Source organism: Phyllobates terribilis, unplaced genomic scaffold (genome assembly GCF_046119375.1).
Source record: "Phyllobates terribilis strain yellow unplaced genomic scaffold, ASM4611937v1 Scaffold_3__8_contigs__length_932513732, whole genome shotgun sequence".
Classification (NCBI taxonomy): domain Eukaryota; kingdom Metazoa; phylum Chordata; class Amphibia; order Anura; family Dendrobatidae; genus Phyllobates; species Phyllobates terribilis.
In genome coordinates this window covers 165,612,725-165,901,082 of record NW_027362763.1, presented here as the reverse complement: position 1 = coordinate 165,901,082, position 288,358 = coordinate 165,612,725, and the positions used below count along the sequence as shown (strand labels likewise).

General features: G+C 47.5%; 1 protein-coding gene across 5 annotated transcripts; it reads right to left on the bottom strand.

The window, feature by feature from the left end:
* Nucleotides 1-84,071: 84,071 nt before the first annotated feature.
* LOC141258950 (uncharacterized) lies at nucleotides 84,072-287,089 on the bottom strand. 5 transcript variants are annotated; one of them, XR_012318350.1, is made up of 5 exons: nucleotides 285,977-287,087; nucleotides 90,447-90,534; nucleotides 88,344-88,570; nucleotides 87,814-87,943; nucleotides 84,089-85,170 (listed from the first exon to the last, which is right to left on the bottom strand). XR_012318350.1 is itself a non-coding variant. In XM_073674258.1 (4 exons), exons 2-3 carry the CDS (start codon nucleotides 90,520-90,522, stop codon nucleotides 87,816-87,818), a joined length of 831 nt encoding a protein of 276 aa, XP_073530359.1. In that variant the 5' UTR covers nucleotides 90,523-90,534; nucleotides 285,977-287,089; the 3' UTR covers nucleotides 84,072-85,170; nucleotides 87,814-87,815. The 5 variants fall into 5 exon arrangements, 3 of the variants coding, with proteins under 3 accessions (XP_073530359.1, XP_073530360.1, XP_073530358.1); XM_073674258.1 differs by having other exon boundaries at nucleotides 84,072-85,170; nucleotides 87,814-88,570; nucleotides 285,977-287,089; XM_073674259.1 differs by having other exon boundaries at nucleotides 84,073-85,170; nucleotides 87,814-88,570; nucleotides 90,421-90,534; nucleotides 285,977-287,089.
* Between the last annotated feature and the right edge of the window lie 1,269 nt (nucleotides 287,090-288,358).

Below are 288,358 nucleotides of genomic sequence, written 5' to 3'. Positions count from 1 at the left end.
GACACACTCAAACTGTTTTTTTTATGTAAAAAAGGCCCAAAAGTGGATAATACAGAGATTTGAACCGTGGAACTGCAAAACCACAGTTATAGTTATGTGGCATACACCAGAATCTTTCAAACAGATATATTTGTGTCTGAACAATCAGTGAGACACTATTACTGTTTTTCTTTACGGAAAAAATACCAAAAGCTGGATAATACAGAGATTTGTACAGTGGAACTGCAAAACCACAGTTCTAATTTTCTGGCCTACACCAGACTCATTTAAACAGATATATTGTTGTCTGACCAGTCAGAGAGACACTATTACAGTTTTTTTTTTTTACGGCAAAAAAGTGCCAAAAGCAGGATAATACAGAGAATTGACCAGTCGAATGGCAAAACTACAGTTATATTTTTCTGGCCTACACCTGACTCTTTTAAACAGATATATTGGTGTCTAACCAGTCAGGGAGACACTATTACAGTTTTTTTTTATGGCAAAAAATGCCAAAAACAGGATAATACAGAGATTTGACCCGTGGAACTGCAAAACCACAGTTATAGTTATGTGGCGTACACCAGACTCTTTTAAACAGATATATTGGTGTCTGACCAGTCAGGAAGACACTATTATACTTTATTTTATGGCAAAAAATGCCAAAAGCAGGATAATACAGAGATTTGACCTGTGGAACTGCAAAACCACAGTTATAGTTATGTGGTGTACACCAGACTCTTTTATACAGATATATTGGTGTCTGACCAGTCAAGGAGACACTATTACAGTTTTTTTTTTATGGCAAAAAATGCCAAAAGCAGGATAATACAGAGATTTGACCCGTAGACCTGCAAAACCACAGTTATAGTTATGTGGCATACACCAGACTCTTTTAAACAGATATATTGGTGTCTGACCAGTCAGGGAGACACTGTTACTGTAATGAACTGCTACAAACACTAAGGAAAGATAGGAAAACTGTCCCTACAATAGGACTAAGCTGATTCCCTACGATGCAGCGGGGGACCTGTTCCTTGTGAACAGACCTGCCTAAGTCCTCGGCTAGTCTGAACGCAGACCTATAGATATAAGGGAGGGGTCCCTACAAGAACTAAGGACTGGGATATAGTTGGACACCTCCTAGCAGAAATGTAGCAGAGAAAAGACAAACAAACAAACAGAAGTTCAAGTGGTCAAAAGACCAAGCAAACTACAGAGTAAGGTACAAGGCACCTGGCTAGCTTAAGAGTAAATGAAACACTGAAGTCCAGCAAGGCCAGGAGGGCGGAGATGGATTAAATAGGCAAAAAGTCATGTGACCAGCAAAATAGAAAAAATTAACAGGAGGGTTCTAACAATTACAGTTTTTTTTTATGGCAAAAAATGCCAAAAGCAGGATAATACAGAGATTTGACCTATGGATCTGCAAAAACACAGTTGTAGTTATGTGTCGTACACCAGACTCTTTTAAACAGATATATTGGTGTCTGACCAGTCAGGGACACACTATTACAGGTGTTTTTCTGCGGAAAAAAATGCTAAAAGCAGGATAATATGGAGATTTGACCGGTGGAACTGCAAAACCATAGTTCTATTTTTCTGGCCTACACCAGACTCTTTTAAACAGATATATTGTTGTCTGACCAGTCAGAGAGACACTACTACAGTTTTTTTATTCGGCAAAAAAGTGCCAAAAGCAGGATAATACAGTGAATTTACCAGTGGAACTGCAAAACTACAGTTACATTTTTCTGGCCTACACCAGACTCTTTTAAACAGATATATTGGTGTCTGACCAGTCAGGGAGACACTATTACAGTTTTTTTTTTATGGCAAAAAATGCCAAAAACAGGATAATACAGTGAATTGACCAGTGGAACTGCAAAACTACAGTTAGATTTTTCTGGCCTACACCAGACTCTTTTAAACAGATATATTGGTGTCTGACCAGTCAGGGAGACACTATTACAGTTTTTTTTATGGCAAAAAATGCCAAAAACAGGATAATACAGAGATTTGACCCGTGGAACTGCAAAACCACAGTTATATTTTTCTGACCTACACCAGACTCTTTTAAACAGCTATCTTGGTGTCTGTACAGTCAGGGAGACACTATTACAGGTTTTTTTTACGGCAAAAAAATACAAAAAGCAGGATAATACAGAGATTTGACCCGTGGAACTGCAAAACCACAGTTATAGTTATGTGGCATACACCAGACTCTTTTAAACAGATATATTGGTGTCTGACCAGCCAGGGAGACACTATTATACTTTATTTTATGGCAAAAAATGCCAAAAGCAGGATAATACAGAGATTTGACCCGTGGAACTACAAAACCACAGTTATAGTTATGTGGTGTACACCAGATTCTTTTAAACAGATATATTGGTGTCTGAGCAGTCAGGGAGACACTATTACAGTTTTTTTTTTACGGAAAAAAATGCCAAAAGCAGGATAATACAGAGATATAACCCGTGGAACTGCAAAACCACCGTCATAGTTATGTGGCATACACCAGACTCTTTTAAACAGATATATTGGTGTCTCACCAGTCAGGGAGACACTATTACAGTTTTTTTACGGCAAAAAATGCCAAAAACAGGATAATACAGAGATTTGACCGGTGGAACTGCAAAACCATAGTTCTATTTTTCTGGCCTACACCAGACACTTTTAAACAGATATATTGTTGTCTGACCAGTCAGGAAGACATTATAACAGTTTTTTTTAAGGCAAAAAATGCCAAAAGCAGGATAATACAGAGATTTGACCCATGGAACTGCGAAACCACAGCTATAGTTATGTGGCGTACACCAGACTCTTTTAAACAGATATATTGTTGTCTGACCAGTCAGAGAGACACTATTACAGTTTTTTTCTAAGGCAAAAAAGTGCCAAAAGCAGGATAATACAGAGAATTGACCAGTGGAACTGCAAAACTACAGTTATATTTTTCTGGCCTACACCAGACTCTTTTAAACAGATATATTGGTGTCTGACCAGTCAGGGAGACACTATTACAGTTTTTTTTATGTCAAAAAATGCCAAAAACAGTATAATACAGAGATTTGACCCATGGAACTGCAAAACCACAGTTATAGCTATGTGGCGTACACCAGACTCTTTTAATCAGATATATTGGTGTCTGACCAGTCAGGGAGACACTATTATAGTTTATTTTATGGCAAAAAATGCCAAAAGTAGGACAATACAGAGATTTGATCCGTGGAACTTCAAAACCACAGTTATAGTTATTTGGTGTACACCAGACTCTTTTAAACAGATATATTGGTGTCTGACCAGTCAGGGAGACACTATTACAATTTTTCTACGGAAAAAAATGCCAAAAACAGGATAATACAGAGATTTGACCCGTGGTACTGCAAAACCACAGTTATATTTTTCTGGCCTACACCAGACTCTTTTAAACAGATATATTGGTGTCTGACCAGTCAGGGAGACACTATTACAGGGGTTTTTTAACGGAAAAAAATGCCAAAAGCAGGATATTACAGAGATTTGACACGTGGAACTGCAAAACCACAGTTATAGTTATGTGGCGTACACCAGACTCTTTTAAACAGATATATTGTTGTCTGACCAGTCAGAGAGACACTATTACAGATTTTTATTACGGCAAAAAAGTGCCAAAAGCAGGATAATATGGAGAATTGACCAGTGGAACTGCAAAACTACAGTTATATTTTTCTGGCCTACACCAGACTCTTTTAAACAGATATATTGGTGTCTGACCAGTCAGGGAGACATTATTACAGTTTTTTATGGCAAAAAATGCCAAAAACAGGATAATACAGAGATTTAACCCGTGGAACTGCAAAACCATAGTTCGATTTTTCTGGCCTACACCAGACTATTTTAAACAGATGTATTGGTGTCTTACCAGTCAGGGAGACACTATGACAGTTTTTTTTTTTATGGCAAAAAATGCCAAAAAGAGGATATTACAGAGATTTGAACCGTGGAACTGCAAAACCACAGTTATGGTTATGTGGCATACACCAGACTCTTTTAAACAGATATATTGGTTTCTGACCAGTCAGGGAGACACTAGTACAGTTTTTTTTACAGCAAAAAATGTAAAAAACAGGATAATACAGAGATTTGACCCGTGGAACTGCAAAACCACAGTTCTATTTTTCTGGCCTACACCAGACTCTTTTAAACAGATATATTGGTGTCTGAACAGTCACAGACACACTCAATTTTTTTTCGGGGGGGGGATACCAAAAGGTTAATAAGACGCGTATTTGGACAGTCTGACTGAGGAAAAATAAATAAATACAGGATTTAGATGAAAAAAAAAAGATTTTTCCGGGCCCCTGAGACCGGGGTGATGAGTCTAGCAATTTGACCAACAGGAGCTCACAGGACTGTAATGCAGCGTTTGCTGGTATAACCACTGCGTCTCCTATACAGCCTGCCTGCCTGCCTGATATCTGGGATGGATATTAGTCCTGAGAAGGACTGTTTGTTTGATCTGGCAGGCTTTAGAGACCCTACACTACCTATTTCGCACTATATATCTCTCCCTAACTCAGCAGCACTCTCCCCACACTGTCTGATCTGGAGCGACTGTGTCCAAGATGGCGGCGCCTGGTTTTAAATACTCGAGGTGACGCTGTGCGGCCAGCCAATCACTGTAATGCCCACAAACAACATGGCTGTGGCATTACAGTGAGTTGGCTGGCAATATCTGCATGTTCATTGGCTCTGTAAAGAGAGACAAACATGCAGGGCGGAAACCCGAGCTCCTGCCCGAGTAACCCAGAAATGATCGGTGCTCGCCGAACATCCCGAGTAGCATGATGCTCGGGCGAGTAACGAGCAGTGTCGAGCATGCTCGCTCAACACTAATAATTACCTGACCTTTTTTGTGACGTCTTTTATCATATTCTATAGACGTACAATAAAAAATTTATATTATGGTCACGTGTTAGCCTCATGAACAAACGTCCTGTTGTAATATCTCTTAGATGTTGTGCTCTTGTCTTACTAATTAATTTCTAATCCTGCCTGACGAAGGAGCCTCTGTGCCCTGAAAGCTAGCAAACATTTTTTTTTTACCTGGTTAGCCAATAATGGTATTACTCCGAGAATACTTTTTGGTTCATAAAAGTATTTATCATATTTGATCCAAATGCTTCTATGTTTCCTTGGTCTATTCATTTGTTAACAATTAAAGTCCGTCACAACAAAATCACTCATCTTTTCTTGTAGCTTTTCAGTGTGAAAACGGAAAAGTTGTGGAATTGTAAGGCTATGTTCACACATTGGGTTTTGCAGCAGTTTTTTTCCTGAATTGGAAAACTGCTACGTTTTTAAAATCTGCAGTATGTCAACTTTTTTTGTTTTTTTTCAGTGGTTTTTCACCATAGAAAGCAATTAGTAAGTGCAAAAACACTGCAAAATATACAACCATACGGTGAATAAAGTCAACTTTATTAAACATGTACTATAGACGAATAACACATATAATCCGCACCAAAATCCACAGCAAAAAATGCAACAAAGATGCAGCAAAAACACATAAAAAAAAGCAAAAACTTAACAAAACTTGATTTTTGTGAGCAACTTTTTTTACTCCCAGGAGTGCAGGTTTTGCCTGCAGAAAAAAAACGCTGTAAAACACATGTGAACATTGCCTAAGGCTCCCTTTCGCCGAGTTTTGTCTGAAACCTCTCAACACCAGGATAAAGGTGATGTGGGATCAGCTCCTACCCTCACCCTATCTGGTCTGCCCCCTTGTGGGACGGTTGCAGCAGCTGAAGGTGTAATGTGATGAAAGTTGCAGATAAGGAAGCATGGAAGTGGTCATGTAGGTCATAGAAAGTTGATTAAACTGATATCTTGATATCTGTGATCCAATATTTATTCCAGAGAAATACATATTTTTATTAATATGTAAATGAGCTGTTAAGATCTGTGGGCCAGACATAGATCTCCCTGAGAATCTGCCTTCAGAGCTTATATTAAATGAAAGGAGGTGTTACCAGTGTGAGACATGTAATAACTGACAGTCTGCTCTCCTGATCTACATGTAAAACACTGGTAACTTCCCGTTTCATTGAAAGTAATCTCTGAAGGCAGATTCTTAGGGAGATCTATGTCTGGCCCATAGATTTTAACGGCTCATTTACATATAAGAAAAACATGGATTTCTCCAGATTAGGAGAGCACCTGCAGGAAATGGGATCAGCGTGTGTTACTGCTGGTGAGCCAGTGAGTCTGCGGGACGTTGAAGCAGAGGAGAGTGTGTTGAGGCTCCTGAGCAACACGTCAAGATGTGAGCTGCAGTTAGGAAAGAGAAAAATGAGGGTTTCTCTGAGTAGAGTGACTGGGAGTCAGCTGAGGGCCTGAGCAGTCTTTGGCCTTGGAGCGAAAAAGGACCAATCAATGGTGGACAGTCTACAGGTGGACAGTCTACAGCAGTGAGATACCTGGAGAGATCTCATACTGACCTATGTGTGGGTGGACGAGTACCGGCCGGAGTATTGGACATGTACCTGCTGGAGAATTGGACGTGTATCTGCTGGAGAATTAGTCGTACACCTGCCGGAGTATTGGACGTCTACCTGCCAGAGTTTTGGACGTCTACCTACCGGAGTATTGGACGTGTATCTGCTGGAGAATTGCTCGTACACCTGCCGGAGTATTGGACGTCTACCTGCCAGAGTGTTGGACGTATACCTGCCGGAGTATTGGACATACACCTGCCATAGTTTTGGACATATAGCTGCCGGAGCATTGGATGTATAACTACCGGAGAATTGGACATATACTTGGCAGAGAGTTGGACATATGCCTGCCGGACAATTGACCTGCTGCATGTACTATACTTTCCTGTTGTCTTTACCTGTGTGCCGGATCATGGCTATTTTGTGATAAAGTCCTTCCAGGGATTATGGAGCTAATAAACCTTGCCTTATTGAACTACAGCACTACCTGTGTGAACACTGCCTAACGCCTACCTCAAGCACAACCTGAGTGAATCCCCACAATGCCCGTATAGATGGTTTAGGAGGGTTGATTCTCCTGGCAGATTCCCTTATAAGTAGATTCACTATTATTATTATAAGGAGACCCAGAGGGGTACTATTATTATTATAAGGAGGCCCAGAGTTGTACTTTTATTATTATAAGAAGGCCCAGAGGGGCACTATTATTATTATAAGGAGGCCCAAGAAGGAGGTATTAATATTATAAAGAGACCTAAGTGGGCCCCCTCTTAAATGTGTATCATTGGTAGTAGTAAATTTGGATTTTCTCCAATGGTAGACAGGGTCATATTTGTAATAGAGATCCCCATCTTTGGAGGTGGATGTGGGAGAGTAACATGGGTCTGTGTGCTTCATATGCCAGGGCTGTATGCAGTCCCAGTCTGACCCTGCTCCCAGTAAAGATGCTTCTATTAGCACCGTAATCTGAATTTCTATTGATAATAAACGCTTACATTTTTATTGTGTATAACAGATATAAATAATTTATCTTACAATATAAAAATACCATAACTGATTGGAAAAGTAAAGCACCCATGACCCTTTCCACCACACTTGCATCCGGTACTATTGATGCTGAGCCTATATTGTTGCCTTCTTAAGAGTTGCTAGACAACTTCCTTATAAGGTGAGATGCCCCTTTAAGATTAGAACACAAGGTTATATTATGACATCACAATTAAACATCAGAACTTATACAAGTGTTTGCACTCCAATCATCACTTTGATACCCTGGTGTCATTGTTGTGTGTGATAAGCTGCATAGCTAGTCATATTCTGATTGTGATTTGATTTGCGATTTCATTGGATTTACTTGAAATGTCTGGAATTCCTCCAGACAGACTTCAGGTGTTAGCACTACTCCAGGGCATTCTTACCACCTATGACCCTGACTTTGTGCTACCACTACCCGATGGCGTCCTCAGCTTCACTTACCGGCTGGTTATGAAGCTAGTGAGAGATTGCCTGACCAAATACCACCAAGGTCGAATAAGCTCAGAATATCTTGAGCATTTACAGGAGAACATTTGGACATTAGTACAACAGGTAAGTAGCAGACAATCTGTACAAATCATAGAAAAATAATAATAATAGAATACAAGTTTAAGGTTAACCTCTACCAAATACCCAGATAAGAATAGTTGGAGAGCCGAAGTAGCGTATAAAGTCTGCATAACAAGGGATAGGGTGGGATATAAAGGGTTAGTAGAATAATAGAAGTAGAGGTGAGAAGGTTGTGGACACAGGGTGGGGGGATGTGTGGGATTGGATTGGTTAACCCTTTAAGGACCACAGATTTTTCTGTTTTTCCGCTTTCGCTTTGACATAGACGTGTATGGGCTTGTTTTATTGAGGGAGGAGTTGTAGAAAAAAATTCCAAGTGAGATGATCTGGTGCTTTGTGTTGCTTTAGTCAGAGACCCATAATGTTTTCATTTTTCTGTCGATGGGGCTAAGTAAAGGTTTGTTTTTTTGTACACATGTTTTTATTAATACAAACTTTCTGTACATATGATGCTTTGATTTCTCATAATAGCATTTTTTTGGACGTGAGGTCACAAAACAAATTTTTTTTTTTTTTGTTTATTGATCACGTTAATTAATTCCAGATCTTAATAGTATTTTTTAGTGCATTTTTTCCTTTCTTTATTTTTAATGGTGAAAAAGAGGGGTGATTTAAACTTTTATATTTTTTAGATTTATATTTTATTTTTTAGACATTTTTATTATAGTATTGCAGTACGTAGTGAAAATCTTAAACTCCTAGAAGCTCTGCCTTCGGCCACGTTCACACGTTCAGTATATGGTCAGTATTTTACATCAGTATTTGTAAGCCTAAACCAGGAGTGGGTGATAAATACAGAAGTGGGGACGTGTTTCTATTATACTTCTCCTCTGATTGTTCCACTCCTAGTTGTGGCTTGCAAATACTGATGTAAAATACTGATCAAATACTGAAGGTGTGAACGTGGCCTTAGGCTGAGCTTCACAGGAGGACCAAAATTACAGTGACAGGGGTCTTCTGCAGATCCCCAGCTGTCACAGTAACTGGTTCCCTTTGATCACGTTGTAGAGGCCAGATAAACACTCTGAGCGCTCGGAAACCGATGCGCACCATATAAATGCTGCTGTCAGATATTGACTGCGCCATTTAAATGGTTAATAGAAAAACATCGTCTGCCAGAACTCAGCGCCGTCCGCGGCTGTTAGAGACAGATGCCGCCATATAATATAGCTGTATATGCCGTGTGATTAGGAAGCTCCGCTCCGGAGCCCCCTCCACTTGTGAGAACCCCCAAGGACGTACATAACTCATACATTTATGGGAAGGAGTTATGGAGCTAGGTGCAGGGGGGCAATAAAAGAGAAGGTTGGGGAGATTCCTCCACTTTGCAGTGTCACGTTTCTGCATCCAACCAGCCCTTATACATATATATATGGAGGGATGGGGAGGAAAAAAGTGACTTTGGCTACATCTCAATGTAACCAGTGGACTTATGTCTTGTGCAAATAGAGGTAATAATGTGAGATATTAATACCTTGTGCCGGTGCGGTGCTTGTAGGGTCTAAATCTTAATTAGGTGTTGGATTTCTTCTGGTCTAGCCCGATTAGATATGTATACTGTATATACTGTACTATATATATGATGACGAGGTCGTCATTGTTGCAGTCACCGTGTGTTTGGAGTAGTACAGATAATAAAGGCTGCTGTGGCCACAGGTCCTAAGCCGCCATTTGTGTTATTTATATACACTGGGTATGGAGGGAGGACGTGGAGATATAATGGTTTACAGGAGACCGGTTCCTCGTCAGGTGTCATGTAGTCCTTGTAGTGCAGATAGTGGAGTAACATGGTGATATAAATGGCCTCCTCCATTCTGCACGTTCTCTAATGATTTTCCTTTCTTGTTTATTCTCATCTCTATAGGCTGAAGACAAATCCCAAAGTGGAGAATTGGCCTTTATTAAACAACTGGCCCAAAATGTCCTGCTTGTACTGGAGTACCCGGCCTACTCACTGGAGCGTCTGGTAAGAATCCTCCATCTTCTATACCTCATGTCCTTGTTGTCTGATCTTCTCCAGATTACCGTCATATAGCAGAAGGTCAGATGTGTGAGGTTAGAGGCCTCCCTGTCCGCTCCAGGCAGACATAGGACCTTTTATGGCCGCTTGTCTCTGCGGCTCCATCACCTGTGATGGCAGACTGTACTCTGCGGTGCAGAGTTTGTTTTTCTACCTCTGTCTCGCTCGATCATCTCAATCTTCCTTCTGGTAAACTCTGCAGTTCTGATAGAAGATATTAGAGAACAGTGGAAGATACAAGTCCCTTATATATGAATGTGGATTTATTGGAGGGAGCGGCCGCGTATAGTCCGTCCAATACTGAAATTATCATGTAAATCCAGTATTAGTCCATCCTGCCTTGTGGTAATTTAGTGTTTGTGAAATGTTATATTAATTGTATATATTATATCCATCAGAAAACATCAGAAGGCGACTCCGAAGAGGGGAAAAACCTAAATATCGCTGACCCCGAGACCAGTCAGCCGGGGCTAAACCCTGATCTGATGGAAGGTAAGCCGATCATCTAATATTCTACATTCTAATATCAAGTTATAGAGAACGGCAGAGAATATGGAGATTTACTCTTCATCCTCTGTATGAGGCCACTGACGGCTCATAAGCCCCCTATAGACTATAATGGAGGGGCTCATGTAATTCTGCTCCTCTCCTCTGGGCTCGTCTCAGCACAAAAATGTAAAAATATGCTCATAGATCCCCTCATATCATTGTTGTGACTGGATCAGATCCTGAGCAATTACACATTTATAGTACAGTATATATACAGTTATGGCCAAAAGTGTTAGCACACTTGAAGTTGTTCTGGAAAATTAAGTATTTCGCCCAGAAAATTATTACAATTACACCAGTTTTGTTAAACACATGTTTATTTTATTTGTGTGTATTGGAACAACACAAAAACACAGGGGGGGGAAGGCAAATTGGACATAATTTCACACAAAACCCCAAAAATGGGCCAGACAAAATTGTTGGCACCTTTAAAAAAAATTGTGGGTAAACAACTTTGTTTCAAATATGTGATGCTCGTTCAAACTCACCCGTGGCAAGTAACAGTGGTGGGCAATATGAAAATCACACCTGAAATAAGATAAAAAGGAGAGAAGCTGACTCAATCTTTGCATTGTGTGTATGTGTGTGCCACACTAACCATGGAGAACAGAAAGAGGAGAAGAGAACTGTCTCAGGATTTGAGAAGCAAAATTATTGAAAAATATCAACAATCTTAAGTTTACTGTCACGGGTGTGTCAGATGTGATAGACAGTCGCCGGTTGCAGAAGATCCCTTCGTTTGGCATTACAGATTTCTTAGCTGTGTCACTCTAGGACTCAGCGGCTACCTCCTTTCTGCTAATTGACACCCTGGCCTGGGTGTTTAAATAGTTTCACTTTTCAGCAGAAATATGACGGTGATATTCATGTGACCCCTTGTGAAGGCTTGGAGCTCTCAGACTGCTGTCTTCCTCTGTGGTGCTAGGAGGACGCCTGGAGTTATCTCTCTGAAGTCGGCTAAAGTTAAGCTACTTTCCCCCGTGTTTGTCTACCTTTTTGTCTTTAGTCGTTAGTGGGGATCGACTAGTGCTCACCCCCTTCCCTATACAGGGCCAAACGCTAGGGAAATATAGGGTTTAGGTTCGCGTGCAGCGATTGGTGAGGAACCAATATAGGGTCTATAAGGGAGACAGGGTGATTGTAGATCAGCCTAGGGGGTCTCCACTCCCCTTTTCCTAGTGTCTGGGCTCCCTTCCCCAATCCCTTGTGTGACAGTTACAAGTCCATCTCCAGAGATCTTGATGTTCCTTTGTTCACGGTGCACAACATAAATCAAGAAGTTTACAACCCATGGCACTGTAGATAATCTCCCTGGACGTGGACAGCAGAGGAAAATTGATGAAAGGTTGTAACACAGGATAGTCCAGATGGTGGATAAGCAGCCCCAATCAAGTTCCAAAGGAAATTCAAGCTGTCCTGCAGGCACAGGGTGCATCAGTGTCAGATAGAACAATTTTCCTCGACATTTGAATGACATGAAACGCTATGGTAGGAGGCCCTGGAAGACCCCACTGCTGACAACGAGACCTATAAAAAGCTAGACTGCAGTTTGCCAAAATGTATGTGGGTAAGCCAAAATCCTTCTGTGAAAGCGTCTTGTGGACAGATGAGACCAAGACAGAGCTGTTTGGTAAAACACATCATTCTACTGTTTAACCTAGAACAGAGTGAGGCCCAAAAAGAGAAGTACACAGTACCACAGTCAAATATGGTGGAGGTTAAAAGTTGTTTTGGGGTTATTTTGCTGCCCATGGCACAGGGTGCCTTGACTGTGTGCAAGACATCATGAAATCTGAAGACTACCAAAGGATTTTGAGTCGCAATGTAGTGCCCAGTGTCAGAAAACTGGGTCTGGGTCTTTCAGCAGAACAATGATCCAAAACATACTTCAAGAAGCACCCAAAAATGGATGGAAACAAACCGCTGGAGAGTTCTGAAGTGGCCAGCAATAAGTCACAATCTAAATCCCATTGAACACCTGTGGAGAGATCTTAAAATTGCTGTTGGGAGAAGACACCCTTTAAATATGAGAGACCTGGAGTAGTTTGCACAAGAAGAGTGATCCAAAATACCATTTGGAGTAAGAAGCTTGTTGATGGTTCTAGGAAGCGATTGATTGCAGTAATTTATTCCAAAGGGTATGTAAACAAATATTAAGTTGAGCGTGCCCACAATTTTGTCTGGACCATTTTTGGGATTTTGTGTGAAATGATGTCCAATTTGCCTTTTTTTTCTCAGCTTTTTGTGTTGTTCCAATACACACTGTGGGGTAGCGCTATCGATAATGTTGAGGGGCACTCACTTCACCGGGTCAATTATAGCACACATGCAACGCTTTCCAGTAATCTACAGTCCAGCAGTTTATTACACATCATAAACTGCTTATAACATAGTCAATCTCAGTGGCTCGCAGGCATGTTACACATGTAATATCCTAGAGCCTTTTCAGTGGCAGAAATGCCCACTTGGCTCTAGATACAGCGTTCAGCAAGGTAACAATATCAATGTCTATATCAAGCAGCGTTTTTACCTTTGCCTGGTCTAGCGGCTTCTATCAGCTCTGTTCTGCCACAGCTGTGGTTTAAGGCTCCCCAGACATGGTCTCCAGGCCACGTGCCTTCCAGGGCCAACGGTGTCTCAGACACAGGGACCTGGCCTCTTGCCTTCCACCCTGTTTCAAAACCACCAGGATTTATATATCCTTCTGTGCGCACAGGACCTGTGATGATGTCACAGTCATGTGATCAGTCACCTGAAGGGGAGGTACGTGGTCAGCCAGAACACAGCCCCTGGACATTTTAGTAATGCAGCAAGCCGCTGCATTACAACACAAAGGAAATAAAAATGTGAATAACAAAACGTGTAACCGCAATTATTTTCTGGGAGAAATACCATAAGGCGCACCTAGATTTTAGAGGAGGAAAATAGAAAAAAAAATGTGGTCATGATGCACTGCTAAGAGGTCTGCTGCTGACACAATTATAGGGGTAATGTCCCCCAATTCTGTTAATATCCCCCATCCTGGTATATATGGCCCCTTCCTTCCTGTTATACGTGGCCCTCATCCCCATCCTGATATGCATGGCACCCCTCATCCCCATCCCGGTATGCATGGCACCCCAATCCCTCATCCTGGTATGCATGGCACCCCAATCCCCCATCCTGGTATGCATGGCACCCCTATCCCCCATCCTGGTATGCATGGCACCCCAATCCCCCATCCTGGTATGCATGGCACCCCTTGATCCCCATCCTGGTATGTAAGGCACACCTCACCCTGGTATGCATGACATCCCTCATCCTGGTATGCATGGCACTCCTCATCCTGGTATGCATGCCCCCCCTCATCCCGGTATGAATGGCCCCTCTCATCTCTCTTCCTGGTATGTATGGCACCCTCCATCCCTTTTCCTGGTATGTATGGTACCCCTCATCCTGTTATTCATGGCCCCTCTCATCCCTCTTCCTGGTATGTATGGCACCCTTCATCCATCTTCCTGGTATGTATAGTACCCCTTATCCCTCATCCTGATATGCACGGCACCCCTGATCCCCATCCTGGTATGCATGGCACCCTTTGATCCCCATCCTGGTATGATCCCCATCCTGGTATGCAAGGCACCCCTCAACCCTCTTCCTGATATGCTTGCCACCCCTCCATCCTGGTATGCTTGGCACCCCGTGATCCCCATCACGCTGCACACACCAAAATAAACAATTATACTCACCTGCTCTTTCCTCCAGCGCTGCGCCCATTCTGCTGCCGACACTCTCACTGTGTGAGCCGCACAAGGCATCCCTGCCATAAACCCTCACACAGTGAAATGCTGTGCCGGAATAGTCACTGCTCCCCATGCCGGGGCTGTGTGCGTGAGGAGCAGTGACCATTCTCTTTCTTCAATAGCGCGCACAATGTAGTCGCAGCGTGGCTCCTGCTTTGCTCGGCGGTCTGTGTGCCCATTATTAAAGACCATGAATATTCACTACAACCCATGGGAGTGGATTGTAGTGAATATTCATGGGCTTTAATAGCGGGCACACATGACTGTCGAGCACAGCAGGAGCCGCGCTGCAGGTACAGTGTGCGCTATTAAGGAAAATGAATATTCATTGCTCTCCATGCCCATGGGCGTGGGGATCAGTGAATATTCATTTTCTTTAGCCGCAGGCACAGCGTAGGCTGTAGCAGGCGGCTGCTGCCTCCTGTGCGTCACTCATCCCGCGCTGTCACTCCCCCCACAGCCCCCACCACCCTAAGCCATAGTGTATATAAACAGACTACATTTGGACTTTAAGAAGCACCCCCCACTTTCCTCCAAAATTTTGGAGGAAAAAAGTGTGTCTTATAGTTCGAAAAATATGGTACTTCATTTTCTGGAACAATTTCAAGGGTGCCAACACTTTCGGCTGTATATGACTGTATATAGATATGCCATAATTGTATACAGTGTGTGCAGAATATCCATATACCTAGTATTATTCCATGTACAGGGGTCTCGTCATTTCCTTCATTACATGGATGTGTTATATAGTAAGTGCTAATATAGAGTAATATATGACATCTCTTCATTATTTTATCATTATTTTAGGAAAAACTGAGCCGGAAGATTCTGATGGTGGAATATGTGAGACACCAGAGATCATCCAGGAATCTGCCAGTGTAAGTATCAGAGGGATGTCTGCAGATCATCAGATGACGGGTGTGAGTTACACATCCCATATTATACCCCATATGATAGTGGGACAGCACGGTTCTTCATGTAGATCAGACCTATTGTGTGTGATGATGCATTATTATTATTCTGCCTCCTCAGTGTGATGTCCCTTATCCTCTTCTGCGGTACAATAATATATGTGTATGGGGGATATCCCCCTATAATAGGGTCCAGCTTGTATCACGTCCTCTACATCTGCTGCAGTATAATCAGTAGGGACTTCATGTAGAAGTGAGACCTTCCTGCATCTGGGGCTTTTATTCTCCTGCGGTTTCTATGTCTTATTTTCATCTCTTATTCCTTTCTAGGCCTTGATCAGATCATTAAACCCATTGAGACTTCCTTGTAAGAACGACTATAAACTGATCAAACTGATCAACTTTGGAGGTTATGGGTGAGCTTTATTTTGGTATAATATTTATATCCCAGGGCTCCTTATGACGATGCCTATATCTCTGTGTCCTGCCCATGTAATGTTCCCATATACAGTACAGACCAAAAGTTTGGACACACCTTCTTATTTAAAGGCTTTTCTGTATGCCAGATGACCTGGCCTCCACAGTCACCAGACCTGAACCCAATCGAGATGGTTTGGGGTGAGCTGGACCGCACAGTGAAGGCAAAAGGGCCAACAAGTGCTAAGCATCTCTGGGAACTCCTTCGAAATTGTTGTAAGACCATTTCCAGTGACTACCTCTTGAAGCTCATCAAGAGAATGCCAAGAGTGTGCAAAGCAGTCATCAAAGCAATAGGTGGCTACTTTAAAAAATCTAGAATATAAGACATATTTTCTGTTGTTTCACGCTTTTTTGTTAAGTATATAATTCCACATGTGTTAATTCATAGTTTTGATGCCTTCAGTGTGAATGTACAATTTTCATCATAGTCATGAAAATACAGAAAAATCTTTAAATGAGAAGGTGTGTCCAAACTTTTGGTCTGTACTGTATAAATCATATGAGTCCACATCACTGTCCACATCTGTCACTATTCAGGTCATGATAGGTGATCATTTATGGAGTGTTATTTTATGTAATTCTAAACATGGATTTCTAGTGACGGCCGAACATCTAGTATTAACCATTAGTGCAGAAGATCATTAGATGAGGTCTACATACACATTGTTAGTATGAATTCAAAATAAATCATGGATTTTCCTCCTCTCCAGGGCCGTCCATTTAGCTCGCCATAAAGAGACAAACCAAGTATGTGCTATGAAGTTAATGGACAAGCAGAACCTGAAAGAGCCAAGGAGACTAGAACGAGCCTTTCTGGAGAGGGACATCTCAATCTCTGCTGATTGTCCCTTTGTGGCCTCCATGTTCTGCTCCTTTCCTACAAAACGTCATCTGTGTATGGTCATGGAGTATTTACCAGGTAGGACACATCCATTGTATCTGTATCCAACCCATGTCTGCTAATCGTAGCACCTTATATACCCAGAATGTGCCCACATGGACGGGTACATGTCCTCACTGCATTTACTATAAGTTATCTGTTAACAAGATGCCTGAAAAACCATTTATCTCGGTGACCGTCTCCCCTGTATGTCCTCACTGAGCACTGCAGCAATATCCACTATGGATAAAAGGAAGATTTGTCTTTATTTGAACAGTTTTTATAGATGGGAACTTTCACAAAGATATAAATTAGAGGCTTGTAGATGAGGCCCCGCTCTGTTTCATATAGGGTCACTCTGCAGTGTACAATATATCTTAATGTATGAGATCATGCCCTAATGTCTCCGCTTATTTCTCATTCACCCTCATCATGTGTAATTTACATTGTAACAAACCCTCACCGATCATATTTGCTTTCTCATGTAGGAGGAGACTGTGGCAGACTTTTAAAGGAGAGGGGTGCTTTACCTACCTCCCTGGCCCGTATGTACATTGCGGAAACTATTCTTGCGGTGGAATACCTGCACAGCTATGGTGTGGTGCACAGAGACCTGAAGCCTGAGAAGTAAGTGACCCTTGTAGTACAATACAGGGAATGAAAGATAGTTTGCTATATAGTCTGTGGGTTATTACTTGGGGCTGACACCATCTTTTCTTTCACAGCCTCCTGATAACATCAAGAGGACATATTAAAGTCACTGATTTTGGGCTTTCAAAACTCGGCCTCATGAGACCAACATCAAACCTCTACAAAGCTTCAATTGAGGACATCACCAGGGAGTTCCGTGACAATGAGGTTGGTTTTACTTACAGGATCTTGTACTTCACAAATCTCACCTCTTTCTCCTTCTCTGACAATTTCTCATCTAGAAAACGTTTTCACTGATGTTATTTGTCACAATTATATTTATTGATCATCATCTCATTCTTCTTTTGGTTTCCAGGTTGTTGGTACCACTAGTTACATGGCTCCAGAAGTCATCTTAATGAGAGGATATGGAAGGCCAGTTGACTGGTGGTCAGTAGGGATCATCCTATATCAATTTATTTGTGGATTTTTACCATTTCATGGAGCTTCAAGAAGGGAGATTTTTCTCAGTGTCATCAGAGGTATGTAAAATAATCTGAATGCTATGTGATGTCATAGTTATTTGTTTTGATTTTTTTTTCTGTGATTTAGTTCCTAACTTTGTTAAGGAAAGTGGTTTATATGAAAATAAATGAAGAGGTTTTATTTCCTGTATTATTTGCTTTTTATATGACAGGTGACATAACTTGGAGATATATTAGATACTTTCCTACACGCGATGCTCGAAACATCATCACTGGACTGCTCAAAAAAATGCAGCACAAAGACTTGGGACAGGTAATAATATAATAGTATTATTAATGACTTATTACGCCTCTCTGACCAGACAAATGATCATGTCCATGGGGACCAGCAGTACTTTACCTACTTCCTGTACATTTACTTCATGTCGGCTCCGTTACATCTTCAGTTTAGATTAACATAAACTATACAGATATGGAGCAGTTTCTCTGACTATGACTGTATCACTTTCTTTCTTGTCTACCTTTTCCAGGAGGAGCAAATCAGATCAAAATTCATCCATTCCTAAGTTGCTTAAATTTTGACAACCTTCCAAGTCAGAAGGCCTTGTTCTATCCTGATCTAACGTCAGATGAGGACACCTGCTGCTTTAACAGTAAGTAAAATGATACATCATCTGCAGAAAACTGCTGTGTGTCTTGTCTTTCATTTTATGTAGTACCCATCATTATTAGTGATAACATGGTGACTGTCTGACCCTGGTCTTATGCTAATAATCTTTTATAACACTTGTATTTTGTAGCTAGCTTTAAGGAATACCAACATATGGATTCAGCTGAGGGGGACACAAGTGAGTTCAATGATTGGCCAGAAGTCCAAAATTTTGTATCATCTTCTCAAAGGTTTTCTAAAGTAAGTATGTGGCCAATACAATGTATAAAAGCTATAATTAGAAAATAAAATAAAAAATATATCTATTTTATATTTCTCCGTTTGTTTTAGCTATATGCTAAGAATACCGAGATGATGAACCATGAAGAAGAGCCTATGTCATCTTCAGAGTGTTCCCTAGAGAACAGCGAAAAAAGCTCAGACGTGTAAGTAGATTATTAGCATTATTATGAGATTTAGTTTTGATATATGTCAGATCCAAATACAAGACACAAGTAACATATATTCAAATCCAGCATCCACCTCCCCATGATTGCTGATCTCTGTGGGTCTGGCTTGTGATAACACTGCAGTAACAGCTGATCAATGTGACCAGCCATTCATTTCCAGTTCACTACGGCCAATATTACTAGTTAGACTACCGTTCTTGATGGTAGAATGGGGTCCTGAGCAGGGTGTGCACTTCATGGTGTCCTAATTGGCCTTACAGACAGATGTTCTTCTGTTTTTCTATTGCTTTTACTTGTAATTTATTTGTCTTTCTTCTACCAAACAGGCAGAGAGAGTCTTCATCTTCCAAAACCGATGGTGACAATCAGTGTTTCCCTGATAAAACCAGCGAATCATCCTCGTTCTCAGTGTCAGGTATGTACAGGTTTATAAGCCATCCTATTATAGCCTATAATACAAAAGTGTAATGTGAATCTGCACATGAAGGCTGAGAAAATTATTTACTATATTTCTGCTGCCCCCCTGAGTATTCTGTTTTTGCTTTGTTAAAATCCCCCATATGATTGTAGAGTTATGGGCATTTTTTATTTAATGCTAACTTTTATGGTCGTTGCCAAGGGGGCGTGGCTCACAGAATTATCTGGGGGCGTGTCTTCAGGCTGCTCTTCAATATTAAACTGTGAGCCACGCCCTCATGGTACAGACGATTACAATTAGCACTAAATAAAAAGGCCCATATGTCTGGAACTGTATGTGGGATTTTAACAAATCTAAAAGCAGAATACTCAGGGAATAAGCAGAAATAAAGTAAGAGTGGATCCTGGACTCTTTTTACCTGGTGACTCTTTAAAGTTACACTGTGGCTTGCTGAATGTAATGTCATGTTAATAAGGGGACATATTCCCTTTGGGAGACCCCACATGGCGGCACACAGAAAACCTACAGGTGCATATTAATACGTTTACATAACTCTATAAAGATACAAAGGAGTTTATAATCAACATCTTTTTCTGATTTTTTGATTAGACTTTCCAGTTCAGAAAAGAAGTAAATCTGAACTAAAAGTGAGGAAACAAGAAAAAACAGAGAAAGTAGAAGAGGGGGAACGTAGGCGAGGTAAGTGTGACAATAAGCTCCATGTTGTATGATGTCAGTGAGAAGGATTCATGTGGAGCAGATGTTATCTGTCAGTGGTGGGATTGTCACATGTATGATGGCTGACACTGATCCCGTACCTCTGTATGGAGAAGATTCCCCTCCCGTCCTACCACAGAGACACCACAGTAGTATCCTCTAATATAGAGTTACATTATTAACATTAGTTTTCTATCTTTTCTCATAGGTTCTCTCTTCCGCCGGATGATATCATCCTGCCGGCGTGGATTGTCCAGGGCTGCTCGCGCTGTCAGACAAAGCTGCATTTTTGCACCTTGTCGTCATCGGTGAACCCTAAACATCTCAAGGACAGAACACCCCCATCTAGCCCCCTGAAGAACGTGCAGCATGTCCACCAACAATGCTGTACCTGTATGGAAGGAGATGTACATCTACCTGATGCCTTCTGACCTGCAAGAAACATCTGCAAAATCGAAGGCTCATCCAAGAACATCTCTTCATCCTTTCCATCAATGATTAATTCTAAAATATAAATGAATAAAAACATGAAATTGATTCATGTATTTTTGACTCTAATTGAATACTAGTGCCAGTAATGAAATATCAATACGATACATGTCATAAATGTCTGATGGGTTGGACACCAAACAGGATGTGGCCTCACTTTCATGTGCGCAGAGTGATCGTTAACATCATCGTCCTGTGCTTCGTTAAAAGCTTCGTTCTCAGCAGCACATGTGTACACAGGAGAATGTGTTGATGAGAATGATGATAAATAAATGGAGTCTTTCTCCCCCAAATGCCATTTAATCTGCATACACAATTATATAGGGAACATAGCCCAGGCATACACAGTTTTAATTTGGCTTAATATTTTCTTTTTTTATATGCAAATGAGTGCGCTTCTGTGCACCCTTGGTGTGGCCTACGCCTTGGTGCACCGTTACACCCTCCTCTTTGCATATTAAAGCCATTCCCTTGTTATAATTGTCAGATGTCCTTTGGTAAGAGTAAGAGCTGTGCATTTCTGCGCTTGACCGCGCACACAACGAGTCTGCAGGCGCGTTCTGATGCCTGGTTGCTGCCTGCTTTTGGCCGCAGTCTCAATTAGGATGAAGGGCTTTGAAGTGAGCAGACCACACATCACAACACCTTGTCCCCTCCTAACTGAAACCGCTCACTACCTGCAAGTGCCCCGAGTGGCAGCCATAGACGGACAGGATCTAGGCGTCAGACCTTGCCCACAACCACATTATGTTCACACCCGAACTGACACTTGGAGTGTGCTGCTGTGCTCCTCTAGTGTGAGTGCGCAAGTGCAGACAAGTGAGCTGATGTTAGACTGTGCTCCCTCTTACCAACGGATCAGTGTCAAGACAAGGGACTGGCTTTAAAGGGAACCTGTCACCAGGTTTTCCACAAATAAAGTACAACCACCACCTATAAGCCCTATGTTACAGCATTCTGGTATGCTGTCTGTATGTCCCCAATTTTCTATGCATGGCACAAAAAATAGTTTTTATCATACCCACAATCGACTACTTCCGGTCCGATGGTTGTCTCTGGTCTTGATCCAATGTCTCCTCTCTTCTTATGACCGCTGTCCTACTTCCCTGCTTCATGTGGATGACACGTCCTATATCGTCTTCACTGTGTTCCCCATCGCGCCTCTGCACAGACGCACTTCTCACTTCCCTGCCGAGGGCAGAGCAAAGTTTGGTAGTGCGCATGCTGTAGCCTTACCTATGTTTCATCAGTGGTCTTTTGCCTTTCCTGGCTCATGCACACTACACCAGGGGCGGACACAGACTGTAGTGGGCCCCTGTGCAAGAAATTTTTGGGGGCCCCCCCCCCCTGCCCTTCATAGGCAACAAAGTTATGTAAACATAACCCCCCCCATGTGCAGCCCTCATCCCCCCCATGTACAGCTCTCATCCCATGTGCAGCTCACCCCCCGTGCATCTCTCACCCCCCCGTGCATCTCTCATCCCCCCCGTGCATCTCTCATCCCCCCCGTGCATCTCTCATCCCTCCCATGTGCATCTCTCATCCCCCCCATGTGCATCTCTCATCCCCCCCATGTGCATCTCTCATCCCCCCCATGTGCATCTCTCATCCCCCCATGTGCATCTCTCATCCCCCCCATGTGCATCTCTCATCCCCCCATGTGCATCTCTCATCCCCCCATGTGCATCTCTCACCCCCCCATGTGCATCTCTCATCCCCCCCATGTGCATCTCTCATCCCCCCCCATGTGCATCTCTCATCCCCCCCCATGTGCATCTCTCACCCCCCCCATGTGCATCTCTCACCCCCCCCCCATGTGCATCTCTCATCCCCCCCATGTGCATCTCTGATTCCCCCCACTCCTGGTTAATTAATTGTATTAAAAAAAATAAAACTTGTTATACTTACCCCCATGCAATCCCTGCAGAATCCTGGCGCTCGTCCACGTCGCTGCCACCACGTTCTCCTGACGTTCGGCCATGTGACGGCGCCACATACATAGCCAGCAGCTTTTGTTTTGGCCAAAAGATTTTTAAAGCCGCCACCACGATAAGGTAGACTCTTCTGGCCGGGCCCTACTCTAACCTATTAAAATTTTCTTAAAATATCCAATACTCTTTTTAGATATATGTTTATTTAGTTTTCTTTAAGGGAATGTGTCATATACATTTTTTTTTAAAATGACCAATAATACCACATACAGGGAATACCGCCACACCATGACCAGACCACATATTACCACAACATAGTGACCGAATAATACCACACAGAAGGGAGAAAAACTGCCACACCATGACCAGACCACATATTACCACCACATTACTAATATTACCACCACATTACTAATATTACCATAAGTGTCATTATACACGGGAGCTCTATACATGGTATGTATATGACGCACCCCTGGACCTGTGTCGCACAGCGTTGCGCATGCAGGAGCTTACCCGGAGCCGGATCTGTTGAGGGTTGTAGTCTCGTGGCGGTGACCCGGTCCGTGCCCAGGGAGTCAGACTAAGTGGCGTTGTATTAGCGGTAGATGTTGGACGACTACGCCACCCGTTGAATGCAGCGAAGGAGCTGCCGCTGCAGGGCAGACCGCTGAGGCCGGTGGTAGGATTGTGCAGCGTGGTAGTATCACCCCCAACGGGAGGGGTATGGCCTCAGGGCAGCCGACGTGGATGATGGGGGTAGCAGGAATCACTCAGAGACGATGCGGTGTAGTTCAGGGTCTTTACTGGTGATAAAAATAGACCCTCCCGGAGTACTGGCTAGCGATCGGGGCCTGGTCAGTCCTTGAGCAGATGGGATCTCCCCTGGCCAGGCGGAGTTGTAGGCCTCCCAAACTGACTGTACTCTTCTGGCTACCTTGCTAGAGGCGGGTATAAGTAGCCCACGTCCCTGAGTGTACCGTGTGGTGCTCACCCGTATGGCCGGTGACTCGGGGCCTTCTAGTGGCGTCCGCTCCACGACGGCGGTGCTGGTCCCACGCGTGTGACCGTGCCTTCGGGTTTCTTGGCCAGAGGACCTGAAATCCCCTGCCGGGCGGTTTCTGCTGCTGGGTAAAGATTAGTCCCCACAGCCTCGGACTCCGGGTCCGGTGATAGCTTCTCAGTCAGGGCGAGCTCTGCAGCTGCCAGCCCCTGACTCCTTATAGCACTGCTCCCACAGAGCTCCTGATGTTCTTCTCCTATATCTGCTGCTCTTCTCTGTCTCTACTTCTTCTCTACTCACTAACCCTGCCTCAGCCCTAGGTTTATATAGGGGAAGTCCTTCCCCTCCCAGGACTGGGCAGGAGGTGTGGCATGCATAGGATCCCTGACCAAGAGACCTCCCACCTGCTCTCAGACATAACATAGCTGTTACTGTGGAAACCAGACCCCTGGGGTGCCACATTCCCCCCTAGTGAAATTTAGTACTCCGGGACTAAACATATTTTTAGAAAAACATAACAAGGTATAAACAATAATAATACAATAAGAAAAACACATAAAGATGGTTACGGCGTGTCCGCAACCGGGTGCAGTTTTGAAGAAAAGCAAGGTGTCCATTTCACCAAAACAGGGAGACGTAACCAGGTAGGGGTCTGTCCTGCCCCGAGTCCTTAACAGTCTTTAGTCCATTCCTAGGTTACGCTCCAACCAATTGTACAAGGATTCCCGGTAAACCCACCAAGGACTCCTAAAAATAACTAGAAACACATAATTATTTACAAGTAACAGACAGGTGACCTCAATAAAACAATTTAAACACTTCAAATCCTCCAACGTGCGGGTAACTGGCCTCTAGTGGCCCTAGTGGACCTACGGAGCTGACTGTCTGGCCCTGAACTACAGGGTGTAGGAGCTGTCAAGGGTAAACTGGGCAGCTGTTTACGGGCTCTTTGGCTCACTAGGGGTATGGCAGGCTCACTATGAGCAGAGGGTTGATCCTCCTGTTCTGCTTGTGTGGAGTCTGCTGCCTCCTGGACCGGCTGCTCTTCCAGCTCTACCTGTTGCTCCGTAGGCACTTGGGATGCTGGTTGGAGGAACGTGAGGATGGGTACCACAACTGCACCATTGACTTGAGTCCAGGACCGAGGGAAGTCTCCGAGCACAGTACTAACCATATCTTCCCTTTCCTCTACGGGTCGGGGGTCTTCTTGCTCTCCTTCTGGGTTCCGTAGCTGTTCGGGACACTTCTTCAGGTGATCCCGGGATACAATGGCTGTGGTTTCCCCTCCGTCTTTACTGATGGTACAAACCTTTGGGTTGTCGTGGCTTGAGGGCAGTACGGTGTACGGGTCCTTCTCCCACTGGTCGTCCAACTTGTGGAGCCGTCTCTTCCTCTTCAAGACCTGCTCTCTGGGTACCAGGGGAACAGCGGGAGCATACTGGTTGTAAGTTTTCTCTTGTCTTTCCCTAGCGAGACAGAGACTTCGCTCCACACTCTCCTGTACTTTCCGGTACTGCTGCTGCCTCTCTGTGTCCCAGTCTGCTTCCGGTGAAGTGTCCTCGGGTGTCAGGACTCCCATCTCCAGGTCAACAGGTAGCTTACCAGGCCTTGCCCTCATTAGGTAAGCCGGGGTACAGTTGGTGGAACCTACAGGGATGTAGTTGTATAGGTCCACCAGGTCGGGCAGCTTCTCAGGCCACAGACTGCGTTCTTCCAGGGGCAACGTTTTCAGAAGATCCATTACCACCTGGTTCATTTTCTCACAAAGTCCATTAGTTTGCGGATGATAGGGTGTCGTCCTTATCTTCCGGCAGCCATACAGATTGCAGAATTCCTGGAAGACCTCCGCTTCAAAGGCAGGTCCCTGGTCCGTCAGCACTTGGTCCGGGTACCCGTGTGGACGGCAGAAGTGCTGCTGGAAGGCTCTAGCTGCTGTTTGAGCTGTTAAGTCCTTAACGGGGACGACAACCAAGAACCGGGAGTAATGATCCACAATGGTTAACGCGTAGACGTAGCCACTTCTGCTTGGGGTCAGTTTTACATGATCCAAGGCTACCAGTTCCAACGGCTGCTTGGTGACGATGGACTGAAGGGGGGTCTTCTGGCTGGCACGGTCCTTCCTTCTTAGGTTGCACGGGCCACAGTCTCTGCACCACCTCTCGATGGTTCCCCTCATGCCTACCCAGTGGAACCGCCCGCGCAGCAGGAACTCCAGCTTCTTCCATCCGAAGTGTCCAGCCCCGTCGTGGTATGCCTCCATCACCATGGCTGCGTCTCTTCGTGGCACCACTACTTGCCAGATTAGTTCATGCGTCCGGGAGTTAACCATTCTGCGGCACAACTTCCCCTTGTAAAGGAACAGTCGACTCTTCTCAGCCCACAGTTGTTTGGCTTCCTCCGGAGCGTCTGGGTCAAGGCGAGCCTCTGGCCGAGTCAGCATCTCCTTCACCAGTCGGACGGCAGGGTCACTGTCTTGCGTTTCCTCCCAGTTGTAGTGAGGCAAGGGGTTAAACGTAGCGGCTTGCTTACTCCTTACCCGATGGGAATACTGGATAGTCCCATGACGGTGGAACGCGGGGAGTTCGACTTCTTCCAGTCCCTCTGGATCTTCTCCTACGTCCGGTAGGTTTGGCATTCTGGACAGGGCGTCCGCGTTGGTATTGGAGCGTCCCGCCCGGTATTTGATTGTGAACTCGTAGTTGGACAGACGGGCCATCCATCTCTGCTCTAGGGCACCGAGTCTTGCCGTGTCCAGGTGTGTCAACGGGTTGTTATCCGTGTACACGGTGAACCGGGAAGAAGCGAGGTAGTGCTTAAAGCGTTCGGTGACTGCCCACACCACTGCCAGGAACTCTAGCTTAAATGAGCTGTAATTCTCAGGGTTTCTTTCGGTGGGTCGCAGTTTTCGACTGGCGTAAGCGATTACTCGTTCTTTCCCCTGCTGGATCTGGGACAGTACGGCTCCTAGCCCGATGTTACTTGCGTCGGTGTAGAGGATAAAGGGCTGGCTGTAATCAGGGTACGCCAGGATTTCATCCCCCGTGAGGGCCATCTTCAGCTGGCGGAAGGACTCTTCTTCTAACTTCTCCCATTTGAAGGGCGGCTTCTGGTTCTTGGCCTTCCGGGACTGGCCTATCAGGAGGTCCTGCATAGGAGCTGCCTTTTTGGTGAAACCGGGGATGAATCTGCGGTAATAGCCTACCAACCCGAGGAACTGCCGCACTTCCTTTACACTGGAGGGACTTGGCCATTCCTTAATTGCGGTGATCTTATCAGGGTCGGGAGCCACTCCGTCAGCGCTCACCACGTGTCCCAGGTACTGCACCTTTGGTTTTAGGAGGTGACACTTGGAGGGTTTTACCTTTAGGCCGTAGTTTGCCAGAGCTTCGAACACTTCCGCCAGGTGTTTCAGGTGGTCCTCATAAGTCTTGGAATATACGATGACATCGTCCAGGTACAACAGGACCGTCTCGAAGTTTCTGTGGCCCAGACAGCACTCCATTAATCGTTGAAAGGTTCCTGGTGCGTTACAGAGTCCGAACGGCATGCAGGTAAACTCGCTAAGTCCCATCGGGGTGGTGAATGCGGTCTTCTCCCGGTCCGCCTCTGCTACAGGAACCTGCCAGTACCCGCTAGTGAGATCCAAGGTAGAGAAGAAGTTAGCAGATCTTAAAGCAGCCAAAGACTCCTCTATCCTTGGTAAGGGGTACGCATCCTTGTGTGTGATACGGTTGATTTTCCGGTAATCTACACACATCCTCATGGTGTTGTCTTTCTTTTTGACTAAGACTAGTGGAGCTGCCCAGGGGCTACAGCTATCCCTGATCACCCCAGCCTCCTTCATGTACTTAAGCATCCCCTTGGCGTGTTGGTAGTGTGCAGGGGGTACGGGTCGATACCTCTCTTTTATGGGAGGATGGTCTCCCGTGGGGATGTGGTGTTCTACCCCCTTGACTCGCCCGAAGTCTAACGGGTGTTTGCTAAACACTCTCTCGTACTCTTGAACCACCCGATAGACTCCCTGTCTCTGGTGCGAGGGAGTGGAGTCAGTACCCAAATGTAGTTGCTGACACCAGTCCTCCATTGTTTCCTTAGAACCGTTACTTTCCTCCTGGGAAGATGGAGGCAAGGGTTCTACGGACTGTAGGGAATTTTGATTGATGGTATACAATTTGGCTAGCGTGGCATACCGGGGCAGGTACACTTCCCTCTTCCCGATATTTATTATGCGAACGGGCACCCTCCCATGGCGTACATTGACCACCCCCCGTGCTGTCAAAATGGTGGGCCTACTGTCTGAGTAAACTGGTTCTACCATTGCCTGGTAATCTCTACCTCTCAGACCAATAGCTGCCCGGCACCAAATCATCATTTCACTTTTTGGGGGCATGGCAATAGGGAAAGGGTCACACATTCTTACGCTACCAATCTCACCACCGGAGAGTTCTATCTGTTGCCGTCGCATCAGTGCCCGGATCTCTTTCTGGAGCACTCGCTGCTGGCCGGAGCTGGCGTTCTTGGCAACCTGCTGTAAAAGGAAAATCACCTCTGCAAGACAATTTTCAATTACATTAGTTCCTAGAGTTATCTTTGGGTGACTCTCGTGCTTGTCAATGTCTACAATGATCAGTCCCTGTGCCGCCAGTTCAACTCTACCGATTTTAATGGTCACCTCTTTAAATCCAATCTGTGGCACGGGCTGACCATTGCTGGCGATGATACTCAAATCGTCGTCAGGGTAGCGGGTGATATCCGAGTCATTCCAGTACTGCTTGAAGAGCACGTACTGGATAGTGGTAACCTGTGACCCGGTGTCCAGTAGGGCACTCATAGGGATGCCATCCAGTACCACAGGCAAGACTGGACGTCCTCCCACATATTTGTCGCGCCAGTTCGATGGGCCTGATGATCTTTTTCCTGGGGTTTGGCCCTCTACCCCAGGTTGTGCCAGTTTAAAGGACAGTACCTTGCCATATGTCCGGGTTGATTGCAGCGGCGGCAGATGGGTTGTCCGTCCTCGTTGTATCGGTCGCTGGGTCTTCCTCTGGCCGGTGGGGTCCTCCTTGGTCGACGCCACGGGATGTCCTCCGGTCCGGATGCCAGCTGGATCTTCCCTGGAGTGGAAACCTGTAAAGACTGCACAGTTCGGGTTAGCACGGCAACGCTTTTAGCTAGCTCTTGGACCTGATGGTGCAGGTCTGGAGCCGGGTCATTGTTCAAAGCCTGCGCATCAGCTCCCACAGGCCCTGCCGACAAGGGCGCCGCCTCCTGGTGGTAAGTGGTAGTGGGGCGTCTGTGGGTCACAACGCCACCTGGTGCCGGTTCTCGGAGCACCCGGATGGCTCTGTCCTTGAACTGTGCAAATCCCAGATGAGGGTCCTGTAAGGCCATTGCCCGCAACTGGGTTCGGTGGGCATTGCAATATAAACCCTCTATAAATTGTTCAGTCAACAGCCTGTCCTCGTCTCCCACGCCGTCAGGGTCGGTCTGCTTAATAGCTCTCAGGGCCTCTTGTAGTTTCAGGGCATAGTCCCTTATACTCTCGTGTGCTCGCTGCTTGCACCCGTAGAATCTAAGCTTGATCTCGGCTGAGGTGCGGTTATCAAAGGTGTCCCTCAGCCGGGTTAGTATCCCTGCAACAGTCCTCCCCCCAGGTGGCCAGGACTTTACCTCCCTTTGGGCTGCCCCGGTTAATTGGGCCACCAGGATGCTCACTTTTTGCTCTTCTGTGAGGGGATACACCTGGAAGAGGCTATCCAGCTTTTCTCTAAAGTCATGCAGGGTATGTGACTCCCCTGAGTACTGGGGTAGCCAGGCCGCTCCCGGGATATAGGGCATGGTGAAAGGCATGACTGCAGCAGCGGTGGCGCTGGCGGGGGTTGAGGCAGTGAAGCTCTCCTCCGTATCCGACATCTTCCTCCCCCCTAGTGGACCTTGGCCTACCTTGCGATGATCCTCTTCCGTAGGCCGCGGCTCCGCAGTGGATCGTCAGGGTTGAGGATCTTCCATCGCGCTCCTGTGACGTCGGCGTCTGCTGGGCTCCTTCCAGGACCTTACGCAACGTCCGGACGTGAGGCGGGGCTTCAGTTCTCACGCGCTTTCGGAGTCCATGCCCCTCTTCTTCCCGCGCGGCGTCTTCAAGATGGCGTCCAACGGCGGGAAAACTCCACGGATGGCGGGAAGAAGGCAAAAGATGGCGCCGGATGGCGGGAAACCTCCACGGATGGCGGGAATCTTCACCACTGGTAAGTTTGAACAGTCTTTTTCAGGCACGCAGTACCCGGTGGTTGCGGGCACGAAATCCTGCCGACTAAGCCAAAAGTTGACGCACCCCTGGACCTGTGTCGCACAGCGTTGCGCATGCAGGAGCTTACCCGGAGCCGGATCTGTTGAGGGTTGTAGTCTCGTGGCGGTGACCCGGTCCGTGCCCAGGGAGTCAGACTAAGTGGCGTTGTATTAGCGGTAGATGTTGGACGACTACGCCACCCGTTGAATGCAGCGAAGGAGCTGCCGCTGCAGGGCAGACCGCTGAGGCCGGTGGTAGGATTGTGCAGCGTGGTAGTATCACCCCCAACGGGAGGGGTATGGCCTCAGGGCAGCCGACGTGGATGATGGGGGTAGCAGGAATCACTCAGAGACGATGCGGTGTAGTTCAGGGTCTTTACTGGTGATAAAAATAGACCCTCCTGGAGTACTGGCTAGCGATCGGGGCCTGGTCAGTCCTTGAGCAGATGGGATCTCCCCTGGCCAGGCGGTGTTGTAGGCCTCCCAAACTGACTGTACTCTTCTGGCTACCTTGCTAGAGGCGGGTATAAGTAGCCCACGTCCCTGAGTGTACCGTGTGGTGCTCACCCGTATGGCCGGTGACTCGGGGCCTTCTAGTGGCGTCCGCTCCACGACGGCGGTGCTGGTCCCACGCGTGTGACCGTGCCTTCGGGTTTCTTGGCCAGAGGACCTGAAATCCCCTGCCGGGCGGTTTCTGCTGCTGGGTAAAGATTAGTCCCCACAGCCTCGGACTCCGGGTCCGGTGATAGCTTCTCAGTCAGGGCGAGCTCTGCAGCTGCCAGCCCCTGACTCCTTATAGCACTGCTCCCACAGAGCTCCTGATGTTCTTCTCCTATATCTGCTGCTCTTCTCTGTCTCTACTTCTTCTCTACTCACTAACCCTGCCTCAGCCCTAGGTTTATATAGGGGAAGTCCTTCCCCTCCCAGGACTGGGCAGGAGGTGTGGCATGCATAGGATCCCTGACCAAAAGACCTCCCACCTGCTCTCAGACATAACATAGCTGTTACTGTGGAAACCAGACCCCTGGGGTGCCACATATAATGTAAGTGTCCAGGTAATCTAGTGATCACCAGTGACATTATACACAGGAGCTCTGTATATAGTGTCAGTGTACAGGTAATACAGTGATCACCAGTGACATTATACACAGGAGCCCGGTACATAGTATATAGTGTAAGTGTACATGTAATACACTGACTCACTGGTGACGTCTCTAGGTGAAGTCCTTCAGCTACGCTTTTCTCCTTCATCCAGCACAGACCGCCATCACGTCTTCCAGCCAGGACTCGTCTCTGCATAAAATAACACAGTTATCTAGAGCACATTACCCAACTTCTACATTACGCAGCTGAATACAGACGTGCATCCACCATCAATATATGGTTAATTATTATGCCACCTACCATTCCAAATATAAATTGTAATCCACCACGGTGCCCCCATTAACTGTAAATAGGCACTCAATATATAATTTAATTAGAACCTCTACTCTTTCCGCCAATTTGTTACCATTTACACTCCTGCATCCGCAACGCCCCCTACTCTATACTTCCTGCTCCCCGCATTCATTATTTACATGCACCCCCTGCCCCAATTCATTATATCATGTCCGTGCTCTCCCCACCCCATCATCATTTATCATTTACTCTCCCCCACCCCACATTCATTATGTGCAGCTCATTATCCCCCTACTCCCAATTCCCCCATGTGCAGCTCATTTTCTCCCAATTCCCCCATGTGCAGCTCTCATCTCCCCCATGTGCAGCTCTCAACCCCCCCCATGTGCAGCTCTCAAACCCCCCCATGTGCAGCTCTCAACCCCCCCCATGTGCACATCTCTCACCTCCCATGTGCACATCTCTCATCCCCTTCCCCCACATGTGCACATCTCTCATCCCCCCCATGTGCAGCTCTCACCACCCCCCCATGTGCACCTCTCTCACCCCCCCATGTGCACATCTCTCACCCCCCCATGTGCACCTCTTTCATCCCCCTCCCCCACATGTGCACCTCTCTCATCCCCCTCCCCCACATGTGCACCTCTCTCAACCCCCTCCCCCACATGTGCACCTCTCTCATCCCCCTCCCCCACATGTGCACCTCTCTCATCCCCCTCCCCCACATATGCACCTCTCTCATCCCCCTCCCCCACATGTGCACCTCTCCCATCCCCCTCCACCACATGTGCATCTCTCATCCCCCCCACATGTGCATCTCTCACCCCCCCACATGTGCATCTCTCATCTCCCCCCCACATGTGCATCTCTCATCTCCCCCCCACATGTGCATCTCTCATCTCCCCCCCCACATGTGCATCTCTCATCCCCCCCACATGTGCATCTCTCACCCCCCCCCCACATGTGCATCTCCCATTCCCCCCCCACATGTGCATCTCCCATTCCCCCCCCACATGTGCATCTCCCATCCCCCCCCCACACATGTGCATCTCTCATCTCCCCCCATGTGCATCTCTCATCTCCCCCCCATGTGCATCTCTCATCTCCCCCCCCCACATGTGCATCTCCCATTCCCCCCACTCCTAGTTAATTGTATTTTAAAAAAAATAAAACTTGTTATACTTACCCCCATGCAATCCCTGCAGAATCCTGGCGCTCGTCCAAATCGCTGATACCAGGTTCTCCTGACTTCTGGCCATGTGACGGCGCCGTCACATGACCGGAAGTCAGGGGAATCATGTAGGCGCTGCCACGGCAGCGCAGCGCAGCGCTGAGATGTCCCGGACCCGGCGCTTAGCATGGGGCCGGGGGCCCCATGAGGCGAGAGATGCACAAGAGGGGGGCCCCCAACGGGGCTCCGAGGGGGCCCCTACCGGCCGGGCCCCATACTGGAGTCAGGGCAGTCATGCCCTGATGGCGGCCCTGCTGGAGGCTGGAGGGGCCCCCTCTCCCTCGGGGCCCCCGTTCAATGAACCGGCTGCACGGGCGGTAGTTCCACCCCTGCACCACACGCTTCATCATCCACATGAAGCAGGGAAGGAGGACAACGATTGAACGAGAGGAGGTGTTGGATCAAGACCAGAGATGCCCATCGGACTGGACCACGCTGTCTGTGCTTCGCATAGGGGATTGGAGACATATGTACAGCATCCCAGTATGCTGTATCAGAGGGCTTATAGGTACTGTCCATACTTTATATGGGGAAAACCTGGTAACAGGGTAAATGTAATTCTTAAATGTTAGGTCATAATGGTGCACCAAGGCTTAGGCCACACCAAGGGTGCACAGAAGCTTCTTCATTTGCATATTCAATTTCGCTTTTTTTAGTAAATATTACGCTAAACTGTATATGCCTGGTATTATTTTAGTAGGGGCTGCGTCCCCTATATAAATATTTATGCAGTCTAATTGTCATTTTGAGGTGACAGACTCCCTTTCAGCAAGCTTAACCCCTTTCCGACATGGTACGTAATAGTACGCACCATGTCGTGACCCCCTGTTCAGTGCGGGCTCTGGCGCTGAGCCCGCGCTAAACTGGGCACATGTCAGCTGATCTATACCGCTGACATGTGCCCGCAACAGTTGCTGGTGGAATCGCGATCCAATCGCGATAAAAAAGAACCTATGCATGTATGGTGTCTACAAACTTGTAATGACCTGGAGAATAATAATGGCAGGTCAATTTTAGCATTCAGTGAACGTAGTAAAATAAATATAAAAAACAACTGTGGAATTGCACTTTTTTTGCAATTTCACTGCACTTGTAATTTTGTTTCCTGTTTTCCAGTACATGATATGGTAAAACCAGTGATGTCATTCAAAAGTACAACTCGTTCCGCAAAAAATAAGCCCTCACACGGCCATATTGACAAAAAAATAAAAAAGTTATGGCTCTGGGAACAAGGGGAGCAAAAAAAGAAACCGCAAAAACGGAAAATGCTCCGGTCATGAAGGGGTTAAAATTCATTTCGGCTAACGAACATTTTGCTTGTGCATCGGGTGATGGACAGCCTGTTTAGATAGATTGATAATCAGTTTCAGTGTTAAAGGGATTGTCTAGTCTAAAACTACAAATCTGCAGTCACTCAATGTGTCACTCTATGTAACTGCAGACTTGTGAATCCTTACATTATGCACTGTTTGCTGTGAGGATTCTCTGGTGTCAGTGTGGCACCCCAGGGGTCTGGTTACCACAGTAATAGAAATATTACGCCTGAGAGCAAGTGGGAGGTTTCTCTGGTCAGGAGCCCTTAAGCATGCAACACTTCCTGCGCAGACCTGGGAGGGAAGGAATCTGCCCTTATAAACTGGGTCTGGGGCGGGATTAGTCAGTGGAGTCAGAGCCTGGAGACAGTTCCAGGCACAGGGAGAGTTACAGCAGGAGCTCTGTAGGAGCCAGGAGCTGAAGACCAGGGGCTGGAGCTGAGCAGAGCTCGCCCTGGCAGGAGAATCCAAGTACCGGACACCGGAGTCCGAGGCTGTGGGGACGTATATTCACCCAGCAGCAGAAACCAGCCGGCAGGGGATTCCAGGTCCTCTGGCCATAGAAGCCCGGAGGCTCAGTCACAAGGAAGGGACCAGCACCGCCATCGAGGAGCGGAGGCTATCAGAAGGCCCCAAGTCACCAGCCATACGGGTGAGCACCACACGGTATACTCAGGGACGTGGGCTACTTCCACTCGCTTACAGCAAGGTAGCCAGGAAGAGTGCAGATAGACGGGGAGGCCTACAACTCCACCTGGCCAGGGGAATTCTTGCTTGCTCACAGACTGACCAGGTCCCTTATGCTAGCCAGTACTCCCGGGAGGGTCTGGCTTAATATCATCAGTAAAGACCCTGAACTGCACTGCAAAGACTCTGAGTCGTTCCTGCTTTCTCACCGCATACAGCACTACTAGTACTGGGACGCCCGTGCACCATCACTCCCATCATCCACATTCTCTGCCCTGAGGCTATACTCCTCCCGTGGGGAGTTATCCCATCCTTTGCTGCGCACACCACAACAGCCTCAGCGGTCTGCCTCGCAGCGGCGGTACACCCTGACCGCAATCCACGGGTGGCGTAGTCGGACAATTAACCTAAAACCCATAAAAGACTGCCACTGGTTTGACCACCCTGAGCCACGGGACTGGGTCGCCGCCACGGAGACTACAACCACCAGAGACCCGGCTCCAGGTATCCCACACACGTCCACACTAGGCCCAGGGGGCGCGTCAACTTTGGCGTAGTCAGCAGGATTTCGTGCCCGCAACCACCGGGTACTGCGTGCCTTCAAAAGACTGTCCTACCTGCCGTGGTGAAGGTTCCCGCCATCCGGAGCCGTTTCCCGCCATCTTCAAAAGTTTCCCGCCATCCGCAGTCGTTTTCCCGCCATCGGACGCCATCTTCGGGACGCCGCGCGGGAAGAAGAGGGGCGTGGACGCCGAAAGCGCGCGAGACCCGAAGCTCCGCCCCACGCATCTATGCTGCGCAAGGTCCTGGAAGGGAGAGAGAGCGACGCTGATGTCACCAGAGCGCAACGCAAGGTCCTCCACCCTGACGATCGTCTGCGGAGCTGAGGCCTACGGAGAAGAAGCAACAGAAGGTAGGCCACACTTAACTAGGGGGGAGGAAGATGACGGACACGGAGGGACCCTCTACCACCAGCGCAGCCACTGCCGCAGTGATGCCGTTCACAATGCCATACATCCCCGGAGCGGCCTGGCTGCCCCAATACTCAGGGGAGTCGCATACCCTAAGCGACTTTAAAGAGAGACTGTACAGCCTATTTAAGGTATACCACTTGACGGAGGGCCAGAAAGTGAGCATATTGATAGGCCAGCTAACTGGCGCAGCCCAACGCGAAGTAAAATCCTGGTCAGTCCGGGACAAGGAGACAGTAAAGGAGATCTTGGCCTGTCTGAAGGACACTTTTGATACCCGCACCTCAGCCGAGATCAAAATGAGATTTTATGGGTGCAAGCAGCGGACCCAAGACAGTATAAGAGACTATGCTTTGAATTTGCAAGAGGCCCTGGGAGCCATTAAACAGGCAGACCCTGACAGTGTGCGGAATGCAGATGAACTGTTAACTGAGCAATTCATTGAGGGTCTGCTGTCCAATGCCCACGGAACCCAGTTACGTGCAATGGCCTTGCAGAACCCTGGTTTGGACTTTGCAAAGTTCAAAGACAGGGCCATCCGGGTGCTCCGAGAACCGGCACCGGGTAGTACTGTAACCCACCAGCGCCTTGCTATTACCTATCACCAGGAGGCGGCGCCCTTGTCTACAGAGTCTGTAGGAGCTGGTGCGCAGGCTTTGGATGCCAACCCGGCTACCGACCTGCACCATCAGGTCCAAGAGCTAGCCAAAAGTGTAGCCGCGCTAACCAGAACTGTGCAGTCTTTACAGGTGTCTCCTTCAGGGAAGATCCAGTTGGCATCCGAACTGGAGGACGTCCCGTGGCGCCGACAGAGGAGGATCCCAACGTCCAGAGGAAGACCCAGCGACAGATACAACGAGGACAGACAACCCATCTGCCGCTTCTGCAATCAGCCCGGACATATGGCAAGGTACTGTCATTTAAACGGGCACAACCTGGGGTAGAGGGCCAACCCCCAGGCATAAGATCATCAGGCCCATCGAACTGGCGTGATAAATACTTAGGGGGACGTCCGGTCTTGCCTGTGGTACTGGATGGCATTCCTATGAGTGCCCTACTGGACACTGGGTCACAATTGACTACCATCCCGTACGTGCTCTTTAAGCGGTACTGGAATGACTCGGACATAACCCGCTACCCAGATGACGACCTGAGTATCATCGCCAGCAATGGTCAGCCCGTGCCGCAGGTGGGATTCAAAGAGGTGACCATTAAGATCGGTAAAGCCGAACTAGCGGCACAAGGACTGATTATTGTGGACATTGACCGTCATGAGAGTCACCCTAGAATAACCTTGGGAACTAACGTGATTGAAAATTGTCTTGCAGAGGTGATTCTCATTTTACAGCAGGTTGCCAAGAACGCCAGTTCTAGCCAGCAGCGTGTCCTCCAAAAAGATATCCGGGCACTGATGAAACGGCAACAGGTGAAATTATCTGGTGGTGAGATTGGTAGCGTGAGAATGTGTGACCCGTTCCCTATTGCCATGCCCCCGAAAAGTGAGATGATGATCTGGTGCCGGGCAGCTATTGGTCTAAGAGGTAGAGACTACCAAGCATTGGTAGAGCCCGTCTACTCAGACAGTAGGCCCACCATTTTGACAGCACGGGGAGTGGTCGATGTACGCCATGGGAGGGTACCTGTCCGCATCGTAAATATCGTGGAGAGAGAAGTACACCTGCCCCGGTATGCCACGCTAGCCAAATTGTTCACCATAAACCAAAATTCTGTAAAGGCCGTAGAACCCTTGCCTCCATCTCAACCAGAGGAAGGTAATGGCTCTAAGAAACAAATGGAGGACTGGTGTCAGCAACTGCATTTGGGTACTGACTCCACTCCCTCACACCAAAAACAGGGAGTCTACCGGGTGGTTCAGGAGTACGAAAGAGTCTTTAGTAAGCACCCGCTAGACTTCGGGCGAGTAAAGGGGGTAGAACATCACATCCCCACAGGAGACCATCCGCCCATAATGGAAAGATACCGACCTGTGCCCCCTGCACACTATCAGCATGCAAAGGGGATGTTGCGGGACATGAAGGAAGCTGGGGTAATCAGGGACAGCTGTAGCCCCTGGGCAGCTCCACTAGTTCTAGTGAAAAAGAAGGACAACACAATGAGAATGTGTGTAGACTACAGAAAGGTCAACCGTATCACACACAAAGATGCCTACCCGTTACCTAGAATAGAAGAATCTTTAGCTGCATTAAAATCTGCTAACTTCTTCTCCACTTTGGATCTTACTAGAGGGTACTGGCAGGTTCCTGTAGCAGAGGCAGACAAGGAGAAGACCGCATTCACCACCCCGATGGGTCTCAGCGAATTCAACTGTATGACGTTCGGGCTCTGCAACGCACCAGGAACCTTCCAGCGGTTCATGGAATGCTGTCTGGGACACCGGAATTTCGAGACGGTCCTGTTATACCTGGACGATATCATCATCTATTCCAAAACCTACGAGGACCACCTGAAACACCTGGCAGAAGTGTTTGACGCCCTGGCAAGCTATGGCCTAAAGGTGAATCCCTCCAAGTGTCACCTCCTGAAACCAAAGGTGCAGTACCTGGGACACGTGGTGAGTGCTGATGGAGTGGCTCCCGACCCCAATAAGATCACCGTGATTAAAGACTGGCCAAGACCCTCCAGCATAAAGGAAGTGCGGCAGTTCCTCGGGTTGGTAGGCTACTACCGAAGATTCATTCCCGGTTTCACCAAAATGGCAGCCCCTATGCAGGACCTCCTGATAGGTCAATCCAGGAAGGCCAAAAACCAGAAGCCGCCCTTCAGGTGGGAAAAGCTGTAATAGGAGTCCTTCTGCCAGCTGAAGATGGCCCTCACGGGGGATGAAATCCTGGCGTACCCTGACTACAGCAAGCCTTTTATCCTCCACACGGACGAGAGCAACATCGGGCTAGGAGCCATACTGTCCCAGATCCAGCAGGGGAAAGAATGGGTAATCGCTTACGCCAGCCGAAAACTATGGCCCACAGAGAGAAACCCTGAGGATTATAGCTCATTCAAGCTAGAGTTCCTGGCAGTGGTGTGGGCAGTGACCGAACGTTTCAAGCATTACCTTGCCTCTTCCAAGTTCACCGTGTACACAGATAACAACCCGTTGACACACCTGGACACTGCAAAACTTGGTGCCCTGGAGCAGAGATGGATGGCCCGCCTGTCCAACTATGAATTCACCATCAAATACCGGGCGGGCCGCTCAAATGCCAACGCGGATGCCCTGTCCAGAATGCCAAACTTACCGGACGTCGGGGAAGATCCAGAAGAACTGGAAGAAATCGAACTCCCTGAGTTCCACCGTCATGGGATTACCCTGTATTCCCACCGTGTGAGGGACAGGCACTTTGCTACGTTCAATCCCTTACCCCACCACAGCTGGGCAGAGACACAAGACAGTGATCCCGCAGTCCGTCTGGTGAAGGAAATGCTGACACAGGCTGATGCCGGTCTTGACCCAGACGCTCCAGAAGAGACCAAGCAACTGTGGAAGGAGAAAAGCAGGCTGTTTCTTTACAAGGAGAAGCTGTGCCGGAGAATGGTCAACTCTAGAACACACGTGCTGACCTGGCAGGTAGTGGTCCCAAGACGAGACGCGGCTATAGTTCTGGAGGCGTACCACGAAGGAGCCGGACACTTCGGATGGAAAAAGCTGGAGTTCCTGTTGCGTGAACGGTTCTACTGGGTAAGCATGAGAGGAGCCATCGAGAGGTGGTGCAGAGACTGTGGCCCGTGCAACCTAAGAAGAAAGGATCGTGCCAGCCAGAAGAGTCCCCTGCAGCCCATCATCACCAGGCAGCCACTGGAACTGGTAGCCCTGGACCATGTGAAACTGGCTCCAAGCAAATCTGGGTACGTCTACGCCCTTACCATTGTAGATCACTACTCCCGGTTCCTGGTGGTGGTCCCTGTCAAAGACCTAACGGCTCAGACAGCAGCCAGAGCCTTCCAGCTGCACTTCTGCCGTCCACACGGGTATCCAGAGTAAGTGCTGATGGACCAAGTACCAGCCTTCGAAGAGGAGGTCTTCCAGGAGTTCTGTAATCTGTATGGCTGCAGGAAGATAAGAACAATGCCCTATCACCCTCAGACCAATGGACTAAGTGAGAAAATGAACCAGGTGGTGATAGACTTGCTAAAAATGTTGCCCCTATAAGAACGCAGTCTGTGGCCTGAAAAACTGCCTGATTTGGTGGACTTGTACAATCACATCCCCGTAGGCTCCACCAACTGTACCCCGGCTTACCTAATGAGAGCAAGACCTGGTAAGCTGCCTATTGACCTGGATATGGGAGTCCTGACACCTGAGGACACCTCGCCAGAGGCAGACTGGGATACAGAACAGCAGCAGCAGTATCGGAAAGTACAGGAGAGCATTGAGCGAAGTCTGTCTCAAGCAAGAGAAAGGCAAGAGAAGGCTTATAACCAGTATGCTCCCGCTGTTCCCCTGGTACCTGGAGAGCAGGTCTTGAAGAGAAAGAGGCGGCTCCACAAGTTGGACGACCAGTGGGAGAAGGACCCGTACACCGTACTGCCCTCAAGCCATGAGAACCCAAAAGTCTGTGTCATCAGTAAGGATGGAGGAGAGACCACAGGCATTGTCTCCAGAGACCACCTGAAGAAGTGTCCCGAGCAGCTGCAAAGCCCTGAAGAAGATCAAGAAAACCCTCAACCCGCAGAGGAAAGGGAAGAAATGATCAGTACCGTACTCGGAGACTTTCCCCGGTCCTGGACTCAGATCAACAACGCAGTCGTGGTACCCGTCCTCACCTTTCTCCAGCCAGCCCCTCAAGGACCTACAGAAGAACAGGGAGTGTCAGAAGAGCAGCCGGCCCAGGAGGCAGAAGAATCCATACCAGCAGCCCAGGAGAATCAACCCTCTGCTAGTAGTGAGCCTGCCGTGCCCCTAGTAAGCCAAAGAGTACGCAGAAAGCTGCCAGGCCTGCCCATAACACCTTCTACACCCTGTAGTGCAGAACCAGATAGTGGGTTACGTAGGTCCACCAGGAGCACTAGAGGACAAATGCCCGCTCGCTGGAGAATCTAAATGTAATGTGCATTTGCTTGTAAATTGCCAATGTTGAAAAGGGTTTATGTTTTTGTTACCTGGTTACTAATTATGTTTCTCTAGTTACCCCTGCAGGTTTATTTGGACTGACAGGTTATGGACGCTGAGTAACCGGAACTACAATGTAGATAGTTGCACCTTGGTGCCTCTTGCGAAGATGGCCGCGGAAGAGAAAACCTGTCTGGCGTGGCCTCCTTGTGGCCCAAAGTAGCTAGCCTCAGCCTTGCAGCCACGGCACGGGCCAACGCTTGGGGTTTGCTTTGGACAGGTCCCCTACTCTGTGCCAAGACTTCACCTTGTTGGGTGATATGGATACCCGGTTACGGACACGCCGTGACCTCTAAAGACTAAAGCTTCTTGTATATATGTTGTTGTATTATTGTTTATACCCTGTATTTGTGTTTTCTTAAAAATGTGTTTAGTCCCAGAGTACTAAAATTTACTAGGGGGGAATGTGGCACACCAGGGGTCTGGTTACCACAGTAATAGAAATATTACGCCTGAGAGCAAGTGGGAGGTTTCTCTGGTCAGGAGCCCTTAAGCAAGCAACACTTCCTGCCCAGACCTGGGAGGGGAGGAATCTGCCCTTATAAACTGGGTCTGGGGCGGGATTAGTCAGTGGAGTCAGAGCCTGGAGACAGTTCCAGGCACAGGGAGAGTTACAGCAGGAGCTCTGTAGGAGCCAGGAGCTGAAGACCAGGGGCTGGAGCTGAGCAGAGCTCGCCCTGGCAGGAGAATCCAAGTACCGGACACCGGAATCCGAGGCTGTGGGGACGTATATTCACCCAGCAGCAGAAACCAGCCGGCAGGGGCTTCCAGGTCCTCTGGCCATAGAAGCGCGGAGGCTCATTCACAAGGAAGGGACCAGCACCGCCATCGAGGAGTGGAGGCTATCAGAAGGCCCCAAGTCACCAGCCATACGGGTGAGCACCACACGGTATACTCAAGGATGTGGGCTACTTCCACTCGCTTACAGCAAGGTAGCCAGGAAGAGTGCAGATAGACGGGGAGGCCTACAACTCCACCTGGCCAGGGGAATTCCTGCTTGCTCACAGACTGACCAAGCCCCTTATGCTAGCCAGTACTCCCGGGAGGGTCTGCCTTAATATAATCAGTAAAGACCCTGAACTGCACTGCAAAGACTCTGAGTCGTTCCTGCTTTCTCACCGCATACAGCACTACTAGTACTGGGACGCCCGTGCACCATCACTCCCATCATCCGCATTCTCTGCCCTGAGGCTATACTCCTCCCGTGGGGAGTTATCCCATCCTTTGCTGCGCACACCACAACAGCCTCAGCGGTCTGCCTCGCAACAGCGGTACACCCTGACAGCAATCCACGGGTGGCGTAGTCGGACAATTAACCTAAAACCCATAAAATACTGCCACTGGTTTGACCACCCTGAGCCACGGGACTGGGTCGCCACCACGGAGACTACAACCCCCAGAGACCCGGCTCCGGGTATCCCACACACGTCCACACTAGGCCCAGGGGGCGCGTCATCAGCGTTGGGAACGGTGGTCATGTTACTGCAAGTATGCGATTTGCATATTTCCGGACACCATCCGACTATGCAAATAAATTGAGCGAGGCAGTATCCATCTAGTCGAATTGTGGCTGGGCGTATGCATATCGCATACTTGCTGTCACATGACCACTATTCCTGACGCTGACACCAGAGAATCCTCAGAGCAAGCAGTGCGTGATGTGAGCAGTCACAAGTCTGCCGTCACAAAGAGTGACTGCAGATTTGTAGTTTTAGACCGTTAACCCTTTTAATGCTTCTTAAAGGGGTTGATTTAAGTTGGAAAGTTATCCTATTTGCGGGTTGTCGGACCCCCAACGTTCCTGAGAAGTGGAGCAGAGGTCAATCATCCGCACTACCGCTCTACCATTCTTAAATGGGAGTTCCGGAGATTCTGTATGGCAAGGCCCGAGCTGACTGCCATACGGGTGAGCACAGAAACGTTGCACTCGGTCGAAGGCCACCGCACAGCTACAAGCAGCAGGGCCAAAGAGTTTAGTGAAAGGGAAGGCCTCCAACTTCACCAGGCAAGGAGGATTCTTTACTTGCTTCTAGGCTGCCCGGACTTCCACTTCTAGCCAGTACCCTAGTCCCGGCTTGTCTAATCACCACCAGTAAAGATAAGAGGAAACCGCCATTAAGTTGTGGACTGATTATTGCTGCGCCATCAACCCCTGTGTAACGGGTCCGGGAGGCGGAACCTCTGAGCTACTATACAAGGGGGCGGCCCTTGTAAGGGAGCGAGTGGCAGTCTCTGGGTGAACGGACAGGGAGTTACGGCAAGTGATCAGGGCAGTCTCTGGGTAAGGGGTAGGTACGACCTGTGATGGCAGAGCCTCCGGGTAGGCTAGCAGGCAGATGGTAGATGTGTGCTCCCAGGTGAGCAAGCGAGAGTCTCTGGAATAGCAGGTGGTCACGGCACGTGACGGCGGAACCTCCGGGCTGGCAGGCAGGTAGGTAACGGAGAAGCGCTCCCAGGTGAGCGGGCAAGAGTCTCTGGAATAGCTGGTGGTCACCGCACGTGACAACGGGACCTCCGGGCTGGCAAGCAGGCAGGTAACGGAGATGCGCTCCCAGGTGAGCGGGCAAGAGTCTCTGAGATAGCTGGTGGTCACAGCACGTGACAACGGAGCCTCCGGGCTGGCAAGCAGGCAGGTAACGGAGATGCGCTCCCAGGTGAGCGGGCAAGCTGGTCCATAGACAGACTGACCGGAGTAGTAAGGCAGACCGTCGGACCTCAGGCAAGCAGGCAGGTAGCTGATATGCGCTCCCAGGTGAGCGGGCAGGCTGGTCCTTTAGACAGACTGACAGGAGTAGTAAGGCAGACCGTCGGACCTCAGACTGGCAGACAGGTAACAAGTATTCAGGCAGGAATCAGGCAGGTAACTGGCAGGTAACTGGCAGGTAACTGGCAGGAAACTGGCAGGTAACTGGCAACGGGACCTGAGGGCTGAAGCACAGGTGAGACACAGGTGCAAACAACATTGCTCGGGCACCTCCATTTTGGAGAAGGTGCCTTAAATATGATGAAGTCCTCCGGCCATTGGCCGGGGACTCTTTAGGGCGGCGCGCGCGGCCCCTTTAAGAGGAGGGGAGCGCGCGCGCGCGCGCCCTAAGCACAGGGGCCGGGAAGGAGCGCGCGCTGAGAGCAGAGCAGGAGGAGGACGCCGGGACGGAGCGCGCGCTGACAGCAGAGCGGGGGGAGGAAGCCGGGCACGGAGCAGAGCGGTGAGGGGAGCAGCGTCCCTGCCTAGCAGAGGGCAGGGACGCCGGCACTACAGTACCCCCCCCTTTAGGCCCCCCCTTTTTTAGGCCAGACAGAAATTTAGCTAGGATGAGAGGGGCATGGATGTTCTCCCGGGGCTCCCACGTTCTCTCCTCAGGACCAAACCCCTTCCAATCTACCAGGAAAAAGGTCTTTCCTCTTACCCTTTTGGTGGCAAGAATGTTCTCTACCTCAAACTCGTCCTCAGCAGAAACCGGAGCAGGAGGCGTACCTGTAGACTTGGAAAAAGAGTTAAGCACCACAGGTTTGAGGAGAGACACATGGAAGGAGTTAGGGATCCGTAAGTTGGCCGGGAGTTTCAATTTATAGGCCACCGGGTTGATCTGACTGATGACCTCCAGTGGGCCGATGAACCGAGGCCCTAACTTATAGGAAGGGATCTTGAGCCGGACATATTTGGACGAGAGCCAGACTTTATCCCCAGGGCGGAATTGAGGAGGGTCCAGACGTTTTTTGTCAGCGTGTCTTTTCATACGCTCGGATGACAGAAGGAGTGCGGACCGGGTACTCTCCCATATGGAGGAAAATTTGTTAACAAGAGATTCCGCAGCCGGATTGTCCGCCGAGGTGGAGACGGGAAACGGGATCCGAGGATGCTGACCGTAGACTACAAAAAACGGGGATTTGGAGGAAGACTCGCTCTCGTGATTGTTGTACGAGAATTCGGCCCATGGCAGGAGATCCACCCAGTCAGAATGGTGGGCATTAACGAAGTGCCGAAGGTAACTGGTCAGGTTCTGATTGATCCGCTCCACTTGACCATTAGACTGTGGGTGGTAAGCGGAGGAGAAGTCCAGGGTGACGTCCAGCAATTTACAAGTGGCTCTCCAGAAACGGGAAGTGAACTGTACCCCACGATCCGACACGATGTGACGGGGCAGGCCATGAAGACGGAAGATGTGGCGGATAAAGTCTTTAGCCAGCTCGGGTGCAGACGGAAGACCTGGCAGTGGAGTGAAGTGAGCCATCTTGGAGAAGCGGTCAGCGACCACCCAAATGACCGTACAACCGGCAGAGACGGGCAGATCAGTAATGAAGTCCATCGCTATATGCTGCCAGGGGGCAGCAGGTACTGGCAGAGGTAGGAGGCGGCCGGCCGGCAGGTGTCTCGGAACTTTGTTGCGGGCGCAGGACACACAGGCAGAAACAAAGTCTATTACATCCTTGTGCAGGTTAGGCCACCAGTAGTGCCGGGTAATAAGCTGGAGGGTCTTTTTCTGACCGGCGTGGCCAGCTAGTTTAGACGAATGACCCCAGTGTAGGATCTTCTCCCGATCAGGTACTGGTACGAACGTCTTACCAGGAGGAAGACGATTTAGACTCACGGGAGCCACCTGCATTACTCTGGCGGGATCGATGATATGTTTCGGATCCTCCTCGAGGTCAGACACCAGAAAGGATCGAGACAAGGCGTCCGCCTTGACGTTTTTGTCAGCCGGGCGAAAATGAAGGACAAAATCAAAACGAGCAAAAAACAAGGACCACCGGGCTTGGCGCGGGTTAAGTCTCTGGGCATGCTGGAGGTAAGCCAAGTTCTTGTGGTCAGTGTAAATTATTACCGGGTGAAGAGCCCCCTCGAGCAGGTAACGCCACTCCTCCAATGCCAGTTTGATGGCCAATAACTCTCGGTCTCCTATGGAATAGTTGCGCTCAGAGGAGGAGAAGAGTTTAGAGAAGAAGCCACAAGTTACCATCCTCCCGGAAGATGATTTTTGAGTAAGTACCGCTCCGGCTCCAGAGGAGGAGGCGTCAACTTCCAGGAAGAACTGCTTGTTGCCATCTGGGCGATGCAGCACCGGGGCGGAAGAGAAGGCCTGTTTAAGGGAAAGAAAGGCCTCCTCTGCTTCGGGTGGCCACTCTTTGGGATTAGTACCTTTACGGGTGAGTGCAGAAATTGGGGCCGTCCGGGAAGAGAAGTGTGGTATGAAGAGGCAGTAGTAGTTGGCGAAGCCCAGGAATCGCTGAATGGCCTTCAACCCCTCCGGTCGGGGCCATTTCTCGATGGCAGACAGTTTCTCAGGATCCATTTGTAGGCCGGTCTGAGAGATAATGTAGCCCAGAAACGGAAGCGAGGTCTGCTCAAAGAGGCACTTCTCAAATTTAGCGTAGAGATGGTTCTGCCTTAGCCTGAGCAGGACCTGACGAACGTCCCTCCGGTGAGTCTGGAGATCCGGAGAGAAGACCAAGATGTCGTCCAGGTACACCACTACGCAGGAGTAGAGAAGGTCCCGGAAGATGTCATTGACCAACTCTTGAAAGACGGCAGGAGCGTTACAGAGACCAAAGGGCATTACCAGGTATTCATAGTGGCCGTCCCGGGTGTTGAATGCCGTCTTCCATTCATCCCCCTGACGAATACGAACCAGGTTGTACGCCCCACGAAGGTCCAGTTTGGTGAAGATCCTAGCCCCCCTCAGACGATCAAATAATTCTGGAATGAGCGGAAGGGGGTACTTATTCTTCACCGTGATCAGGTTTAGGCCTCTATAGTCTATACAGGGACGGAGAGAGCCGTCCTTCTTTTTGACGAAAAAGAAGCCTGCTCCCGCCGGGGAGGTAGATTTCCGGATGAATCCTCTGGCCAGATTCTCCTCAATATATTCGGACATTGACCGGGTCTCAGCAGCGGATAAAGGATAGATACGCCCACGGGGAGGAGTAGTACCGGGTAGCAGATCGATGGGACAGTCGTATGGTCTATGTGGTGGTAATGTCTCTGCCTCCTTTTTATTAAAGACATCTGCATAAGACCAATAAGGAATCGGAAGTCCAGGTAGATTAGCTGGGGTAGGAGAGGGACGGACGGGATGGACGGGAACCAGGCAGGTTTTATGACAGTCTTGTCCCCAGCGAAGGACCTCTCCGGTTTGCCAGTCTAGCACGGGTGCATGTCTCTGGAGCCAGGGCAAACCTAGCAAGAGGGCGTGAGAGAGTCCAGGCAGAACATGAAAGGAGATACTTTCAGAATGCAGCATTCCCACCTGTAGGGTAATGGATTCGGTGATGAGTTGAATGGGGCGAGGTAAGAGGCCCCCATCCACGGCAGCGACAGACAAGGGTACAGCCAGAGGTTTGGTGGGGATGCGGTATTTCTCAACCAGGAACTGTGAAATAAGGTTCCCGGCTGCTCCAGAGTCAAGTTGGGCTAGTTCGAAATAACGGTTCTCCCCGTAGATGATCGAAACTGACAACAGCAGGGATGGAGAGGATTTATTCTTGTCTAGGTGGACCTCTCTGAGCGAACCTAGACACAGGCATTTCCCGACCTCTCCGGGCAGGCACGGATCCGGTGCTCCTTACTGCCACAGTAGAAGCAGCTCCCCTCGGCACGGCGTGAGTCCTGACGGGTTTTGACCATCTTGGTCTGGTCGACCTGCATAGGCTCAGGAGAGTGTACCTGGGGAGAGATGGAGGGAATGACGGGTTTCTGGAAAGTAGGAGCTAAACGTGGAATCCTTCTCTCACGGGTGACCTCTTTGGCACGCTCCTGGAACCGTAGGTCAATCCGGGTGGCAAGAGTTATTAAGTCATCGAGAGTGGTAGGAATGTCCCGACCGGCAAGTTCATCTTTAATACGGCCGGACAGACCCTCCCAGAAGACGGAAACCAGAGCGTCGTTATCCCAGGCCAGCTCCGAGGCAAGGGTACGGAACCGTATGGCATATTGGCCCACGGTGAGACTCCCCTGACGGAGGCGTAGCAACGATGATGCAGATGAGGTCTTCCGTCCGGGTTCGTCGAAGACTTTCCGGAAAGCCGTGAGAAAAGCAGGCAAGTTGGACACCAGGGGGTCTCCTCTCTCCCATAGAGGATTCAGCCAGGCCAGGGCCTCCCCGGTGAGATAGGACATGATGAAGGCAATTTTGGCCCGGTCGGAGTTAAACTGGTAGGACAAAAGTTCAAAATGCAGGGTGCACTGATTTAAGAAGCCCCGAGCCTGGACGGGGTCGCCTCCGAAGCGAGGAGGTGCAGAAAGCCGGGGTCCGGGGTAGGATACCATAGTATTAGTGGGCAGCGGAGCTGCCGGATTGCAAGATATGGCACTGGCGGAGGTTGTTGGTGGATCAGACAGAGTGTTCAGGCGAGTATTAACATTCCGCAGGTGACCCAGGATGGCCTCCTGTTGGGACCTCTGACGGGACAGTTCAAGACAGAGGTCCGAGAGCGAGGGAGCTTGGGTGCCACCGGGTTCCATGGCCCGAGCAAACTGTAACGGGTCCGGGAGGCGGAACCTCTGAGCTACTATACAAGGGGGCGGCCCTTGTAAGGGAGCGGGTGGCAGTCTCTGGGTGAACGGACAGGGAGTTACGGCAAGTGATCAGGGCAGTCTCTGGGTAAGGGGTAGGTACGACCTGTGATGGCAGAGCCTCCGGGTAGGCTAGCAGGCAGATGGTAGATGTGTGCTCCCAGGTGAGCAAGCGAGAGTCTCTGGAATAGCAGGTGGTCACGGCACGTGACGGCGGAACCTCCGGGCTGGCAGGCAGGTAGGTAACGGAGAAGCGCTCCCAGGTGAGCGGGCAAGAGTCTCTGGAATAGCTGGTGGTCACCGCACGTGACAACGGGACCTCCGGGCTGGCAAGCAGGCAGGTAACGGAGATGCGCTCCCAGGTGAGCGGGCAAGAGTCTCTGAGATAGCTGGTGGTCACAGCACGTGACAACGGAGCCTCCGGGCTGGCAAGCAGGCAGGTAACGGAGATGCGCTCCCAGGTAAGCGGGCAAGCTGGTCCATAGACAGACTGACCGGAGTAGTAAGGCAGACCGTCGGACCTCAGGCAAGCAGGCAGGTAGCTGATATGCGCTCCCAGGTGAGCGGGCAGGCTGGTCCTTTAGACAGACTGACAGGAGTAGTAAGGCAGACCGTCGGACCTCAGACTGGCAGACAGGTAACAAGTATTCAGGCAGGAATCAGGCAGGTAACTGGCAGGTAACTGGCAGGTAACTGGCAGGAAACTGGCAGGTAACTGGCAACGGGACCTGAGGGCTGAAGCACAGGTGAGACACAGGTGCAAACAACATTGCTCGGGCACCTCCATTTTGGAGGAGGTGCCTTAAATATGATGAAGTCCTCCGGCCATTGGCCGGGGACTCTTTAGGGCGGCGCGCGCGGCCCCTTTAAGAGGAGGGGAGCGCGCGCGCGCGCGCCCTAAGCACAGGGGCCGGGAAGGAGCGCGCGCTGAGAGCAGAGCAGGAGGAGGACGCCGGGACGGAGCGCGCGCTGACAGCAGAGCGGGGGGAGGAAGCCGGGCACGGAGCAGAGCGGTGAGGGGAGCAGCGTCCCTGCCTAGCAGAGGGCAGGGACGCCGGCACTACACCCTGCACTACAACGCCCAGCATAACCCATAACATCTACACTACCCTGGAGATAAGCTCTACCTGTGGAGAGCAACACCATCCCTGTTGCAGTAACATCAGCTCCAGAGGACCTGCTCCCCAGCGGCGGCTCCCTTAGCTGCATACCACAGGTGGCGTCACGAACTTTATACAATCACTATAAATCCCCTATAAATAAACCCCTGTTATTGACCGCCCTGGGTCACGGACCGGGTCACCGCCATTGTGACATTCCCCAGTATCTACCGGCCCGGCAACGGGTACCCCAATGCCCAGGGGGCGCGTCAACTTGGCGTCACGAACTGGATTCACGAAGCCCGGTATAACCGGGTCCTGTGTGCCATAGACTTTATTGAACTGTGTTATCACGTGGTTTGCTGCCCGCTGAGGGGGAAGAAAGAAGCCCTGATCCGGAACTGCCGGGTAAGAGATCCTTCCGCCTGCAGAGCAGCATACTGGTACATCAGGAGACGCCCAGGACCTGGCTGAGGTTCACTAGGGAGGAGGAAGATGCCCAACAAGGAGGAGGGTTCAGCCGCAGGCAAGGCCGCTGCCACTGTAATGCCGTTATCAATGCCATACATACCGGGGGCGGCGTGGTTGCCCCAGTACTCAGGGGAGTCGCACACCCTGAACGACTTTGAAGAGAGACTGCGCAGTTTGTTTAAAGTATACCCCCTGTCTGAGGAGCAAAAAGTCGGCATCCTCATAGGCCAGTTAATCGGTGCAGCCCAGAGAAAGGTGAAGTCCTGGTCGGGCAGAGACAAAGGCACTGTAAAAGAAATACTGGCCCAACTGAAGGATACCTTTGACACCAGCACCGCAGCAGAAATTAAAGTGAATTTTTACGGGTGCAAACAAAGGGTGCAGGACAGTGTACGGGACTATGCTCTAAACCTGCAGGAGGCACTGCGGGCCATCAAACAGGTAGACCCTGACAGTGTACATGATGAGGACAGCTTGCTAACTGAGCAGTTTATTGAGGGGCTGCTGTCCAGCGCTCACAGGACACAGCTGCGCTTATGGCTCTGCAAAACTCTGATCTGGCCTTTACGCAATTTAAAGACAGAGCCATCCGGGTGCTGCGGGAATCAACACCAGGAGGCGCTGCATCCCACCGGCTCCGAGCTATCACATACCACCAGGAGGTGGCGTTCTTTTCCCCAGAACCTGTGGAAGCTGACGCGCAGACTCTAGACAATGACCCGTCTGCAGACCTGCGCCTTCAGGTCCAGGAGCTAACCAAAAGTGTGGCTGCGTTAACCAAGACCGTGCTGGCCATGCAAGTGTCTCCAAAGGAAAAGATCCAGCTGGCTTCCAGTCTAGATGACATCCCGTGGCGACGACAGAGAAGAATTCCACCGATCAGAGGGAGGAACAGCGATCGCTACGACCAGGACGGACAACCCATCTGCCACCGCAGTCAAAAGGCGGGGCAATACGCAAGATTCTGTAATTTAAACGAGCAACCCCTGGAGCAAAGGGCCAACCCCCAGGAGTAAGATGACCGGGCCCACAAAGCTGGCGCGACAAGTACGTTGCTGGACACTGAGTCCCAGGTGACCATGATGCCGTATATCCTTTATAAACAATACTGGACTGATTCAGACATTACCCGCCGTCCAGATGAACACCTTAGTATCTATCCCAGCAATGGTAAGCCCTTGCCTCAGGTGGGGTATAAAGAGGTGACCATAAAAGTTGGCAAAGTAGAATTGCCATCACAAGGAATGATTATTGTTGATATTGATCGCCGAGAAAGTCATCCCATGATAACCTTAGGCACTAGTGTGATAGAAAATTGTCTTGGGAGAAATTATTGTTTTGTTACAACAGGTCGCAGAGACTGCCAGTTCCAGTCAGCAGCGAGTTCTACAGAAGGAGATCAGAGCCCTGATGAAAAGACAACAGGTAGAGCTGTCTAGAGGGGAAATTGGCAGTGTCAGGATGAGTGATCCATTCCCCATTGCAATGCCCCCTAGAAGCGAAATGTTAATATGGTGTCGGGCAGCAATTGGTCTGAGGGGTCAAGATTATCAGGCCCTGTTAGAGCCCGTGTACTCTGACAGTAGGCCCACTATCTTGACGGCCAGGGGGGTAGTAGATGTCCGCAAGGGGAGAGTACCGATAAGCATCCTGAACTGTGGGGAGAAAGAGGTCCATTTACCCCGGTATGCTACCCTTGCTAAGCTATTCACTGTCAGTAACAACTCAATAAAGATAGTGGAACCCTTGCCTCCATCCAAACCGGCAGAGGATAATGGTTCCAAGGGACAGATGGAGGATTGGTGTCAGAAGCTACAAGTGGGCACTGAAAAGCATGGAGTATACCGGGTGGTCCAAGAATATGAGCGCGTCTTCAGCAAACACCCACTAGACTTTGGGCAGGTAAAAGGGCTTCAACATCATATCCCCACGGGAGATCATCGACCGATTAAAGAGAGGTACCGGCCTGTACCCCCAGCTCACTATCAATATGCCAAAGGGATGTTACGGGAGATGAAGGAGGCTGGGGTGATAAGGGATAGTTGTAGCCCCTGGGCAGCTCCATTAGTTCTCGTTAGAAAGAAGGATGGTACAATGAGGATGTGTGTTGACTACAGGCAGATTAACCGCATTACACATAAGGATGCCTACCCATTGAGGAGTCACTAGCAGCATTAAGATCTGCTAATTATTTCTCCACTTTGGATCTCACCAGTAGGTACTGTCAGGTTCCTGTGGCAGAGGCGGACAAAGAAAAGACCACGTTTACAACACCAATGGGCCTCTGTGAGTTCAACTGTATGCCATCCGGGCTCTGCAATGGCCCAGGAACCTTCCAGCGGTTAATGGAGTGCTGCCTAGGACACAAGAACTTCGAAACTGTCCTGCTGTACATGGACGACGTAATTGTCTACTCGAAGACATATGAAGAACACCTGGAGCACCTTGCCGAGGTGTTTGAAGCCCTATCTGGTTTTGGCCTGAAGGTAATGTGGCGCCCCTGAGGGTTCGACCGCCACTGGGATGCTGCACTTCTTTAATGGAGTGTAGTGTTCCTCCTCTGAGGTAAGAACAGTGTGATGGTCAGGACTCCACCTCCACATTCAACACCACACTTCTCCACCAGAGGGGGCTAGAATGCACTAGGTGCTGCCCTCCTGGTTACAGGGAGACTGGGGAACCAAGAGATAGGGGAACCATTTAGTGGGTGAGGGTGGAGGACTCACATTTTAGTGACACTTAATAATTCATATTTAATACACTGCCATCTTGGTCATTGGTCGGTTCTTTTGATTGTGATCTCCCACCCTGAAAGTGGATCCTGTGTGGACCTGCAGCGGATGGAGACACGGCCCTCGTACCCTGGCCTTGGGTCGAGGGGCAGGTTCGAGTTAACATATGTCTCAACCCGGTCAAGGACAATGACCAAGAAGGCCCGAAGCTTAGGAGTGTAGCTCCACAGCAAATGGCCCCAGGGAGGATGCAGACGGAGCGGTATACGCCACCTGTCCTCGCTATTCTGATCTATTCAGAGGGATTCCGGCTGCAAGAGGGGTACCGGCCCCCAACACCCGACCTTGCTACTCCACGTCCTGGTCGGGAAAGCCCGGTAGGCTCTGAGGATCCCACCGGGTAACGGAAGGAGCGGAGCTGCCACCCGTGCCCTTTTTCTGAGAGGAGTTCAGAAGGAGACCCGGCCTATCTACACAGACAGGAAAGTAACCGGTCTGATGTCTAGTAACACTCTGTTGCGGGGTCCTGATTTAACACTGGACTTACTCGCAGGTTGTCGGACCCCTGTCCCTGGTGACCGCAGAACTCCGCGAGCAGCAGGGAGGAGCCTTGCAGCTGTACTCTTCAACATGAGTAAAAACCCTGGAAGTTAACCCCTATGGCCTCCGGACTCTTTATTCTGCATTACACTGTGCTACGTAGCACCAGACCTCCTAGACTACTACCCCCGTCATCCTTTCCCTCTGACCTGAGGCCATGCTCCGCCTGTAGGGAGTAGTAACAATGACGGCTGCCATAACATCATGCCTCAGCGGACTGTAGCGGCGCTGGTGGCCTTCACCAGGTGCCACAGGTGGCGTAGTCGAGATCAGCCACTCAACCCGGATAAGCCCGTACCATCTCTTTTGTTTTAGTGTGACGACCCTGGGCACGGGTCAGGTCCGGGCCACGGCTGCACCCCATCTCTACATCAAAGGACCCGACTCCGAGTCCTCCACCTCCCAGGGTAGGGCTTACAGAGGACGCGCGTGAGTCACACAGTAAGGCCATCCAAATGCCACCTGTTGAAGCCCAAGGTGCAGTACCTTGGTCATGTGGTAAGCACCGAAGGTGTAGCGCCAGACCCTGAAAAAGCCACCGTAATCAAGGACTGGCCAAGACCATCCACTATCAAGGAAGTGCGGCAGTTTCTCGGGCTGGTAGGCTACTACAGGAGATTTATCAAGGGTTTCACCAAGATAGCAGCGCCCATGCAGGACCTCCTGGTAGGCCAGTCCAAGAAGGCCAAGAACCCCAAACCTCCGTTCAAATGGGGTAAACCAGAACACGAATCCTTCACCCGACTGAAAATGGCTCTCACCGGTGACGAAGTCCTGGCCTACCCAGACTATGGCCAACCCTTTATACTTCATACAGATGCCAGCAACGTGCGATTAGGAGCGGTGCTGTCCCAGGTACAGCAAGGCAGAGAGAGAGTGATTGCCTACGCCAGCAGGAAGCTCCGTCCTATGGAAAGGAACCCCGACAACTACAGTTCCTTCAAGTTGGAGTTTCTCGCCATAGTCTGGGCTGTAACAGAGCGCTTCAAGCACTATCTCGCCTCCTCCAAATTTACAGTCTTCACAGATAACAACCCGCTGACGCACCTGGAGACTGCGAAGCTTGGTGCCCTAGAGCAACGATGGATGGCCTGACTGTCTAACTACGAGTTTACCATCAAGTATCAGGCGGGGCATAAAAATGCAAATTCTGATGCGCTGTCCAGGATGCCCAACTTTCCAGATGGGGGAGAAGACCCGGAAGAGCTGGAGGAGATAGAGATACCCGCTTTCCATCGTCATGGGGTGACCCAGTGCTCCCACTGTGTAAGGGACAAGCGCTCCACCAACGGAGAGGCCACCTTCAACCCATTGCCCCAGCATGGATGGGCAGAAACGCAGGATAGTGACCCGGCTGTCCGCCTAGTCAAGGAGTTGCTGACACAAGCTGACTCGTACCCTGATCCAGATGCTCCACAGGAGACCCAACAGTTGTGGAAGGAGAAGGGAAAACTGTTCATCTACGAAAGAAAGCTGTGTCGAAGAAGCATAAACTCCCGGACACATGAACTGGTCTGGCAGGTGATAGTCCCGAGGCAGGATGCGTCAATGGTCTTAGAAGCGTACCACGATGGAGCAGGACACTTCGGGTTGAAGAAGTTGGAAGTCTTGCTACGTGAGCGATACTACTGGGCTGGCATGAGGAAAGCAATCGAGAGATGGTGTCGAGAATGTGGTCCATGCAACCTGAGACGAAAAGACCGTGACAGCCAGAGGGCTCCCCTGCAGCCCATAATCACCAAACAACCATTTGAACTGGTAGCCTTGGACCACGTGAAGCTAGCCCCAAGCCGGTCAGGCTATGTCTACGCTCTCACCATAGTAGACGACTACTCCAGGTTTTTGTTAGTAGTGCCAGTGAAAGACCAGACGGCTCAGACGGCAGCCAAAGCGTTCCAACAGCACTTTTGTCGCCCGCACGGTTACCCTGAAAGGCTGCTTACCGACCAAGGTCCAGCCTTTGAAGCAGAGATGTTCCAGGAATTCTGTAACTTGTACGGCTGCAAGAAAATCAGGACGACGCCGTATCATCCCTAGACCAACGGGTTGTGTGAAAAGATGAACCAGGTAGTGATAGACCTGTTGAAGACGTTGCCCCTTGAAGAACGTAGCCTGTGGCCAGAGAAGTTACCAGATTTGGTGGACCTATATAATCACATCCCGGTAAACTCCACCAACTGTACACATGCTTACCTGAAGAGAGCAAGACCTGGTAAGTTTGTCCCAGGCAAGACAGAAGTAAGAGAAAACTTATAATCAGCACGCACCTGTCATTCCCTTATCACCTGGAGAACAGGTACTTAAGAGGAAAAGACGACTCCACAAATTAGATGACCAGTGGGAGGTAGAGCCATACACCATCCTAAATTCAAGTTACGATAACACCAAAGTGTGCCTCATCAGCAAAGATGGAGGGGAAACTTCAGCGGCAGTCTCAAGAGACCACTTGAAGATCTGTCCTGAATAGTGTTGAGCGATCACTAAAATGCTCAGGTGCTCGAAGCTCTGGCCGAGCTCACCGTGATACTCGGGTGCTCGACCCGAGCAACGAGCCCAATGTTAGTCTATGGGAGACCCGAGCATTTTTGCGGCGGCACCCCCGGCAGTCTGCAGAAAGCCTAAAAAGTTCCCAAAACGATAATGACAGTGCTCAAATGACATGGCGACAGCATGGGGATCGCCCCAGGAAGCATTTCTGACCCCTAGGTCACTGCTGTCAACAACATGGTCAGAGGTATTAAGCCACTTTTACGGGCTCACAATGAAACGTTCAAAAACGAAACTGAAACTGCTTTCCTGTGAAATATGTTAAGGAATATCCGTTCCATGGTAAAAACTTTGGTATAAGGTAAAATAAATAACCAAAAACAAAAATACTCCTCCACACCTTGGGCTATGTTCACAAGTAGCATTTTTTATGCGTTTTTGCACTTTTGTATTGCTTTCAACCGTGACAAATGTATTCACCGGGAAATGTCATTTTAACATTTTACAACCTTATCTGGCCATGTGCTGTGTGACACATGCATACAGTGCTGAAAAGACATGGGAACAGCATGGGGAAGACCCCTGGAAGCATCTCTGACACCCAGGTCACTGCCTAAAAGTGTGCCCATCAGAAGTGATCCTTGCCGCATCAGAATATGCAGACTTGCAACTATCCCCGTGCAAGTCCTTGTCCCAGGGCAGTGTTCAATTGTACCTCCCCCATTCCTTGCAATGCAAGCGCAAGTATGCAGCCTGCCACCCACCCACCCACCCCCAGGCTGCAATACCATACTGCTAGCTTGCTTGCACTTGAAATTGGGCCTTTTAGGCATGTGGAGGCGGAATCTGGCCACCACGTCATGGCTGCGTCGGCGGCCTATTATCCATACTCAGTCCCCAGCCGCCCGGCGGCCGGGTGTCCACGCTTGGTCCCCAGCCACCTAGGGGCGGCCGGGTGTCCATAAATGGTCCCCAGCCGCCCCTATTTGAAGGACAGCCTAACCACAAACACTTGGACAAGTGAATGTGGCCAGGGATGGTCCATCTGACTGACATCGTCACACTGGGTTAATATTGTAGAAGCCGGGACACAGTTGGACACTGGAATGCAACACGTCCTCCAGACATAGAGGATTGCGGGTCCTGGGTCAATCAGGCTTCAACACAAAGTTCAGAAGGTAGACAGCAGCAGTGGTCGGCCTCCTAAGTAACGAGTAAATTATTCATGATCATGATACCATCCATCTCCTCTGCTTTTTGTTCCTTGGAATGCAAGCGCATGTATGTAGTAGCGGCTAGGCCTGAGGTGGTCAGCGTTTTGGCCCATATCATACCTCCTCCGAGGATTACTGGATGTTTTCCTGCTACTATCCCAGTTCTATGACTCCCATTAAAACAAAGCTTCAGGTGATGAATTATGGATGAGGTGGTGGCAAAGGAGAAAGAGCAGGAGGAACAGGGACCATTCACATCAATATCAGGCCAGTCAACCACACATGTCTTGTAGGATATGTTTCTGCACCAAAAGGAGCGGTTCGGCTACACAGTTATAGGGCATACAGTGAATGCAATGCCTACCAAAAATTTCAAGACACTCCAGTGCCCCTTGGAAGTGACATGGAGGTCAGAGGGCCTTAACTAAACCGTTTTTCCCATTTATAGCAATTGGGTCTCCTGTACACTGTTGGCCTAAGCAGTGAATGGAAGGCTTTCCAAAAATTATGAGGAACTGCAATGCCCCTTGAAACAGACGTGGATTACAGCGTACTAAAAACCTTCTACCCATTATTGGGGAGTGGGTCTCCCTTAGTGTTCGCCTATGCATTGAAAACCAAAAGCTGACTAAAATTAGGAGGAAATGCAATGCCCGTTGGAAGAGTCGTGGAGGTTAGAATTAATTAAAAACAACATTTCAATGCCCCTTGGAAGAGCTGTGGAGTTCAGAGTGGTTTAACAAGACGCTTTTAATGCCCCTTGGAAGAGACGTGGAGGTCAGAGTGGTTTAACAAGATGGTTTTAATGCCCCTTGGAAGAGACGTGGAGGTCACAGTAGCTTAAGAAGACGATTTTAATGCCCCTTGGAAGAGTGGTGGAGGTCACAGTAGCTTAACAAGAAAGTTTAATGCCCCTTGGAAGAGTGGTGGAGGTCGCAGTGGAATAAAAAGACAATATCAATGCCCCTTGGAAGAGTGGTGGAGGTCACAGTAGCTTAACAAGATGGTTTTAATGCCCATTGGAAGAGTGGTGGAGGTCACAGTAGCTTAACAAGATGGTTTTAATGCCCCTTGGAAGAGTGGTGGAGGTCACAGTAGCTTAAGAAGATGCTTCTAATGCCCCTTGGAAGAGTGGTGGAGGTCACAGTAGTTTAACAAGACAGTTTTAATGCCCCTTGGAAGAGTTGTGGAGGTCGCAGTGGAATAAATAGACAATATCATTGCCCCTTGGAAGAGTGGTGGAGGTCACAGTAGATTAACAAGACAATATTAATGCCCCTTGGAAGAGTGGTGGAGGTCGCAGTGGAATAAAAAGACAATATCAATGCCCCTTGGAAGAGTGGTGGAGGTCACAGTATCTTAACAAGACAGTTTTAGGCTGCGTTCACACATTGCTTTTTTTCCTGCGTATTTTTACACGTGCGTATTTCCTGCTTTTTTTACCTGCGTTTTTTTACGCAGGTAAAAGAAGCACCTCCATTCACACACTGCTTTTTTTCCTGTGTTTTTTTATGGAGGATGCAGGAGAAATGAAGTGTGAGGATGGAGGATTACACCTGTATGTAATGTAATGTATGTGTCTGTATGTAATGTAATGTAATGTGTGGGTCTGTGTGTGCTGTGAGTGTCCCCCTAGCAGTGTATGTACAGACAGCTTCTGGCTGCAGTACATACACTGCTTTAAAACTATGGATACTCACCTATCCGATGGATGGGGGAGGCGTCCGCTCCGGTCCCGCCGCTTCCAGCATCTGCCGGAGAACCGATCAGCTGACTGTAACTTGCCGGCTCCGGTCCCGCACTTTTCAGCATCTCCCGTGAAGCGCACATGAGCCAGGCATGGTACTTGTGTGATCTTGCCTCACCTCAGAGCCGCCACCAGTTTACGGCCATTGTCACACACGACCATGCCTGGAATTAGGTTCAGCGGTCTCAGACACAGATCTGCCTGCTCTTTCACAGCTGTCCACAACTCACAAGCAGTGTGAGGTTTATCACCTAAGCTTATGAGTTTCAGCACAGCACGTGGCCGCTTGGCTGAGGCAGTACTGCAGTGCTTCCAGCTTGTAACTGATGTGGTGATATCTGAGATGGAGGCAGAACATGAGGAGGAGGAGGAGGAGGATGATGCGCAGGAGCAGTACACTGTGGGGGCAACTCTGACTGATATAGGGCCCGCAATCCTCGGTGTGGGAAGGATGTGTTCCGTCCCAAGGTCCGACTGGGTCCCAGCTTCCAATATGTTTACCTAGTGTGCCGTCAGGGAGATGTACTGTCCCTGGCCACAAGCACTTGTCCACGTGTCCGTTGTCAGGTGGACTCTCCCAGTAACTGCGTTGTTGAGGGCACGGCAGATGTTTTGGGACACATGCTTGTGTAGTGCGGGGATGGCACACCGGGCAAAATAGTGTCGGCTGGCGACCGAGTACCGGGGGACGGCTACCGCAATAAGGTTGCGGAAGGATGCCGTCTCCACCAGCCTAAAAGACAGCATTTCCAACGCAAGCAGTCATGAAATGTGCGAATTTAGGACTGTGGCCTGTGGGGCGTTGGCTGCGAATTTGTTCTTTCGTTCAAAGCTCTGGGATATGGACAATTGAACGATGCGGTGGGACGTGGACATGAATGTTGATGCTGTTTCTTGAGAAACTGCCATAACAAGTGAAGACTGAGAGGAGGGGGCATCTTTGCATGCAGTATGGACAGGGGAATGCCTTGCACGTGTAGCACCCTGAGGATTCGGCTGCTACAGGGGTATTGCACCTCACTCCAGAGGTGTGGTATTCCACTCCCGGGTAAGGATGGAGTATGGAACTGAGCTAGTAGGCTGCATGCACTACATACATCCCATTTCCGGGGGACAGAACAACGGTACTCCCACCAGTATATGTGCAGGTACGACAGCGTCTGTCCCTGGCTGGAGTGGGAGGGGGGTGGAACATCCCAGTAGTGTAGGGGCAGATAGGGGGAGTAGTCTGGGTAAATGTAGGAGCTCATTGGGTGCTGGTCACCTGAGCTCACACATAGAGGGAGTATATAAGGTGGGCACCATCTTAGGACAGGGTCAGTCAGTCAGAGAGAGAGCCTGCAGTGAAGCAGAGGAGAAGGAAGAGAGACCCAGAGGCGCAGGACGAGAGGGGACCCCAAGAGCCTGTATGAGAGCTGATAAGGGTGAAGGGTCGGCAAAAGGGTACCGGATCCTAAGCTGGCAGAGGCTAAAGCACACCTTAGCCAGGAACCGGAGGTCGTGGGCAGGATCTGCCACGACCCTCACCAAATCCACCAGGAAGGCACACCACGAGTAGGGCCAGAGAAGGTTCAACCACTAAGAGGCCCGAGGGAGCTGGACAGAGGTGGATCCCTGGTGGGAACGGCCAGAAGAAGGGAGAGTCAGAAAGGAGCTCAGGACCATACTCAAGAATTGCCTGGGAGTTGGCCGAGTCCAGGACCTGGTGGACGCAGCACGGCTTGGGTGGTCACTGTTCTGCAGAGTGACCCGAGCAACACCAGTGAGTAAAAACCCTGAACTGCATTTCATGCCTCTGAGTCTCCTTGCTGCACCTTCACAACCACCATCCTCCACGTCTGACCCCCTGAGGCTATACCCCTCCCGTTGGGGGTTATACTACCACAGCTGCACACACACCACCAGCCTCAGCGGACCATCCTGTAGCGGCGGCCTTTTGACCGCAAACCAACGGGTGGCGTAGTCGACACTAAAACATCTACAAGGACTGCCGCACACTGAGTTTGACACCCTGGGCACGGACCGGGTCACAGCCACTCGGAGACTACAACCCCCATCTGATCCGGCTCCGGGTATCCCTAACAACATGGCCCAGGGGGCGCGTCAACTTTGGCGTAGTCGGCAGGATAACATGCCCGCAACCACCGGGTACTGCGTGCCTGAAGAAAAGTTCGCATTTACCTCAAAAAGAAGTCTCCCGCCGGTTCCAGAGGGTCCCCGCCATCGGACGCCATCTCGGATCAGTTCCCGCCATTTGCCCGTCATCTGCAGTCTTTTCCCGCCATCCACAGAGTTTCCCGCCACTGGGAAGCGATTCCCGCCATCAGAAAAGATTTCCCGCCTTGGCAGAGCGGACGCCATTATGGGCGTGCCAAAGGATGGCAAGAGGCCACCTCCCATAGTGGGCCAGGACCGAAAATGGCGCCAAAAGTGGAAACCGCCCCCACCAGCAGAGACTGTGATGATTGATATGTCCATCAGCGTGAGAGAACTGCCCCTGGAACTGGCAATCACAAAGTTGCCCCAGGACCGCCCTCAGTATGGGCGTATACAGAACAAAAGAAAGAAGATGGGAGCAGCTTGGAGGAGTCTGGAGGAGAGTCCAGAGAGAACACACCCGGAGATGGAGGGAGAGTCAGGCAGCACCGACCCTGTGGTCAGGAGCCTGTTGCAGGTCGCCACTCCAGAAGGCCTGCTGGAGATCCTGGCGCAGCTCCCCGGAGATCGGGAGCGTGCACAGACCGCGCTGGAGGGCCTAGCACGAAGGATGGCCCGGGTGCAGCAAGAAACACTGGCGGAGTGGACTCGAGAGATGGCCCAGCAGGCTGGAGCCCGCCAGCGAAGCATGCCACCCGCAGCGAGGAGCAAGTCCACCTCTGAGGACGGCGAAGGAGGGACGACGGCCGGAGACGACGCCGCGGAGGGAGCCGAAGAGATGAAGGCAGGTAATGGGGACGACCGCATCCCGTGCCCAGAAGCCGTAAACCTGCCCCAGCTCCCCGTCGCAGAGCCCGAAGCCCCACTCACCGTTCCCGTAACCGCTGCGTCATCGCTCCAAGCTAGGCCTCAAGCGGCCGGAGCCGCGGCCACGCCCCCTGCTACGTCACGCGCCTCGATCCAGAGCGCGGCCAAGCAGGAGACGCCACCGGCCTGGTCGCAAGGCCGAGTGCCCCCGGGCGCCGCAGTACCAACAGAGCCCTCTACCTCTGCCGAGCCACCGGCCTGGTCGCAAGGCCAGGAACACCCGGGCGCCGCCGTCTTCACGGTGCCCTTCACCTTCAGGGTGCCCCAAGCCTGGTCGCAAGGCCTGGTAAACCTGGGCGCCGCTACCACCTCCGCGCCCTCAACATCCACAGCGCCACACCTGGGTGAAGACTTGTTTGCCCAGCACACTTGCCCGGATGGGCAGCCCTTTGTGTGGCCACCGGAGTACCACCATCCCCGACTCCGGAAAGAAAGACCCCTGGATGAGCCCCTGATACCGCCTCCGGCGCCTGTCAAGATGACCCCGCTCTCGTTGGAGGAGGCGCAGTTTGAGTGGGACCCCACTGGAGGAGACCTCATGGGGTTCACCCAAGAAACACGGGCGGCCGCAGCTGAGCGTGCAGAGTGCTGCCGGCAGCAGCTGGAGGTCTTTGACAGGGAAAGGAGAGAGAGGCGGGTCCGTGAGCAGCGGCTGCAAATACAGAGCGCTGAACAGAAGAGCCGGACCCGGAGGAACCCCCGTGCAGCTCATTGTCCCCGTGCCACCGGGACTGTGATTAAATTCCAACTGCAGCACGGTTGGGGTTTCATCAGGGATCATCAGACCCCCGGCGACGTCTTTGTCACCCGCAGAGACGTTGAAAGTCATCTGCCGGAGGGACACAGAGGGCGTGACCTATATGTAGGGGACGAGGTCACATTCACCCGGCACAAATGTGCCAAAGGACCGTACGCCCTTCATGTACACCGGCTGACGGAGGAGGAGCTGCGGTGTGAGGAGGAGCAAGAGGACCCGGACGGGTCTGAAGTTTGCCCGCGAGAAGGAACAGGAGGACGCCGTCATTAGAGTACGGTATCGTGAAACTGTAAAATAGTTACCCATCAGGGTACAAGAACAGTTAATAGTTTAAAATATAGTCCCCGTTGGGACCAGTGAACTGTACCCGTGTGTCCCTATCCCCCAACAGGCTGAGGACTGTGAACAGCCATTCCTCTTCCCCATTGGCCGAGGACTGAGAGCGGCCATATTCCCCTTGTACATAGTTGCGCTTTCTAAGGCGCCCCCTACCGGTTTTATAGGAAACTGTTTTTCTTCCAGAAGAGACTGTGGCACTTACCCGGTCACAATTTGCACCGTGGCCGGAGGAACAAGAATGTTTAATATGAAAAGTTTTATATGAAAAGTTTTATGATATATATATAATGTTCTATATGTTTATGTTTTGAAAAAAATTTGTATGTTTTTGGATGTTTATTCTTTTACAGCCCGAGGACGTGCTGTGGTTTACCAGGGGGGAATGTAGCACCCTGAGGATTCGGCTGCTACAGGGGTATTGCACCTCACTCCAGAGGTGTGGTATTCCACTCCCGGGTAAGGATGGAGTATGGAACTGAGCTAGTAGGCTGCATGCACTACATACATCCCATTTCCGGGGGACAGAACAACGGTACTCCCACCAGTATATGTGCAGGTACGACAGCGTCTGTCCCTGGCTGGAGTGGGAGGGGGGTGGAACATCCCAGTTGTGTAGGGGCAGATAGGGGGAGTAGTCTGGGTAAATGTAGGAGCTCATTGGGTGCTGGTCACCTGAGCTCACACATAGAGGGAGTATATAAGGTGGGCACCATCTTAGGACAGGGTCAGTCAGTCAGAGAGAGAGCCTGCAGTGAAGCAGAGGAGAAGGAAGAGAGACCCAGAGGCGCCGGACGAGAGGGGACCCCAAGAGCCTGTATGAGAGCTGATAAGGGTGAAGGGTCGGCAAAAGGGTACCGGATCCTAAGCTGGCAGAGGCTAAAGCACACCTTAGCCAGGAACCGGAGGTCGTGGGCAGGATCTGCCACGACCCTCACCAAATCCACCAGGAAGGCACACCACGAGTAGGGCCAGGGAAGCCAGAGAAGGTTCAACCACTAAGAGGCCCGAGGGAGCTGGACAGAGGTGGATCCCTGGTGGGAACGGCCAGAAGAAGGGAGAGTCAGAAAGGAGCTCAGGACCATACTCAAGAATTGCCCGGAAGTTGGCCGAGTCCAGGACCTGGTGGACGCAGCACGGCTTGGGTGGTCACTGATCTGCAGAGTGACCCGAGCAACACCAGTGAGTAAAAACCCTGAACTGCATTTCATGCCTCTGAGTCTCCTTGCTGCACCTTCACAACCACCATCCTCCACGTCTGACCCCCTGAGGCTATACCCCTCCCGTTGGGGGTTATACTACCACAGCTGCACACACACCACCAGCCTCAGCGGACCATCCTGCAGCGGCGGCCTTTTGACCGCAAACCAACGGGTGGCGTAGTCGACACTAAAACATCTACAAGGACTGCCGCACACTGAGTTTGACACCCTGGGCACGGACCGGGTCACAGCCACTCGGAGACTACAACCCCCATCTGATCCGGCTCCGGGTATCCCTAACAACATGGCCCAGGGGGCGCGTCACACGCACAACAGGGGGTTCTATTACATGCACAACAGCGGAAGAAGCAGTGGTGACACCCGCTGACACTGGTCGTGGACCCTGGGGTTCACTCCACAAAGTGGGTTGCTTTGCTGCCATGTGCCTGATCATGCTGGTGGTGGTCAGGCTGGTAGTTTTGTCACCCCTGCTGATGCTGGCCTGGCAGGTGGTACAAATGGCCTTTTAAGGGTTATCAGCAGAGTCTTTAAAAAAATTCCAGACTCTGGAAGACTTACCGGTTGTACTGGCAATGTCCCTCGTGTTGGTGTTACGGGGAACTGTTGCCCGCCTTCTGTGTGCGGCCCCCACACTGCTTCTTCCTGCCTGTTGGGGTACTCTGCCTCCCTCCCCCTGTGTGCTGCTGGCCTCGCTCTGCGTGTCCTCCTGCCACATTGGGTCAGTTACTAGATCACCACCTCCTCCTCTTCCACATGCGCACCACGATCCTCCTCCTCACTTTGTGGCAATTGTGTCTCGTCATCGTCCACCTCTTGTGACAAATTGCCACAATTGTCGACTTCCTCTGGCCGTGGCTGTTCAAATATTTGGGCATCGCTACATGGGATCTCCTCTTCCACCACTTCAAGCGGAGCAGGCAAGGGGCACAAATATGGAAATGAACCAGTGAACAGCTCTTCAGAGTGTCAAAGTGTGGGATCAGTTGCTGTCTGACGACACTCGGCATGGTGGGAGGAAGGAGCATCAGGGTGAGGAGGAGTATGCGGTCGAGACTCACGGCTACTAAAACTTGACCGTGTGGAAGACAGACCGGAGGTGGTGGTGCCCAGGTAACTGGAAGTATTATCTGCTATCAAATTAATAACCTGTTCACACTGATCAGTTCGCAATACTGGTGTTGCAGTGTGCTTCCCTAGTAATTCAGTCAAGAAGTGGGAGCGAAAAGATGTGGCTGTTGGTTGTGGCACATTTTCACCTTGGCCTCTACACGCACCATCACCAGAACGTCCAGTTCCACGTCCCTTGCCACGCGCCTTGCCCATTGTAAATTAAGTAAAATAGCTTACACTCGCACTATGAATGGAAAAAGGGTAATAAAAAGGAGATTAGAACCGTGGAAGAGGAAAACCACAGTTCTATTTCTCTGGCCTACACCAGAAACTTTTAAACAGATATATTTGTGACTGAACAGACAGGGAGACACTATTACTGTTTTTTTACGTAAAACAGGCCAAAAGCTGGATAATACAGAGATTTGAACAGTGGAACTGCAAAACCACAGTTCTAATTTACTGGCGTATACCAGACTTTTTTAAAAAGATATATTTGGGGCTGAACAGTCAGCGACACACTCAAACTGGTTTTTTTTTGTAAAAAAGGCCCAAAAGTGAATAATACAGAGATTTGAACCATGGAATGGCAAAACCACAGTTATAGATATGTGGCGTACACCAGAATCTTTCAAACAGATATATTTGTGTCTGAACAATCAGGGAGACACTATTACTGTTTTTCTTTACGGAAAAAAAACAAAAGCTGGATAATACAGAGATTTGAACCGTGGAACTGCAAAACCAAAGTTCTAATTTACTGGCGTATACCAGACTTTTTTAAATAGATATATTTGGGGCTGAACAGTCAGCGACACACTCAAACTGTTTTTTTTATGTAAAAAAGGCCCAAAAGTGGATAATACAGAGATTTGAACCGTGGAACTGCAAAACCACAGTTATAGTAATGTGGCATACACCAGAATCTTTCAAACAGATATATTTGTGTCTGAACAATCAGTGAGACACTATTACTGTTTTTCTTTACAGAAAAAATACCAAAAGCTGGATAATACAGAGATTAGTACAGTGGAACTGCAAAACCACAGTTCTAATTTTCTGGCCTACACCAGACTCATTTAAACAGATATATTGTTGTCTGACCAGTCAGAGAGACACTATTACAGTTTTTTTTTACGGCAAAAAAGTTCCAAAAGCAGGATAATACAGAGAACTGACCAGTGGAACGGCAAAACTACAGTTATATTTTTCTGGCCTACACCAGACTCTTTTAAACAGATATATTGATGTCTGACCAGTCAGGGAGACACTATTACAGGTTTTTTTTATGGCAAAAAATGCCAAAAACAGGATAATACAGAGATTTGACCCGTGGAACTGCAAAACCACAGTTATATTTTTCTGTCCTACACCAGACTCTTTTAAACAGATATATTGGTGTCTGAACAGTCAGGGAGACACTATTACAGTTTTTTTTTATGGCAAAAAATGCAAAAAGCAGGAAAATACAGAGATTTGACCCGTGGAACTGCAAAACCACAGTTCTAGTTATGTGGCGTACACCAGACTCTTTTAAACAGATATATTGGTGTCTGACCAGTCAGGGAGACACTGTTATACTTTATTTTATGGCAAAAAATGCCAAAAGCAGGATAATACAGAGATTTGACCCGTGGAACTGCAAAACCACAGTTATAGTTATGTGGTGTACACCAGACTCTTTTAAACAGATATATTGGTGTCTGACCAGTCAAGGAGACATTATTACAGTTTTTTTTACGGCAAAAAATGCCAAAAGCAGGATAATACAGAGATTTGACCCGTGGACCTGCAAAACCACAGTTGTAGTTATGTGGCGTACACCAGACTCTTTTAAACAGATATATTGGTGTCTGACCAATCAGGGAGACACTATTACTGTTATGAACTGCTACAAACACTAAGGAAAGATAGGAAAACTGTCCCTACAATAGGACTAAGCTGATTCCCTACGATGCAGCGGGGGACCTGTTCCTTGTGAACAGACCCGCCTAAGTCCTCGGCTAGTCTGAACGCAGACCTATAGATATAAGGGAGGGGTCCCTACAAGAACTAAGGACTGGGATATAGTTGGACACCTCCTAGCAGAAATGTAGCAGAGAAAAGACAAACAAACAAACAGAAGTTCAAGTGGTCAAAAGACCAAGCAAACTACAGAGTAAGGTACAAGGCACCTGGCTAGCTTAAGAGTAAATGAAACACTGAAGTCCAGCAAGGCCAGGAGGGCGGAGCTGGATTAAATAGGCAAAAAGTCATGTGACCAGCAAAATAGAAAAAACTAACAGGAGGGTTCTAACAATTACAGTTTTTTTTATGGCAAAAAATGCCAAAAGCAGGATAATACAGAAATCTAACCCGTGGAACTGCAAAACCACAGTCATAGTTATGTGGCGTACACCAGACTCTTTTAAACAGATATATTCTTGTCTGACCAGTCAGAGAGACACTATTACAGTTTTTTTTATGGCAAAAAATGCCAAAAGCAGGATAATACAGAGATTTGACCCGTGGACCTGCAAAAACACAGTTATAGTTATGTGGCGTATACCAGACTCTTTTAAACAGATATATTGGTGTCTGACCAGTCAGGGAGACACTATTACAGGTTTTTTTTTGCGGAAAAAAATGCCAAAGCAGGATAATACAGAAATCTGACCCGTGGAACTGCAAAACCACAGTCATAGTTATGTGGCGTACACCAGACTCTTTTAAACAGATATATTCTTGTCTGACCAGTCAGAGAGACACTATTACAGTTTTTTTATACGGCAAAAAAGTTCCAAAAGCAGGATAATACAGTGAATTGACCAGTGGAACTGCAAAGCTACAGTTATATTTTTCTGGCCTACACCAGACTCTTTTAAACAGATATATTGGCGTCTGCCCAGTCAGGGAGACACTATTACAGCTTTTTTTTATGGCAAAAAATGCCAAAAAGAGGATAATACAGAGATTTGACCCGTGGAACTGCAAAACCACAGTTATATTTTTCTGGCCTACACCAGACTCTTTTAAACAGATATATTGGTGTCTGACCAGTCAGGGAGACACTATAATACTTTATTTTATGGCAAAAAATGCCAAAAGCAGGATAATACAGAGATTTGACCCGTGGAACTGCAAAACCACAGTTATAGTTATGTGGTGTACAACAGACTCTTTTAAACAGATATAATGGTGTCTGACCAGTCAGGGAGACACTATTACAGTTTTTTTTTACGGCAAAAAATGCCAAAAACAGGATAGTACAGAGATTTGACCGTGGAACTGTAAAACCACAGTTATATTTTTTTGGCCTACACCAGACTCTTTTAAACAGATATATTGGTGTCTGACCAGTCAGGGAGACACTATTGCAGTTTTTTTTTACGGAAAAAAATGCCAAAAGCAGGATAATACAGAGATATGACCCGTGGAACTGCAAAACCACAGTCATAGTTATGTGGCGCACACCAGACTCTTTTAAACAGATATATTGGTGTCTCACCAGTCAGGGAGACACTATTACAGTTTTTTATGGCAAAAAAATGCCAAAAACAGGATAATACAGAGATTTGACCCATGGAACTGCAAAACCATAGTTCTATTTTTCTGCCCTACACCAGACTCTTTTAAACAGATATATTGTTGTCTGACCAGTCAGGGAGACGCTATTACAGTTTTTTTTTTACGGCAAAAAATGCCAAAAGCAGGATAATACAGAGATTTGACCCGTGGAACTGCAAAACCACAGTTATAGTTATGTGGCGTACACCAGACTCTTTTAATCAGATACATTGGTGTCTGACCAGTCAGAGAGACACTATTATAGTTTATTTTATGGCAAAAAATGCCAAAAGTAGGACAATACAGAGATTTGATCCGTGGAACTGCAAAACCACAGTTATAGTTATGTGGCATACACCAGACTCTTTTAAACAGATATATTGGTTTCTGACCAGTCAGGGAGACACTAGTACAGTTTTTTTTTCAGCAAAAAATGAAAAAACAGGATAATACAGAGATTTGACCCGTGGAACTGCAAAAGCACAGTTCTATTTTTCTGGCCTACACCAGACTCTTTTAAACAGATATATTGGTGTCTGAACAGTCACAGACACACTCAATTTTTTTTCGGGGGGGGGGGGGGATACCCAAAGGTTTTGGACAGTCTGACTGAGGAAAAATAAATAAATACAGGATTTAGATGAAAAAAAAAAGATTTTTCCTGGCCCCTGAGACCGGAGTGATAAGTCTAGCTATTTGACCAACAGGAGCTCAAAGGACTGTAATGCAGCGTTTGCTGGTATAACCACTGCGTCTCCTATACAGCCTGCCTGCCTGCCTGATATCTGGGATGGATATTAGTCCTGAGAAGGACTGTTTGTTTGATCTGGCAGGCTTTAGAGACCCTACACTACCTATTTCGCACTATATATCTCTCCCTAACTCAGCAGCACTCTCCCTACACCGTCTGATCCGGAGCGACTGTGTCCAAGATGGCGGCGCCCGGTTTTAAATACTCGAGGTGACGCTGTGTGGCCAGCCAATCACTGTAATGCCCACAAACAACATGGCTGCGGCATTACAGTGAGTTGGCTGGCAATCCCTGCATGTTCATTGGCTTTGTAAAGAGAGACAAACATGCAGGGCGGAGGCCCGAGCTACCGCCCGAGTAACCCAGAAATGCTCGGTGCTCGCCGAACATCCCGAGTAGCATGATGCTCGGGCGAGTAACGAGCAGTGTCGAGCATGCTCGCTCAACACTAATAATTACCTGACCTTTTTTGTGACGTCTTTTATCATATTCTATAGATGTACAATAAAAAATTATATTATGGTCACGTGTTAGCCTCATGAACAAACGTCCTGTTGTAATATCTCTTAGATGTTGTGCTCTTGTCTTACTAATTAATTTCTAATCCTGCCTGACGAAGCAGCCTCTGTGCCCTGAAAGCTAGCAAATATTTTTTTTTTCCCTGGTTAGCCAATAAAGGTATTACTCCGAGAATACTTTTTGAGCATAAAAGTATTTATCATATTTGATCCAAATGCTTCTATGTTTCCTTGGTCTATTCATTTGTTAACAATTAATGTCCGTCACAACAAAATCACTCATCTTTTCTTGAAGCTTTTCAGTGTGAAGACGGAAAAGTTGTGGAATTGTAAGGCTATGTTCACACATTGGGTTCTGCAGCAGTTTTGTTTCCTGAATTGGAAAATTGCTATGTTTTTAAAATCTGCAGTATGTCAACTTTTTTTGTTTTTTTTCAGTGGTTTTTCACCATAGAAAGTAATGAGTAAGTGCAAAAACACTGCAAAATACACAACCATACGGTGAATAAAGTCAACTTTATTAAACATGTACTATAGACGAATAACACATATAATCCGCACCAAAATCCACAGCAAAAAATGCAACAAAGATGCAGCAAAAACACATGAAAAAAAGCAAAAACTTAACAAAACTTGATTTTTGTGAGCAACTTTTTTTACTCCCAGGAGTGCAGGTTTTGCCTGCAGAAAAAAACGCTGTAAAACACATGTGAACATTGCCTAAGGCTCCCTTTCGCGGAGTTTTGTCTGAAGCCTCTCAACACCAGGATAAAGGTGATGTGGGATCAGCTCCTACCCTCACCCTATCTGGTTTGCCCCCTTGTGGGATGGTTGCAGCAGCTGAAGGTGTAATGTGATGAAAGCTGCAGATAAGGAAGCATGGAAGTGGTCATGTAGGTCATAGAAAGTTGAATAAACTGATATCTTGATATCTGTGATCCAATATTTACTCCAGAGAAATACATATTTTTATTAATATGTAAATGAGCTGTTAAGATCTGTGGGCCAGACATAGATCTCCCTGAGAATCTGCCTTCAGAGCTTATATTAAATGAAAGGAGGTGTTACCAGTGTGAGACATGTAATAACTGACAGTCTGCTCTCCTGATCTACATGTAAAACACTGGTAACTTCCCGTTTCATTGAAAGTAATCTCTGAAGGCAGATTCTTAGGGAGATCTATGTCTGGCCCATAGATTTTAACAGCTCATTTACATATAAGAAAAACATGGATTTCTCCAGATTAGGAGAGCACCTGCAGGAAATAGGTTCAGCGTGTGTTACTGCTGGTGAGCCAGTGAGTCTGCGGGACGTTGAAGCAGAGGCGAGTGTGTTGAGGCTCCTGAGTAACACGCCAAGATGTGAGCTGCAGTTAGGAGAGAGAAAAATGAGGGTCTCTCTGAATAGAGTGACTGGGAGTCAGCTGAGGGCCTGAGCAATCTTTGGCCTTGGAGCGAAAAAGGACCAATCAATGGTGAACAGTCTACAGGTGGACAGTCTACAGCAGTGAGATACCTGGAGAGATCTCATACTGACCTATTTGTGGGTGGACGTGTACCTGCCGGAGTATTGGACGTGTTCCTGCTGGAGTATTGGACGTGCATCTGCTGGAGTATTGGACGTGTATCTGCTGGAGAATTGGTCGTACACCTGCCGGAGTATTGGACGTCTACCTGCCAGAGTTTTGGACGTCTACCTCCTGGACTGTTGGTTGTACACCTGCTGGAGTATTGGACGTGTATCTGCTGGAGAATTGCTCGTACACCTGCCGGAGTATTGGAGGTCTACCTGTCAGAGTGTTGGACGTCTACCTCCTGGACTATTGGACGTGTATCTGCTGGAGAATTGCTCGTACACCTGCCGGAGTATTGGACGTCTACCTGCCAGAGTGTTGGACGTATACCTGCCGGAGTATTGGGCGTATACCTGCCGGAGTATTGGACATAGACCAGCCATAGTTTTGTACATACACCTGCCGGAGCATTGGATGTATAACTACCGGAGAATTGGACATATACTTGGCAGAGAGTTGGACATATGCCTGCCGGACAATTGACCTGCTGCATGTACTATACTTTCCTGTTGTCTGTACCTGTGTGCCGGATCATGGCTATTTTGTGATGAAGTCCTTCCAGGGATTATGGAGCTAATAAACCTTGCCTTATTGAACTACAGCACTACCTGTGTGAACACTGCCTAACGCCTACCTCAAGCACAACCTGAGTGAATCCTCACAATGCCCGTATAGATGGTTTAGGAGGGTTGATTCTCCTGCCAGATTCCCTTATAAGGAGATTCACTATTATTATTATAAGGAGACCCAGAGGGGTACGATTATTACTATAAGGAGACCCAGAGGGGTACGATAATTTTTATTATAAAGAGGCCCAGAGTGGTACTTTTATTATTATAAGAAGGCCCAGAGGGGCACTATTATTATTATAAGGAGGCCCAAGAAGGAGGTATTAATATTATAAAGGGACCTAAGTGGGCTCCCTCATAAATGTGTATCATTGGTAGTAGTAAATTTGGATTTTCTCCAATGGTAGACAGGGTCATATTTGTAATAGAGATCCCGATCTTTGGAGGTGGATGTGGGAGAGTAACATGGGTCTGTGTGCTTCATATGCCAGGGCTGTATGCAGTCCCAGTCTGACCCTGCTCCCAGTAAAGATGCTTCTTTTAGCACCGTAATCTGAATTTCTATTGATAATAAACGCTTACATTTTTATTGTGTATAACACATATAAATAATTTATCTTACAATATAAAAATACCATAACTGATTGTAAAAGTAAAGCACCCATGGCCCTTTCCACCACACTTGCATCCGGTACTATTGATGCTGAGCCTATATTGTTGCCTTCTTAAGAGTTGCTAGACAACTTCCTTATAAAGTGAGATGCCCCTTTAAGATTAGAACACAAGGTTATATTATGACATCACAATTAAACATCAGAACTTATACAAGTGTTTGCACTCCAATCATCACTTTGATACCCTGGTGTCATTGTTGTGTGTGATAAGCTGCATAGCTAGTCATATTCTGATTGCGATTTGATTTGCTATTTCATTGGATTTACTTGAAATGTCTGGAATTCCTCCAGACAGACTTCAGGTGTTAGCACTACTCCAGGGCATTCTTACCACCTATGACCCTGACTTTGTGCTACCACTACCCGATGGCGTCCTCAGCTTCACTTACCGGCTGGTTATGAAGCTAGTGAGAGATTGCCTGACCAAATACCACCAAGGTCGAATAAGCTCAGAATATCTTGAGCATTTACAGGAGAACATTTGGACATTAGTACAACAGGTAAGTAGCAGACAATCTGTACAAATCATAGAAAAATAATAATAATAGAATACAAGTTTAAGGTTAACCTCTACCAAATACCCAGATAAGAATAGTTGGAGAGCCGAAGTAGGGTATAAAGTCTGCATAACAAGGGAGAGGGTGGGATATAAAGGGTTAGTAGAATAATAGAAGTAGAGGTAGGAAGGTTGTGGACACAGGGTGGGGGGATGTGTGGGATTGGATTGGTTAACCCTTTAAGGACCACAGATTTTTCTGTTTTTCCGCTTTCGCTTTGACATAGACGTGTATGGGCTTGTTTTATTGAGGGAGGAGTTGTAAAAAAAAATCTCAAGTGAGATGATCTGGTGCTTTGTGTTGCTTTAGTCAGAGACCCATAATGTTTTTATTTTTCTGTCGATGGGGCTAAGGAAAGGTTTGTTTTTTTGTACACATGTTTTTATTAATACAAACTTTCTGTACATATGATGCTTTGATTTCTCATAATAGCATTTTTTTGGACGTGAGGTCAGAAAACAATTTTTATTTTTTTGTTTATTGATCACGTTAATTAATTCCAGATCTTAATAGTATTTTTTAGTGCATTTTGTCCTTTCTTTATTTTTAATGGTGAAAAAGAGGGGTGATTTAAACTTTTATATTTTTTAGATTTATATTTTATTTTTAAGACTTTTTTATTATAGTATTGCAGTACGTAGTGAAAATCTTATACTCCTAGAAGCTCTGCCTTCGGCCACGTTCACACGTTCAGTATATGGTCAGTATTTTACATCAGTATTTGTAAGCCTAAACCAGGAGTGGGTGATAAATACAGAAGTGGGGACGTGTTTCTATTATACTTCTCCTCTGATTGTTCCACTCCTAGTTGTGGCTTGCAAATACTGATGTAAAATACTGATCAAATACTGAAGGTGTGAACGTGGCCTTAGGCTGAGCTTCACAGGAGGACCAAAATTACAGTGACAGGGGTCTTCAGTAGACCCCCAGCTGTCACAGTAACTGGTTCCCTTTGATCACGTTGTAGAGGCCAGATAAACACTCTGAGCGCTCGGAAACCGGTGCGCACCATATAAATGCTGCTGTTAGATATTGACTGCGCCATTTAAATGGTTAATAGAAAAACATCGTCTGCCAGAACTCAGCGCCGTCCGCGGCTGTTAGAGACAGATGCCGCCATATAATATAGCTGTATATGCCGTGTGATTATGAAGCTCCGCTCCGGAGCCCCCTCCACTTGTGAGAACCCCCAAGGACGTACATAACTCATACATTTATGGGAAGGAGTTATGGAGCTAGGTGCAGGGGGGCAATAAAAGAGAAGGTTGGGGAGATTCCTCCACTTTGCAGTGTCACGTTTCTGCATCCAACCAGCCCTTATACATATATATATGGAGGGATGGGGAGGAAAGAAGTGACTTTGGCTACATCTCAATGTAACCAGTGGACTTATGTCTTGTGCAAATAGAGGTAATAATGTGAGATATTAATACCTTGTGCCGGTGCGGTGCTTGTAGGGTCTAAATCTTAATTAGGTGTTGGATTTCTTCTGGTCTAGCCCGATTAGATATGTATACTGTATATACTGTACTATATATATGATGACGAGGTCGTCATTGTTGCAGTCACCGTGTGTTTGGAGTAGTACAGATAATAAAGGCTGCTGTGGCCACAGGTCCTAAGCCGCCACGTGTGTTATTTATATACACTGGGTATGGAGGGAGGACGTGGAGATATAATGGTTTACTGGCGACCGGTTCCTCATCAGGTGTCATGTAGTCCTTGTAGTGCAGATAGTGGAGTAACATGGTGATATAAATGGCCTCCTCCATTCTGCACGTTCTCTAATGATTTTCCTTTCTTGTTTATTCTCATTTCTATAGGCTGAAGACAAATCCCAAAGTGGAGAATTGGCCTTTATTAAACAACTGGCCCAAAATGTCCTGCTTGTACTGGAGTACCCGGCCTACTCACTGGAGCGTCTGGTAAGGATCCACCATCTTCTATATCTCATGTCCTTGTTGTCTGATCTTCTCCAGATTACCGTCATATAGCAGAAGGTCAGATGCGTGAGGTTAGAGGCCTCCCTGTCCGCTCCAGGCAGACATAGGACCTTTTATGGCCGCTTGTCTCTGCGGCTCCATCACCTGTGATGGTAGTCTGTACTCAGCGGTGCAGAGTTTGTTTTTCCACCTCTGTCTCGCTCGATCATCTCAATCTTCCTTCTGGTAAATTCTGCAGTTCTGATAGAAGATATTAGAAAACAGTGGAAGATACAAGTCCCTTATATACAGTATGAATGTGGATTTACTGGAGGGAGCGGCCGCGTATAGTCCGTCCAATACTGAAATTATCATGTAAATCCAGTATTAGTCCATCCTGCCTTGTGGTAATTTAGTGTTTGTGAAATGTTATATTAATTGTATATATTATATCCATCAGAAAACATCAGAAGGAGACTCCGAAGAGGGGAAAAACCTAAATATCGCTGACCCCGAGACCAGTCAGCCGGGGCTAAACCCTGATCTGATGGAAGGTAAGCCGATCATCTAATATTCTACATTCTAATATCAAGTTATAGAGAACGGCAGAGAATATGGAGATTTACTCTTCGTCCTCTCTATGAGGCCACTGACGGCTCATAAGCCCCCTATAGACTATAGTGGAGGGGCTCATGTAATTCTACTCCTCTCCTCTGGGCTCGTCTCAGCTCAAAAATGTAAAAATATGCTCATAGATCCCCTCATATCATTGTTGTGACTGGATCAGATCCTGAGCAATTACACATTTATAGTACAGTATATATACAGTCATGGCCAAAAGTGTTAGCACACTTGAAGTTGTTCTGGAAAATTAAGTATTTCACCCAGAAAATTATTACAATTACACCAGTTTTGTTAAACACATGTTTATTTTATTTGTGTGTATTGGAACAACACAAAAACACAGGGGGGGGAGGCAAATTGGACATAATTTCACACAAAACCCCAAAAATGGGCCAGACAAAATTGTTGGCACCTTTAAAAAAAAAAGCTAAGCTACTTTCCCCCGTGTTTGTCTACCTTGTTGTCTTTAGTCGTTAGTGGGGATCGACTAGTGCTCACCCCCTTCCCTATACAGGGCAAAACGCTAGGGAATTATGGGGTTTAGGTTCGCGTGCAGCGATTGGTGAGGAACCAATATAGGGTCTATAAGGGAGACAGGGTGATTGTAGATCAGCCTAGGGGGTCTCCACTCCCCTTTTCCTAGTGTCTGGGCTCCCTTCCCCCATCCCTTGTGTGACAGTTACAAGTCCATCTCCAGAGATCTTGATGTTCCTTTGTTCACGGTGCACAACATAAATCAAGAAGTTTACAACCCATGGCACTGTAGATAATCTCCCTGGACGTGGACAGCAGAGGAAAATTGATGAAAGGTTGTAACACAGGATAGTCCAGATGGTGGATAAGCAGCCCCAATCAAGTTCCAAAGGAAATTCAAGCTGTCCTGCAGGCACAGGGTGCATCAGTGTCAGATAGAACAATTTTCCTCGACATTTGAATGACATGAAACGCTATGGTAGGAGGCCCTGGAAGACCCCACTGCTGACACCGAGACCTAAAAAAAGCTAGACTGCAGTTTGCCAAAATGTATGTGGGTAAGCCAAAATCCTTCTGTGAAAGCGTCTTGTGGACAGATGAGACCAAGACAGAGCTGTTTGGTAAAACACATCATTCTACTGTTTAACCTAGAACAGAGTGAGGCCCAAAAAGAGAAGTACACAGTACCACAGTCAAATATGGTGGAGGTTAAAAGTTGTTTTGGGGTTATTTTGCTGCCCATGGCACCGGGTGCCTTGACTGTGTGCAAGACATCATGAAATCAGAAGATTACCAAAGGATTTTGAGTCGCAATGTAGTGCCCAGTGTCAGAAAACTGGGTTTGGGTCTTTCAGCAGAACAATGATCCAAAACATTCTTCAAGAAGCACCCAAAAATGGATGGAAACAAACCGCTGGAGAGTTCTGAAGTGGCCAGCAATAAGTCACAATCTAAATCCCATTGAACACCTGTGGAGAGATCTTAAAATTGCTGTTGGGAGAAGACACCCTTCAAATATGAGAGACCTGGAGTAGTTTGCACAAGAAGAGTGATCCAAAATTCCATTTGGCGTAAGAAGCTTGTTGATGGTTATAGGAAGCGATTGATTGCAGTAATTTATTCCAAAGGGGATGTAAACAAATATTAAGTTGAGCGTGCCCACAATTTTGTCTGGACCATTTTTGGGATTTTGTGTGAAATGATGTCCAATTTGCCTGTTTCTTTCTCAGCTTTTTGTGTTGTTCCAATACACACTGTGGGGTAGCGCTATCGATAATGTTGAGGGGCACTCACTTCACCGGGTCAATTATAGCACACATGCAACGCTTGCTGGTAATCTACAGTCCAGCAGTTTATTACACATCATAAACTGCTTATAACATAGTCCATCTCAGTGGCTCGCAGGCATGTTACACATGTAATATCCTAGAGCCTTTTCAGTGGCAGATATGCCCACTTTGCTCCAGATACAGCCTTCAGCAAGGTAACAATATCAATGTCTATATCAAGCAGCGTTTTTACCTTTGCCAGGTCTAGCAGCTTCTATAAGCTCTGTTCTGCCACAGCTGTGGTTTAAGGCTCCCCAGACATGGTCTCCAGGCCACATGCCTTCCAGGGCCAACGGTGTCTCAGACACAGGGACCTGGCCTCTTGCCTTCCAAGGCTAACGGTGTCCCAGACACAGGGATCAGGCCTCTTGCCTTCCACCCTGTCTTAAAACTACCAGGATTTATATATCCTTCTGTGCGAACAGGACCTGTGATGATGTCACAGTCATGTGATCACTCACCTGAAGGGGAGGTACGTGGTCAGCCAGAACACACCCCCTGGACATATTAGCAATGCAGCAAGCCGCTGCATTACAACACAAAGGAAATAAAAATGTGTATAACAAAACGTGTAACTGCAATTATTTTCTGGGAGAAATACCATAAGGCGCACCTAGATTTTAGAGGAGGAAAATAGAAAAAAAAATGTGGTCATGATGCACTGTTAAGAGGTCTGCTGCTGACACAATTATAGGGGTAATGTCCCCCAATTCTGTTAATATCCCCCATCCTGGTATATATGGCCCCCTCCTTGCTGTTATACGTGGCCCTCATCCCCATCCTGATATGCATGGCACCCCTCATCCCCATCCTGGTATGCATGGCACTCAATCCCTCATCCTGGTATGCATGGAACCCCAATCCCCCATCCTGGTATGCATGGCACCCCAATCCACCATCCTGGTATGCATGGCACCCCTTGATCCCCATCCTGGTATGTAAGGCACACCTCAACCTGGTATGCATGACATCCCTCATCCTGGTATGCATGGCACTCCTCATCCTGGTATGCATGGCCCCCCTCATCTCTCTTCCTGGTATGTATGGCACCCTCCATCCCTCTTCCTGGTATGTATGGTACCCCTCATCCTGTTATGCATGGCCCCCCTCATCCCTCTTCCTGGTATGTATGGCACCCTTCATCAATCTTCCTGGTATGTATAGTACCCCTTATCCCTCATCCTGATATGCACGGCACCCCTGATCCCCATCCTGGTATGCATGGCACCCTTTGATCCCCATCCTGGTATGATCCCCATCCTGGTATGCAAGGCACCCCTCAACCCTCTTCCTGATATGCTTGCCACCCCTCCATCCTGGTATGCTTGGCACCCCGTGATCCCCATCACGCTGCACACACCAAAATAAACAATTATACTCACCTGCTCTCTCCTCCAGCGCTGCGCCCATTCTGCTGCCGACACTCTCACTGTGTGAGCCGCACATGGCATCCCTGCCATGAACCCTCACACAGTGAAATGCTGTGCCGGAATAGTCACTGCTTCCCATGCTGGGGCTGTGTGCGTGGGGAGCAGTGACCATTCACTCTCTTCAATAGCGCACACAATGTAGTCGCAGCGTGGCTCCTGCTTTGCTCGGCGGTCTGTGTGCCCACTATTAAAGACCATGAATATTCACTACAACCCATGGGAGTGGATTGTAGTGAATATTCATGGGCTTTAATAGCGGGCACACATGACTGTCGAGCACAGCAGGAGCCGCGCTGCAGGTACAGTGTGCGCTATTAAGGAAAATGAATATTCATTGCTCTCCATGCCCATGGGCGTGGGGATCAGTGAATATTCATTTTCTTTAGCCGCAGGCACAGCGTAGGCTGTAGCAGGCGGCTGCTGCCTCCTGTGCGTCACTCATCCCGCGCTGCCACTCCCCCCTCAGCCCCCACCACCCTAAGCCATAGTGTATATAAACAGACTATATTCGGACTATAAGAAGCACCCCCCACTTTCCTGCAAAATTTTGAAGGAAAAAAGTGTGTCTTATAGTTCGAAAAATATGGTACTTCATTTTCTGGAACAATTTCAAGGGTGCCAACACTTTCGGCTGTATATGACTGTATATAGATATGCCATAATTGTATACAGTGTGTGCAGAATATCCATATACCTAGTATTATTCCATGTACAGGGGTCTCGTCATTTCCTTCATTACATGGATGTGTTATATAGTAAGTGCTAATATAGAGTAATATATGACATCTCTTCATTATTTTATCATTATTTTAGGAAAAACTGAGCCGGAAGATTCTGATGGTGGAATATGTGAGACACCAGAGATCATCCAGGAATCTGCCAGTGTAAGTATCAGAGGGACGTCTGTAGATCATCAGATGACGGGTGTGAGTTACACATCCCATATTTTACCCCATATGATAATTGGATAGCACGGTTCTTCATGTAGATCAGACCTATTGTGTGTGATGATGCATTATTATTATTCTGCCTCCTCTGTGTGATGTCCCTTATCCTCTTCTGCGGTACAATAATATATGTGTATGGGGGATATCCCCCTATAATATAATAGTGTCTGTGGAGGGTCCAGCTTGTATCACGTCCTCTACATCTGCTGCAGTATAATCAGTAGGGACTTCATGTAGAAGTGAGACCTTCCTGCATCTGGGGCTTTTATTCTCCTGCGGTTTCTATGTCTTATTTTCATCTCTTATTCCTTTCTAGGCCTTGATCAGATCATTAAACCCATTGAGACTTCCTTGTAAGAACGACTATAAACTGATCAAACTAATCAACTTTGGAGGTTATGGGTGAGCTTTATTTTGGTATAATATTTATATCCCAGGGCTCCTTATGACGATGCCTATATCTCTGTGTCCTGCCCATGTAATGTTCCCATATACAGTACAGACCAAAAGTTTGGACACACCTTCTTATTTAAAGGCTTTTCTGTATGCCAGATGACCTGGCCTCCACAGTCACCAGACCTGAACCCAATCGAGATGGTTTGGGGTGAGCTGGACCGCAGAGTGAAGGCAAAAGGGCCAACAAGTGCTAAGCATCTCTGGGAACTCCTTCGAAATTGTTGTAAGACCATTTCCGGTGACTACCTCTTGAAGCTCATCAAGAGAATGCCAAGAGTGTGCAAAACAGTCATCAAAGCAAAAGGTGGCTACTTTGAAAAACCTAGAATATAAGACATATTTTCTGTTGTTTCACACTTTTTTGTTAAGTATATAATTCCACATGTGTTAATTCATAGTTTTGATGCCTTCAGTGTGAATGTACAATTTTCATAGTCATGAAAATACAGAAAAATCTTTAAATGAGAAGGTGTGTCCAAACTTTTGGTCTGTACTGTATAAATTATATGAGTCCACATCACTGTCCACATCTGTCACTATTCAGGTCATGATAGGTGATCATTTATGGAGTGTTATTTTATGTAATTCTAAACATGGATTTCTAGTGACGGCCGAACATCTAGTATTAACCATTAGTGCAGAAGATCATTAGATGAGGTCTACATACACATTGTTAGTATGAATTCAAAATAAATCATGGATTTTCCTCCTCTCCAGGGCCGTCCATTTAGCTCGTCATAAAGAGACAAACCAAGTATGTGCTATGAAGTTAATGGACAAGCAGAACCTGAAAGAGCCAAGGAGACTAGAACGAGCCTTTCTGGAGAGGGACATCTCAATCTTTGCTGATTGTCCCTTTGTGGCCTCCATGTTCTGCTCCTTTCCTACAAAACGTCATCTGTGTATGGTCATGGAGTATTTACCAGGTAGGACACATCCATTGTATCTGTATCCAGCTCATGTCTGCTAATCGTAGCACCTTATATACCCAGAATGTGCCCACATGGACGGGTACATGTCCTCACTGCATTTACTATAAGTTATCTGTTAACAAGATGCCTGAAAAACCATTGATCTCGGTGACCGTCTCCCCTGTATGTCCTCACTGAGCACTGCAGCAATATCCACTATGGATAAAAGGAAGATTTGTCTTTATTTGAACAGTTTTTATAGATGGGAACTTTCACAAAGATATAAATTAGAGGCTTGTAGATGAGGCCCCGCTCTGTTTCATATAGGGTCACTCTGCAGTGTACAATATATCTTAATGTATGAGATCATGCCCTAATGTCTCCGCTTATTTCTCATTCACCCTCATCATGTGTAATTTACATTGTAACAAACCCTCACCGATCATATTTGCTTTCTCATGTAGGAGGAGACTGTGGCAGACTTTTAAAGGAGAGGGGTGCTTTACCTACCTCCCTGGCCCGTATGTACATTGCGGAAACTATTCTTGCGGTGGAATACCTGCACAGCTATGGTGTGGTGCACAGAGACCTGAAGCCTGAGAAGTAAGTGACCCTTGTAGTACAATACAGGGAAAGAAAGTTAGTTTGCTATATAGTCTGTGGGTTATTACTTGGGGCTGACACCATCTTTTCTTTCACAGCCTCCTGATAACATCAAGAGGACATATTAAAGTCATTGATTTTGGGCTTTCAAAACTTGGCCTCATGAGACCAACATCAAACCTCTACAAAGCTCCAATTGAGGACATCACCAGGGAGTTCCGTGACAATGAGGTTGGTTTTACTTACAGGATCTTGTACTTCACAAATCTCACCTCTTTCTCCTTCTCTGACAATTTCTCATCTAGAAAACGTTTTCACTGATGTTATTTGTCACAATTATATTTATTGATCATCATCTCATTCTTCTTTTGGTTTCCAGGTTGTTGGTACCACTAGTTACATGGCTCCAGAAGTCATCTTAATGAGAGGATATGGAAGGCCAGTTGACTGGTGGTCAGTAGGGATCATCCTATATCAATTTATTTGTGGATTTTTACCATTTCATGGAGCTTCAAGAAGGGAGATTTTTCTCAGTGTCATCAGAGGTATGTAAAATAATCTGAATGCTATGTGATGTCATAGTTATTTGTTTTGATTTTTTTTTCTGTGATTTAGTTCCTAACTTTGTTAAGGAAAGTGGTTTATATGAAAATAAATGAAGAGGTTTTATTTCCTGTATTATTTGCTCTTTATATGACAGGTGACATAACTTGGAGATATATTAGATACTTTCCTACACGCGATGCTCGAAACATCATCACTGGACTGCTCCAAAAAAATCCAGCACAAAGACTTGGGACAGGTAATAATATAATAGTATTATTAATGACTTATTACGCCTCTCTGACCAGACAAATGATCATGTCCATGGGGACCAGCAGTACTTTACCTACTTCCTGTACATTTACTTTATGTCGGCTCCATTACATCTTCAGTTTAGATTAACATAAACTATACAGATATGGAGCAGTTTCTCTGACTATGACTGTATCACTTTCTTTCTTGTCTACCTTTTCCAGGAGGAGCAAATCAGATCAAAATTCATCCATTCCTAAGCTGCTTAAATTTTGACAACCTTCCAAGTCAGAAGGCCTTGTTCTATCCTGATCTAACGTCAGATGAGGACACCTGCTGCTTTAACAGTAAGTAAAATGATACATCATCTGCAGAAAACTGCTGTGTGTCTTGTCTTTCATTTTATGTAGTACCCATCATTATTAGTGATAACATGGTGACTGTCTGACCCTGGTCTTATGCTAATAATCTTTTATAACACTTGTATTTTGTAGCTAGCTTTAAGGAATACCAACATATGGATTCAGCTGAGGGGGACACAAGTGAGGACAATGATTGGCCAGAAGTCCAAAATTTTGTATCATCTTCTCAAAAGTTTTCTAAAGTAAGTATGTGGCCAATACAATGTATAAAAGCTATAATTAGAAAATAAAATAAAAAATGTATCTATTTTATATTTCTCCGTTTGTTTTAGCTATATGCTAAGAATACCGAGATGATGAACCAAGAAGAAGACCCTATGTCATCATCAGAGTGTTCCCTAGAGAACAGCGAAAAAAGCTCAGACGTGTAAGTAGATTATTATCATTATTATGAGATTTAGTCTTGATATATGTCAGATCCAAATACAAGACACAAGTAACATATATTCAAATCCAGCATCCACCTCCCCATGATTGCTGATCTCTGTGGGTCTGGCTTGTGATAACACTGCAGTAACAGCTGATCAATGTGACCAGCCATTCATTTCCAGTTCACTACGGCCAATATTACTAGTTAGACTACCGTTCTTGATGGTAGAATGGGGTCCTGAGCAGGGTGTGCACTTCATGGTGTCCTAATTGGCCTTACAGACAGATGTTCTTCTGTTTTTCTATTGCTTTTACTTGTAATTTATTTGTCTTTCTTCTACCAAACAGGCAGAGAGAGTCTTCATCTTCCAAAACCGATGGTGACAATCAGTGTTTCCCTGATAAAACCAGCGAATCATCCTCGTTCTCAGTGTCAGGTATGTACAGGTTTATAAGCCATCCTATTATAGCCTATAATACAAAAGTGTAATGTGAATCTGCACATGAAGGCTGAGAAAATTATTTACTATATTTCTGCTGCCCCCCTGAGTATTCTGTTTTTGCTTTGTTAAAATCCATACATATGATTGTAGAGTTATGGGCATTTTTTATTTAATGCTAACTTTTATGGTCGTTGCCAAGGGGGCGTGGCTCACAGAATTATCTGGGGGCGTGTCTTCAGGCTGCTCTTCAATATTACCCATTAATGTATCTCCTTCATTAGTTTCAAATATTATATAAAATAGTCATATTCATTCATATTTGATCAATACTTTTATTAAGTCACAGCAGACAGAAAAGTGATAAAAAAATCTTCATTATGCCCATAAAAACATTTAAAACCCTTTCGGGCAATGTGGTATACATATATAGCCTAAGGCACATAGATTAGACCATTAACATCACATATTGACAATATTTAAACACAAAATCTTTCTAATATTGTAGATTAGATTGTGTACACCATAATGTTCTGTGCACTATTAAGTCAATAAATATATATCATGGTAAAGATTAGCTTATTATATTTAGTAAAGCATTACACAATCAATTAACAGATATATACCAAGGTAAAAGTTAGCTTATTATATCCAATAGAGCATTGCATGATCAATCATATGGGTTGCCACATTGTCTTGTACCCCAATGCAGTGCTATATTAAACATTTATATACCTTAGTAAACAGTTAATATATTATATTCAAATAGATCATTATATTACCAACCATGTGCCATATTAAAGGCTACCACATTGTCCAGCACCCCAACGCGCGTGTCGCGTATATTGCTTCCTCAGGGGGTATTGAAGCATAGTGCCAGCAGATTATAAAGTAGCCCAACTTTTTAATGGGCCAAAGGGTCTGGCAAATCACCAGTCCCACACAACAATGTTGCCTAATAAGGCATAATTACTATTAGTACCTGTCCAATATCACCGGTGTGTGTTGTGGCGCGCTCCCATCGCCCATAATGCGTCACCTACCGCGGTCGGCGTTCCGGAAGTTCCACCGCGCATGCGCGTGTGTTGAAACCTCTAATTGGACGCCGAGCGCTGGGGGCGAGGACAGTATGACGCGGCGGGGGCGCGCACCACCATAGATAGTCTACCACCATTTTGCAAATGGGCAAAATTTGCCCTTAGCTATTCACATCTTGCCTTCTAGCCCAACATTATGCAATTTCCACAGAAAAGATCCACAATATCTATTTTAATCATTTAAATGTGGTATGTCTTATATATCTATTATTAAATCTTGTCTTCTAAAGATGTCTTTTTCTCTTTTTCATATCTTTTACTTTGTTTTCTCTTTCCTTTTTGTTCTTCTTTATTTTGTGCACTTGTCTTTTATATGAAATTAGATTTTCCTCCATATTCAGGTAGTGCATATCATGTCAAGCTCTAATTTAAAACAGATAGATTTTAAGGACAGGTATAAGGTTATCCATATATTTACATTGTCTTACATTATTGCTCAAGTCATATTATTAGCCCATTATATTCCTCTACTTAATATTTGCAATATTTAGCCTGCAATATATAATCATATAGATACCACATAGATCAATCCATCAGTACAATCAATATTTTATAATATCTTATACCATACTTATATTTCTCATACATGTACAAAACATATTTGTATTACACATATATATCAGTAATCCTCATTTTCGATCATAGTAGCAACAATGTCATAAGTCACAAAAATGAAACAAAGCTTGTCAAGTCATTTAACCCTTTGGGCTTAATCGTGTTCAGAATAGTTATCCATTTGGTCTCTCTTTGTTCAAGCATTTTCTTAAGGTTTCCCCCTGTCGCTCCCAGATTAATTTTATCAATACCCCTGAAGCGTAATAGTCTCCAGTTGCCATTATGACATTCCTTGAAATGCTTTGGTATATTTTTTAAAAAAACAATTTCCTCAGGTTTATCACATTTTTTCGCATTTTTTATATCTTTGATATGCTCCAAAATCCTTACTCTGAATTCTCGAGATGTTAGTCCTATGTAAATTAGATCACATGGGCAGATTGCCCAGTACATTATTCCTGTGGACCGACAGTTAATGAATTCAGAGATTTTAAATATCTTCTTTTTTGTGGAATCAAAAAATTCCTTTGTCCTATCAATCTGGGGGCAAGCCCCACATGAACCGAAAGAAAAGCATCCCTGTCTATAGGTAATATTGGCAGTGAATATATTTTGCGGTTTTGGGGGGATGTAATGACTTCTCACCAAAATATCTGTTAATGTTTTTGATCGTTTTGGGGTTATTGAGGGTTTTTTTGAAATAAATTGGTTTAGTGTAGGATCGGATAGAAGAATAGGCCAGTATTTATTAATAATCCCATACATTTCCCTCCATTGACCATGATAAGGGGTAATGAATCTCACATTTTGATCTTGCTTTTTAATTTTAGGTTTTAAAAGTTCATTTCTGCTAGTCATTTTAGCTCTTTGATATCCCCTCAGGATGACATCATTTCTGTAACTGCGGGCATCGAATCTCCTTGTCAAGTCTATTGCTTGTTTTTCGAACAAAGCATCAGTTGAGCAGATGCGTTGAGCCCTGAGGAACTGACCAGTCGGTATAGATCTAATGACCTGAGGAGGATGAGACGATTTGGCATTAAGAATAGCATTCACAGCCGTGTTTTTCCTATAGATATCCGTGGATAGCCTGCCGTTTTCCTCCCTTTTAATTTTCAAATCTAGAAAGTCAATTTCCTCAGAGCTCGAGGCATATGTCAACTTGATATTATACATATTGATGTTTAAGTCCTGGAGAAATTTCTCCAAGACTGTTTCCTCACCTTGCCATATGATGAAAAGATCATCTATGAATCTCACCCACATTTGGACTGCACCATTTTCTGCTGCTGGGAAAATAATGTTATGCTCCCAGTATCCAAGAAAGAGGCACGCATAAGCGGGCGCACAAGACGCCCCCATTGCAGTGCCTCTCTCCTGTAGATACATTCGATCTTTAAATAGGAAGAAATTATGTTTTAACACAAAATCAAGCAATTGTAAAATTAATACAGTCAAATGGGGATCCAGGTGTGTAGATTTTAGAAAGAATTCTACTGCTTTCAGTCCATCCTCATGTCTAATTGAGGTATAAAGAGACTCGATGTCCGCAGTCACCATGATGACATCCTGATCTAAGGAGAGATCCTGTAATCTTATCAGCAGATCTGTGGAGTCCCTAATGTAAGATGGTAAGTTTTGCATAAGGGGTTTTAAATAATAATCCAAAAATTTGCAAATTGGTTCACAAAGACTAATGTTGCCCGAGACAATAGGTCTGCCTGGAGGGTCAGCAATGTCTTTGTGAATTTTGGGTAAGAAGTATAGGGTGGGTATTACTGGGTTTGAAACAACAAGACCATCATATATTGATTTAGGGATGATATTTTTTTGTAAAGCTGTATCCAAAATTATCATCAGTTCTTTACTAAAAGATGCTATTGGATTTTTTTCCAGTTTCCTGTAACATATTTTATTGTTCAACTGTCTATTAGCCTCCCTTTCATATTTAATCGTCGGCCAAATGACAATATTTCCTCCCTTGTCCGCTCTTTTTATTACTATGTCCGTCATATTTCTTAATTCATAAAGTGCAGTTCTCTGACCCAAACTTAAATTGTCATGTGTACGTTTATTCGGTAGATGTCTCAGCTCCTCAGTGACTAATTTTGTAAACATCTCAATCACTGGACAGGCGGACAAGGGAGGACACATTGTTGATTTTTTCTTAATGAATGGTGGGAACTTAGGATCATCCCCAATACCCCCATTTTGCTCATCAAGAAGTGATTCAAGTATATGAACTGCTTCTCTTTCTTCGGTCGACGCCTCCCTGAGGAAAGCGTCGTCCGATTTGGAGAAGTGTTTTTTAAGAAGTAATTTACGACTGAATAGATTTATGTCCTTAATTGCCGTGAATTGATCATAGTTTGAGACAGGGGAAAAGGTTAACCCCTTACTCAAAACTTCGATCTGTTCATTTGTTAGTATTTTATCCGATAAATTAATTACCTTTAGCTCGTCTTTTTCAATTGTTCCCTCCACGGCGCTCCTGTCTTTTTTTTGGCGCTGGTAAAATTTCTGGTTTCCATTCGTCTTCCTTTTTCTGGACCTGGATCGTCCTCTGTGGCTGAACGTTTGACTAAAAAACGAACCGCAGAGTTGCTTTCATTAGAAGAGATAGAGTCATTTCTAGATATTGATCGTGCTCGAAAATTCCTATGACCTTGATGCCATTTAAACACTCTGTCCTTTTGATAATCTGTAATATCACGCTGATATTTCTTCATTTTAAGATTTTTAATATCTGTCTCCCATTTTCCATACTCGTTGCTTAATTCCTTCTCAAATATTTCTAAGGCTTCCTTTGAGGATTTAGATCTCAGTTCTTTTTGAGCGTCCTCTATTTCAATTTCAAGATTTTCTATTAATTTCTTATCTAAGCCGATTAGGAGCTCTATCATAGTACGGGAGCAAAGTTTACATGCATCTTCCCATCTTTTTATAAAAATATCATCTTCCACTGAAAATGCTGGATATACCTGAACACGTAAGCCTCTAGGTGTAATGTCTTTGCTTAAATATTGTTCAAGTGTAGCTTTATTCCACCAAGCTTTTGTTCGTTTATAGAGTAGTTTCTTTAAATTTGTTTCCAACTCATGACATTGTTGCATAGGAGGATCCGATCCCATGCGGTATTCATTACCAAACATTTCCACCAGCTGTGTAGCCCAGTTTGCATCGCGACTGCGAAAGTCCATATTGGATCCTGAATCCACACAAAACACAGAGGTAATTAGAAAAATATGGATATATAGGTCCATTGAATATATTATAAGGAGTTACCCACAAAAATCAATACCCATTAATGTATCTCCTTCATTAGTTTCAAATATTATATAAAATAGTCATATTCATTCATATTTGATCAATACTTTTATTAAGTCACAGCAGACAGAAAAGTGATAAAAAAATCTTCATTATGCCCATAAAAACATTTAAAACCCTTTCGGGCAATGTGGTATACATATATAGCCTAAGGCACATAGATTAGACCATTAACATCACATATTGACAATATTTAAACACAAAATCTTTCTAATATTGTAGATTAGATTGTGTACACCATAATGTTCTGTGCACTATTAAGTCAATAAATATATATCATGGTAAAGATTAGCTAATTATATTTAGTAAAGCATTACACAATCAATTAACAGATATATACCAAGGTAAAAGTTAGCTTATTATATCCAATAGAGCATTGCATGATCAATCATATGGGTTGCCACATTGTCTTGTACCCCAATGCAGTGCTATATTAAACATTTATATACCTTAGTAAACAGTTAATATATTATATTCAAATAGATCATTATATTACCAACCATGTGCCATTTTAAAGGCTACCACATTGTCCAGCACCCCAACGCGCGTGTCGCGTATATTGCTTCCTCAGGGGGTATTGAAGCATAGTGCCAGCAGATTATAAAGTAGCCCAACTTTTTAATGGGCCAAAGGGTCTGGCAAATCACCAGTCCCACACAACAATGTTGCCTAATAAGGCATAATTACTATTAGTACCTGTCCAATATCACCGGTGTGTGTTGTGGCGCGCTCCCATCGCCCATAATGCGTCACCTACCGCGGTCGGCGTTCCGGAAGTTCCACCGCGCATGCGCGCGTCTTGAAACCTCTAATTGGACGCCGAGCGCTGGGGGCGAGGACAGTATGACGCGGGCGTGTCTTCAGGCTGCTCTTCAATATTAAACTGTGAGCCACGACCTCATGGTACAGACGATTACAATTAGCACTAAATAAAATGGCCCATATGTCTGGAACTGTATGTGGGATTTTAACAAATCTAAAAGCAGAATACTCAGGGAATAAGCAGAAATAAAGTAAGAGTGGATCCTGGACTCTTTTTACCTGGTGACTCTTTAAAGTTACACTGTGGCTTGCTGAATGTAATGTCATGTTAATAAGGGGACATATTCCCTTTGGGAGACCCCACATGGCGGCACACAGAAAACCTACAGGTGCATATTAATACGTTTACATAACTCTATAAAGATACAAAGGAGTTTATAATCAACATCTTTTTCTGATTTTTTGATTAGACTTTCCAGTTCAGAAAAGAAGTAAATCTGAACTAAAAGTGAGGAAACAAGAAAAAACAGAGAAAGTAGAAGAGGGGGAATGTAGGCGAGGTAAGTGTGACAATAAGCTCCATGTTGTATGATGTCAGTGAGAAGGATTCATGTGGAGCAGATGTTATCTGTCAGTGGTGGGATTGTCACATGTATGATGGCTGACACTGATCCCGTACCTCTGTATGGAGAAGATTCCCCTCCCGTCCTCCCACAGAGACACCACAGTAGTATCCTCTAATATAGAGTTACATTATTAACATTAGTTTTATATCTTTTCTCATAGGTTCTCTCTTCCGCCGGATGATATCATCCTGCCGGCGTGGATTGTCCAGGGCTGCTCGCGCTGTCAGACAAAGCTGCATTTTTGCACCTTGTCGTCATCGGTGAACCCTAAACATCTCAAGGACAGAAAACCCCCATCTAGCCCCCTGAAGAACGTGCAGCATGTCCACCAACAATGCTGTACCTTTATGGAAGGAGATGTACATCTACCTGATGCCTTCTGACCTGCAAGAAACATCTGCAAAAATCGAAGGCTCATCCAAGAACATCTCTTCATCCTTTCCATCAATGATTAATTCTAAAATATAAATGAATAAAAACATGAAATTGATTAATGTATTTTTGACTCTAATTGAATAATAGTGCCAGTAATGAAATATCAATACGATACATGTCATAAATGTCTGATGGGTTAGACACCAAATAGGATGTGGCCTCACTTTCATGTGCACAGAGTGATCGTTAACATCATCGTCCCCCGAGTGGCAGCCATAGACGGACAGGATCTAGGCGTCAGACCTTGCCCACAACCACATTATGTTCACACCCAAACTGACACTTGGAGTGTGCTGCTGTGCTCCTCTAGTGTGAGTGCGCAAGTGCAGACAAGTGAGCTGATGTTAGACTGTGCTCGCTCTTACCAACGGATCAGTGTCAAGACAAGGGACTGGCTTTAAAGGGAACCTGTCACCAGGTTTTCCACAAATAAAGTACAACCACCACCTATAAGCCCTATGTTACAGCATTCTGGTATGCTGTCTGTATGTCCCCAATTTTCTATGCATGGCACAAAAAATAGTTTCTATTATACCCACAGACGTCTACTTCCGGTCCGATGGTTGTCTCTGGTCTTGATCCAATGCCTCCTCTCTTCTTATGACCGCTGTCCTACTTCCCTGCTTCATGTGGATGACATGTCCTATATCGTCTTCACTGTGTTCCCCATCGCGCCTCTGCACAGACGCACTTCTCACTTCCCTGCCGAGGGCAGAGCAAAGTTTGGTAGTGCGCATGCTGTAGCCTTACCTATGTTTCATCAGTGGTCTTTTGCCTTTCCTGGCTCATGCACACTACACGCATCTGTGACACCCCAGGTGTCTGGTTGCCACAGTGATAGAGATGTTATGTCTGAGAGCAGGTGGGAGGTCCTTTGGTCAGGGATCCTGTGCATGCCACACCTCCTGCCCAGTCTTGGGAGGGGAAGAACTTCCCCTATATAAACCCGGGGCTGAAGCAGGGTGAGGAGTCAAGGAGAGTAGAGACAAGAAACAGTCATAGGAAGAAACAGCTGGAGCTCAGTGGGAGCAATACTACTACGAGTCAGGGGCTGGCAGCTGCAGAGCTCGCCCTGACTGAGAAGCTTTCTTACCGGACCCGGCGTCCGAGGCTGTGGGGACTAACTCTTACCCAGCAGCAGAAGCCGACCGGCAGGGGATTTCAGGTCCTCAGGCCCAGAAACCCGAAGGCACGGTCACACGTGTGGGACCAGTACCGCCATCGTGGAGCGGAAGCCAATAGAAGGCCCCGAGTCACCGGCCATACGGGTGAGCACCACACGGTACACTCAGGGACGTGGGCTACTTATATCCGCTTCTAGCAAGGTAGCCAGAAGAGTACAGTCAGTTTGGGAGGCCTACAACTCCGCCTGGCCAGGGGAGATCCCATCTGCTCAAGGACTGACCAGGCCCCGTTCGCTAGCAAGTACTCCGGGAGGGTCTATCGTTGTTACCAGTAAAGACCCTGAATTACACCGCACCGTCTCTGAGTGGTTCCTGCGACCCCCATCTTCCACGTCGGCTGCCCTGAGGCCATACCCCTCCCGTTGGGGGTTATACTATCACGCTGCACAATTCTACACCGGCCTCAGCGGTCTGCCCTGCAGCGGCAGCTCCATAGCTGCAAATCAACGGGTGGCGTAGTCGACACTCAAATAACATCTATCAAGACTGCCACACACTGAGTCTGACCCCCTGGGCACGGACCGGGTCCCCGCCACTCGGAGACTACAACCCTCATCTGATCCGGTTCCGGGTAAGCCCCCGTGCGCGAGACGCTGCGCGACACAGCAGGCCCAGGGGCGCGTCAATTTTGGCGTAGTCGGCAGGATTTAGTGCCCGCAACCACCGGGTACTGCGTGCCTGAAAAGCAAAGACTGTTCAAACTTACCAGTGGTGAGGTTTCCCGCCATCCGGCGCCATCTTCTGCCTTCTTCCCGCCATCCGCGAAGTTTTCCCGCCATCCGGCGCCATCTTCGGCCTTCTTCCCGCCATCCGTGGAGTTTTCCCGCCATTGGACGCCATCTTGAGGACGCCGCGAGGGAAGAAGAGGGGCGTGGACTTCGAAAGCGCGCGAGAACTGAAGCCCCGCCTCACGTCCGGACGTTGCGTAAGGTCCTGGAAGGAGCCCAGCAGACGCCGACGTCACCGGAGCGCGACGGAAGGTCCTCAACCCTGACGATCTACTGCGGAGCCGCGGCCTACGGAACAGGATCATCGCAAGGTAGGCCACGGTCCACTAGGGGGGAGGAAGATGTCGGATACGGAGGAGAGCTTCACTGCCTCAACCCCCGCCAGCGCCACCGCTGCTGCAGTTATGCCCTTCACCATGCCCTATATCCCGGGAGCAGCTTGGCTACCCCAGTACTCAGGGGAGTCACATACCCTGCATGACTTTAGAGAAAAGCTGGATAGCCTCTTCCAGGTGTACCCCCTCACAGAAGAGCAAAAAGTGAGCATCCTGGTGGCCCAACTAACCGGGGCAGCTAAAAGGGAAGTAAAATCCTGGCCACCTGGGAGGAAGACTGTCGCAGGGATACTAACCCGGCTGAAGGATACCTTTGATACCCGCACCTCAGCCGAGATTAAGCTTAGATTCTACGGGTGCAAGCAGCGAGCGCATGAGAGTATAAGGGACTATGCACTAAACCTACAAGAGGCCCTGAGGGCCATTAAGCAGACCGACCCTGATGGAGTGGGAAACGAGGACAGGCTGTTGACTGAACAATTTATAGAGGGACTGTATTGTAATGCCCACCGAACCCAGTTGCGGGCGATGGCCTTACAGGATCCCCATCTGGGCTTTGCACAGTTCAAGGACAGAGCCATCCGGGTGCTCCGAGAACCGGCACCGGGTGGCGTTATGACCCACAGGCGCCCAGCTATTACTTACCACCAGGAGGCGGCGCCCTTGTCGGCAGGGCCTGTGGGAGCTGATGCGCAGGCTTTGGACAATGACCCGGCTCCAGACCTACACCATCAGGTCCAAGAGCTAGCTAAGAGCGTTGCTGCGCTAACCCGAACTGTGCAGTCTTTACAGGTTTCCACCCCAGGGAAGATCCAGCTGGCATCCGGACCGGAGGACATCCCGTGGCGTCGACCAAGGAGGACCCCACCGGCCAGAGGAAGACCCAGCGACCGATACAACGAGGACGGACAACCCATCTGCCGCCGCTGCAATCAACCCGGACATAAAGCAAGGTACTGTTCTTTAAACGGGCACAACCTGGGGTAGAGGGCCAACCCCCAGGAAAAAGATCACCAGGCCCATCGAACTGGCGCGACAGATATGTGGGAGGACGTCCAGTCTTGCCTGTGGTACTGGATGGCATTCCCATGAGTGCCCTACTGGACGCTGGGTCACAGGTCACCACCATCCCGTACGTGCTCTTTAAGCAGTACTGGAATGACTCGGATATTACCCGCTACCCTGACGACGACTTGAGTATCATCGCCAGCAATGGCCAGCCCGTGCCACAGATCGGATTTAAAGAGGTGACCATCAAAATCGGTAGAGTCGAACTGGCAGCACAGGGACTGATCATTGTAGATATTGACAAACATGAGAGTCACCCAAAAATAACTCTAGGAACTAATGTAATTGAAAATTGTCTTGCAGAGGTGATTTTCTTTTTACAGCAGGTTGCCAAGAACGCCAGCTCCGGCGAGCAGCGGGTGCTCCAGAAAGAGATCCGGGCACTGATGCGACGGCAACAGGTGGAACTCTCCGGCGGTGAGATTGGTAGCGTAAGAATGTGTGACCCTTTTCCTATTGCCATGCCCCCAAAAAGTGAAATGATGATTTGGTGCCGGGCAGCTATTGGTCTGAGAGGTAGGGATTACCAGGCAATGGTAGAACCAGTTTACTCAGACAGTAGGCCCACCATTTTGACAGCACGGGGGGTGGTTGATGTACGCCATGGGAGGGTGCCCGTTCGCATAATAAATATCGGGGAGAGGGAAGTGTACCTGCCCCGGTATGCCACGCTAGCCAAGTTATATACCATTAACCAAAATTCTATACAATCTGTGGAACCCTTGCCTCCATCTCACCCGGAGGAAGGTAACGGCTCTAAGAAAAACATGGAGGACTGGTGTCAGCAACTACATCTGGGTACTGACTCCACTCCCTCACACCAGAAACAAGGAGTCTATCGGGTGGTTCAGGAGTACGAGACAGTGTTCAGTAAACACCCGTTAGACTTCGGGCGAGTCAAGGGGGTAGAACACCACATCCCCACGGGAGACCATCCTCCCATAAAAGAGAGGTATCGACCCGTACCCCCTGCCCACTACCAACACGCCAAGGGGATGCTTAGAGACATGAAGGAGGCTGGGGTGATCAGGGATAGCTGTAGCCCCTGGGCAGCTCCACTAGTCTTAGTAAGAAAAAAAGACAACACCATGAGGATGTGTGTAGATTACCGGAAAATCAACCGTATCACACACAAGGATGCGTACCCCTTACCAAGGATAGAGGAGTCATTGGCTGCTTTAAGATCTGCTAACTTCTTCTCTACCTTGGATCTCACTAGCGTGTACTGGCAGGTTCCTGTAGCAGAGGCGGACCGGGAGAAGACTGCATTCACCACCCCGATGGGACTTAGCGAGTTCACCTGCATGCCGTTCGGACTCTGCAACGCACCAGGAACCTTCCAACGACTAATGGAGTGTTGTCTGGGCCACAGAAACTTCGAGACGGTCCTGTTGTACCTGGACGATGTCATCGTATATTCCAAGACGTATGAGGACCATCTGAAACACCTGGCGGAAGTGTTCGAAGCTCTGGCGAGTTACGGCCTAAAGGTGAAACCCTCCAAGTGTCACCTCCTGAAACCAAAGGTGCAGTACCTGGGACACGTGGTGAGCGCTGACGGAGTGGCTCCCGACCCTGATAAGATCACCGCAATTAAGGAATGGCCAAGCCCCTCCAGCGTAAAAGAAGTGCGGCAGTTCCTCGGGTTGGTAGGCTACTACCGAAGGTTTATTCCCGGTTTCACCAAAAAGGCAGCACCTATGCAGGACCTCCTGATAGGCCAGTCCCGGAAGGCCAAGAACCAGAAGCCGCCCTTCAAATGGGAGGAGCTGGAAGAAGAGTCCTTCCGCCAGCTGAAGATGGCCCTCACGGGGGACGAAATCCTGGCGTACCCGGATTATAGCCAGCCCTTTATCCTCTACACCGACGCCAGTAACATCGGGCTAGGAGCCGTACTGTCCCAGATCCAGCAGGGGAAGGAACGAGTAATCGCCTACGCCAGCCGAAAACTGCGACCCACCGAAAGGAACCCCGAGAATTACAGCTCATTTAAGCTAGAGTTCCTGGCCGTAGTATGGGCAGTCACCGAGGGCTTTAAGCATTACCTCGCTTCTTCCCGGTTCACCGTGTACACGGATAACAACCCGTTGACACACCTGGACACGGCAAGACTCGGTGCCCTGGAGCAGAGGTGGATGGCCCGTCTGTCCAACTACGAGTTCACAATCAAATACCGGGCCGGACGCTCCAATACCAACGCGGATGCCCTGTCCAGGATGCCCAACCTGCCGGACGAAGGAGAAGATCCGGAGGGACTGGAAGAAGTTGAACTCCCTGCGTTCCACCGTCATGGGACTATCCAGTATTCCCACCGGGTAAGGAGTAAGCAGGCTGCTACGTTGAACCCCTTACCTCACTACAACTGGGCGGAAACGCAAGACAGCGACCCTGCCGTCCGACTGGTGAAGGAGATGCTGACTCGCCCGGAGGCTTGCCTTGAACCAGACGCTTCGGAGGAAGCCAAACAACTATGGGCAGAGAAGAGTCGACTGTTCCTTTACAAGGGGAAGTTGTGCCGCAGAATGGTTAACTCCCGGACGCATGAACTACTCTGGCAAGTAGTGGTGCCACGAAGAGACGCAGCCATGGTGATGGAGGCATACCACGACGGAGCTGGACACTTCGGGTGGAAGAAGCTGGAGTTCCTGCTGCGCGGGCGGTTCCACTGGGTAGGCATGAGGGGAACCATTGAGAAGTGGTGCAGAGACTGTGGCCCGTGCAACCTGAGAAGGAAGGACCGTGCCAGGCAGAAGACTCCCCTGCAGTCCATCGTCACCCGGCAACCGTTGGAACTGGTAGCCTTGGATCATGTAAAACTGACCCCAAGCAGAAGTGGCTACGTCTACGCGTTAACCATAGTGGATCATTACTCCCGGTTCTTGGTTGTCGTCCCCGTCAAGGACTTAACGGCTCAAACAGCAGCTAGAGCCTTCCAGCAGCACTTTTGCCGTCCACACGGGTACCCGGACCAAGTGCTGACGGACCAGGGACCTGCCTTTGAAGCGGAGGTCTTCCAGGAATTCTGCAATCTGTATGGCTGCCGGAAGATAAGGACGACACCCTACCATCCGCAAACTAATGGACTTTGTGAGAAAATGAACCAGGTGGTAATGGATCTTTTAAAAACGTTGCCCCTGGAAGAACGCAGTCTGTGGCCTGAGAAGTTGACCGATCTGGTGGACCTATACAACCACATCCCGGTAGGTTCCACCAACTGTACCCCGGCTTACCTAATGAGGGCAAGACCTGGTAAGTTACCTGTTGACCTGGAAATGGGAGTCCTGACACCCGAGGACACTTCACCAGAAACAGACTGGGACACAGAGAGGCAGCAGCAGTACCGGAGAGTACAGGAGAGCGTGGAGCGAAGTCTCTGTCAGGCTAGGGAAAGACAAGAGAAAACCTACAACCAGTATGCTCCCGCTGTTCCCCTGGTACCCGGAGAGCAGGTCTTGAAGAGGAAGAGACGGCTCCACAAGTTGGACGACCAGTGGGAAAAGGACCCGTACACCGTACTGCCCTCAAGCCACGAGAACCCGAAGGTTTGTACCATCAGTAAAGACGGAGGGGAAACCACAGCTATTGTATCCCGGGACCACCTGAAGAAGTGTCCCGAACAACTGAGGAACCCTGAAGAGGAACAAGAAGACCATCGACCCGTAGAGGAAAGGGAAGATATGGTTAGTACTGTGCTCGGGGACTTCCCTCGGTCTTGGACTCAAGTCAATGGTGCAGTTGTGGTACCCGTACTCACCTTCCTCCAACCAGCATCCCAAGCACCTACGGAGCAACAGGTAGAGCTGGAAGAACAGCCGGTCCAGGAGGCAGAAGACCCCACACCCGCAGACCAGGAGGATCAACCCTCTGCTTGCAGTGAGCCTGCCATATCCCTGGTGAGCCAAAGAGCCGGTAGACAGCTGCCCAGTTTACACTTGACAGCTCCTACACCCTGTAGTTCAGTGCTAGGTAGTCAGCTCCGTAGGTCCACTAGGGCCACTAGAGGCCAGTTACCCGCACGGTGGAGGATTTGAAGTGTATAAATTGTTTTATTTATGTTTACCTGTGTATTGTTGCTTGTGTATAATTTTGTGTTTCTAGTTATTTCTAGGAGTCCTTGGCAGATTTACCGGGAATCCTTGTACATAGTTGGAGCGTAACCCAGGACGGACTAAAGACTGTTAAGGACTCGGGGTAGGACAAACCCCTACCTGGTTACGTCTCCCTGTTTTGGTGAAATGGACACCTTGCTTTTCTTCAAAGACTGCACCCGGTTACGGACATGCCGTAACCATCTTTATATGTTTTTCTTATTGTATTATTATTGTTTTTATCTTGTTATGTTTTTCTAAAATATGTTTAGTCCCGGAGTACTAAATTTCACTAGGGGGGAATGTGACACCCCAGGGGTCTGGTTGCCACAGTGATAGAGATGTTATGTCTGAGAGCAGGTGGGAGGTCCTTTGGTCAGGGATCCTGTGCATGCCACACCTCCTGCCCAGTCTTGGGAGGGGAAGAACTTCCCCTATATAAACCCGGGGCTGAAGCAGGGTGAGGAGTCAAGGAGAGTAGAGACAAGAAACAGTCATAGGAAGAAACAGCTGGAGCTCAGTGGGAGCAATACTACTACGAGTCAGGGGCTGGCAGCTGCAGAGCTCGCCCTAACTGAGAAGCTTTCTTACCGGACCCGGCGTCCGAGGCTGTGGGGACTAACTCTTACCCAGCAGCAGAAGCCGACCGGCAGGGGATTTCAGGTCCTCAGGCCCAGAAACCCGAAGGCACGGTCACACGTGTGGGACCAGCACCGCCATCGTGGAGCGGAAGCCAATAGAAGGCCCCGAGTCACCGGCCATACGGGTGAGCACCACACGGTACACTCAGGGACGTGGGCTACTTATATCCGCTTCTAGCAAGGTAGCCAGAAGAGTACAGTCAGTTTGGGAGGCCTACAACTCCGCCTGGCCAGGGGAGATCCCATCTGCTCAAGGACTGACCAGGCCCCGTTCGCTAGCAAGTACTTCGGGAGGGTCTATCGTTGTTACCAGTAAAGACCCTGAATTACACCGCACCGTCTCTGAGTGGTTCCTGCGACCCCCATCTTCCACGTCGGCTGCCCTGAGGCCATACCCCTCCCGTTGGGGGTTATACTATCACGCTGCACAATTCTACACCGGCCTCAGCGGTCTGCCCTGCAGCGGCAGCTCCATAGCTGCAAATCAACAGGTGGCGTAGTCGACACTCAAATAACATCTATCAAGACTGCCACACACTGAGTCTGACCCCCTGGGCACGGACCGGGTCCCCGCCACTCGGAGACTACAACCCTCATCTGATCCGATTCCGGGTAAGCCCCCGTGCGCGAGACGCTGCGCGACACAGCAGGCCCAGGGGCGCGTGACATCATCCATATGAAGCAGGGAAGGAGGACAACGATTGAATGAGAGGAGGTGTTGGATCAAGACCAGAGATGCCCATCGGACTGGACCACGCTGTCTGTGCTTCGCATAGGGGATTGGAGACATATGTACAGCACCCCAGTATCAGAGGGCTTATAGGTACTGTCCATACTTTATATTGGGAAAACCTGGTGACAGGGTAACTGTAATTTTTAAATGTTAGGTCATAATGGTGCACCAAGGCTTAGGCCACAACAAGGGTGCACAGAAGCTTCTTCATTTGCATATTCAATTTCGCTTTTTTAGTAAATATTACGCTAAACTGTATATGCCTGGTATTATTTTAGTAGGGCTGCGTCCCCTATATAAATATTTATGCAGTCTAATTGTCATTTTGAGGTGACAGACTCCCTTTCAGCAAGCTTAACCCCTTTCCGACATGGTACGTAATAGTACGCACCATGTCGTGACCCCCTGTTCAGTGCGGGCTCTGGCGCTGAGCCCGCGCTAAACTGGGCACATGTCAGCTGATCTATACCGCTGACATGTGCCCGCAACAGCCGCTGGTGGAATCGTGATCCAATCGCGATAAAAAAGAACCTATGCATGTTTGGTGTCTACAAACTTGTAATGACCTGGAGAATAATAATGGCAGGTCAATTTTAGCATTCAGTGAACGTAGTAAAAAAAATATAAAAAACAACTGTGGAATTGCACTTTTTTTGCAATTACACTGCATTTGTAATTTTGTTTCCTGTTTTCCAGTACATGATATGGTAAAACCAGTGATGTCATTCAAAAGTACAACTCGTTCCGCAAAAAATAAGCTCTCATACGGCCATATTGACCAAAAAATAAAAAAGTTATGGCTCTGGGAACAAGGGGAGCAAAAAACGAAACCGCAAAAACGGAAAAGGCTCCGGTCATGAAGGGGTTAAAATTCATTTCGGCTAACGAACATTTTGCTCGTGCATCGGGTGATGGACAGCCTGTTTAGATAGATTGATAATCAGTTTCAGTGTTAAAGGGATTGTCTAGTCTAAAACTACAAATCTGCAGTCACTCAATGTGTCACTCTATGTAACTGCAGACTTGTGAATCCTCACATTATGCACTGTTTGCTGTGAGGATTCTCTGGTGTCAGTGTGGCACCCCAGAGGTCTGGTTACCACAGTAATAGAAATATTACGCCTGAGAGCAAGTGGGAGGTTTCTCTGGTCAGGAGCTCTTAAGCATGCAACACTTCCTGCCCAGACCTGGGAGGGGAGGAATCTGCCCTTATAAACTGGGTCTGGGGCGGGATTTGTCAGTGGAGTCAGAGCCTGTAGAAAGTTCCAAGCCCAGGGAGAGTTACAGCAGGAGCTCTGTAGGAGCCAGGAGCTGAAGACCAGGGGCTGGAGCTGAGCAGAGCTCGCCCTGGCAGGAGAATCCAAGTACCGGACACCGGAGTCCGAGGCTGTGGGGACGTATATTCACCCAGCAGCAGAAACCAGCCGGCAGGGGATTCCAGGTCCTCTGGCCATAGAAGCCCGGAGGCTCAGCCACAAGGAAGGGACCAGCACCGCCATTGAGGAGCGGAGGCTATCAGAAGGCCCCAAGTCACCAGCCATACGGGTGAGCACCACATGGTATACTCAGGGACGTGGGCTACTTCCACTCGCTTACAGAAAGGTAGCCAGGAAGAGTGCAGATAGACGGGGAGGCCTACAACTCCACCTGGCCAGGGGAATTCTTGCTTGCTCACAGACTGACCAGGTCCCTTATGCTAGCCAGTACTCCCGGGAGGGTCTGCCTTAATATCATCAGTAAAGACCCTGAACTGCACTGCAAAGACTCTGAGTCGTTCCTGCTTTCTCACCGCATACAGCACTACTAGTACTGGGACGCCCGTGCACCATCGCTCCCATCATCCACATTCTCTGCCCTGAGGCTATACTCCTCCCGTGGGGAGTTATCCCATCCTTTGCTGCGCACACCACACCAGCCTCAGCGGTCTGCCTCGCAGCGGCGGTACACCCCGACCGCAATCCACGGGTGGCGTAGTCGGACAATTAACCTAAAACCCATAAAAGACTGCCACTGGTTTGACCACCCTAAGCCACGGGACTGGGTCGCCGCCACGGAGACTACAACCCCCAGAGACCCGGCTCCAGGTATCCCACACACGTCCACACTAGGCCCAGGGGGCGCGTCAACTTTGGCGTAGTCAGCAGGATTTCGTGCCCGCAACCACCGGGTACTGCGTGCCTTCAAAAGATTGTCCTACCTGCCGTGGTGAAGGTTCCCGCCATCCGGAGCCGTTTCCCGCCATCTTCAATAGTTTCCCGCCATCCGCAGTCATTTTCCCGCCATCGGACGCCATCTTTGGGACGCCGCGCGGGAAGAAGAGGGGCGTGGACGCCGAAAGCGCACGAGACCCGAAGCTCCGCCCCACGCATCGACGCTGCGCAAGGTCCTGGAAGGGAGAGAGAGCGACGCTGACGTCACCAGAGCGCGACGCAAGGTCCTCCACCCTGACGATCGTCTGCGGAGCTGAGACCCACGGAGAAGAAGCAACAGAAGGTAGGCCACACTTAACTAGGGGGGAGGAAGATGACAGACACGGAGGGACCCTCTACCACCAGCGCGGCTACTGCCGCAGTGATGCCGTTCACAATGCCATACATCCCCGGAGCGACCTGGCTGCCCCAATACTCAGGGGAGTCGCATACCCTAAGCGACTTTAAAGAGAGACTGTACAGCCTATTTAAGGTATACCCCTTGACGGAGGGCCAGAAAGTGAGCATATTGATAGGCCAGCTAACCGGCGCAGCCCAACGCGAAGAAAAGTCCTGGTCAGTCCGGGACAAGGAGACCGTAAAGGAGATCTTGGCCCGTCTGAAGGACACTTTTGATACCCGCACCTCAGCCGAGATCAAAATGAGATTTTATGGGTGCAAGCAGCGGGCCCAAGACAGTATAAGAGACTATGCTTTGAATTTGCAAGAGGCCCTGGGAGCCATTAAACAGGCAGACCCTGACAGTGTGCGGAATGCAGATGAACTGTTAACTGAGCAATTCATTGAGGGTCTGCTGTCCAATGCCCACGGAACCCAGTTACGTGCAATGGCCTTGCAGAACCCTGGTTTGGACTTTGCAAAGTTCAAAGACAGGGCCATCCGGGTGCTCCGAGAACCGGCACCGGGTAGTGCTGTAACCCACCAGCGCCCTGCTATTACCTATCACCAGGAGGCGGCGCCCTTGTCTACAGAGTCTGTAGGAGCTGGTGCGCAGGCTTTGGATACCAACCCGGCTACCGACCTGCACCATCAGGTCCAAGAGCTAACCAAAAGTGTAGCCGCGCTAACCAGAACTGTGCAGTCTTTACAGGTCTCTCCTCCAGGGAAGATCCAGTTGGCATCCGGACCGGAGGACGTCCCGTGGCGCCGACAGAGGAGGATCCCAACGTCCAGAGAAAGACCCAGCGACAGATACAACGAGGACGGACAACCCATCTGCCGCCGCTGCAATCAGCCCGGACATATGGCAAGGTACTGTCATTTAAACGGGCACAACCTGGGGTTGAGGGCCAACCCCCAGGCATAAGATCATCAGGCCCATCGAACTGGCGTGATAAATACGTAGGGGGACGTCCGGTCTTGCTTGTGGTACTAGATGGCATTCTTATGAGTGCCCTACTGGACACTGGGTCACAAGTGACTACCATCCCGTACGTGCTCTTTAAGCGGTACTGGAATGACTCGGACATAACCCGCTACCCAGATGACGACCTGAGTATCATCGCCAGGAATGGTCAGCCCGTGACGCAGGTGGGATTCAAAGAGGTGACCATTAAGATCGGGAAAGTCGAACTAGCGGCACAAGGACTGATTATTGTGGACATTGACCATCATGAGAGTCACCCTAGAATAACCTTGGGAACTAACGTGATTGAAAATAGTCTTGCAGAGGTGATTCTCATTTTACAGCAGGTTGCCAAGAACGCCAGTTCTAGCCAGCAGCGTGTCCTCCAAAAAGAAATCCGGGCACTGATGAAACGGCAACAGGTGGAATTATCTGGTGGTGAGATTGGTAGCGTGAGAATGTGTGACCCGTTTCCTATTGCCATGCCCCCGAAAAGTGAGATGATGATCTGGTGCCGGGCAGCTATTGGTCTAAGAGGTAGAGACTACCAAGCAATGGTAGAGCCCGTCTACTCAGACAGTAGGCCCACCATTTTGACAGCACGGGGAGTGGTCGATGTAGGCCATGGGAGGGTACCTGTCCGCATCGTAGATATCGTGGAGAGAGAAGTACACCTGCCCCGGTATGCCACGCTAGTCAAATTATTCACCATAAACCAAAATTCTGTAAAGGCCGTAGAACCCTTGCCTCCATCTCAACCAGAGGAAGGTAACGGCTCTAAGAAACAAATGGAGGACTGGTGTCAGCAACTGCATTTGGGTACTGACTCCACTCCCTCACACCAAAAACAGGGAGTCTACCGGGTGGTTCAGGAGTACGAAAGAGTCTTTAGTAAGCACCCGCTAGACTTCGGGCGAGTAAAGGGGGTAGAACATCACATCCCCACAGGAGACCATCCGCCCATAAAGGAAAGATACCGACCTGTGCCCCCTGCACACTATCAGCATGCGAAGGGGATGTTGCGGGACATGAAGGAAGCTGGGGTAATCAGGGACAGCTGTAGCCCCTGGGCAGCGCCACTAGTTCTAGTGAAAAAGAAGGACAACACAATGAGAATGTGTGTATACTACAGAAAGGTCAACCGTATCACACACAAAGATGCGTACCCGTTACCTAGAATAGAAGAATCTTTAGCTGCATTAAAATCTGCTAACTTCTTCTCCACTTTGGATCTTACTAGCGGGTACTGGCAGGTTCCTTTAGCAGAGGCAGACAAGGAGAAGACTGCATTCACCACCCCGATGGGTCTCAGCGAATTCAGCTGTATGCCGTTCGGGCTCTGCAACACACCAGGAACCTTCCAGCGGTTGATGGAATGCTGTCTGGGACACCGGAATTTCGAGACGGTCCTGTTATACCTGGACGATATCATCGTCTATTCCAAAACCTACGAGGACCACCTGAAACACCTGGCAGAAGTGTTTGATGCCCTGGCAAGCTACGGCCTAAAGGTGAATCCCTCCAAGTGTCACCTCCTGAAACCAAAGGTGCAGTACCTGGGACACGTGGTGAGTACTGATGGAGTGGCTCCCGACCCCAATAAGATCACCGTGATTAAAGACTGGCCAAGACCCTCCAGCATAAAGGAAGTGTGGCAGTTCCTCGGATTGGTAGGCTACTACCGAAGATTCATTCCCGGTTTCACCAAAATGGCAGCCCCTATGCAGGACCTCCTGATAGGTCAATCCAGGAAGGCCAAAAACCAGAAGCCGCCCTTCAGGTGGGAAAAGCTGGAAGAGGAGTCCTTCTGCCAGCTGAAGATGGCCCTCACGGGGGATGAAATCCTGGCGTACCCTGACTACAGCCAGCCCTTTATCCTCCACACGGACGAGAGCAACATCGCCCTAGGAGCCGTACTGTCCCAGATCCAGCAGGGGAAAGAACGGGTAATCGCTTACGCCAGCCGAAAACTACGGCCCATAGAGAGAAACCCTGAGAATTATAGCTCATTCAAGCTAGAGTTCCTGGCAGTGGTGTGGGCAGTGACCGAACGTTTCAAGCATTACCTTGCCTCTTCCAAGTTCACCGTGTACACGGATAACAACCCGTTGACACACCTGGACACTGCAAAACTTGGTGCCCTGGAGCAGAGATGGATGGCCCGCCTGTCCAACTATGAATTCACCATCAAATACCGGGCGGGACGCTCAAATGCCAATGCGGATGCCCTGTCCAGAATGCCAAACTTACCGGACGTCGGGGAAGATCCAGAAGAACTGGAAGAAATCGAACTCCCTGCGTTCCACCGTCATGGGATTACCCTGTATTCCCACCGTGTGAGGGTACAGGCGCTCTGCTATGTTCAATCCCTTGCCCCACCACAGCTGGACAGAGACACAAGACAGTGATCCCGCAGTCCGCCTGGTGAAGGAAATGCTGACACAGGCTGATGCCCGTCTTGACCCAGACGCTCCGGAAAAGACCAAGCAACTGTGGAAGGAGAAAAGCAGGCTGTTTCTCTACAAGAAGAAGCTGTGCCGGAGAATGGTCAACTCTAGAACACACGAGCTGACCTGGCAGGTAGTGGTCCCAAGACGAGACGCGGCTATGGTTCTGGAGGCGTACCACGACGGAGCTGGACACTTAGGATGGAAAAAGCTGGAGTTCCTGTTGCGTGAACAGTTCTACTGGGTAGGCATGAGAGGAGCCATCGAGAGGTGGTGCAGAGACTGTGGCCCGTGCAACCTAAGAAGAAAGGACCGTGCCAGCCAGAAGAGTCCCCTGCAGCCCATCATCACCAGGCAGCCACTGGAACTGGTAGCCCTGGACCATGTGAAACTGGCTCCAAGCAAATCTGGGTACGTCTACGCCCTTACCATTGTAGATCACTACTCCCGGTTCCTGATGGTGGTCCCTGTCAAAGACCTAACGGCTCACACAGCAGCCAGAGCCTTCCAGCTGCACTTCTGCCATCCACACGGGTATCCAGAGCAAGTGCTGACGGACCAAGGACCAGCCTTCGAAGCGGAGGTCTTCCAGGAGTTCTGTAATCTCTATGGCTGCAGGAAGATAAGAACAACGCCCTATCACCCTCAGACCAATGGACTATGTGAGAAAATGAACCAGGTGGTGATAGACTTGCTAAAAACGTTGCCCCTGGAAGAACGCAGTCTGTGGCCTGAAAAACTGCCTGATTTGGTGGACTTGTACAATCACATCCCCGTAGGCTCCACCAACTGTACCCCGGCTTACCTAATGAAAGCAAGACCTGGTAAGCTGCCTATTGACCTGGATATGGGAGTCCTGACACCTGAGGACACCTCGCCAGAGGCAGACTGGGATACAGAACGGCAGCAGCAGTATCGGAAAGTACAGGAGAGCGTCGAGCGAAGTCTGTCTCAAGCAAGAGAAAGGCAAGAGAAGGCTTATAACCAGTATGCTCCCGCTGTTCCCCTGGTACCTGGAGAGCAGGTCTTGAAGAGAAAGAGGCGGCTCCACAAGTTGGACGACCAGTGGGAGAAGGACCCGTACACCGTACTGCCCTCAAGCCATGAGAACCCAAAAGTCTGTGTCATCAGTAAGGATGGAAGAGAGACCACAGGCATTGTCTCCAGAGACCACCTGAAGAAGTGTCCCGAGCAGCTGCAAAGCCCTGAAGAAGATCAAGGAAACCCTCAACCCGCAGAGGAAAGGGAAGAAATGATCAGTACCGTACTCGGAGACTTTCCCCGGTCCTGGACTCAGATCAACAACGCAGTCGTGGTACCCGTCCTCACCTTTCTCCAGCCAGCCCCTCAAGGACCTACAGAAGAACAGGGAGTGTCAAAAGAGCAGCCGGCCCAGGAGGCAGAAGAATCCATACCAGCAGCCCAGGAGAATCAACCCTCTGCTAGTAGTGAGCCTGCCGTGCCCCTAGTAAGCCAAAGAGTACGCAGAAAGCTGCCAGGCCTGCCCGTAACACCTTCTACACCCTGTAGTGCAGAACCAGATAGTGGGTTACGTAGGTCCACCAGGATCACTCGAGGACAAATGCCCGCTCGCTGGAGAATCTAAATGTAATGTGAATTTGCTTTTAAATTGCCAATGTTGAAAAGGGTTTATGTTTTTGTTACCTGGTTACTAATTATGTTTCTCTAGTTACCCCTGCAGGTTTATTTGGACTGACAGGTTATGGACACTGAGTAACCGGAACTACAATGTAGATAGTGGCACCTTGGTGCCTCATGCGAAGATGGCCGCGGAAGAGAAAACCTGTCTGGCGTGGCCTCCTTGTGGCCCAAAGTAGCTAGCCTCAGCCTTGCAGCCACGCCCAGGGCCAACGCTTGGGGTTTGCTTTGGACAGGTCGCCTACTCTGTGCCAAGACTTCACCTGGTTGGGTGATATGGACACCCGGTTACAGACACGCCGTGACCTCTAAAGACTAAAGCTTCTTGTATATATGTTGTTGTATTATTGTTTATACCCTGTATTTGTGTTTTCTTAAAAATGTGTTTAGTCCCGGAGTACAAAAATTTACTAGGGGGGAATGTGGCACCCCAGGGGTCTGGTTACCACAGTAATAGAAATATTACACCTGAGAGCAAGTGGGAGGTTTCTCTGGTCAGGAGCCCTTAAGCATGCAACACTTCCTGCCCAGACCTGGGAGGGGAGGAATCTGCCCTTATAAACTGGGTCTGGGGCGGGATTAGTCAGTGGAGTCAGAGCCTGGAGACAGTTCCAGGCCCAGGGAGAGTTACAGCAGGAGCTCTGTAGGAGCCAGGAGCTGAAGACCAGGGGCTGGAGCTGAGCAGAGCTCGCTCTGGCAGGTGAATCCAAGTACCAGACACCGGAGTCCGAGGCTGTGGGGACATATATTCACCCAGCAGCAGAAACCAGCCGGCAGGGGATTCCAGGTCCTCTGGCCACAGAAGCGCGGAGGCTCATTCACAAGGAAGGGACCAGCACCGCCATTGAGGACCGGAGGCTATCAGAAGGCCCCAAGTCACCAGCCATACGGGTGAGCACCACACGGTATACTCAGGGATGTGGGCTACTTCTGACTCGCCCCCTGGGCCGTGGGGCACTCGGATCCGGGCAATAGGGAGACGATGGGGGTAGTAGTGGCGACCCGGTTCCGTGGCTCAGGGTGGTCAGGCCAGTGGTAGTCCGTTATGTGTTGTTGATTATGTCCGACTACGCCACCCGTGGATTTGTGGTCATTAGTAGTGTTGAGCCACCCCCGTAGTGTTCGGGTTCGGTTCGGTTCGTCGAACACCGGGATGTTCGAGGAACTGTTCGTCGAACTGTTCGTCGAACACCTTAGAACACCGTCGAACACCGTTAAAACCAATGGCAGGCAAACAAAAACACATAGAAACACATAGAAAACACCTGCAAAGGTGTCCAAAAGCTGACAAATTGCTCAGAAGACACTCTCTTTAAAAAAGCCGGCCGGCAAATTCAGCAGCGGCATACACCGGTACCCGACAATTTAGACAAGAAGGAATAGAGCATCACACATAGATTAGATAGATAGAAACATGTCAGTCACACATATAAGAAGCACAGTGACAGTGTTGGTTACTGCACTTGTCATTTAGTGTAAAGGATTTATTAAAAAAAATATTAGTGTTTTCATGCACCGTCTCTTTAAAAAAGCCGGCCGGCAATTCAGCATCTGTACCCGACAATTTAGAACAGAAAGAATAGAGCTTCACACATAGATTAGATAGATAGAAACATGTCAGTCACATATATAATAAGTACAGTGAGAGTGTTGCTTACTGTACTTGTCATTTAGTGTAAAGGATTTATTTAAAAAAATAATAGTGTTTTCATGCACTGTCTCTTTAAAAAAGCCGGCCGGCAATTCAGCAGCGGTACCCGACAATTTAGAACAGAAAGATAGAGCATCACACATAGATTAGATAGATAGAAACATGTCAGTCACATATATATGAAGTACAGTGATAGTGTTGGTTACTGTACTTGTCATTTAGTATTAAAATAAAGGATTTATTATTAAAAAAATTGGCGTGGGGTTCCCCTTAATTTTAGGCTCTAGCGGAGGTTAAGCAGACGGCTGGGGCAGATGTTTGAAGCCTGGGAAGGGGTTAATACCCACGGAGCTTCCCAGGCTACTAATATCAGCCCCCAGCTGAATACATAGCCTTTACTAGCTATTGAAATGGGGGACCCCCCAAAAAAAATGACGTGGGGTCCCCCCTAACTTAATAGCTAGCAAAGGCTAGGCAGACAGCTGGGGGCTGATATTAATAGCCCAGGAAGGGAGCCATGAATATTGGCCCCCTCCCAGGCTAGAAACACCAGCCGTCAGCCGCCCCAGAAATGGCGCATTCATAGGATGCGCCAATTCTGGCACTTAGCCTCGCTCTTCCACGCAGCCCTGGTGCGGTGGCAGGGGGTAATAGGGTTGGGGTTGATGTCAGCTTATAATGCCAGCTGACATCAAGCCCAGGTTAGTAATGGAGAGGCGTCTATAAGACACCCCCATTACTAACCCCATAGTCAAAGTTAAAAAAAACACAAACACCCAGAATAAAGTCCTTTAATTGAAATAAAGACACAATCCTTTATTGTTCTAAATTAAACCATACTTACCATCACGCCCATTCCAGCTGAAGCCAACGATCTCCTGCAATAAAAGAAAAATAATAAAGCAACCTCATCCTTACCTTTCCATGGTTCCCACGACAGCTTCAGCTCTGCTACATCGAGATGACAGGCTGGACCGCAGCAGAACGCTGCCATCCAGCCTGTCATCCCGCAGACACTGAGAAGCGCAGGCTTGCTTGCGCTGCTCAGCGTCTCTCTGTGACGACATCCAGATGAGCCGAGTTCATGTCCAATGAACTCGGCTCACCTCATGCACGTCACTGACAGCGTGGGAAAATTCTCACGCTGAAGCGCTGATTGCAGGAGAATTTTCCCACGCTGTCAGTGACGTGCAGGAGGTGAGCTGAGTTCATTGGACATGAGCTCACCTCATGCACATCACTGACAGCGTGGGAGAATTCTCCTGCACTCAGCACTTCAGCGTGAGAATTTTCCCACGCTGTCAGTGACGTGCATGAGGTGAGCCGAGTTCATTGGACATGGCCTCGGCTCATCTGGATGCCGTCACAGCGAGACAGTGAGGAGCGCAAGCATGCCTGCGCTTCTCAGTGTCTGCGGGATGACAGACTGGATGGCAGCGTTCTGCTGCGGTCCAGCCAGTCATCTCGATGTAGCAGAGCTGAAGCTGTCGTGGGAACCATGGAAAGGTAAGGATGAGGTTGGTTTATTATTTTTCTTTTATTGCAGGAGATCGTTGGCTTCAGCTGGAATGGGTGTGATGGTAAGTATGGTTTAATTTAGAACAATAAAGAATTGTGTCTTTATTTCAATTAAAGGACTTTATTCTGGGTGTTGTGTTTTTTTTAAATACTTTACTAGAAATTCATGGCGGTCATGTCTAATACTGGCGTGACCCCATGAATTTTGGGCTTGGGGCCAGCTGATAATACCAAGCTGGCCCTAACCCCTTTATTACCCAGTGAGCCACCGCACCAGGGCCCTGGATGAGTTGGGTACAGCGCCAGAAGATGGCGCTTCTATGAACGCGCCATTTTCCGGGGTGGCTGCGGACTGCAATTTGTAGCGGGGGGGGGGTGCCCAGAAAGCTTGGGCCTCCCTGCGCTGCAGATTCCAGCCCCCAGCTGCCTAGTTGTACCTGGCTGGACACAAAAATAGGGCGAAGCCCCACGTACTTTTTTTTTAATTATTTCATGAAATTCATGAAATAATTAAGAAAAAAAGGCCTTCCCTATATTGTTGTGTCCAGCCAGGTACAAATAGGCAGCTGGTGGTTGGGGGCAGCCCGTTCCTGCCTGCTGTACCTGGCTGGACACAAATATAGTGCGAAGCCCCACTTCAATTTTTTTTAATTATTTCATGAAATTCATTAAATAATTAAGAAAAAAAGGGCTTCCCTATATTGTTGTGTCCGGCCAGGTACAAATAGGCAGCTGGTGGATGGGGGCAGCCCGTTCCTGCCTGCTGTACCTGGCTGGACACAAATATAGTGCGAAGCCCCACTTCAATTTTTTTTAATTATTTCATGAAATTCATGAAATAATTAAGAAAAAAAGGGCTTCCCTATATTGTTGTGTCCGGCCAGGTACAAATAGGCAGCTGGTGGATGGGGGCAGCCCGTTCCTGCCTGCTGTACCTGGCTGGACACAAATATAGTGCGAAGCCCCACGTCAATTTTTTTTAAATTATTTCATGAATTTCCTGAAATAATTTAAAAAAATTGAAGTGGGGCTTCGCACTATATTTGTGTCCAGCCAGGTACAGCAGGCAGGAACGGGCTGCCCCCATCCACCAGCTGCCTATTTGTACCTGGCCGGACACAACAATATAGGGAAGCCCTTTTTTTCTTAATTATTTCATGAAATAATTTAAAGAAAATTGACGTGGGGCTTCGCCCTGTTTTTGTGTCCAGCTAGGTACAACTAGGCAGCTGGGGGCTGGAATCCGCAGCGCAGGGAGGCCCAAGCTTTCTGGGCCACCCCCGCTGCAAATTGCAGTCCGCAGCCACCCCGGAAAATGGCGCGTTCATAGAAGATGGCGCTGTACCCAACTCATCCAGGGCCCTGATGCGGTGGCTCACTGGGTAATAAAGGGGTTAGGTCCAGCTTGGCATTATCAGCTGGCCCTAAGCCCGAAATTCATGGGGTCACGCCAATATTAGACATGACCACCATGAATTTCTAGTAAAGTATTTAAAAAAAACACAACACCCAGAAAAAAGTCCTTTAATTGAAATAAACACACAATTCTTTATTGTTCTAAATTAAACCATACTTACCATCACGCCCATTCCAGCTGAAGCCAACGATCTCCTGAAATAAAAGAAAAATAATAAAGCAACATCATCCTTACCTTTCCATGGTTCCCATGACAGCTTCAGCTCTGCTACATCGAGATGACAGGCTGGACCGCAGCAGAACGCTGCCATCCAGCCTGTCATCCCGCAGACACTGAGAAGCGCAGGCTTGCTTGCGCTCCACAGTGTCTCTCTGTGAGGGCATCCAGATGAGCCGAGTTAATGTCCAATGAACTCGGCTCACCTCATGCACGTCACTGACAGCGTGGGAAAATTCTCCTGCACTCAGCGCTTCAGCGTGGGAGAATTCTCACACTGAAGCGCTGAGTGCAGGAGAATTCTCCCACGCTGTCAGTGACGTGCAGGAGGTGAGCTGAGTTCATTGGACATGAGCTCACCTTATGCACGTCACTGACAGCGTGGGAAAATTCTCCTGCACTCAGCGCTTCAGCGTGGGAGAATTCTCACGCTGAAGCGCTGAGTGCAGGAGAATTCTCCCACGCTGTCAGTGACGTGCAGGAGGTGAGCTGAGTTCATTGGACATGAGCTCACCTTATGCACGTCACTGACAGCGTGGGAAAATTCTCCTGCACTCAGCGCTTCAGCGTGGGAGAATTCTCACGCTGAAGCGCTGAGTGCAGGAGAATTTTCCCACGCTGTCAGTGACGTGCATGAGGTGAGCCGAGTTCATTGGACATGAACTCGGCTCATCTGGATGTCGTCACAGAGAGACGCTGAGCAGCGCAAGCAAGCCTGCGCTTCTCAGTGTCTGCGGGATGAGAGGCTGGATGGCAGCGTTCTGCTGCGGTCCAGCCTGTCATCTCGATGTAGCAGAGCTGAAGCTGTCGTGGGAACCATGGAAAGGTAAGGATGAGGTTGCTTTGTTATTTTTCTTTTATTGCAGGAGATCGTTGGCTTCAGCTGGAATGGGCGTGACGGTAAGTATGGTTTAATTTAGAACAATAAAGGAATGTGTCTTTATTTCAATTAAAGGACTTTATTCTGGGTGTTTGTGTTTTTTTTAACTTTGACTATGGGGTTAGTAATGGGGGTGTCTTATAGACGCCTCTCCATTACTAACCTGGGCTTGATGTCAGCTGGCATTATAAGCTGACATCAACCCCAACCCTATTACCCCCTGCCACCGCACCAGGGCAGCGTGGAAGAGCGAGGCTAAGTGCCAGAATTGGCGCATCCTATGAATGCGCCATTTCTGGGGCGGCTGACGGCTGGTGTTTCTAGCCTGGGAGGGGGCCAATATTCATGGCTCCCTTCCTGGGCTATTAATATCAGCCCCCAGCTGTCTGCCTAGCCTTTGCTAGCTATTAAATTAGGGGGGACCCCACGTCATTTTTTTGGGGGGGTCCCCCATTTTAATAGCTAGTAAAGGCTATGTATTCAGCTGGGGGCTGATATTAGTAGCCTGGGAAGCTCCGTGGGTATTACCCCCTTCCCAGGCTTCAAACATCTGCCCCAGCCGTCTGCTTAACCTCCGCTAGAGCCTAAAATTAAGGGGAACCCCACGCCAATTTTTTTAATGATAAATCCTTTATTTTAATACTAAATGACAAGTACAGTAACCAACACTATCACTGTACTTCATATATATGTGACTGACATGTTTCTATCTATCTAATCTATGTGTGAAGCTCTATTTTGTCTGTTATAAATTGTCGGGTACCGCTGCTGAATTGCCGGCCGGCTTTTTTAAAGAGACAGTGCATGAAAACACTATTATTTTTTTTGATAAATCCTTTACGCTAAATGACAAGTACAGTAAGCAGCACTTTCACTGTACTTCGTATATATGTGGCTGACATGTTTATATCTATCTAATCTATGTGTGAAGCTCTATTCTTTCGGTTCTAAATTGTCGGGTACAGGTGTATGCCGCTGCTGAATTGCCGGCTTTTCATGTTTCACTGTTGGCACTGTTCCCATCGATTTGGGCAATCACTGTAATGCCACAACCACCATGGCTGTGGCACTACAGTGAGTGGCAGACAATCCCTGCATGATTGGTGCTCTAAATAGCGCCAGACATGCAGGACACGCTTTTGGTGCACGAACAGTTATCGAACATAACCTCGAACAGCCGAATTTTTTGCAAATCGTTCGGGTTCGTCGAACAACTCGAACACCGCCCAAAACAGCTCGAATTTGAGATTGGCGAACAGTTCTAGTCGAACACCGCTCATCTCTAGTCATTAGGAACCGCCGCTGCAAGGCAGACCACTGGGGCTGATGATATGTGCAGCTGGGATGGTGTGACTCCCCACGGGAAGAGTGTGGCCCCAGGGCAGTGTAGTGGATGGTGGGAGTGATGGTGGTGAGAGTCCCAGTACCGGTAGTGCTGGAGGCGCGAAGGAGCACACAGACAATAGGTTGCAGTCCAGGGTCTTTACTGAAACAGGTAAACTGACCCATAAACAGTCCCAGATAGGAGGGGACCTGGATGTCTGAGAGCAACGGGGAAATTGGCCCTGGTCAGGGTGAGGGTGTAGGCCTACCGTGCTTTCTGCGCTCCTTCTGGCTATCTCCTCGTTATAGGGTAACAGCCCACGTTTCCGAGCTTTCCGTGTATTCTCGCCTGTATGGCCTGCGACGTGGGTTCCTTTCTGCTCCCAGCCTTGTACGGCTTTACTGGTCCCTTCTGTTGTGGCAGGGCCTCCAGGCTTCTTAGGCCAAGGAATATACAGTCCCCTGCGAACTGGTTATCTGCTGGAGAATGTGGAATCCTCCCAGCCTCAGACACCAAAGTCTGGTAAAGTAAGTCTTTTATCTGCCAAGACAGGCTCACTTCGCCTCTTGTCTCTGGCTTGTGGCTCTCCTCCTGCCACACTTCCTCTTAGGTGCAATACAAAACTGTCTGTCCCTGCTCTGCTCTGGGACAAGTCTCAGTCCTGAGACAGGCCTTCAAGTTCTCCCTAACCCTGCCCCCAGTACCAGCTTTTATAGGGGCAGCCAGCTCCCCCTACTGGCCTGAGACAGGAGGCATTGCATGCTAATGTTCCCCTGACTAGAGAACCTCCCCCTTGCTCTCAGACACAGCTTTAATTACACTTGTGGCATCCAGGCCAGGGTGACACATTCCCCCCTAGTGAAATTTAGTACTCCGGGACTAAACAATAACCAAAGACAATATGAAAACATTAATAGACAAACGACGCACAGATTGAGTTCTTAAGGTCACAGTGTGGCCTGTGACGGGGTGTCCATATCACCAATACAACGGGGAGCCTTAACCAGGTGGGGGTCTGTCCTACCCCAAGTCCTTTACAGTCTTAGTTCATTCCTGGGTTAGGCTCCGAATGCAGTCCATACAAGGTCCTGGTTATAAAAAGTCCATAACCTGTGAGTCCTTAGGGTAACTGCAAGAAACTGAAACACAGAATTACCAAACAAGCATGTAACTTGGCAAACAATTCAACATTTGGCAACAGGGTTATTTACAATTTTAGTACACTCTATATTTTCCAGCAAGCGGGTATCTGCCCCTTTGTGCTCCTGGTTGATCTCCTTAACCCACTGTCTGGTGGTGGACTAACCTGGCTTTCCCCATTAGCGTTAGGGGTACAGCTATCAGCTGGTTGTACAGGTAGGGCAGGCAGCTGTCTGCGAGTCCTTTGGCTTACCGCAGGCATGGCAGGCTCACTGTCAGCAGAGGGTTGACTCTCCTGGGCTGCTGGTACAGGCTCTTCTGCCTCTGGAACTGCTTGCTCCTCTTCACCTTCCAGCTCTGGTGTTGGTTGTTGCTGTGCCGGTTGCAGGAAATGCAGGACGGGTACCACTATAGCATCGTTTATCCGAGTCCAGGACTGAGGGAACTCTCCGAGAACGGTGCTGATCATTTCTTCCTTGTCCTCTGCGGGTTCAAGGTCACTCTGATCCTCTTCTGCACTACGGAGTTGCTCGGGGCATCTTTTGATGTGGTCTCTGGAGACGGTACTAGTGGTTTCTCCTCCGTCCTTGGTGATCACGCACACCTTCGGGTTGTCGTGAACAGACTGCAGTACGGTGTATGGTTCCCTTTCCCACTGGTCGTCCAACTTATGTAGCCTTCTCTTCCGCTTCAGGACCTGCTCACCAGGTTCTAGGGGACCAGCAGGGGCGTGTTGATTGAAGAGTTTTTCATGCCTTTCTCTCACCTGGGCCAGGCTCCTCTCCACACTCTCCACACTCTCCTGTACCTTCTTGTACTGCAGTTGCCTTTCCGTATCCCAGTCTGCATTCGGGGAGGTGTCCTCAGGCGTCAGGACTCCCATCTCCAGGTCTACGGGCAGCTTACCTGGTCTAGCTCGCATCAGGTAAGCCGGGGAGCAGTTTGTAGCATTCACCGGGATATTGTTGTATAGGTCTATCAGGTCCGGCAGTTTTTCTGGCCACAAGCTGCGTTCCTCCAGGGGCAACGTCTTCAGGAGATCAATGACTATATTGTTCATCTTCTCACACATCCCGTTGGTTTGGGGGTGGTAAGGCGTTGTACGAATCTTCTTACAGCCATAGAGGTTGCAGAACTCCTGCAAGATTTCAGCCTCGAACGCTGGACCCTGGTCTGTCAGGACCTGTTCCGGATACCCGTGTGGACGGCAGAAGTATTGCTGGAAGGCTCTGGCCGCTGTTTGGGCTGTCAAGTCCTTTACCGGGACCACCACTAGAAAACGGGAATAGTGGTCCACGATTGTCAGGGCATAGATGTATCCTGACCGGCTTGGAGCCAATTTGACATGATCCAGAGCTACCAGCTCAAGAGGCTGCGTGGTGACGATGGGCCTCAAGGGTGTCTTCTGGCTGGTGCGGTCCTTCCTCCTCAGGTGACAAGGGCCACAGTCTCTGCACCACTTTTCTACAGCTCCTCTCATGCCGACCCAAAAGAACATTCCTCTTAGCAGGAACTCCAGTTTCTTCCAACCGAAGTGTCCCGCTCTGTCATGGTAAGCCCCCAGGACCATAGCTGCATCTCGCCTTGGGACCACGACTTGCCAGGTTAGCTCGTGCGTCCGGTGGTTGACAATCCTTCTGCACAACTTGCCTTCGTAGAGGAACAGCTTGCTCTTCTCTTTCCATAGCTGCTTGGCTTCCTCTGGAGCATCCGGATCTATGCGGGCATCTTCCTGGGTCAGCAGATCTTTCACCAGACGGACTGCAGGGTCACTATCTTGGGTCTCGGCCCAGCTGTGGTGAGGTAGGGGATTGATCATCACGGTTGTTAGATCCTCCTCCTTCACGCGGTGGGAGTATTGAGCGGCTCCATACCGGTGAAACGCGGGGAGTTCTACCTCCTCCAGCTCTTCTGGGTCTTTGTCACCCTCAGGTAAGTGAGGCATCCTCGATAGGGCGTCAGCGTTGGCATTGGTTTTGCCGGCCCGGTACTTGATCACGAAGTCATAGTTGGAGAGACGGGCCATCCACCGCTGTTCTAGGGCACCCAGTCTTGCATTGTCCAGGTGTGTCAACGGGTTGTTGTCCGTGTACACGGTGAACTTTGCGGAGGCCAGGTAATGCTTGAAGCGTTCCGTCACGGCCCACACCACCGCCAAGAATTCTAGCTTGAAGGAGCTGTAATTCTCCGGGTTCCTCTCAGTGGGTCTCAGCTTCCGGCTGGCGTACGCGATCACCCTTTCTCTGCCCTGTTGGTTTTGGGACAGTACGGCTCCCAGTCCCACATTACTGGCGTCTGTGTGAAGGATAAAAGGCTGGCCATAATCAGGGTAGGCCAGGATCTCATCCCCTGTGAGGGCCATCTTCAACTGGCGGAAGGACTCCTCTTCTGGTTTATCCCACTTGAAGGGTGGATTTTGACTCCTGGACTTAGACTGTCCGATCAGGAGGTCCTGCATTGGAGCTGCCATCTTGGTAAACCCGGGGATGAACCTTCGGTAGTAGCCTACCAACCCGAGAAACTGTCTCACCTCTTTGATGTTCGAGGGGCTTGGCCAGCTCTTGATTGCCGTGACCTTGTCAGGGTCGGGAGCTACTCCTTCCGCGCTTACCACGTGCCCTAGGTACTGGACCTTTGGTTTCAGCAGGTGACACTTCGATGGTTTCACCTTCAGGCCATAGCCTGCCAGAGCTTCGAACACCTCAGCCAGGTGTTTGAGATGGTCCTCGTAGGTCTTCGAATAGACGATCACGTCGTCCAGGTAAAGGAGGACCATCTCGAAGTTTCGGTGCCCTAGACAGCATTCCATCAGCCGCTGGAAGGTCCCTGGTGCGTTGCAGAGCCCGAAAGGCATACAGTTTAACTCGCTCAGTCCCATCGGGGTGGTGAAGGCGGTCTTCTCCTTGTCAGCCTCTGCCACAGGAACCTGCCAGTACCCGCTAGTAAGGTCCAAAGTAGAAAAGAAGTTAGCTGATTTTAATGCGGCTAAAGACTCCTCTATTCTAGGCAGCGGATATGCGTCTTTGTGGGTGATACGGTTGATTTGTCTATAGTCGACGCACATTCTCATGGTGCCGTCTTTCTTTTTCACCAGAACCAAGGGGGCTGCCCAGGGGCCACAGCTGTCTCTAATGACCCCAGCTTCCTTCATTTCTCTTAGCATGCCCTTTGCGTTCTGATAGTGTGCAGGGGGTACAGGTCTGTGTCTCTCTTTTATTGGTGGGTGGCTCCCTGTGGGGATGTGGTGTTCTATCCCTTTTACTCTGCCGAAGTCTAGCGGGTGCTTACTAAAGACTCTCTCGTACTCCTGTACCACCCGGTAGACTCCTTGTTTTTGGTGCAGGGGAGTGGAGTCTGCACCCACGTGGAGTTTCTGGCACCAGTTCTCCTTTTGTTTCTGGGAGCCATTACCCTCCGCCTGTGGAGATGGAGGCAATGGTTCCACGGCCCTGATAGCTTTGTGTTCGACCACAAACAGCTTGGCGAGCGTAGCGTACCTGGGTAAGTGTACCTCCCTCTCCCCAATGTTGAGGATGCGGACGGGCACCCTCCCATGACGGACATCAACCACCCCCCGGGCTGTCAAAATGGTGGGCCTGCTGTCTGAGTACACGGGTTCTACCATGGCTTGGCAGTCTCTACCTCTCAATCCGATTGCAGTCCGACACCAGATCATCATTTCACTTTTGGGAGGCATGGAAATGGGGAATGGGTCACTCAGTCTTACGCTACCGATCTCACCACCAGACAGTTCTTCCTGCTGCCGTCTCATCAGGGCTTTTATCTCCTTGTTGAGGACTCTCTGTTGGCTGGAACTAGCATTCACCGCCACCTGTTGTAAGATTACAATTACCTCTGAAAGACAATTTTCAATTACATTAGTACCCTCAGTTATTTTAGGGTGACTTTCACGACGGTCAATGTCCACAATAATTACTCCCTGTGCCGGCAGTTCAACTTTACCAATCTTAATGGTCATCTCCTTGAACCCCATCTGCGGCACGGGTAAGTCATTACTGGCGATGATGCTCAAGTTACTGTCTGGATACCGTGTGATATCAGCATCAGTCCAATACTGCTTAAAAGGTACATAAGGGATAGTGGTTACTTGCGACCCAGTATCCAGCAAGGCGCTCATGGGGATACCGTCCAGCACCACGGGTAAAACCGGGCGCCCCCCAACGTACTTATTACGCCAATTGTAAGGGCCTGGTGATCATATGCCTGGGGGTTGGCCCTCTGCCCCAGGTTGGACCCGTTTAAATTACAGTACCTGGAAATGTGTCCGGGCTGGTTGCATCGACGGCAAATGGGCTGTCCATCCTCTGCGTAGCGGTCTGTGGGCCTCCCTCGGAACGACGGGATCCTCCTCTGTCGACGCCACGGGACATCCTCCGGACTTGAAGCCAGCTCGATGGGTCTTGACGGGTCCACTTGCAACGCCTGGACGTTCCTGGTCAACGCCGCGACGCTCCTGGTCAGCTCCTGGACTTGGTGGTGCAGGTCTTTCGACGGGGCTTGGTTCAGGGCCTATGCATCAGCCCCCACGGGGTCCATAGAGGAGGGCGCCGCCTCCTGGTGGTAGGTGATAGCAGGGCGCCGGGGGTTTATAGCACCACTGGTTGCGGATTCACGGAGCACCCTTATGGCCCTGTCCTTAAATTGGGCAAAGGTCAGGTCGGGGTTCTGAAAGAACATGAGGCGCAGTTGGGCCCTGTGGGCGCTAGACAGCAGTCCTTCTATGAATTGTTCTGTTAGTAACTTATCCGTTTCCTGCACGCTGCCAGGGTCAGTTTGTTGGATGGCCCTTAGGGCTTCCTGCAAATTTAGGGCATAGTCTCTGATGCTGTCCGGTGCCCACTGCTTACATCCATAGAACCTCATTTTAATCTCAGCGGAGGTACGTGTGTCAAAGGTACCCCGCAGCCGGGCCAGAATACCCTTCACAGTCCTTTTCTCCTTAGTGGGCCATGATTTTACCTCCCTTTGGGCTGCGCCAGTTAACTGCCCCGTTAGTATGCTAATCCTCTGTTCCTCTGTCAGGGGGTAAACGTGGAACAAACTGTATAGCCTTTCCTTGAAGTCAGTTAGGGAATGGGGCTCCCCTGAGTATTTGGGCAGCCAGGCCGCTCCAGGGATGTAGGGAAGGGAAAAGGGCATCACCGCTGCTGCAGCTGCGTTGGTGGTAGTGGGGGCCTCTGTGTCCGACATCTCCCTCCCCCCTAGTTAAGCGTGGCCTACCTTCCGACGATCCTCTTCTGTGGGCCGCGGCTCCGCTGCTGCTGCTATGGACGAGGACCTGGCGTCGCGTCCTGATGACGTCAGCGCCACTCTCTCTCCCTTAAAGGACCTTGCGCAGCGTCGGTGCGTGGGGCGGAGCTTCGGGTCTCGCGCGCTTTCGGCGTCCACGCCCCTCTTCTTCCCGCGCGGCGTCCTGAAGATGCTGTCCGATGGCGGGAAGCAGCTGCGGATGGCGGGAAGACGGCAGAAGACAGCGGGAAACGGTCCAAGATGGCGTCTGTTGGCGGGAATAGGCTCCGGATGGCGGGAAACGACTCCGGACGGCGGGAAACTTCGCCACAGGTAAGTTACAAAAGTCTCTTTCAGGCATGCAGTACCCGGTGGTTGCGGGCACGAAATCCTACCGACTACGCCAAAGCTGACTCGCCCCCTGGGCCGTGGGGCACTCAGATCCGGGCAATAGGGAGACAATGGGGATAGTAGTGGCGACCCGGTTCCGTGGCTCAGGGTGGTCAGGCCAGTGGTAGTCCGTTATGTGTTGTTGATTATGTCCGACTACGCCACCCGTGGATTTGCGGTCATTAGGAACCGCCGCTGCAAGGCAGACCACTGGGGCTGATGATATGTGCAGCTGGGATGGTGTGACTCCCCACGGGAAGAGTGCGGCCCCAGGGCAGTGTAGTGGATGGTGGGAGTGATGGTGGTGAGAGTCCCAGTACCGGTAGTGCTGGAGGCGCGAAGGAGCACACAGACAATAGGTTGCAGTCCAGGGTCTTTACTGAAACAGGTAAACTGACCCATAAACAGTCCCAGATAGGAGGGGACCTGGATGTCTGAGAGCAACGGGGAAATTGGCCCTGGTCAGGGTGAGAGTGTAGGCCTACCGTGCTTTCTGCGCTCCTTCTGGCTATCTCCTCGTTATAGGGTAACAGCCCACGTTTCCGAGCTTTCCGTGTATTCTCGCCTGTATGGCCTGCGACGTGGGTTCCTTTCTGCTCCCAGCCTTGTACGGCTTTACTGGTCCCTTCTGTTGTGGCAGGGCCTCCAGGCTTCTTAGGCCAAGGAATATACAGTCCCCTGCGAACTGGTTATCTGCTGGAGAATGTGGAATCCTCCCAGCCTCAGACACCAAAGTCTGGTAAAGTAAGTCTTTTATCTGCCAAGACAGGCTCACTTCGCCTCTTGTCTCTGGCTTGTGGCTCTCCTCCTGCCACACTTCCTCTTAGGTGCAATACAAAACTGTCTGTCCCTGCTCTGCTCTGGGACAAGTCTCAGTCCTGAGACAGGCCTTCAAGTTCTCCCTAACCCTGCCCCCAGTACCAGCTTTTATAGCGGCAGCCAGCTCCCCCTACTGGCCTGAGACAGGAGGCATTGCATGCTAATGTTCCCCTGACTAGAGAACCTCCCCCTTGCTCTCAGACACAGCTTTAATTGCACTTGTGGCATCCAGGCCAGGGTGACACACTTCCACTCGCTTACAGCAAGGTAGCCAGGAAGAGTGCAGATAGACGGGGAGGCCTACAACTCCACCTGGCCAGGGGAATTCCTGCTTGCTCACAGACTGACCAAGCCCCTTATGCTAGCCAGTACTCCCGGGAGGGTCTGCCTTAATATCATCAGTAAAGACCCTGAACTGCACTGCAAAGACTCTGAGTCGTTCCTGCTTTCTTACCGCATACAGCACTACTAGTACTGGGACGCCCGTGCACCATCACTCCCCTCATCCACATTCTCAGCCCTGAGGCTATACTCCTCCCGTGGGGAGTTATCCCATCCTTTGCTGCGCATACCACACCAGCCTCAGCTGTCTGCCTCGCAACAGCGGTACACCCTGACCGCAATCCACGGGTGGCGTAGTCGGACAATTAACCTAAAACCCATAAAAGACTGCCACTGGTTTGACCACCCTGAGCCACGGGACTGGGTCGTCGCCACGGAGACTACAACCCCCAGAGACCCGGCTCCGGGTATCCCACACACGTCCACACTAGGCCCAGGGGGCGCGTCATCAGCTTTGGGAACGGTGGTCATGTTACTGCAAGTATGCGATTTGCATATTTCCGGACACCATCCGACTATGCAAATAAATTGAGCGAGGCAGTATCCATCTAGTCGAATTGTGGCTGGGCGTATGCATATCGCATATTTGCTGTCACATGACCACTATTCCTGACGCTGGCACCAGAGAATCCTCACAGCAAGCAGTGCGTGATGTGAGCAGTCACAAGTCTGCCGTCACAAAGAGTGACTGCAGATTTGTAGTTTTAGACCAATAACCCCTTTAATGCTTCTTAAAGGGGTTGATTTAAGTTGGAAAGTTATCCTATTTGCGGGTTGTCGGACCCCCAACCTTCCTGAAAAGTGGAGCAGAGGTCAATCATCCGCACTACCGCTCTACCATTCTTAAATGGGAGTTCCGGAGATTCTGTATGGCAAGGCCCGAGCTGACTGCCATACGGGTGAGCACAGAAACGTTGCACTCAGGGACGAGGGCAACCGCACAGCTACAAGCAGCAGGGCCAAAGAGTTTAGTGGAAAGGGAAGGCCTCCAACTTCACCTGGCAAGGAGGATTCTTTACTTGCTTCTAGGCTGCCCGGAATTCCACTTCTAGCCAGAACCCTAGTCCCGGCTTGTCTAATCACCACCGGTAAAGAGAAGAGGAAACCGCCATTAAGTTGTGGACTGATTATTGCTGCGCCATCAACCCCTGCACTACAACGCCCAGCATAACCCATAACATCTACACTACCCTGGAGATAAGCTCTACCTGTGGAGAGCCACACCATCCCTGTTGCAGTAACATCAGCTCCAGAGGACCTGCTCCGCAGCGGCGGCTCCCTTAGCTGCATACCACAGGTGGCGTCACGAACTTTATACAATCACTATTAATCCCCTATAAATAAACCCCTGTTATTGACCGCCCTGGGTCACGGACCGGGTCACCGCCATTGTGACATCCCCCAGTATCTACCGGCCCGGCAACGGGTACCCCAATGCCCAGGGGGCACGTCAACTTGGCGTCACGAACGGGATTCATGAAGCCCGGTATAACCGGGTCCTGTGTGCCATAGACTTTATTGAACTGTGTTATCACGTGGTTTGCTGCCCGCTGAGGGGGAAGAAAGAATCCCTGATCCGGAACCGCCAGGTAAGAGATCCTTCCGCCTGCAGAGCAGCATACTGGTACGTCAGGAGACGCCCAGAACCTGGCTGAGGTTCACTAGGGAGGAGGAAGATGCCCAACAAGGAGGAGGGTTCAGCCGCAGGCAAGGACGCTGCCACTGTAATGCCGTTATCAATGCCATGCATACCGGGGGCGGCGTGGTTGCACCATTACTCAGGGGAGTCGCACATCCTGAATGACTTTGAAGAGAGACTGCGCAGTTTGTTTAAAGTATAAACCCTGTCTGAGGAGCAAAAAGTCAGCATCCTCATAGGCCAGCTAATCGGTGCAGCCCAGAGAAAGGTGAAGTCCTGGTCGGGCAGAGACAAAGGCACTGTAAAAGAAATACTGGCCCGATTGAAGGATACCTTTGACACCAGCACCGCAGCAGAAATTAAAGTGATTTTTTACGGGTGCAAACAAAGGGTGCAGGACAGTGTATGGGACTATGCTCTAAACCTGCAGGAGGCACTGCGGGCCATCAAACAGGTTGACCCTGACAGTGTACATGATGAGGACAGATTGCTAACTGAGCAGTTTATTGAGGGGCTGCTGTCCAGCGCTCACAGGACACAGCTGCGCTTATGGCTCTGCAAAACCCTGATCTGGCCTTTACGCAATTTAAAGACAGAGCCATCCGGGTGCTGCGGGAATCAACACCAGGAGGCGCTGCATCCCACCGGCTCCGAGCTATCACATACCACCAGGAGGTGGCGTCCTTTTCCCCAGAACCTGTGGAAGCTGACGCGCAGACTCTAGACAATTACCCGTCTGCAGACCTGCGCCTTCAGGTCCAGGAGCTGACCAAAAGTGTGGCTGCGTTAACCAAGACCGTGCAGGCCATGCAAGTGACGCGCCCCCTGGGCCATATTCTTTAGGGGGAATATCCGGAGCCGGATCAGATGGGGGTTGTAGTCTTCCGAGTGGCTGTGACCCGGTCCGTGCCCAGGGTGTCAAACTCAGTTGTATGTGGCAGTCCTACAGATGTTATTAAGTTCTTAATGTCGACTACGCCACCCGTTGTGTTGCGGTCACTGTGGCCGCCGCTGCAGCAGGGTCCGCTGAGGCTGGTGGTGTTGGTGCAGCTTGATAGGATAACCCCCAACGGGAGGGGTATAGCCTCAGGGGGATCAGGTGCAGAGGATGGGAGTTGTGGTGATGCAGTGTAGACGGCAATCAGAGACAGAGTCGGGTTATGCAGTTTAGGATGTTTACTCACTGCTGATGTTCTGGTCACTCCAGCTTCGAGTGACCTCCCGAGCCATGCTGCGTCCACCAGGTTCTGGATCCAGCCAACCCCCAAATAAGTCCGGAGCGTGACCCTGAGCTCTCCTTCTGTCCTTTCTCTGGCCGTCCCCACTATTGATCCACCCAGGTCCAGCTCCCTCGGGCCTTCTGTTGGGAGACCCTTGGCCTTGGGTTCCCTGACCCTCCTCGTGGTATGCCTTCGTGGTGGATGTGGTGGGTGACCGTGGCAAACGCTGCCCACGGTCTCCGGTCTCTGGCTGGGGAGTGTTTTTGCCCCCACCAGTTTGGGTTCCGGTACCCTGTGCCGACTCTTCACCCGGGGATTTAGTTTGGGGTCTTGGAGTCCTTTTCTTCTGTTTCCCCCTCTGGGTCTCTCTTTCTCCTCTCTCATTCTGGGTCTCTCTTCTCCTCAGCTCGCTGACTTTCTCTCTGCAACTGACCCTGTTCTTAGTTGGTGCCCACCTTATATACACCCTCTATGTGTGAGCTCAGGTGACCAGCACCCAATGAGCTCCTATCTTTACCCAGGCTGCTCCCCCTATCTGCCCCTACACTACTTGGGATGTACCACCCCCCCTCCCACTCCAGCCAGGAACAGACTCGGTCGTACCTGCACATTTCTAAGTGGGAGTACCGTCGGTCTGCTCCTCGGAAATGGGATGTGTGTAGTGCATGCAGCCTACCGAGCTCAGTTTCACACTCCTTCCTTACCCGGGAGTGGAATATCACACCTCTGGGTTGAGGTGCAATACCCCTGTAGCAGCCGAATCCTCAGGGTGCTACATTCCCCCCTGGTAAATCACAGCACGTCCTCGGGCTGTAAGACAAAAACATCACATAACATGCAAAATTTTTTTTTTTTCATAAACATATAAAATATATAAAACATTATATATATAAAACTTTCTCGTCGCCTCTGGCTCCTCCTCCGGTCACTGTGCAACGTGTGACCGGGTACAGTGCGACAGTCTTTCTAGAAAAATGGTTTTCCTATAAAACCGGTAGGGGGCGCTTTAGGAAGCGCAACTATGTACAAGGGTATGGCCGCTCTCAGTCCTCGGCCAGGTAAGGAGGGAAAGGGAATGGCTGCTCACAGTCCTCAGCCTGTGGGATCAAGGGTAAACGGGTGAACAGTTCACATCAGCTGGTCCCAACGGGGACTATTTTTGCAGTAACAGTTTCTTTATACCCCGATCGGGTAACTATTTACAGCACCTGCTCCGCTGTACTCAACAGCGTCTTCCTCCTGCTCCTTCTTTGGGGATCTCAGCTTCAGACCCGTCCGGATCCTCTTGCTCTTCCTCCTCACATCGCAGCTCCTCCTCTGTCAGGCGATGCACATGGAGGGCGTAAGGTCCTTTGGCACACTTGTGCCGGGTAAAGGTGACCTCGTCCCCGATATAAAGGTCACGACCTCTGTGCCCCTCCGGCAGATGGGACTCCACATCTCTGCGCGTGACAAAGACGTCGCCGGGGGTGTTGTGGTCTCTGATGAAGCCCCACCCATGCTGCATATTGAACTTAATTACAGTCCCGGTGGTGCGGGGACTGTGCGCTGCACGGGGATCCCTCCTGGTTCGGCTCTTCTGCTCGGCGCTCCTTATTTGGGCCTGTTGTTCCCGGACCCGCCTCTCTCTCCGCTCCCTCGCAAACTCCTCGAGCTGCTGTCGGCAACACTCAGCACGCTCCGCTGCAGCTGCCCTGGTTTCCTGAGTGAACCCCATTAGGTCTTCTCCGGTGGGGTCCCACTCAAATTGGGTCTCTTCAAGCGGGGGCGAGATCCTTATCACGGGCTTCGGAGCCGGAATCAGGGGTGCACACATGGCCCCAACTCTCCTCTGGTGCTCCAGTTCATAATATCTCTGGGGCCAGATGAAAGGCTGCCCGTCCGGCCACGTGTGCTGGGCAAACAAGTCCTCTCCCAGACGCGGCACCCTTGGTTTTACGGGTGCGGGCGCGGTGGTGGTGGCGCCCGGGTTGCCCAGGCCTTGCGGCCAGGCCTGAGGCACCTGGAAGGTGAAGGGCACCGTTAGGACGGCGGCGCCCTGGGCTACCTGGCCTTGCGGCCAGGCCGGAGGCTCCACGGAGGTAGGGGGCGCTGTTGGTGCTGCGACGCCCGGGAATTCTAGGCCCTGCGACCAGGCTGGTGTTACTTCCTGTTTTGCCACGCTCGGGGTCGGTGCGTATGGCGTCACAGGGGTCGCGGCGGCGGCTTCCGGTTGGGGCCTAGTCTGCGTCGGTGACATGGCGTTTTCGGGCACAGCAGGGGGACTTTCGGGCTCTGCGACGGGGAGCTGGGGCAGGTAAGCGGTGTCCTGGTTTGGGGTATAGACGTCCCCTTTACCTGCCTCCAGGCGTTCGGCTCCCTTCTCGGCGCCGTCTCCGGCCTTGGGTCCTCCCGCGCCGTCCTCAGAGGCGGTCTGTCTCCTCATCTTGGCTGGCGTGCTCCGGGTCTTGGTTTGCTGGGCCATCTCTCGGCTCCACTCCGCCAATGTCTCTCGCTGTACCCGGGCCATCCTCCGTGCGAGGCCCTCCAGAGCTGTCTGTGCACACTCCCGGTCTCGGGGGAGCTGTGCAAGGACCTCCACTAGGCCTAGTGGGGTCGTGGTTTCCAGCAGGCTCCTGACCAACGGGTCGGTGCTGCTCTGCTCTTCTTCCAGCAGGCTCCTGGCCAGCGGGCCGGTGCTGCTCTGCTCTCTCGCCATCTCCGGGTGAGCTTCTCTGCTACTCTTCTCCAGGCTTCCTGCCTCCGGGTGCGCTCGCTCCAGACTGCTCCAGGCGGCACCCATCTTCGTTCTTTTCTTTCGTCTCCTCCCACTTCGAGGGCGGTCCCGGGGCCACTGGGTGACTGTCAGCTCCAGGGGCGGTTCTTTCACGCCGACAGACACCTCTAGCATCACAGTCTCTGTTGGTGGGGGCGGTTTCCACTTTTGGCGCCATTTTCGGTCCTGGCCCACGATGGGAGGTGGCCTCTCGCCACCCTCTGGCACGCCCATAATGGCGTCCGCTCTTCCAAGGCGGGAAACCTTTGGAAATGGCGGGAATCGCTTCCCAGTGGCGGGAAACTCTGCAGATGGCGGGAAAAAGTTGTTAATGGCGGACAACCGGCGGGAATCGACTGGTGATGGGGTCCGATGGCGGGGACCCTCCGGAACCGGCAGGAGACTTCTTCTTGAGGTAAACTTGCACTTTTCTTCAGGCACGCAGTACCCGGGTGTTGCGGGCACGTAATCCTGCCGACTACGCCAAAGTTGACGCGCCCCCTGGGCCATATTCTTTAGGGGGAATATCCGGAGCCGGATCAGATGGGGGTTGTAGTCTTCCGAGTGGCTGTGACCCGGTCCGTGCCCAGGGTGTCAAACTCAGTTGTATGTGGCAGTCCTACAGATGTTATTAAGTTCTTAATGTCGACTACGCCACCCGTTGTGTTGCGGTCACTGTGGCCGCCGCTGCAGCAGGGTCCGCTGAGGCTGGTGGTGTTGGTGCAGCTTGATAGGATAACCCCCAACGGGAGGGGTATAGCCTCAGGGGGATCAGGTGCAGAGGATGGGAGTTGTGGTGATGCAGTGTAGACGGCAATCAGAGACAGAGTCGGGTTATGCAGTTTAGGATGTTTACTCACTGCTGATGTTCTGGTCACTCCAGCTTCGAGTGACCTCCCGAGCCGTGCTGCGTCCACCAGGTTCTGGATCCAGCCAACCCCCAAATAAGTCCGGAGCGTGACCCTGAGCTCTCCTTCTGTCCTTTCTCTGGCCGTCCCCACTATTGATCCACCCAGGTCCAGCTCCCTCGGGCCTTCTGTTGGGAGACCCTTGGCCTTGGGTTCCCTGACCCTCCTCGTGGTATGCCTTCGTGGTGGATGTGGTGGGTGACCGTGGCAAACGCTGCCCACGGTCTCCGGTCTCTGGCTGGGGAGTGTTTTTGCCCCCACCAGTTTGGGTTCCGGTACCCTGTGCCGACTCTTCACCCGGGGATTTAGTTTGGGGTCTTGGAGTCCTTTTCTTCTGTTTCCCCCTCTGGGTCTCTCTTTCTCCTCTCTCACTCTGGGTCTCTCTTCTCCTCAGCTCGCTGACTTTCTCTCTGCAACTGACCCTGTTCTTAGTTGGTGCCCACCTTATATACACCCTCTATGTGTGAGCTCAGGTGACCAGCACCCAATGAGCTCCTATCTTTACCCAGGCTGCTCCCCCTATCTGCCCCTACACTACTTGGGATGTACCACCCCCCCTCCCACTCCAGCCAGGAACAGACTCGGTCGTACCTGCACATTTCTAAGTGGGAGTACCGTCGGTCTGCTCCTCGGAAATGGGATGTGTGTAGTGCATGCAGCCTACCGAGCTCAGTTTCACACTCCTTCCTTACCCGGGAGTGGAATATCACACCTCTGGGTTGAGGTGCAATACCCCTGTAGCAGCCGAATCCTCAGGGTGCTACAGAAGTGTCTCCAAAGGAAAAGATCCAGCTGGCTCCCAGTCTAGATGACATCCCGTGGCGACGACAGAGAAGAATTCCACCGATCAGAGGGAGGAACAGCGATCGCTACGACCAGGACGGACAACCCATCTGCCGCCGCAGTCAAAAGGCGGGGCACTACGCAAGATTCTGTAATTTAAACGAGCAACCCCTGGAGCAGAGGGCCAACCCCCAGGAGTAAGATGACCGGGCCCAAAAAGCTGGGGAGACAAGTACGTCGCTGGACACTGGGTCCCAGGTGACCATGATGCCGTATATCCTTTATAAACAATACTGGACTGATTCAGACATTACCCGCCGTCCAGATGAACACCTTAGTATCTATCCCAGCAATGGTAAGCCCTTGCCTCAGGTGGGGTATAAAGAGGTGACCATAAAAGTTGGCAAAGTAGAATTGCCATCACAAGGAATGATTATTGTTGATATTGATCGCCGAGAAAGTCATCCCATGATAACCTTAGGCACTAGTGTGATAGAAAATTGTCTTGGAGAAATTATTGTTTTGTTACAACAGGTCGCAGAGACTGCCAGTTCCAGTCAGCAGCGAGTTCTACAGAAGGAGATCAGAGCCCTGATGAAAAGACAACAGGTAGAGCTGTCTAGAGGGGAAATTGGCAGTGTCAGGATGAGTGATCCATTCCCCATTGCAATGCCCCCTAGAAGCGAAATGTTAATATGGTGTCGGGCAACAATTGGTCTGAGGGGTCAAGATTATCAGGCCCTGTTAGAGCCCATGTACTCTGACAGTAGGCCCACTATCTTGCCGGCCAGGGGGGTAGTCGATGTCTGCAAGGGGAGAGTACCGATAAGCATCCTGAATTGTGGGGAGAAAGAGGTCCATTTACCCCGGTATGCTACCCTTGCTAAGCTATTCACTGTCAGTAACAACTCAATAAAGATAGTGGAACCCTTGCCTCCATCCAAACCGGCAGAGGATAATGGTTCCAAGGGACAGATGGAGGATTGGTGTCAGAAGCTACAAGTGGGCACTGAAAAGCATGGAGTATACCGGGTGGTCCAAGAATATGAGCGCGTCTTCAGCAAACACCCACTAGACTTTGGGCAGGTAAAAGGGCTTCAACATCATATCCCCACGGGAGATCATCGACCCAGTAAAGAGAGGTACCGGCCTGTACCCCCAGCTCACTATCAATATGCCAAAGGGATGTTACGGGAGATGAAGGAGGCTGGGGTGAAAAGGGATAGTTGTAGCCCCTGGGCAGCTCCATTAGTTCTCGTTAGAAAGAAGGATGGTACAATGAGGATGTGTGTTGACTACAGGCAGATTAACCGCATTACACATAAGGATGCCTACCCATTACCCAGAATTGAGGAGTCACTAGCAGCATTAAGATCTGCTAATTATTTCTCCACTTTGGATCTCACCAGTAGATACTGTCAGGTTCCTGTGGCAGAGGCGGACAAAGAAAAGACCGCGTTTACAACACCAATGGGCCTCAGCGAGTTCAACTGCATGCCATTCGGGCTCTGCAATGCCCCAGGAACCTTCCAGCGGTTAATGGAGTGCTGCCTAGGACACAAGAACTTCGAAACTGTCCTGCTGTACATGGACGACGTAATTGTCTACTCGAAGACATATGAAGAACACCTGGAGCACCTTGCCGAGGTGTTTGAAGCCCTATCTGGTTTTGGCCTGAAGGTAATGTGGCGCCCCTGAGGGTTCGACCGCCACTGGGATGCTGCACTTCTTTAATGGAGTGTAGTGTTCCTCCTCTGAGGTAAGAACAGTGTGATGGTCAGGACTCCACCTCCACATTCAACACCACACTTCTCCACCAGAGGGGGCTAGAATGCACTAGGTGCTGCCCTCCTGGTTACAGGGAGACTGGGGAACCAAGAGATAGGGGAACCATTTAGTGGGTGAGGGTGGAGGACTCACATTTTAGTGACACTTAATAATTCATATTTAATACACTGCCATCTTGGTCATTGGTCGGTTCTTTTGATTGTGATCTCCCACCCTGAAAGTGGATCCTGTGTGGACCTGCAGCGGATGGAGACACGGCCCTCGTACCCTGGCCTTGGGTCGAGGGGCAGGTTCGAGTTAACATATGTCTCAACCCGGTCAAGGACCATGACCAAGAAGGCCCGGAGCTTAGGAGTGTAGCTCCACAGCAAATGGCCCCAGGGAGGATGCAGACGGAGCGGTATACGCCACCTGTCCTCGCTATTCTGATCTATTCAGAGGGATTCCGGCTGCAAGAGGGGTACCCGCCCCCAACACCCGACCTTGCTACTCCACGTCCTGGTCGGGAAAGCCCGGTAGGCTCTGAGGATCCCACCGGGTAACGGAAGGAGCGGAGCTGCCACCCGTGCCCTTTTTCTGAGAGGAGTTCAGACTGGTAGGCCAGTCCAAGAAGGCCAAGAACCCCAAACCTCCGTTCAAATGGGGTAAACCAGAAGACGAATCCTTCACCCGACTGAAAATGGCTCTCACCGGAGACGAAGTCCTGGCCTACCCAGACTATGGTCAACCCTTTATACTTCATACAGATGCCAGCAATGTGGGATTAGGAGCGGTGCTGTCCCAGGTACAGCAAGGCAGAGAGAGTGATTGCCTACGCCAGCAAGAAGCTCCGTCCTACGGAAAGGAACCCCGACAACTACAGTTCCTTCAAGTTGGAGTTTCTCGCCATAGTCTGGGCTGTAACAGAGCGCTTCAAGCACTATCTCGCCTCCTCCAAATTTACAGTCTTCACAGATAACAACCCGCTGACGCACCTGGAGACTGCGAAGCTTGGTGCCCTAGAGCAACGATGGATGGCCCGACTGTCTAACTACGAGTTTACCATCAAGTATCGGGCGGGGCATAAAAATGCAAATGCTGATGCGCTGTCCAGGATGCCCAACTTTCCAGATGGGGGAGAAGACCCGGAAGAGCTGGAGGAGATAGAGATACCCACTTTCCATCGTCATGGGGTGACCCAGTGCTCCCGCTGTGTAAGGGACAAGCGCTCCACCAACGGAGAGGCCACGTTCAACCCATTGCCCCACCATGGATGGGCAGAAACGCAGGATAGTGACCCGGCTGTCCGCCTAGTCAAGGAGTTGCTGACACAAGCTGACTCGTACCCTGATCCAGATGCTCCACAGGAGACCCAACAGTTGTGGAAGGAGAAGGGAAAACTGTTCATCTACGAAGGAAAGCTGTGTCGAAGAAGCATCAACTCCCGGACACATGAACTGGTCTGGCAGGTGGTAGTCCCGAGGCAGGATGCGTCAATGGTCTTAGAAGCGTACCACGATGGAGCAGGACACTTCGGGTTGAAGAAGTTGGAAGTCCTGCTACGTGAGCGATACTACTGGGCTGGCATGAGGAAAGCAATCGAGAGATGGTGTCGAGAATGTGGTCCATGCAACCTGAGACGAAAAGACCGTGACAGCCAGAGGGCTCCCCTGCAGCCCATAATCACCAAACAACCACTTGAACTGGTAGCCTTGGACCACGTGAAGCTAGCCCCAAGCCGGTCAGGCTATGTCTACGCTCTCACCATAGTAGACGACTACTCCAGGTTTTTGGTAGTAGTGCCAGTGAAAGACCAGACGGCTCAGACGGCAGCCAAAGCGTTCCAACAGCACTTTTGTCGCCCGCACGGTTACCCTGAAAGGGTGCTTACCGACCAAGGTCCAGCCTTTGAAGCAGAGATGTTCCAGGAATTCTGTAACTTGTACGGCTGCAAGAAAATCAGGACGACGCCGTATCATCCCAAGACCAACGGGTTGTGTGAAAAGATGAACCAGGTAGTGATAGACCTGTTGAAGACGTTGCCCCTTGAAGAACGTAGCCTGTGACCAGAGAAGTTACCAGATTTGGTGGACCTATATAATCACATCCCGGTAAACTCCACCAACTGTACACCCGCTTACCTGAAGAGAGCAAGACCTGGTAAGTTTGTCCCAGGCAAGACAGAAGTAAGAGAAAACTTATAATCAGCACGCACCTGTCATTCCCTTATCACCTGGAGAACAGGTACTTAAGAGGAAAATACGACTCCACAAATTAGATGACCAGTGGGAGGTAGAGCCATTCACCGTCCTAAATTCAAGTTACGATAACACCAAAGTGTGCCTCATCAGAAAAGATGGAGGGGAAACTTCAGCGGCAGTCTCAAGAGACGACTTGAAGATCTGTCCTGAACAGTGTTGAGCGAGCACTAAAATGCTCGGGTGCTCGAAGTTCTGGCCGAGCTCACCGTGATACTCGGGTGCTCGACCCGAGCAACGAGCCCAATGTTAGTCTATGGGAGACCCGAGCATTTTTGCTGCGGCACCCCCGGCAGTCTGCAGAAAGCCTAAAAAGTTCCCAAAACGATAGTGACAGTGCTCAAATGAAATGGCGACAGCATGGGGATCGCCCCAGGAAGCATTTCTGACCCCTAGGTCACTGCTGTCAACAACGTGGTCAAAGGTATTAAGCCACTTTTACGGGCTCACAATGAAACGTTCAAAAACGAAACTGAAACTGCTTTCCTGTGAAATATGTTAAGTAACATCCTTTCCATGGTAAAGACTTCGGTATAAGGTAAAATAAATAACCAAAAACAAAAATACTCCTCCACACCTTGGGCTATGTTCACAAGTAGCATTTTTTATGCGTTTTTGCACTTTTGTATTGCTTTCAACCGTGACAAATGCATTCACCAGGAAATGTCATTTTAACATTTTACAGCCTTATCTGGCCATGTGCTGTGTGCCACATGCATACAGTGCTGAAAAGACATGGGAACAGCATGGGGAAGACCCCTGCAAGCATCTCTGACACCCAGGTCACTGCCTAAAAGTGTGCCCATCAGAAGTGATCCTTGCCGCATCAGAATATGCAGACTTGCAACTATCCCCGTGCAAGTCCTTGTCCCAGGGCAGTGTTCAATTGTACCTCCCCCATTCCTTGCAATGCAAGCGCAAGTATGCAGCCTGCCACCCACCCACCCACCCCCAGGCTGCAATACCATACTGCTAGCTTGCTTGCACTTGAAATTGGGCCTTTTAGGCATGTGGAGGCGGAATCTGGCCACCACGTCATGGCTGCGTCGGCAGCCTAGTATCCATACTCAGTCCCCAGCCGCCCGGTCCACGCTTGGTTCCCAGCCACCTAGCGGCGGCCGGGTATCCATAAACGGTCCCCAGCCGCCCCTATTTGAAGGACAGCCTAACCACAAACACTTGGACAAGTGAATGTGGCCAGGGATGGTCCATCTGACTGACATCGTCACACTGGGTTAATATTGTGGAAGCCGGGACACAGTTGGACACTGGGATGCAACACGTCCTCCAGACATAGAGGATTGCGGGTCCTGGGTCAATCAAGCTTCAACACAAAGTTCAGAAGGTAGACAGCAGCAGTGGTCGGCCTCCTACACAACGAGTAAATTATTCATGATCATGATACCATCCATCTCCTCAGCTTTTTGATCCTTGGAATGCAAGCGCATGTATGTAGTTGCGGCTAGGCCTGAGGTGGTCAGCGTTTTGGCCCATATCCTACCTCCTCCGAGGATTACTGGATGTTTTCCTGCTACTATCCCAGTTCTATGACTCCCGTTAAAACAAAGCTTCAGGTGATGAATGATGGATGAGGTGGTGGCAAAGGAGAAAGAGCAGGAGGAACAGGGACCATTCACATCAATATCAGGCCAGTCAGCCACACATGTCTTGTAGGATATGTTTCTGTACCAAAAGGAGCGGTTCAGCTACACAGTTATAGGGCATACAGTGAATGCAATGCCTACCAAAAATTTCGAGACACTCCAGTGCCCCTTGGAAGTGACATGGAGGCCAGAGGGCCTTAACTAAACCGTTTTTCCCATTTATAGCAATTGGGTCTCCTGTACACTGTTGGCCTAAGCAGTGAATGGAAGGCTTTCCAAAAATTATGAGGAACTGCAATGCCCCTTGAAACAGACGTGGATTACAGCGTACTAAAACCTTCTACCCATTATTGGGTAGTGGGTCTCCCTTAGTGTTCGCCTATGCATTGAAAACCAAAAGCTGACTAAAATTAGGAGGAAATGCAATGTCCGTTGGAAGAGTCGTGGAGGTTAGAATTAATTAAAAACAACATTTCAATGCCTCTTGGAAGAGCTGTGGAGTTCAGAGTGGTTTAACAAGACGCTTTTAATGCCCCTTGGAAGAGACGTGGAGGTCAGAGTGGTTTAACAAGATGGTTTTAATGCCCCTTGGAAGAGACGTGGAGGTCACAGTAGCTTAAGAAGACAATTTTAATGCCCCTTGGAAGAGTGGTGGAGGTCACAGTAGCTTAACAAGAAAGTTTTCATGCACCCTTGGAAGAGTGGTGGAGGTCGCAGTGGAATAAAAAGACAATATCAATGCCCCATGGAAGAGTGGTGGAGGTCACAGTAGCTTAACAAGACAGTTTTAATGCCCCTTGGAAGAGTGGTGGAGGTCACAGTAGCTTAACAAGATGGTTTTAATGCCCCTTGGAAGAGTGGTTGAGGTCACAGTAGCATAAGAAGATGGTTTTAATGCCCCTTGGAACAGTGGTGGAGGTCACAGTAGTTTAACAAGACAGTTTTAATGCCCCTTGGAAGAGTGGTGGATGTCGCAGTGGAATAAATAGACAATATCATTGCCCCTTGGAAGAGTGGTGGAGGTCACAGTAGATTTACAAGACAGTATTAATGCCCCTTGGAAGAGTGGTGGAGGTCGCAGTGGAATAAAAAGACAATATCTATGCCCCTTGGAAGAGTGGTGGAGGTCACAGTATCTTAACAAGACAGTTTTAGGCTGCGTTCACACATTGCTTTTTTTCCTGCGTATTTTTACCCGTGCGTATTTCCTGCTTTTTTTACCTGCGTTTTTTTACGCAGGTAAAAAAAGCACATCCATTCACACACTGCTTTTTTTCCTGCATTTTTTTATGGAGGATGCAGGAGAAATGAAGTGTGAGAATGGAGGATTACACCTGTATGTAATGTAATGTATGTGTCTGTATGTAATGTAATGTAATGTCTGTGTCTGTGTGTCCTGTGAGTGTCCCCCTAGCAGTGTATGTACAGACAGCTTCTGGCTGCAGTACATACACTGCTTTAAAACTATGAATACTCACCTATCCGATGGATGGGGGAGGCGTCCGCTCCGGTCCCGCCGCTTACAGCATCTGCCGGAGAACCGATCAGCTGACTGTAACTTGCCGGCTCCGGTCCCGCACTTTTCAGCATCTCCCGTGAAGCGTTGACTGTCTGCACTTTCCAGCATCTGCCGTGAAGCGCACATGAGCCAGGCATGGTACGTGTGTGATCTTGCCTCACCTCAGAGCCGCCACCAGTTTACGGCCATTGTCACACACGACCATGCCTGGAATTAGGTTCAGCGGTCTCAGACACAGATCTGCCTGCTCTTTCACAGCTGTCCACAACTCACAAGCAGTGTGAGGTTTATCACCTAAGCTTATGAGTTTCAGCACAGCCTGTTGCCGCTTGGCTGAGGCAGTACTGCAGTGCTTCCAGCTTGTAACTGATGTGGTGATATCTGAGATGAAGGCAGAACATGAGGAGGAGGAGGATGATGCGCAGGAGCAGTACACTGTGGGGGCAACTCTGACTGATATAGGGCCCGCAATCCTCGGTGTGGGAAGGATGTGTTCCGTCCCAAGGTCCGACTGGGTCCCAGCTTCCAATATGTTTACCCAGTGTGCCGTCAGGGAGATGTACTGTCCCTGGCCACAAGCACTTGTCCACGTGTCCGTTGTCAGGTGGACTCTCCCAGTAACTGCGTTGTTGAGGGCACGGCAGATGTTCTGGGACACGTGCTTGTGTAGTGCGGGGATGGCACACCGGGCAAAATAGTGTCGGCTGGCGACCGAGTACCGAGGGACGGCTACCGCCATAAGGTTGCGGAAGGATTCCGTCTCCACCAGCCTAAAAGGCAGCATTTCCAACGCAAGCAGTCATGAAATGTGCGAATTTAGGACTGTGGCCTGTGGGGCGTTGGCTGCGAATTTGTTCTTTCGTTCAAAGCTCTGAGATATGGACAATTGAACGCTGTGGTGGGACGTGGACATGAACGTTGATGCTGTTTCTTGAGAAACTGCCATAACAAGTGAAGACTGAGAGGAGGGGGCATCTTTGCATGCAGTATGGACAGGGGAATGCCTTGCACGCACAACAGGGGGTTCTATTACATGCACAACAGCGGAAGAAGCAGTGGTGACACCTGCTGACACTGGTCGTGGACCCTGGGGTTCACTCCACAAAGTGGGTTGCTTTGCTGCCATGTGCCTGATCATGCTGGTGGTGGTCAGGCTGGTAGTTTTGTCACCCCTGCTGATGTTGGCCTGGCAGGTGGTACAAATGGCCTTTTAAGGGTTATCAGCAGAGTCTTTAAAAAATTCCAGACTCTGGAAGACTTACCGGTTGTACTGGCAACGTCCCTCGTGTTGGTGTTACGGGGAACTGTTGCCCGCCTTCTGTGTGCCTCCCCCACACTGCTTCTTCCTGCCTGTTGGGGTACTCTGCCTCCCTCCCTCTGTGTGCTGCTGGCCTCGCTCTGCGTGTCCTCCTGCCACGTTGGGTCAGTTACTAGATAATCCACCACCTCCTCCTCTTCCACATGCGCACCACGATCCTCCTCCTCACTTTGTGGCAATTGTGTCTCGTCATCGTCCACCTCTTGTGACAAATTGCCAGCGTTGACTTCCTCTGGCCGTGGCTGTTCAAATATTTGGGCATCGCTACATGGGATCTCCTCTTCCACCACTTCAAGCGGAGCAGGCAAGGGGCATAAATATGGAAATGAACCAGTGAACAGCTCTTCAGAGTGTCAAAGTGTGGGATCAGTTGCTGTCTGACGATACTCGGCATGGTGGGAGGAAGGAGCATCAGGGTGAGGAGGAGTATGCGGTCGAGACTCACGGCTACTAAAACTTGACCGTGAGGAAGACAGACCAGAGGTGGTGGTGCCCAGGTAACTGGAATTATTATCTGCTATCCAATTAATAACCTGTTCACACTGATCAGTTCGCAATACTGGTGTTGCAGTGTGCTTCCCTAGTAATTCAGTCAAGAAGTGGGAGCGAGAAGATGTGGCTGTTGGTTGTGGCACATTTTCACCTTGGCCTCGGCCCCGTCCTCTACACGCACCATCACCAGAACGTCCAGTTCCACGTCCCTTGCCACGCGCCTTGCCCATTGTAAATGAAGTAAAATAGCTTACACTCGCACTATCAATGGAAAAAGGGTAATAAAAAGGAGATTAGAACCGTGGAAGAGGAAAACCACAGTTCTATTTCTCTGGCCTACACCAGAAACTTTTAAACAGATATATTTGTGACTGAACAGACAGGGAGACACTATTACTGTTTTTTTACGTAAAACAGGCCAAAAGCTGGATAATACAGAGATTTGAACAGTGGAACTGCAAAACCACAGTTCTAATTTACTGGCGTATACCAGACTTTTTTAAAAAGATATATTTGGGGCTGAACAGTCAGCGACACACTCAAACTGTTTTTTTTTTGTAAAAAAGGCCCAAAAGTGAATAATACAGAGATTTGAACCATGGAATGGCAAAACCACAGTTATAGATATGTGGCGTACACCAGAATCTTTCAAACAGATATATTTGTGTCTGAACAATCAGGGAGACACTATTACTGTTTTTCTTTACGGAAAAAAAACAAAAGCTGGATAATACAGAGATTTGAACCGTGGAATTGCAAAACCAAAGTTCTAATTTACTGGCGTATACCAAACTTTTTTAAATAGATATATTTGGGGCTGAACAGTCAGCGACACACTCAAACTGTTTTTTTTATGTAAAAAAGGCCCAAAAGTGGATAATACAGAGATTTGAACCGTGGAACTGCAAAACCACAGTTATAGTTATGTGGCATACACCAGAATCTTTCAAACAGATATATTTGTGTCTGAACAATCAGTGAGACACTATTACTGTTTTTCTTTACGGAAAAAATACCAAAAGCTGGATAATACAGAGATTTGTACAGTGGAACTGCAAAACCACAGTTCTAATTTTCTGGCCTACACCAGACTCATTTAAACAGATATATTGTTGTCTGACCAGTCAGAGAGACACTATTACAGTTTTTTTTTACGGCAAAAAAGTGCCAAAAGCAGGATAATACAGAGAATTGACCAGTCGAACGGCAAAACTACAGTTATATTTTTCTGGCCTACACCAGACTCTTTTAAACAGATATATTGGTGTCTAACCAGTCAGGGAGACACTATTACAGTTTTTTTTTATGGCAAAAAATGCCAAAAACAGGATAATACAGAGATTTGACCTGTGGAACTGCAAAACCACAGTTATAGTTATGTGGCGTACACCAGACTCTTTTAAACAGATATATTGGTGTCTGACCAGTCAGGGAGACACTATTGTACTTTATTTTATGGCAAAAAATGCCAAAAGCAGGATAATACAGAGATTTGACCTGTGGAACTGCAAAACCACAGTTATAGTTATGTGGTGTACACCAGACTCTTTTAAACAGATATATTGGTGTCTGACCAGTCAAGAAGACACTATTACAGGTTTTTTTTTACGGCAAAAAATGCCAAAAGCAGGATAATACAGAGATTTGACCCGTGGACCTGCAAAACCACAGTTATAGTTATGTGGCGTACACCAGACTCTTTTAAACAGATATATTGGTGTCTGACCAGTCAGGGAGACACTATTACTGTAATGAACTGCTACAAACACTAAGGAAAGATAGGAAAACTGTCCCTACAATAGGACTAAGCTGATTCCCTACGATGCAGCGGGGGACCTGTTCCTTGTGAACAGACCTGCCTAAGTCCTCGGCTAGTCTGAACGCAGACCTATAGATATAAGGGAGGGGTCCCTACAAGAACTAAGGACTGGGATATAGTTGGACACCTCCTAGCAGAAATGTAGCAGAGAAAAGACAAACAAACAAACAGAAGTTCAAGTGGTCAAAAGACCAAGCAAACTACAGAGTAAGGTACAAGGCACCTGGCTAGCTTAAGAGTAAATGAAACACTGAAGTCCAGCAAGGCCAGGAGGGCGGAGCTGGATTAAATAGGCAAAAAGTCATGTGACCAGCAAAATAGAAAAAACTAACAGGAGGGTTCTAACAATTACAGTTTTTTTTTATGGCAAAAAATGCCAAAAGCAGGATAATACAGAGATTTGACCCATGGACCTGCAAAAACACAGTTATAGTTATGTGTCGTGCACCAGACTCTTTTAAACAGATATATTGGTGTCTGACCAGTCAGGGAGACACTATTACAGGTGTTTTTCTGCGGAAAAAAAATGCTAAAAGCAGGATAATACAGAGATTTGACCCATGGAACTGCAAAACCACAGTCATAGTTATGTGGCGTACACCAGACTCTTTTAAACAGATATATTCTTGTCTGACCAGTCAGAGAGACACTACTACAGTTTTTTTATTCGGCAAAAAAGTGCCAAAAGCAGGATAATACAGTGAATTTACCAGTGGAACTGCAAAACTACAGTTACATTTTTCTAGCCTACACCAGACTCTTTTAAACAGATATATTGGTGTCTGACCAGTCAGGGAGACACTATTACAGTTTTTTTTATGGCAAAAAATGCCAAAAACAGGATAATACAGTGAATTGACCAGTGGAACTGCAAAACTACAGTTATATTTTTCTGGCCTACACCAGACTCTTTTAAACAGATATATTGGTGTCTGACCTGTCAGGGAGACACTATTACAGTTTTTTTTATGGCAAAAAATGCCAAAAACAGGATAATACAGAGATTTGACCTGTGGAACTGCAAAACCACAGTTATATTTTTCTGACCTACACCAGACTCTTTTAAACAGATATCTTGGTGTCTGTACAGTCAGGGAGACACTATTACAGGTTTTTTTACGGCAAAAAAATACAAAAAGCAGGATAATACAGAGATTTGACCAGTGGAACTGCAAAACCACAGTTATAGTTATGTGGCATACACCAGACTCTTTTAAACAGATATATTGGTGTCTGACCAGCCAGGGAGACACTATTATACTTTATTTTATGGCAAAAAATGCCAAAAGCAGGATAATACAGAGATTTGACCCGTGGAACTACAAAACCACAGTTATAGTTATGTGGTGTACACCAGACTCTTTTAAACAGATATATTGGTGTCTGACCAGTCAGGGAGACACTATTACAGTTTTTTTTTTACGGAAAAAAATGCCAAAAGCAGGATAATACAGAGATATAACCCGTGGAACTGCAAAACCACAGTCATAGTTATGTGGCGTACACCAGACTCTTTTAAACAGATATATTGGTGTCTCACCAGTCAGGGAGACACTATTACAGTTTTTTTACGGCAAAAAATGCCAAAAACAGGATAATACAGAGATTTGACTGGTGGAACTGCAAAACCATAGTTCTATTTTTCTGGCCTACACCAGACTCTTTTAAACAGATATATTGTTGTCTGACCAGTCAGGGAGACATTATTACAGTTTTTTTTAAGGCAAAAAATGCCAAAAGCAGGATAATACAGAGATTTGACCCATGGAACTGCGAAACCACAGCTATAGTTATGTGGCGTACACCAGACTCTTTTAAACAGATATATTGTTGTCTGACCAGTCAGAGAGACACTATTACAGTTTTTTTCTAAGGCAAAAAAGTGCCAAAAGCAGGATAATACAGAGAATTAACCAGTGGAACTGCAAAACTACAGTTATATTTTTCTGGCCTACACCAGACTCTTTTAAACAGATATATTGGTGTCTGACCAGTCAGGGAGACACTATTACAGTTTTTTTTATGTCAAAAAATGCCAAAAACAGTATAATACAGAGATTTGACCCATGGAACTGCAAAACCACAGTTATAGCTATGTGGCGTACACCAGACTCTTTTAATCAGATATATTGGTGTCTGACCAGTCAGGGAGACACTATTATAGTTTATTTTATGGCAAAAAATGCCAAAAGTAGGACAATACAGAGATTTGATCCGTGGAACTTCAAAACCACAGTTATAGTTATTTGGTGTACACCAGACTCTTTTAAACAGATATATTGGTGTCTGACCAGTCAGGGAGACACTATTACAATTTTTCTACGGAAAAAAATGCCAAGAACAGGATAATACAGAGATTTGACCCGTGGTACTGCAAAACCACAGTTATATTTTTCTGGCCTACACCAGACTCTTTTAAACAGATATATTGGTGTCTGACCAGTCAGGGAGACACTATTACAGGGGTTTTTTAACGGAAAAAAAATGCCAAAAGCAGGATATTACAGAGATTTGACACGTGGAACTGCAAAACCACAGTTATAGTTATGTGGCGTACACCAGACTCTTTTAAACAGATATATTGTTGTCTGACCAGTCAGAGAGACACTATTACAGATTTTTATTACAGCAAAAAAGTGCCAAAAGCAGGATAATATGGAGAATTGACCAGTGGAACTGCAAAACTACAGTTATATTTTTCTGGCCTACACCAGACTCTTTTAAACAGATATATTGGTGTCTGACCAGTTAGGGAGACATTATTACAGTTTTTTATGGCAAAAAATGCCAAAAACAGGATAATACAGAGATTTAACCCGTGGAACTGCAAAACCATAGTTCGATTTTTCTGGCCTACACCAGACTATTTTAAACAGATGTATTGGTGTCTTACCAGTCAGGGAGACACTATGACAGTTTTTTTTTTATGGCAAAAAATGCCAAAAAGAGGATATTACAGAGATTTGAACCGTGGAACTGCAAAACCACAGTTATAGTTATGTGGCATACACCAGACTCTTTTAAACAGATATATTGGTTTCTGACCAGTCAGGGAGACACTAGTACAGTTTTTTTTACAGCAAAAAAATGTAAAAAACAGGATAATACAGAGATTTGACCCGTGGAACTGCAAAACCACAGTTCTATTTTTCTGGCCTACACCAGACTCTTTTAAACAGATATATTGGTGTCTGACCAGTCACAGACACACTCAATTTTTTTTCGGGGGGGGGGGGGGGGGGATACCAAAAGGTTAATAAGACGCGTATTTGGACAGTCTGACTGAGGAAAAATAAATAAATACAGGATTTAGATGAAAAAAAAAAAGATTTTTCCGGGCCCCTGAGACCGGGGTGATGAGTCTAGCAATTTGACCAACAGGAGCTCACAGGACTGTAATGCAGCATTTGCTGGTATAACCACTGCGTCTCCTATACAGCCTGCCTGCCTGCCTGATATCTGGGATGGATATTAGTCCTGAGAAGGACTGTTTGTTTGATCTGGCAGGCTTTAGAGACCCTACACTACCTATTTCGCACTATATATCTCTCCCTAACTCAGCAGCACACTCCCTACACTGTCTGATCCGGAGCGACTGTGTCCAAGATGGCGGCGCCTGGTTTTAAATACTCGAGGTGACGCTGTGCGGCCAGCCAATCACTGTAATGCCCACAAACAACATGGCTGTGGCATTACAGTGAGTTGGCTGGCAATCCCTGCATGTTCATTGGCTCTGTAAAGAGAGACAAACATGCAGGGCGGAAACCCGAGCTCCCGCCCGAGTAACCCAGAAATGATCGGTGCTCGCCGAACATCCCGAGTAGCATGATGCTCGGGCGAGTAACGAGCAGTGTCGAGCATGCTCGCTCAACACTAATAATTACCTGACCTTTTTTGTGACGTCTTTTATCATATTCTATAGATGTACAATAAAAAATTTATATTATGGTCACGTGTTAGCCTCATGAACAAACGTCCTGTTGTAATATCTCTTAGATGTTGTGCTCTTGTCTTACTAATTAATTTCTAATCCTGCCTGACGAAGCAGCCTCTGTGCCCTGAAAGCCAGCAAATATTTTTTTTTTACCTGGTTAGCCAATAATGGTATTACTCCGAGAATACTTTTTGGTTCATAAAAGTATTTATCATATTTGATCCAAATGCTTCTATGTTTCCTTGGTCTATTCATTTGTTAACAATTAAAGTCCGTCACAACAAAATCACTCATCTTTTCTTGTAGCTTTTCAGTGTGAAGACGGAAAAGTTGTGGAATTGTAAGGCTATGTTCACACATTGGGTTTTGCAGCAGTTTTTTTCCTGAATTGGAAAACTGCTACGTTTTTAAAATCTGCAGTATGTCAACTTTTTTTGTTTTTTTTCAGTGGTTTTTCACCATAGAAAGCAATGAGTAAGTGCAAAAACACTGCAAAATATACAACCATACGGTGAATAAAGTCAACTTTATTAAACATGTACTATAGACGAATAACACATATAATCCGCACCAAAATCCACAGCAAAAAATGCAACAAAGATGCAGCAAAAACACATAAAAAAAAGCAAAAACTTAACAAAACTTGATTTTTGTGAGCAACTTTTTTTACTCCCAGGAGTGCAGGTTTTGCCTGCAGAAAAAAAACGCTGTAAAACACATGTGAACATTGCCTAACGCTCCCTTTCGCCGAGTTTTGTCTGAAACCTCTCAACACCAGGATAAAGGTGATGTGGGATCAGCTCCTACCCTCACCCTATCTGGTCTGACCCCTTGTGGGACGGTTGCAGCAGCTGAAGGTGTAATGTGATGAAAGTTGCAGATAAGGAAGCATGGAAGTGGTCATGTAGGTCATAGAAAGTTGATTAAACTGATATCTTGATATCTGTGATCCAATATTTATTCCAGAGAAATACATATTTTTATTAATATGTAAATGAGCTGTTAAGATCTGTGGGCCAGACATAGATCTCCCTGAGAATCTGCCTTCAGAGCTTATATTAAATGAAAGGAGGTGTTACCAGTGTGAGACATGTAATAACTGACAGTCTGCTCTCCTGATCTACATGTAAAACACTGGTAACTTCCCGTTTCATTGAAAGTAATCTCTGAAGGCAGATTCTTAGGGAGATCTATGTCTGGCCCATAGATTTTAACGGCTCATTTACATATAAGAAAAACATGGATTTCTCCAGATTAGGAGAGCACCTGCAGGAAATGGGATCAGCGTGTGTTACTGCTGGTGAGCCAGTGAGTCTGCGGGACGTTGAAGCAGAGGAGAGTGTGTTGAGGCTCCTGAGCAACACGTCAAGATGTGAGCTGCAGTTAGGAAAGAGAAAAATGAGGGTTTCTCTGAGTAGAGTGACTGGGAGTCAGCTGAGGGCCTGAGCAATCTTTGTCCTTGGAGCGAAAAAGGACCAATCAATGGTGGACAGTCTACAGGTGGACAGTCTACAGCAGTGAGATACCTGGAGAGATCTCATACTGACCTATGTGTGGGTGGACGAGTACCGGCCGGAGTATTGGACAAGTACCTGCTGGAGAATTGGACGTGTATCTGCTGGAGAATTGGTCGTACACCTGCCGGAGTATTGGACGTCTACCTGCCAGAGTTTTGGACGTCTAGCTGCCGGAGTATTGGACGTGTATCTGCTGGAGAATTGCTCGTACACCTGCCGGAGTATTGGACGTCTTCCTGCCAGAGTGTTGGACGTATACCTGCCGGAGTATTGGACATACACCTGCCATAGTTTTGGACATACACCTGCCGGAGCATTGGATGTATAACTACCGGAGAATTGAACATATACTTGGCAGAGAGTTGGACATATGTCTGCCGGACAATTGACCTGCTGCATGTACTATACTTTCCTGTTGTCTTTACCTGTGTGCCGGATCATGGCTATTTTGTGATAAAGTCCTTCCAGGGATTATGGAGCTAATAAACCTTGCCTTATTGAACTACAGCACTACCTGTGTGAACACTGCCTAACGCCTACCTCAAGCACAACCTGAGTGAATCCCCACAATGCCCGTATAGATGGTTTAGGAGGGTTGATTCTCCTGGCAGATTCCCTTATAAGTAGATTCACTATTATTATTATAAGGAGACCCAGAGGGGTACTATTATTATTATAAGGAGGCCCAGAGTTGTACTTTTATTATTATAAGAAGGCCCAGAGGGGCACTATTATTATTATAAGGAGGCCCAAGAAGAAGGTATTAATATTATAAAGAGACCTAAGTGGGCCCCCTCTTAAATGTGTATCATTGGTAGTAGTAAATTTGGATTTTCTCCAATGGTAGACAGGGTCATATTTGTAATAGAGATCCCCATCTTTGGAGGTGGATGTGGGAGAGTAACATGGGTCTGTGTGCTTCATATGCCAGGGCTGTATGCAGTCCCAGTCTGACCCTGCTCCCAGTAAAGATGCTTCTTTTAGCACCGTAATCTGAATTTCTATTGATAATAAATGCTTAAATTTTTATTGTGTATAACAGATATAAATAATTTATCTTACAATATAAAAATACCATAACTGATTGGAAAAGTAAAGCACCCATGGCCCTTTCCACCACACTTGCATCCGGTACTATTGATGCTGAGCCTATATTGTTGCCTTCTTAAGAGTAGTGTTGAGCCACCCCCGTAGTGTTCGAGTTCGGTTCGGTTCGTCGAACACCCGTGTGTTCGCCGAACTGTTCGTCGAACACCTTCGAACACCGTTAAAACCAATGGCAGGCAAACAAAAACACATAGAAACACATAGAAAACACCTTCAAAGGTGTCCAAAAGCTGACAAACTGCTCAGAAGACACAACTAACACATGGAAAAGTGACAAGTACATATAGTCATGCGAAAAGAAAAGAGGTGGAGGAGTAAAAGGAGGGGGAGACACAGATATAGGCATGTCATGCCCTTCTAAAATCCAAAAAGTGAGAAGCCGAGACGGCCAGTCCGCTCCTGCCCGTGCCACCTCCGTGTCGCCGGGTTTGTGCCAGAGCCGCGGTGAACCCTGACGGCCAACCCCCCTCTCCCAATACTGGTGCCTGTCCGCTGGTGGGTCGAGAGAGCCCCCCTGTGGTGGAGGCAGCTCTAAGCTTTTTAATTTAAATTGTCCCTCTAATTTGAATGAATACACTTTAAATCCATTTACAAGGATCTATTGGAGGGCAAGTCTCATGCCAGCAGCCGCGTAATTCCAGCTCCAGTAGCGTCCACTAAAGCTGCTGCAGTTAAAAAGCTTTTATAAGGATCGAGCTCGGCTGTCCACCGCAAGGCATCCTAGTGCCAGTCCCAGCCCCTATGCCTTGGGGTGCCTCCTGATGCTCTTCACTAAGTATCCCGTGGTCCCGAAGCATTTCCTTTGAAAAAATTAAGTGTCCAAACTACAGGTGGTGTAGCTTGCTTAACAGCCGGGATAATCCGCTGACTAGCAGACACTGCTACTAGGCACAAAGTATTTCCTGGGCTAGATGCAGTTAAAAATTTGTAAGTAGATACTCTCGTTGGATGCTGAGAAAGCATTCCATAGAGTCTCCTGGCACGCCATATATGATTCTCTTAAAAAGCTTGGGGTAGGGGTCTAGGGGACCCTTTTATAGCCAAAATCACGGCCCTGTATCACAATACGTCACCTAGGCTGAAGATAAATGGAACTGTAGCACCGAGGGCTCGGTTGCAACAGACGTATTGCACCTCACCCAGAGGTGTGATATCTCACTCTCAGATAAGGATGGAGTGTGGATCAGGACCCGACACCTGCATGCATTACACCACATTGCCGTGGGGCAGGGCGACCAATATGCCCCTGAGATGGGCACGACAGTCCCTGTCCCTGGCTGGAGTGGGGGGAGGGAACACTGAGGAAGGGGAACCCTGCAGTGCAGGAGCAGGGAGGAAGCAGTTCCTGGGTGCATTGAGAAGGGAGTATAAAAGGTGGGCACCATCTTAGTTCAGTGCAGAGAAGTCTGAGCAGAAGTGGCAGGGAGCAGGGGCTCTGCATGAGCTCTGCTCCGGAGGCGGGCCTAGTAACAGAGGCCCAGGCCTGCAAGAGGGAGAAGGAAGGAAGAGGAGCGGAGAAGGCTCCAGGAACGAGGAATGAAGGGATCCCAGGGGTGCGGACGGGCGAGTCGCCACCGCACGCCCGAATCCACCTGCGTGGAGGGGTCAGGCCAAAGGGGGAGACCGGTCCCCGAACTAGTGGAGGCAGGAAACGACCCTCAGCTAGAAACCGGAGGCTCTGACATTTTATGTGGCGCAGCCCCTTGCTCCACCCGCTAGGAAGGCACCACATAGGGTCAGGGAAACTGGCGCCAAGTTTACCAAGAGGAGGCCCGAGGCAGCCGGACAGAAGTGTTGGTAAGAAAGGCCAGACAAAGGACACACAAAGGGGGTCCTGTGAAGCGCTCCAAAGTTATCTGGGAGTTGTCTGAGCCCCTCACCTGGTGAGCACAGTACGACGTGGGCAGCCGTTACCTGCAGACGTGGTCTGGATAATAAGAACTGTGAGTAAAGGCCCTGAACTGCATCACTGACTCCGTGTCGTTACTGCTGCTGCCCTGCACCATCACCCCCATCCTCCGCATACACTGCCCTGAGGCTATACTCCTCCCGTGGGGAGTTATGCTACGCTCTGCTGCACCCACAACACCAGCCTTAGTGGTCTGCCCTGTAGCGGCGGTTCACTCTGACCGCAATCCACGGGTGGCGTAGTCGGACATTTAAACATCAAAACCACATAAATAGTTCCGCCACTGGTTTGACCGCCCTGAGCCACGGAACCGGATCGCCGCCACGAAGACTACAACCACCAGCATCCACCAAAAAGGGTCCGGCTCCGGGTGTCCCAAGGCCCAGGGGGTGCGTCAGAACATTTTCATCACCTTTCACAATCACCAATGGGACAAGGCAGGGATGTCCTCTGTCCCCTCTCTTATACATCCTAGTGACGGAGCACCTGCTCTCATCAATTCGCCATAACCCCAATATTAGGTGGATTGAGGTGGGAGGCACCGAGTACAAGTGCTCTCTATTTGCTGATGATGTCCTAGTATATATCACTCAATCACATATATCCATCCCTGCTGTTATGGCTGAAATAGATCACTTTGTTACATGGTAAAATTTTAAAATCAATGCAGCGAAGTCTGAGGCCCTCGATGTCTCCCTCCCTAAATCCATATAGGATTCCATCCAGTCCAACTTTCCCTTTGCCTGGCCCTCACAGGGTATCAAATACTTAGGAATTCCTATTCATAGAGACCTCTCCCATCTATGTTATCTTAATTTTTGTCCCTTTATTGAACAATTCCATACAGACCACGGTTGGCAAGTTAGAACTGTAAGATTCACTACGTGAACCACTGGTGTTTTGTGGAAAAGCACATGTACACCGCGTTCCAAATTATTATGCAAAAAGTGTTTAGGAGTGATAAGGGAAGAATTTGTTTGTTTGTCAGTTAAACTCATTGATGGTGATGTGTGTCAGGGCTCTTTATATCACTGTAAGCAATTGCAGACACCTGTGCTAATTAGTTTGGCAGGTGTGTCCAATGAAAGGCAAGACTACTTAAGAAGGCTCTCTCACATTATTAAGCAGCCTACATTTTCTGCCAAAATGGGAAAGAAAAAGGATGTGTCGGCTGCTGAGAAGCAACAAATTGTGGAGTGTTTAGGTCAAGGCATGACTACAATCAACATTGTGCGATGATCAGGATGAAGTGTCTTGGCAATCAAGAAGTATGTAGCTGATTCACAGTACACACGTGTGCGTGCTGATAAGGGCAAATTGAGGACTCTTTCCTACAGGCAATTACGTCAGGTTGAAAGAGCAGCGGCAAAAAAGCCTTGTCATAGCAGCAGACAAGTTTTTGAAGCTGCTTGTGCCTCCAACGTCCCCCGAACAACAAGATGCAGGGTCCTTCAGAGGTTTGCAGCTGTGCATACGCCATCCTGTCGACCTCCTCTATCCACTTCACACAAGCAGAAACGGCTCCAGTGGGCCAAACATTACATGAAGACTGATTTCAAAACTGTTTTGTTCACGGATGAGTGCCGTGCAGCGCTCGATGGTCCAGATGAATGGAGTGGAGGATGGCTGGTTGATGGACACCCCACGCAAACACGGCTACAGCGCCAACAAGGAGGAGGTGGAGTAATGTTTTGGGCTGGAATCATGGGGAGAGAGATTGTCGGCCCCTTTAGGATCCCTGAAGGCGCTAAAGATGAACTCCATAATGTATGTGGATTTTCTCAAACAGCACTTCCTGCCATGGTTCAAGAAGAAGAACCGTGTATTTCACAGCAAGATCATTTTTCTGCATGATAATGCACCATCTCATGCTGCACATAAAACATCTGCATCTCTGGCTGATATGGGCATAAAAGGGGACAAACTTATGGTGTGACCCCCATGCTCCCCTGACCTCTACCCCATTCAGAACCTTTGGAGCATCATTAAAAGGAGTGTCTATGATGGCGGGAGGCAGTTCACATCTAAGCAACAGCTCTGGGAGGGTATTCTGTCCTCATGCAAAACAATTGAAGCAGAAACCATCCAAAACCTGACAAATTCAATGGACGAGAGAGTTCAGAAGCTCCTTTCGAACAAGGGGTCCTATGTGAAAATGTAACATCACCTAGAATACAGTTTTGAGTTGAAAACTGTTTGATTTCAGTTTCTAACAACCTGCTAATGCTTATAATTTCAAAAATGACCATTTTTTTGGTCTTTATTAAAATGAAAAGGTTGATCGAAAAGTTTGGGGGATCTAAGAGTGTGGCAACCCAGTAGTCATGATTACTTCGAATTCTGACAATATGAGGGTCATGCTGCAGGTAGTGCAGCAAGAAGGCACTTATGTGTCTTGCGCATCTCGGAGCCCCAAAATTATTTTCCGGGCTAGATGCAGCTAAAAATTATTTTTAATTTTAAATCTGGTGAAGCTTATTATAGATGGCCTAATAGGATCAGTGCTGCACACTGCTACAAAGCCCAAATTATTTTCCAGTCAAGATACAGATAAACATGATTAGTAATTTGAAAGCTTAAAACGGTTGGTAGGGTGATTTTAACCAATCATCAAGCTTTTACTCTCCCCAGGATGACACAGGGGTAGAAAAGTCGTTTCGGATCCATGATTTGTTCATCTTTATGAACGTGAGTCTGTCTACATTATCAGTGGAGAGCCGCGTGCGCTTATCTGTCAGCACACCACCAGCAGCGCTGAACACACGTTCAGACAGAACGCTGGCTGCGGGGCATGACAAGATCTCCAAGGCGTAAGTGGCTAGCTCCGGCCATTTATCCAGATTGGAAGCCCAAAAAGAGCAAGGGTCCAGTGACACAGTCGTGGCTTCAATGTTTACTTGGAGATACTCCTGTACCATCGTCTCTAGGCGTTGACTATGTGTCAGACTTCTTGTCTCCTGTGGCCTTGCAAAGGATGGGCTAAAAAAGTGGTGAAATGATTCCGCAAAATTGATGTTACCAGCAGATACTGTGGTTCTGTTACGGTTTGAGTGCTGAACACTTGACGGTCCCACGGTTGGCAAGTTGGAACTGTGAGATTCACTACGTGCACCACTGGTATTTTGTGGAAAAGCACATGTAAGATTCTGCAACAGTCTCTGCTGATACTCCTGCATGCGTGCATCCCTTTCTATGGCAGGAATAATTTCTGCAAATTTACTTTTGTACCGGGGATCTAACAGTGTGGCAACCCAGTAGTCAGGATTATTTCTAATTCTCACAATTCGAGGGTCATGTTGCAGGTAGTGCAGCAAGAAGGCACTCATGTGTGTTGCGCATCCAGGAGCACCAAGTCCCTGTTGTGTTGGTGGCGAGGTAACAATCATGCTTCCTTCCTCTGTCCTCTCCCCCCAACCTCGCACAACAGAAATGTGATCAAGGTCTCCCTCATCTGATGAGTCTTCCATCAGTTCGTCCTCCACTTCTTCCTGGGCTCCTGCACCTTCCTCACTAGTTTGGCTGCTACCATGCGCCCTGGTAAAATCATCTCCCCCACCCTCACATGCCTGCCGCCCTGGTGCTGCCGACCGTCTGGACCTTGCAGATGTTAGCCCTTCTGCATACAACTCCTCCTCCTCTACTTCCTCCACCTCCTCTTGTGCCACCACCTGACTCCGAATTCTGTTTAACATGTGCTCCAGCATGTAAATCACCGGAATAGTCATGCTGATAATGGCATCGTCAGCACTAAACATCTTCGTCGCCATTTCAAAACTGTGCAGAAGGGTGCATAGGTCCCTGATCTGAGACCACTCCTCCAGCGTGATTTGCCCCACCTCTGAATCTCGTTGGCCCAGGCTATACGTCAGAACGTATTGCACCAGGGCTTGTCGGTGCTGCCACAGTCGCTGCAACATGTGCAGAGTTGAATTCCACCGGGTAGGCACATCGCATTTTAGCCGGTGAAGTGGCAGGCCCAACGACTTCTGTAGAGATGTAAGTCGCTGAGCTGCGGGATGCGAACGGCGGAAGTGAGCACACAGCGACCGTGCCCTCTGCAGAAGGCCATCTAGTCTGGGATAGTGGGCTAAAAATTGCTGGACAACCAGGTTCAACACGTGAGCCATACAAGGCACGTGTGTGACATTGCCCCGGCGAAGGGCCGCACCCAGGTTTGCAGCATTGTCGCACACGGCCTTCCCTGGTTTCAGGTCCAGTGGAGACAACCATTCATGAAATTGGTTCTCCAGAGCTGACCACAACTCCTCAGCTGTGTGACTCACATTTCCCAGACATTTCAATGTAAAAACCGCCTGATGACGTTGAGCCCTACTGCCAGCATAGTAAGGAGGTGTGCAGGATCCCTTCTGCGCAGTTAGAAAGCTTGTGGCATGACCAGACAGGCTTTGGGTGCAGGTGGAAGACCGAGAGGAGGTTGAGGAGGCAGAAGCAGTGGAGGAAAAATGACATAAAGAGGATTGACGCACAACTCGTGGGGACGGCAAGACTTGGACAGCAGCCCCTTGTCCTGCTGTCACCATAGTTACCCAGTGCCCAGTCAGCGACATGTAACGCCCCTGTCCATGCCTACTCGTCCAAGTGTCTGTGGTGAAATGCACCCTGTCACACACAGAGTTTCTCAAAGAAGCGGTGATGTTGTGTGCGACATGCTGGTGGAGCGCAGGCACACCTTTCTTTGAGAAGTAGTGCCGACTGGGCATCTGGTACTGGGGCACTTCGACGGACATAAGGTTTCGAAAATCCTCTGTGTCCACCAGGCGGAAAGGCAGCATTTCTGTAGCCAAGAGCTTGCAGATGGTGAAATTCAACCTCTTAGCTTTCTCATGGCTAGGAGGAAATGGTCTTTTACTTGTCCACATCTGAGGGACCGAGGGCTGGCTATTGTGCTTAGACGGGGTTGATAAGGGTGTCCCCGGCAAACTGCCGGTCTGTGAGGAAGATGCAGGCGGACATGTTAGGTTGCCTTGATCCAAAGGTGGTGCTATCGATGTCGGACAGCGCTCAAGACCAGCTGGTGTTACCACCTCCAAAGAAAATGATGACCTGCCAATCACGCTGGCTGTTGCGGGTAAAGAGGTGGCAGGTCTGCGCCCCAAAACAGGTGTGACTGCTGTCCCCCCAGTCACAGAGGATGAAGAGGCCGCGGATGCACAAGATATGGCAGACGGTGGTTGGCCCGGCCGGCTAGACCGCATTGTAGCACACTGAGCTTCCCACTGCAACTTATGCTTCATGTCCATGTGCCGGTTCATGCATGAAGTACTCAAACTATGTATTTTTTGGCCTCTACTTAGCTTTTGCTGACAAATGTTACAGATAACACGAGTTGGGTCATCTTTATCGATCTGAAAAAATGCCCAGGCTATGCAAGGCTTAGCACCCATGCGACCTGAAGAGCCACCACGACTTGTGGTGAGAGGCAGAGTTGTGTTTGAGAATGCAGTTGTTGACGTGCTTCCAGTACTACGTCTCTGTCCAGGAAGGCGCAACCTGACCTCGTCGTCACTAGCATCTTCCTCCACCTCCTCTGCTGACCTCATCTCTTGGCTGACTGTGGGTTGACAGTAAGTGGGATCTCCGACCTCATCATCATCACCCTGTGCGTTATCACACCCGTCGTCCTCAGAGCCAACCTGTTCCTGCCCTGACAAAAAACTAAAGTTGTCGCTCCAATCAGGTATTTGAGTCTTATCATCGTCTTCCTCATTGTCTCCACCAACAGGAGTTACAGTTTGGGAATGAGGGTCTACATTATGGTCAGAACCTTCTGCGTCTGGTCCTGGATCCGACTCATAAAGATTCTGGGCATCAGTGCAGATCATTTCCTCGTCTGGATTCACAGAAGCGCTGGAGTCGACCTCTGATTCCCAGGCTATAGTATGAGTAAACAGCTCTGCAGACTCAACCATCTGTTCTACCTCATACTCAGACGGGCAGCTGGAGATTTGGGAGCTGTGAGGAAGCAAGTGCGATTTGGGTGACACCTTTGAGGACTGGAGTATTTGTGATGTTGAAGTTGATGTGGAGGAGAGCCCACTTAAAGGAGCACTTGATATCCGTTGAAGCACCTGCTGTTTTTGTGCCTCATCTGGAATTTGTAGCGATTGGCATGGCCGTAAGAAAGGGATCTTATCACATTGTCCGCTAAAAGAAGTAGACATTTTAGTTTGGCTGGAAGATGGTCTTTCTTCTGCACCTACCCCACGGACACAACCTTTTTTCCCCTTCCCAACACGCCTATTCCCCTTTCCACCAGCAGCAGGCCTTTTTCCACTCATTTTGGTGGTTAACTAATTCACAACTCTGCAGTTGTTTGCACAAAAAAACAATGGATGGTAACCGAGCAGAGCTGAGTGGCCAAACTGTGGTATTAGGCCAAAACTATTGGCTGGGTTAGATGCAGAAAAAAATTATTTTTAATTTGCAACCTGATGGAGGTCAGTATAGATGGACTAATAGACCAAGTCCCACACACCGCTAGAAGCCCAAATATTTTTTCAGAGCTAGATGCAGAAAATTTTTTTATTCAATTTGCAACCTGATGGAGGTCAGTATAGATGGACTAATAGACCAAGTCCCACACACCGCTAGAAGCCCAAATATTTTTTCAGAGCTAGATGCAGAAAAAAATTATATTCAATTTGCAAGCTGCTGGAGGTCAGTATAGAAGGACTAATAGAACAAGTCCCACACACTGCTAGAAGCCCAAATATTTTTTCAGAGCTAAATGAAGAAAAAAATTATTTTTAATTTGCAACCTGATGGAGGTCAGTATAGATGGACTAATAGACCAAGTCCCACACACTGCTAGAAGCCCAAATATTTTTTCAGAGCTAGATGCAGAAAAAAATTATTTTTAATTTGCAACCTGATGGAGGTCAGTATAGATGGACTAATAGAACAAGTCCCACACGCTGCTAGAAGCCCAAATATTTTTTCAGAGATAAATGAAGAAAAAAATTATTTTTAATTTGCAACCTGATGGAGGTCAGTATAGATGGACTAATAGACCAAGTCCCACACACTGCTAGAAGCCCAAATATTTTTTCAGAGCTAGATGCAGAAAAAAATTATTTTTAATTTGCAACCTGATGGAGGTCAGTATAGATGGACTAATAGACCAAGTCCCACACACCGCTAGAAGCCCAAATATTTTTTCAGAGCTAGATGCAGAAAAAAATTATATTCAATTTGCAACCTGCTGGAGGTCAGTATAGAAGGACTAATAGAACAAGTCCCACACACTGCTAGAAGCCCAAATATTTTTTCAGAGCTAAATGAAGAAAAAAATTATTTTTAATTTGCAACCTGATGGAGGTCAGTATAGATGGACTAATAGACCAAGTCCCACACACTGCTAGAAGCCCAAATATTTTTTCAGAGCTAGATGCAGAAAAAAATTATTTTTAATTTGCAACCTGATGGAGGTCAGTATAGATGGACTAATAGAACAAGTCCCACACGCTGCTAGAAGCCCAAATATTTTTTCAGAGATAAATGAAGAAAAAATTATTTTTAATTTGCAACCTGATGGAGGTCAGTATAGATGGACTAATAGACCAAGTCCCACACACTGCTAGAAGCCCAAATATTTTTTCAGAGCTAGATGCAGAAAAAAATTATTTTTAATTTGCAACCTGATGGAGGTCAGTATAGATGGACTAATAGACCAAGTCCCACACACCGCTAGAAGCCCAAATATTTTTTCAGAGCTAGATGCAGAAAAAAATTATATTCAATTTGCAACCTGCTGGAGGTCAGTATAGAAGGACTAATAGAACAAGTCCCACACACTGCTAGAAGCCCAAATATTTTTTCAGAGCTAAATGAAGAAAAAAATTATTTTTAATTTGCAACCTGATGGAGGTCAGTATAGATGGACTAATAGACCAAGTCCCACACACTGCTAGAAGCCCAAATATTTTTTCAGAGCTAGATGCAAAAAAAAATTATATTCAGTTTGCAACCTGATGGAGGTCAGTATAGATGGACTAATAGAATGATGCTATGCCCAAAAGATTTTACTTCACTAGGTGCAGTAAAAAAATTGGTATTCTATACACAGGTGGTATATCTTGCAACACAGATAGGCTACTCCACTGACTAACACACTCTGCAATAGGCCAAAAAGGATTAGCTTTGCTAGATTCAGCCAAATGCTGTGAAAAAAACTTGCACAGCACTGGCACAGACCTGCCTGGCAAAAACTGATAGGAACTGATGTAACCTAGTCCTGAAAAGGACTCCAATTACAATTAGTCTTTACTCCCACAATCTATCTATTTAAGAGCACAGACCTGCCTGATAAAAGTCGTAGGAAATGCTGTAACCTAGTCCTTAAAAGGACTGCAATCACAACTATTCCCTACTCCCAAGCTATCTGTATATTTGTGCGAAAATTGGCTTGAAATTAACAAGGTATAGCGCACACAGCAACAGCGGTGCCGTCTAACACGCAGCTGCAGCAGTGAGAAAATGGTGGCGACGGGGAAAATGGCTTGGTCTTATAGGGCAAGGACATGTGACATACACTGCCAATCACACATGCCCTTGCTTGTGTGAAAAAAAGCACTTCGCTCCGTGTGTGCGCTGCTGATAGGCTGACAGATTGCACCTCCCCACTGCAAATGCGGGAAAGAGAAAAAAAAATGGAGATCTTCATTGTTCCTGCAGAGATCCATCCCCTGCCCCTCCCCCCGCCCCGCTGTACACTCAAACTGCGTATTAACATTAATTTTCATCATTACTGAGAAAAAATCCAGTTATGATTTTGGTGCACGAACAGTTATCGAACATAACCTCGAACAGCCGAATTTTTCTCAAATTGTTCGTGTTCGCCGACCGGCTCGAACACCGCCCAAAACAGCTCGAATTTGAGATTGGCGAACAGTTCGAGTAGAACAACGCTCATCTCTACTTAAGAGTTGCTAGACAACTTCCTTATAAGGTGAGATGCCCCTTTAAGATTAGAACACAAGGTTATATTATGACATCACAATTAAACATCAGAACTTATACAAGTGTTTGCACTCCAATCATCACTTTGATACCCTGGTGTCATTGTTGTGTGTGATAAGCTGCATAGCTAGTCATATTCTGATTGCGATTTGATTTGCGATTTCATTGGATTTACTTGAAATGTCTGGAATTCCTCCAGACAGACTTCAGGTGTTAGCACTACTCCAGGGCATTCTTACCACCTATGACCCTGACTTTGTGCTACCACTACCCGATGGCGTCCTCAGCTTCACTTACCGGCTGGTTATGAAGCTAGTGAGAGATTGCCTGACCAAATACCACCAAGGTCGAATAAGCTCAGAATATCTCGAGCATTTACAGGAGAACATTTGGACATTAGTACAACAGGTAAGTAGCAGACAATCTGTACAAATCATAGAAAAATAATAATAATAGAATACAAGTTTAAGGTTAACCTCTACCAAATACCCAGATAAGAATAGTTGGAGAGCCGAAGTAGGGTATAAAGTCTGCATAACAAGGGAGAGGGTGGGATATAAAGGGTTAGTAGAATAATAGAAGTAGAGGTGAGAAGGTTGTGGACACAGGGTGGGGGGATGTGTGGGATTGGATTGGTTAACCCTTTAAGGACCACAGATTTTTCTGTTTTTCCGCTTTCGCTTTGACATAGACGTGTATGGGCTTGTTTTATTGAGGGAGGAGTTGTAGAAAAAAATTCCAAGTGAGATGATCTGGTGCTTTGTATTGCTTTAGTCAGAGACCCATAATGTTTTTATTTTTCTGTCGATGGGTCTAAGGAATGGTTTGTTTTTTTGTACACATGTTTTTATTAATACAAACTTTCTGTACATATGATGCTTTGATTTCTCATAATAGCATTTTTTTGGACGTGAGGTCACAAAACAAATTTTTTTTTTTGTTGTTTATTGATCACGTTAATTAATTCCAGATCTTAATAGTATTTTTTAGTGCATTTTTTCCTTTCTTTATTTTTAATGGTGAAAAAGAGGGGTGATTTAAACTTTTATATTTTTTAGATTTATATTGTATTTTTTAGACATTTTTATTATAGTATTGCAGTACGTAGTGAAAATCTTAAACTCCTAGAAGCTCTGCCTTCGGCCACGTTCACACGTTCAGTATATGGTCAGTATTTTACATCAGTATTTGTAAGCCTAAACCAGGAGTGGGTGATAAATACAGAAGTGGGGACGTGTTTCTATTATACTTCTCCTCTGATTGTTCCACTCCTAGTTGTGGCTTGCAAATACTGATGTAAAATACTGATCAAATACTGAAGGTGTGAACGTGGCCTTAGGCTGAGCTTCACAGGAGGACCAAAATTACAGTGACAGGGGTCTTCAGCAGACCCCCAGCTGTCACAGTAACTGGTTCCCTTTGATCACGTTGTAGAGGCCAGATAAACACTCTGAGCGCTCGGAAATCGGTGCGCACCATATAAATGCTGCTGTCAGATATTGACTGCGCCATTTAAATCGTTAATAGAAAAACATCGTCTGCCAGAACTCAGCGCCGTCCGCGGCTGTTAGAGACAGATGCCGCCATATAATATAGCTGTATATGCCGTGTGATTAGGAAGCTCCGCTTCGGAGCCCCCTCCACTTGTGAGAACCCCCAAGGACGTACATAACTCATACATTTATGGGAAGGAGTTATGGAGCTAGGTGCAGGGGGGCAATAAAAGAGAAGGTTGGGGAGATTCCTCCATTTTGCAGTGTCACGTTTCTGCATCCAACCAGCCCTTATACATGTATATATGGAGGGATGGGGAGGAAAGAAGTGACTTTGGCTACATCTCAATGTAACCAGTGGACTTATGTCTTGTGCAAATAGAGGTAATAATGTGAGATATTAATACCTTGTGCCGGTGCGGTGCTTGTAGGGTCTAAATCTTAATTAGGTGTTGGATTTCTTCCGGTCTAGCCCGATTAGATATGTATACTGTTTATACAGTTATATGAAAAAGTTTGGGCACCCCTATTAATCTTAAGCTTAATGTTTTATAAAAATTGGTGTTTTTGCAACAGCTATTTCAGTTTGATATATGTAATAACTGTTGGACACAGTAATGTTTCTGCCTTGAAATGAGGTTTATTGTACTAACAGAAAATGTGCAATCTGCATTCAAACAAAATTTGACAGGTGCATAAGTATGGGCACCTCACCAGAAAAGTGACATTAATATTTAGTAGATCCTCCTTTTGCAAAAATAACAGCCTCTAGTCGCTTCCTGTAGCTTTTAATGAATTCCTGGATCCTGGATGAAGGTATTTTTGACCTTTCCTCTTTGCAAAACAATTTCAGTTCAGTAATGTTTGATGGTCGCCGAGCATGGACAGCCCTCTTCAAATGATCCCACAGATGTTCAATGATATTCAGGTCTGGGGACTGGGATGGCCATTCCCGAACATTATACTTGTTCCTCTGCATGAATGCCTGAGTAGATTTGGAGCGGTGTTTTGGATCATTGTCTTGCTGAAAGATCCATCCCCTGCGTAACTTCTACTTTATCACTGATTTTTGAACATTATTGTCAAGAATCTGCTGATACTGAGTGGAATCCATGCGTCCCTCAACTTTAACAAGATTCCCGCTGCCGGCATTGGCCACACAGCCCCAAAGCATGATGGAACCTCCACCAAATTTTACTGTGGGTACCAAGTGTTTTTCTTGGAATGCTGTGTTTTTTTGCCGCCATGCATAACGCCTTTTTGTATGACCAAACAACTCAATCTTGGTTTCATCAGTCCACAGGACCTTCTTCCAAAAAGAAATTGGCTTCTCCAAATGTGCTTTTGCATACCTCAACGACTCTGTTTGTGGCGTGCTTGCAGAAACGGCTTCTTTCGCATCACTCTCCCATACAGCTTCTCCTTGTGCAAAGTGCTTTGTATAGTTGACCGATGCACAGTGACACCATCTGCAGCAAGTTGATGCTGCAGCTATCTGGAGGTGGTCTGAGGATTGTCCTTGACTGATCTCACCATTCTTCTACTCTGCCTTTCTGATGTTTTTCTTGGCCTGCCACTTCAGCCCTTAACAAGAACTGTCCCTGTGTTCTTCCATTTCCTTACTATGTTCCTCACAGTGGAAACTGACAGGTTAAATCTCTGAGACAGCTTTTTGTATCCTTCCCCTGAACAACTATGTTGAATAATCTTTGTTTTCAGATCATTTGACAGTTGTTTTGAGGAGCCCATGATGCCACTAATCAGAGGAGATTCAAACAGGAGAACAGCTTGCAAGTGGCCACTTTCAGTAGCTTATCTCATGATTGCATACACCTGGCTATGAAGTTCAAAGCTGAATGAGGTTACAAAACCAAAAAAAGTGCTTTAGTACGTCAGTAAAAAAGTAGGTAGGAGTATTTAAAACAAGAAAATGATAAGGGTGCCCATACTTATGCACCTGTCAAATTTTGTTTGAATGCAGTTTGCACATTTTCTGTTAGTACAATAAACCTCATTTCAAGGCAGAAACATTACTGTGTCCAACAGTTATTACATATAGCAAACTGAAATAGCTGTTGCAAAAACACCAATTTTATAAAATATTAAGCTTAAGATTAATAGGGGTGCCCAAACTTTTTTATATAACTGTACTATATATATGATGACGAGGTCGTCATTGTTGCAGTCACCGTGTTTTTGGAGTAGTACAGATAATAAGGGCTGCTGTGGCCACAGGTCCTAAGTAGAGATGAGCGTTGTTCTACTCGAACTGTTCGCCGATCTCAAATTCGAGCTGTTTTGGGCGGTGTTCGAGCCGTTCGGCGAACACGAACGATTTGAGAAAAATTCGGCTGTTTGAGGTTATGTTCGATAACTGTTCGTGCACCAAAATCATAACTGGATTTTTTCTCAGTAATGATGAAAATTAATGTTAATACGCAGTTTGAGTGTACAGCGGGGCGGGGGGAGGGGCAGGGGATGGATCTCTGCAGGAACAATGAAGATCTCCATTTTTTTTTATCTTTCCCGCATTTACAGTGGGGAGGTGCAATCTGTCAGCCTATCAGCAGCGCACACACGGAGCGAAGTGCTTTTTTCACACAAGCAAGGGCATGTGTCATTGGCAGTGTATGTCACATGTCCTTGCCCTATAAGACCAAGCCACTTTCCCCGTCGCCACCATTTTCTCACTGCTGCAGCTGCGTGTTAGACGGCACCGCTGTTGCTGTATGCGCTATATCTTGTTAATTTCAAGCCAATTTTCGCACAAATCTACAGATAGCTTGGGAGTAGGGAATAGTTGTGATTGCAGTCCTTTTAAGGACTAGGTTACAGCATTTCCTACGACTTTTATCAGGCAGGTCTGTGCTCTTAAATAGATAGATTGTGGGAGTAAAGACTAATTGTAATTGCAGTCCTTTTCAGGACTAGGTTACATCAGTTCCTATCAGTTTTTGCCAGGCAGGTCTGTGCCAGTGCTGTGCAAGTTTTTTTCACAGCATTTGGCTGAATCTAGCAAAGCTAATCCTTTTTGGCCTATTGCAGAGTGTGTTAGTCAGTGGAGTAGCCTATCTGTGTTGCAAGATATACCACCTGTGTATAGAATACCAATTTTTTTACTGCACCTAGTGAAGTAAAATCTTTTGGGCATAGCATCATTCTATTAGTCCATCTATACTGACCTCCATCAGGTTGCAAATTGAATATAATTTTTTTCTGCATCTAGCTCTGAAAAAATATTTGGGCTTCTAGTAGTGTGTGGGACTTGTTCTATTAGTCCATCTATACTGACCTCCATCAGGTTGCAAACTGAATATAATTTTTTTCTGCATCTAGCTCTGAAAAAATATTTGGCCTTCTAGCAGTGTGTGGGACTTTCTCTATTAGTCCATCTATACTGACCTCCATCAGGTTGCAAACTGAATATATTTTTTTTCTGCATCTACCTCTGAAAAAATATTGGGCTTCTAGCTGTGTGTGGGACTTGTTCTATTAATCCATCTATACAGACCTCCATCAGGTTGCAAACTGAATATAATTTTTTTCTGCATCTACCTCTGAAAAAATATTTGGGCTTCTAGCAGTGTGTGGGACTTGTTCTATTAGTCCTTCTATACTGACCTCCATCAGGTTGCAAACTGAATATATTTTTTTTCTGCATCTACCTCTGAAAAATATTGGGCTTCTAGCTGTGTGTGGGACTTGTTCTATTAATCCATCTATACAGACCTCCATCAGGTTGCAAACTGAATATAATTTTTTTCTGCATCTACCTCTGAAAAAATATTTGGGCTTCTAACTGTGTGTGGGACTTGTTCTATTAGTCCATCTATACTGACCTCCATCAGGTTGCAAACTGAAAATAATTTTTTGTCTGCATCTAGCTCTGAAAATATATTTGGCCTTCTAGCAGTGTGTGGGACTTTCTCTATTAGTCCATCTATACTGACCTCCATCAGGTTGCAAACTGAATATATTTTTTTTCTGCATCTACCTCTGAAAAAATATTTGGGCTTCTAGCTGTGTGTGGGACTTTCTCTATTAGTCCATCTATACTGACCTCCATCAGGTTGCAAATTGAATATAATTTTTTTCTGCATCTAACCCAGCCAATAGTTTTGGCCTAATACCACAGTTTGGCCACTCAGCTCTGCTCGGTTCCCATCCTTTGCTTTTTTGTGCAAACAACTCCAGAGTTGTGAATTAGTTAACCACCAAAATGAGTGGAAAAAGGCCTGCTGCTGGTGGAAAGGGGAATAGGCGTGTTTGGAAGGGGAAAAAAGGTTGTGTCCGTGGGGTAGGTGTTAAAGCAACAGTAACATCTGCAGAAGAAAGACCATCTTCCAGCCAAACTAAAATGTCTACTTCTTTTAGCGGACAATGTGATAAGATCCCTTTCTTACGGCCACGCCAATCGCTACAAATTCCAGATGAGGCACAAAAACAGCAGGTGCTTCAACGGATGTCAAGTGCTCCTTTAAGTGGGCTCTCCTCCACATCAACTTCAACATCACAAATACTCCAGTCCTCAAAGGTGTCACCCCAATCGCACTTGCTTCCTCACAGCTCCCAAATCTCCAGCTGCCCGTCTGAGTATGAGGTAGAACAGATGGTTGAGTCTGCAGAGCTGTTTACTCATACTATAGCCTGGGAATCAGAGGTCGACTCCAGCGCTTCTGTGAATCCAGACGAGGAAATGATCTGCACTGATGCCCAGAATCTTTATGAATCGGATCCAGGACCAGACGCAGAAGGTTCTGACCATAATGTAGACCCTCATTCCCAAACTGTAACTCCTGTTGGTGGAGACAATGAGGAAGATGATGATGAGACTCAAATACCTGATTGGAGCGACAACTTTAGTTTTTTGTCAGGGCAGGAACAGGTTGGCTCTGAGGACGACGGGTGTGATAACGCACAGGGTGATGATGATGAGGTTGGAGATCCCACTTACTGTCAACCCACAGTCAGCCAAGAGATGAGGTCAGCAGAGGAGGTGGAGGAAGATGCTAGTGACGACGAGGTCAGGTTGCGCCTTCCTGGACAGAGACGTAGTACTGGAAGCACGTCAACAACTGCATCCTCAAACACAACTCTGCCTCTCACCACAAGTCGTGGTGGCTCTTCAGGTCGCATGGGTGCTAAGCCTTGCATAGCCTGGGCATTTTTTCAGATTGATAAAGATGACCCAACTCGTGTTATCTGTAACATTTGTCAGCAAAAGCTAAGTAGAGGCCAAAAAATACATAGTTTGAGTACTTCATGCATGAACTGGCACATGGACATGAAGCATAAGTTGCAGTGGAAAGCTCAGTGTGCTACAATGCGGCCTAGCCGGCCGGGCCAACCACCGTCTGCCATATCTTGTGCATCCGCGGCCTCTTCATCCTCTGTGACTGGGGGGACAGCAGTCACACCTGTTTTGGGGCGCAGACCTGCCACCTCTTTACCCGCAACAGCCAGCGTGATTGGCAGGTCATCATTTTCTTTGGAGGTGGTAACACCAGCTGGTGTTGAGCGCTGTCCGACATCGATAGCACCACCTTTGGATCAAGGCAACCTAACATGTCCGCCTGCATCTTCCTCACAGACCGGCAGTTTGCCGGGGACACCCTTATCAACCCCGTCTAAGCACAATAGCCAGCCCTCGGTCCCTCAGATGTGGACAAGTAAAAGACCATTTCCTCCTAGCCATGAGAAAGCTAAGAGGTTGAATTTCACCATCTGCAAGCTCTTGGCTACAGAAATGCTGCCTTTCCGCCTGGTGGACACAGAGGATTTTCGAGACCTTATGTCCGTTGCAGTGCCCCAGTACCAGATGCCCAGTCGGCACTACTTCTCAAAGAAAGGTGTGCCTGCGCTCCACCAGCATGTCGCACACAACATCACCGCTTCTTTGAGAAACTCTGTGTGTGACAGGGTGCATTTCACCACAGACACTTGGACGAGTAGGCATGGACAGGGGCGTTACATGTCGCTGACTGGGCACTGGGTAACTATGGTGACAGCAGGACAAGGGGCTGCTGTCCAAGTCTTGCCGTCCCCACGAGTTGTGCGTCAATCCTCTTTATGTCAAAGTTCCTCCACTGCTTCTGCCTCCTCAACCTCCTCTCGGTCTTCCACCTGCACCCAAAGCCTGTCTGGTCATACCACAAGCTTTCTAACTGCGCAGAAGGGATCCTGCACACCTCCTTACTATGCTGGCAGTGGGGCTCAACGTCATCAGGCGGTTTTTACTTTGAAATGTCTGGGAAATGTGAGTCACACAGCTGAGGAGTTGTGGTCAGCTCTGGAGAACCAATTTCATGAATGGTTGTCTCCACTGGACCTGAAACCAGGGAAGGCCGTGTGCGACAATGCTGCAAACCTGGGTGCGGCCCTTCGCCGGGGCAATGTCACACACGTGCCTTGTATGGCTCACGTGTTGAACCTGGTTGTCCAGCAATTTTTAGCCCACTATCCCAGACTAGATGGCCTTCTGCAGAGGGCACGGTCGCTGTGTGCTCACTTCCGCCGTTCGCATCCCGCAGCTCAGCGACTTACATCTCTACTGAAGTCGTTGGGCCTGCCACTTCACCGGCTAAAATGCGATGTGCCTACCCGGTGGAATTCAACTCTGCACATGTTGCAGCGACTGTGGCAGCACCGACAAGCCCTGGTGCAATACGTTCTGACGTATAGCCTGGGCCAACGAGATCCGGAGGTGGGGCAAATCACGCTGGAGGAGTGGTCTCAGATCAGGGACCTATGCACCCTTCTGCACAGTTTTGAAATGGCGACGAAGATGTTTAGTGCTGACGATGCCATTATCAGCATGACTATTCCGGTGATTTACATGCTGGAGGACATGTTAAACAGAATTCGGAGTCAGGTGGTGGCACAAGAGGAGGTGGAGGAAGTAGAGGAGGAGGAGTTGTATGCGGAAGGGCTAACATCTGCAAGGTCCAGACGGTCGGCAGCACCAAGGCGGCAGGCATGTGAGGGTGGGGGAGATGGTTTTACCAGGGCGCATGGTAGCAGCCAAACTAGTGAGGAAGGTGCAGGAGCCCAGGAAGAAGTGGAGGACGAACTGATGGAAGACTCATCAGATGAGGGAGACCTTGATCACATTTCTGTTGTGCGAGGTTGGGGGGAGAGGACAGAGGAAGGAAGCATGATTGTTACCTCGCCACCAACACAACAGGGACTTGGTGCTCCTGGATGCGCAACACACATGAGTGCCTTCTTGCTGCACTACCTGCAACATGACCCTCGAATTGTGAGAATTAGAAATAATCCTGACTACTGGGTTGCCACACTGTTAGATCCCCGGTACAAAAGTAAATTTGCAGAAATTATTCCTGCCATAGAAAGGGATGCACGCATGCAGGAGTATCAGCAGAGACTGTTGCAGAATCTTACATGTGCTTTTCCACAAAACACCAGTGGTGCACGTAGTGAATCTCACAGTTCCAACTTGCCAACCGTGGGACCGTCAAGTGTTCAGCACTCAAACCGTAACAGAACCACAGTATCTGCTGGTAACATCAATTTTGCGGAATCATTTCACCACTTTTTTAGCCCATCCTTTGCAAGGCCACAGGAGACAAGAAGTCTGACACATAGTCAACGCCTAGAGACGATGGTACAGGAGTATCTCCAAGTAAACATTGAAGCCATGACTGTGTCACTGGACCCTTGCTCTTTTTGGGCTTCCAATCTGGATACATGGCCGGAGCTAGCCACTTACGCCTTGGAGATCTTGTCATGCCCCGCAGCCAGCGTTCTGTCTGAACGTGTGTTCAGAGCTGCTGGTGGTGTGCTGACAGATAAGCGCACGCGGCTCTCCACTGATAATGTAGACAGACTCATGTTCATAAAGATGAACAAATCATGGATCCGAAACGACTTTTCTACCCCTGTGTCATCCTGGGGAGAGTAAAAGCTTGATGATTGGTTAAAATCACCCTACCAACCGTATTAAGCTTTCAAATTACTAATCATGTTTATCTGTATCTTGACTGGAAAATAATTTGGGCTTTGTAGCAGTGTGCAGCACTGATCCTATTAGCCCATCTATACTAAGCTCCACCAGATTTAAAATTAATAATAATTTTTAGCTGCATCTAGCCCGGAAAATAATTTTGGGGCTCCGAGATGCGCAAGACACACATAAGTGCCTTCTTGCTGCACTACCTGCAACATGACCCTCATATTGTCAGAATTCGAAGTAATCATGACTACTGGGTTGCCACACTCTTAGATCCCCCAAACTTTTCGATCAACCTTTTCATTTTAATAAAGACCAAAAAAATGGTCATTTTTGAAATTATAAGCATTAGCAGGTTGTTAGAAACTGAAATCAAACAGTTTTCAACTCAAAACTTTATTCTAGGTGATGTTACATTTTCACATAGGACCCCTTGTTCGAAAGGAGCTTCTGAACTTTCTCGTCCATTGAATTTGTCAGGTTTTGGATGGTTTCTGCTTCAATTGTTTTGCATGAGGACAGAATACCCTCTCAGAGCTGTTGCTTAGATGTGAACTGCCTCCCGCCATCATAGACACTCCTTTTGATGATGCTCCAGAGGTTCTGAATGGGGTAGAGGTCAGGGGAGCATGGGGGTCACACCATAAGTTTGTCCCCTTTTATGCCCATATCAGCCAGAGATGCAGATGTTTTATGTGCAGCATGAGATGGTGCATTATCATGCAAAAAAATGATCTTGCTGTGAAATACATGGTTCTTCTTCTTGAACCATGGCAGGAAGTGCTGTTTGAGAAAATCCACATACATTATGGAGTTCATCTTTAGCGCCTTCAGGGATCCTAAAGGGGCCGACAATCTCTCTCCCCATGATTCCAGCCCAAAACATTACTCCACCTCCTCCTTGTTGGCGCTGTAGCCGTGTTTGCGTGGGGTGTCCATCAACCAGCCATCCTCCACTCCATCCATCTGGACCATCGAGCGCTGCACGGCACTCATCCGTGAACAAAACAGTTTTGAAATCAGTCTTCATGTAATGTTTGGTCCACTGGAGCCGTTTCTGCTTGTGTGAAGTGGATAGAGGAGGTCGACAGGATGGCATATGCACAGCTGCAAACCTCTGAAGGACCCTGCATCTTGTTGTTCGGGGGACGTTGGAGGCACCAGCAGCTTCAAAAACTTGTCTGCTGCTATGACAAGACTTTTTTGCCGCTGCTCTTTTAACCTGACGTAATTGCCTGTAGGAAAGAGTCCTCAATTTGCACTTATCAGCATGCACACGTGTGTACTGTGAATCAGCTACATACTTCTTGATTGCCAAGACACTTCATCCTGATCATCGCACAATGTTAATTGTAGTCATGCCTTGACCTAAACACTCCACAATTTGTTGCTTCTCAGCAGCCGACACATCCTTTTTCTTTCCCATTTTGGCAGAAAATGTAGGCTGCTTAATAATGTGAGACAGCCTTCTTAAGTAGTCTTGCCTTTCATTGGACACACCTGCCAAACTAATTAGCACAGGTGTCTGCAATTGCTTACAGTGATATAAAGAGCCCTGACACACATCACCATCAATGAGTTTAACTGACAAACAAACAAATTCTTCCCTTATCACTCCTAAACACTTTTTGCATAATAATTTGGAACACAGTGTACATGTGCTTTTCCACAAAACACCAGTGGTTCACGTAGTGAATCTTACAGTTCTAACTTGCCAACCGTGGTCTGTATGGAGTTGTTCAATAAAGGGCCCAAAATTAAGATAACATAGATGGGAGAGGTCTCTATGAATAGGAATTCCTAAGTATTTGATACCCTGTGAGGGCCAGGCAAAGGGAAAGTTGGACTGGATGGAATCCTATATGGATTTGGGGAGGGAGACATCGAGGGCCTCAGACTTCGCTGCATTGATTTTAAAATTTGACCATGTAACAAAGTGATCTATTTCAGCCATAACAGCATGGATGGATATATGTGATTGAGTGATATATACTAGTACATCATCAGCAAATAGAGAGCACTTGTACTCGGTGCCTCCCACCTCAATCCACCTAATATTGGGGTTATGGCGAATTGATGAGAGCAGGTGCTCCGTCACTAGGATGTATAAGAGAGGGGGAAAGAGGACATCCCTGCCTTGTCCCATTGGTGATTGTGAAAGGTGATGAAAATGTTCTGATGCACCCCCTGGGCCTTGGGACACCCGGAGCCGGACCCTTTTTGGTGGATACTGGTGGTTGTAGTCTTCGTGGCGGCGACCCGGTTCCGTGGCTCAGGGCGGTCAAACCAGTGGCGTAACTATTTATGTGGTTTTGATGTTTAAATGTCCGACTACGCCACCCGTGGATTGCGGTCAGAGTGAACCGCCGCTGCAGGGCAGACCGCTGAGGCTGGTGTTGTGGGTGCAGCAGAGCGTAGCATAACTCCCCACGGGAGGAGTATAGCCTCAGGGCAGTGTATGCGGAGGATGGGGGTGATGGTGCAGGGCAGCAGCAGTAACGACACGGAGTCAGTGATGCAGTCCAGGGCCTTTACTCACAGTTCTTATTATCCAGACCACGTCTGCAGGTAACGGCTGCCCACGTCGTACTGTGCTCACCAGGTGAGGGGCTCAGACAACTCCCAGATAACTTTGGAGCGCTTCACAGGACCCCCTTTGTGTGTCCTTTGTCTGGCCTTTCTTACCAACCCTTCTGTCCGGCTGCCTCGGGCCTCCTCTTGGTAAACTTGGCGCCAGTTTCCCTGACCCTATGTGCTGCCCTCCTAGCGGGTGTAGCGAGGGGCTGCGCCACATAAAATGTCACAGCCTCCGGTTTCTAGCTGAGGGTCGTTTCCTGCCTCCACTAGTTTCGGGGACCGGTCTCCCCCTTTGGCCTGACCCCTCCATGCAGGTGGATTCGGGCGTGCGGTGGCGACTCGCCCGTCCGCACCCCTGGGATCCCTTCGTTCCTCATTCCTGGAGCCTTCTCCGCTCCTCTTCCTTCCTTCTCCCTCTTCCAGGCCTGGGCCTCTGTTACTAGGCCCGCCTCCGGAGCAGAGCTCATGCAGAGCCCCTGCTCCCTGCCACTTCTGCTCAGACTTCTCTGCACTGAACTAAGATGGTGCCCACCTTTTATACTCCCTTCTCAATGCACCCAGGAACTGCTTCCTCCCTGCTCCTGCACTACAGGGCTCCCCTTCCTCAGTGCTCCCTCCCCCCACTCCAGCCAGGGACAGGGACTGTCGTGCCCATCTCAGGGGCATATTGGTCGCCCTGCCCCACGGCAATGTGGTGTAATGCATGCAGGTGTCGGGTCCTGATCCACACTCCATCCTTACCTGAGAGTGAGATATCACACCTCTGGGTGAGGTGCAATACCTCTGTAGCAACCGAGCCCTCAGGGTGCTACAGTTCCATTTATCTTCAGCCTAGGTGACGTATTGCGATACAGGGCCGTGATTTTGGCTATAAAAGGGTCCCCTAGACCCCTACCCCAAGCTTTTTAAGAGAATCATATATGGCGTGCCAGGAGACTCTATGGAATGCTTTCTCAGCATCCAACGAGAGTATCTAATTACAAATTTTTAAATGCATCTAGCCCAGGAAATACTTTGTGCCTAGTAGCAGTGTCTGCTAGTCAGCGGATTATCCCGGCTGTTAAGCAAGCTACACCACCTGTAGTTTGGACACTTAATTTTTTCAAAGGAAATGCTTCGGGACCACGGGAGCATCAGGAGGCACCCCAAGGCATAGGGGCTGGGACTGGCAGTAGGATGCCTTGCGCTGGACAGCCGAGCTCGATCCTTATAAAAGCTTTTTAACTGCAGCAGCTTTAGTGGACGCTACTGGAGCTGGAATTACGCGGCTGCTGGCATGAGACTTGCCCTCCAATAGATCCTTGTAAATGGATTTAAAGTGTATTCATTCAAATTAGAGAGACAATTTAAATTAAAAAGCTTAGAGCTGCCTCCACCACAGGGGGGCTCGCTCGACCCACCAGCGGACAGGCACCAGTATTGGGAGAGGGGGGTTGGCCGTCAGGGTTCACCGCGGCTCTGGCACAAACCCGGCAACACGGAGGTGGCACGGGCAGGAGCGGACTGAACATGTCGGCTTCTCACTTTTTGGATTTTAGAAGGGCATGACATGCCTATATCTGTGTCTCCCCCTCCTTTTACTCCTCCACCTCTTTTCTTTTCTCATGACTATATGTACTTGTCACTTTTCCATGTGTTAGTTGTGTCTTCTGAGCAGTTTGTCAGCTTTTGGACACCTTTGAAGGTGTTTTCTATGTGTTTCTATGTGTTTTTGTTTGCCTGCCATTGGTTTTAACGGTGTTCGAAGGTGTTCGACGAACAGTTCGACGAACAGTTCGGCGAACACACGGGTGTTCGACGAACCGAACCGAACTCGAACACTACGGGGGTGGCTCAACACTAGTCCTAAGCTGCCATGTGTGTTATTTATATACACTGGGTATGGAGGGAGGACGTGGAGATATAAAGGTTTACAGGCGACCGGTTCCTCGTCAGGTGTCATGTAGTCCTTGTAGTGCAGATAGTGGAGTAACATGGTGATATAAATGGCCTCCTCCATTCTGCACTTTATTGATTTTCCTTTCTTGTTTATTCTCATCTCTATAGGCTGAAGACAAATCCCAAAGTGGAGAATTGGCCTTTATTAAACAGCTGGCCCAAAATGTCCTGCTTGTACTGGAGTACCCGGCCTACTCACTGGAGCGTCTGGTAAGGATCCACCATCTTCTATACCTCATGTCCTTGTTGTCTGATCTTCTCCAGATTACCGTCATATAGCAGAAGGTCAGATGTGTGAGGTTAGAGGCCTCCCTGTCCGCTCCAGGCAGACATAGGACCTTTTATGGCCGCTTGTCTCTGCGGCTCCATCACCTGTGATGGCAGACTGTACTCTGCGGTGCAGAGTTTGTTTTTCTACCTCGCTTTCTCGCTCGATCATCTCAATCTTCCTTCTGGTAAACTCTGCAGTTCTGATAGAAGATATTAGAGAACAGTGGTAGATACAAGTCCCTTATATATGAATGTGGATTTATTGGAGGGAGCGGCCGCGTTTAGTCCGTCCAATACTGAAATTATCATGTCAATCCAGTATTAGTCCATCCTGCCTTGTGGTAATTTAGTGTTTGTGAAATGTTATATTAATTGTATATATTATATCCATCAGAAAACATCAGAAGGCGACTCCGAAGAGGGGAAAAACCTAAATATCGCTGACCCCGAGACCAGTCAGCCGGGGCTAAACCCTGATCTGATGGAAGGTAAGCCGATCATCTAATATTCTACATTCTAATATCAAGTTATAGAGAACGGCAGAGAATATGGAGATTTACTCTTCATCCTCTGTATGAGGCCACTGACGGCTCATAAGCCCCCTATAGACTATAATGGAGGGGCTCATGTAATTCTGCTCCTCTCCTCTGGGCTCGTCTCAGCTCAAAAATGTAAAAATATCGTCATAGATCCCCTCATATCATTGTTGTGACTAGATCAGATCCTGTGCAATTACACATTTATAGTACAGTATATATACAGTCATGGCCAAAAGTGTTAGCACACTTAAAGTTGTTCTGGAAAATTAAGTATTTCACCCAGAAAATTATTACAATTACACCAGTTGTGTTAAACACATGTTTATTTTATTTGTGTGTATTGGAACAACACAAAAACACAGGGGGGGGGGAGGCAAATTGGACATAATTTCACACAAAACCCCAAAAATGGGCCAGACAAAATTGTTGGCACCTTTAAAAAAAATTGTGGGTAAACAACTTTGTTTCAAATATGTGATGCTCGTTCAAACTCACCCGTGGCAAGTAACAGTGGTGGGCAATATGAAAATCACACCTGAAATAAGATAAAAAGGAGAGAAGCTGACTCAATCTTTGCATTGTGTGTATGTGTGTGCCACACTAACCATGGAGAACAGAAAGAGGAGAAGAGAACTGTCTCAGGATTTGAGAAGCAAAATTATTGAAAAATATCAACAATCTTAAGTTTACTGTCACAGGTGTGTCAGATGTGATAGACAGTCGCCGGTTGCAGAAGATCCCTTCGTTTGGCATTACAGATTTCTTAGCTGTGTCACTCTAGGACCCAGCGGCTACCTCCTTTCTGCTAATTGACACCCTGGCCTGGGTGTTTAAATAGTTTCACTTTTCAGCAGAAATATGACGGTGATATTCATGTGACCCCTTGTGAAGGCTTGGAGCTCTCAGACTGCTGTCTTTCTCTGTGGTGCTAGGAGGACGCCTGGAGTTATCTCTCTGAAGTCGGCTAAAGCTAAGCTACTTTCCCCCATGTTTGTCTACCTTGTTGTCTTTAGTCGTTAGTGGGGATCGACTAGTGCTCACCCTCTTCCCTATACAGGGCCAAACGCTGGGGAAATATAGGGTTTAGGTTCGCGTGCAGCGATTGGTGAGGAACCACTGCGGAGCCGCGGCCTACGGAAGAGGATCATCGCAAGGTAGGCCACGGTCCACTAGGGGGGAGGAAGATGTCAGATACGGAGGAGAGCTTAACTGCCTCAGCCCCCGCCAGCGCCACCGCTGCTGCAGTCATGCCTTTCACCATGCCCTATATCCCGGGAGCGGCCTGGCTACCCCAGTACTCAGGGGAGTCACATACCCTGCATGACTTTAGAGAAAAGCTGGATAGCCTCTTCCAGGTGTATCCCCTCACAGAAGAGCAAAAAGTGAGCATCCTGGTGGCCCAATTAACCGGGGCAGCCCAAAGGGAGGTAAAGTCCTGGCCACCTGGGGGGAGGACTGTTGCAGGGATACTAACCCGGCTGAGGGACACCTTTGATACCCGCACCTCAGCCGAGATTAAGCTTAGATTCTATGGGTGTAAGCAACGAGCACATGAGAGTATAAGGGACTATGCACTAAACCTACAAGAGGCCCTGAGAGCCATTAAGCAGACCGACCCTGACGGTGTGGGAAACGAGGACAGGCTGTTGACCGAACAATTTATAGAGGGACTATATTGCAATGCCCACCGGACCCAGTTGCGGGCAATGGCCTTACAGGATCCTCATCTGGACTTTGCACAGTTCAAGGACAGAGCCATCCGGGTGCTCCGAGAACCGGCACCGGGTGGCGTTGTGACCCACAGGCGCCCTACTATCACTTACCACCAGGAGGCGGCGCCCTTGTCGGCAGGGCCTGTGGGGGCTGATGCGCAGGCTTTGAACAATGACCCGGCTCCGGACCTGCACCATCAGGTCCAAGAGCTAGCTAAAAGCGTTGCTGCGCTAACCCGAACTGTGCAGTCTTTACAGGTTTCCACTCCAGGGAAGATCCAGCTGGCATCCGGACCGGAGGACATCCCGTGGTGTCGACCAAGGAGGACCCCACCAGCCAGAGGAAGACCCAGCGTCCGATACAACGAGGACGGACAACCCATCTGCCGCCGCTGCAATCAACCCGGACATATGGCAAGGTACTGTCCTTTAAACTGGCACAACCTGGGGTAGAGGGCCAAACCCCAGGAAAAAGATCATCAGGCCCATCGAACTGGCGCGACAAATATGTGGGAGGACGTCCAGTCTTGCCTGTGGTACTGGATGGCATCCCTATGAGTGCCCTACTGGACACCGGGTCACAGGTTACCACTATCCCGTACGTGCTCTTCAAGCAGTACTGGAATGACTCGGATATCACCCGCTACCCTGACGACGATTTGAGTATCATCGCCAGCAATGGTCAGCCCGTGCCACAGATTGGATTTAAAGAGGTGACCATTAAAATCGGTAGAGTTGAACTGGCGGCACAGGGACTGATCATTGTAGACATTGACAAGCACGAGAGTCACCCAAAGATAACTCTAGGAACTAATGTAATTGAAAATTGTCTTGCAGAGGTGATTTTCCTTTTACAGCAGGTTGCCAAGAACGCCAGCTCCGGCCAGCAGCGAGTGCTCCAGAAAGAGATCCGGGCACTGATGCGACGGCAACAGATAGAACTCTCCGGTGGTGAGATTGGTAGCGTAAGAATGTGTGACCCTTTCCCTATTGCCATGCCCCCAAAAAGTGAAATGATGATTTGGTGCCGGGCAGCTATTGGTCTGAGAGGTAGAGATTACCAGGCAGTGGTAGAACCAGTTTACTCAGACAGTAGGCCCACCATTTTGACAGCACGGGGGGTGGTCAATGTACGCCATGGGAGGGTGCCCGTTCGCATAATAAATATCGGGAAGAGGGAAGTGTACCTGCCCCGGTATGCCACGCTAGCCAAATTGTATACCATCAATCAAAGTTCCATACAGTCCGTAGAACCCTTGCCTCCATCTTCCCCGGAGGAAAGTAACGGCTCTAAGGAAACAATGGAGGACTGGTGTCAGCAACTACATTTGGGTACTGACTCCACTCCCTCACACCAGAGACAGGGAGTCTATCGGGTGGTTCAAGAGTACGAGAGAGTGTTTAGTAAACACCCGTTAGACTTCGGGCGAGTCAAGGGGGTAGAACACCACATCCCCACGGGAGACCATCTTCCCATAAAAGAGAGGTATCGACCCGTACCCCCCGCACACTACCAACACGCCAAGGGGATGCTTAGGGACATGAAGGAGGCTGGGGTGATCAGGGATAGCTGTAGCCCCTGGGCAGCTCCACTAGTCTTAGTCAAAAAGAAAGACAACACCATGAGGATGTGTGTAGATTACCGGAAAATCAACCGCATCACACACAAGGATGCGTACCCCTTACCAAGGATAGAGGAGTCTTTGGCTGCTTTAAGATCTGCTAACTTCTTCTCTACCTTGGATCTCACTAGCGGGTACTGGCAGGTTCCTGTAGCAGAGGCGGACCGGGAGAAGACCGCATTCACCACCCCGATGGGACTTAGCGAGTTTACCTGCATGCCGTTCGGACTCTGTAACGCACCAGGAACCTTTCAACGATTAATGGAGTGCTGTCTGGGCCACAGAAACTTCGAGACGGTCCTGTTGTACCTGGACGATGTCATCGTATATTCCAAGACTTATGAGGACCACCTGAAACACCTGGCGGAAGTGTTCGAAGCTCTGGCAAACTACGGCCTAAAGGTAAAACCCTCCAAGTGTCACCTCCTAAAACCAAAGGTGCAGTACCTGGGACACGTGGTGAGCGCTGACGGAGTGGCTCCCGACCCTGATAAGATCACCGCAATTAAGGAATGGCCGAGTCCCTCCAGTGTAAAGGAAGTGCGGCAGTTCCTCGGGTTGGTAGGCTATTACCGCAGATTCATCCCCGGTTTCACCAAAAAGGCAGCTCCTATGCAGGACCTCCTGATAGGCCAGTCCCGGAAGGCCAAGAACCAGAAGCCGCCCTTCAAATGGGAGAAGTTAGAAGAAGAGTCCTTCCGCCAGCTGAAGATGGCCCTCACGGGGGATGAAATCCTGGCGTACCCTGATTACAGCCAGCCCTTTATCCTCTACACCGACGCAAGTAACATCGGGCTAGGAGCCGTACTGTCCCAGATCCAGCAGGGGAAAGAACGACTAATCGCTTACGCCAGTCGAAAACTGCGACCCACCGAAAGAAACCCTGAGAATTACAGCTCATTTAAGCTAGAGTTCCTGGCAGTGGTGTGGGCAGTCACCGAACGCTTTAAGCACTACCTCGCTTCTTCCCGGTTCACCGTGTACACGGATAACAACCCGTTGACACACCTGGACACGGCAAGACTCGGTGCCCTAGAGCAGAGATGGATGGCCCGTCTGTCCAACTATGAGTTCACAATCAAATACCGGGCAGGACGCTCCAATACCAACGCGGACGCCCTGTCCAGGATGCCAAACCTACCGGACGTAGGAGAAGATCCAGAGGGACTGGAAGAAGTCGAACTCCCCGCGTTCCACCGTCATGGGACTATCCAGTATTCCCATCGGGTAAGGAGTAAGCAAGCCGCTACGTTTAACCCCTTGCCTCACTACAACTGGGAGGAACCGCAAGACAGTGACCCTGCCGTCCGACTGGTGAAGGAGATGCTGACTCGGCCAGAGGCTCGCCTTGACCCAGACGCTCCGGAGGAAGCCAAACAACTGTGGGCTGAGAAGAGTCGACTGTTCCTTTACAAGGGGAAGTTGTGCCGCAGAATGGTTAACTCCCGGACGCATGAACTAATCTGGCAAGTAGTGGTGCCACGAAGAGACGCAGCCATGGTGATGGAGGCATACCACGACGGGGCTGGACACTTCGGATGGAAGAAGCTGGAGTTCCTGCTGCGCGGGCGGTTCCACTGGGTAGGCATGAGGGGAACCATCGAGAGGTGGTGCAGAGACTGTGGCCCGTGCAACCTAAGAAGGAAGGAACGTGCCAGCCAGAAGACCCCCCTTCAGTCCATCGTCACCAAGCAGCCGTTGGAACTGGTAGCCTTGGATCATGTAAAACTGACCCCAAGCAGAAGTGGCTACGTCTACGCGTTAACCATTGTGGATCATTACTCCCGGTTCTTGGTTGTCATCCCCGTTAAGGACTTAACAGCTCAAACAGCAGCTAGAGCCTTCCAGCAGCACTTCTGCCGTCCACACGGGTACCCGGACCAAGTGCTGACGGACCAGGGACCTGCCTTTGAAGCGGAGGTCTTCCAGGAATTCTGCAATCTGTATGGCTGCCGGAAGATAAGGACGACACCCTATCATCCGCAAACTAATGGACTTTGTGAGAAAATGAACCAGGTGGTAATGGATCTTCTGAAAACGTTGCCCCTGGAAGAACGCAGTCTGTGGCCTGAGAAGCTGCCCGACCTGGTGGACCTATACAACTACATCCCTGTAGGTTCCACCAACTGTACCCCGGCTTACCTAATGAGGGCAAGGCCTGGTAAGCTACCTGTTGACCTGGAGATGGGAGTCCTGACACCCGAGGACACTTCACCGGAAGCAGACTGGGACACAGAGAGGCAGCAGCAGTACCGGAAAGTACAGGAGAGCGTGGAGCGAAGTCTCTGTCTCGCTAGGGAAAGACAAGAGAAAACTTACAACCAGTATGCTCCCGCTGTTCCCCTGGTACCCGGAGAGCAGGTCTTGAAGAGGAAGAGACGGCTCCACAAGTTGGACGACCAGTGGGAGAAGGACCCGTACACCGTACTGCCCTCAAGCCACGACAACCCGAAGGTTTGTACCATCAGTAAAGACGGAGGGGAAACCACAGCCATTGTATCCCGGGATCACCTGAAGAAGTGTCCCGAACAGCTACGGAACCCAGAAGGAGAGCAAGAAGACCCTCGACCCGTAGAGGAAAGGGAAGATATGGTTAGTACTGTGCTCGGAGACTTCCCTCGGTCCTGGACTCAAGTCAATGGTGCAGTTGTGGTACCCGTCCTCACGTTCCTCCAACCAGCATCCCAAGTGCCTACGGAGCAACAGGTAGAGCTGGAAGAGCAGCCGGTCCAGGAGGCAGCAGACTCCACACAAGCAGAACAGGAGGATCAACCCTCTGCTCATAGTGAGCCTGCCGTACCCCTAGTGAGCCAAAGAGCCCGTAAACAGCTGCCCAGTTTACCCTTGACAGCTCCTACACCCTGTAGTTCAGGGCCAGACAGTCAGCTCCGTAGGTCCACTAGGGCCACTAGAGGCCAGTTACCCGCACGTTGGAGGATTTGAAGTGTTTAAATTGTTTTATTGAGGTCACCTGTCTGTTACTTGTAAATAATTATGTGTTTCTAGTTATTTTTAGGAGTCCTTGGTGGGTTTACCGGGAATCCTTGTACAATTGGTTGGAGCGTAACCTAGGAATGGACTAAAGACTGTTAAGGACTCGGGGCAGGACAGACCCCTACCTGGTTACGTCTCCCTGTTTTGGTGAAATGGACACCTTGCTTTTCTTCAAAATTGCACCCGGTTGCGGACACGCCGTAACCATCTTTATGTGTTTTTCTTATTGTATTATTATTGTTTATACCTTGTTATGTTTTTCTAAAAATATGTTTAGTCCCGGAGTACTAAATTTCACTAGGGGGGAATGTGGCACCCCAGGGGTCTGGTTTCCACAGTAACAGCAATGTTATGTCTGAGAGCAGGTGGGAGGTCTCTTGGTCAGGGATCCTATGCATGCCACACCTCCTGCCCAGTCCTGGGAGGGGAAGAACTTCCCCTATATAAACCTAGGGCTGAGGCAGGGTTAGTGAGTAGAGAAGAAGTAGAGACAGAGAAGAGCAGCAGATATAGGAGAAGAACATCAGGAGCTCTGTGGGAGCAGTGCTATAAGGAGTCAGGGGCTGGCAGCTGCAGAGCTCGCCCTGACTGAGAAGCTATCACCGGACCCGGAGTCCGAGGCTGTGGGGACTAATCTTTACCCAGCAGCAGAAACCGCCCGGCAGGGGATTTCAGGTCCTCTGGCCAAGAAACCCGAAGGCACGGTCACACACGTGGGACCAGCACCGCCGTCGTGGAGCGGACGCCACTAGAAGGCCCCGAGTCACCGGCCATACGGGTGAGCACCACACGGTACACTCAGGGGCGTGGGCTACTTATACCCGCCTCTAGCAAGGTAGCCAGAAGAGTACAGTCAGTTTGGGAGGCCTACAACTCCGCCTGGCCAGGGGAGATCCCATCTGCTCAAGGACTGACCAGGCCCCGATCGCTAGCCAGTACTCTGGGAGGGTCTATCTTTATCACCAGTAAAGACCCTGAACTACACCGCATCGTCTCTGAGTGATTCCTGATACCCCCATCATCCACGTCGGCTGCCCTGAGGCCATACCCCTCCCGTTGGGGGTGATACTACCACGCTGCACAATCCTACCACCGGCCTCAGCGGTCTGCCCTGCAGCGGCAGCTCCTTCGCTGCATTCAACGGGTGGCGTAGTCATCCAACATCTACCGCTAATACAACGCCACTTAGTCTGACTCCCTGGGCACGGACCGGGTCACCGCCACGAGACTACAACCCTCAACAGATCCGGCTCCGGGTAAGCTCCTGCATGCGCAACGCTGTGCGACACAGACCCAGGGGTGCGTCACATACACAATTATATAGGGAACATAGCCCAGGCATACACAGTTTTAATTTGGCTTAATATTTTCTTTTTTTATATGCAAATGAGTGCGCTTCTGTGCACCCTTGGTGTGGCCTACGCCTTGGTGCACCGTTACACCCTCCTATTTGCATATTAAAGCCATTCCCTTGTTATAATTGTCAGATGTCCTTTGGTAAGAGTAAGAGCTGTGCATTTCTGCGCTTGACCGCGCTTGACCAACGAGTCTGCAGGCGCGTTCTGATGCCTGGTTGCTGCCTGCTTTTGGCCGCAGTCTCAATTAGGAGGAAGGGCTTTGAAGTGAGCAGACCACACATCACAACACCTTGTCCCCTCCTAACTGAAACCGCTCACTACCTGCAAGTGCCCCGAGTGGCAGCCATAGACGGACAGGATCTAGGCGTCAGACCTTGCCCACAACCACATTATGTTCACACCCGAACTGACACTTGGAGTGTGCTGCTGTGCTCCTCTAGTGTGAGTGCGCAAGTGCAGACAAGTGAGCTGATGTTAGACTGTGCTCGCTCTTACCAACGGATCAGTGTCAAGACAAGGGACTGGCTTTAAAGGGAACCTGTCACCAGGTTTTCCCCAAATAAAGTACAACCACCACCTATAAGCCCTATGTTACAGCATTCTGGTATGCTGTCTGTATGTCCCCAATTTTCTATGCATGGCACAAAAAATAGTTTTTATTATACCCACAGACGTCTACTTCCGGTCCGATGGTTGTCTCTGGTCTTGATCCAATGTCTCCTCTCTTCTTATGACCGCTGTCCTACTTTCCTGCTTCATGTGGATTACACGTCCTATATCGTCTTCACTGTGTTCCCCATCGCGCCTCTGCACAGACGCACTTCTCACTTCCCTGCCGAGGGCAGAGCAAAGTTTGGTAGTGCGCATGCTGTAGCCTTACCTATGTTTCATCAGTGGTCTTTTGCCTTTCCTGGCTCATGCACACTACACGCTTCATCATCCACATGAAGCAGGGAAGGAGGACAACGATTGAACGAGAGGAGGTGTTGGATCAAGACCAGAGATGCCCATCGGACTGGACCACGCTGTCTGTGCTTCGCATAGGGGATTGGAGACATATGTACAGAATTCCAGTATGCTGTATCAGAGGGCTTATAGGTACTGTCCATACTTTATATGGGGAAAACCTGGTGACAGGGTAACTGTAATTTTTAAATGCTAGGTCATAATGGTGCACCAAGGCTTAGGCCACACCAAGGGTGCACAGAAGCTTCTTCATTTGCATATTCAATTTCGCTTTTTTAGTAAATATTACGCTAAACTGTATATGCCTGGTATTATTTTAGTAGGGGCTGCGTCCCCTATATAAATATTTATGCAGTCTAATTGTCATTTTGAGGTGACAGACTCCCTTTCAGCAAGCTTAACCCCTTTCCGACATGGTACGTAATAGTCACAATGCCATACATCCCCGGAGTGGCCTGGCTGCCCCAATACTCAGGGGAGTCACATACCCTAAGCGACTTTAAAGAGAGACTGTACAGCCTATTTAAGGTATACCCCTTGACGGAGGGCCAGAAAGTGAGCATATTGATAGGCCAGCTAACCGGCGCAGCCCAACGCGAAGTAAAGTCCTGGTCAGTCTGGGACAAGGAGACCGTAAAGGAGATCTTGGCCCGTCTGAAGGACACTTTTGATACCCGCACCTCAGCCGAGATCAAAATGAGATTTTATGGGTGCAAGCAGCGGGCCCAAGACAGTATAAGAGACTATGCTTTGAATTTCCAAGAGGCCCAGGGAGCCATTAAACAGGCAGACCCTGACAGTGTGCGGAATGCAGATGAACTGTTAACTGAGCAATTCATTGAGGGTCTGCTGTCCAATGCCCACGGAACCCAGTTACGTGCAATGGCCTTGCAGAACCCTGGTTTGGACTTTGCAAAGTTCAAAGACAGGGCCATCCGGGTGCTCCGAGAACCGGCACTGGCGTGATAAATACGTAGGGGGAAGTCCGGTCTTGCCTGTGGTACTGGATGGCATTCCTATGAGTGCCCTACTGGACACTGGGTCACAAGTGACTACCATCCCGTACGTGCTCTTTAAGCGGTACTGGAATGACTCGAACATAACCCGGTACCCAGATGACGACCTGAGTATCATCGCCAGCAATGGTCAGCCCGTGACGCAGGTGGGATTCAAAGAGGTGACCATTAAGATCGGTAAAGTCGAACTAGCGGCACAAGGACTGATTATTGTGGATATTGACCGTCATGAGAGTCACCCTAGAATAACCTTGGGAACTAACGTGATTGAAAATTGTCTTGCAGAGGTGATTCTCATTTTACAGCAGGTTGCCAAGAACGCCAGTTCTAGCCAGCAGCGTGTCCTCCAAAAAGAAATCCGGGCACTGATGAAACGGCAACAGGTGGAATTATCTGGTGGTGAGATTGGTAGCGTGAGAATGTGTGACCCGTTCCCTATTGCCATGCCCCGAAAAGTGAGATGATGATCTGGTGCCGGACAGCTATTGGTCTAAGAGGTAGAGACTACCAAGCAATGGTAGAGCCCGTCTACTCAGACAGTACGCCCACCATTTTGACAGCACGGGGAGTGGTCGATGTACGCCATGGGAGGGTACCTGTCCGCATCGTAAATATAGTGGAGAGAGAAGTACACCTGCCCCGGTATGCCACGCTAGCCAAATTGTTCACCATAAACCAAAATTCTGTAAAGGCCGTAGAACCCTTGCCTCCATCTCAACCAGAGGAAGGTAACGGCTCTAAGAAACAAATGGAGGACTGGTGTCAGCAACTGCATTTGGGTACTGACTCCACTCCCTCACACCAAAAACAGGGAGTCTACCGGGTGGTTCAGGAGTACGAAAGAGTCTTTAGTAAGCACCCGCTAGACTTCGGGCGAGTAAAGGGGGTAGAACACAACATCCCCACAGGAGACCATCCGCCCATAAAGGAAACATACCGACCTGTGTCCCCCTGCACACTATCAGCATGCAAAAGGGATGTTGCGGGACATGAAGGAAGCTGGGGTAATCAGGGACAGCTGTGGCCCCTGGGCAGCGCCACTAGTTCTAGTGAAAAAGAAGGACAACACAATGAGAATGTGTGTAGACTACAGAAAGGTCAACCGTATCACACACAAAGATGCGTACCCGTTGCCTAGAATAGAAGAATATTTAGCTGCATTAAAATCTGCTAACTTCTTCTCCACTTTGGATCTTACTAGCGGGTACTGGCAGGTTCCTGTAGCAGAGGCAGACAAGGAGAAGACCGCATTCACCACCCTGATGGGTCTCAGCGAATTCAACTTTATGCCGTTCGGGCTCTGCAACGCACCAGGAACCTTCCAGCGGTTGATGGAATGCTGTCTGGGACACCGGAATTTCGAGACGGTCCTGTTATACCTGGACGATAGCATCGTCTATTCCAAAACCTACGAGGACCACCTGAAACACCTGGCAGAAGTGTTTGACACCCTGGCAAGCTACAGACTAAAGGTGAATCCCTCCAAGTGTCACCTCCTGAAACCAAAGGTGCAGTACCTGGGACACGTGATGAGTGTGATGGAGTGGCTCCCGACCCCAATAAGGTCACCGTGATTAAAGACTGGCCAAGACCCTCCAGCATAAAGGAAGTGCGGCAGTTCCTCGGGTTGGTAGGCTACTACCGAAGATTCATTCCCTGTTTCACCAAAATGGCAGCCCCTATGCAGGACCTCCTGATAGGTCAATCCAGGAAGGCCAAAAACCAGAAGCCATCCTTCAGGTGGGAAAAGCTGGAAGAGGAGTCCTTCTGCCAGCTGAAGATGGCCCTCGCGGGGGATGAAATCCTGGCGTACCCTGACTACAGCCAGCCCTTTATCCTCCACACGGACGAGAGCAACATCGGGCTAGGAGCCGTACTGTCCCAGATCCAGCAGGGGAAAGTAAGGGTAATCGCTTACGCCAGCCGAAAACTACAGCCCACAGAGAGAAACCCTGAGAATTATAGCTCATTCAAGCTAGAGTTCCTGGCAGTGGTGTGGGCAGTGACCGAACGTTTCAAGCATTACCTTGCCTCTTCCAAGTTCACCGTGTACACGGATAACAACCCGTTGACACACCTGGACACTGCAAAACTTGGTGCCCTGGAGCAGAGATGGATGGCCTGCCTGTCCAACTATGAATTCTCCATCAAATACCGGGCGGGACGCTCAAATGCCAACGCGGATGCCCTGTCCAGAATGCCAAACTTACCGGACGTCGGGGAAGATCCAGAAGAAGTGGAAGAAATCGAACTCCCTGCGTTCCACCGTCATGGGATTACCCTGTATTCCCACCGTGTGAGGGACAGGCGCTCTGCTACGTTCAATCCCTTACCCCACCACAGCTGGGCAGAGACACAAGACAGTGATCCCGCAGTCCGTCTGGTGAAGGAAATGCTGACACAGGCTGATGCCCGTCTTGACCCAGACGCTCCGGAAGAGACCAAGCAACTGTGGAAGGAGAAAAGCAGGCTGTTTCTCTACAAGGAGAAGCTGTGCCGGAGAATGGTCAACTCTAGAACACACGAGCTGACCTGGCAGGTAGTGGTCCCAAGACGAGACGCGGCTATGGTTCTGGAGGCGTACCACGACGGAGCCGGACACTTCAGATGGAAAAAGCTGGAGTTCCTGTTGCGTGAACGGTTCTACTGGGTAGGCATGAGAGGAGCCATCGAGAGGTGGTGCAGAGACTGTGGCCCGTGCAACCTAAGAAGAAAGGATCGTGCCAGCCAGAAGAGTCCCCTGCAGCCCATCATCACCAGGCAGCCACTGGAACTGGTAGCCCTGGACCATGTGAAACTGGCTCCAAGCAAATCTGGGTAAGTCTACGCCCTTACCATTGTAGATCACTACTCCCGGTTCCTGGTGGTGGTCCCTGTCAAAGACCTAACGGCTCAGACAGCAGCCAGAGCCTTCCAGCTGCACTTCTGCTGTCCACACGGGTATCCAGAGCAAGTGCTGACGGACCAAGGACCAGCCTTCGAAGCGGAAGTCTTCCAGGAGTTCTGTAATCTGTATGGCTGCAGGAAGATAAGAACAACGCCCTATCACCCTCAGACCAATGGACTATGTGAGAAAATGAACCAGGTGGTGATAGACTTGCTAAAAATGTTGCCCCTGGAAGAACGCAGTCTGTGGCCTGAAAAACTGCCTGATTTGGTAGACTTGTACAATCACATCCCCGTAGGCTCCACCAACTGTACCCCGGCTTACCTAATGAGAACAAGACCTGGTAAGCTGCCTATTGACCTGGATATGGGAGTCCTGACACCTGAGGACACCTCGCCAGAGGCAGACTGGGATACAGAACGGCAGCAGCAGTATCGGAAAGTACAGGAGAGCGTCGAGCGAAGTCTGTCTCAAGCAAGAGAAAGGCAAGAGAAGGCTTATAACCAGTATGCTCCCGCTGTTCCCCTGGTACCTGGAGAGCAGGTCTTGAAGAGAAAGAGGCGGCTCCACAAGTTGGACGACCAGTGGGAGAAGGACCCGTACACCGTACTGCCCTCAAGCCATGAGAACCCAAAAGTCTGTGTCATCAGTAAGGATGGAGGAGAGACCACAGGCATTGTCTCCAGAGACCACCTGAAGAAGTGTCCCGAGCAGCTGCAAAGCCCTGAAGAAGATCAAGAAAACCCTCAACCCGCAGAGGAAAGGGAAGAAATGATCAGTACCGTACTCGGAGACTTTCCCCGGTCCTGGACTCAGATCAACAACGCAGTCGTGGTACCCGTCCTCACCTTTCTCCAGCCAGCCCCTCAAGGACCTACAGAAGAACAGGGAGTGTCAGAAGAGCAGCCGGCCCAGGAGGCAGAAGAATCCATACCAGCAGCCCAGGAGAATCAACCCTCTGCTAGTAGTGAGCCTGCCGTGCCCCTAGTAAGCCAAAGAGTATGCAGAAAGCTGCCAGGCCTGCCCGTAACACCTTCTACACCCTGTAGTGCAGAACCAGATAGTGGGTTACGTAGGTCCACCAGGAGCACTAGAGGACAAATGCCCGCTCGCTGGAGAATCTAAATGTAATGTGAATTTGCTTTTAAATTGCCAATGTTGAAAAGGGTTTATATTTTTGTTACCTGGTTACTAATTATGTTTCTCTAGTTACCCCTGCAGGTTTATTTGGACTGACAGGTTATGGACGCTGAGTAACCGGAACTACAATGTAGATAGTTGCAACTTGGTGCCTCTTGCGAAGACGGCCGCGGAAGAGAAAACCTGTCTGGCGTGGCCTCCTTGTGGCCCAAAGTAGCTAGCCTCAGCCTTGCAGCCATGCCGAGGGCCAACGCTTGGGGTTTGCTTTGGACAGGTCCCCTACTCTGTGCCAAGACTTCACCTTGTTGGGTGATATGGACACCCGGTTACGGACACGCCGTGACCTCTAAAGACTAAAGCTTCTTGTATATATGTTGTTGTATTATTGTTTATACCCTGTATTTGTGTTTTCTTAAAAATGTGTTTAGTCCCGGAGTACTAAAATTTACTAGGGGGGAATGTGGCACCTCAGCGGTCTGGTTACCACAGTAATAGAAATATTACGCCTGAGAGCAAGTGGGAGGTTTCTCTGGTCAGGAGCCCTTAAGCATGCAACACTTCTTGCCCAGACCTGGGAGGGGAGGAATCTGCCCTTATAAACTGGGTCTGGGGCGGGATTAGTCAGTGGAGTCAGAGCCTGGAGACAGTTCCAGGCACAGGGAGAGTTACAGCAGGAGCTCTGTAGGAGCCAGGAACTGAAGACCAGGGGCTAGAGCTGAGCAGAGCTCGCCCTGGCAGGAGAATTCAAGTACCGGACACCGGAGTCCGAGGCTGTGGGGACGAATATTCACCCAGCAGCAGAAACCAGCCGGCAGGGGCTTCCAGGTCCTCTGGCCATAGAAGCGCGGAGGCTCATTCACAAGGAAGGGATCAGCACCGCCATCGAGGAGTGGAGGCTATCAGAAGGCCCCAAGTCACCAGCCATACGGGTGAGCACCACACGGTATACTCAGGGATGTGGGCTACTTCCACTCGCTTACAGCAAGGTAGCCAGGAAGAGTGCAGATAGACAGGGAGGCCTACAACTCCACCTGGCCAGGGGAATTCCTGCTTGCTCACAGACTGACCAAGCCCCTTATGCTAGCCAGTACTCCCGGGAGGGTCTGCCTTAATATCATCAGTAAAGACCCTGAACTGCACTGCAAAGACTCTGAGTCGTTCCTGCTTTCTCACCGCATACAGCACTACTAGTACTGGGACGCCCGTGCACCATCACTCCCATCATCCACATTCTCTGCCCTGAGGCTATACTCCTCCCGTGGGGAGTTATCCCATCCTTTGCTGCGCACACCACACCAGCCTCAGCGGTCTGCCTTGCAACAGCGGTACACCCTGACCGCAATCCACGGGTGGCGTAGTCGGACAATTAACCTAAAACCCATAAAAGACTGCCACTGGTTTGACCACCCTGAGCCACGGGACTGGGTCGCCGCCACGGAGACTACAACCCCCAGAGACCCGGCTCCGGGTATCCCACACACGTCCACACTAGGCCCAGAGGGCGCGTCATCAGCGTTGGGAACGGTGGTCATGTTACTGCAAGTATGCGATTTGCATATTTCCGGACACCATCCGACTATGCAAATAAATTGAGCGAGGCAGTATCCATCTAGTCGAATTGTGGCTGGGCGTATGCATATCGCATACTTGCTGTCACATGACCACTATTCCTGACGCTGACACCAGAGAATCCTCACAGCAAGCAGTGCGTGATGTGAGCAGTCACAAGTCTGCCCTCACAAACAGTGACTGCAGATTTGTAGTTTTAGACCGTTAACCCCTTTAATGCTTCTTAAAGAGGTTGATTTAAGTTGGAAAGTTATCCTATTTGCGGGTTGTCGGACCCCCAACCTTCCTGAAAAGTGGAGCAGAGGTCAATCATCTGCACAACCGCTCTACCATTCTTAAATGGGAGTTCCGGAGATTCGGTATGGCAAGGCCCGAGCTGACTGCCATACGGGTGAGCACAGAAACGTTGCACTCAGGGACGAGGGCCACCGCACAGCTACAAGCAGCAGGGCCAAAGAGTTTAGTGGAAAGGGAAGGCCTCCAACTTCACCTGGCAAGGAGGATACTTTACTTGCTTCTAGGCTGCCCGGACTTCCACTTCTAGCCAGTACCCTAGTCCCGGCTTGTCTAATCACCACCAGTAAAGATAAGAGGAAACCGCCATTAAGTTGTGGACTAATTATTGCTGCGCCATCAACCCCTGCACTACAACGCCCAGCATAACCCATAACATCTACACTACCCTGGAGATAAGCTCTACCTGTGGAGAGCCACACCATCCCTGTTGCAGTAACATCAGCTCCAGAGGACCTGCTCCGCAGCGGCGGCTCCCTTAGCTGCATACCACAGGTGGCGTCACGAACTTTATACAATCACTATAAATCCCCTATAAATAAACCCCTGTTATTGACCGCCCTGGGTCACGGACCGGGTCACCGCCATTGTGACTTCCCCCAGTATCTACCGGCCCGGCAACGGGTACCCCAATGCCCAGGGGGCGCGTCAACTTGGCGTCACGAACGGGATTCATGAAGCCAGGTATAACCGGGTCCTGTGTGCCATAGACTTTATTGAACTGTGTTATCACGTGGTTTGCTGCCCGCTGAGGGCGAAGAAAGAATCCCTGATCCGGAACCGCCGGGTAAGAGATCCTTCCGCCTGCAGAGCAGCATACTGGTACGTCAGGAGACGCCCAGGACCTGGCTGAGGTTCACTAGGGAGGAGGAAGATGCCCAACAAGGAGGAGGGTTCAGCCGCAGGCAAGGCCGCTGCCACTGTAATGCCGTTATCAATGCCATACATACCGGGGGCGGCGTGGTTGCCCCATTACTCAGGGGAGTCGCACACCCTGAATGACTTTGAAGAGAGACTGCGCAGTTTGTTTAAAGTATACCCCCTGTCTGAGGAGCAAAAATCAGCATCCTCATAGGCCAGCTAATTGGTGGAGCCCAGAGAAAGGTGAAGTCCTGGTCGGGCAGAGACAAAGGCACTGTAAAAGAAATACTGGCCCGATTGAAGGATACCTTTGACACGAGCACCGCAGCAGAAATTAAAGTGAATTTTTACGGGTGCAAACAAAGGGTGCAGGACAGTGTATGGGACTATGCTCTAAACCTGCAGGAGGCACTGCGGGCCATCAAACAGGTAGACCCTGATAGTGTACATGATGAGGACAGATTGCTAACTGAGCAGTTTATTGAGGGGCTGCTGTCCAGCGCTCACAGGACACAGCTGCGCTTATGGCTCGGCAAAACCCTGATCTGGCCTTTACGCAATTTAAAGACAGAGTCATCCGGGTGCTGCGGGAATCAACACCAGGAGGCACTGCATCCCACCGGCTCCGAGCTATCACATACCACCAGGAGGTGGCGTCCTTTTCCCCAGAACCTGTGGAAGCTGATGCGCAGACTCTAGACAATGACCCGTCTGCAGACCTGCGCCTTCAGGTCCAGGAGCTGACCAAAAGTGTGGCTGCGTTAACCAAGACCGTGCAGGCAATGCAAGTGTCTCCAAAGGAAAAGATCCAGCTGGCTTCCAGTCTAGATGACATCCCGTGGCGACGACAGAGAAGAATTCCACAGATCAGAGGGAGGAACAGCGATCGCTACGACCAGGACGGACAACCCATCTGCCGCCGCAGTCAAAAGGCTGGGCAATACGCAAGATTCTGTAATTTAAATGAGCAACCCCTGGAGCAGAGGGCCAACCCCCAGGAGTAAGATGACCGGGCCCAGAAAGCTGGCGAGACAATTACGTTGCTGGACACTGAGTCCCAGGTGACCATGATGCCGTATATCCTTTATAAACAATACTGGACTGATTCAGACATTACCCGCCGTCCAGATGAGCACCTTAGTATCTACGCCAGCAATGGTAAGCCCTTGCCTCAGGTGGGGTATAAAGAGGTGACCATAAAAGTTGGCAAAGTAGAATTGCCATCACAAGGAATGATTATTGTTGATATTGATCGCCGAGAAAGTCATCCCATGACAACCTTAGGCACTAGTGTGATAGAAAGTTGTCTTGGAGAAATTATTGTTTTGTTACAACAGGTTGCAGAGACTGCCAGTTCCAGTCAGCAGTGAGTTCTGCAGAAGGAGATCAGAGCCCTGATGAAAAGACAACAGGTAGAGCTGTCTAGAGGGGAAATTGGCAGTGTCAGGATGAGTGATCCATTCCCCATTGCAATGCCCCCTAGAAGCGAAATGTTAATATGGTGTCGGGCAGCAATTGGTCTGAGGGGTCAAGATTATCAGGCCCTGTTAGAGCCCGTGTACTCTGACAGTAGGCCCACTATCTTGACGGCCAGGGGGGTAGTCGATGTCCGCAAGGGGAGAGTACCGATAAGCATCCTGAATTGTGGGGAGAAAGAGGTCCATTTACCCCGGTATGCTACCCTTGCTAAGCTATTCACTGTCAGTAACAACTCAATAAAGATAGTGGAACCCTTGCCTTCATCCAAACCGGCAGAGGATAATGGTTCCAAGGGACAGATGGAGGATTGGTGTCAGAAGCTACAAGTGGGCACTGAAAAGGATGGAGTATACCGGGTGGTCCAAGAATATGAGCGCGTCTTCAGCAAACACCAACTAGACTTTGGGCAGGTAAAAGGGCTTCAACATCATATCCCCACGGGAGATCATCGACCCATTAAAGAGAGGTACCGGCCTGTACCCCCAGCTCACTATCAATATGCCAAAGGGATGTTACGGGAGATGAAGGAGGCTGGGGTGATAAGGGATAGTTGTAACCCCTGGGCAGCTCCATTAGTTCTCGTTAGAAAGTAGGATGGTACAATGAGGATGTGTGTTGACTACAGGCAGATTAACCGCATTACACATAAGGATGCCTACCCATTACCCAGAATTGAGGAGTCACTAGCAGCATTAAGATCTGCTAATTATTTCTCCACTTTGGATCTCACCAGTAGGTACTGTCAGGTTCCTGTGGCAGAGGCGGATAAAGAAAAGACCGCGTTTACAACACCAATGGGCCTCAGCGAGGTCAACTGCATGCCATTCGGGCTCTGCAATGCCCCAGGAACCTTCCAGCGGTTAATGGAGTGCAGCCTAGGACACAAGAACTTCGAAACTGTCCTGCTGTACATGGACGACGTAATTGTCTACTCGAAGACATATGAAGAACACCTGGAGCACCTTGCCGAGGTGTTTGAAGCCCTATCTGGTTTTGGCCTGAAGGTAATGTGGCGCCCCTGAGGGTTCGACCGCCACTGGGATGCTGCACTTCTTTAATGGAGTGTAGTGTTCCTCCTCTGAGGTAAGAACAGTGTGATGGTCAGGACTCCACCTCCACATTCAACACCACACTTCTCCACCAGAGGGGGCTAGAATGCACTAGGTGCTGCCCTCCTGGTTACAGGGAGACTGGGGAACCAAGAGATAGGGGAACCATTTAGTGGGTGAGGGTGGAGGACTTGTAAGGGACTCAGGGTAGTAGTTGTGGCCAACGGCTGATGTGTTCCCATACCCTGGTCCCCTGACAAAGATAAAAGTACACATTTTCCCATGTTGTGTGTGTGGTGCAGGACACTCACATCTGGATCATAGATCTCTGCCGTCTTCAGTCTTCTCATCTCAGGAACGGCCGCACACACATTTAAGGAGTTCTGTTCCATTTTATAAAAAGGAACTTTACTAGAACATTGGTAAATATCTTCATACAGCACATTACATTGTATACAGACTCCCCCAGGGTCACCGTTCGACACACCGCACGTAGAGATGTTCAGCGTCCATTTGTCCCGAGTTGTCCCTTTCATAGTGAACACTCCTGATCTATAAGACCCTTGCAGTAGTAAGAATCCCTGTACGGACTGTTTCCCGTCCGGCTTCCCCTTCTCTGAAGGCTTGTGGAGACACAACTCACTGTGAATCCTATGGACCGTAGGTCCCGAACGTACAGAAATGTCTATTCAGATTATCTGAGTACAGGTTCTTCTCTGCTGGACAACTTGTGCCAAAGGTGCCCCCTGGACCACCAATTGTACTTGTCTTACATCTTTCTCTTTCTCCCAGGAACTCACTGCTACCAGGAAACTGCTCTCTGAACCTGTATCAGCTCTTCCCACACTCAGCTGCTCCCAAACTCCTTAACCCTTTCCTACACTACCCTCTACTAACATGTAGGGCAATTAATCATAAAACCTTTTCATATTGCAAACAGGATATGACATTATATGTACACATACAGACAAGGTGCATGACCAGATCCTGGTCACCCTCTTACAACTCACATTTTAGTGACACTTAATAATTCATATTTAATACACTGCCATCTTGGTCATTGGTCGGTTCTTTTGATTATGATCTCCCACCCTGAAAGTGGATCCTGTGTGGACCTGCAGCGGATGGAGACACGGCCCTCGTACCCTGGCCTTGGGTCGAGGGGCAGGTTCGAGTTAACATATGTCTCAACCCGGTCAAGGACCATGACCAAGAAGGCCCGGAGCTTAGGAGTGTAGCTCCACAGCAAATGGCCCCAGGGAGGATGCAGACGGAGCGGTATACGACACCTGTCCTCGCTATTCTGATCTATTCAGAGGGATTCCGGCTGCAAGAGGGGTACCGGCCCCCAACACCCGACCTTGCTACTCCACGTCCTGGTCGGGAAAGCCCGGTAGACTCTGAGGATCCCACCGGGTAACGGAAGGAGCGGAGCTGCCACCCGTGCCCTTTTTCTGAGAGGAGTTCAGAAGGAGACCCGGCCTATCTACACAGACAGGAAAGTAACCGGTCTGAAGTCTAGGAACACTCTGTTGCGGGGTCCTGATTTAACACTGGACTTACTCGGAGGTTGTCGGACCCCCGTCCCTGGTGACCGCAGAACTCCGCGAGGAGCAGGGAGGAGCCTTGCAGCTGTACTCTTCAACATGAGTAAAAACCCTGGAAGTTAACCCCTATGGCCTCCGGACTCTTTATTCTGCATTACACTGTGCTACGCAGCACCAGACCTCCTAGACTACTACCCCCGTCATCCTGTCCCTCTGACCTGAGGCCATGCTCCGCCTGTGGGGAGTAGTAACAACGACGGCTGCCATAACACCATGCCTCAGCGGACTGTAGCGGCGCTGGTGGCCTTCACCAGGTGCCACAGGTGGCGTAGTCTAGATCAGCCACTCAACCCGGATAAGCCCGTACCATCTCTTTTGTTTTAGTGTGACGACCCTGGGCACGGGTCAGGTCCGGGCCACGGCTGCACCCCATCTCTTCATCAAAGGACCCGACTCCGAGTCCCCCATCTCCCAGGGTAGGGCTTACAGAGGACGCGCGTGAGTCACACAGTAAGGCCATCCAAATGCCACCTGTTGAAGCCCAAGGTGCAGTACCTTGGTCATGTGGTAAGCGCCGAAGGTGTAGCGCCAGACCCTGAAAAAGCCACCGTAATCAAGGACTGGCCAAGACCATCCACTATCAAGGAAGTGCGGCAGTTCCTCGGGCTGGTAGGCTACTACAGGAGATTTATCAAGGGTTTCACCAAGATAGCAGCACCCATGCAGGACCTCCTGGTAGGCCAGTCCAAGAAGGCCAAGAACCCCAAACCTCCGTTCAAATGGGGTAAACCAGAAGACGAATCCTTCACCCGACTGAAAATGGCTCTCACCGGAGACGAAGTTCTGGCCTGCCCAGACTATGGCCAACCCTTTATACTTCATACAGATGCCAGCAACGTGGGATTAGGAGCGGTGCTGTCCCAGGTACAGCAAGGCAGAGAGAGAGTGATTGCCTATGCCAGCAGGAAGCTCCGTCCTACGGAAAGGAACCCCGACAACTACAGTTCCTTCAAGTTGGAGTTTCTCGCCATAGTCTGGGCTGTAACAGAGCGCTTCAAGCACTATCTCGCCTCCTCCAAATTTACAGTCTTAACAGATAACAACCCGCTGACGCACCTGAAGACTGCGAAGCTTGGTGCCCTAGAGCAACGATGGATGGCCCGACTGTCTAACTACGAGTTTCCCATCAAGTATCGGGCGGGGCATAAAAATGCAAATTCCGATGCACTGTCCAGGATGCCCAACTTTCCAGATGGGGGAGAAGACCCGGAAGAGCTGGAGGAGATAGAGATACCCGCTTTTCATCGTCATGGGGTGACCCAGTGCTCCCACTGTGTAAGGGACAAGCGCTCCACCAATGGAGAGGCCACGTTCAACCCATTGACCCACCATGGATGGGCAAAAACGCAGGATAGTGACCCGGCTGTCCGCCTAGTCAAGGAGTTGCTGACACAAGCTGACTCGTACCCTGATCCAGATGCTCCACAGGAGACCCAACAGTTGTGGAAGGAGAAGGGAAAACTGTTCATCTACGAAGGAAAGCTGTGTCGAAGAAGCATCAACTCCCAGACACATGAACTGGTCTGGCAGGTGGTAGTCCCGAGGCAGGATGCGTCAATGGTCTTAGAAGCGTACCATGATGGAGCAGGACACTTCGGGTTGAAGAAGTTGGAAGTCCTGCTACGTGAGCAATACTACTGGGCTAGCATGAGGAAAGCAATCGAGAGATGGTGTCGAGAATGTGGTCCATGCAACCTGAGACGAAAAGACCGTGACAGCCAGAGGGCTCCCCTGCAGCCCATAATCACCAAACAAACACTTGAACTGGTAGCCTTGGACCACGTGAAGCTAGCCCCAAGCCGGTCAGGCTATGTCTACGCTCTCACCATAGTAGACGACTACTCCAGGTTTTTGTTAGTAGTGCCAGTGAAAGACCAGACGGCTCAGACGGCAGCCAAAGAGTTCCAACAGCACTTTTGTCGCCCGCACGGTTACCCTGAAAGGGTGCTTACCGACCAAGGTCCAGCCTTTGAAGCAGAGATGTTCCAGGAATTCTGTAACTTGTACGGCTGCAAGAAAATCATGACGACGCCGTATCATCCCTAGACCAACGGGTTGTGTGAAAAGATGAACCAGGTAGTGATAGACCTGTTGAAGACGTTGCCCCTTGAAGAACGTAGCCTGTGGCCAGAGAAGTTACCAGATTTAGTGGACCTATATAATCACATCCCGGTAAACTCCACCAACTGTACACCCGCTTATCTGAAGAGAGCAAGACCTGGTAAGTTTGTCCCAGGCAAGACAGAAGTAAGAGAAAACTTATAATCAGCACGCACCTGTCATTCCCTTATCACCTGGAGAACAGGTACTTAAGAGGAAAAGACGACTCCACAAATTAGATGACCAGTGGGAGGTAGAGCCATACACCATCCTAAATTCAAGTTACGATAACACCAAAGTGTGCCTCATCAGCAAAGATGGAGGGGAAACTTCAGCGGCAGTCTCAAGAGACCACTTGAAGATATATCCTGAATAGTGTTGAGCGAGCACTAAAATGCTCAGGTGCTCGAAGCTCTGGCCGAGCTCACCGTGATACTCGGGTGCTCGACCCGAGCAACGAGCCCAATGTTAGTCTATGGGAGACCCGAGCATTTTTGCGGCGGCACCCCCGGCAGTCTGCAGAAAGCCTAAAAAGTTCCCATATAGTAACAGTGCTCAAATGACATGGCGACAGCATGGGGATCACCCCAGGAAGCATTTCTGACCCCTAGGTCACTGCTGTCAACAACGTGGTCAGAGGTATTAAGCCACTTTTACGGGTTCACAATGAAACGATCAAAAACTAAACTGAAACTGCTTTCCTGTGAAATATGTTAAGGAATATCCTTTCCATGGTAAAGACTTCGGTATAAGGTAAAATAAATAACCAAAAACAAAAATACTCCTCCACACCTTGGGCTATGTTCACAAGTAGCATTTTTTATGCGTTTTTGCTCTTTTGTATTGCTTTCAACCGTGACAAATGCATTCACTGGGAAATGTCATTTTAACATTTTACAACCTTATCTGGCCATGTGCTGTGTGACACATGCATACAGTGCTGAAAAGACATGGGAACAGCATGGGGAAGACCCCTGGACGCATCTCTGACACCCAGGTCACTGCCTAAAAGTGTGCCCATCAGAAGTGATCCTTGCCGCATCAGAATATGCAGACTTGCAACTATCCCCGTGCAAGTCCTTGTGCCAGGGCAGTGTTCAATTGTACCTCCCCCATTCCTTGCAATGCAAGCGCAAGTATGCAGCCTACCACCCACCCACCCACCCCCAGGCTGCAATACCATACTGCTAGCTTGCTTGCACTTGAAATTGGGTCTTTTAGGCATGTGGAGGCGGAATCTGGCCACCACGTCATAGTTGCGTCGGCGGCCTAGTATCCATATTCAGTCCCCAGCCGCCGGGCGGCCGGGTGTCCACGCTTGGTCCTCAGCCACCTAGGGGCGGCCGGGTGTCCATAAACGGTCACCAGCCGCCCCTATTTGAAGGACAGCCTAACCACAAACACTTGGACAAGTGAATGTGGCCAGGGATGGTCCATCTGACTGACATCGTCACACTGGGTTAATATTGTGGAAGCCGGGACACAGTTGGACACTGGGATGCAACACGTCCTCCAGACATAGAGGATTGCGGGTCCTGGGTCAATCAGGATTCAACACAAAGTTCAGAAGGTAGATAGCAGCAGTGGTCGGCCTCCTACACAATGAGTAAATTATTCATGATCATGATACCATCCATCTCCTCAGCTTTTTGTTCCTTGGAATGCAAGCGCATGTATGTAGTAGTGGCTAGGCCTGAGGTGGTCAGCGTTTTGGCCCATATCCTACCTCCTCCGAGGATTACTGGATGTTTTCCTGCTACTATCCCAGTTCTATGACTCCCGTTAGAACAAAGCTTCAAGTGATGAATGATGGATGAGGTGGTGGCAAAGGAGAAAGAGCAGGAGGAACAGGGACCATTCACATCAATATCAGGCCAGTCAACCACACATGTCTTGTAGGATATGTTTCTGTACCAAAAGGAGCGGTTCGGCTACACAGTTATAGGGCATACAGTGAATGCAATGCCTACCAAAAATTTCGAGACACTCCAGTGCCCCTTGGAAGTGACATGGAGGTCAGAGGGCCTTAACTAAACCGTTTTTCCCATTTATAGCAATTGGGTCTCCTGTACACTGTTGGCCTAAGCAGTGAATGGAAGGCTTTCCAAAAATTATGAGGAACTGCAATGCCCCTTGAAACAGACGTGGATTACAGCGTACTAAAAACCTTCTACCCATTATTGGGGAGTGGGTCTCCCTTAGTGTTCGCCTATGCATTGAAAACCAAAGCTGACTAAAATTAGGAGGAAATGCAATGCCCGTTGGAAGAGTCGTGGAGGTTAGAATTAATTAAAAACAACATTTCAATGCCCCTTGGAAGAGCTGTGGAGTTCAGAGTGGTTTAACAAGACGCTTTTAATGCCCCTTGGAAGAGACGTGGAGGTCAGAGTGGTTTAACAAGATGGTTTTAATGCCCCTTGGAAGAGACGTGGAGGTCACAGTAGCTTAAGAAGACGATTTTAATGCCCCTTGGAAGAGTGGTGGAGGTCACAGTAGCTTAACAAGAAAGTTTTAATACCCCTTGGAAGAGTGGTGGAGGTCGCAGTGGAATAAAAAGACAATATCAATGTCCCTTGGAAGAGAGGTGGAGGTCACAGTAGCTTAACAAGACGGTTTTAATGCCCCTTGGAAGAGTGGTGGAGGTTACAGTAGCTTAAGAAGATGGTTTTAATGTCCCTTGGAACAGTGGTGGAGGTCACAGTAGTTTAACAAGACAGTTTTAATGCCCCTTGGAAGAGTGGGGGAGGTCGCAGTGGAATAAATAGACAATATCATTGCCCCTTGGAAGAGTGGTGGAGGTCACAGTAGATTAACAAGACAGTATTAATGCCCCTTGGAAGAGTGGTGGAGGTCGCAGTGGAATAAAAAGACAATATCAATGCCCCTTGGAAGAGTGGTGGAGGTCACAGTATCTTAACAAGACAGTTTTAGGCTGCGTTCACACATTGCTTTTTTTCCTGCGTATTTTTACGCGTGTGTATTTCCTGCTTTTTTTACCTGCGTTTTTTTACCCAGGTAAAAAAAGCACCTCCATTCACACACTGCTTTTTTTCCTGCGTTTTTTTACGGAGAATGCAGGAGAAATGAAGTGTGAGGATGGAGGATTACACCTGTATGTAACGTAATGTATGTGTCTGTATGTAATGTAATGTAATGTCTGTTTCTGTGTGTCCTGTGAGTGTCACCCTAGCAGTGTATGTACAGACAGCTTCTGGCTGCTGTACATACACTGCTTTAAAACTATGGATACTCACCTATCCGATGGATGGGGGAGGCGTCCGCTCCGGTCCCGCCGCTTCCAGCATCTGCCGGAGAACCGATCAGCTGACTGTAACTTGCCGGCTCCGGTCCCGCACTTTTCAGCATCTCCCGTGAAGCGCTGACTGTCCGCACTTTCCAGCATCTGCCGTGAAGCGCACATGAGCCAGGCATGGTACGTGTGTGATCTTGCCTCACCTCAGCGCCGCCACCAGTTTACGGCCATTGTCACACACGACCATGCCTGGAATTAGGTTCAGCGGTCTCAGACACAGATCTGCCTGCTCTTTCACAGCTGTCCACAACTCACAAGCAGTGTGAGGTTTATCACCTAAGCTTATGAGTTTCAGCACAGCCTATTGCCGCTTGGCTGAGGCAGTACTGCAGTGCTTCCAGCTTGTAACTGATGTGGTGATATCTGAGATGGAGGCAGAACATGAGGAAGAGGAGGAGGAGGATGATGCACAGGAGCAGTACACTGTGGGGGCAACTGTGACTGATATAGGACCCGCAATCCTTGGTGTGTGAAGGATGTGTTCCGTCCCAAGGTCCGACTGGGTCCCAGCTTCCAATATGTTTACCCAGTGTGCCGTCAGGGAGATGTACTGTCCCTGGCCACAAGCACTTGTCCACGTGTCTGTTGTCAGGTGGACTCTCCCAGTAACTGCGTTGTTGAGGGCACGGCAGATGTTTTGGGACACGTGCTTGTGTAGTGCGAGGATGGCACACCGGGCAAAATAGTGTCGGCTGGCAACCGAGTACCGAGAGACGGCTACCGCCATAAGGTTGCGGAAGGATGCCGTCTCCACCAGCCTAAAAGGCAGCATTTCCAACGCAAGCAGTCATGAAATGTGCGAATTTAGGACTGTGGCCTGTGGGGCGTTGGCTGCGAATTTGCGCTTTCGTTCAAAGCTCTGGGATATGGACAACTGAACGCTGCGGTGGGACGTGGACATGAACGTTGATGCTGTTTCTTGAGAAACTGCCATAACAAGTGAAGACTGAGAGGAGGGGGCATCTTTGCATGCAGTATGGACAGGGGAATGCCTTGCACGCACAACAGGGGGTTCTATTACATGCACAACAGCGGAAGAAGCAGTGGTGACACCCGCTGACACTGGTCGTGGACCCTGGGGTTCACTCCACAAAGTGGGTTGCTTTGCTGCCATGTGCCTGATCATGCTGGTGGTGGTCAGGCTGGTAGTTTTGTCACCCCTGCTGATGCTGGCCTGGCAGGTGGTACAAATGGCCTTTTAAGAGTTATCAGCAGAGTCTTTAAAAAAATTCCAGACTCTGGAAGACTTACCGGTTGTACTGGCAACGTCCCTCGTGTTGGTGTTACGGGGAACTGTTGCCCGCCTTCTGTGTGCGGCCCCCACACTGCTTCTTCCTGCCTGTTGGGGTACTCTGCCTCCCTCCCCCTGTGTGCTGCTGGCCTCGCTCTGCGTGTCCTCCTGCCACGTTGGGTCAGTTACTAGATCATCCACCACCTCCTCCTCTTCCACATGCGCACCACGATCCTCCTCCTCACTTTGTGGCAATTGTGTCTCGTCATCGTCCACCTCTTGTGACAAATTGCCAGCGTCGACTTCCTCTGGCCGTGGCTGTTCAAATATTTGGGCATCGCTACATGGGATCTCCTCTTCCACCACTTCAAGCGGAGCAGGCAAGGGGCACAAATATGGAAATGAACCAGTGAACAGCTCTTCAGAGTGTCAAAGTGTGGGATCGGTTGCTGTCTGACGACACTCGGCATGGTGGGAGGAAGGAGCATCAGGGTGAGGAGGAGTATGCGGTCGAGACTCACGGCTACTTAAACTTGACCGTGTGGAAGACAGACCGGAGGTGGTGGTGCCCAGGTAACTGGAAGTATTATCTGCTATCCAATTAATAACCTGTTCACACTGATCAGTTCGCAATACTGGTGTTGCAGTGTGCTTCCCTAGTAATTCAGTCAAGAAGTGGGAGCGAGAAGATGTGGCTGTTGGTTGTGGCACATTTTCACCTTGGCCTCGGCCCCGTCCTCTACACGCACCATCACCAGAACGTCCAGTTCCACGTCCCTTGCCACGCGCCTTGCCCATTGTAAATGAAGTAAAATAGCTTACACTCGCACTATCAATGGAAAAAGGGTAATAAAAAGGAGATTAGAACCGTGGAAGAGGAAAACCACAGTTCTATTTCTCTGGCCTACACCAGAAACTTTTAAACAGATATATTTGTGACTGAACAGACAGGGAGACACTATTACAGTTTTTTTACGTAAAACAGGCCAAAAGCTGGATAATACAGAGAATTGAACAGTGGAACTGCAAAACCACAGTTCTAATTTACTGGCGTATACCAGACTTTTTTAAAAAGATATATTTGGGGCTGAACAGTCAGCGACACACTCAAACTGTTTTTTTTTTTGTAAAAAAGGCCCAAAATGAATAATACAGAGATTTGAACCATGGAATGGCAAAACCACAGTTATAGATATGTGGCGTAGACCAGAATCTTTCAAACAGATATATTTGTGTCTGAACAATCAGGGAGACACTATTACTGTTTTTCTTTACGGAAAAAAAAACAAAAGCTGGATAATACAGAGATTTGAACCGTGGAACTGCAAAACCAAAGTTCTAATTTACTGGCGTATACCAGAATCTTTCAAACAGATATATTTGTGTCTGAACAATCAGAGAGACACTATTACAGATTTTTTTTTACGGCAAAAAAGTGCCAAAAGCAGGATAATACAGAGAATTGACCAGTGGAACGGCAAAACTACAGTTATATTTTTCTGGCCTACACCAGACTCTTTTAAACAGATATATTGGTGTCTGACCAGTCAGGGAGACACTATTACAGGTTTTTTTTATGGCAAAAAATGCAAAAAACAGGATAATACAGAGATTTGACCCGTGGAACTGCAAAACCACAGTTATATTTTTCTGACCTACACCAGACTCTTTTAAACAGATATATTGGTGTCTGGACAGTCAGAGAGACACTATTACAGTTTTTTTTTACGGCAAAAAATACAAAAAGCAGGATAATACAGAGATTTGACCCGTGGAACTGCAAAACCACAGTTCTAGTTATGTGGCGTACACCAGACTCTTTTAAACAGATATATTGGTGTCTGACCAGTCAGGGAGACACTATTATACTTTATTTTATGGCAAAAAATGCCAAAAGCAGGATAATACAGAGATTTGACCCGTGGAACTGCAAAACCACAGTTATAGTTATGTGGTGTACACCAGACTCTTTTAAACAGATATATTGGTGTCTGACCAGTCAAGGAGACACTATTACAGATTTTTTTTATGGCAAAAAATGCCAAAAGCAGGATAATACAGAGATTTGACCCGTGGACCTGCAAAACCACAGTTATAGTTATGTGGCGTACACCAGACTCTTTTAAACAGATATATTGGTGTCTGACCAGTCAGGGAGACACTATTACTGTTATGAACTGCTACAAACACTAAGGAAAGATAGGAAAACTGTCCCTACAATAGTGTGTCACCCAGGCCTGGATGCCACAAGTGTAATTAAAGCTGTGTCTGAGAGCAAGGGGGAGGTTCTCTGGTTAGGGGAACATTAGCATGCAATGCCTCTCAGGCCAGTAGGGGGAGCAGGCTGCCCCTATAAAAGCTGGTACTGGGGACAGGGTTAGAGAGAACTGGGCGACCTATCTGAGGATTCAGGTCCCAGAGCAGAGAGGGACAGTTGCATTGTAACCTAAGAGGAAGTGTGGCAGGAGAAGAGCCACAAGCCAGAGACAAGAGGCGAAGCAAGCCTGTCTTGGCAGAGAAAAGACTTACTTAACCAGACTTTGGTGTCTGAGGCTGGAAGGATTCCACATCCCCCAGCAGAGAACCAGCCCGCAAGGGACTGTACATTCCTTGGCTTAAGAAGCCTGGAGGCCCTGCCACAACCGAAGGGACCAGTAAAGCCGTACAAGGCTGGGAGCAGAAAGGAACCCACGTCGCAGGCCATACAGGCGAGAAATCACGGAAAGCTCGGAAACGTGGGCTGTTATCCTATCAGGAGGAGATAGTCAGAAGGAGCGCAGAAAGCACGGTAGGCCTACACCCTCACCCTGACCAGGGCCAATTTCCCCGTTGCTCTCAGACATTCAGGTCCCCTCCTAGCCGGGACTGTTTATGGGTCAGTTTACCTGTTTCAGTAAAGACCCTGGACTACAACCTATTGTCTGTGTGCTCCTTGCTCCTCCAGCACTATCATCACTGGGACTCTCACTATCATCACTCCCACCATCCACTATACTGCCCTGGGGCCGCACTCTTCCCGTGGGGAGTCACATTACCCTAGCTGCACACCTCATCAGCCCCAGCGGTCTGCATGCAGCGGCGGTTCCTAATAACCGCAAATCCACGGGTGGCGTAGTCGGACATTATCAGCAGAACATAGCAGACTACCATTGGCCTGACCACCCTGAGCCACGGAACCGGGTCGCCACTACTACCCCCATCGTTCCCCCTATGGCCCGGATCCGAGTGCCCCACGGCCCAGGGGGCGAGTCAATAGGACTAAGCTGATTCCCTACGATCCAGCGGGGGACCTGTTCCTTGTGAACAGACCCGCCTAAGTCCTCGGCTAGTCTGAACGCAGACCTATAGATATAAGGGAGGAGTCCCTCCAAGAACTAAGGACTGGGATATAGTTGGACACCTCCTAGCAGAAATGTAGCAGAGAAAAGACAAACAAACAAACAGAAGTTCAAGTGGTCAAAAGACGAAGCAAACTACAGAGTAAGGTACAAGGCACCTGGCTAGCTTAAGAGTAAATGAAACACTGAAGTCCAGCAAGGCCAGGAGGGCGGAGCTGGATTAAATAGGCAAAAAGTCATGTGACCAGCAAAATAGAAAAAACTAACAGGAGGGTTCTAACAATTACAGTTTTTTTTTTATGGCAAAAAATGCCAAAAGCAGGATAATACAGAGATTTGACCCGTGGACCTGCAAAAACACAGTTATAGTTATGTGGCGTACACCAGACTCTTTTAAACAGATATATTGGTGTCTGACCAGTCAGGGAGACACTATTACAGGTTTTTTTTTGCGGAAAAAAATGGCAAAAGCAGGATAATACAGAAATCTGACCCGTGGAACTGCAAAACCACAGTCATAGTTATGTGGCGTACACCAGACTCTTTAAAACAGATATATTCTTGTCTGACCAGTCAGAGAGACGCTATTACAGTTTTTTTATACGGCAAAAAAGTGCCAAAAGCAAGATAATACAGTGAATTGACCAGTGGAACTGCAAAACTACAGTTATATTTTTCTGGCCTACACCAGACTCTTTTAAACAGATATATTGATGTCTGACCAGTCAGGGAGACACTATTACAGTTTGTTTTTATGGCAAAAAATGCCAAAAACAGAATAATGCAGAGATTTGACCCATGGAACTGCAAAACCACAGTTATATTTTTCTGACCTACACCAGACTCTTTTAAACAGATATCTTGGTGTCTGAACAGTCAGGGAGACACTATTACAGTTTTTTTTTACGGCAAAAAATGCAAAAAGCAGGATAATACAGTGATTTGACCCGTGGAGCTGCAAAACCATAGTTCTATTTTTCTGGCCTACACCAGACTCTTTTAAACAGATATATTGGTGTCTGACCAGTCAGGGAGACACTATTACAGTTTTTTTTACGGAAAAAAATGCCAAAAGCAGGATAATACAGAGATATGACCCGTGGAACTGCAAAACCACAGTCATAGTTATGTGGCGCACACCAGACTCTTTTAAACAGATATATTGGTGTCTGACCAGTCAGGGAGACACTATAATACTATATTTTATGGCAAAAAATGCCAAAAGCAGGATAATACAGAGATTTGACCCGTGGAACTACAAAACCACAGTTATAGTTATGTGGTGTACAACACACTCTTTTAAACAGATATATTGGTGTCTGACCAGTCAGGGAGACACTATTACAGTTTTTTTTTATGGCAAAAAATGCCAAAAACAGGATAGTACAGAGATTTGACCGTGGAACTGTAAAACCACAGTTATATTTTTTTGGCCTACACCAGACTCTTTTAAACAGATATATTGGTGTCTGACCAGTCAGGGAGACACTATTACAGTTTTTTTTATGGAAAAAAATGCCAAAAGCAGGATAATACAGAGATATGACCCGTGGAACTGCAAAACCACAGTCATAGTTATGTGGCGCACACCAGACTCTTTTAAACAGATATATTGGTGTCTCACCAGTCAGGGAGACACTATTACAGTTTTTTATGGCAAAAAAATGGCAAAAACAGGATAATATAGAGATTTGACCCGTGGAACTGCAAAACCATGGTTCTATTTTTCTGGCCTACACCAGACTCTTTTAAACAGATATATTGTTGTCTGACCAGTCAGGGAGATGCTATTACAGTTTTTTTTTACGGCAAAAAATGCCAAAAGCAGGATAATACAGAGATTTGATCCGTGGAACTGCAAAACCACAGTTATAGTTATGTGGCTTAGACCAGACTCTTTTAAACAGATATATTGTTGTCTGTCCAGTCAGAGAGACACTATTACAGTTTTTTTTACGGCAAAAAAGTGCCAAAAGCAGGATAATACAGAGAATTGACCAGTGGAACTGCAAAACTACAGTTATATTTTTCTGGCCAACACCAGACTCTTTTAAACAGATATATTGGTGTCTAACCAGTCAGGGAGACACTATTACAGGTTTTTTTTTATAGCAAAAAATGCCAAAAGCAGGATAATACAGAGATTTGACCCGTGGAACTGCAAAACCACAGTTATATTTATGTGATGTATACAAGACTCTTAAACAGATATATTGGTGTCTGACCAGTCAGAGAGACACTATTACAGTTTTTATTTACGGCAAAAAATGCCAAAAGCAGGATAATACAGAGATTTGACCGGTGGACCTGCAAAACCACAGTTATAGTTATGTGGCGTACACCAGACTCTTTTAAACAGATATATTGGTGTCTGACCAGTCAGGGAGACACTATTACATTTTTTTTTATGGCAAAAAATGCCAAAAGCAGGATAATACACAGATATGATCCGTGGAACTGCAAAACCACAGTTCTATTTTTCTGGCCTACACCAGACCCTTTTAAACAGATATGTTGATGTCTGAACAGTCAGGGAGACACTATTACTGTTTTTTACGGCAAAAAGCAAAATAATACAGAGATTTGACCCATGGAATTGCAAAACCACAGTTATAGTTATGTGGCAAACAACAGACTCTTTTAAACTGTTATATTGGTATTTGACCTGTCAGGGAGACACTATTACTGTTTTTTTCACCTCAAAAAATGCCAAATGCAGGATAATACTGAGATTTGACCCGTGGAACTGCAAAACCACAGTTATAGTTATGTGACGTACACCAGACTTTTTTAAACAGATATATTGTTGTCTTACCAGTCAGGGAGACACTATTACAGTATTTTTTACGGAAAAAAAATCTAAAAACAGGATAATACAGCGATTTGACCTGTGGAACTGCAAAACCACAGTTATATTTTTCTGACCTACACCAGACTTTTTTAAACAGATATATTGGTGTCTGATCAGTCAGGGAGACACTATTACTGCTTTTATTTTACGGCAAAAAATGCAAAAATCAGGATAATACAGAGATTTGAACTGTGGTATTGCAAAACCACAGTTATATTTTTCTGACCTACACCAGACTCTTTTAAACAGATATATTGGTGTCTGATCAGTCAGGGAGACACTATTACAGGTTTTTTTGGCGGAAAAAAATGCCAAAAGCAGGATAATACAGAAATCTGACCCGTGGAACTGCAAAACCACAGTCATAGTTATGTGGCGTACACCAGACTCTTTTAAACAGATATATTCTTGTCTGACCAGTCAGGGAGACACTATAAAAGTTTTTTTATACGACAAAAAAGTGCCAAAAGCAGGATAATACAGTGAATTGACCAGTGGAACTGCAAAACTACAGTTATATTTTTCTGGCCTACACCAGACTCTTTTAAACAGATATATTGGTGTCTGACCAGTCAGGGAGACACTATTACAGTTTTTTTTTATGGCAAAAAATGCCAAAAGCAGGATAATACAGAGATTTGACCCGTGGAACTGCAAAACCACAGTTATATTTTTCTGACCTACACCAGACTCTTTTAAACAGATATCTTGGTGTCTGAACAGTCAGGGAGACACTATTACAGTTTTTTTTTTACGGCAAAAAATGCAAAATGCAGGATAAAACAGAGATTTGACCCGTGGAGCTGCAAAACCATACTTCTATTTTTCTGGCCTACACCTGACACTTTTAAACAGATATATTGGTGTCTGACCAGTCAGGGAGACACTATAATACTTTATTTTATGATAAAAAATGCCAAAAGCAGGATAGTACAGAGATTTGACCCGTGGAGCTACAAAACCACAGTTATAGTTATGTGGTGTACACCAGACTCTTTTAAACAGATATATTGGTTTCTGACCAGTCAGGGAGACACTATTACAGATTTTTTTATGGCAAAAAATGCCAAAAGCAGGATAATACAGAGATTTGACCCGTGGAACTGCAAAACCACAGTTATATTTTTCTGACCTACACCAGACTCTTTTAAACAGATATCTTGGTGTCTGAACAGTCAGGGAGACACTATTACAGTTTTTTTTTACGGCAAAAAATGCAAAATGCAGGATAAAACAGAGATTTGACCCGTGGAGCTGCAAAACCATACTTCTATTTTTCTGGCCTACACCTGACACTTTTAAACAGATATATTGGTGTCTGACCAGTCAGGGAGACACTATAATACTTTATTTTATGATAAAAAATGCCAAAAGCAGGATAGTACAGAGATTTGACCCGTGGAGCTACAAAACCACAGTTATAGTTATGTGGTGTACACCAGACTCTTTTAAACAGATATATTGGTTTCTGACCAGTCAGGGAGACACTATTACAGATTTTTTTATGGCAAAAAATGCCAAAAACAGGTTAGTACAGAGATTTGACCGTGGAACTGTAAAACCACAGTTATATTTTTTTGGCCTACACCAGACTCTTTTAAACAGATATATTGGTGTCTGACCAGTCAGGGAGACACTATTACATTTTTTTTTTTACGGAAAAAAATGCCAAAAGCAGGATAATACAGAGATATGACCCGTGGAACTGCAAAACCACAGTCATAGTTCTGTGGCGCACACCAGACTCTTTTAAACAGATATATTGGTGTCTGACCAGTCAGGGAGACACTATTACAGTTTTTTTTATGGCAAAAAATGCCAAAAGCAGGATAATACAGAGATTTGACCCGTGGAACTGCAAAACCACAGTTATATTTTTCTGACCTACACCAGACTCTTTTAAACAGATATCTTGGTGTCTGAACAGTCAGGGAGACACTATTACAGTTTTTTTTATGGCAAAAAATGCAAAATGCAGGATAAAACAGAGATTTGACCCGTGGAGCTGAAAAACCATAGTTCCATTTTTCTGGCCTACACCAGACACTTTTAAACAGATATATTGGTGTCTGACCAGTCAGGGAGACACTATAATACTTTATTTTATGGTAAAAAATGCCAAAAGCAGGATAATACAGAGATTTGACCCGTGGAACTACAAAACCACAGTTATAGTTATGTGGTGTACACCAGACTCTTTTAAACAGATATATTGGTTTCTGACCAGTCAGGGAGACACTATTACAGATTTTTTTTATGGCAAAAAATGCCAAAAACAGGATAGTACAGAGATTTGACTGTGGAACTGTAAAACCACAGTTATATTTTTTTGGCCTACACCAGACTCTTTTAAACAGATATATTGGTGTCTGACGAGTCAGGGAGACACTATTACAGTTTTTTTTTTACAGAAAAAAATGCCAAAAGCAAGATAATACAGAGATATGACCCGTGGAACTGCAAAACCACAGTCATAGTTATGTGGCGCACACCAGACTCTTTTAAACAGATATATTGGTGTCTCACCAGTCAGGGAGACACTATTACAGTTTTTCATGGCAAAAAAAATCCAAAAACAGGGTAATACAGAGGTTTGACCCGTGGAACTGCAAAACCATAGTTCTATTTTTCTGGCCTACACCAGACTCTTTTAAGCAGATATATTGGTGTCTGACCAGTCAGGGAGACACTATTACAGGTTTTTTTTTAAGGCAAAAAGTGCCAAAAGCAGGATAATACAGAGATTTGACCCGTGGAACTGCAAAACCACAGTTATAGTTATGTGATGTATACCAGACTCTTTTAAACAGATATATTCATGTCTGACCAGTCAGGGAGACACTATCACAGTTTTTTTTTACGGCAAAAAATGCCAAAAGCAGGATAATACAGAAATTTGACCCGTGGAACTGCAAAACCACAGTTATAGTTATGTGGCGTACACCAGACTCTTTTAAACAGATATATTGGTGTCTGACCAGTCAGGGAGACACTATTACAGATTTTTTTTTACGGCAAAAAATGCCAAAAGGAGGATAATACAGAAATTTGACCGGTGGACCTGCAAAACCACAGTTATAGTTATGTGGCGTACACCAGACTCTTTTAAACAGATATATTGGTGTCTGACCAGTCAGGGAGACACTATTACAGCTTTTTTTTTATGGAAAAAATGCCAAAAGTAGGATAATACAGAGCTTTGATCCGTGGAACTGCAAAACCACAGTTCTATTTTTCTGGCCTACACCAGACCCTTTTAAATAGATATATTGATGTCTGAACAGTCAGGGAGACACTATTACTGTTTTTTACGGCAAAAAGCAAAGTAATACAGAGATTTGACCCGTGGAACTGCAAAACCACCGTTACAGTTATGTGGCATACACCAGACTTTTTTAAACAGATATATTGGTGTCTTTCCAGTCAGGGAGACACTATTACAGTTTTTTTTACAGTAAAAAAATCTAAAAACAGGGTAATACAGCGATTTGACCTGTGGAACTGCAAAACCACAGTTATATTTTTCTGACCTAAACCAGACTCTTTTAAACAGATATATTGGTGTCTGATCAGTCAGGGAGACACTATTACTGTTTTTTTTTATGGCAAAAAATGCAAAAATCAGGATAATGCAGAGATTTGACGTGTGGTATTGCAAAACCACAGTTATAGTTATGTGGCATACAGCAGACTCTTTTAAACAGATATATTGTTGTCTGACCAGTCAGGGAGACGCTATTACAGTTTTTTTTTTACGGCAAAAAATGCTAAAAGCAGGATAATACAGAGATTTGATTCGTGGAACTGCAGAACCACAGTTATAGTTATGTGGCGTACACCAGACTCTTTTAAACAGATATATTGGTGTCTGACCAGTCAGGGAGACACTATTACAGTTTTTTTTTATGGCAAAAAATGCCAAAAACAGGATAATACAGAGATTTGACCCGTGGAACTGCAAAACCACAGTTATATTTTTCTGACCTACACCAGACTCTTTTAAACAGATATATTGGTATCTGAACACTCTGGGAGAAACTATTACAGTTTTTTTTACGGCAAAAAATGCAAAAAGCAGGATAATACAGAGATTTGACCGGTGGAACTGCATAACCACAGTTATAGTTATGTGGCGCACACCAGACTCTTTTAAACAGAAATATTGGTGTCTGAACAGTCAGGGAGACACTATTACTGTTTTTTTTACAGCAAAAGGCAGGATAATACAGAGATTTTACCCGTGGAACTGCAAAACCACAGTTATAGTTATGTGGCATACAACAGACGCTTTTAAACTGATATATTGGTGTCTGAACAGTCAGGGAGACACTATTACTGTTTTTTTTACCTCAAAAAATGCCAAATGCAGGATAATACAGAAATTTGACCCGTGGAAGTGCAAAACCACAGTTATAGTTATGTGGCGTACGCCAGACTCTTTTAATCAGATATATTCGTGTCTGACCAGTCAGGGAGACACTATTATAGTTTATTTTTTGGCAAAAAATGCCAAAAGTAGGACAATATAGAGAGTTGACCCGTGGAACTGCAAAACCACAGTTCTATTTTTCTGGCCGAAACCAGACTCTTTTAAACAGATATATTGATGTCTGAACAGTCAGGGAGACACTATTACTGTTTTTTTTACGGCAAAAAGCAGGATAATACAGAGATTTGACCCGTGGAACTGCAAAACCACAGTTATAGTTATGTGGCGTACACCAGACTTTTTTAAACAGATATATTGGTGTCTGCCCAGTCAGGGAGACACTATTACAGTTTTTTTTACTGCAAAAAATTCTAAAAACAGGATAATACAGAGATTTGACCCGTGGAACTGCAAAGCCACAGTTATATTTTTCTGACCTACACCAGACTCTTTTAAACAGATATATTGGTGTCTGATCAGTCAGGAAGACACTACTACTGTTTTTTTTACGGCAAAAAATGCAAAAATCAAGGTAATACAGAGATTTGATCTGTGGTACTGCAAAACCACAGTTATAGTTATGTGGCGTACAACAGACCCTTTTAAACAGATATATTGGTGTCTGACCAGTCAGGGAGACACTATTACAGTTTTTTTACGGCAAAAAATGCCAAAAATAGGATAATACAGAGATTTGACCCGTGGAACTGCAGAACCATAGTTCTCTTTTTCTGGTCTACACCAGACTCTTTTAAACAGATATATTGTTGTCTGACCAGTCAGGGAGACGCTATTACAGTTTTTTTTTAACGGCAAAAAATGCCAAAAGCAGGATAATACAGAGATTTGATCCGTGGAACTGCAAAACCACAGTTATAGTTATGTGGCGTACACCAGACTCTTTTAAACAGATATATTGTTGTCTGACCAGTCAGAGAGACACTATTACAGTTTTTTTTTTACGGCAAAAAAGTGCCAAAAGCAGAATAATACAGAGAATTGACCAGTGGAACTGCAAATCTACAGTTATATTTTTCTGGCCAACACCAGACTCTTTTAAACAGATATATTGCTGTCTGACCAGTCAGGGAGACACTATTACAGTTTTTTTTTAAGCAAAAAATGCCAAAAGCAGGATAATACAGAGATTTGACCCGTGGAACTGCAAAACCACAGTTATAGTTATGTGATGTATACCAGACTCTTTTAAACAGATATATTCGTGTCTGACCAGTCAGGGAGACACAATCACAGTTTTTTTTTTACGGCAAAAAATGCCAAAAGCAGGATAATACAGAAATTTGACCAGTGGAACTGCAAAACCACAGTTATAGTTATGTGGCATACACCAGACTCTTTTAAACAGATATATTGATGTCTGAACAGTCAGGGAGACACTATACTGTTTTCTACAGCAAAAAGCAAAATAATACAGAGATTTGACCCGTGGAACTGCAAAACCACAGTTATAGTTACGTGGCAAACAACAGACTCTTTTAAACTGATATATTGGTGTCTTACCAGTCAGGGAGACACTATTACAGGTTTTTTTACGGCAAAAAATTCTAAAAACAGGATAATACAGAGATTTGACCTGTGGTACTGCAAAACCACAGTTATATTTTTCTGACCTACAACAGACTCTATTAAACAGGTATATTGGTGTCTGATCAGTCAGGGAGACACTATTACTGTTTTTTTTTTACGGCAAAAAATGCAAAAATCAGGATAATACAGAGATTTGACCTGTGGTATTGCAAAACCACAGTTATAGTTATGTGGCGTACAACAGACTCTTTTAAACAGATATATTAGTGTCTGACTAGTCAGCGAGACAGTATTACAGTTTTTTTACAGCAAAAAAATGCCAAAAATAGGATAATACAGAGATTTGACCCGTGGAACTGCAAAACTACAGTTATATTTTTCTGACCTACACCAGACTCTTTTAAACAGATATATTGGTGTCTGACCAGTCAGGGAGACACTATTACAGTTTTTTTTATGGAAAAAAATGCCAAAAGCAGGATAATACAGAGATATGACCCGTGGAACTGCAAAACCACAGTCATAGTTATGTGGCGCACACCAGACTCTTTTAAACAGATATATTGGTGTCTCACCAGTCAGGGAGACACTATTACAGTTTTTTATGGCAAAAAAATGGCAAAAACAGGATAATATAGAGATTTGACCCGTGGAACTGCAAAACCACAGTCATAGTTATGTGGCGCACACCAGACTCTTTTAAACAGATATATTGGTGTCTCACCAGTCAGGGAGACACTATTACAGTTTTTCATGGCAAAAAAAATCCAAAAACAGGGTAATACAGAGGTTTGACCCGTGGAACTGCAAAACCATAGTTCTATTTTTCTGGCCTACACCAGACTCTTTTAAACAGATATATTGGTGTCTGACCAGTCAGGGAGACACTATTACAGGTTTTTTTTTAAGGCAAAAAGTGCCAAAAGCAGGATAATACAGAGATTTGACCCGTGGAACTGCAAAACCACAGTTATAGTTATGTGATGTATACCAGACTCTTTTAAACAGATATATTCATGTCTGACCAGTCAGGGAGACACTATCACAGTTTTTTTTTACGGCAAAAAATGCCAAAAGCAGGATAATACAGAAATTTGACCCGTGGAACTGCAAAACCACAGTTATAGTTATGTGGCGTACACCAGACTCTTTTAAACAGATATATTGGTGTCTGACCAGTCAGGGAGACACTATTACAGATTTTTTTTTACGGCAAAAAATGCCAAAAGGAGGATAATACAGAAATTTGACCGGTGGACCTGCAAAACCACAGTTATAGTTATGTGGCGTACACCAGACTCTTTTAAACAGATATATTGGTGTCTGACCAGTCAGGGAGACACTATTACAGCTTTTTTTTTATGGAAAAAATGCCAAAAGTAGGATAATACAGAGCTTTGATCCGTGGAACTGCAAAACCACAGTTCTATTTTTCTGGCCTACACCAGACCCTTTTAAATAGATATATTGATGTCTGAACAGTCAGGGAGACACTATTACTGTTTTTTACGGCAAAAAGCAAAGTAATACAGAGATTTGACCCGTGGAACTGCAAAACCACCGTTACAGTTATGTGGCATACACCAGACTTTTTTAAACAGATATATTGGTGTCTTACCAGTCAGGGAGACACTATTACAGTTTTTTTTACAGTAAAAAAATCTAAAAACAGGGTAATACAGCGATTTGACCTGTGGAACTGCAAAACCACAGTTATATTTTTCTGACCTAAACCAGACTCTTTTAAACAGATATATTGGTGTCTGATCAGTCAGGGAGACACTATTACTGTTTTTTTTTATGGCAAAAAATGCAAAAATCAGGATAATGCAGAGATTTGACGTGTGGTATTGCAAAACCACAGTTATAGTTATGTGGCATACAGCAGACTCTTTTAAACAGATATATTGTTGTCTGACCAGTCAGGGAGACGCTATTACAGGTTTTTTTTTACGGCAAAAAATGCTAAAAGCAGGATAATACAGAGATTTGATTCGTGGAACTGCAGAACCACAGTTATAGTTATGTGGCGTACACCAGACTCTTTTAAACAGATATATTGGTGTCTGACCAGTCAGGGAGACACTATTACAGTTTTTTTTTATGGCAAAAAATGCCAAAAACAGGATAATACAGAGATTTGACCCGTGGAACTGCAAAACCACAGTTATATTTTTCTAACCTACACCAGACTCTTTTAAACAGATATATTGGTATCTGAACACTCTGGGAGAAACTATTACAGTTTTTTTTACGGCAAAAAATGCAAAAAGCAGGATAATACAGAGATTTGACCGGTGGAACTGCATAACCACAGTTATAGTTATGTGGCGTACACCAGACTCTTTTAAACAGAAATATTGGTGTCTGAACAGTCAGGGAGACACTATTACTGTTTTTTTTACAGCAAAAGGCAGGATAATACAGAGATTTTACCCGTGGAACTGCAAAACCACAGTTATAGTTATGTGGCATACAACAGACGCTTTTAAACTGATATATTGGTGTCTGAACAGTCAGGGAGACACTATTACTGTTTTTTTTACCTCAAAAAATGCCAAATGCAGGATAATACAGAAATTTGACCCGTGGAAGTGCAAAACCACAGTTATAGTTATGTGGCGTATGCCAGACTCTTTTAATCAGATATATTCGTGTCTGACCAGTCAGGGAGACACTATTATAGTTTATTTTTTGGCAAAAAATGCCAAAAGTAGGACAATATAGAGAGTTGACCCGTGGAACTGCAAAACCACAGTTCTATTTTTCTGGCCGAAACCAGACTCTTTTAAACAGATATATTGATGTCTGAACAGTCAGGGAGACACTATTACTGTTTTTTTTACGGCAAAAAGCAGGATAATACAGAGATTTGACCCGTGGAACTGCAAAACCACAGTTATAGTTATGTGGCAAACAACAGACTCTTTTAAACAGATATATTGGTGTCTGACCAGTCAGGGAGACACTATTACTGTTTTTTTTACGGCAAAAAGCAGGATAATACAGAGGTTTGACCCGTGGAACTGCAAAACCACAGTTATAGTTATGTGGCATACAACAGACTCTTTTAAACTGATATATTGGTGTCTGACCAGTCAGGGAGACACTATTACTGTTTTTTTTACCTCAAAAAATGCCAAATGCAGGATAATACAGAGATTTGACCCGTGGAACTGCAAAACCACAGTTATAGTTATGTGGCGTACACCAGACTTTTTTAAACAGATATATTGGTGTCTGCCCAGTCAGGGAGACACTATTACAGTTTTTTTTACGGCAAAAAATTCTAAAAACAGGATAATACAGAGATTTGACCCGTGGAACTGCAAAACCACAGTTATATTTTTCTGACCTACACCAGACTCTTTTAAACAGATATATTGGTGTCTGATCAGTCAGGAAGACACTACTACTGTTTTTTTTACGGCAAAAAATGCAAAAATCAAGGTAATACAGAGATTTGATCTGTGGTACTGCAAAACCACAGTTATAGTTATGTGGCGTACAACAGACCCTTTTAAACAGATATATTGGTGTCTGACCAGTCAGGGAGACACTATTAAAGTTTTTTTACGGCAAAAAATGCCAAAAATAGGATAATACAGAGATTTGACCCGTGGAACTGCAGAACCATAGTTCTCTTTTTCTGGTCTACACCAGACTCTTTTAAACAGATATATTGTTGTCTGACCAGTCAGGGAGACGCTATTACAGTTTTTTTTTAACGGCAAAAAATGCCAAAAGCAGGATAATACAGAGATTTGATCCGTGGAACTGCAAAACCACAGTTATAGTTATGTGGCGTACACCAGACTCTTTTAAACAGATATATTGTTGTCTGACCAGTCAGAGAGACACTATTACAGTTTTTTTTTTACGGCAAAAAAGTGCCAAAAGCAGAATAATACAGAGAATTGACCAGTGGAACTGCAAATCTACAGTTATATTTTTCTGGCCAACACCAGACTCTTTTAAACAGATATATTGCTGTCTGACCAGTCAGGGAGACACTATTACAGTTTTTTTTTAAGCAAAAAATGCCAAAAGCAGGATAATACAGAGATTTGACCCGTGGAACTGCAAAACCACAGTTATAGTTATGTGATGTATACCAGACTCTTTTAAACAGATATATTCGTGTCTGACCAGTCAGGGAGACACAATCACAGTTTTTTTTTTACGGCAAAAAATGCCAAAAGCAGGATAATACAGAAATTTGACCAGTGGAACTGCAAAACCACAGTTATAGTTATGTGGCATACACCAGACTCTTTTAAACAGATATATTGATGTCTGAACAGTCAGGGAGACACTATACTGTTTTCTACAGCAAAAAGCAAAATAATACAGAGATTTGACCCGTGGAACTGCAAAACCACAGTTATAGTTACGTGGCAAACAACAGACTCTTTTAAACTGATATATTGGTGTCTTACCAGTCAGGGAGACACTATTACAGGTTTTTTTACGGCAAAAAATTCTAAAAACAGGATAATACAGAGATTTGACCTGTGGTACTGCAAAACCACAGTTATATTTTTCTGACCTACAACAGACTCTATTAAACAGGTATATTGGTGTCTGATCAGTCAGGGAGACACTATTACTGTTTTTTTTTTACGGCAAAAAATGCAAAAATCAGGATAATACAGAGATTTGACCTGTGGTATTGCAAAACCACAGTTATAGTTATGTGGCGTACAACAGACTCTTTTAAACAGATATATTAGTGTCTGACTAGTCAGCGAGACAGTATTACAGTTTTTTTACAGCAAAAAAATGCCAAAAATAGGATAATACAGAGATTTGACCCGTGGAACTGCAAAACTACAGTTATATTTTTCTGACCTACACCAGACTCTTTTAAACAGATATATTGGTGTCTGACCAGTCAGGGAGACACTATTACAGTTTTTTTTATGGAAAAAAATGCCAAAAGCAGGATAATACAGAGATATGACCCGTGGAACTGCAAAACCACAGTCATAGTTATGTGGCGCACACCAGACTCTTTTAAACAGATATATTGGTGTCTCACCAGTCAGGGAGACACTATTACAGTTTTTTATGGCAAAAAAATGGCAAAAACAGGATAATATAGAGATTTGACCCGTGGAACTGCAAAACCACAGTCATAGTTATGTGGCGCACACCAGACTCTTTTAAACAGATATATTGGTGTCTCACCAGTCAGGGAGACACTATTACAGTTTTTCATGGCAAAAAAAATCCAAAAACAGGGTAATACAGAGGTTTGACCCGTGGAACTGCAAAACCATAGTTCTATTTTTCTGGCCTACACCAGACTCTTTTAAACAGATATATTGGTGTCTGACCAGTCAGGGAGACACTATTACAGGTTTTTTTTTAAGGCAAAAAGTGCCAAAAGCAGGATAATACAGAGATTTGACCCGTGGAACTGCAAAACCACAGTTATAGTTATGTGATGTATACCAGACTCTTTTAAACAGATATATTCATGTCTGACCAGTCAGGGAGACACTATCACAGTTTTTTTTTACGGCAAAAAATGCCAAAAGCAGGATAATACAGAAATTTGACCCGTGGAACTGCAAAACCACAGTTATAGTTATGTGGCGTACACCAGACTCTTTTAAACAGATATATTGGTGTCTGACCAGTCAGGGAGACACTATTACAGATTTTTTTTTACGGCAAAAAATGCCAAAAGGAGGATAATACAGAAATTTGACCGGTGGACCTGCAAAACCACAGTTATAGTTATGTGGCGTACACCAGACTCTTTTAAACAGATATATTGGTGTCTGACCAGTCAGGGAGACACTATTACAGCTTTTTTTTTATGGAAAAAATGCCAAAAGTAGGATAATACAGAGCTTTGATCCGTGGAACTGCAAAACCACAGTTCTATTTTTCTGGCCTACACCAGACCCTTTTAAATAGATATATTGATGTCTGAACAGTCAGGGAGACACTATTACTGTTTTTTACGGCAAAAAGCAAAGTAATACAGAGATTTGACCCGTGGAACTGCAAAACCACCGTTACAGTTATGTGGCATACACCAGACTTTTTTAAACAGATATATTGGTGTCTTACCAGTCAGGGAGACACTATTACAGTTTTTTTTACAGTAAAAAAATCTAAAAACAGGGTAATACAGCGATTTGACCTGTGGAACTGCAAAACCACAGTTATATTTTTCTGACCTAAACCAGACTCTTTTAAACAGATATATTGGTGTCTGATCAGTCAGGGAGACACTATTACTGTTTTTTTTTATGGCAAAAAATGCAAAAATCAGGATAATGCAGAGATTTGACGTGTGGTATTGCAAAACCACAGTTATAGTTATGTGGCATACAGCAGACTCTTTTAAACAGATATATTGTTGTCTGACCAGTCAGGGAGACGCTATTACAGTTTTTTTTTTACGGCAAAAAATGCTAAAAGCAGGATAATACAGAGATTTGATTCGTGGAACTGCAGAACCACAGTTATAGTTATGTGGCGTACACCAGACTCTTTTAAACAGATATATTGGTGTCTGACCAGTCAGGGAGACACTATTACAGTTTTTTTTTATGGCAAAAAATGCCAAAAACAGGATAATACAGAGATTTGACCCGTGGAACTGCAAAACCACAGTTATATTTTTCTGACCTACACCAGACTCTTTTAAACAGATATATTGGTATCTGAACACTCTGGGAGAAACTATTACAGTTTTTTTTACGGCAAAAAATGCAAAAAGCAGGATAATACAGAGATTTGACCGGTGGAACTGCATAACCACAGTTATAGTTATGTGGCGTACACCAGACTCTTTTAAACAGAAATATTGGTGTCTGAACAGTCAGGGAGACACTATTACTGTTTTTTTTACAGCAAAAGGCAGGATAATACAGAGATTTTACCCGTGGAACTGCAAAACCACAGTTATAGTTATGTGGCATACAACAGACGCTTTTAAACTGATATATTGGTGTCTGAACAGTCAGGGAGACACTATTACTGTTTTTTTTACCTCAAAAAATGCCAAATGCAGGATAATACAGAAATTTGACCCGTGGAAGTGCAAAACCACAGTTATAGTTATGTGGCGTACGCCAGACTCTTTTAATCAGATATATTCGTGTCTGACCAGTCAGGGAGACACTATTATAGTTTATTTTTTGGCAAAAAATGCCAAAAGTAGGACAATATAGAGAGTTGACCCGTGGAACTGCAAAACCACAGTTCTATTTTTCTGGCCGAAACCAGACTCTTTTAAACAGATATATTGATGTCTGAACAGTCAGGGAGACACTATTACTGTTTTTTTTACGGCAAAAAGCAGGATAATACAGAGATTTGACCCGTGGAACTGCAAAACCACAGTTATAGTTATGTGGCAAACAACAGACTCTTTTAAACAGATATATTGGTGTCTGACCAGTCAGGGAGACACTATTACTGTTTTTTTTACGGCAAAAAGCAGGATAATACAGAGGTTTGACCCGTGGAACTGCAAAACCACAGTTATAGTTATGTGGCATACAACAGACTCTTTTAAACTGATATATTGGTGTCTGACCAGTCAGGGAGACACTATTACTGTTTTTTTTACCTCAAAAAATGCCAAATGCAGGATAATACAGAGATTTGACCCGTGGAACTGCAAAACCACAGTTATAGTTATGTGGCGTACACCAGACTTTTTTAAACAGATATATTGGTGTCTGCCCAGTCAGGGAGACACTATTACAGTTTTTTTTACTGCAAAAAATTCTAAAAACAGGATAATACAGAGATTTGACCCGTGGAACTGCAAAACCACAGTTATATTTTTCTGACCTACACCAGACTCTTTTAAACAGATATATTGGTGTCTGATCAGTCAGGAAGACACTACTACTGTTTTTTTTACGGCAAAAAATGCAAAAATCAAGGTAATACAGAGATTTGATCTGTGGTACTGCAAAACCACAGTTATAGTTATGTGGCGTACAACAGACCCTTTTAAACAGATATATTGGTGTCTGACCAGTCAGGGAGACACTATTACAGTTTTTTTACGGCAAAAAATGCCAAAAATAGGATAATACAGAGATTTGACCCGTGGAACTGCAGAACCATAGTTCTCTTTTTCTGGTCTACACCAGACTCTTTTAAACAGATATATTGTTGTCTGACCAGTCAGGGAGACGCTATTACAGTTTTTTTTTAACGGCAAAAAATGCCAAAAGCAGGATAATACAGAGATTTGATCCGTGGAACTGCAAAACCACAGTTATAGTTATGTGGCGTACACCAGACTCTTTTAAACAGATATATTGTTGTCTGACCAGTCAGAGAGACACTATTACAGTTTTTTTTTTACGGCAAAAAAGTGCCAAAAGCAGAATAATACAGAGAATTGACCAGTGGAACTGCAAATCTACAGTTATATTTTTCTGGCCAACACCAGACTCTTTTAAACAGATATATTGCTGTCTGACCAGTCAGGGAGACACTATTACAGTTTTTTTTTAAGCAAAAAATGCCAAAAGCAGGATAATACAGAGATTTGACCCGTGGAACTGCAAAACCACAGTTATAGTTATGTGATGTATACCAGACTCTTTTAAACAGATATATTCGTGTCTGACCAGTCAGGGAGACACAATCACAGTTTTTTTTTTACGGCAAAAAATGCCAAAAGCAGGATAATACAGAAATTTGACCAGTGGAACTGCAAAACCACAGTTATAGTTATGTGGCATACACCAGACTCTTTTAAACAGATATATTGATGTCTGAACAGTCAGGGAGACACTATACTGTTTTCTACAGCAAAAAGCAAAATAATACAGAGATTTGACCCGTGGAACTGCAAAACCACAGTTATAGTTACGTGGCAAACAACAGACTCTTTTAAACTGATATATTGGTGTCTTACCAGTCAGGGAGACACTATTACAGGTTTTTTTACGGCAAAAAATTCTAAAAACAGGATAATACAGAGATTTGACCTGTGGTACTGCAAAACCACAGTTATATTTTTCTGACCTACAACAGACTCTATTAAACAGGTATATTGGTGTCTGATCAGTCAGGGAGACACTATTACTGTTTTTTTTTTACGGCAAAAAATGCAAAAATCAGGATAATACAGAGATTTGACCTGTGGTATTGCAAAACCACAGTTATAGTTATGTGGCGTACAACAGACTCTTTTAAACAGATATATTAGTGTCTGACTAGTCAGCGAGACAGTATTACAGTTTTTTTACAGCAAAAAAATGCCAAAAATAGGATAATACAGAGATTTGACCCGTGGAACTGCAAAACTACAGTTATATTTTTCTGACCTACACCAGACTCTTTTAAACAGATATATTGGTGTCTGACCAGTCAGGGAGACACTATTACAGTTTTTTTTATGGAAAAAAATGCCAAAAGCAGGATAATACAGAGATATGACCCGTGGAACTGCAAAACCACAGTCATAGTTATGTGGCGCACACCAGACTCTTTTAAACAGATATATTGGTGTCTCACCAGTCAGGGAGACACTATTACAGTTTTTTATGGCAAAAAAATGGCAAAAACAGGATAATATAGAGATTTGACCCGTGGAACTGCAAAACCATGGTTCTATTTTTCTGGCCTACACCAGACTCTTTTAAACAGATATATTGTTGTCTGACCAGTCAGGGAGATGCTATTACAGTTTTTTTTTACGGCAAAAAATGCCAAAAGCAGGATAATACAGAGATTTGATCCGTGGAACTGCAAAACCACAGTTATAGTTATGTGGCTTAGACCAGACTCTTTTAAACAGATATATTGTTGTCTGTCCAGTCAGAGAGACACTATTACAGTTTTTTTTACGGCAAAAAAGTGCCAAAAGCAGGATAATACAGAGAATTGACCAGTGGAACTGCAAAACTACAGTTATATTTTTCTGGCCAACACCAGACTCTTTTAAACAGATATATTGGTGTCTAACCAGTCAGGGAGACACTATTACAGGTTTTTTTTTATAGCAAAAAATGCCAAAAGCAGGATAATACAGAGATTTGACCCGTGGAACTGCAAAACCACAGTTATATTTATGTGATGTATACAAGACTCTTAAACAGATATATTGGTGTCTGACCAGTCAGAGAGACACTATTACAGTTTTTATTTACGGCAAAAAATGCCAAAAGCAGGATAATACAGAGATTTGACCGGTGGACCTGCAAAACCACAGTTATAGTTATGTGGCGTACACCAGACTCTTTTAAACAGATATATTGGTGTCTGACCAGTCAGGGAGACACTATTACATTTTTTTTTATGGCAAAAAATGCCAAAAGCAGGATAATACACAGATATGATCCGTGGAACTGCAAAACCACAGTTCTATTTTTCTGGCCTACACCAGACCCTTTTAAACAGATATGTTGATGTCTGAACAGTCAGGGAGACACTATTACTGTTTTTTACGGCAAAAAGCAAAATAATACAGAGATTTGACCCATGGAATTGCAAAACCACAGTTATAGTTATGTGGCAAACAACAGACTCTTTTAAACTGTTATATTGGTATTTGACCTGTCAGGGAGACACTATTACTGTTTTTTTCACCTCAAAAAATGCCAAATGTAGGATAATACTGAGATTTGACCCGTGGAACTGCAAAACCACAGTTATAGTTATGTGACGTACACCAGACTTTTTTAAACAGATATATTGTTGTCTTACCAGTCAGGGAGACACTATTACAGTATTTTTTACGGAAAAAAAATCTAAAAACAGGATAATACAGCGATTTGACCTGTGGAACTGCAAAACCACAGTTATATTTTTCTGACCTACACCAGACTTTTTTAAACAGATATATTGGTGTCTGATCAGTCAGGGAGACACTATTACTGCTTTTATTTTACGGCAAAAAATGCAAAAATCAGGATAATACAGAGATTTGAACTGTGGTATTGCAAAACCACAGTTATATTTTTCTGACCTACACCAGACTCTTTTAAACAGATATATTGGTGTCTGATCAGTCAGGGAGACACTATTACAGGTTTTTTTGGCGGAAAAAAATGCCAAAAGCAGGATAATACAGAAATCTGACCCGTGGAACTGCAAAACCACAGTCATAGTTATGTGGCGTACACCAGACTCTTTTAAACAGATATATTCTTGTCTGACCAGTCAGGGAGACACTATAAAAGTTTTTTTATACGACAAAAAAGTGCCAAAAGCAGGATAATACAGTGAATTGACCAGTGGAACTGCAAAACTACAGTTATATTTTTCTGGCCTACACCAGACTCTTTTAAACAGATATATTGGTGTCTGACCAGTCAGGGAGACACTATTACAGTTTTTTTTTATGGCAAAAAATGCCAAAAGCAGGATAATACAGAGATTTGACCCGTGGAACTGCAAAACCACAGTTATATTTTTCTGACCTACACCAGACTCTTTTAAACAGATATCTTGGTGTCTGAACAGTCAGGGAGACACTATTACAGTTTTTTTTTACGGCAAAAAATGCAAAATGCAGGATAAAACAGAGATTTGACCCGTGGAGCTGCAAAACCATACTTCTATTTTTCTGGCCTACACCTGACACTTTTAAACAGATATATTGGTGTCTGACCAGTCAGGGAGACACTATAATACTTTATTTTATGATAAAAAATGCCAAAAGCAGGATAGTACAGAGATTTGACCCGTGGAGCTACAAAACCACAGTTATAGTTATGTGGTGTACACCAGACTCTTTTAAACAGATATATTGGTTTCTGACCAGTCAGGGAGACACTATTACAGATTTTTTTATGGCAAAAAATGCCAAAAGCAGGATAATACAGAGATTTGACCCGTGGAACTGCAAAACCACAGTTATATTTTTCTGACCTACACCAGACTCTTTTAAACAGATATCTTGGTGTCTGAACAGTCAGGGAGACACTATTACAGTTTTTTTTTACGGCAAAAAATGCAAAATGCAGGATAAAACAGAGATTTGACCCGTGGAGCTGCAAAACCATACTTCTATTTTTCTGGCCTACACCTGACACTTTTAAACAGATATATTGGTGTCTGACCAGTCAGGGAGACACTATAATACTTTATTTTATGATAAAAAATGCCAAAAGCAGGATAGTACAGAGATTTGACCCGTGGAGCTACAAAACCACAGTTATAGTTATGTGGTGTACACCAGACTCTTTTAAACAGATATATTGGTTTCTGACCAGTCAGGGAGACACTATTACAGATTTTTTTATGGCAAAAAATGCCAAAAACAGGTTAGTACAGAGATTTGACCGTGGAACTGTAAAACCACAGTTATATTTTTTTGGCCTACACCAGACTCTTTTAAACAGATATATTGGTGTCTGACCAGTCAGGGAGACACTATTACATTTTTTTTTTTACGGAAAAAAATGCCAAAAGCAGGATAATACAGAGATATGACCCGTGGAACTGCAAAACCACAGTCATAGTTATGTGGCGCACACCAGACTCTTTTAAACAGATATATTGGTGTCTGACCAGTCAGGGAGACACTATTACAGTTTTTTTTATGGCAAAAAATGCCAAAAGCAGGATAATACAGAGATTTGACCCGTGGAACTGCAAAACCACAGTTATATTTTTCTGACCTACACCAGACTCTTTTAAACAGATATCATGGTGTCTGAACAGTCAGGGAGACACTATTACAGTTTTTTTTATGGCAAAAAATGCAAAATGCAGGATAAAACAGAGATTTGACCCGTGGAGCTGAAAAACCATAGTTCCATTTTTCTGGCCTACACCAGACACTTTTAAACAGATATATTGGTGTCTGACCAGTCAGGGAGACACTATAATACTTTATTTTATGGTAAAAAATGCCAAAAGCAGGATAATACAGAGATTTGACCCGTGGAACTACAAAACCACAGTTATAGTTATGTGGTGTACACCAGACTCTTTTAAACAGATATATTGGTTTCTGACCAGTCAGGGAGACACTATTACAGATTTTTTTTATGGCAAAAAATGCCAAAAACAGGATAGTACAGAGATTTGACTGTGGAACTGTAAAACCACAGTTATATTTTTTTGGCCTACACCAGACTCTTTTAAACAGATATATTGGTGTCTGACCAGTCAGGGAGACACTATTACAGTTTTTTTTTTACAGAAAAAAATGCCAAAAGCAAGATAATACAGAGATATGACCCGTGGAACTGCAAAACCACAGTCATAGTTATGTGGCGCACACCAGACTCTTTTAAACAGATATATTGGTGTCTCACCAGTCAGGGAGACACTATTACAGTTTTTCATGGCAAAAAAAATCCAAAAACAGGGTAATACAGAGGTTTGACCCGTGGAACTGCAAAACCATAGTTCTATTTTTCTGGCCTACACCAGACTCTTTTAAACAGATATATTGGTGTCTGACCAGTCAGGGAGACACTATAATACTTTATTTTATGGCAAAAAATGCCAAAAGCAGGATAATACAGAGATTTGACCCGTGGAACTGCAAAACCACAGTTATATTTTTCTGACCTACACCAGACTCTTTTAAACAGATATCTTGGTGTCTGAACAGTCAGGGAGACACTATTACAGTTTTTTTTTTACGGCAAAAAATGCAAAATGCAGGATAAAACAGAGATTTGACCCGTGGAGCTGCAAAACCATACTTCTATTTTTCTGGCCTACACCTGACACTTTTAAACAGATATATTGGTGTCTGACCAGTCAGGGAGACACTATAATACTTTATTTTATGATAAAAAATGCCAAAAGCAGGATAGTACAGAGATTTGACCCGTGGAGCTACAAAACCACAGTTATAGTTATGTGGTGTACACCAGACTCTTTTAAACAGATATATTGGTTTCTGACCAGTCAGGGAGACACTATTACAGATTTTTTTATGGCAAAAAATGCCAAAAGCAGGATAATACAGAGATTTGACCCGTGGAACTGCAAAACCACAGTTATATTTTTCTGACCTACACCAGACTCTTTTAAACAGATATCTTGGTGTCTGAACAGTCAGGGAGACACTATTACAGTTTTTTTTTACGGCAAAAAATGCAAAATGCAGGATAAAACAGAGATTTGACCCGTGGAGCTGCAAAACCATACTTCTATTTTTCTGGCCTACACCTGACACTTTTAAACAGATATATTGGTGTCTGACCAGTCAGGGAGACACTATAATACTTTATTTTATGATAAAAAATGCCAAAAGCAGGATAGTACAGAGATTTGACCCGTGGAGCTACAAAACCACAGTTATAGTTATGTGGTGTACACCAGACTCTTTTAAACAGATATATTGGTTTCTGACCAGTCAGGGAGACACTATTACAGATTTTTTTATGGCAAAAAATGCCAAAAACAGGTAAGTACAGAGATTTGACCGTGGAACTGTAAAACCACAGTTATATTTTTTTGGCCTACACCAGACTCTTTTAAACAGATATATTGGTGTCTGACCAGTCAGGGAGACACTATTACATTTTTTTTTTACGGAAAAAAATGCCAAAAGCAGGATAATACAGAGATATGACCCGTGGAACTGCAAAACCACAGTCATAGTTATGTGGCGCACACCAGACTCTTTTAAACAGATATATTGGTGTCTGACCAGTCAGGGAGACACTATTACAGTTTTTTTTATGGCAAAAAATGCCAAAAGCAGGATAATACAGAGATTTGACCCGTGGAACTGCAAAACCACAGTTATATTTTTCTGACCTACACCAGACTCTTTTAAACAGATATCTTGGTGTCTGAACAGTCAGGGAGACACTATTACAGTTTTTTTTATGGCAAAAAATGCAAAATGCAGGATAAAACAGAGATTTGACCCGTGGAGCTGAAAAACCATAGTTCCATTTTTCTGGCCTACACCAGACACTTTTAAACAGATATATTGGTGTCTGACCAGTCAGGGAGACACTATAATACTTTATTTTATGGTAAAAAATGCCAAAAGCAGGATAATACAGAGATTTGACCCGTGGAACTACAAAACCACAGTTATAGTTATGTGGTGTACACCAGACTCTTTTAAACAGATATATTGGTTTCTGACCAGTCAGGGAGACACTATTACAGATTTTTTTTATGGCAAAAAATGCCAAAAACAGGATAGTACAGAGATTTGACTGTGGAACTGTAAAACCACAGTTATATTTTTTTGGCCTACACCAGACTCTTTTAAACAGATATATTGGTGTCTGACCAGTCAGGGAGACACTATTACAGTTTTTTTTTTACAGAAAAAAATGCCAAAAGCAAGATAATACAGAGATATGACCCGTGGAACTGCAAAACCACAGTCATAGTTATGTGGCGCACACCAGACTCTTTTAAACAGATATATTGGTGTCTCACCAGTCAGGGAGACACTATTACAGTTTTTCATGGCAAAAAAAATCCAAAAACAGGGTAATACAGAGGTTTGACCCGTGGAACTGCAAAACCATAGTTCTATTTTTCTGGCCTACACCAGACTCTTTTAAACAGATATATTGGTGTCTGACCAGTCAGGGAGACACTATTACAGGTTTTTTTTTAAGGCAAAAAGTGCCAAAAGCAGGATAATACAGAGATTTGACCCGTGGAACTGCAAAACCACAGTTATAGTTATGTGATGTATACCAGACTCTTTTAAACAGATATATTCATGTCTGACCAGTCAGGGAGACACTATCACAGTTTTTTTTTACGGCAAAAAATGCCAAAAGCAGGATAATACAGAAATTTGACCCGTGGAACTGCAAAACCACAGTTATAGTTATGTGGCGTACACCAGACTCTTTTAAACAGATATATTGGTGTCTGACCAGTCAGGGAGACACTATTACAGATTTTTTTTTACGGCAAAAAATGCCAAAAGGAGGATAATACAGAAATTTGACCGGTGGACCTGCAAAACCACAGTTATAGTTATGTGGCGTACACCAGACTCTTTTAAACAGATATATTGGTGTCTGACCAGTCAGGGAGACACTATTACAGCTTTTTTTTTATGGAAAAAATGCCAAAAGTAGGATAATACAGAGCTTTGATCCGTGGAACTGCAAAACCACAGTTCTATTTTTCTGGCCTACACCAGACCCTTTTAAATAGATATATTGATGTCTGAACAGTCAGGGAGACACTATTACTGTTTTTTACGGCAAAAAGCAAAGTAATACAGAGATTTGACCCGTGGAACTGCAAAACCACCGTTACAGTTATGTGGCATACACCAGACTTTTTTAAACAGATATATTGGTGTCTTACCAGTCAGGGAGACACTATTACAGTTTTTTTTACAGTAAAAAAATCTAAAAACAGGGTAATACAGCGATTTGACCTGTGGAACTGCAAAACCACAGTTATATTTTTCTGACCTAAACCAGACTCTTTTAAACAGATATATTGGTGTCTGATCAGTCAGGGAGACACTATTACTGTTTTTTTTTATGGCAAAAAATGCAAAAATCAGGATAATGCAGAGATTTGACGTGTGGTATTGCAAAACCACAGTTATAGTTATGTGGCATACAGCAGACTCTTTTAAACAGATATATTGTTGTCTGACCAGTCAGGGAGACGCTATTACAGTTTTTTTTTTACGGCAAAAAATGCTAAAAGCAGGATAATACAGAGATTTGATTCGTGGAACTGCAGAACCACAGTTATAGTTATGTGGCGTACACCAGGCTCTTTTAAACAGATATATTGGTGTCTGACCAGTCAGGGAGACACTATTACAGTTTTTTTTTATGGCAAAAAATGCCAAAAACAGGATAATACAGAGATTTGACCCGTGGAACTGCAAAACCACAGTTATATTTTTCTGACCTACACCAGACTCTTTTAAACAGATATATTGGTATCTGAACACTCTGGGAGAAACTATTACAGTTTTTTTTACGGCAAAAAATGCAAAAAGCAGGATAATACAGAGATTTGACCGGTGGAACTGCATAACCACAGTTATAGTTATGTGGCGTACACCAGACTCTTTTAAACAGAAATATTGGTGTCTGAACAGTCAGGGAGACACTATTACTGTTTTTTTTACAGCAAAAGGCAGGATAATACAGAGATTTTACCCGTGGAACTGCAAAACCACAGTTATAGTTATGTGGCATACAACAGACGCTTTTAAACTGATATATTGGTGTCTGAACAGTCAGGGAGACACTATTACTGTTTTTTTTACCTCAAAAAATGCCAAATGCAGGATAATACAGAAATTTGACCCGTGGAAGTGCAAAACCACAGTTATAGTTATGTGGCGTACGCCAGACTCTTTTAATCAGATATATTCGTGTCTGACCAGTCAGGGAGACACTATTATAGTTTATTTTTTGGCAAAAAATGCCAAAAGTAGGACAATATAGAGAGTTGACCCGTGGAACTGCAAAACCACAGTTCTATTTTTCTGGCCGAAACCAGACTCTTTTAAACAGATATATTGATGTCTGAACAGTCAGGGAGACACTATTACTGTTTTTTTTACGGCAAAAAGCAGGATAATACAGAGATTTGACCCGTGGAACTGCAAAACCACAGTTATAGTTATGTGGCAAACAACAGACTCTTTTAAACAGATATATTGGTGTCTGACCAGTCAGGGAGACACTATTACTGTTTTTTTTACGGCAAAAAGCAGGATAATACAGAGGTTTGACCCGTGGAACTGCAAAACCACAGTTATAGTTATGTGGCATACAACAGACTCTTTTAAACTGATATATTGGTGTCTGACCAGTCAGGGAGACACTATTACTGTTTTTTTTACCTCAAAAAATGCCAAATGCAGGATAATACAGAGATTTGACCCGTGGAACTGCAAAACCACAGTTATAGTTATGTGGCGTACACCAGACTTTTTTAAACAGATATATTGGTGTCTGCCCAGTCAGGGAGACACTATTACAGTTTTTTTTACTGCAAAAAATTCTAAAAACAGGATAATACAGAGATTTGACCCGTGGAACTGCAAAACCACAGTTATATTTTTCTGACCTACACCAGACTCTTTTAAACAGATATATTGGTGTCTGATCAGTCAGGAAGACACTACTACTGTTTTTTTTACGGCAAAAAATGCAAAAATCAAGGTAATACAGAGATTTGATCTGTGGTACTGCAAAACCACAGTTATAGTTATGTGGCGTACAACAGACCCTTTTAAACAGATATATTGGTGTCTGACCAGTCAGGGAGACACTATTACAGTTTTTTTACGGCAAAAAATGCCAAAAATAGGATAATACAGAGATTTGACCCGTGGAACTGCAGAACCATAGTTCTCTTTTTCTGGTCTACACCAGACTCTTTTAAACAGATATATTGTTGTCTGACCAGTCAGGGAGACGCTATTACAGTTTTTTTTTAACGGCAAAAAATGCCAAAAGCAGGATAATACAGAGATTTGATCCGTGGAACTGCAAAACCACAGTTATAGTTATGTGGCGTACACCAGACTCTTTTAAACAGATATATTGTTGTCTGACCAGTCAGAGAGACACTATTACAGTTTTTTTTTTACGGCAAAAAAGTGCCAAAAGCAGAATAATACAGAGAATTGACCAGTGGAACTGCAAATCTACAGTTATATTTTTCTGGCCAACACCAGACTCTTTTAAACAGATATATTGCTGTCTGACCAGTCAGGGAGACACTATTACAGTTTTTTTTTAAGCAAAAAATGCCAAAAGCAGGATAATACAGAGATTTGACCCGTGGAACTGCAAAACCACAGTTATAGTTATGTGATGTATACCAGACTCTTTTAAACAGATATATTCGTGTCTGACCAGTCAGGGAGACACAATCACAGTTTTTTTTTTACGGCAAAAAATGCCAAAAGCAGGATAATACAGAAATTTGACCAGTGGAACTGCAAAACCACAGTTATAGTTATGTGGCATACACCAGACTCTTTTAAACAGATATATTGATGTCTGAACAGTCAGGGAGACACTATACTGTTTTCTACAGCAAAAAGCAAAATAATACAGAGATTTGACCCGTGGAACTGCAAAACCACAGTTATAGTTACGTGGCAAACAACAGACTCTTTTAAACTGATATATTGGTGTCTTACCAGTCAGGGAGACACTATTACAGGTTTTTTTACGGCAAAAAATTCTAAAAACAGGATAATACAGAGATTTGACCTGTGGTACTGCAAAACCACAGTTATATTTTTCTGACCTACAACAGACTCTATTAAACAGGTATATTGGTGTCTGATCAGTCAGGGAGACACTATTACTGTTTTTTTTTTACGGCAAAAAATGCAAAAATCAGGATAATACAGAGATTTGACCTGTGGTATTGCAAAACCACAGTTATAGTTATGTGGCGTACAACAGACTCTTTTAAACAGATATATTGGTGTCTGACTAGTCAGCGAGACAGTATTACAGTTTTTTTACAGCAAAAAAATGCCAAAAATAGGATAATACAGAGATTTGACCCGTGGAACTGCAAAACTACAGTTATATTTTTCTGACCTACACCAGACTCTTTTAAACAGATATATTGGTGTCTGACCAGTCAGGGAGACACTATCACAGTTTTTTTACGGCAAAAAAATGCCAAAAATAGGATAATACAGAGATTTGACCCGTGGAACTGCAAAACCACAGTTATAGTTATGTGACGTACACCAGACTCTTTTAATCAGATATATTGGTGTCTGACCAGTCAGGGAGACACTATTATAGTTTATTTTATGGCAAAAAATGCCAAAAGTAGGACAATACAGAGATTTGATCCGTGGAACTGCAAAACCACAGTTATAGTTATTTGGTGCACACCAGACTCTTTTAAACAGATATATTGGTTTCTGACCAGTCAGGGAGACACTAGTACAGTTTTTTTACAGCAAAAAATGCAAAAAACAGGATAATACAGAGATTTGACCCGTGGAACTGCAAAACCAAAGTTCTATTTTTCTGGCCTACACCAGACTCTTTTAAACAGATATATTGGTGTCTGAACAGTCACAGACACACTCAATTTTTTTTTTCGGGGGGGGGGGGGGATACCAAAAGGTTAATAAGATGCGGATTTAGACAGTCTGACTGAGGAAAAATAAATAAATACAGGATTTAGATGAAAAAAAAAAAGATTTTTCCTGTCCCCTGAGACCGGGGTGATAAGTCTAGCAATTTGACCAACAGGAGCTCACAGGACTGTAATGCAGCGTTTGCTGGTATAACCACTGCGTCTCCTATACAGCCTGCCTGCCTGCCTGATATCTGGGATGGATATTAGTCCTGAGAAGGACTGTTTGTTTGATCTGGCAGGCTTTAGAGACCCTACACTACCTATTTCGCACTATATATCTCTCCCTAACTCAGCAGCACTCTCCCTACACTGTCTGATCCGGAGCGACTGTGTCCAAGATGGCGGCGCCCAGTTTTAAATACTCGAGGTGACGCTGTGCGGCCAGCCAATCACTGTAATCCCCACAAACAACATGGCTGCGGCATTACAGTGACTGGCTGGCAATCCCTGCATGTTCATTGGCTCTGTAAAGAGAGACAAACATGCAGGGCGGAGGCCCGAGCTCCCGCCCGAGTAACCCGGAAATGCTCGGTGCTCGCCGAACATCCCGAGTAGCATGATGCTCGGGCGAGTAACGAGCAGTGTCGAGCATGCTCGCTCAACACTAATAATTACCTGACCTTTTTTTGTGACGTCTTTTATCATATTCTATAGATGTACAATAAAAAATTATATTATGGTCACGTGTTAGCCTCATGAACAAACGTCCTGTTGTAATATCTCTTAGATGTTGTGCTCTTGTCTTACTAATTAATTTCTAATCCTGCCTCACGAAGCAGCCTCTGTGCCCTGAAAGCCAGCAAATTTTTTTTTTTTACCTGGTTAGCCAATAAAGGTATTACTCCGAGAATACTTTTTGGGCATAAAAATATTTATCATATTTGATCCAAATGCTTCTATTTTTCCTTGGTCTATTCATTTGTTAACAATTAATTAGTGTTGAGCCACCCCCGTAGTGTTCGAGTTCGGTTCGGTTCGTCGAACACCCGTGTGTTCGTCGAACTGTTCGTCGAACACCTTCGAACACCGTTAAAACCAATGGCAGGCAAACAAAAACACATAGAAACACATAGAAAACACCTTCAAAGGTGTCCAAAAGCTGACAAACTGCTCAGAAGACACAACTAACACATGGAAAAGTGACAAGTACATATAGTCATGCGAAAAGAAAAGAGGTGGAGGAGTAAAAGGAGGTGGAGACACAGATATAGGCATGTCATGCCCTTCTAAAATCCAAAAAGTGAGAAGCCGACACGTTCAGTCCGCTCCTGCCCGTGCCACCTCCGCGTCGCCGGGTTTGTGCCAGAGCCGCGGTGAACCCTGACGGCCAGCCCCCCTCTCCCAATACTGGTGCCTGTCCGCTGGTGGGTCGAGCGAGCCCCCCTGTGGTGGAGGCAGCTCTAAGCTTTTTAATTTAAATTGTCTCTCTAATTTGAATGAATACACTTTAAATCCATTTACAAGGATCTATTGGAGGGCAAGTCACATGCCAGCAGCCGCGTAATTCCAGCTCCAGTAGCGTCCACTAAAGCTGCTGCAGTTAAAAAGCTTTTATAAGGATCGAGCTCGGCTGTCCACCGCAAGGCATCCTACTGCCAGTCCCAGCCCCTATGCCTTGGGGTGCCTCCTGATGCTCTTCACTGAGTATCCCGTGGTCCCGAAGCATTTCCTTTGAAAAAATTAAATGTCCAAACTACAGGTGGTGTAGCTTGCTTAACAGCCGGGATAATCCGCTGACTAGCAGACACTGCTACTAGGCACAAAGTATTTCCTGGGCTAGATGCAGTTAAAAATTTGTAATTAGATACTCTCGTTGGATGCTGAGAAAGCATTCCATAGAGTCTCCTGGCACGCCATATATGATTCTCTTAAAAAGCTTGGGGTAGGGGTCTAGGGGACCCTTTTATAGCCAAAATCACGGCCCTGTATCGCAATACGTCACCTAGGCTGAAGATAAATGGAACTGTAGCACCCTGAGGGCTCGGTTGCTACAGAGGTATTGCACCTCACCCAGAGGTGTGATATCTCACTCTCAGGTAAGGATGTAGTGTGGATCAGGACCCGACACCTGCATGCATTACACCACATTGCCGTAGGGCAGGGCGACCAATATGCCCCTGAGATGGGCACGACAGTCCCTGTCCCTGGCTGGAGTGGGGGGAGGGAACACTGAGGAAGGGGAACCCTGTAGTGCAGGAGCAGGGAGGAAGCAGTTCCTGGGTGCATTGAGAAGGGAGTATAAAAGGTGGGCACCATCTTAGTTCAGTGCAGAGAAGTCTGAGCAGAAGTGGCAGGGAGCAGGGGCTCTGCATGAGCTCTGCTCCGGAGGCGGGCCTAGTAACAGAGGCCCAGGCCTGGAAGAGGGAGAAGGAAGGAAGAGGAGCGGAGAAGGCTCCATGAACGAGGAACGAAGGGATCCCAGGGGTGCGGACGGGCGAGTCGCCACCGCACGCCCGAATCCACCTGCGTGGAGGGGTCAGGCCAAAGGGGGAGACCGGTCCCCGAAACTAGTGGAGGCAGGAAACGACCCTCAGCTAGAAACAGGAGGCTGTGACATTTTATGTGGCGCAGCCCCTCGCTACACCCGCTAGGAAGGCACCACATAGAGTCAGGGAAACTGGCGCCAAGTTTACCAAGAGGAGGCCCGAGGCAGCCGAACAGAAGGGTTGGTAAGAAAGGCCAGACAAAGGACACACAAAGGGGGTCCTGTGAAGCGCTCCAAAGTTATCTGGGAGTTGTCTGAGCCCCTCACCTGGTGAGCACAGTACGACGTGGGCAGCCGTTACTTGCAGACGTGGTCTGGATAATAAGAACTGTGAGTAAAGGCCCTGGACTGCATCACTGACTCCGTGTCGTTACTGCTGCTGCCCTGCACCATCACCCCCATCCTCCGCATACACTGCCCTGAGGCTATACTCCTCCCGTGGGGAGTTATGCTACGCTCTGCTGCACCCACAACACCAGCCTCAGCGGTCTGCCCTGGAACGGCGGTTCACTCTGACCGCAATCCACGGGTGGCGTAGTCGGACATTTAAACATCAAAACCACATAAATAGTTCTGCCACTGGTTTGACCGCCCTGAGCCACGGAATCGGGTCGCCGCCACGGAGACTACAACCACCAGCATCCACCAAAAAGGGTCCGGCTCCGGGTGTCCCAAGGCCCAGGGGGCGCGTCAGAACATTTTCATCACCTTTCACAATCACCAATGGGACAAGGCAGGGATGTTCTCTGTCCCCTCTCTTATACATCCTAGTGACGGAGCACCTGCTCTCATCAATTCGCCATAACCCCAATATTAGGTGGATTGAGGTGGGAGGCACCGAGTACAAGTGCTCTCTATTTGCTGATGATGTCCTAGTATATATCACTCAATCACATATATCCATCCATGCTGTTATGGCTGAAATAGATCACTTTGTTACATGGTCAAATTTTAAAATCAATGCAGCGAAGTCTGAGGCCCTCGATGTCTCCCTCCCCAAATCCATATAGGATTCCATCCAGTCCAAATTTCCCTTTGCCTGGCCCTCACAGGGTATCAAATACTTAGGAATTCCTATTCATAGAGACCTCTCCCATCTATGTTATCTTAATTTTGGGCCCTTTATTGAACAACTCCATACAGACCACGGTTGGCAAGTTAGAACTGTAAGATTCACTACGTGAACCACTGATGTTTTGTGGAAAAGCACATGTACACTGTGTTCCAAATTATTATGCAAAAAGTGTTTAGGAGTGATAAGGGAAGAATTTGTTTGTTTGTCAGTTAAACTCATTGATGGTGATGTGTGTCAGGGCTCTTTATATCACTGTAAGCAATTGCAGACACCTGTGCTAATTAGTTTGGCAGGTGTGTCCAATGAAAGGCAAGACTACTTAAGAAGGCTGTCTCACATTATTAAGCAGCCTACATTTTCTGCCAAAATGGGAAAGAAAAAGGATGTGTCGGCTGCTGAGAAGCAACAAATTGTGGAGTGTTTAGGTCAAGGCATGACTACAATCAACATTGTGCGATGATCAGGATGAAGTGTCTTGGCAATCAAGAAGTATGTAGCTGATTCACAGTACACACGTGTGCGTGCTGATAAGGGCAAATTGAGGACTCTTTCCTACAGGCAATTACGTCAGGTTGAAAGAGCAGCGGCAAAAAAGCCTTGTCATAGCAGCAGACAAGTTTTTGAAGCTGCTGGTGCCTCCAACGTCCCCCGAACAACAAGATGCAGGGTCCTTCAGAGGTTTGCAGCTGTGCATACGCCATCCTGTTGACCTCCTCTATCCACTTCACACAAGCAGAAACGGCTCCAGTGGGCCAAACATTACATGAAGACTGATTTCAAAACTGTTTTGTTCACGGATGAGTGCCGTGCAGCGCTCGATGGTCCAGATGGATGGAGTGGAGGATGGCTGGTTGATGGACACCCCACGCAAACACGGCTACAGCGCCAACAAGGAGGAGGTGGAGTAATGTTTTGGGCTGGAATCATGGGGAGAGAGATTGTCGGCCACTTTAGGATCCCTGAAGGCGCTAAAGATGAACTCCATAATGTATGTGGATTTTCTCAAACAGCACTTCCTGCCATGTTTCAAGAAGAAGAACCGTGTATTTCACAGCAAGATCATTTTTTTGCATGATAATGCACCATCTCATGCTGCACATAAAACATCTGCATCTCTGGCTGATATGGGCATAAAAGGGACAAACTTATGGTGTGACCCCCATGCTCCCCTGACCTCTACCCCATTCAGAACCTTTGGAGCATCATTAAAAGGAGTGTCTATGATGGCGGGAGGCAGTTCACATCTAAGCAACAGATCTGGGAGGGTATTCTGTCCTCATGCAAAACAATTGAAGCAGAAACCATCCAAAACCTGACAAATTCAATGGACGAGAGAGTTCAGAAGCTCCTTTCGAACAAGGGGTCCTATGTGAAAATGTAACATCACCTAGAATAAAGTTTTGAGTTGAAAACTGTTTGATTTCAGTTTCTAACAACCTGCTAATGCTTATAATTTCAAAAATGACCATTTTTTTGGTCTTTATTAAAATGAAAAGGTTGATCGAAAAGTTTGGGGGATCTAAGAGTGTGGCAACCCAGTAGTCATGATTACTTCGAATTCTGACAATATGAGGGTCATGCTGCAGGTAGTGCAGCAAGAAGGCACTTATGTGTCTTGCGCATCTCGGAGCCCCAAAATTATTTTCCGGGCTAGATGCAGCTAAAAATTATTATTAATTTTAAATCTGGTGAAGCTTTAGTATAGATGGCCTAATAGGATCAGTGCTGCACACTGCTACAAAGCCCAAATTATTTTCCAGTCAAGATACAGATAAACATGATTGTAGTGCCGGCGTCCCTGCCCTCTGCTAGGCAGGGACGCTGCTCCCCTCACCGCTCTGCCCCGTGCCCGGCGTCCCTCTCCCGCTCTGCTGTCAGCGCGCGCTCCTTCCCGGCGTCCTCCTCCCGCTCTGCTCTCAGCGCGCGCTCCTTCCCGGCCCCTGTGCTTAGGGCGCGCGCGCGCTCCCCTCCTCTTAAAGGGGCCGCGCGCGCCGTCCTAAGGAGTCCCCGGCCAATGGCCGGAGGACTTCATCATATATAAGGCACCTCCTCCAAAATGGAGGTGCCCGAGCAATGTTGTTTGCACCTGTGTCTCACCTGTGCTTCAGCCCTCAGGTCCCGTTGCCAGTTACCTGCCAGTTACCTGTCAGATTCCTGCCTGATATCCTGCTACCTGTCTGCTAGTCTGAGGTCTGACGGTCTGCCTTACTACTCCTGTCAGTCTGTCTAAGGACCAGCCTGCCCGCTCACCTGGGAGCGCACCTCAGCTACCTGCCTGCTTGCCTGAGGTCCGACAGTCTGCCTTACAACTCCGGTCAGTCTGTCTATGGACCAGCTTGCCCGCTCACCTGGGAGCGCTTCTCCGTTACCTGCCTGCTTGCCAGCCCGGAGGCTCCGCTGTCACGTGTTGTGACCACCAGCTACTCCAGACTCTTGCCCGCTCACCTGGGAGCGCTTCTCCGCTACCTGCCTGCTTACCTGCCCTGAGGCTCCGCTGTCACGTGCTGTGACCACCAGCTACTCCAGACTCTTGCCCGCTCACCTGGGAGTGCTTCTCCGCTACCTGCCTGCTTGCCTGCCCGGAGGCTCCGCTGTCACGTGCTGTGACCACCAGCTATTCCTGAGACTCTTGCCCGCTCACTTGGGAGTGCTTCTCCGTTACCTGCCTGCTTGCCTACCTGGAGGCTCCGCCGTCACGTGCTGTGACCACCTGCTATTCCAGAGACTCTCGCTTGCTCACCTGGGAGCACACATTCTCCATCTGCCTTGCTAGCCTACCTGGAGGTTCAGCCATCACAGGTCGTACCTACCCTTTATCCAGAGACTGCCCCGATCACTTGCCGTGTCCTCCTGCCCGTACACCCAGAGACTGTCCTGGTCACCTCCTGTGACTACCTGCCTGGTCGCCACCCGCTCCCTTACAAGGACTGCCCCCTTGTATTGTAGCCCAGAGGTTCCGCCTCCCAGACCCGTTACAGTTTGCTCGGGCCATGGAACCCGGTGGCACCCAAGCTCCCTCGCTCTCGGACCTCTGTCTTGAACTGTCCCGTCAGAGGTCCCAACAGGAGTCCATCCTGGGTCACCTGCGGAATGTCAATACTCGCCTGAACACTCTGTCTGATCCACCAACAACCTCCGCCAGTGCCATATCTTGCAATCCGGCAGCTCCGCTGCCCACTAATACCATGGTATCCTACCCCGGACCCCGGCTTTCTGCACCTCCTCGCTTCGGAGGCGACTCCGTTCAGGCTCGGGGCTTCTTAAATCAGTGCACCCTGCACTTTGAACTTTTGTCCCACCAGTTTAACTCCGACCGGGCCAAAATTGCCTTCATCATGTCCCATCTCACCAGGGAGGCCCTGGCCTGGCTAAATCCTCTATGGGAGAGAGGAGACCCCCTGGTGTCCAACTTGCCTGCTTTTCTCACGGCTTTCCGGAAAGTCTTCGACGAACCCGGACGGAAGACCTCATCTGCATCATCGTTGCTACGCCTCCGTCAGGAGAGTCTCACCGTGGGCCAATATGCCATACGGTTTCGTACCCTTGCCTCGGAGCTGGCCTGGGATAACGACGCTCTGGTTTCCGTCTTCTGGGAGGGTCTGTCCGGCCGTATTAAAGATGAACTTGCCGGTCGGGACATTCCTACCACTCTCGATGACTTAATAACTCTTGCCACCCGGATTGACCTACGGTTCCAGGAGCGTGCCAGAGAGGTCACCCGTGAGAGGAGGTTACCACGTCTAGCTCCTACTTTTCAGAAACCCGTCACTCCTTCTGTCTCTAACCAGGTACACCCTCCTGAGCCTATGCAGGTCGACCAGACCAAGATGGTCAAGACCCGTCAGGACTTACGCCGTGCCGAGGGGACCTGCTTCTACTGTGGCAGTAAGGAGCACCGGATCCGTGCCTGCCCGGAGAGGTCGGGAAACGCCTGTGTCTAGGTTCGCTCAGAGAGGTCCACCTAGACAAGAATAAATCCTCTCCATCCCTGCTATTGTCAGTTTCAATCGTCTACGGGGAGAACCGTTATTTCGAACTAGCCCAACTGGACTCTGGAGCAGCCGGGAATCTTATTTCACAGTCCCTGGTAGAGAAATACCGCATCCCCACCAAACCTCTGGCTGTACCCTTGTCTGTGGCTGCCGTGGATGGGGGGCTCTTACCACGCCCCATCCAACTCATCACCGAATCCATTACTCTGCAGGTGGGAATGTTGCATTCTGAAAGTATCTCCTTTCATGTTCTGCCTGGACTCTCTCACGCCCTCTTGCTAGGTCTGCCTTGGCTCCAGAAACATGCACCCGTGCTTGACTGGCAAACCGGAGAAGTCCTTCGCTGGGGACAAGACTGTCATAAGACCTGCCTGGTTCCCGTCCATCCCGTCCGTCCCTCTCCTACCCCAGCTAATCTACCTGGACTTCCAATTCCTTATTGGTCTTATGCTGATGTCTTTAATAAAAAGGAGGCAGAGACATTACCCCCTCATAGACCATACGACTGTCCCATCGACCTGTTACCCGGTACTACTCCTCCCCGTGGGCGTATTTATCCTTTATCCGCTGCTGAGACCCGGTCGATGTCCGAATATATTGAGGAGAATCTGGCCAGGGGATTCATCCGGAAATCTACCTCCCCGGCGGGAGCAGGCTTCTTTTTCGTCAAAAAGAAGGACGGCTCTCTCCGTCCCTGTATAGACTATAGAGGCCTAAACCAGATCACGGTGAAGAATAAGTACCCCCTTCCGCTCATTCCAGAATTATTTGATCGTCTGAGGGGGGCTAGAATCTTCACCAAACTAGACCTCCGTGGGGCGTACAACCTGGTTCGTATCCGTCAAGGGGATGAATGGAAGACGGCATTCAACACCCGGGACGGCCACTATGAATACCTGGTAATGCCCTTTGGTCTCTGTAACGCTCCTGCCGTCTTTCAAGAGTTGGTCAATGACATCTTCCGGGACCTTCTCTACTCCTGCGTAGTGGTGTACCTGGACGACATCTTGGTCTTCTCTCCGGATCTCCAGACTCACCGGAGGGACGTTCGTCAGGTCCTGCTCAGGCTCAGGCAGAATCACCTCTTCGCTAAATACGAGAAGTGCCTCTTTGAGCAGACCTCGCTTCCGTTTTTGGGCTACATTATTTCTCAGACCGGCCTACGAATGGATCCAGAGAAACTGTCTGCCATCGAGAAATGGCCCCGACCGGAGGGGTTGAAGGCCATTCAGCGGTTCCTGGGCTTCGCCAACTACTACCGCCTCTTCATACCACACTTCTCTTCCCGAACTGCCCCAATTTCCGCGCTCACCCGTAAGGGTACTAATCCCAAAGAGTGGCCGCCCGAAGCAGAAGAAGCCTTTCTTTCCTTAAAACAGGCCTTCTCTTCCGCTCCGGTGCTGCATCGCCCGGACGGCAACAAGCAGTTCTTCCTGGAAGTGGACGCCTCCTCCTCTGGAGCTGGAGCGGTACTTACTCAAAAATCTTCTTCCGGGAGGATGGTAACTTGCGGCTTCTTCTCTAAACTCTTCTCCTCCTCAGAGCGCAATTATTCCATAGGAGATCGAGAGTTATTGGCCATCAAACTGGCATTGGAGGAGTGGCGTTACCTGCTTGAGGGGGCTCTTCACCCGGTAATAATTTACACTGACCACAAGAACTTGGCTTACCTCCAGCATGCCCAGAGACTTAACCCGCGCCAAGCCCGGTGGTCCTTGTTTTTTGCTCGTTTTGATTTTGTCCTTCATTTTCGCCCGGCTGACAAAAACGTCAAGGCGGACGCCTTGTCTCGATCCTTTCTGGTATCTGATCTCGAGGAAGATCCGAAACACATCATCGATCCCGCCAGAGTAATGCAGGTGGCTCCCGTGAATCTAAATCGTCTCCCTCCCGGAAAGACGTTCGTATCAGTACCTGATCGGGAGAAGATCCTTCACTGGGGTCACTCGTCTAAACTGGCTGGCCACGCTGGTCAGAAGAAGACCCTCCAGCTTATTTCCCGGCACTACTGGTGGCCTACCCTGCACAAGGATGTAATAGACTTTGTTTCTGCCTGTGTGTCCTGCGCCCGCAACAAGGTTCCGAGACATCTGCCAGCCGGTCACCTCCTTCCGCTCCCAGTACCTGCTGCCCCCTGGCAGCATATTGCAATGGACTTCATAACTGACCTCCCACTCTCTGCCGGTTGTACGGTCATTTGGGTGGTCGCTGACCGCTTCTCCAAGATGGCTCATTTCGTTCCCCTGCCAGGCCTCCCGTCTGCACCCGAGCTAGCTAGAGACTTTATTCGTCACATCTTCCGTCTTCATGGCCTGCCCCTCCACATCGTGTCGGATCGTGGGGTACAGTTCACCTCACGCTTCTGGAGAGCCACTTGTAAACTACTAGACGTCACCCTGGACTTCTCTTCCGCTTACCACCCACAGTCCAATGGTCAAGTGGAGCGGATCAATCAGAACCTGACCAGTTACCTCCGGCACTTCGTTAATGCCCACCATTCTGACTGGGTGGATCTCCTACCATGGGCCGAGTTCTCTTACAATAATCACGAGAGCGAATCCTCCTCCAAATCCCCGTTTTTTGTAGTCTTTGGTCAGCATCCTCGGATTCCTTTTCCTGTCTCCACCTCGGTGGACAACCCGGCTGCGGAATCTCTCGTTAGCAAATTTTCCTCCATTTGGGAGAGTACCCGATCCGCACTCCTTCAGTCGTCCGAGCGGATGAAAAGACACGCTGACAAAAAACGCCTGGATCCTCCTCAATTTCGTCCAGGAGATAAGGTCTGGCTCTCATCTAAATATGTTCGACTCAAGATACCCTCTTACAAGTTAGGGCCTCGGTTCATCGGACCTCTGGAGGTCACCAGTCAGATCAACCCGGTGGCCTATAAATTGAAACTCCCGGCCAACTTACGGATCCCTAACTCCTTCCATGTATCTCTCCTCAAACCTGTGATACTTAACTCTTTTTCCAAGTCTACAGGTACGCCTCCTGCTCCGGTTTCTGCTGAGGACGAGTTTGAGGTAGAGAACATTCTTGCCACCAAAAGGGTAAGAGGAAAGACCTTTTTTCTGGTAGATTGGAAGGGGTTTGGTCCTGAGGAGAGAACGTGGGAGCCCCGGGAGAACATCCATGCCCCTCTCATCCTAGCTAAATTTCTGTCTGGCCTAAAAAAGGGGGGGCCTAAAGGGGGGGGTACTGTAGTGCCGGCGTCCCTGCCCTCTGCTAGGCAGGGACGCTGCTCCCCTCACCGCTCTGCCCCGTGCCCGGCGTCCCTCTCCCGCTCTGCTGTCAGCGCGCGCTCCTTCCCGGCGTCCTCCTCCCGCTCTGCTCTCAGCGCGCGCTCCTTCCCGGCCCCTGTGCTTAGGGCGCGCGCGCGCGCGCTCCCCTCCTCTTAAAGGGGCCGCGCGCGCCGTCCTAAGGAGTTCCCGGCCAATGGCCGGAGGACTTCATCATATATAAGGCACCTCCTCCAAAATGGAGGTGCCCGAGCAATGTTGTTTGCACCTGTGTCTCACCTGTGCTTCAGCCCTCAGGTCCCGTTGCCAGTTACCTGCCAGTTACCTGTCAGATTCCTGCCTGATATCCTGCTACCTGTCTGCTAATCTGAGGTCCGACGGTCTGCCTTACTACTCCTGTCAGTCTGTCTAAGGACCAGCCTGCCCGCTCACCTGGGAGCGCACCTCAGCTACCTGCCTGCTTGCCTGAGGTCCGACGGTCTGCCTTACAACTCCGGTCAGTCTGTCTATGGACCAGCTTGCCCGCTCACCTGGGAGCGCTTCTCCGTTACCTGCCTGCTTGCCAGCCCGGAGGCTCCGCTGTCACGTGCTGTGACCACCAGCTACTCCAGACTCTTGCCCGCTCACCTGGGAGCGCTTCTCCGCTACCTGCCTGCTTACCTGCCCGGAGGCTCCGCTGTCACGTGCTGTGACCACCAGCTACTCCAGACTCTTGCCCGCTCACCTGGGAGCGCTTCTCCGCTACCTGCCTGCTTGCCTGCCCGGAGGCTCCGCTGTCACGTGCTGTGACCACCAGCTATTCCTGAGACTCTTGCCCGCTCACTTGGGAGCGCTTCTCCGTTACCTGCCTGCTTGCCTACCTGGAGGCTCCGCCGTCACGTGCTGTGACCACCTGCTATTCCAGAGACTCTCGCTTGCTCACCTGGGAGCACACATTCTCCATCTGCCTTGCTAGCCTACCTGGAGGTTCAGCCATCACAGGTCGTACCTACCCTTTATCCAGAGACTGCCCCGATCACTTGCCGTGTCCTCCTGCCCGTACACCCAGAGACTGTCCTGGTCACCTCCTGTGACTACCTGCCTGGTCGCCACCCGCTCCCTTACAAGGACCGCCCCCTTGTATTGTAGCCCAGAGGTTCCGCCTCCCAGACCCGTTACAATGATTAGTAATTTTAAATCTGGTGGAGCTTATTATAGATGGCCTAATAGAATCAGTGCTGCACACTGCTACAAAGCCCAAATTATTTTCCAGCCAAGATACAGATAAACATGATTAGTAATTTGAAAGCTTAAAACGGTTGGTAGGGTGATTTTAACCAATCATCAAGCTTTTACTCTCCCCAGGATGACACAGGGGTAGAAAAGTCGTTTCGGATCCATGATTTGTTCATCTTTATGAACGTGAGTCTGTCTACATTATCAGTGGAGAGCCGCGTGCGCTTATCTGTCAGCACACCACCAGCAGCGCTGAACACACGTTCAGACAGAACGCTGGCTGCGGGGCATGACAAGATCTCCAAGGCGTAAGTGGCTAGCTCCGGCCATTTATCCAGATTGGAAGCCCAAAAAGAGCAAGGGTCCAGTGACACAGTCATGGCTTCAATGTGACGCGCCCCTGGGCCTGTGTCGCGCTGCGTTGCGCACGCGGGAGCTTACCCGGAGCCGGATCTGTTGAGGGTTGTAGTCTCGTGGCGGTGACCCGGTCCGTGCCCAGGGAGTCAAACTGGACGGCAGTCTATTAGCGGTAGATGTAGTACGACTACGCCACCCGTTTAATGCAGCTTATGGAGCTGCCGCTGCAGGACAGTCCGCTGAGGCCGGTGGATGGATGGTGCAGCGGGGATGGTATAACCCCCAACGGGAGGGGTATGGCCTCAGGGCAGCCGACGTGGATGATGGGGGTAGCAGGAACCACTCAGAGACGGTGCGGTGTAATTCAGGGTCTTTACTGGTGACAAAGATAGACCCTCCCGGAGTACTTGCTAGCGAACGGGGCCTGGTCAGTCCTTGAGCAGATGGGATCTCCCCTGGCCAGGCGGAGTTGTAGGCCTCCCAAACTGACTGTACTCTTCTGGCTACCTTGCTAGAAGCGGATATAAGTAGCCCACGTCCCTGAGTGTACCGTGTGGTGCTCACCCGTATGGCCGGTGACTCGGGACCTTCTAATGGCTTCCGCTCCACGATGGCGGTGCTGGTCCCACGCGTGTGACCGTGCCTTCGGGTTTCTGGGCCTGAGGACCTGAAATCCCCTGCCGGTCGGCTTCTGCTGCTGGGTAAGAGTTAGTCCCCACAGCCTCGGACGCCGGGTCCAGTAAGAAATCTTCTCAGTCAGGGCGAGCTCTGCAGCTGCCAGCCCCTGACTTGTAGTAGTATTGCTCCCACTGAGCTTCTGCTGTTTCTTCCTATGATGCTTCTCTGTCTCTACTCTCCTTGACTCCTAACCCTGCTTCAGCCCCGGGTTTATATAGGGGAAGTTCTTCCCCTCCCAAGACTGGGCAGGAGGTGTGGCATGCACAGGATCCCTGACCAAAGGACCTCCCACCTGCTCTCAGACATAACATCTCTATCACTGTGGCAACCAGACCCCTGGGGTGTCACAAATGTTTACTTGGAGATACTCCTGTACCATCGTCTCTAGGCGTTGACTATGTGTCAGACTTCTTGTCTCCTGTGGCCTTGCAAAGGATGGGCTAAAAAAGTGGTGAAATGATTCCGCAAAATTGATGTTACCAGCAGATACTGTGGTTCTGTTACGGTTTGAGTGCTGAACACTTGACGGTCCCACGGTTGGCAAGTTGGAACTGTGAGATTCACTACGTGCACCACTGGTATTTTGTGGAAAAGCACATGTAAGATTCTGCAACAGTCTCTGCTGATACTCCTGCATGCGTGCATCCCTTTCTATGGCAGGAATAATTTCTGCAAATTTACTTTTGTACCGGGGATCTAACAGTGTGGCAACCCAGTAGTCAGGATTATTTCTAATTCTCACAATTCGAGGGTCATGTTGCAGGTAGTGCAGCAAGAAGGCACTCATGTGTGTTGCTCATCCAGGAGCACCAAGTCCCTGTTGTGTTGGTGGCGAGGTAACAATCATGCTTCCTTCCTCTGTCCTCTCCCCCCAACCTCGCACAACAGAAATGTGATCAAGGTCTCCCTCATCTGATGAGTCTTCCATCAGTTCGTCCTCCACTTCTTCCTGGGCTCCTGCACCTTCCTCACTAGTTTGGCTGCTACCATGCGCCCTGGTAAAACCATCTCCCCCACCCTCACATGCCTGCCGCCTTGGTGCTGCCGACCGTCTGGACCTTGCAGATGTTAGCCCTTCCGCATACAACTCCTCCTCCTCTACTTCCTCCACCTCCTCTTGTGCCACCACCTGACTCCGAATTCTGTTTAACATGTGCTCCAGCATGTAAATCACCGGAATAGTCATGCTGATAATGGCATCGTCAGCACTAAACATCTTCGTCGCCATTTCAAAACTGTGCAGAAGGGTGCATAGGTCCCTGATCTGAGACCACTCCTCCAGCGTGATTTGCCCCACCTCTGGATCTCGTTGGCCCAGGCTATACGTCAGAACGTATTGCACCAGGGCTTGTCGGTGCTGCCACAGTCGCTGCAACATGTGCAGAGTTGAATTCCACCGGGTAGGCACATCGCATTTTAGCCGGTGAAGTGGCAGGCCCAACGACTTCTGTAGAGATGTAAGTCGCTGAGCTGCGGGATGCGAACGGCGGAAGTGAGCACACAGCGACCGTGCCCTCTGCAGAAGGCCATCTAGTCTGGGATAGTGGGCTAAAAATTGCTGGACAACCAGGTTCAACACGTGAGCCATACAAGGCACGTGTGTGACATTGCCCCGGCGAAGGGCCGCACCCAGGTTTGCAGCATTGTCGCACACGGCCTTCCCTGGTTTCAGGTCCAGTGGAGACAACCATTCATGAAATTGGTTCTCCAGAGCTGACCACAACTCCTCAGCTGTGTGACTCACATTTCCCAGACATTTCAATGTAAAAACCGCCTGATGACGTTGAGCCCTACTGCCAGCATAGTAAGGAGGTGTGCAGGATCCCTTCTGAGCAGTTAGAAAGCTTGTGGCATGACCAGACAGGCTTTGGGTGCAGGTGGAAGACCGAGAGGAGGTTGAGGAGGCAGAAGCAGTGGAGGAACTTTGACATAAAGAGGATTGACGCACAACTCGTGGGGACGGCAAGACTTGGACAGCAGCCCCTTGTCCTGCTGTCACCATAGTTACCCAGTGCCCAGTCAGCGACATGTAACGCCCCTGTCCATGCCTACTCGTCCAAGTGTCTGTGGTGAAATGCACCCTGTCACACACAGAGTTTCTCAAAGAAGCGGTGATGTTGTGTGCGACATGCTGGTGGAGCGCAGGCACACCTTTCTTTGAGAAGTAGTGCCGACTGGGCATCTGGTACTGGGGCACTGCGACGGACATAAGGTCTCGAAAATCCTCTGTGTCCACCAGGCGGAAAGGCAGCATTTCTGTAGCCAAGAGCTTGCAGATGGTGAAATTCAACCTCTTAGCTTTCTCATGGCTAGGAGGAAATGGTCTTTTACTTGTCCACATCTGAGGGACCGAGGGCTGGCTATTGTGCTTAGACGGGGTTGATAAGGGTGTCCCCGGCAAACTGCCGGTCTGTGAGGAAGATGCAGGCGGACATGTTAGGTTGCCTTGATCCAAAGGTGGTGCTATCGATGTCGGACAGCGCTCAACACCAGCTGGTGTTACCACCTCCAAAGAAAATGATGACCTGCCAATCACGCTGGCTGTTGCGGGTAAAGAGGTGGCAGGTCTGCGCCCCAAAACAGGTGTGACTGCTGTCCCCCCAGTCACAGAGGATGAAGAGGCCGCGGATGCACAAGATATGGCAGACGGTGGTTGGCCCGGCCGGCTAGGCCGCATTGTAGCACACTGAGCTTCCCACTGCAACTTATGCTTCATGTCCATGTGCCGGTTCATGCATGAAGTACTCAAACTATGTATTTTTTGGCCTCTACTTAGCTTTTGCTGACAAATGTTACAGATAACACGAGTTGGGTCATCTTTATCGATCTGAAAAAATGCTCAGGCTATGCAAGGCTTAGCACCCATGCGACCTGAAGAGCCACCACGACTTGTGGTGAGAGGCAGAGTTGTGTTTGAGGATGCAGTTGTTGACGTGCTTCCAGTACTACGTCTCTGTCCAGGAAGGCGCAACCTGACCTCGTCGTCACTAGCATCTTCCTCCACCTCCTCTGCTGACCTCATCTCTTGGCTGACTGTGGGTTGACAGTAAGTGGGATCTCCAACCTCATCATCATCACCCTGTGCGTTATCACACCCGTCGTCCTCAGAGCCAACCTGTTCCTGCCCTGACAAAAAACTCAAGTTGTCGCTCCAATCAGGTATTTGAGTCTTATCATCGTCTTCCTCATTGTCTCCACCAACAGGAGTTACAGTTTGGGAATGAGGGTCTACATTATGGTCAGAACCTTCTGCGTCTGGTCCTGGATCCGACTCATAAAGATTCTGGGCATCAGTGCAGATAATTTCCTCGTCTGGATTCACAGAAGCGCTGGAGTCGACCTCTGATTCCCAGGCTATAGTATGAGTAAACAGCTCTGCAGACTCAACCATCTGTTCTACCTCATACTCAGACGCGCAGCTGGAGATTTGGGAGCTGTGAGGAAGCAAGTGCGATTGGGGTGACACCTTTGAGGACTGGAGTATTTGTGATGTTGAAGTTGATGTGGAGGAGAGCCCACTTAAAGGAGCACTTGATATCCGTTGAAGCACCTGCTGTTTTTGTGCCTCATCTGGAATTTGTAGCGATTGGCGTGGCCGTAAGAAAGGGATCTTATCACATTGTCCGCTAAAAGAAGTAGACATTTTAGTTTGGCTGGAAGATGGTCTTTCTTCTGCAGATGTTACTGTTGCTTTAACACCTACCCCACGGACACAACCTTTTTTCCCCTTCCCAACACGCCTATTCCCCTTTCCACCAGCAGCAGGTCTTTTTCCACTCATTTTGGTGGTTAACTAATTCACAACTCTGGAGTTGTTTGCACAAAAAAACAATGGATGGGAACCGAGCAGAGCTGAGTGGCCAAACTGTGGTATTAGGCCAAAACTATTGGCTGGGTTAGATGCAGAAAAAAATTATATTCAATTTGCAATCTGATGGAGGTCAGTATAGATGGACTAATAGAACAAGTCCCACACACAGCTAGAAGCCCAAATATTTTTTCAGAGGTAGATGCAGAAAATTTTTTTATTCAGTTTGCAACCTGATGGAGGTCTGTATAGATGGATTAATAGAACAAGTCCCACACACAGCTACAAGCCCAATATTTTTTCAGAGGTAGATGCAGAAAAAAAATATATTCAGTTTGCAACCTGATGGAGGTCAGTATAGATGGACTAATAGAGAAAGTCCCACACACTGCTAGAAGGCCAAATATTTTTTCAGAGCTAGATGCAGACAAAAAATTATTTTGAATTTGCAACCTGATGGAGGTCAGTATAGGTGGACTAATAGAACAAGTCCCACACACTGCTAGAAGGCCAAATATTTTTTCAGCGCTAGATGCAGAAAAAAATTATATTCAGTTTGCAACCTGATGGAGGTCTGTATAGATGGATTAATAGAACAAGTCCGACACACAGCTAGAAGCCCAAATATTTTTTCAGAGGTAGATGCAGATAAAAATTATTTTTAATTTGCAACCTGATGGAGGTCAGTATAGATGGACTAATAGAGAAAGTCCCACACACTGCTAGAAGGCCAAATATTTTTTCAGAGCTAGATGCAGATAAAATTTATTTTTAATTTGCAACCTGATGGAGGTCAGTATAGATGGACTAATAGAACAAGTCCCACACACAGCTAGAAGCCCAAATATTTTTTCAGGGGTACTGTAGATGCAGATAAAAATTATTTTTAATTTGCAACCTGATGGAGGTCAGTATAGATGGACTAATAGAGAAAGTCCCACACACTGCTAGAAGGCCAAATATTTTTTCAGAGCTAGATGCAGATAAAAATTATTTTTAATTTGCAACCTGATGGAGGTCAGTATAGATGGACTAATAGAGAAAGTCCCACACACTGCTAGAAGGCCAAATATTTTTTCAGAGCTAGATGCAGATAAAAATTATATTCAATTTGCAACCTGATGGAGGTTAGTATAGATGGACTAATAGAACAAGTCCCACACACAGCTAGAAGCCCAAATATTTTTTCAGAGGTACTGTAGATGCAGATAAAAATTATTTTTAATTTGCAACCTGATGGAGGTCAGTATAGATGGACTAATACAACAAGTCCCACACACAGCTAGAAGCCCAATATTTTTTCAGAGGTAGATGCAGAAAAAAATATATTCAGTTTGCAACCTGATGGAGGTCAGTATAGATGGAGTAATAGAACAAGTCCCACACACAGCTAGAAGCCCAAATATTTTTTCAGAGGTAGATGCAGATAAAAATTATTTTTAATTTGCAACCTGATGGAGGTCAGTATAGATGGACTAATAGAGAAAGTCCCACACACTGCTAGAAGGCCAAATATTTTTTCAGAGCTAGATGCAGATAAAAATTATATTCAATTTGCAACCTAATGGAGGTCAGTATAGATGGACTAATAGAGAAAGTCCCACACACTGCTAGAAGGCCAAATATTTTTTCAGAGCTAGATGCAGATAAAAATTATATTCAATTTGCAACCTGATGGAGGTCAGTATAGATGGACTAATAGAACAAGTCCCACACACAGCTAGAAGCCCAAATATTTTTTCAGAGGTACTGTAGATGCAGATAAAAATTATTTTTAATTTGCAACCTGATGGAGGTCAGTATAGATGGACTAATAGAGAAAGTCCCACACACTGCTAGAAGGCCAAATATTTTTTCAGAGCTAGATGCAGAAAAAAATTATATTCAGTTTGCAACCTGATGGAGGTCAGTATAGATGGACTAATAGAGAAAGTCCCACACACAGCTAGAAGGCCACATATTTTTTCAGAGGTAGATGCAGAAAAAAATATATTCAGTTTGCAACCTGATGGAGGTCTGTATAGATGGATTAATAGAACAAGTCCCACACACAGCTAGAAGCCCAATATTTTTTCAGAGGTAGATGCAGAAAAAAATATATTCAGTTTGCAACCTGATGGAGGTCTGTATAGATGGATTAATAGAACAAGTCCCACACACAGCTAGAAGCCCAATATTTTTTCAGAGGTAGATGCAGAAAAAAATATATTCAGTTTGCAACCTGATGGAGGTCAGTATAGATGGACTAATACAACAAGTCCCACACACAGCTTGAAGCCCAATATTTTTTCAGAGCTAGATGCAGAAAAAAATTATATTCAATTTGCAACCTGATGGAGGTCAGTATAGATGGACTAATAGAATGATGCTATGCCCAAAAGATTTTACTTCACTAGGTGCAGTAAAAAAATTGGTATTCTATACACAGGTGGTATATCTTGCAACACAGATAGGCTACTCCACTGACTAACACACTCTGCAATAGGCCAAAAAGGATTAGCTTTGCTAGATTCAGCCAAATGCTGTGAAAAAAACTTGCACAGCACTGGCACAGACCTGCCTGGCAAAAACTGATAGGAACTGATGTAACCTAGTCCTGAAAAGGACTCCAATTACAATTAGTCTTTACTCCCACAATCTATCTATTTAAGAGCACAGACCTGCCTGATAAAAGTCGTAGGAAATGCTGTAACCTAGTCCTTAAAAGGACTGCAATCACAACTATTCCCTACTCCCAAGCTATCTGTAGATTTGTGCGAAAATTGGCTTGAAATTAACAAGGTATAGCGCACACAGCAACAGCGGTGCCGTCTAACACTCAGCTGCAGCAGTGAGAAAATGGTGGCGACGGGGAAAATGGCTTGGTCTTATAGGGCAAGGACATGTGACATACACTGCCAATGACACATGCCCTTGCTTGTGTGAAAAAAAGCACTTCGCTCCGTGTGTGCGCTGCTGATAGGCTGACAGATTGCACCTCCCCACTGTAAATGCGGGAAAGAGAAAAAAAAAATGGAGATCTTCATTGTTCCTGCAGAGATCCATCCCCTGCCCCTCCCCCCACCCCGCTGTACACTCAAACTGCGTATTAACATTAATTTTCATCATTACTGAGAAAAAATCCAGTTATGATTTTGGTGCACGAACAGTTATCGAACATAACCTCGAACAGCCGAATTTTTCTCAAATTGTTCGTGTTCGCCGAACGGCTCGAACACCGCCCAAAACAGCTCGAATTTGAGATTGGCGAACAGTTCGAGTAGAACAACGCTCATCTCTACAATTAATGTCCATCACAACAAAATCAGTCATCTTTTCTTGCAGCTTTTCAGTGTGAAGACGGAAAAGTTGTGGAATTGTAAGGCTATGTTCACACATTGGGTTTTGCAGCAGTTTTTTTCCTGAATTGGAAAACTGCTATGTTTTTAAAATCTGCAGTATGTCAACTTTTTTTGTTTTTTTTCAGTGGTTTTTCACCATAGAAAGCAATGAGTAAGTGCAAAAACACTGCAAAATACACAACCATACCGTGAATAAAGTCAACTTTATTAAACATGTACTATAGACGAATAACACATATAATCCGCACCAAAATCCACAGCAAAAAATGCAACAAAGATGCAGCAAAAACACATAAAAAAAAGCAAAAACTTAACAAAACTTGATTTTTGTGAGCAACTTTTTTTACTCCCAGGAGTGCATGTTTTGCCTGCAGAAAAAAACGCTGTAAAACACATGTGAACATTGCCTAAGGCTCCCTTTCGCCGAGTTTTGTCTGAAACCTCTCAACACCAGGATAAAGGTGATGTGGGATCAGCTCCTACCCTCACCCTATCTGGTCTGCCCCCTTGTGGGACGGTTGCAGCAGCTGAAGGTGTAATGTGATGAAAGTTGCAGATAAGGAAGCATGGAAGTGGTCATGTAGGTCATAGAAAGTTGATTAAACTGATATCTTGATATCTGTGATCCAATATTTATTCCAGAGAAATGCATATTTTTATTAATATGTAAATGAGCTGTTAAGATCTGTGGGCCAGACATAGATCTCCCTGAGAATCTGCCTTCAGAGCTTATATTAAATGAAAGGAGGTGTTACCAGTGTGAGACATGTAATGACTGACAGTCTGCTCTCCTGATCTACATGTAAAACACTGGTAACTTCCCGTTTCATTGAAAGTAATCTCTGAAGGCAGATTCTTAGGGAGATCTATGTCTGGCCCATAGATTTTAACAGCTCATTTACATATAAGAAAAACATGGATTTCTCCAGATTAGGAGAGCACCTGCAGGAAATGGGTTCAGCGTGTGTTACTGCTGGTGAGCCAGTGAGTCTGCGGGACGTTGAAGCAGAGGCGAGTGTGTTGAGGCTCCTGAGTAACACGTCAAGATGTGAGCTGCAGTTAGGAGAGAGAAAAATGAGGGTCTCTCTGAATAGAGTGACTGGGAGTCAGCTGAGGGCCTGAGCAGTCTTTTGGCCTTGGAGCGAAAAAGGACCAATCAATGGTGAACAGTCTACAGGTGGACAGTCTACAGCAGTGAGATACCTGGAGAGATCTCATACTGACCTATTTGTGGGTGGACGTGTACCTGCCGGAGTATTGGACGTGTTCCTGCTGGAGTATTGGACATGTACCTGCAGGAGAATTGGACGTGCATCTGCTGGAGAATTGGTCGTACACCTGCCGGAGTATTGGACGTCTACCTGCCAGAGTTTTGGACGTCTACCTCCTGGACTGTTGGTCGTACACCTGCCGGAGTATTGGACATGTATCTGCTGGAGAATTGCTCGTACACCTGCCGGAGTATTGGACGCCTACCTGCCAGAGTGTTGGACGTCTACCTCCTGGACTATTGGACGTGTATATGCTGGAGAATTGTTCATATGTGGCACCCCAGGGGTCTGGTTTCCACAGTAATAGCAATATTACGTCTGAGAGCAGGTGGGAGGTCTCCTGGTCAGGAATCCTAAGCATGCCACACCTCCTGCCCAGTCCTGGGAGGGGAAGAACTTCCCCTATATAAACTGGGGCTGAGGCAGGGTTAGAAAAAAAAGAGGAGAGAAAGAGAAGAAGAGGAGTCCCAGACAGAGACACAGTCTGGTCTGGAGTGAGGCAGCTATAGGGAAAGAGAGATCAGGAGCTCTGTGGGAGCCGTGCTAAAAGAGGTCAGGGGCTGGAAGCTGTAGAGCTCGCCCTGATTGAAGAGTTCTCACCGGACCCGGAGTCCGAGGCTGTGGGGACTAATCCTTACCCAGCAGCAGAAACCGACCGGCAGGGGATTTCAGGTCCTCTGGCCAAGAAACCCGAAGGCACGGTCACACGCAAGGGACCAGCACCGCCGTCGTGAAGCGGAAGCTACCAGAGGGCCCCGAGTCACCGGCCATACGGGTGAGCACCACACGGTACACTCAGGGACGTGGGCTACTTTTACCCGCCTCTAGCAAGGTAGCCAGAAGAGTACAATTAGTTGGGGAGGCCTACAACTCCGCCTGGCCAGGGGAGATCCCATCTGCTCACGGACTGACCAGGCCCCGATCGCTAGCCAGTACTCCGGGAGGGTCTATCTTTGCCACCAGTAAAGACCCTGAATTACACCGCACCGTCTCTGAGTGTTTCATCATCCACGTCCGCTGCCTTGAGGCCATACCCCTCCCGTTGGGGGTTATACCATCCACGCTGCACGACCGTACCACCGGCCTCAGCGGTCTGCCCTGCAGCGGCGGTTTCGTAACCGCATTCAACGGGTGGCGTAGTCGAACAATATCACATCTGCCACTAAAAACATCGCCACTTAGTTTGACACCCTGGGCACGGACCGGGTCACCGCCACGAGGACTACTATCCCCAACAGATCCGGCTCCGGGTATTCCCCTAACATGGCCCAGGGGGCGCGTCAACTTTTGGCGTAGTCGGCAGGATTTCGTGCCCGCAACCACCGGGTACTGCGTGCCTGAAAAAGACTGTTAAACTTACCTGTGGTGAAGATTCCCGCCATCCGACGCCATCTTCTGCCTTCTTCCCGCCATCCGTGGAGTTTTCCCGCCATCCGACGCCATCTTCTGCCTTCTTCCCGCCATCCGTGGAGTTTTCCCGCCATTGGACGCCATCTTGAGGACGCCGCGCGGGAAGAAGAGGGGCGTGGACTCCGAAAGCGCGCGAGAACTGAAGCTCCGCCTCACGTCCGGACGTTGCGTAAGGTCCTGGAAGGAGCCCAGCAGACGCCGACGTCACAGGAGCGCGACGGAAGGTCCTCAACCTTGACGATCGACTGCGGAGCCGCGGCCTACGGAAGAGGATCATTGCAAGGTAGGCCACGGTCCACTAGGGGGGAGGAGGATGTCGGATACGGAGGAGAGCTTCACCGCCACAGCCGCCGCCAGCGCCACCGCTGCTGCGGTCATGCCTTTCACCATGCCCTATATCCCGGGGGCAGCCTGGCTACCCCAGTACTCAGGGGAGTCACATACCCTAACTGACTTCAGAGAAAAGCTGGATAGCCTCTTCCAGGTGTACCCCCTCACAGAGGAGCAAAAAGTGAGCATCCTGGTGGCTCAATTAACAGGGGCAGCCCAAAGGGAGGTAAAGTCCTGGCCACTCGGGAGGAGGAGGACTGTCGCAGAGATACTAGCCCGGCTGAAGGACACCTTTTATACCCGTACCTCAGCCGAGATCAAGCTTAGATTCTACGGGTGCAAGCAGCGAGCACATGAGAATATAAGGGACTATGCACTAAACCTACAAGAGGCCCTGAGAGCCATTAAGCAGGCCGACCCTGACGGCCTGGGAAACGAAGACAAGTTGTTGACTGAACAATTTATAGAGGGTCTACATTGCAATGCCCACCGAACCCAGTTGCGGGCAATGGCCTTACAGGACCCTCATCTGGACTTTGCACAGTTCAAGGACAGAGCCATCCGGGTGCTCCGAGAACCGGCACCAGGTGGCACTGTGACCCACAAACGCCCTGCTACCATTTACCACCAGGAGACGGCGCCCTTGTCGGCAGGGCCTGTGGGAGCTGATGCGCAGGCTTTAAACAATGACCCGGCTACAGACCTGCACCATCAGGTCCAAGAGCTAACTAAAAGCGTTGCTGCGCTAACCCGAACTGTGCAGTCTTTACAGGTTTCTACTCCAGGGAAGATCCAGCTGGCATCCGGACCGGAGGACATCCCGTGGCGCCGACCAAGGAGGACCCCACCGGCCAGAGGAAAACCCAGCGACCGATACAACGAGGATGGACAACCCATCTGCCGCCGCTGCAATCAACCAGGACATATGGCAAGGTACTGTCCTTTAAACTGGCACAACCTGGGGTAGAGGGCCAACCCCTAGGAATAAGATCACCAGGCCCATCGAACTGGCGTGACAAATACGTGGGAGGACGTCCAGTCTTGCCTGTAGTACTGGATGGCATTCCTATGAGTGCCCTACTGGACACCGGGTCACAGGTCACCACCATCCCGTACGTGCTCTTCAAGCAGTACTGGAATGACTCGGATATAACCAGCTACCCTGACGACGACTTGAGTATCATCGCCAGCAATGGTCAGCCTGTGCCACAGATCGGATTTAAAGAGGTGACCATTAAAATCGGTAAAGTCGAACTGGCAGCACAGGGACTGATCATTGTGGACATTGACAAGCGCGAGAGTCACCCAAAGATAACTCTAGGAACTAATGTGATTGAAAATTGTCTTGCAGAGGTGATTCTCATTTTACAGCAGGTTGCCAAGAACGCCAGCTCCGGTCAGCAGCGAGTGCTCCAAAAAGAGATCCGGGCACTGATGCGACGGCAACAGGTGGAACTCTCCGGTGGTGAGATTGGTAGCGTGAGAATGTGTGACCCTTTCCCTATTGCCATGCCCCCGAAAAGTGAAATGATGATTTGGTGCCGGGCAGCTATTGGTCTGAGAGGTAGAGATTACCAGGCAATGGTAGAACCAGTCTACTCAGATAGTAGGCCCACCATTTTGACGGCACGAGGGGTGGTTGATGTACGCCATGGGAGGGTGCCCGTTCGCATAATAAATATCGGGAAGAGGGAAGTGTACCTGCCCCGGTATGCTACGCTAGCCAAATTGTATACCATCAACCAAAATTCTGTACAGTCCGTGGAACCCTTGCCTCCATCTCATCCAGAGGAAGGTAACGGCTCTAAGCAACAAATGAAGGACTGGTGTCAGCAACTGCATTTGGGTACTGACTCCACTCCCTCACACCAGAAACAGGGAGTCTATCGGGTGGTTCAAGAGTACGAGAGAGTGTTTAGTAAACACCCGTTAGACTTCGGGCGAGTAAAAGGGGTAGAACACCACATCCCCACGGGAGACCATCCTCCCATAAAGGAGAGATACCGACCCGTACCCCCTGCACACTACCAACACGCCAAGGGGATGCTTAGAGACATGAAGGAGGCTGGAGTAATCAGGGATAGCTGTAGCCCCTGGGCAGCTCCACTAGTCTTGGTTAAAAAGAAGGACAACACCATGAGAATGTGTGTAGATTACCGGAAAATCAACCGTATCACCCACAAAGATGCGTACCCCTTACCAAGGATAGAGGAGTCTTTGGCTGCTTTAAAATCTGCTAACTTCTTCTCCACTTTGGATCTCACTAGTGGGTACTGGCAGGTTCCTGTAGCAGAGGCGGACCGGGAGAAGACCGCATTCACCACCCCGATGGGACTTAGCGAGTTTACCTGCATGCCGTTCGGACTCTGCAATGCACCAGGAACCTTCCAACGATTGATGGAATGCTGTCTGGGACACCGGAACTTTGAGACGGTCCTGCTGTACCTGGACGATGTTATAGTTTATTCTAAAACCTACGAGGACCACCTGAAACACCTGGCGGAAGTGTTTGAAGCCCTGGCAAACTACGGTCTGAAGGTGAAACCGTCGAAGTGTCACCTGCTAAAACCAAAAGTGCAGTACCTGGGACACGTGGTGAGTGCTGACGGAGTGGCTCCCGACCCTGATAAGATCACCGCGATTAAGGAATGGCCAAGACCCTCCAGCGTAAAGGAAGTACGGCAGTTCCTCGGGTTGGTAGGCTACTACCAAAGATTCATTCCCGGTTTCACCAAAAAGGCAGCTCCTATGCAGGACCTCCTGATAGGTCAGTCCAGGAAGGCCAAGAACCAGAAGCCGCCCTTCAGATGGGAGAAGCTGGAAGAAGAGTCCTTCCGCCAGCTGAAGATGGCCCTCACGGGGGATGAAATCCTGGCGTACCCTGATTACAGCCAGCCCTTTATCCTCTACACCGACGCAAGTAACATCGGGCTAGGAGCCGTACTGTCCCAGATCCAGCAGGGGAAAGAACGGGTAATTGCTTACGCCAGCCGGAAACTACGACCCACCGAAAGAAACCCTGAGAATTACAGCTCATTCAAGCTAGAGTTCCTGGCAGTGGTGTGGGCAGTCACCGAACGCTTTAGGCACTACCTCGCCTCTTCCCGGTTCACCGTGTACACGGATAACAACCCGTTGACACATCTGGACACTGCAAGACTCGGTGCCCTGGAGCAGAGATGGATGGCCCGTCTGTCCAACTATGAATTTACGATCAAATACCGGGCAGGACGCTCCAATACCAACGCGGATGCCTTGTCCAGAATGCCAAACCTACCGGACGTAGGGGAAGATCCAGAGGAACTGGAAGAAGTTGAACTCCCCGCGTTCCACCGTCATGGGACTATTCAGTATTCCCACCGTGTAAGGGGTAAGAAATCCGCTACGTTTAACCCCTTACCTCATTACAACTGGGCGGAAGCGCAGGACAGTGACCCCGCTGTCCGACTGGTGAAGGAGATGCTGACTCAGCCAGATGCCCGCCTTGACCCAGACGCTCCGGAGGAAACCAAGCAACTGTGGGTTGAGAAGAGTTGACTGTTCCTTTACAGGGGGAAGTTGTGCCGCAGAATGGTTAACTCCCGGACGGATGAACTGATCTGGCAAGTGGTGGTGCCGAGAAGAGACGCGGCTATGGTACTGGAGGCATACCATGACGGAGCTGGGCACTTCGGATGGAAGAAGCTGGAGTTCCTGCTGCGCGGGCGGTTCCACTGGGTAGGCATGAGAGGAACCATTGAGAGGTGGTGCAGAGACTGTGGCCCATGCAACCTCAGAAGGAAGGACCGTGCCAGCCAGAAGACTCCCCTGCAGTCCATCGTCACCAGGCAGCCGTTGGAACTGGTAGCCTTGGACCATGTAAAACTGACCCCCAGCAGAAGTGGCTACGTCTATGCGTTAACCATCGTGGATCACTACTCCCGGTTCTTGGTTGTAGTCCCCGTCAAGGACTTAACGGCTCAAACAGCAGCTAGAGCCTTCCAGCAGCACTTCTGCCGTCCACACGGATACCCAGAGCAGGTGCTGACGGACCAAGGACCTGCCTTTGAAGCGGAAGTCTTCCAGGAGTTCTGCACTCTGTATGGCTGCCGGAAGATAAGAACAACACCCTATCATCCGCAAACCAATGGACTCTGCGAGAAGATGAACCAGGTGGTGATAGACCTTCTGAAAACATTGCCCCTGGAAGAACGCAGTCTGTGGCCTGAGAAACTGCCTGATCTGGTGGACCTATACAACCACATCCCTGTAGGTTCTACCAACTGTACCCCGGCTTACCTAATGAGAGCAAGACCTGGTAAGCTGCCTGTTGATCTGGATATGGGAGTCCTGACACCCGAGGACACTTCACCAGAAGCAGACTGGGACACAGAGAGGCAGCAGCAGTACCGGAAAGTACAGGAGAGCGTTGAGCGAAGTCTCTGTCAAGCAAGAGAAAGACAGGAGAAGATTTACAACCAGTATGCTCCCGCTGTTCCCCTGGTACCTGGAGAGCAGGTCTTGAAGAGGAAAAGACGGCTCCACAAGTTGGACGACCAGTGGGAGAAGGACCCGTACACCGTACTGCCCTCAAGCCATGAAAACCCGAAAGTCTGCACAATCAGTAAGGATGGAGGAGAAACCACAGCCATTGTCTCCCGAGATCACCTGAAGAAGTGTCCCGAGAAGCTACGAAACCCTGAAGAAGATCAAGAAAACCCTCGACCCGCAGAGGAAAGGGAAGAGATGGTCAGTACTGTACTCGGAGACTTCCCTCGGTCTTGGACACAAGTAAATGGCGCTGTTGTGGTACCCGTCCTCACCTTCCTCCAGCCAGCATCCCAAGTGCCTACGGAAAAACAGGTAGAGCTGGAAGCGCAGCCGGTCCAGGAGGCAGAAGACCCCACACAAGCAGACCAGGAGAATCGACCCTCTGCTTATAGTGAGCCTGCCGTGCCCCTAGTGAGCCAAAGAGTCCGTAGACAGCTGCCCAGCTTACCTTCAACAGCTCCTACACCCTGTAGCTTAGGACCAGTCAGTCAGCTCCGTAGGTCTACTAGGGCCACTAAAGGCCAGTTGCCCGTACGTTGGAGGATCTAAAGTGTTTAGACTGTTTTATTTGTATGTACCTGTTTATAGTTGCTTGTAAATAATTATGTATTTCTAGTTATTTTATAGGTGTCTTTTATGGATTATCCGGAATCCTTTGTATATATGTTTGGAGCGTAACCCAGGAAAGGAGTAAGACTGTTAAAGACTCGGGGTAGGACAGACCCCTACCTGGTTACGGCTCCCTGTTCTTTGGTGAAATGGACACCCTTGTTTTCTTCAAAAAACTGCACCCGGTTGCGGACACGCCGTGACCATCCTAATGTGTTTTTCTTTACTGTACTGTTTCTGTTTATACCCTGTTATGTTTTCAAAAATATGTTTAGTCCCGGAGTACTAAATTTTACTAGGGGGGAATGTGGCACCCCAGGGGTCTGGTTTCCACAGTAATAGCAATATTACGTCTGAGAGCAGGTGGCAGGTCTCCTGGTCAGGAATCCTAAGCATGCCACACCTCCTGCCCAGTCCTGGGAGGGGAAGAACTTCCCCTATATAAACTGGGGCTGAGGCAGGGTTAGAAAAAAGAGAGGAGAGAAAGAGAAGAAGAGGAGTCCCAGACAGAGACACAGTCTGGTCTGGAGTGAGGCAGCTATAGGGAAAGAGAGATCAGGAGCTCTGTGGGAGCCGTGCTAAAAGAGGTCAGGGGCTGGAAGCTGTAGAGCTCGCCCTGATTGAAGAGTTCTCACCGGACCCGGAGTCCGAGGCTGTGGGGACTAATCCTTACCCAGCAGCAGAAACCGACCGGCAGGGGATTTCAGGTCCTCTGGCCAAGAAACCCGAAGGCACGGTCACACGCAAGGGACCAGCACTGCCGTCGTGAAGCGGAAGCTACCAGAAGGCCCCGAGTCACCGGCCATACGGGTGAGCACCACACGGTACACTCAGGGACGTGGGCTACTTTTACCCGCCTCTAGCAAGGTAGCCAGAAGAGTACAATTAGTTGGGGAGGCCTACAACTCCGCCTGGCCAGGGGAGATCCCATCTGCTCACGGACTGACCAGGCCCCGATCGCTAGCCAGTACTCCGGGAGGGTCTATCTTTGCCACCAGTAAAGACCCTGAATTACACCGCACCGTCTCTGAGTGTTTCATCATCCACGTCCGCTGCCCTGAGGCCATACCCCTCCCGTTGGGGGTTATACCATCCACGCTGCACGACCGTACCACCGGCCTCAGCGGTCTGCCTTGCAGCGGCGGTTTCGTAACCGCATTCAACGGGTGGCGTAGTCGAACAATATCACATCTGCCACTAAAAACATCGCCACTTAGTTTGACACCCTGGGCACGGACCGGGTCACCGCCACGAGGACTACTATCCCCAACAGATCCGGCTCCGGGTATTCCCCTAACATGGCCCAGGGGGCGCGTCACATACACCTGCCATAGTTTTGGACATACACCTGCCGGAGCATTGGATGTATAACTACCGGAGAATTGGACATATACTTGGCAGAGAGTTGGACATATGCCTGCCGGACAATTGACCTGCTGCATGTACTATACTTTCCTGTTGTCTTTACCTGTGTGCCGGATCATGGCTATTTTGTGATAAAGTCCTTCCAGGGATTATGGAGCTAATAAACCTTGCCTTATTGAACTACAGCACTACCTGTGTGAACACTGCCTAACGCCTACCTCAAACACAACCTGAGTGAATCCCCACAATGCCCGTATAGATGGTTTAGGAGGGTTGATTCTCCTGGCAGATTCCCTTATAAGGAGATTCACTATTATTATTATAAGGAGACCCAGAGGGGTACGATTATTACTATAAGGAGACCCAGAGGGGTACGATTATTACTATAAGGACACCCAGAGGGGTACGATTATTACTATAAGGACACCCAGAGGGGTACGATTATTATTATAAGGACACCCAGAGGGGTACGATTATTATTATAAGGAGACCCAGAGGGGTAAGATTATTATTATAAGGACACCCAGAGGGGTACGATTATTACTATAAGGACACCCAGAGGGGTACGATTATTACTATAAGGACACCCAGAGGGGTACGATTATTACTATAAGGACACCCAGAGGGGTACGATTATTACTATAAGGACACCCAGAGGGGTACGATTATTATTATAAGGACACCCAGAGGGGTACGATTATTATTATAAGGAGGCCCAGAGTGGTACTTTTATTATTATAAGAAGGCCCAGAGGGGCACTATTATTATTATAAGGAGGCCCAAGAAGGAGGTATTAATATTATAAAGAGACCTAAGTGGGCCCCCTCATAAATGTGTATCATTGGTAGTAGTAAATTTGGATTTTCTTCAATGGTAGACAGGGTCATATTTGTAATAGAGATCCCCATCTTTGGAGGTGGATGTGGGAGAGTAACATGGGTCTGTGTGCTTCATATGCCAGGGCTGTATGCAGTCCCAGTCTGACCCTGCTCCCAGTAAAGATGCTTCTTTTAGCACCGTAATCTGAATTTCTATTGATAATAAACGCTTAAATTTTTATTGTGTATAACAGATATAAATAATTTATCTTACAATATAAAAATACCATAACTGATTGGAAAAGTAAAGCACCCATGGCCCTTTCCACCACACTTGCATCCGGTACTATTGATGCTGAGCCTATATTGTTGCCTTCTTAAGAGTTGCTAGACAACTTCCTTATAAAGTGAGATGCCCCTTTAAGATTAGAACACAAGGTTATATTATGACATCACAATTAAACATCAGAACTTATACAAGTGTTTGCACTCCAATCATCACTTTGATACCCTGGTGTCATTGTTGTGTGTGATAAGCTGCATAGCTAGTCATATTCTGATTGCGATTTGATTTGCGATTTCATTGGATTTACTTGAAATGTCTGGAATTCCTCCAGACAGACTTCAGGTGTTAGCACTACTCCAGGGCATTCTTACCACCTATGACCCTGACTTTGTGCTACCACTACCCGATGGCATCCTCAGCTTCACTTACCGGCTGGTTATGAAGCTAGGGAGAGATTGCCTGACCAAATACCACCAAGGTCGAATAAGCTCAGAATATCTTGAGCATTTACAGGAGAACATTTGGACATTAGTACAACAGGTAAGTAGCAGACAATCTGTACAAATCATAGAAAAATAATAATAATAGAATACAAGTTTAAGGTTAACCTCTACCAAATACCCAGATAAGAATAGTTGGAGAGCCGAAGTAGGGTATAAAGTCTGCATAACAAGGGATAGGGTGGGATATAAAGGGTTAGTAGAATAATAGAAGTAGAGGTGAGAAGGTTGTGGACACAGGGTGGGGGGATGTGTGGGATTGGATTGGTTAACCCTTTAAGGACCACAGATTTTTCAGTTTTTCCGCTTTCGCTTTGACATAGACGTGTATGGGCTTGTTTTATTGAGGGAGTAGTTGTAGAAAAAAATTCCAAGTGAGATGATCTGGTGCTTTGTATTGCTTTAGTCAGAGACCCATAATGTTTTTATTTTTCTGTCGATGGGGCTAAGGAAAGGTTTGTTTTTTTGTACACATGTTTTTATTAATACAAACTTTCTGTACATATGATGCTTTGATTTCTCATAATAGCATTTTTTTGGACGTGAGGTCACAAAACAAATTTTTTTTTTTGTTGTTTATTGATCACGTTAATTAATTCCAGATCTTAATAGTATTTTTTAGTGCATTTTTTCCTTTCTTTATTTTTAATGGTGAAAAAGAGGGGTGATTTAAACTTTTATATTTTTTAGATTTATATTTTATTTTTTAGACTTTTTTATTATAGTATTGCAGTACGTAGTGAAAATCTTAAACTCCTAGAAGCTCTGCCTTCGGCCACGTTCACACGTTCAGTATATGGTCAGTATTTTACATCAGTATTTGTAAGCCTAAACCAGGAGTGGGTGATAAATACAGAAGTGGGGACGTGTTTCTATTATACTTCTCCTCTGATTGTTCCACTCCTAGTTGTGGCTTGCAAATACTGCTGTAAAATACTGATCAAATACTGAAGGTGTGAACATGGCCTTAGGCTGAGCTTCACAGGAGGACCAAAATTACAGTGACAGGGGTCTTCAGCAGACCCCCAGCTGTCACAGTAACTGGTTCCCTTTGATCACGTTGTAGAGGCCAGATAAACACTCTGAGCGCTCGGAAACCGGTGCGCACCATATAAATGCTGCTGTCAGATATTGACTGCGCCATTTAAATGGTTAATAGAAAAACATCGGCTGCCAGAACTCAGCACCGTCCGCGGCTGTTAGAGACAGATGCCGCCATATAATATAGCTGTATATGCCGTGTGATTAGGAAGCTCCGCTCCGGAGCCCCCTCCACTTGTGAGAACCCCCAAGGACGTAACGGTGTTCGAAGGTGTTCGACGAACCGAACCGAACTCGAACACTACGGGGGTGGCTCAACACTAGTCCTAAGCCGCCATGTGTGTTATTTATATACACTGGGTATGGAGGGAGGACGTGGAGATATAAAGGTTTACAGGCGACCGGTTCCTCGTCAGGTGTCATGTAGTCCTTGTAGTGCAGATAGTGGAGTAACATGGTGATATAAATGGCCTCCTCCATTCTGCACGTTCTCTAATGATTTTCCTTTCTTGTTTATTCTCATTTCTATAGGCTGAAGACAAATCCCAAAGTGGAGAATTGGCCTTTATTAAACAGCTGGCCCAAAATGTCCTGCTTGTACTGGAGTACCCGGCCTACTCACTGGAGCGTCTGGTAAGAATCCTCCATCTTCTATACCTCATGTCCTTGTTGTCTGATCTTCTCCAGATTACCGTCATATAGCAGAAGGTCAGATGTGTGAGGTTAGAGGCCTCCCTGTCCGCTCCAGGCAGACATAGGACCTTTTATGGCCGCTTGTCTCTGCGGCTCCATCACCTGTGATGGCAGACTGTACTCTGCGGTGCAGAGTTTGTTTTTCTACCTCTGTCTCGCTCGATCATCTCAATCTTCCTTCTGGTAAACTCTGCAGTTCTGATAGAAGATATTAGAGAACAGTGGTAGATACAAGTCCCTTATATATGAATGTGGATTTATTGGAGGGAGCGGCCGCGTATAGTCCGTCCAATACTGAAATTATCATGTAAATGTAAATTAGTCCATCCTGCCTTGTGGTAATTTAGTGTTTGTGAAATGTTATATTAATTGCATATATTATATCCATCAGAAAACATCAGAAGGCGACTCCGAAGAGGGGAAAAACCTAAATATCGCTGACCCCGAGACCAGTCAGCCGGGGCTAAACCCTGATCTGATGGAAGGTAAGCCGATCATCTAATATTCTACATTCTAATATCAAGTTATAGAGAACGGCAGAAAATATGGAGATTTACTCTTCATCCTCTGTATGAGGCCACTGACGGCTCATAAGCCCCCTATAGACTATAATGGGGGGGCTCATGTAATTCTGCTCCTCTCCTCTGGGCTCGTCTCAGCTCAAAAATGTAAAAATATGCTCATAGATCCCCTCATATCATTGTTGTGACTGGATCAGATCCTGAGCAATTACACATTTATAGTACAGTATATATACAGTCATGGCCAAAAGTGTTAGCACACTTGAAGTTGTTCTGGAAAATTAAGTATTTCGCCCAGAAAATTATTACAATTACACCAGTTTTGATAAACACATGTTTATTTTATTTGTGTGTATTGGAACAACACAAAAACATAGGGGGGAAAAGGCAAATTGGACATAATTTCACACAAAACACCAAAAATGGGCCAGACAAAATTGTTGGCACCTTTAAAAAAAATTGTGGGTAAACAACTTTGTTTCAAATATGTGATGCTCGTTCAAACTCACCCGTGGCAAGTAACAGTGGTGGGCAATATGAAAATCACACCTGAAATAAGATAAAAAGGAGAGAAGCTGACTCAATCTTTGCATTGTGTGTATGTGTGTGCCACACTAACCATGGAGAACAGAAAGAGGAGAAGAGAACTGTCTCAGGACTTGAGAAACAAAATTATTGAAAAATATCAACAATCTTCAGTTTACTGTCACGGGTGTGTCAGATGTGATAGACAGTCGTCGGTTGCAGAAGATCCCTTCGTTTGGCAATGCAGATTTCTTAGCTGTGTCACTCTAGGACCCAGCGGCTACCTCCTTTCTGCTAATTGACACCCTGGCCTGGGTGTTTAAATAGTTTCACTTTTCAGCGGAAATATGACGGTGATATTCATGTGACCCCTTGTGAAGGCTTGGAGCTCTCAGACTGCTGTCTTCCTCTGTGGTGCTAGGAGGACGCCTGGAGTTATCTCTCGGAAGTCGGCTAAAGCTAAGCTACTTTCCACCCGTGTTTGTCTACCTTGTTGTCTTTAGTCGTTAGTGGGGATCGACTAGTGCTCACCCCCTTCCCTATACAGGGCCAAACGCTAGGGAAATATAGGGTTTAGGTGCGCGTGCAGCGATTGGTGAGGAACTAATATAGGGTCTATAAGGGAGAGAGGGTGATTGTAGATCAGCCTAGGGGGTCTCCACTCCCCTTTTCCTAGTGTCTGGGCTCCCTTCCCCCATCCCTTGTGTGACAGTTACAAGTCCATCTCCAGAGATCTTGATGTTCCTTTGTTCACGGTGCACAACATAAATCAAGAAGTTTACAACCCATGGCACTGTAGATAATCTCCCTGGACGTGGACAGCAGAGGAAAATTGCTGAAAGGTTGTAACACAGGATAGTCCAGATGGTGGATAAGCAGCCCCAATCAAGTTCCAAAGAAATTCAAGCTGTCCTGCAGGCACAGGGTGCATCAGTGTCAGATAGAACAATTTTCCTCGACATTTGAATGACATGAAACGCTATGGTAGTAGGCCCTGGAAGACCCCACTGCTGACACAGAGACCTAAAAAAAGCTAGACTGCAGTTTGCCAAAATGTATGTGGGTAAGCCAAAATCCTTCTGTGAAAGCATCTTGTGGACAGATGAGACCAAGACAGAGCAGTTTGGTAAAACACATCATTCTACTGTTTAACCTAGAACAGAGTGAGGCCCAAAAAGAGAAGTACACAGTACCACAGTCAAATATGGTGGAGGTTAAAAGTTGTTTTGGGGTTATTTTGCTGCCCATGGCACCGGATGCCTTGACTGTGTGCAAGACATCATGAAATCTGAAGATTACCAAAGGATTTTGAGTCGCAATGTAGTGCCCAGTGTCAGAAAACTGGGTTTGGGTCTTCCAGCAGAACAATGACCCAAAACATACTTCAAGAAGCACCCGAAAATGGATGGAAACAAACCGCTGGAGAGTTCTGAAGTGGCCAGCAATAAGTCACAATCTAAATCCCATTGAACACCTGTGGAGAGATCTTAAAATTGCTGTTGGGAGAAGACACCCTTCAAATATGAAAGACCTGGAGCAGTTTGCACAAGAAGAGTGATCCAAAATACCATTTGGCGTAAGAAGCTTGTTGATGGTTATAGGAAGCGATTGATTGCAGTAATTTATTCCAAAGGGTTTGTAAACAAATATTAAGTTGAGCGTGCCCACAATTTTGTCTGCACCATTTTTGGGATTTTGCGTGAAATGATGTCCAATTTGCCTTTTTTTTCTCAGCTTTTTGTGTTGTTCCAATACACACTGTGGGGTAGCGCTATCGATAATGTTGAGGGGCACTCACTTCACCGGGTCAATTATAGCACACATGCAACGCTTGCTGGTAATCTACAGTCCAGCAGTTTATTACACATCATAAACTGCTTATAACATAGTCCATCTCAGTGGCTCGCAGGCATGTTACACATGTAATATCCTAGAGCCTTTTCAGTGGCAGATATGCCCACTTGGCTCCAGATACAGCCTTCAGCAAGGTAACAATATCAATGTCCATATCAAGCAGCGTTTTTACCTTTGCCGGGTCTAGCGGCTTCTATCAGCTCTGTTCTGCCACAGCTGTAGTTTAAGCCTCCCCAGACATGGTCTCCAGGCCACGTGCTTCCAGGGCCAACGGTGTCTCAGACACTGGGACCAGGCCTCTTGCCTTCCAAGGCTAACGGTGTCCCAGACACAGGGACCAGGCCTCTTGCCTTCCAAGGCTAAAGGTGTCCCAGACACAGGGATCAGGCCTCTTGACTTCCACCCTGTTTCAAAACCACCAGGATTTATATATCCTTCTGTGCGCACAGGACCTGTGATGATGTCAGTCATGTGATCAGTCACCTGAAGGGGAGGTACGTGGTCAGCCAGAACACACCCCCTGGACATTTTAGCAATGCAGCAAGCCGCTGCATTACAACACAAAGGAAATAAAAATGTGTATAACAAAACGTGTAACTGCAATTATTTTCTGGGAGAAATACCATAAGGCGCACCTAGATTTTAGAGGAGGAAAATAGAAAAAAAATGTGGTCATGATGCACTGTTAAGAGGGAGGGGGTCTGCTGCTGACACAATTGTAGGGGTAATGTCCCCCAATTCTGTTACTATCCCCCATCCTGGTATATATGGCCCCCTTCTTCCTGTTATACGTGGCCCTCATCCCCATCCTGATATGCATGGCACCCCTCATCCCCATCCTGGTATGCATGGCACCCCAATCCCCCATCCTGGTATGCATGGCACCCCAATCCCCCATCCTGGTATGCATGGCACCCCAATCCCCCATCCTGGTATGCATGGCACCCCAATCCCCCATCCTGGTATGCATGGCACCCCTTAATCCCCATCCTGGTATGTAAGGCACACCTCACCCTGGTATGCATGACATTCCTCATCCTGGTATGCATGGCACTCCTCATCCTGGTATGCATGGCCCCCCTCATCCCGGTATGAATGGCCCCTCTCATCCTGGTATGCATGGCCCCCCTCATCTCTCTTCCTGGTATGTATGGCACCCTCCATCCCTCTTCCTAGTATGTATGGCACCCCTCATCCTGTTATGCATGGCCCCCCTCATCCCTCTTCCTGGTATGTATGGCACCCTTCATCCCTCTTCCTGGTATGTATAGTACCCCTTATCCCTCATCCTGATATGCACGGCACCCCTGATCCCCATTCTGGTATGCATGGCACCCCTGATCCCCATCCTGGTATGCATGGCACCCTTTGATCCCCATCCTGGTATGCAAGGCACCCCTCAACCCTCTTCCTGATATACTTGCCACCCTTCCATCCTGGTATGCTTGGCACACCGTGATCCCCATCACACTGCACACACCAAAATAATCAATTATACTCACCTGCTCTCTCCTCCAGCGCTGCGCCCATTCTGCTGCCGACACTCTCACTGTGTGAGCCGCACATGGCATCCCTGCCATGAACCCTCACACAGTGAAATGCTGTGCCGGAATAGTCACTGCTCCCCATGCCGGGGCTGTGTGCGTGGGGAGCAGTGACCATTCACTCTCTTCAATAGCGCGCACAATGTAGTCGCAGCGTGGCTCCTGCTTTGCTCGGTGGTCTGTGTGCCCACTATTAAAGACCATGAATATTCACTACAACCCATGGGAGTGGATTGTAGTGAATATTCATGGGCTTTAATAGCGGGCACACATGACTGTCGAGCACAGCAGGAGCCGCGCTGCAGGTACCGTGTGCGCTATTAAGGAAAATGAATATTCATTGCTCTCCATGCCCATGGGCGTGGGGATCAGTGAATATTCATTTTTTTTAGCCGCAGGCACAGCGTAGGCTGTAGCAGGCGGCTGCTGCCTGCTGTGCCTCGCTCATCCCCCGCTGCCACTCCCCCCACAGCCCCCACCACCCTAAGCCATAGTGTATATAAACAGACTATATTGGGACTATAAGAAGCACCCCCCACTTTCCTCCAAAATTTTGGAGGAAAAAAGTGCGTCTTATAGTTCGAAAAATATGGTACTTCATTTTCTGGAACAATTTCAAGGGTGCCAACACTTTCGGCTGTATATGACTGTATATAGATATGCCATAATTGTATACAGTGTGTGCAGAATATCCATATACCTAGTATTATTCCATGTACAGGGGTCTCGTCATTTCCTTCATTACATGGATGTGTTATATAGTAAGTGCTAATATAGAGTAATATATGACATCTCTTCATTATTTTATCATTATTTTAGGAAAAACTGAGCCGGAAGATTCTGATGGTGGAATATGTGAGACACCAGAGATCATCCAGGAATCTGCCAGTGTAAGTATCAGAGGGACGTCTGTAGATCATCAGATGACGGGTGTGAGTTACACATCCCATATTATACCCCATATGATAATGGGATAGCACGGTTCTTCATGTAGATCAGACCTATTGTGTGTGATGATGCATTATTATTATTCTGCCTCCTCTGTGTGATGTCCCTTATCCTCTTCTGTGGTGCAATAATATATGTGTATGGGGGATATCCCCCTGTAATATAATAGTGTCTGTGGAGGGTCCAGCTTGTATCACGTCCTCTACATCTGTTGCAGTATAATCAGTAGGGACTTCATGTAGAAGTGAGACCTTCCTGCATCTGGGGCTTTTATTCTCCTGCGATTTCTATGTCTTATTTTAATTTCTTATTCCTTTCTAGGCCTTGATCAGATCATTAAACCCGTTGAGACTTCCTTGTAAGAACGACTATAAACTGATCAAACTGATCAACTTTGGAGGTTATGGGTGAGCTTTATTTTGGTATAATATTTATATCCCAGGGCTCCTTATGACGATGCCTATATCTCTGTGTCCTGCCCATGTAATGTTCCCATATACAGTACAGACCAAAAGTTTGGACACACCTTCTTATTTAAAGATTTTTCTGTATTTTCATGACTATGAAAATTGTACATTCACACTGAAGGCATCAAAACTATGAATTAACACATGTGGAATTATATACTTAACAAAAAAGTGTGAAACAACTGAAAATATGTCTTATATTCTAGGTTCTTCAAAGTAGCCACCTTTTGCTTTCATGACTGCTTTGCACACTCTTGGCATTCTCTTGATGAGCTTCAAGAGGTAGTCACTGGAAATGGTCTTCCAACAATTTCGAAGGAGTTCCCAGAGATGCTTAGCACTTGATGGCCCTTTTACCTTCACTCTGCGGTCCAGCTCACCCCAAACCATCTCGATTGGGTTCAGGTCTGGTGACTGTGGAGGCCAGATCATCTGGCGTAGCACCCCATCACACTCCTTCTTGGTCAAATAGCCCTTACACAGCCTGGAAGTGTGTTTGGGGTCATTGTCCTGTTGAAAAATAAATGATGGTCCAACTAAACGCAAACCGGATGGTATAGCATGCCGCTGCAAGATGCTGTGGTAGCCATGCTGGTTCAGTATGCCTTCAATTTTGAATAAATCCCCAACAGTGTCCCCAGCAAAGCACCATCACACCTCCTCCTCCATGCTTCACGGTGGGAACCAGGCATGTAGAGTCCATCCGTTCACCTTTTCTGCGTCGCACAAAGACACGGTGGTTGGAACCAAAGATCTCAAATTTGGACTCATCAGACCAAAGCACAGATTTCCACTGGTCTATTGTCCGTTCCTTGTGTTCTTTAGCCCAAACAAGTCTCTTCTGCTTGTTATAAACTATATGAGTCCACATCACTGTCCACATCTGTCACTATTCAGGTCATGATAGGTGATCATTTATGGAGTGTTATTTTATGTAATTCTAAACATGGATTTCTAGTGACGGCCGAACATCTAGTATTAACCATTAGTGCAGAAGATCATTAGATGAGGTCTACATACACATTGTTAGTAAGAATTCAAAATAAATCATGGATTTTCCTCCTCTCCAGGGCCGTCCATTTAGCTCGCCATAAAGAGACAAACCAAGTATGCGCTATGAAGTTAATGGACAAGCAGAACCTGAAAGAGCCAAGGAGACTAGAACGAGCCTTTCTGGAGAGGGACATCTCAATCTTTGCTGATTGTCCCTTTGTGGCCTCCATGTTCTGCTCCTTTCCTACAAAACGTCATCTGTGTATGGTCATGGAGTATTTACCAGGTAGGACACATCCATTGTATCTGTATCCAGCCCACGTCTGCTAATCGTAGCACCTTATATACCCAGAATGTGCCCACATGGACGGGTACATGTCTTCACTGCATTTACTATAAGTTATCTGTTAACAAGATGCCTGAAAAACCATTGATCTCTGTGACCGTCTCCCCTGTATGTCCTCACTGAGCACTGCAGCAATATCCACTATGGATAAAAGGAAGATTTGTCTTTATTTGAACAGTTTTTATAGATGGGAACTTTCACAAAGATATAAATTAGAGGCTTGTAGATGAGGCCCCGCTCTGTTTCATATAGGGTCACTCTGCAGTGTACAATATATCTTAATGTATGAGATCCTGCCCTAATGTCGCCGCTTATTTCTCATTCACCCTCATAATGTGTAATTTACACAGACAGCCACCTCATGCTCTCTCTTGCTCCCACCTGCTAACACTTTCTCTGCTCCTCCTCACTGCTGGAGATATCTCTCCAAATCCTGGTCCTCCTCGCCATATCCCCACAGTTACTTCTACCTCCTATCCACGACCTTCCTCAAACTGTCGCAACCCTTCTAACCTCATACCCATCCAACTAATACCCACCTCCTCAGCTATACTAACAGGAGCTCTATGGAACGCTCGCTCTGTCTGCAACAAACTTTCCTTCATCCACGATCTTTTCATTACAAACAAACTCTCCTTCCTCGCCATCACCGAAACCTGGCTCACCCCCTCTGACACAGCCTCCCCAGCTGCCCTTTCATATGGCGGATTCCACCTTTCCCACACCCCCCGCCCCAATGGCAAACATGGTGGAGGCGTAGGTTTCCTCCTATCAGAACTCTGCGCTTTCACCAAAATCCCACTGCCACCCTCCGTTACACTCCCCTCTTTTGAGGTGCACTGTGTGCGCATCTATTCCCCCTCCAACCTCCAACTGGCCGTCGTTTACCGACCCCCAGGGCAAGCCACCACCTTCTTAGACCATTTCACTACCTGGCTGCTTCACTTCCTTTCCACTGACATCCCCACTATCATAATGGGTGACTTCAACATCCCCATTGACACTCCCCACTCGTCTGTCTCTACGCTCCTATCCCTCACTTCCTCCTTTGGACTCACTCAATGGTCTTCCACACCCACCCACAAAGATGGCCACACACTGGACCTCATCTTCACCCGCCTCTGTTCCCTATCTAACCTCTCTAACTCACCACTCCCTCTCTCTGACCATAACCTCCTCACATTCTCTACCCTTTCCTCTCCGGGTGCACAATCCCCACTCCACAAACTCACACACCCTCGCAGAAATCTCAAACACCTTGACCTACACTCTCTCTCTGAATCCCTCCTTCCTCTCACAGACATAAATTCCTTGCACGATGCAGACGTTGCTGCTGCTTCATATAACACCACAATAGCTGCAGCTCTAGACTCGATCGCCCCTCTCACACACACCACACCTCGCACATTCAACAGGCAACCCTGGCACACTAAACTTGCCAAAGAACTGCGCCGGGCCTCCAGGGTTGCGGAGCGGAGATGGAAAAGGTCTCACTCCATCGAGCACTTCATCGCATTCAAGCAATCCCTCACTAATTTCAAGTCCGCACTCACTACAGCAAAACAAACCTACTTCTCATCTCTCATATCCTCCCTATCTCACAACCCTAAACAGCTATTTAACACTTTCAACTCTCTCCTTCGTCCCCCAGCACCTCCTCCCTCTTCTCTCATCTCAGCCGACGACTTTGCCTCATTCTTCAAACAGAAGATTGACACCATCAGACAAAACTTTGGCCTAAAGTCCACACAACCCCTCCTCATATCTACTCAACCCTCCTCCTCCAAACCCCACTTCTCCACCATTACAGAAGGTCAAGTCTCCTCTTTACTCTCCAAATCACACCTCACCACCTGCGAACTTGACCCAATCCCATCCCACCTCATCACTAACCTCACTTCAGTCTTCATCCCAACCCTAACCCACCTCTTCAATCTATCACTAACAACCGGAGTCTTCCCCTCATGTTTCAAACATGCCGCAATCACACCCATCCTCAAAAAGCCCTCCCTTGACCCTTCCTCTCTGACCAGCTACCGCCCCATATCACTCCTCCCCTTTGCCTCAAAACTTCTAGAACAACATGTCCACCTTGAACTGTCCTCCCACCTCTCCTCCTGCTCCCTCTTCGACCGTCTACAATCTGGCTTCCGACCGCATCACTCGACTGAAACTGCCCTGACCAAAGTCACCAACGACCTACTAAATGCCAAATCCAAGCGACACTACTCCATCCTCCTCCTTCTGGACCTGTCATCTGCCTTTGACACAGTGGACCATTCCCTCTTACTCCAGATTCTCTCATCTCTTGGCATCACGGACTTGGCTCTATCTTGGATCTCCTCATACTTAACAGACAGGACATTCAGCGTCTCCCACTCACGCACCACCTCCTCATCTCGCCCCCTATCTGTCGGTGTCCCCCAAGGTTCAGTTCTAGGACCTCTGCTCTTCTCCATCTACACCTTCGGCCTGGGACAGCTCATAGAGTCTCACGGCTTTCAGTATCACCTCTATGCTGACGACACACAGATCTACCTCTCTGGACCCGATATCTCCTCCCTACTAACCAGAATCCCACAATGTCTGTCCGCCATCTCATCCTTCTTCTCCGACAGGTTTCTAAAACTCAACATGGATAAAACAGAGTTCATCATCTTTCCACCCTCTCATTCACATCCCCCATCCGACCTATCCATCAACGTCAATGGCTGTTCACTCTCCCCAGTCCCACAAGCTCGCTGCCTTGGGGTAACCCTGGACTCTGATCTCTCCTTCAAGCCACATATCCAAGCCCTTTCCACCTCCTGCCGACTCCAACTCAAAAACATCTCCCGGATCCGTGCATTCCTCAGCAAAGACTCTGCAAAAACACTAGTGCATGCCCTCATCATATCCCGCCTCGACTACTGCAACCTCCTGCTCCGTGGCATCCCTTCCAACACTCTTGCACCTTTCCAATCTATCCTAAACTCTGCTGCTCGACTAATCCACCTGTCCTCCCGCTATTCCCCGGCCTCTCCTCTCTGTCAATCCCTTCACTGGCTCCCTATTGCCAAGAGAATTCAGTTCAAAACTCTAATCATGACATACAAAGCCATCCACAACCTGTCTCCCCCATACATCTGTGACCTAGTCTCCCGGTACTTACCTGCACGCAACCTCCGATCCTCACAAGATCTCCTTCTCTACTCCCCTCTTATCTCCTCCTCCCACAATCATATACAAGATTTCTCCCGTGCTTCCCCCCTACTCTGGAACTCTCTACCCCAACATATCAGACTCTCGCCGACCGTGGAAACCTTCAAAAGGAACCTGAAGACCCACCTCTTCCGACAAGCCTACAACCTGCAGTAAACACCACTGCGCGACCAGCTCTACCCTCACCTACTGTATCCTCACCCATCCCTTGTAGACTGTGAGCCCTCGCGGGCAGGGTCCTCGCTCCTCCTGTACCAGTCGCTGACTCGTTTTGTTAAGATTATGTAAATGCTTTTGTTATGTATATCCCTATCACATGTAAAGCGCCATGGAATAAATGGCGCTATAATAATAAACAATAATAATAATAATAATAATAACAAACCCTCACCGATCATATTTGCTTTCTCATGTAGGAGGAGACTGTGGCAGACTTTTAAAGGAGAGAGGTGCTTTACCTACCTCCCTGGCCCGTATGTACATTGTGGAAACTATTCTTGCGGTGGAATACCTGCACAGCTATGGTGTGGTGCACAGAGACCTGAAGCCTGAGAAGTAAGTGACCCTTGTAGTACAATACAGGGAAAGAAAGTTAGTTTGCTATATAGTCTGTGGGTTATTACTTGGGGCTGACACCATCTTTTCTTTCACAGCCTCCTGATAACATCAAGAGGACATATTAAAGTCACTGATTTTGGGCTTTCAAAACTCGGCCTCATGAGACCAACATCAAACCTCTACAAAGCTCCAATTGAGGACATCACCAGGGAGTTCCGTGACAATGAGGTTGGTTTTTCTTACAGGATCCTTGTACTTCACACATCTCACCTCTTTCTCCTTCTCTGACAATTTCTCATCTTGAAAACGTTTTCATTGATGTTATTTGTCACAATTATATTTATTGATCATCATCTCATTCTTCTTTTGGTTTCCAGGCTGTTGGCACCACTAGTTACATGGCTCCAGAAGTCATCTTAATGAGAGGATATGGAAGGCCAGTTGACTGGTGGTCAGTAGGGATCATCCTATATCAATTTATTTGTGGAATTTTACCATTTCATGGAGCTTCAAGAAGGGAGATTTTTCTCAGTGTCATCAGGGGTATGTAAAATAATCTGAATGCTATGTGATATCATAGTTATTTGTTTTGATTTTTTTTTCTGTGATTTAGTTCCTAACTTTGTTAAGGAAAGTGGTTTATATGAAAATAAATGAAGAGGTTTTATTTCCTGTAATATTTGCGTTTTATATAACAGATGACATAACTTGGAGATATATTAGATACTTTCCTACACGCGATGCTCGAAACATCATCACTGGACTGCTCCAAAAAGATCCAGCACAAAGACTTGGGACAGGTAATAATATAATAGTATTATTAATGACTTATTACGCCTCTCTGACCAGACAAATGATCATGTCCATGGGGACCAGCAGTACTTTACCTACTTCCTGTACATTTACTTCATGTCGGCTCCGTTACATCTTCAGTTTAGATTAACATAAACTATACAGATATGGAGCAGTTTCTCTGACTATGACTGTATCACTTTCTTTCTTGTCTACCTTTTCCAGGAGGAGCAAATCAGATCAAAATTCATCCATTCCTAAGTTGCTTAAATTTTGACAACCTTCCAAGTCAGAAGGCCTTGTTCTATCCTGATCTAAAGTCAGATGAGGACACCTGCTACTTTAACAGTAAGTAAAATGATACATCATCTGCAGAAAACTGCTGTGTGTCTTGTCTTTCATTTTATGTAGTACTCATCATTATTAATGTTAACATGGTGACTGTCTGACCCTGGTCTTATGCTAATAATCTTTTATAACACTTGTATTTTGTAGCTAGCGTTAAGGAATACCAACATATGGATTCAGCTGAGGGGGACACAAGTGAGGACAATGATTGGCCAGAAGTCCAAAATTTTGTATCATCTTCTCAAAGGTTTTCTAAAGTAAGTATGTGGCCAATACAATGTATAAAAGCTATAATTAGAAAAAAAAATGTATCTATTTTATATTTCTCCGTTTGTTTTAGCTATATGCTAAGAATACCGAGATGATGAACCATGAAGAAAAGCCTATGTCATCTTCAGAGTGTTCCCTAGAGAACAGCGAAAAAAGCTTAGACGTGTAAGTAGATTATTATCATTATTATGAGATTTAGTTTTGATATATGTCAGATCCAAATACAAGACACAAGTAACATATATTCAAATCCAGCATCCACCTCCCCATGATTGCTGATCTCTGTGGGTCTGGCTTGTGATAACACTGCAGTAACAGCTGATCAATGTGACCAGCCATTCATTTCCAGTTCACTACGGCCAATATTACTAGTTAGACTACCGTTCTTGATGGTAGAATGGGGTCCTGAGCAGGGTGTGCACTTCATGGTGTCCTAATTGGCCTTACAGACAGATGTTCTTCTGTTTTTCTATTGCTTTTACTTGTAATTTATTTGTCTTTCTTCTACCAAACAGGCAGAGAGAGTCTTCATCTTCCAAAACCGATGGTGACAATCAGTGTTTCCCTGATAAAACCAGCGAATCATCCTCGTTCTCAGTGTCAGGTATGTACAGGTTTATAAGCCATCCTATTATAGCCTATAATACAAAAGTGTAATGTGAATCTGCACATGAAGGCTGAGAAAATTATTTACTATATTTCTGCTGCTCCCCTGAGTATTCTGTTTTTGCTTTGTTAAAATCCCCCATATGATTGTAGAGTTATGGTCATTTTTTATTTAATGCTAACTTTTATGGTCGTTGCCAAGAGGGCGTGGCTCACAAAATTCACTGGGGGCGTGTCTTCAGGCTGCTCTTCAATATTAAACTGTGAGCCAAGCCCCCATGGTACAGACGATTACAATTAGCACTAAATAAAAAGGCCCATATGTCTGGAACTGTATGTGGGATTTTAACAAATCTAAAAGCAGAATACTCAGGGAATAAGCAGAAATAAAGTAAGAGTGGATCCTGGACTCGTTTTACCTGGTAGCTCTTTAAAGTTACACTGTGGCTTGCTGAATGTAATGTCATGTTAATAAGGGGACATATTCCCTTTGGGAGACCCCACATGGCGGCACACAGAAAACCTACAGGTGCATATTAATACGTTTACATAACTCTATAAAGATACAAAGGAGTTTATAATCAACATCTTTTTCTGATTTTTTTGATTAGACTTTCCAGTTCAGAAAAGAAGTAAATCTGAACTAAAAGTGAGGAAACAAGAAAAAACAGAGAAAGTAGAAGAGGGGGAATGTAGGCGAGGTAAGTGTGACAATAGGCTCCATGTTGTATGATGTCAGTGAGAAGGATTCATGTGGAGCAGATGTTATCTGTCAGTGGTGGGATTGTCACATGTATGATGGCTGACAATGATCCCGTACCTCTGTATGGAGAAGATTCCCCTCCCGTCCTCCCACAGAGACACCACAGTAGTATCCTCTAATATAGAGTTACATTATTAACATTAGTTTTATATCTTTTCTCATAGGTTCTCTCTTCCGCCGGATGATATCATCCTGCCGGCGTGGATTGTCCAGGGCTGCTCGCGCTGTCAGACAAAGCTGCATTTTTGCACCTTGTCGTCATCGGTGAACCCTAAACATCTCAAGGACAGAAAACCCCCATCTAGCCCCCTGAAGAACGTGCAGCATGTCCACCAACAATGCTGTACCTGTATGGAAGGAGTTGTACATCTACCTGATGCCTTCTGACCTGCAAGAAACATCTGCAAAAATCGAAGGCTCATCCAAGAACATCTCTTCATCCTTTCCATCAATGATTAATTCTAAAATATAAATGAATAAAAACATAAAATTGATTAATGTATTTTTGACTCTAATTGAATAATAGTGCCAGTAATGAAATATCAATACGATACATGTCATAAATGTCTGATGGGTTGGACACCAAACAGAATGTGGCCTCACTTTCATGTGCGCAGAGTGATCGTTAACATCATCGTCCTGTGCTTCGTTAAAAGCTTCGTTCTCAGCAGCACATGTGTACACAGGAGAATGTGTTGATGAGAATGATGATAAATAAATGGAGTCTTTCTCCCCCAAATGCCATTTAATCTGCATACACAATTATATAGGGAACATAGCCCAGGCATACACAGTTTTAATTTGGCTTAATATTTTCTTTTTTTATATGCAAATGAGTGCGCTTCTGTGCACCCTTGGTGTGGCCTACGCCTTGGTGCACCGTTACACCCTCCTATTTGCATATTAAAGCCATTCCCTTGTTATAATTGTCAGATGTCCTTTGGTAAGAGTAAGAGCTGTGCATTTCTGCGCTTGACCGCGCACACAACGAGTCTGCAGGCGCGTTCTGATGCCTGGTTGCTGCCTGCTTTTGGCCGCAGTCTCAATTAGGATGAAGGGCTTTGAAGTGAGCAGACTGCACATCACAACACCTTGTCCCCTCCTAACTGAAACCGCTCACTACCTGCAAGTGCCCCGAGTGGCAGCCATAGACGGACAGGATCTAGGCGTCAGACCTTGCCCACAACCACATTATGTTCACACCCAAACTGACACTTGGAGTGTGCTGCTGTGCTCCTCTAGTGTGAGTGCGCAAGTGCAGACAAGTGAGCTGATGTTAGACTGTGCTCGCTCTTACCAACGGATCAGTGTCAAGACAAGGGACTGGCTTTAAAGGGAACCTGTCACAGGTTTTCCCGAAATAAAGTATAACCAGCACCTATAAGCCCTATGTTACAGCATTCTGGCATGCTGTCTGTATGTCCCCAATTTTCTATGCATGGCACAAAAAATAGTTTTTATTAAACCCACAGACGTCTACTTCCGGTCCGATGGTTGTCTCTGGTCTTGATCCAATGTCTCCTCTCTTCTTATGACCGCTGTCCTACTTCCCTGCTTCATGTGGATGACATGTCCTATATCGTCTTCACTGTGTTCCCCATCGCGCCTCTGCACAGACGCACTTCTCACTTCCCTGCCGAGGGCAGAGCAAAGTTTGGTAGTGCGCATGCTGTAGCCTTACCTATGTTTCATCAGTGGTCTTTTGCCTTTCCTGGCTCATGCACACTACACGCATCATCCACATGAAGCAGGGAAGGAGGACAACGATTGAATGAGAGGAGGTGTTGGATCAAGACCAGAGATGCCCATCGGACTGGACCACGCTGTCTGTGCTTCGCATAGGGGATTGGAGACATATGTACAGCATCCCAGTATGCTGTATCAGAGGGCTTATAGGTGCTGTCCATACTTTATATGGGGAAAACCTGGTGACAGGGTAACTGTAATTTTTAAATGCTAGGTCATAATGGTGCACCAAGGCTTAGGCCACACCAAGGGTGCACAGAAGCTTCTTCATTTGCATATTCAATTTCGCTTTTTTAGTAAATATTACGCTAAACTGTATATGCCTGGTATTATTTTAGTAGGGGCTGCGTCCCCTATATAAATATTTATGCAGTCTAATTGTCATTTTGGTGTGACAGACTCCCTTTAAGCAAGCTTAACCCCTTTCCGACATGGTACGTAATAGTATGTACCATGTCGTGACCCCCTGTTCAGTGCGGGCTCTGGCGCTGAGCCCGCGCTAAACTGGGCACATGTCAGCTGATCTATACCGCTGACATGTGCCCGCATCAGCCGATGTTGGAATCGCGATCCATATGCGGCTGTTAACTAGTTAATTTCCGCTGTCAATCTCTGACAGCGGCATTTAACATTGCCGCACCGGCAGCACATCGCTTACCCCGCCCATCGGTGAGCAAATTTTGGATTTTTTCTTCACCACTTAAATAAAAAAAGAACCTATGCATGTATGGTGTCTACAAACTTGTAATGACCTGGAGAATAATAATGGCAGGTCAATTTTAGCATTCAGTGAACGTAGTAAAAAAAATATAAAAAACAATAGTGGAATTGCACTTTTTTTTGCAATTTCACTGCAATTGTAATTTTGTTTCCTGTTTTCCAGTACATGATATGGTAAAACCAGTGATGTCATTCAAAAGTACAACTCGTCCCGCAAAAAATAAGCCCTCACACGGCCATATTGACTAAAAAGTAAAAAAGTTATAGCTCTGGGAACAAGGGGAGCAAAAAACGAAACCGCAAAAACGGAAAATGCTCCGGTCATGAAGGGGTTAAAATTCATTTCGGCTAACGAACATTTTGCTCGTGGATCGGGTGATGAACAGCCTGTTTAGATAGATTGATAATCAGTTTCAGTGTTAAAGGGATTGTCTGGTCTAAAACTACAAATCTGCAGTCACTCAATGTGTCACTCTATGTAACTGCAGACTTGTGAATCCTCACATGACCTGTTACGGCCAATGTGGTTTCCCTGTTGTCTTCCAACTTCCCACAAACCCCGGGATCCCATGATCCGTCCCTGAAATAAAGACTCTACAGCATGTTGTTCGTTGGATAAATTGGCCACAGCGGCCGTTTATTAACAAACAACAAATAACAATGAAATAAATATATATATATATATAAATATATGGAGGGAGGGTTCTTGGAGCTAATAGATCTGGCTTTAAATTAACTATAAAATCAACCGCCATGTTACCCTCAGCCGTTCAGCACCAGCTCGAGGGCACCAAAACTTCCACATTCCGTGAAAGACCAACCAACTAAATGCTCCCGAGGTAAAACCCCGTCCAGAGCCCAGAACCGACTGCCAGATCACCCCCACTCAATTTAAATGACCTGGAATTTTTCCCAATTCCTTCCACCGACAATTTGGTACCAACTCCAAGAACCCCACCCCCCGCCAACCACGAACAGCCCTGAAACCTTGGGCTCGTGAGTGCCCCAAAGCCACCAACGCCCTTTCAATCCCTTCCTGTATTGCAAGGGCCCAAAGATCCATACCGATGTCATTGAGATGAACACCGTCCTTTAACCAAAAATTCCCAACCCCCGATTCCAACTCAAAGTGCCTAACACTTATGCCGCCATTCCTTGACACAAAACTGGACACGGCCCTATTTAATTTCACTCTCGCTCTATTTATACCTTTTTCGGATCTGACCGCTCGCCATTTTTTCCTGGGAACAATATCCTACCAAACCGTCAAAACCCCCGGGAATGAAGTCCACAATCTCAAAAAATCAAAACGGATATCCCGCATCAACTCTCTCACGGGCCTTGCCCCCAAATCGTTCCCTCCCAAATGTACAACCAGAATATCCGGTGTTCTGTCCAATCTTGCCGCTTTATGAAATTCCGACAAAAACCGTCTCCAAACCATCCCCCTAAAACCTATCAACCTTATAACCACTTGTACCCTCGGAAAGCCCAATTGCCTACCGTCACGCCTTACGTCCGCACGCAGCGCCCCCCAGTGCACGTATGAATGTCCGAAAATCCAAGCTAACGAGGGAACACCACCTAAAAGAATAATAAACAAGCATATTCAACAACTATCCAAACAACTCACAAATGAAACAAGGTCCTGGGTATTTAACGACGAACATACGTCAAATAACGGTCCGAACTCCATCTTCCAATCCGCTTGATTACCTCCGCCCCCAAACCGCGCCTATCAGCCTCAGACGCTGCGCCAATCCTAAAAGAATGCAAGGGCTAAGGCCCAACTCCTGCACCCCCTTTTTTAGGACCGCTATAAACTGGAAACGGGAAAGAAATGACCCGTCCCAATGACGTAACAGTGGGCCGGATCTACCCGACCACCCTTGCCAATAAACCTCCAAGCACCTTCTTGGACACATCAGAGCCCCGTCCACTCTACCCAAAATGACGCGCTTACCTCTACCCAATTGATCAGTTTTTGAGTGTCTAATCCAAAAATCGATACCCCAGGCCCAGCAACTCATGTCTTTGGCTAATAAACCTCCCTCCCTATTCCTGCTGGGGGCGACCAACTCGCCTACTCTCATTGCCCCGAAAAAAGCTAAAGAAAAAAGCTAACTTAAACAGAGCAGCCTCAAAAGTAGAACAACAAATCCTTTCCAAAACCAGACCTAACCTTTCCAACATACTAAACGTGACTGGCCTACGCTTATCCACACTCTTGCTACCCTTTCAAAAACCTCTAAGTGCCTGTTTGACCAAAAAGGATTTAGTAACATCAGTCAAACCCTGTAACTTGAAACCGAATGCGAGGCCAGCAACAAATTTACTAATTCTAGATGGCGACCACCATGAGTCCGCAGCCTTACCAATCAAAAACAAGATCGCAAACGTCCTATCCTCGTCACTGTCTATTACCCCCCAATGCAACACCCAGCTTCGCCAGGATGCCTCGTAAGCAGACCAGGTTGAACTCGCCACTGACTCCTGGATCAATCTTCCGACTCGTCCGTAATCAGCTGCCACAACTGCGAAGGGCATTCCACTCCTGCGACCTCTGCCTCCGGTGCCAGAGCACGGAAACGCTCCCACTGGAAACGAGACAAAGCATCCGCTATATAATTTTGGACACCTGGCACATGCACCGCCGAAATCCATGCATTCAACTCCAAACACCGTAGTACCAGTTCCCTGACCAGCTTAATAACCGGAGGAGACAAAGCCGACAAGCTGTTAATCACCGTCACCACTCCCATGTTATCGCAGTGAAACCTGACTCTCCGATTCAAAAAGAACTCACCCCAAATCGAGACTGCAACTACAATTGGGAATAATTCCAACAGAGCGAGATTCTTTGTAAGACCCCTCTCTTTCCATGAATCGGGCCATTTTCCCACGCTCCACTTTCCCTTACAAAAAACTCCATAGCCAGCACCGCCTGCCGCGTCCGTGTAAATCTCGCAATCAAAGCTGTTCAAAAACTCCTGCTGAATCAACGACCTGCCGTTATAATTGTCCAAAAAACGCTTCCACACCAACAAATCCTCTCTGTGCTCTCTATTCAAACGAATGAAATGATGCGGTGTGAGCACGCTGGCTGTCGCCCTTGACAGCCTACCACAAAATATTCTGCCCATAGGCATGATCCTACAAGCAAAGTTCAATCTCCCTAGCAGCGACTGGAGCTCCTTCAATGTCACCTTACGCAGTTTACCAATTCGCTCGACCTCCTGCCTGAGTAACAACATTTTATCCTCGGGCAGTAGACACTCCATGCGATCCGTATCAATCAATATTCCTAAAAAACTCAATACAGTACAAGAACCTTCACTTTTTTCCTTGGCCAAAGGGACCCCAAAACGTTCTGCAACCCACACCATGGCTGCCAACAAATTACCACAGACAAACGAATCTGGGGGACCTATGAACAAAAAGTCATCCAGGTAGTGGATAACGGACTGCACACCTGCAACATCCCTGACCACCCATTCCAGAAAAGTACTGAAAGTTTCAAACAATGAACATGAAATAGAACAGCCAATAGGTAAACACCTATCCAGGTAATAACCTTTGTTCCAAAAACAACCCAACAGTGGAATGCTAGCCGGGTGAACCGAGAGTAACCTAAAAGCTGATTCAATGTCAGTTTTTGCTAACAATGACCCAGGCCCATACCTGTGCACCCATGACACAGCGCATCAAATGATGTGTATTCAACCGAACATAATTCCGGCGCTATACCGTCATTAACCGAACAACCTTTTGGGTATGACAAATGCTGGATCAGGCGAAATTTATTCGGCTCCTTCTTAGGCACCACCCCCAAAGAAATGATCACACCCTCAACCGGTAGACTATGAAAAGGCCCTGCCATACGACCTAACTCCACCTCCTTCGCCAACTTAACACAGACAACCTCTGGATGCAACAAAGCAGACCTCAAATTCTTAACAGAGAAAGGAACCATATGGTCAGGAGGCGGGATCCTGAAACCTTCCAAAAACCCATCATTAATAATCCTGGCCTTCGATTGATCAGGATATCTACTTAGAAAGGGGGCCATCCCTAGCAGATTCACTGGAGTCACCCCCTTGACCGGTACCCACAGACATCCTTCCTTTTCCTTTTTTGAAGCATTTTTCTGCCCCATGGAAGCTCCCGTTGCAATGGGAACAAACGTGCTTGAACTTACAGCTGTTCCCATATTTGCACTGGCCATCATTAAATTGCCAGTACGTTTTTGACTTCTCTTTTCCTGCCTGTGCTCCCTGACTACCTCCTCCCTGTCCCGACGATTGACTCCCGCTTCCTCCGCTCCCATGAAAGGACTGCCCGTATCTAGCAGGGGCCATCACTTTTAACCAAAGGCCAATATCTTAATCTCAGGCCGCACCGCCTTCCTCTGCCTGAATTGCTCGTCGTACCTCAGCCATGTTTGTCCCCCGTAAGTACGATGCGCTTCCCCAATCGCGTCTAAGTAACAGAATAAACCCGAGCAATTTTCTGGAAACTTTTCCCCAATGACACCAGCCAATATAGCAAATGCTTGAAGCCAATTTGCAAAAGTCTGAGGGATCAAGCGCCACCTGCGCTTCTCCTCCTCCTCCTTTTTGCTATCACCCTTCCTCCCCGTGTCTAAATTAAATTTCTCCAAGGGAAGGAGGGAGAAGATTTCGACGTATTCATCATGCCAAATTTTCTCCTTCACCTCTTTTTTTAAATGTGCCCCGAGTGGCCCCTCAAAGCACACATACACCTCACCCTTTGCCCTATCATCCAGCTTTACCATATCGCCCTTGTCCTTTTCCGTTTGAACCTCAGTGCCCGCCGCAGACCCTACCATAACGCAACTGGGTTGCAGCAACACCTCCTGGCCTGGTAACCAGGCTCCTACGGGAGATCCCCTTGACCCACCCGCTGCCCCGCTCTCCATTCAAAGCAAAATCTGTGACATGCTATGTAAGATATCCCTAATCCCCGATACCTCTGCACCCCCGGGACCGCCTAACCTCCTCCCCTCTGGCCCTGTAAACTGACCACTACCCCCCCCCTTGCAAAACAGCCCCTTCGGGCGACAAACGAGACATAGAATTATACTCACGCAGCTGCGCAGGTGCTGTGTCCCCGCCAGCCGGAATTCCTGAGTCCTGACGATCGCCACTTCTGTCACGGTCACCGCTGGAATCGGATGCTTCTGTGTCCGTTCGCCGCTCAAGGCCCACGCCCCTGGCCTCCACGTCACCAGGGGGGTCCTGAACGGTCACAGATGCTGCAGACTGTCTTCTCCTCGACTCTCGCCTCCCGCCGGACCGCCTTATGCTCCTGGATGCAGCTCTGGGCCTCCTTCGGCTACCATACCCAGACACACGGGCCTGGTCCGTGCTGCCAAAACGGACGCTGCCAGGCAGCGCAGTGTCGCCGCCCGCCGCTCCTTCCCTTCCACATCTTCCATATGAGCCAGTCAGCAGTGGATCCCTGGACTGCCGCCTGCCCGCAGATGCTTGCCTCCCTGGTGTCGTCGTGGTCCTCCCAGCAGGCGCCCCGACAGGAGCATCGCCAGTGGCGCCTGCCGTTTCTTCCTCTGATCCCCCGATCCTCCCGGCCCCTCTCTCCTTGATCTGCCTCCCACCGCTGGTAGCAGCTGGCCTGTGCGGCCCAACTGCGGTGCGCGATCGCCGCTCGGCCGGGGCCCGGAACCCCGGCTCCAGCGACGCTGTTCCCGGGGGGCGCACATTCGGTGCGCACGTCACTTCCGGTGTGGACGTCACTTCCGGTGCGGACGTAATTTCCGGTGCGGCCCTGACTTCCGGTGCGGGCCGCGCTCCTCGTCGTGCAGCGCCAACAGGCCAGCTAGATGGATTCCTGCCGGGGTGAGCGCGACGGGCAGGGACCGCGCCGTCTTGCTGTCCTCCCACAGGGTCTCCAGAGGGGCTCCGGAGCCTGCGCCTGTTGCGCGTTGATCCCTCCGGTGACAGTTTCTCTGGGGGCCGGGTCCTCCTGCTCCTTCGCACAGCTCCGGATGGCGCCTCCATATTTTTGGCTGCTCCCAGCAAGGCAGAAAGCTGGGCCTCCAGCTATCCCCCTCTCCGTGACCTGGCAGCGTCTCTGAGTTGGGCCACCAGGGATTCGATGGACGCCATATGGTAATCAGTCAATGCTCTTCAGGTAATCAGTCCGCTGCTCCTCAGGGAATGGCGGTTTTCCCGCACTTTTCCCTATATATGCCCTCTCCCACTACCCGCCCCCAACTTCCCCTTATACAATCCCCAAGAAAGCCTTATTCAAAACGGGGGGGGGGGTTGAAACCTCCAGGCCAACCCCGGTCATGGGTGGCTTCCCCCTAGCTGTGCTGTCTCCAGCCCCCTCCTTTATGCACTGTTTGCTGTGAGGATTCTCTGGTGTCAGCGTTGGGAACGGTGGTCATGTTACTGCAAGTATGCGATTTGCATATTTCTGGCCACCATCCGACTATGCAAATAAATTGAGCGAGGCAGTATCTGACGCGCCCCCTGGGCCGTGGGGTACCCGGATCCGGGCCTGTAGACGCTGGGGGTTGTAGTCACCGTGGCGGCGACCCGGTCCGTGACCCAGGGCGGTCAAACCAGGGTAGTCTATGTGTGTCTGTGATATAGAGTCCGACTACGCCACCTGTGGAATGAGGTTATTGGGAACCGCCGCTGCGGAGCAGTCCACTGAAGCTGGTGGTATGTGCAACAATGTGATGTAACTCCCCACAGGAAGAGTGGAGCTTCAGGGCAGCGTGTATGGATGATGGTGGTTGTAGTGCAGGGAGTCAGTAATGACACGGAGTTAGATAGTGCAGTCCCAGGTCTTTTACTCACAATTGTAGCAGTTCAAGATACAGGGCCAGTGTAGGGGCCCACGGCGTCCTGTGGTCACGCAGTGAGGGGCTCGGTCAACCCTCAGGTAACTCCGGAGTATTTTGCAGGACCCCCTTCTGTGTGTCCTCTCTCTGGCCTGCTCCCTGCACCTCACACCCAGTGGCACTTCTATCCTGCGTCCTCGGGCCTTGGTGGGCGACGTGTGTTCCATCCCCTGGGTCCTATGCGGCTATCTTCTTAGTGTACTGCTGTGGACTTGCGGCCTGCAGTACTTGAAATGATGCAGCCTCTGGTTTCCTAGTTGGGCCTTGTAGCTCTGTGCTAGTTGAGGGACCGGTTCCCTTCTTCTGGCCTGACCCCCTACCTCCTAGTAGCGGAGGGCGTACGGGTGACTTGCTGCACGGCCCGTACTCCTAGGGTCCCTTCTCTCCTCATTCCTGGAGCCGTCCTGCTCCCTCTCCTCTCAGACTTGGGCCTTAGTGCTAGGCCCACCTCTGGAGCAGAGCTCATGCAGAGCCTCTGCTGCTGTCACCTTCCTCCTCTGACTGACTTGTCTGACTGAACTGAACTAAGATGCTTCCTTGTTTTTATACCTCCTTGTCGTGTGCTCCCAGGATCTACGTCCTCCACCCCATCCACTA

Bases quoted from the DNA above. Each gene is read 5' to 3' on its own strand.
- LOC141258950 (XM_073674257.1), bottom strand. From the start codon at position 286,907: ATGGAGGCGCCATCCGGAGCTGTGCGAAGGAGCAGGAGGACCCGGCCC. The intron at 278,865-285,976 runs GTGAGTATAATT...TTTATATTTTAG, and splicing joins CACAGCACCTGCGCAGCTGC to AATTAATCATTGATGGAAAG.